The 288,358-nt window shown below is 37.1% G+C and overlaps 1 long non-coding RNA gene across 7 annotated transcripts; it reads left to right on the forward strand.

Moving 5' to 3' along the window:
- The first annotated feature begins 27,882 nt into the window (after positions 1–27,882).
- LOC309639063 lies at positions 27,883–156,621 on the forward strand. 7 transcript variants are annotated; one of them, XR_014251441.1, is made up of 5 exons: positions 30,633–32,030; positions 34,670–34,771; positions 40,027–40,182; positions 100,312–100,536; positions 154,818–156,621. It is a non-coding gene; the product is annotated as an uncharacterized lncRNA (long non-coding RNA). The 7 variants fall into 7 exon arrangements; XR_014251442.1 differs by lacking the exons at positions 100,312–100,536; positions 154,818–156,621 and adding exons at positions 43,915–44,059; positions 44,731–46,415 and having other exon boundaries at positions 30,662–32,030; XR_014251438.1 differs by lacking the exons at positions 30,633–32,030; positions 100,312–100,536; positions 154,818–156,621 and adding exons at positions 27,883–27,961; positions 43,915–46,415.
- Positions 156,622–288,358: the final 131,737 nt, after the last annotated feature.

Here is a 288,358-nt window from a genome sequence, read left to right on the forward strand (position 1 = left end):
AAACCACTACAGCCTGTCAGCATGCCCATCATGACTGCAAACCAGCTCAGCTGAGGGGAGCACTTGCGGGAAGTTCTCAGGGCCTGGGTGTTTGGTTTGCCTCTTCCTGTTTGCCTTGTATCTTTAAATAATGTGGTTGCTTCACAACCACTTGTTTTTTGAGTAGGGAACAAGACATATTTTTCTAGCAGATAAAGTGACTTCCCACCATTCACTCTTTGTTATTTCCCCTTTCTGAAAGGCGGTCTGATGAATTCAGGCCAGTGTATAATACACGCTTTCCTGTTTTCTGCTCTTTCTCCATTGGGCTTGTCAGTCAGTCATGGGCTTCATTCTACGGAGGACGTGGCCATCATGAGAAGGATATCTTAGATAATTTGTGTGCATTATCCTTCTCAGAGGGTATATGTTCTAGCTCTGTACTGGAATCAGGCGCCAGTGGCACTTAATAATACTCAAGATGCTATATATCCAAGTTATGCATTGGGAAGCCAGTTGTTGATAAAAGGAGAGTAACAGAAATCCAGTACTATATCACAGCTTCATGAGATGTCATACCATATACATTTTTAGTAACTCACTGATGAATTGTGTGGTTGGTGAGACACTAATCAAGAGCTTAAATTGACTTTGGAAGAAAATAGGGACAATAGTGTGTTTAGGATCTAGACTGTTTGGAGTAAATGTTCCTTGACCATTCATCATTCCTGATACCACATCCTACATCAAAAATTTCTCTTTATATCACTACTCTCATATTCTTTGTTAAAGGCTCAGGATTCAGCCAGCTTCATATCTCAGTTTAGCTTTACCCTTTTCCTAGCAAATTTGGACCCCTTTTTTCCTGTAGAGGCCTGCTAACATCCAGCAGTTGCAGGGGAGGCGATTGATGTTGGCCATCTGTCTCATGGCCAGTGACGTTGAGAAGAAGTAGTTGTCTGAGTAGAAACTAAGAACATAAATTTTTCTTCTGTGCTGTATTCATGATGACAAATTTCCTCAAAATTTTATCACAGAGAATTTCTACTTAGCTTTAATTTAACTCTAAATGAACTGGAAATAATGAATTCAGGCCATAGATTGTTTTCTGTTATGTGCTGTATGGTGCCAGGAAGAGCCACCCTGCATAAGAAAACTTTGCTTATATGTGGGAGCTTAGAAGATCTTCTAACTAAGTATATCAAATAACAGCCTACCTAATTTGCCAGAATAGTCATCATTTAATTTATTCGGAAAACTTTTTCTTTAAGTAAAGGATTTCTGACCAAATGTGCAAATATTTTATTATAAATTAACCTCTATTTGGGGACACAGGTGAGAATAGAACTTGATACATATTGGGTAGTGACTAGGAGAAGCATACTAACTATAAAGATGGGAGGTATTGGGTGTATAAATTTTGCTTACTACATATATTTCCCAAGGGCCTGTCCCCTTGACATATCTTAGCAAGATAAATGCAATGTGGTAGTCATCCCTGTTGGAGGATCATGAGTCAGCTACTAACCGTGAACCTTATTAAGTCAGTTCTTGACTACAGTGAACAGAGAAAACTAATCCCCAAACCTCTTCAGAGGCACCATCTACCTCTCTTTTTACCACCTCTTGTATAAAGAAGCCATATTATTAACCAAGTAGGATCATCTCCTCTTGCTTTTCTGAGAGTCTCTTCAGCTAGGAGGAAAATAGTTTGGGCCCTTGGATCAGCCAGAGTATATTCTAAGCTTTGAGAACCAGATGTTCACAATTTTGAAAAGACATCACTCTGTAATGGTATCAAATGTTGTCAGGAGAAGTGGAAAGGCCTACAGGAATGAGTAAGAGGTAAAGTAACATGTGTCAGCCAGGTATCAACTCTTAGACTGAATGCTCTATAGCCCCCAGAAATTTCCCACTTCTTGCCTTAAGAGGCAACAAAATGCACTGGGCAGAATGATCCCTACCATCTCCCATTGAGAATTTCACAAAAACCACAGTAGGTGGTATGAAGAAGTTGTAAGAGTTTATCTACAACTGGAAGGAACATAAACTTCAGCAAATAACAGTTATTGTGACTTTATTCCTCCTCCTAATATGACAACAGCACAGGATGTAAGCCTTCACCTATGGGATGGGGTAGAAATGGGATGATAGCTCAGAAGGACTTATCACCATACAATAAAAACAACAACGTTTATTTAATAACCCAAAGAAATCTTTCTAATATGCATTCCTACATGGTACTGGGCATGGGGAGAGCTAAATAAGAAATTAAAGATTCCTCCCTGACTTTAAGTTGCTTATTGCTTACCTGGGAATTTGAAATCTATATATAGGAAATAGTTTATAGAATAATAACAAGCAAAGTATTAAAACAAAAGATTGGGCTTCCCTGGTGGCACAGTGGTTGGGAATCCGCCTGCCAATGCAGGGACGAAGGGTTCGAGCCCTGGTCTGGGAAGATCCCACATGCCGTGGAGCAACTGGACCCCTGAGCCACAACTACTGAGCCTGTGCGTCTGGAGCCTGTGCTCCGCAACAAGAGAGGCCGTGGTAGTGAGAGGCCCGCGCACCGTGATGAAAAGTGGCCCCCGCTTGCTGCAACTAGAGAAAGCCCTTGCACAGAAACGAAGACCCAACACAGCCAAAATAAATAAATAAATAAATAAATAAATAAATAAATAAATAAATAAATAAATAAAAAGGGGTATATTTATTTAAAAAAAACATAAAAAACCCCAAAAGATTATTAACGCTTCAATAAAAGCAACAAAAGATGTGAGAAAGCAAACATTGTTTTATTGAATATTGTTTGGCATCTCCCACAATGGTAAAGGAAGTAGGAAGGAGTGAAAAGAATATAAGAATGAACGAAAAAAAAAGGCAAATTTTAAGTGCTCTTTATTCCTCTCTTGAACTGAAGTTTTGGGCCTTAAAAGGAAACTTTCTCTAGCTTCACGAAGCCCAGATTGCCCTTCCTTCTCTTCTTCAGTCATCAAGATTCACTTATTCTATAAGATCTTTATTAAGTCCTATCTTGTCCATGAAGCCTGAGTTTGTCATTCCAACTCAACAGAGATATTTTTTTCTGAAGTTCTTTTTCGTTTGTCATTTTTCCTATTCTGACTTGAACCCCAGTTTTGAATGGTATGTATCAAGCCTTTGAATGGAGGAACATGGAAGGATGTCTAAGATGAAAGAGAAGCTCAAAGCCATATGAGCCATTAATAAAGCCATTGGGGTTTGAGATATTTGTGAAGACAAGACCAAGAGGGAGTATAATCATTTACTCAAAGAGTTGATGGGTTGTCATGTAGAAAAAAAATTCTCCTCTGTTTTCCCTGAGCACTAGAAACTAGGACTAATAAGTCAAAAATACTGGGAAAAGATTTCAATTTGACAGAAGAAGGAAAAAAATTTACTGGCTAGAAGATCCCAAAATAGAACATAGAGTAGTGGCCTCCTCATTTGCAATACTCAGGACAAGCAAAGTTATCATCCATTAGAGACATTCTGTTCGGAGGGTTCTTAAACTGGTCTCTAGGATGGACAAGGTTAGATTATTTTAATGATTCCTTCTAAATTTAAGACTCTATTATGTTAAACCTATAGCATAAATTATATTTTATAAAAGTAATCCACATTTATGCTAAAAAATTAAACTACTGATAAGAACAAAGAAAACAAAATAATCATTTGTGTAAATCATTCAGACTTAAACCCACTTACACTTCATATAAATCTTTCCAGAATTTTACTTATAAATAAATTTCTTCAAGAATGGATTCATATTCCATATACTATTCTCCAGTCTGCTCTTCCAATTCATCAGTATATCATGGCATTTTTCTATTTCAAAAGATTAGGGGGGCTTCCCTGGTGGCGCAGTGGTTGAGAATCTGCCTACCAATGCAGGGGACACGGGTTCGAGCCCTGGTCTGGGAAGATCCCACATGCCGCGGAGCAACTAGGCCCGTGAGCCACAACTACTGAGCCTGCGCGTCTGGAGCCTGTGCTCCACAACAAGAGAGGCCGCGATGGTGAGAGGCCCGCGCACCGCGATGAAGAGTGGCCCCCGCACGCCGCAAGTCGAAAAAGCCCTCGCACAGAAACGAAGACCCAATGCAGCCAAAAATAAAATAATTAATTAATTAAAAGAAAAAAAAAAATTAAAAAAAAAAAGATTAGGTATGTCATTTTAATAGTTTTATTGTATATTAATCAATTTCTTATTGTTAAACATTAAGGTTATCTCCTATCTTTCATTAATGTAAATAATGGCACAGTGAAAGTCTTTATACATATGTCTTTTAAAATTTGTCCAATTATTTCTTTAGAATATCTTTAATAAGTAAGGCTATTAGAACAACTTTATGTGCATCCTTAATATATAAGATATAAGGAGATACTGCCTTCCAGAGAAGTGAGACAAATTCCAACACTCTATAGCTGTATATGAGAGAGCCTGCTTACCAAAAACCTTGCCAAAACTGAATACTATCCTTATTTTTGAACTTTGCCAAATTGACCGGTAAAAAATTATATCTTGTTTTAATTTGTTTTCCATTCATTGCTATTAAGATTGAACATTTTTTCATGCACTTACAAGTCATTTATAATTACTCCTCTGTGAATTGTTTATTTATACCCTTTGCTCATTCTTCTCCTGGAGCATTCTTATTGATTTATGACAACTGTATATTAATGATATTAGCTCTTTTTATTTATGTTGCTTGTATTATTTTTTATTTTGTTATTTGCCTTTTACATATATATTTCTTCCTGGAGAAATTTTACATTTTTATTTGTTTGAACATCTTAGTATTTTCTTTGATAATTTCTGGTTTCACACCATGATTGGAAAGTTCTTTTCACCTAAAGGTGTGAATATTAATTTTTAAAGGCAAGATCTGTGTGATTTACTTCTTTGCATGCCCTAAAATGACCCACACAGTTCTAGACTTATGTTCATTGATTGAGGAGAGGGTCACTGATACAAATATATGTATAGTTCAGGCAGATGAATAGACCTTTTCCATTTGCTCTTTCTAATAAGAGCCCTTTTTATTGTATATATATCTTTTATATTTACCTTCTAAGATGTTGGTTTAGATAGGCTTATGAAATAAATCTTCCTAAGAAATTTTGCATTGTTTGAAGAAAAGGGCTTTTTCCAAGCTAGTTTTATTATTAGGATGAATTGTTCATATTTGTGTGTGTGTGTTGGTGTTCCTATATAAGCATATGCACACAAATACACAGAGTTATACAACTTAAACTTATAATTTTTTTCTCAATGGTACCTCTAAGATCTTTGGATTTCTAAGAACATTGCAAGTTCATTTGTGGTAATCATCTTCATTGATTCCCCTATAATACATAGGCTTTATCAGTATATGTAGATAGTCACTTGCATTATTAATAAATATCACTGAAATTGTTAATAACAAAGTAATTTATTAAGCACCTTTTCTCTATAAGTTACTATGTAGGCCATCATGGACATAAAAAGGACAAATATATAACTTTCTGGAAGCAGAGGTGAAATATATTGAAGAGGGAAGTGGTTAGAGGGTATGAAGACACTGGAGTGGTCAGGGTAGGAGTGATGAAGACCTGAACCATACCACTGCCATGGCCATGGGAAAGGGGAGAGGAGACATCATATGCTGTGTTGCAAAAAGAGCAGTGTCAAGGCTATAGGAAGTCAATTTCAAGGTAGAGGGAGTCAGGACCATATGTAAGGGAAAAGAAAAATCATGCCATTGACAGAGAATAAGGGCCTTAAAAGGAAAGGAATAATGAAAAGTTAAATTTGATTTTTAATATATTCAATTGAATGAGAACAATGTACATTTGAATAGAGGATGGTATGTGTTTGTTTGCCTGACTGTAAGTCAGACTTTTAGCATTTAGCATCACACAAGGAAGAACAAATTCTCTACAGTCCCTGAAAATTTATACGATATTTTAAAAACTTTACAAAAGTATTATGTATGAAAGTAGAATAGAAATTTTCTAAGAGGAATGAGAGAGAAATCACTTTCTGATTAAAGGTATAGCATGTACAAAGAAAAGGATGAATGAAATAGTATGGTTAGTCAAAGAGCTACAAGTAATTCAGTATTTATGAAATGAAAAGTAGGACTAAGAAAATTTTGAGAGATGCAACTTGATTTTCTGTCTTCCCTGCAAGAAACTGGAGGTCATATGTTTAAGATTGCAGCCCTACAAGATGGAAGAAATCTGAGTTTTGAGTCATCAATTCACTGAAAGCTACAATAAAGAGCCTCTCAACACTTAAGTGAGGTATAAGCATTTATTATGCTACCCTATGAAAATTTTGGGTTTGCATGTTTCATCAGAGTTAACTACCAAACACAAGTACTCACCTCATAAAGTTATTTTAAATTTAAAAGTGATAACACATGCTAAATGTTTAGTATATTGACCAGTACCAGCACACAGTTCTCAATAATTACATAACAATTAATAACAATTATAATTATGTAAATATTATAATACATTGTCATATATATATATATATTTGAATGACAAGACTGTTAGTAATCCCTCCTTGAACAACTGAGAAATGGAAAAGTAAATAAAATCCAGTATTCACTGCTCACTTTCTTCCCACAACCTGAATTAGGAATTCTTCCTTTGCTATCACACTTCACGAGGATTGCACTTATTTATTGATTTATATAGACTCCACACCAGTTAGACTATAATGCATTGAGGGTGGACATTGCATTTTATATCTTCATATCCCTAGACTCCAGCATAAAGTCTGGTACAAAGGAACAGGCAATAAATATTTGTTAGGTTAGTAAGTGATTTATAAACATAGGGTGGTAGACTTAGACAAAAGCATAGAGATCAGCAGCCAATTCAACTCTTTTTAAAGATGAAGAAACTGAGTAGAGAGATGTTAAATAATTCACCCAAATGTCATCCAGCTGGTTAGCTGAAGAGCTTAGTACTGAATCCAGTTTTCTCAAAATGCAGTTCCCACTCTATTACTCACTTCCTCCTTTGAATTGGACAACAAAGGATATTTCAACAAAACAATCAGTGAGATTTTGCTCACTTTGAAGGTTTATTTGTGCCACTGAGTCTTCCCAGTAACAACCCTTAAATTTCACAATTTTGCAGGAAGAGGAAGGGACAGCTTACTGAACACCATAGACAGAAGTTGAGCATGGAACTTATCTTGAAGTTTGGCAGCCTTGAATATGTCCTTGCAATGGGGCATCAAGGAGACACTTATAAAACCACAATAAGATTCTCTCTTTTTTCTCTTTTTTTGAGGGTGTTGGCTTCTGCCTGGGGTTATGAGGAATAAAATAGCTTCCAGGAGAGATTTTTTTGGCTAATAAAACTTTAGAAGCCCAAACCAAAATTTGCCACAGGAAGAAGGGCTGAGATAGTTTTGTTAGTGTAGAGCTGTGGCAAGAGGCTTTGAAGAAAAGAAAGATAATTAAGAAATGACAATCCTCCACATTTACTACCAAACCTTACTGATTTCAAATCTACTGAATAAGAGTGAAATTTAAGAAGCATCTGGAACATTGGGGAGATACAAGGGAAGTAAACCTGGGAACACACATGGTGGGGACCACAAGTAATTAGGTCATGAAGTGTAATGTGTCCAAATAGACACAGCCTCAAAGGCAAACACAGACACACACTCTCAAATTATCTTAATTTCAAAGCCAGAATCTTAGAGATGAAAGTGAGAAATCTATTCTCCCTTCTCCACACACACATACACACATGTGCATGCAGGCACAAGCACACATATACATGTACACTGGCCAACAATTCCAGGGAAAGAGAGAAAAGATAAGGAAGTAAGCTGATCTTATTATGCTAAAGGTATGAAAGATCTTATAGTTGAGTGAATTATAAAAGTGAATAATGGGATTTTGAGAGGAAAGAGAAGGGTGACATTTATATAGTGTTAATGCATTGTGAATCTTACTTTTAAAGACGTTCAAGTAGAAAAACATCTTGTGTTGTCGACACCAAAATCTGCAGCTTGTCGGTTAATATTAGAGTGAAGGATCAGATGTATGAGAATTACTCTATGAGAGAAATATACTTATGCCAGGGGTTTAGGTTCCACCAAGAGAGAGTTCCAATATGTGTAGCCTCAAGTTTAAGCAATTGTCATATGTAAATACTTAATTTTACAAGAATATCAAATGTGGATTATTACCCAGTCTTATCTACTGTAATGGCTTGGTGTGTGGATCAAATAATATAGCATATGTAAACCTCCTTGGAATCTCTAAATACTGCACAGATGCATGGCATAAAGCCAAAAACAGAATATTTACATTATAAACTCAGATCTCTATATTAACTTTGTCATCTCACCTCCCTATCCTTATTTCACTCTTTCTTTTTTTTTTTACATCCAATTAATTTATCATAGAGTTAGAACTATAATTCAAAATAAAGGCGTGTGATTTTTCTCAGCTTTGTGCTGGTCAAAATCATACCTGAAGCATTGAGTCAGGTTCTTAGAGTGTCATTTTAAAACATATTGCTACCATTAGCAACGAGAATAGTGAAAAATGTAATCTTTTAGTCAGAATAAGAAAAAAACTATCTTTGATTATTTAAATAACTTATATGAAAGAGAATTTCAGGGGGAAAACCAGTGTTTTAACAACTTACTGACCAGAGATGTCTTAATACGTCTTTTGTTACCTGAACGTTATTGACTGGAGACGTTTCAATATTCACTTACATAACAAATCGCCAGCCACAGGCGTTAGTTTCTGCAAAAATCCCCCAGTCAGTAATGTGTTAAGAAGAAGAATTATTGTCTGACTGGAAAGACTTTAGAGGATGTTTCTTCCCCAAGTCCTGACTTCTTTTTAGTTTTTATCAATTTTTGAATTCTACACTTATTTGCAGTTAAGATGCCTGTCTATACAAACGACCTTAATTGAGAAGCTTGTTATTGGATTTATTAAACTCGTGGTGAATCAAAACCATATCTTGGTGAAGACAACTTTGCAAGAGTGAAGAAGGAAAATGACAAATGTAGAGGATGTGCCATGTCAATTTAAAACAATAAAATAGAAATTGGGTGGGTCAATGAAGTTTCTATCTGAAGTAGCAGTGAGTCTTAGTCATGAAGATGACCCTCACTGACTACATATGGGCAGAGTGGTTCAGTGAAATTCAAAGCAGTAGTAGCAGCAATAGTAGTAGTAGTAGTAGTAGTAGTAGTAGTAGTAGTAGTAGTAGTAGTAGTAGTAGCAGTAGTAGTAGTAATAATAATAATAGAGAGGACTAACCAATGAAAAGAATCTCATAACCTCAGCTTCAGAGCTCGTACTCTATTTTCACTTCTACTTTAAATTTAGCTTAATTATCTGAGGATGGAGACTCTATTTTGGGCTTCAAATTTCACAGAGGTATATGACCCTACCTATAGAAATAGATCAGGAATATTTTCCAGACTACCGGATTCTTTCCTTTCTCAGAAGACCAATCATTTGTCTATGTTTTACCGTGTCTATGTCCTACAAGGACTATGTAGAACATAGGGAAATTGAAATAGATTGTGGTTCCTTTAAAAATAGAGTGCTCTGATCTAGAGTTTCGCAACACCCAGGGAGTTTTAAATGTAGGACTTTCTAAAATTTGAGGCCTTCATGGAAACAATTATTTTAGAACTTCTCCTTGGCCCTGGCATGGCTGTGTGTGTATTTTATAACCACACTAATTCTTGGATTCCTTTTTGATGCTTTCTATGCATATTTGGATCTACTGCTATCTCAAAACTGCATTCATTTTTTTCTTTATTTTGTTCTTTGCTTCAGTTGTTGGCTCTGATGACTTACAACTCTGAGTCTTAGTCATTTTTAGATTTATGTCATAAACTGTTCATTGGCACCGACTGTTTTTTTTCCTCTGGTACAGAAAACTTTTAGTTGTATTCTCAAGGAGGGAAGAGACAGTGACAAAGCCATGACTAAGGATCCCAAATTCAAACACTCAACCTGTCCAGTCACCTGGCATGACCACAGGCAGGTTTAAGAGGGATAACGCTGAAGGAAAATAGGGAACGAATCCATGGCTTATTACTATGTACCTTTGGTCCCAGACTTCATGAACTGGATTGGGTTGTGTCTGAAAGCTCAGTAGCAAGGACTAAATACAACCATCCTGGTCCCCTTCCTGAGCCTTGATGATTTAATGCTCCAACAATGAGAAGAAGCAGCAAACAAAATCCAGTGGAAAGCTCACCAATATATGTAAGGGTTTCTTCCCAAAGTATCGGCAGCTGGTTTAGCCATCCACTGCCTATCTTTTTTACCTTGGTCCTCTTACTAGTCTGGTTAGATATTGCAAATGCCAGGACCCTCACTACTGGGAGGCATCTCAGGAGAGTTTTATGTCAACCCTCAACGTAATTCTGAGAAACAGATTTACAAAAAAATTTAAAATGACCAAATGGCAGATTCCATATAGGGTACAGCACCTAATAATGCAAGAGTTTTTACCTTTCATGATGTCATAAGCTCCAGGGCCTGAATGGCACCTAGATGGAAAAATGTTGTTGGCCTTAAACTATGCTAGCATTTCTCCTTCCCAAAGTCGAACCTGAAATGTGGTCTTGAATTCCTACTAGTGAGTGGATTATACTTGTGTTATTAATTAAGACCAGATTCATGTTAATTGCAGTAGTTTAAACATGTTATCTACTGAAGACCTTGTACCATATTCACATGTTCTGTTTTATTTTGCTTGCCATATACTGTGAATATATTTGAATTTAACCAGAGAGCAAGGGAAATTTCAGATGAGAAGAGAGTGTCAAGAGAGTCAATATATAAATTAATGTTTTTGTAATCTGTAAAAACAATTTCTTTTGGAAAAGGAAATAAAAACTAAACCTCAGAATGTACAAGTGGGTGATTCATATATTCCATAGAGTGAAAACATGAAATTCTGAAAGACTTTAGGCTGTGATTTTCTTGTCTCTCTCCTGTAACTTAAAATAGATGGAGGAAAACGACAGTAGAGAGAAGGAGGGGGGATTAAATGAATCAAGAGGGGAACTGTCACAGCTGTTATAAAGTCTGCAGGAAGGCAATAACAGTAAGGAAAAGCAAAAAGGCTACAGTCATAAAGATGATGGCATTTGTGAAGCAGTGGAAAGAAATGTCAAGAGAGGTGCTTTCTAAATCTGAATAATATAGGACTTAGATATTTCACATACTAGATTACTTTATTGGTTCAACCAATCCACCTTGTACTAAATTTTGCATGTGCAAATAATTGGGTGTTTCAATAGAAAACCCTGAAAGCCGTAGGTAATCCTTTTATATATTACTCTATATCCATCAAGAAGTATTATTTTTTCAGATTGGGCTAGGTATGTTTCATAGTTTATCAAAATTTGATAATTCTCTAAGACTGTAGTTTCCTAGCCTAGTAGTGCTTTTGGATTTCTTAGGGAGTTGGGTTTTTTTAAAATATTAATTCCCAGGGGCAATCCAAAATCAACTGCATTCAAAATATAGAATACTGGAAGTAAAATATCTAGGAATCTGTGACATGAAAATCTGTCACATTTGGGCCTATAATTCTGAAGCAATGTAAGGAAATTAACCTATTAATCATAATTTTCCAAAATTACAAAAAGACAAAAGTTGTATAAATAATTACTACTTTAATATTTAAGAAAAAAATGAGCACACCAAAGAATAATGACAGTTGACAGGGTCAATCCATGCATAATTTAGTCAGCTCTCCATATCCAAGATTCCTCAGGAACCTCAAATTCAACCAACCATGGATTGTGTAGTATTGTAGTATTTACTATTGGAAAATATCCACATACAAGTGGACCCACACAGTCCCAAACCTGCATTGTCAAAGGGCCAACTGTATTTTGTTTTTTATTGTTTGTTTGTCTGATATTTAGGAGTAAATTATCATTAGACTAGTTTTGGGTAGTATACGTTTCCAAGTATCCTTTGAGAAAAGACAATAGGAAATGGATTAAAAGAGGATAAAAATAGAACCTATAAGTTAAAATGAAAAGTTAAGAGAAGCACCACTAGACTAGAAATCAGAAGAACTAGGCTCAATGTCATCTTTAAACTGGAAACAAGCTCAGCGTCATCTTTTGTAAAGTAAGGCAATTGAATTTTTAAAAAAATCTAAGTTCAAATTTTAACATTTCATAATTCCTTGATTCTAGAGACTGTTGTATTTTAGAGAGAGCACATGTTGAAATAACTTAATTAGATATATGAGTATACTTTAAATATCTTTTTAATTATCTTAACTTTATCAATAATTAACAGCACCTTGCTTCAGTTATAAAAAGTGGCATTTTTTTATATTCCAACAAACTTTTAACTCAAAGCCCAGAGGAGAGGTTAATAAATTTTTTAGTTGAAAGTCCTTTAGAAGAAGCAAAACTGTCACTGTTTGCAGATGACATGATACTATACAAAGAAAATCTTAAAGACGCCACAAGAAAACTAAGAACTCGTCAATGAATTTGGTAAAGTTGCAGGATTCGAAATTAACATACAGAAGTATGTTGCATTTCTATACACTAACAATTATCTATCAGCAAAATTAAGGCAATAATCCCATTTACCATCACATCAAAAAGAATAAAATACCTAGGCATAAACCTACCTAAGGAGGTAAAAGACCTGTACTCAATAAACTATAAGAAACTGATGAAAGAAATTGAAGACAACATCAACAAATGGAAAGATATACCATGCTCATAGATTGGAATAATTGTTAAATGATCATACTACCCAAAGCAATCTATAAATTCAGTTCAATCCCTGTCAAGATACCAATGGCATTTTTCAAATAACTAAAACAAAAAATTTGAAAATTTACATGGAAACATAAAGGACCCCAAATACCCAAAACAATCTTGAGGAAAAAGAATAGAGCTTGAGGACTCATGCTCCCTGATTTCAGACTATACTACAAAGCTACAGTAATCAAACAGTATGGTACTGGCACAAAAACAGACACTAGATCAATGGAACAGAATAGAAAGCCTAGAAATAAACCCATGCACTTATGGTCAATTCATCTATGACAAAGGAGGCAAGAATATACAATGGAAAAAAGACAGTCTCTTCAATAAGTGGTGCTGGGAAAACTGGACAGCTTTATGTAAAAGAATGAAATTAGAATATTCTCTAACACCATATACAAAAACTAACTCAAAATGGATTAAAGACCTAAAGGTAAGACTGGATATCACAAACTCCTAGAGGAAAACATAGGCAGAACACTCTTTGACATAAATAGCTGCAGTATTTTTTTGATCCATCTCCTAAAACAAAGGAAACAAAAGCAAAAATAAACAAATGAGACCCAATTAAATTTAAAAGCTTTTGTATAGGAAAGTAAACCATCAACGAATGAAGAGACAACATATTGAATGTTGTATGTACTGTTGTTTTATGTTTTGCAAATATTTTGCAAAAAATATTTGCAAATGATATAACAGATAAGAGGCTAATATCAAAAATATATAAACAGATCATACAACTCAACATCAAAAAAACAAAAAACCCAATTTAAAAATGGGCAGAAGAACTGAATAAATATTTTTCCAAAGAGGAAATGCAGATAACCAACAGCCACATGAAAAGATGTTCGACATTACTAATCATCTGGGAATTACAAATTAAAACCACAATGTGATATTACCTCACATATGTCAAAATGGCTATCATCAAAAAGTACACGAATAGCAAATGTTGGCGAGGATGTAGAGAAAGGGAAATCCTTGTACACTGTTGGTGGGAATGTAAGTTGTGCGGCCACTGTGGAATACAATATGAAGTTTGCTCCAAAAACTAAAAATTGAACTACTATATGACCCAGCAATTCCACTCCTGGGTATATATCTGAAAAAAATAAAAACACTAATTGAAAAAAATACATGCACCCCAATGTTCATAGCATCATTATTTACAATTGCCAAGGTATAGAAGCAACTTAAGTGTCCATCAACTGAAGAATGGATAAAAAGGATGTGATCTATCTATCTATCTATCTATCTATCTATCTATCTATCAACACACACACATGCACACACACACACACACACAATGGACTATTACTCAGCCATAAAAAGGAATGAAATTTTGCCTTTTGCAGCAACATGGATGGACTTGGAGGGCACTATGCGAAGTGAAATAAGTTAGACAGTGAAAGACAAATACTGTATGATAACACTTATATGTGGAATCTAAACAAATACAACAAACTACTGAAAAAAAGAAGCAGACTCACAGATATAGAGAACCTCCTAGTGGTTAGCAGTGGGGAAAGGAAGGGGGAGGGGCAATGTAGGACTAGGGGATTAAGAGGTACAAACTATTAGGTATAAAATAAGCTACAAGGATATAATGCACACCATGAAGAATATAGCCAATATTTTATCATAACTATAACTGGAATATAACCTTTAAAAACTGTGAATCACCACATTGTACACCTGTAATTTATATAATATTATACACAACTATACTTCAAGAAAAAAAAATTTTAATGTAATTTTCAGGTAATAAAAAGAGAGACTATTTTTTAAAAATAAAATAAAAAGAGTAATTTTTTTTTTAAAGTCCTTTGAAGATTCTACCCTCAATTTTCTGGATATTCATGTTTTTTGCTACACTTTATTAACATTTGTATTATTTATTGCTAGATGATAGCAATAAATATAATGTCACCTATTTTATTGTGTTTGTTCATTCATTCACACATTGATTTGACAATGTTGAAAGAGTATCTAAATGTGCCATAACTGTGCTTAGAATGAAGAATATAATAGGGAGTAAAATCAAGTGTGGTCTCCATTCTTTCACAGTTTTATGGGCTAGTGGGTAAAGAAACATTCATCACATGATTTTAGAATCAAAATTAATTTCCAATTGTGATAGACATTCTGAAGGGGAAGAGGAATTTATGCTGATAATTAAGAATCAAGTGTGTCTTCTGATGAGTAAAACGGAACTAGGCAAAGACAGAGAAGAAAATTTAAACCTGAGGGACCTGTGTGTATAAAAGTCCAATTGTTGAAGGTAATGTGGAAAGTATGAGTGACAGAAAAAGTCTTGAGGACTGAAAAAAGGATGAGGACCAGGGAACAATATGTTTTAGGATCAGGTTTGAACTGTAGTTAGAGGAGTCACCATGAAGACCCTGAAGGCTGTCTGTGGTAGTCAGTGCTATTCACCAGTCAGTACTATTTCATGGAAGGATGATATCTCCCGGCCCTTTGGTGTTAAGTGAGGCCCTTTGACCTCTTCTGATTTTAGATATTCTAACAAGTGTGTAGTAGTCTGACACTGTGATTTTAATTTGCGTTTTCCTAATAAGTAATGATATTGAATATTTTTCATGTTTTTATTTCTCATCCTTATATCTTATATCTTCTTTGGTAAAGTGCCTGTTCAAATCTTTTGCCTTTTCTTTTTTTTTTTAAATTGGGTTGTTTGATTTCCTTCTCCTCCTTCTCTCTGTGTCCTCCTCCTCCCCCCCCTCCTCCTCTTCCTCCTCCTTCTCCTTCTCCTTCTCCTCCTTCTCCTTCTCCTTCTCCTTCTCCTTCTCCTTCTCCTTCTCCTTCTCCTTCTCCTTCTCCTTCTCCTTCTCCTTCTTCTTCTTCTTCTTCTTCTTCTTCTTCTTCTTCTTCTTCTTCTTCTTCTTCTTCTTCTTCTTCTTCTCCTTCTTCTTCTTCTTCTTCTTCTTCATGGCAAAAACTTCTTATATATTCTGGATACTAATCCTTTAAGACATGTGTTTTACAAATATTGTCTCCTAGTCTGTGGTTTGTCTTCATTTTCAAAATTATGTTTTTTGACAATGCAAAGCTAATAATTTTGATAAATCATTCACCAAGCTGTTATGTTAAGACCCCATTTATAATAGAGCTGAAGAGATAAAATACCCAGGTATATATTTAATAAGAAATGTGTAATATCTGTATGAGGAAATGTTTATTTTGAAGAGACACAAGTAGACTTGAACAAATAAGAAGGCATTCCATGTTGAATAAAAATACTTTTTTTGATGCTAGATATGTTGATTCTAAAGATCATAGGGAAAAATAAATGAGCGAAACTAGCCAGGAACATCTTGAAGATGTACAATGTTGATGTTCAGTCTCACTATATATTAAGATATACTGTCAACTCTCTATTTAAAACACTGTGGCACCAGAACAAGAAAGCTAGCCCCATTAGTTGAATGGAGTAGAATACCCAAAAAATTAACCCATGTATACATAGAACTAAGGTATAAGATGATGATGACATATCAAATAATTGGGGAAAAATTGATATTTTAATAAATGGTTTTAAAGGTAAAAGATAGCCATAAAAATTTTGTTACATACTTTGCACCTATAGCTGGAAAATTTCAAATAGAGTTCAGATAAAAATATAAAAAATAAGAAAACAAATTATTTTATAAGCTGCAAGTATGAAAAGCCTTTTCTCACTTGATTCACACCAAGAAAGAATAAAAAAAAAATCCAAAGAAATAATAAGGAATTACGTGGCTAAATCACTATGATCAAGTCAAAATACAAATGGCAAATCAGAAAATATTTTAAAATTATATTAAAGAAAATCTCTCTAAAATAAAAAATGTTCTAAGAAACAGAGATGACAAACCCCAAAACCTAGTAGGAAAAAAAGATAGACAAAGGATATAAACGTAAAGTTCAAAGGAAAAAAAAGTGGCCCTTAAATATATTTTAAAAATTTGATTTCAATTACATAGGAGAAATGCAGAAGACTACTTGGAAATACTACTTCTCACCAGTATAAATTAGAAAAACCAGTATTACTGGAGTCTCCACCTCATCCTCCACTCCCAAAATAAAATAAACTGCTTTGAGAAAGCTGGTATGAAACAGGCACTCTCACACATTGCTGGAAGGAATGTAAAATAATACAAATATTATTGTGGGGAGTTTCAAAATATAAAACAAAATTACACATGTACTTTTCCTTTAACTTACTTAGTAATCCCATTTTTAGGAATCTATCCTGAAGATACACATCCACAAACATGAAAGAACATATGCACAAATTTATTTTCTGTTCAGCAGTAGGGGTCTTTAAATGAACTCGGTACCGCTGCACAGTAGACTACCATGACATCTTAAAACATAATGAGAATTATCTCTGTGCTGATTTGGACTGATCTTCAGTGTACATTGTTAAAGGAACAAATCAAGGCTCACGAGAGTATTCATATGATAATTTAATTCATGTTAGCCAGTGACTCTAAACTGGGGTGATTTTGCCCTCCAGGGGATATTGGGCAATGTTTGGAGACATTTTTGGTTGTCATAATTGGGAAGGTGCTATTAGTGTCTTGTGGGTACAGGTCATGGATGTTCAGAACAAACTGACACATCAAAGAATTAACAACTAATACATTTAGCAATCCTATTTTTGTTTCCTCACTAAAAGAATCAGGGTTTTTTGGTAAATGGTTCATACTAGATCTGATAAAGGAAAATTGTAAGTTGAGTCTAGAATATCTTCTTGTGCTAAACGTCAAAGCTGTACCCAGAATCTAGAAAAAGCATGTCAGGAGACATGAGAAGCTAGCTAGCAGGGGCTTCCACTGGCCAATATGGGCAAATTTGAACATAAAGAGTTGCATAAAAAGAATGTCTTTAATTGACTGTACAACACTGAATATAGGTTTCACTTATTTAGTGACAAGTCAGAGATAGAGAAGAAAGAGAGAGATTGTAAAGGGAATAAAAGCACATTTTGTCACCATTAGTAATGATTACTAGACCAACTTTTTGCTAAAAATAAAAAATGAAAAAGCAATTGAAAGAGAAGGATTAAGTATTTATTAGCCTATTTAAGAGAAATGGTAATTCATCCTTAGTTAATGTCAGCTTAGGTCACTATAGTCAGCTTAGGTCACTATAATAAAATATCATAAACTAGTGCCTTAAACAACAGAAATTTATTTTCTCATTGTTCTGGAGGCTGAAAAACCAAATTCAGAGTGCCATCACAATTGATTTTTGTTGAAAGCTCTCCCATTGCATTGCAGACAGCTACCTTTCTTGCAGTGTGTTTACATGATCTCTGCATAAGTGGTGTCTTTTCTGATGAGGACACTCATCCCATCATGAAGATCCAACCTCTTTACCACATCAAACCCTAGTTAACTCCCAAAGGCCACATCTCTAAATACCACCACATCAGAGAGTAAGGACTTTAACATATAAATTTTGGAGACACATTCAATCCATAACAGTTGATAAAGGAAGATTTTCTTTGCAGAAGGATACCAGTTAATAGAAGTTGAAGAAACAATAGAATTAGAATATTACCTTTCAGCAAACTCCAAAGGAATAATTGATTCAAGCAAGAATCATCAATGGATGCTAAAATGATTAGGAGAAAGTTTGTGGGAAATGGGAAATTTGCAAAGTGCCAAAGCTTCACCCCAACAATTATTTATTAGTTGCAAAAAAAGCATACCTTTTAAGACGATATATGGTGACTTCCTTCGGTGAAATCATCAAACTTAGTATTGCAAATCATTGGCAATCTGATATATGCATATTGATGTGATATAACATTGTTCACAACTTCCTCTTTTAAGTAATTTCACCAAAAATATTTAATCTGACTTTAATTGAGCCTTTAGACCTAACCACAATTTTAAAGAAATGCAAATGATATAATAAGTTAGCAGTACAATGTGGAAACAATCAGATAACTCTGGAATGTGGAACTGTTTGCAAGAAAATTGACCTACTGTCTTAGTAAGGAAAAAAGATTGTATACTGGTTTAAAAAGCAGTAAAAATCACATTTGGAGGACTACTGGGAAAATTTGAATATAGAAGTATTAGATCATTGGAAAATATTGTTGATTTTTTTAAGTGTAATATTGCTATTGTAGTTATGTGAAAGAATGTTCTTAATATTAAGAAATACACACTGAAATATTGAAGAGAAGTATGACATCTGCAATTTCTTTCAAATGGTTTAACGTATATACATATGTGCACACTTAAGTAAAGCAATATCGCAAAATATTATTTTTAATCTAGTTTTAAAGTTAATCATTGTCATTATTTTAAATTTTCTATATGCTCGAAAAATCAGAAATAAAATGAGAAAAAATACACCAGAAAGATAATAAAATGGTGGGGTTGGTATGGAGTGTGAACTTCTGCTCAAGATAGAACAGTATGCTTAATCTTTCTACCACTCAACTCCAAACACATAGGGATTGTGTGTATGGGTTTGTGTGTGTGTGTGTGTATGAAATAAAAAATGATAAAATCTCTGTGCAGGTATGAAAACCCTGAATGGTGAGAAGCAGTGATACCAAGAAGGCAGAGGCAAATATAGGCCGTGTGGCCCAAGGTTTCTAAGATCATGTATAAATCATGGAAATCTGTATGTTAGAGTTATGGGCTGGGTTTATTCCTAGTTAGTGAACGGCTGTTGAAATAATTGTTACAACTGTTGTGGGTATGGTCATAAAAGTATCCCTTGCCTATGGATTAGGAGGAAAGAGATGCATCTGCAACAAACAAACAAGCAATAACAAACAGAAATCACAAAAAACATATAGAACAACAAACCAGGAAGAACAAAATACAGAATAGTACTAAAAGTTCAGAAGGAGAGTGTAAAATACAAATATAAAATCTATTCTAGGGCTGTACAGACAAAAAGGTGAAGGTAGCAGTGCTAAAGAAGAGCTATAGGCACTTTTTGAGAGACTCAATATACAGAACATACCAGAGAAAATATGAAATATCTTGCAATAATGAAAGAGGGTATTATTATCTTTGTTAACAGAATAGTTTACTAAGAAAACAGGAACATAAGAAAATAAAATGATTGTAAGCATCAGAAAATTATCATCTATATTAAAATAAAAATTAGGAAAAATATCTTATAAAATGGTACAGCTGGAGAGAGAATTAGTGAATTAAATAGAACTGAATAAAAATTGTTAAAAATTTAAGAGGTAAGGAAGAAGATAAACTGAAGTTACAATATATATTTTATAAGAGATGGAAAGAGAGGAGAGTGAGAGAGAGGTGGTGGTGGTGACAAGGGTGTAGCAGTGGGCAAGAAAGAAGAATAGAGAGATGACTGAATTTGAAAAACTATATGAATGTTTAACAAAAAATTACAAAATAAAAGATAAATTAAAAAATATGTATACTCGGTTTCTGAAAAATATTAATGAGGTATTGACTTTTTAAAAAATATCTTTGTTGGAGTATAATTGCTTTACAATGGTTTGTTAGTTTCTGCTTTATAAAAAAATGAATCAGTTATACATATATATATATATCCCTTCTCTCTTGCATTTCCCTCCCTCCCACCCTCCCTATCCCACCCCTCTAGGTGGTCACAAAGCACCAAGCTGATCTCCCTGTACTATGCGGCTGCTTCCCACTAGCTTTCTATTTTATATTTGGTAGTGTATATATGTCCATGCCACTTTCTTACTTCGTCCCAGCTTACTCTTACCCCTCCGCATGTCCTCAAGTCCATTTTCAATGTCTGTGTCTTTATTCCTGTCCTGCCCCTGTGTTTTTCAGAACATTTTTTTTTTTTAGATTCCATATATATGTGTTAGCATACAGTATTTATTTTTCTCTTTCTGACTTACTTCACTCTGTATGACAGTCTCTAGGTCCATCCACCTCACTACAAATGACTGAATTTCGTGTCTTTTTATGGCTGAGTAATATACCATTGTATATATGTGCCACATCTTCGGTATCCATTCATATATATTCAGCATATATACAGGTCTTGTTTTTGTATCTATTCAGCCTTTTACCATTTTCTTAATTATTTTGTGTTTGTTATTGTAGGTGTTTTCCTTCTCTTGTGTTTCTTGCCTAGAGAAGTTCCTTTAGAATTTGTTGTAAAGCTGGTTTGCTGGTGCTGAATTCTCTTAGCTTTTGCTTGTCTGTAAGGGTTTTAATTTCTCTGTTAAATCTGAATGAGATCCTTGCTGGGTAGAGTAATATTGGTTGTAGGGGTTTTTCCCTTTCATCACTTTAAATATGTCTTGCCACTCACTTCTGGCTTGCAGATTTTCTGCTGAAAGATCAACTGTTAACCTTATGGGGATTCCCTTGTATGTTACTTGCTGTTTTTCCCTTGCTGCTTTTTTTTTTTTAAAGATTTCTTGACTGATTGCTATGTTGGGTATTCGTTTCTGTGCTAGGGCTTTCTCTAGTTGTGGCGAGCGGGGGCCACTCTTCATCGTGGTGCGTGGGCCTCTCACTGTTGTGGCCACATTTTTTTCTTTTTTTTTAACATCTTTATTGAAGTATAATTGCCTTACAATGGTGTGTTAGCTTCTGCTTTATAACAAAGTGAATCAGTTATACATATACAATATGTTTCCATTTCTCTTCCCTCTTGCATGTCCCTCCCTCCCACCCTCCCCATCCCACCCCTCTAGGTGGTCACAAAGCACCGAGCTGATCTCCCTGTGCTACGCGGCTGCTTCCCACTAGCTATCTATTTTACATTTGGTAGTGTATATATGTCCATGACACTCTCTTACCCTGTCACATCTCACCCCACCCCCTCCCCATATACTCAAGTCCATTCTCTGTTAGGTCTGTGTCTTTATTCCCGTCTTGCCACTAGGTTCTTCATGGCCTTTTTTTTTTTTTTTTTTCCTTAGATTCCGTATATATGTGTTAGCATACTGTATTTGTTTTTCTCTTTCTGACTTACTTCACTCTGTATGACAGACTCTAATTCCATCCACCTCATTACAAATACCTCCATTTCATTTCTTTTTATGGCTGAGTAATATTCCATTGTATATATGTGCCACATCTTCTTTATCCATTCATCTGTCGATGGACATTTAGGTTGCTTCCATGTCCTGGTTATTGTAAATAGAGCTGCAATGAACATTTTGGTACATGACTCTTTTTGACCTATGGTTTTCTCAGGGTATATGCCCAGTAGTGGGATTGCTGGGTCGTATGGTAGTTCTATTTGTAGTTTTTTAAGGAACCTCCATACTGTTCTCCATAGTGGCTGTATCAATTTACATTCCCACCAACAGTGCAAGAGTGTTCCCTTTCCTCCACACCCTCTCCAGCATTTATTGTTTCTAGATTTTTTGATGATGGCCATTCTGACAGGTGTGAGATGATATCTCATTGTAGTTTTGATTTGCATTTCTCTAATGATTAATGATGTTGAGCATTCTTTCATGTGTCTGTAGGCCATCTGTATATCTTCTTTGGATAAATGTCTATTTAGGTCTTCTGCCCATTTTTGGATTGGGTTGTTCGTTTTTTATTATTGAGCTGCATGAGCTGCTTGTAAATCTTGGAGATTAAATCTTTGTCAGTTGCTTCATTTGCAAATATTTTCTCCCATTCTGATGGTTGTCTTTTGGTCTTGTTTATGGTTTCCTTTGCTGTGCAAAAGCTTTTAAGTTTCATTAGGTCCCATTTGTTTATTTGTGTTCTTATTTCCATTTCTCTGGGAGCTGGGTCAAAAAGAATCTTGCTGTGATGTATGTCATAGAGTGTTCTGCTTACGTTTTCCTCTAAGAGTTTGATAGTGTCTGCCCTTACACTTAGGTCTTCAATCCATTTTGAGTTTATTTTTGGGCATGGTGTCAGGGAGTGTTCTAATTTCATACTTTTACATGTAGCTGTCCAATTTTCCCAGCACCACTTATTGAAGAGGCTGTCTTTTCTCCACTGTATATGCTTGCCTCCTTTATCAAAGATAAGGTGACCATATGTGTGTGGGTTTATCTCTGGGCTTTCTATCCTGTTCCATTGATCTATATTTCTCTTTTTGTGCCAGTACCAAACTGTCTTGATTACTGAAGCTTTGTATTATAGTCTGAAGTCAGGGAGCCTGATTCCCCCAGCTCCATTTTTCGTTCTCAAGATTGCTTTGGCTATTCGGGGTCTTTTGTGTTTCCATACAAATTGTGAAATTTTTTGTTCTAGTTCTGTGAAAAATGCCATTGTTAGTTTGGTAAGGATTGCATTGAATCTGTAGATTGCTATGGGTAGTAGAGTGATTTTCACAATGTTGATTCTTCCAATCCAAGAACATGGTATATCTCTCCATCTATTTGTATCATCTTTAATTTCTTTCATCAGTGTCTTATAATTTTCTGCATACAGGTCTTTTGTCTCCTTAGGTAGGTTTATTCCTAGATATTTTATTCTTTTTGTTGCAATGGTAAACGGGAGTGTTTTCTTAATTTCACTTTCAGATTTTTCATCATTAGTGTATAGAAATGCAAGAGATTTCTGTGCATTAATTTTGTATTCTGCTACTTTATGAAATTCATTAATTAACTATAGGAGTTTTCTGGTAGCATCTTTAGGATTCTCTATGTATAGTATCATGTCATCTGCAAACAGTGACAGCTTTACTTCTTCTTATCCGATTTGGATTCCTTTTATTTCTTTGTCTTCTCTGATTGCTGTGGCTAACACTTCCAAAGCTATGTTGAATAATAGTGGTGAGAGTGGGCAACCTTGTCTTGTTCCTGATCTTAGTGGAAATGGTTTCAGTTTTTCACCATTGAGGACAATGTTGGCTGTGGGTTTGTCATATATGGCCTTTATTATGTTGAGGAAAGTTCCCTCTATGCCTACTTTCTGCAGGGCTTTTATCAAAAATGTGTGTTGAATTTTGTCAAAAGCTTTCTCTGCATCTATTGAGATGATCATATGGTTTTTCTCCTTCAATTTGTTAATATGGTGTATCACATTGATTGATATGCGTATGTTGAAGAATCCTTGCATTCCTGGGATAAACCCCACTTGATCATGGTGTATGATCCTTTAAATGTGCTGTTGGATTCTGTTTGCTAGTATTTTGTTGAGGATTTTTGCATCTATGTTCATCAGTGATATTGGCCTGTAGTTTTCTTTCTTTGTGACATCTTTGTCTGGTTTTGGCATCAGGGTGATGGTGGCCTCGTAGAATGAGTTGGGGAGTGTTCCTCCCTCTGCAATATTTTGGAAGAGTTTGAGAAGGATAGGTGCTAGCTCTTCTCTAAATGATTGATAGAATTCGCCTGTGAAGCCATCTGGTCCTGGGCTTTTGTTTGTTGGAAGGTTTTTAATCACAGTTTCAATTTCAGTGCTTGTGATTGGTCTGTTCATGTTTTCTATTTCTTCCTGGTTCAGTCTCGGCAGTTTGTGCATTTCTAAGAATCTGTCCATTTCTTCCAGGTTGTCCATTTTATTGGCATAGAGTTGCTTGTAATAATCTCTCATGATCGTTTGTATTTCTGCAGTGTCAGTGGTTACTTCTCCTTTTTCATTTCTAATTCTATTGATTTGAGTCTTCTCCCTTTTTCTCTTGATGAGTCTGGCTAATGGTTTATCAATTTTGTTTATCTTCTCAAAGAACCAGCTTTTAGTTTTATTGATTTTTGCTATTGTTTCCTTCATTTCTTTTTCATTTATTTCTGACCTAATATTTATGATTTCGTTCCTTCTGCTGGCTTTGGGGGTTTTTTGTTCTTCTTTCTCTAATTGCTTTAGATGCAAGGTTAGTTTGTTTATTCGAGATGTTTCCTCTTTCTTGAGGTAGGGTTGTATTGCTATAAACTTCCCTCTTAGCACTCCTTTTGCTGCGTCCCATAGGTTTTGGGTCGTCGTATCTCCATTGTCATTTGTTTCTAGGTATTTTTTGATTTCCCCTTTGATTTCTTCAGTGATCACTTCGTTATTAAGTAGTGTATTGTGTAGCTTCCATGTGTTTGTATTTTTTACAGATCTTTTCCTGTAATTGATATCTAGTCTCATAGCGTTGTGGTCGGAAAAGATACTTGATACGATTTCAATTTTCTTAAATTTACCAAGGCTTGATTTGTGACGCAAGATAGGGTCTATCCTGGAGAATGTTCCATGAGCACTTGAGAAAAATGTGTATTCTGTTGTTTTTGGGTGGAATGTCCTATAAATATCAATTAAGTCCATCTTGTTTAATGTATCATTTAAAGCTTGTGTTTCTTTATTTATTTTCATTTTGGATGATCTGTCCATTGGTGAAACTGGGGTGTTAAAGTCCCCTACTGTGATTGTGTTGCTGTCGATTTCCCCTTTTATGGCTGTTAGTATTTGCCTTATGTATTGAGGTGCTCCTATGTTGGGTGCATAAATATTTACAATTGTTATACCTTCCTCTTGGACCGATCCCTTGATCATTATATAGTGTCCTTCTTTGTCTCTTGTAATAGTCTTTATTTTAAAGTCTATTTTGTCTGATCTGAGAATTGCTACTCCAGCTTTCTTTTGATTTCCATTTGCATGGAATATCTTTTTCCATCCCCTCACTTTCAGTCTGTATGTGTCTCTAAGTCTGAAGTGGGTCTCTTGTAGACAGCGTATATATGGGTCTTATTTTTGTATCCATTCTGCACAGCCTGTGTCTTTTGGTGGGAGCATTTAATCCATTTACATTCAAGGTAATTATCGATATGTATGTTCCTATTCCCATTTTCTTAAATGTTTTGGGTTTGTTATTGTAGGTGTTTTCCTTCTCTTGGGTTTCTTGCCTAGAGAAGTTCCTTTAGCATTTGTTGTAAAGCTGGTTTGGTGGTGAACTCTCTCAGCTTTTGCTTGTCTGTAAAGGTTTTAATTTCTCCGTCAAATCTGAATGAGATCCTTGCTGGGTAGAGTAATCTTGGTTGTAGGTTTTTCTCCTTCATCACTTTAAGTATATCCTGCCACTCCCTTCTGGCTTGCAGAGTGTCTACTGAAAGATCAGATGTTTACCTTATGGGGATTCCCTTGTGTGTTATTTGTTTTTTTTCCCTTGCTGCTTTTAATATGTTTTCCTTATATTTAATTTTTGACAGTTTGATTAATATGTGTCTTGGCGTGTTTATCCTTGGGTTTATCCTGTATGGGACTCTCTGTGCTTCCAGTACTTGGTTAACTATTTCCTTTCCCATATTAGGGAAGTTTTCAACTATAATCTCTTCAAATATTTTCTCAGTCGCTTTCTTTTTCTCTTCTTCTTCTGGGACCCCTATAATTCGAATGTTGGTGGGCTTAATGTTGTCCCAGAGGTCTCTGAGACTGTCCTCAGTTCTTTTCATTCTTTTTTCTTTATCCTGCTCTGCAGTAGTTATTTCCACCATTTTATCTTCCAGGTCACTTATCCTTTCTTCTGCCTCAGTTATTCTGCTATTGATCCCATCTAGAGTATTTTTAATTTCATTTATTGCGTTTTTCATCGTTGCTTGGTTCCTCTTTAGTTCTTCTACGTCCTTGTTAAATGTTTCTTGCACTTTGTCTATTCTATTTCCCAGATTTTGGATCATCCTTACTATCATTATTCTGAATTCTTTTTCAGGTAGACTACCTATTTCCTCTTCATTTGTTAAGTCTGGTGTGTTTTGACCCTGTTCCTTCATCTGCTGTGTGTTTTTCTGTCGTCTCATTTTGCTTATCTTACTGTATTTGGGGTCTCCTTTTCACAGGCTGCAGGTTCGTAGTTCCCGTTGTTTTTGGTATCTGTCCCCAGTGGCTAAGGTTGGTTCAGTGGGTTGTGAAGGCTTCCTGGTGGAGGAAACTAGTGCCTGAGTTCTGGTGGATGAGGCTGGATCTTGTCTTTCTGGTGGGCACGTCCACGTCTGGTGGTGTATTTTGGGGTGTCTGTGGCCTTATTATGATTTTAGGCAGCCTCTCTGCTAATGGATGGGGCTGTGTTCCTGTCTTGCTAGTTGTTTGTCATAGGGTGTTCAGCACTGTAGCTTGCTGGTCATTGAGTGATGCTGGCTCTTGATGTTGAGGTGGAGATCTCTGAGAGATTTTTGCCGTTTGGTATTACGTGGAGCTGGGAGGTCTCTTGTGGACCAGTGTCCTGAAGTTGGCTCTCCCACCTCAGAGGTACGGCCCTGATGCCTGGCTGGAGCACCAAGAGCCTTTCATCCACACGGCTCAGAGTAAAGGGGAGAAAAAAGAGAAAGAAAGAAAGAAAGAGGCTATAATATAGTGAAGTAAAATAAAGCTATTATAAAGCAAAGCTATACAGACAAAATCTCACCCAGAAGCATATACATATACACTCACAAAAAAAGGAACAGGGGAGAAATTAATATATCCTGCTCCCAAAGTCCACCTCCTGAATTTGAGATGATTCGTTGTCTATTCAGATATTTAACAGATGCAGGCACATCAAGTTGTTTGTGGAGTTTTAATCCACTGCTTCTGATGCTACTGGGAGAGATTTCCCCTTCTCTTCTCTGTTCGCACAGCTCCCGAGGTTCAGCTTTCGATTTGGACCCGCCTCTGCAGGTAGGTCGCCTGAGGGTGTCTGTTCCCCACCCAGACAGGACGGGGTAAAAGGAGCAGCTGCTTCGGGGGCTCCTGCTCACTCAGGCCGGGTGGCGGGAGGGGTACGGATGTGGTGCGAGTCTGCGGTGGCAGAGGCCGGCGTGACGTTCCAGCAGCCTGAGGCGCACCGTGCGTTCTCCCGGGGAAGTTGTCCCTGGATCACGGGACCCTGGCAGTGGCGGGCTGCACAGGCTCCCGGGAGGGGCGGTGTGGAGAGTGACCTGTGCTCGCACACAGGATTTTTGGAGGCGGCAACAGCAGCCCCAGCGTCTCACGCCCGTCTCTGGGGTCCACGCTGATCGCCGCGGCTTGCACCCTTCTCTGGAGTTCATTTAGGCGGCGCTCTGAATCCCCTCTCCTTGCGCACCAGGAAACAAAGAAGCAAGAAAAAGTCTCTTGCCTCTTCGGCAGCTGCAGACTTTTTCCCGGTCTCCCTTCCAGCCAGCTGTGGTGCGCTAACCCCTTAAGGCTGTGTTCACGCCGCCAACACCAGTCCTCTCCCTGCGATCCTACCGAAGCCCGAGCCTCAGCTCCCAGCCGCGCCCGCCCCGGCGGGCGAGCAGGCGAGCCTCTCGGGCTGGTGAGTGCTGGTCGGCACTGCTCCTCCGTGTGGGAACCTCTCTGTTTTGCCCTCCGCACCCCTGTTGCTGTGCTCTCCTCCATGGCTCTGAAACTTCCCCCCTCTGCCACCCACAGTGTCTGCCCGTGAAGGTCCTTCCTAGTGCGTGGACATCTTTCCTCCTTCACAGCTCCCTCCCACTGGTGCAGGTGCCGTCCCTATTCTTTTGTCTCTGTTATTTCTTTTTTCTTTTGCCCTACCCAAGTACGGGGGGAGTTTCTTGCCTTTTGGGAGGTCGGACGTTTTCTGCCAGCGTTCAGTGGGTGTTCTGTAGGAGCAGTTCCACGTGTAGATGTATTTCTACTGTATCTGTGGGAAGGAAAGTGATCTCTGCGTCTTACTCTTCCGCCATCTTCTCCCCAACCTCCTCGTGGCCACTCTTGTTGCGGAGCACAGGCTCCAGACGTGCAGGCTCTGTAGTTGTGGCTCACGGGCCTAGTTGCTCCATGGCATGTGGGATCTTCCCAGACCAGGGCTCAAACCTGTGTCCCCTGCATTAGCAGGCAGACTCTCAACCATTGCACCACCAGGGAAGCCCCTCCCTTGCTGCTTTTAATATATTTTCTTTATATTTAATTTTTGATAGTCTGATTAATATATTTCTTGGCATTTTTCTCCTTGGATTTATCCTGTATGGGAATCTCTGTGCTTCTTTGACTTGATTGACATTTTCTTTCCCATATTAGGGAAGTTTTCAACTATAATCTCTTCAAATATTTTCTCAGTCCCTTTCTTTTTCTCTTCTTATTCTGGGACCCCTATAATTCGAATGTTTATGTGTTTAATGTTGTCCCAGAGGTTTCTAAGACTGTCCTCCATTCTTTTCATTCTTTTTTCTTTATTCTGCTTTGAAGTAGTTGTTTCCACTCTTTTATATTCCAGGTCACTTATCCGTTCTTCTGCCTCAGTTATTCTGCTATTGATCCCTTCTAGAGTATTTTTAATTTCATTTATTGTGTTGTTCATCATTGTTTGTTTGCTCTTTAGTTCTTCTGGGTCCTTGTTAAATGTTCCTTTTATTTTCCCCGTTCTATTTCCAAGATTTTGGATCATCTTTACTATCATTATTCTGAATTGTTTCTCAGGTAGACTACCTATTTCCTCTTCATTTTTGGTCTGGTGTTTTTTTACCTTCCTGTTTTATCTGCTGTGTGTTTCTCTGTCTTCTCATTTTGCTTAAGTTACAGTGTTTGGGGTCTTCTTTTCTTAGTTTCCATTGTTTTTGGTATGTGCCCCCAGTGGCTAAGATTGGTTCTGTGGGTTTTTTAGGCTTCTTGCTGGAGGGGACTAGTGCCTGTTTTCTGGTGGATGAGGCTGGATCTTATCTTTCTGGTATGCAGGACCGCATCCAGTGGTGTGTTTTCGGGTGTCTGTGACCTTATTATGATTTTAGGCAGTCTCTCTGCTAATGGGTGGTGTTGTGTTCCTGTCTTGCTAGTTGTGTGGCATAGAGTGTGGTTGTTGAGTGGAGCTGGTTCTTAGCATTGAGATGGAGATCTCTGGGAAAACTTTTGCTGTTTGATATTATGTGGACCTGAGAGGTCCTTGTTGGACCAATGTCCTGAACTCGGCTCTCCCACCTCAGAGGCACAGGCCTGACACCTGGCCGGAGCACCAAAGCTCTGTCAGCCACACTGCTCAAAAAAAAAATGTAGAAAGAAAGAAAGAAAGAAAGAAAAGAAAAAGTAATAAAGTTATTAAAATAAAAAATTTTAAAAGGTATTAAAAATTAAAAAAATTAAAAAGTAATAAAAAAATGAAAAAAGAAAGAAAGACAAAAGAGAGCAACCAAAGCAAAAACGCATCCACCGATGATAACAAGTGCTAAAAACTTATTAAAAACAAAGAAACAAACAAAAAACCAACAGACAGAACACTAGGACAAATGTTAAAAGCAAAACTATAGAGACAAATCACACAGAGAAGCATAAACATACACACACAAAAAGAGAAAAAGAATAAATATATATATATCTATATTCCCTTTGTCTTCTTTGTTCACACAGCTCCTGGTTTTCAGCTTTGGATTGGCCCTGACTCTGTGTGTATGTTGCCTGAGGGCATCTGTTCCTGCCCAGGCTCTGACTCACTCAGGTGGGGGGAGGGAGGGGTACGGAATGTAGGGCGAGCCTGCGGTGGCAGAGGCCATCGTTATGTTGCACCAGCCTGAGGCATGCCTTGTGTTCTCGTGGGGGGGGGCGGTGGGGGGGATGTTGTCCCTTTGTCACAGGACCCTGGCAGTGGCGGGCTGCACAGGCTCTGGGAGGGGAGGTTTGGTTAGTGACCTGTGCTTGCACACAGGCTTCCTGGTGGCTGCTGCAGCCTTAGCATTTCTTGTCTGTCTCTGGTATCTGTTCTGATAGCCGCTGGCTCGAGCCCGTTTAGGCAGTGCTCTGAATCCCCTCCCCTTGCACATCCCAAAACAATGATCTCTTGCTTCTTAGATAGTTCCAGACTTTTCCCCGGACTCCCTCCTGGCTAGCTGTGGCACACTAGCCCCCTTCAGGCTGTGTTCATGCAGCCAACCCAGTCCTTTCCCTGGCTTCTCAGCTCCCAGCCCCCACCTGCATTGGCAGGTCATCAGACAAGACTCTCAGGCTGGTGAGTGCTGGTCAGCTTCGATCCTGTTTGCGGGAATCTCTCTGCCTTGCCCTCTGAACCTCTGTTGCTGTGCTCTCCTTCGTGGCCCTGAAGCTCCCCCCACCCCCCACCCTCTGCCGCACCGCCACACCCTATCTCTGCCAGTGAATGGGTTTCCTAGTGTCTGGAAACTTTTCCTCCTTCACAGCTCCCTCCCTGAGGTTCAGGTCCCATCCCTATTCTTTTGTCTCTGTTTTTTCTTTTTTCTTCCGCTCTACCTAGGTACATGGGGAGTTTCTTTTCTTTTGGGAAGTCTAAGATCTTCTGCCAGCGTTCAGTAGGTGTCCTGTTGGAGTTGTTCCACATGTAGATGTATTTCTGATATATTTGTGGGGAGGAAGGTGATCTCCATGTCTTACTCCTCTGCCATCTTGAAGGTCTCCGAGATATTGAATTTTATTAAAGCCATTTTCTTGAGTCTACTTAGTGCCTCACATGGTTTTCTCTTATGTAGTAAAGTCATGGATTACATTCACTTATATTCTAAGTTAATATTTCCTTATACCCTTGAGAAAAACCTTACTTTGTCATTATACATCTCTTATACTTGATGATCTCAAATTGTTTGTATTTTATCTCACATTTTTGCCTTTTTATACCTAAATGAAATATTTTACATTTTCCACTTTTTTTAATACTTTCTTTCTCTAGCTTGAATATCTAATTGATACAAAGATTATAAAATAATGTAGCAGCTTTTTCATTTTTTCTTTAATCTGAAAAAATCTGTAAGAAATAGGAAATATTTGTTCTTTAGAGGTTTGGTATGAACACCATATAAACTTTCTGAGCCTACCTGATGTCTCTTTAGAGAAAGAAATGTAAACTACGGATTCAATTATTCAATGGATAGTGATTTTTTGAGGATTTTTACTTCTTCTTGAGTTAATTTTGTAAATTTATATTTTAATAAAAAAGATCTAAAGTCATTAAAAATTTATTTGAATAAAAATAGATAAAGATACATTTTCTTCCCTTGATTTTTATAATGAAGTCCTTTTTTCATATTAAGTATTGCTCATTTAAATTTTCATTTTCTTGGTCATTCTTCCCAGTGCTTTGCAGTTTACCAACGTTTTGAAATAAGCAACTTCAGATTTTGTTTACATTTATTTTTGTTCATTTTTCATTATATTAACTTGTGCTGTTGATTTTGTTCTTTCTTATACCTTCATGTTCTTTGGTATTATTTTAATAGTTTCTGAAATTGAATGCTTTATTAACTTGATACAATTTAGCAAAAAAACCCTACATAAAAAATTATACCTGTTGTTGAAAATTTAGAAGTTATTGAAGCCAGAAAAATAAAAGGATGTCTACTGTCACTCTATGATTTCACCTTTTGAAGAGGGCCTAACCAATATAATAAGGCAAGACAAAGAAATAAGAGGTGTGGAAATTGGAAAGGAATTATTATTTTATTTCGCTTTCTCTTTTCTTCTCTCAGTATTAGTAGATGATATGATTATTTACATACGTGCATTCAAAAAACTGAATAAGAGACATAAATATCAATAGCATTTTTCTTTGACAGCAGTAGCCAATAGAAAATATAATGAAACTTAAAAACCATTCACAAAGTAATAACATTTTAAAAAATTTATACAAGGTCATCTGACACTTCAGGAGAAAACACTAAAATTCTATTAAAATGTTTAGCTGAAAAAGAAAACGACAGACAGCTCATAGTCTTAGGTGGAATAATAATCTTATACAAGTATAAATATTCCTTCAATTATTTTATTCAATGCCAATAAAAATTCCAGTTGATAGTTTGAGCAATTTAATACCTTTATTCAAGATTTTATATGCAGAAATAAAACTCAGAAAGAGGTACGTAAAGAGGTAAGAAGTATTAAGCATAAAAATGGGGTATTACATGCCCTTCCACGTAATATTGTAGTGCATTAGCATGGAAAATAGTGATATTGTTATTGATGGAGGACCACATAAACCATCAAATGGAACAAAAAAGAGAACTCAGAGGCATGCCCTGGTATACATAGGAAGTAATTTTATTAAAATTTTATGATGTATAATACATGTATATTAGGGTTTATGTATCACAAGTGTACATATCAATGAATTATTACAAAGTGATCACCAGGGTCAGGAAATTTAAGTTTATATTTAAGATTAGTGTCCTTCTGCTTGAAGGATACATTTTATTATTTCCTTTACTTTTGGTGATGTATTTTTTAGATATTTGTTTGTTTACAAATACTGTCCTCCTTCATGTTTAATATGGAATTATAGTTTGGCAGTTATTTCTTTCTGGCACTTGAAGAATGTAACTCAATTGTCATTTTGCCTCCATTTTTGGTGGGTTTATAGTTGGCTGTTAAGTCTTATTATTGCTCCTTTTAAGTTACTCTGTATGCTTTCAAGAATCTCTTTTTGTTTTTGCATTTCAGCAGCTTGTCCATGATGGGTCAAATGTGATTTCCTTTATGTTTATTCGTCTTGGGGTTTGTAGTGCATCTTGACTTTGTGGCATGGCATCTTATTTTTTTATTGAAGTGTAGTTGATTTACAATGTTGTGTTTGTTTCTGGTGTACAGCAAAGTGATTCAGATATACATATATATATATATACATATATATATGCATATATATATTTGTCTTCTTTTCCATTATGGTTTATTACAAGATATTAAACATAGTTCCCTGTGCTATACAGTAAGACTTTGTGGTTTATCTATTTTATATATAGTAGTATATATCTGTTAATCCCAAACTCCTAATTTATGCCTCCCCCTCCCCTTTCCTCTTTGGTAACTATAAGTTTGTTTCCTACCTCTGTGAGTCTGTTTCTGTTTTGTAAATAAGTTAATTTGTCTCATATTTTAGATTCTACATATAAGTGATATCATACGGTATTTTTCTCTTTCTGACTTACTTCAGTTAGCAGGATAATCTCTAGGTCCATCTATGTTGTTGCAAATGGCATTATTTCATTTTTTTTATGGTTAGTAGTATTCCATTGTGTATATATATCACATCTTCTTTATGAATTCATCTGTTGATGAACCTTTAGGTTGCTTCCATGTCTTGGTTATTCTAAGTAGTGCTGCAATGAACATTGGGGTTCATGTATCATTTTGAATTATAGTTTTCTCCTGATATATGCCCAGGAGTGGGATTCCTTAATCTTATGGTAGCTCTATTTTTAGTTTTCTGAGGAACCTCCATACTGTTTTCCATAGTGGCTGCACCAAGTTAAATTACCACCAACAGTGTAGCAGGGTTCCCTTTTCTCCACACCCTCTCCAGCATTTATTATTTGTAGACTTTTTAATGATGGCCATTTTGAATTGTGTATGGTGATACATCCTTGTAGTTTTGATTTGTGTTTCTCTAATAGTTAGTGATGTTGAGCATATTTTCACCTTGTCACCTGCATCATTTGCAAATATTTTCTCCCATTCTGAGGGTTGTCTTTTTGCTTTCTTTAAGGTTTCCTTTACTGTGCAATAGCTTTTAAGTTTAATTAGGTCCTGTTTGTTTATTTTTGCTTTTATTTCTATTGCCTTATGAGACTGACCTAAGAAAACATTGGTACAATTTATGTCAGAGAATGTTTTGCCTATGTTCCCTTCGAATAGTTTTATGGTATCATATCTTATGATTAAGTCTTTAAGCCATTTTGAGTTTATTTTTGTTTGGTGTGAGAAGTATTCTAGCTTCATTGATTTACATGCAGCTGTGCAACTTTCCCAACCACTTGCTGAAGACACCATCTTTTCTACATTGTATATTCTTGCCTCCTTTGTCAAGAATTAATTGGCCATAGGTGTGTGAGTTTATTTCTGGGCTCTCTGTTCTATTCCATTGATCCATATGTCTGTTTTTTTTGTGCCAATACCTTGCTGCTTTTTCTTTTTTAAGATTTTTTGATGTGGACTATTTTTAAAGTTTTTATTGAATTTGTTACAATATTGCTTCTGTTTCATGTTTTGGTTTTTTGTTCTCTATATCTGTGAATCTGTTTCTGTTTTGTTGTATTCATTCATTTGTTTTATTTTTTAGATTCCACATATAAGTGATAACATAGAGCAAGGGTCACCAACTCCCGGGCCACGGACAAGTACTGGTCCGTGGCCTGTTAGGAACCAGGCCGCACAGCAGGAGGTGAGTAGTGGGTGAGCAAGTGAAGCTTCATCTGTATTTACAGCCTCTCCCCATTGCTCGCATTACTGTCTGAGCTCTGCCTCCTGTCAGTGTTATGATGAGTTGTATAATTATTTCATTATATATCACAATGTAATAATAATAGAAATAAAGTTCACAATAAATGTAATGTGCTTGAGTCATTCCCCAAACCATCCCCCCACACCCTGGTCCATGAAAAAATTGTCTTCTTTGAAATCGGTTCATGGTGCCAAAAAGGTTGGGGACCGCTGACATAGAGTATTTGTCTTTCTCTGTCTGACTATTTTCACTCAATAAATACTCCCTAGGGGCATCCATGTTGTTGCAAATGCCAGAATTTCATTTTTTATGGCTGAGTAATATTCAATTATATATATCATATTTTCTTTATTGATTCATCTGTTGATGGGCACTTAGGTTGCTTCCATATCTTTGCTATTGGAAATAATGCTGATATGAACATTGGGGTGCATGTACCTTTTTGAATTAGTGCTTTTGTTTTCTTTAGATATACACCAAAGAGCAGAATTGTTGGGTCATACAGTTGTTTTATTTTTAGTTTTTTGAGAAACTTCCATACTACTTTCTGCATCAATTTACATTCCCACCAACAGTGTACAAGGGTTCCCTCTTCTCCTCAACCTCACCAACATTTATTATTTATAAGCTTTTTGATGATAGCCATTCTGACAGGTGTGAGGTGATATCTCATTGTGGTTTTGATTTGCATTTCTCTGAAGATAAACAATGTTGAACATTTTTCCATGTTCTTGTTGGCTATCTGCATATTTGCTTTGGAAAATGTCTATTCCGGTCTTCAGCCCATTTTTTAATTGGGTTTTTGGGTTTTTTTGATATTGAGTTTTGTGAGCTCTTTATATATTTTTTGATATAAACCCCTTACCAATCAAATCATTTACAAATATCTTCTCCCATTTAGTAGTTGTCTTTTCATTTTGTCAATGGGGTCCTTTGCTGTGCAAAAGCTTTTAAATTTAATTGGGTCTCATTTGTTTATTTTTGCTTTTATTTCTTTTGCCTTAGGAGACAGATTCAAAAAAGAATTGCTATGATTTATGTCAAAGAGTGTTCTGCCTATGTTCTCTTTTGGAGTTTTATGGTTTCAGTCTTACAATTAGGTCAATAATCCATTTGAATTTATTTTTCTTCATGTTGTGTGAGAGTAGTCCAGTTTGATTTTTTTGCATGTATCAATAGTTATCCATTTTTCCTAACACCACCTTGAAGAAGGTGTCTTTTCTCCATTGTATATGCTTGCCTCCTGTGTTGTAGATACATTGTCTATGTAAGTGTGGGTTCATTTTGAGGCTCTCTATTCTGTTCCATTGATTTGTGTCTATTTTGTGCCAGTGCCCAACTGTTTTGATGTTGTAGCTTTGTAGTATAGTTTAAAATCAGGGAGCATGATACATCCAGCTCTGTTCTTGTTTCTCAAGATTGTGTTGGCTATTCAGGGTCTTTTGTGTTTCCACACAAATTTTAAAATTATTTTTTCTAGTTCTGTGAAAAATTTCATTGGTATTTTGATAGGGATTACATTGAATCTGGGGCTTGCCTTGTCTAGTATGGTCATTTTTACAATATTAATTATTCTAATCCATGAACACAATATATCTTTCCATCCGCTTGTGCCATCTTCAATTTCTTTCATCAGTGTCATCGTTTTCTGCATACAGTTCTTCTACTTCCTTAGTTTGATTTATTCCTAGGTATTCTATTATTTTTATGTTTTTGCAAGTGAGATTTTTTTCATACATTCTCTTTCTGATATTCATTGTTAGTGTAGAGAAATGCAGCAGATTTCTTTATATTAATTTTGTATCCTTCAACTTTACTGAAATCATTGATGAGTTCTAGCAGTTTTTGGTGGTGTCTTTAAGATTTTCTAGACATAGTATCATGTTATCTTAAAATAATGACAGTTTGACTTCTTTCTTTCCAATTTGGATTCCTTTTATTTCTTTTTCTTTTCTGATTGCTGTGGCTAAGACATCCAACATTATGTTGAGTAAAAGTAGCCATGATGTACATCTTTTTTTTTTTTTTTCCTGATATTAGAAGAAATTCCTTCAGCTTTTCACAGTTGAGTATGATGCTAGCTGTGGGATTGTCATATGTAGCTTTTATTATGTTGAGGTGTGTTCCCGCTATACCTACTTTATTGAAAGTTTTTATCATGAATGGATGTTGAACTCTGTCAAAAGCTTTTTCAGCATCTATTGAGATAGCATATGATTTTTATTCTTCAGTTTGTTAATGTGGTGTATCACATTGATTGATTTGCTGAGGTTAAACCATTCTTGCATCTCTCTGATAAATCCAACTTGATTGTTGTATATGATCCTTATAATGAAGGGTCCCCCAAACCCTGGACTGTGGACTGGTACCGGTCCATGGCCTGTTAGGAACCGGGCTGCACAATAAGAGGTGAGTGGTGGGCAAGAGAGCAAAGCTTCATCTGCCGCTCTCCATCATTTCTCATCACTCACATTACTACCTGAACCATCCCCCAACCCCACCCCTGTCCATGGAAAAATCGTCTTCCACGAAACCAGTCCCTGGTGCCAGAAATGTTGGGGGCCGCTGTTATAAAGTACTGCTGAATTTAATTTGCTAATATTTATTTTGCTGAGTATTTTTGCATGTATGTTCATTGATGATATTGGACTGTAACGTGTGTGTGTGTGTTTGTGATATCTTTGTTTGGCTTTGGTATCAGGGTGATGCTGGTGTTCTAGAATGAGTTTGGAAGCATTCTTTCCTCTGCATCTTTTTGGAATAGTTTGAGAAGCATAAGTAGTAACTCTTCTCTAAATGTTTGGTATAATTCACCTGTGAAGCCATTGGTCCTGGAGTGTTGTTTGTTTGGTGGGCAGGGCCAGGGTCCAGTTGTTCTGGGCTAGTGCTGACCTGCTGGTATTCTGGGCTAGTGTTGAACCAGGTCCCAGGGTCTCTGGCTGCAGGGCCCTGAAGGTCCCAGAACTGGTGTCAGCCTGCTGATGGGCAGGGACAAATCCCAGGGTGGCTGGCTGAGGGGCCTAAAGTGTCCTAGACCTGGTGTTGGCCTGCTAGTGGGTAGGGCCAGGGACCAGGTGTTGCCAGGGCTAGTGATGGGCTGCTGGTGAATGGGCTGGGTCCTGACACACACACTGAGGGTCTGTGGTTGTCCTGGGGCTGTTTTTTTCCCCCTGATGGGCAGGGCCAGGCCCCAGGTGATCCTGTGGCTACTCTTTACCCATTGGTGGGTGAGTCTGGCTCCTGGGACTAGTGCTGCCCCACTGGTGGGTGGATCTGGGTCCTGGGATCTCTGGCTATAGGGCCAAGGGTCCCTGGAACTGATGTTGGCCCAGTGGTAGGTGGAGCCAAGGGCCAGGAAGTCCTGGGGTTGGTTCTTCCCCACTGGTGGGTGAGGCTGGTCCCAGGGCTAGTGCTGGCCCACTGGTGTGCAGGTCTGGGTCCTATGCCTTCTGGTGGACAGGGCCTTGTCTTGGTGAGGTTGTGGACTTGGGGCCTTAAGGCAGCTAGCTTGATGGTTTGTAGGGCTGTGTCCCTGCCTGGCTTGTTGCTTGGCCTGAGGTGTCCCGGTTCTTGTGCTGATAGGTTGGTGGGTGAGCCTGCATCCTAGTGCTAATAAGCTAGAGGGAGGATTCCAAAATGATGTTTTTCAGCACCAGTGTCCTTGTGGCAGAACCAGTTCCCTAAAAGGTCTGCTGCCAGTGTCTCTGTCCCCAAGGTGGATATCAGTTGCCTCCTGCTTCTCTGGGAGGCTCTCCGAGATCAGCAGGTGCATCCCACCCAAGCTCCTTTCCACTTAGTGTTTCTACTCTGGGTCCCAGATTATGTGAGATTTTGTGTGAACACTTTAAGAGTGGAGTCTGTATTTCCCACACCCCTCAGGCTTTGCCAAAAGTAAGCCCCATTGGCCTTCAACCAAACATTCCAGGGGCTCATCTCCCTAGTGAAGGATCCCCAAGCTGGGACCCCAAGGTGGGGCTCACACCCCTTGCTCTTTGGGGAAAACTCTCCAGTTGTAATTGCCCTCCCTTTTGTGGGTCACCCACCCTGGGGTATGGGTCTGTACCACATCTCTGCCCATCCTACCCATTTCGTGGTGTTTCCTTCTTTTTACTTTTAATTGTAGAAGATCTTTTCTGCTAGTCTTCTGGCCTTTCTCATCAATAATTTCTCTGTTAGTAGTTGTACTTTTCGTCTGCCTGTGAGAGGAAGTGAGCCCAGGGTCTTCCTACTCCCACATTTTGGCCACTCCCCAATATCCCCTTTTCTTCTTATGTTTTCTTAGGAAGTTAATAGAGATTGTGCTTCAGCAAAATGAAGGATAAACCAAGTTATGAAGATGTTAGATACACAAAGTCAGGGATTCAACACAGAAGAGGGATAAAGTGATGTTCCAGGGAGACAACCACACCACGTACTCATAGCGTAACTGGTTAACAAGAACAAGTGAACTGTGGATTCACAGAAGGGTCTGCAGGGCAGATACACTTAACTGCTAGATTTCTTATTGCCTTTGAGAACTTGGAGGTTATCACTGGAGTTTATTAGTGATGACTTTTTCAAGATATCTAAATATTTAGGAAAAATGGTGTTACATAGAAAACAAAGCAAATGAAAAAAAACAGAGGCAGTGGCTTAATGAGTTGGTAAGTGGCTTTCCAGTTTGGTAGTTATCTGATAAGTTTGTAGCTGTCCCCTCCATTTCCTAATCCCATAGTTTCTGATCACAACAGAAATAAGAACAAACCTAGGGACTTGTTCTGCAATGAGGTTTTTAGTTTTTCCTGGATGCTCAGCCTATGGTTTATTTCTTCAGTCCTCTTCACAATTTTGTAAGCTTGTTAGTTCCCTGTAATAACTTCTTTCTGCCAAAACCATATAAACTGGCTGCTGTTGTCTACTACTGAAACTTGACTGATACAAAAAGCCAATTCCAGGATATGAATGTTTGGAAACCTATGAAGGGGGTCAGAATGGCAACACACTATGAATATGGGAACAGATGTGTTCACACTGGACCTTGTTTTCTTAAGGATGAGGAAATGACCTTAGAAGGGGAATAGCTATAGCTCTGAGAATGGATATGTGTACTTGACTTTATCTAGTCTTCTTTTCAAATTAAATGCCAAAATATTGTATTTGTTTTGCAATGTCACTATAGCAGTGCTAAAATAATATAATGATATTGACATTACCAGATTAAGCATGCATCACAATATGCCCAAGTCACAGGAAAAGTGAAAAGTCAGAAAAATTTGAAACAGAATATCTCATCACAACAGAATCACTTCATAACAATGAAAATGAACATGAAGCTGCAACCAAAATAAATTTTCAAGTGGCTCATCTGTCAGGTAAGCAAAAAAAAGTATTTACTTATGGTGAGTTGATTAAATCACATTTGAATGCAACAGTCAGCAAAACTGTACCCAGAGAAAATAAACTCATTTAAGACACTAGCCTTTTGGTGAAAAGACTTGCTCAAGGCATTGAAGGCATTTGGAATAGCATCCATAGTCAATTAAAAACCAAGATAAAACAATTGAGTGGTTTTCTTTGGTTCTTGGAGATTTGAAAGAAGTACTAATATTGTTCAGCTCTTTAGTTGAGAAGTCAATGCTGAGTTTGAAGTGACTGGAGAATTAGTCTCTATGAAAAATCTGTATGGAACATTTACAACAATAATATTTTTAAAGAATTTGAGAAAACACTAACTCAGTAAAACCTGAAATGGAATCTGCTGTGTTACAACTGATGGTGGCAAAAATAGGTATGGAGCAGGAAAAGGCATAGTTCTCATAAAAATATAAAGTTTATATTTAAACTTTAAAGCCTATGGTTATTCACTTTCTTATTCATCCACAGATATTTTGCAGGGACTATTTATATCTATCATGTGTTATTGAACTAATAGTGTCAGTGATGAATGTCATTAACTTTGTGGGAATTTAACCATCATTAGTCTGTGAATTTTTGTTAGAAATATCCTGACTTGTCTTATCATATAGCAGTCCCATGGTTTAACAGTAGTTTTATTGCAATTATTTGAATTCATAGCTGAGATTGAAATTTTTCTGAATGAGAACCATCTTCAACAATTATTATCAAACACTGCATGGCTTTGAAATTAGTTTTTGCTGAGGACTTCATAATGTGTTTAAAAAAAATTAATCCTGAAATTACAAGGCAAAACAGCACTCATATGTGAAATGTATACTGTGGTAGTCATTTCAACAATTACTGTTGCTTAAATCACAAGTAATGCTAAGTTGCTTTATATATTTCTTACACTGTTAAAAGTTAAAGCAAGAAATAATATATCTAATCTCACCTAAATTTGCATTAGATATATGTTTCAAACTCAAACTACATTTCTAGCAGATTTTTTTCAGACCTCAACCCAAGAGCCATAAAATTTCCATATTTCAAACTCCATTTAATGCCACAATTGAGGAGCTTCTTCATAACCATCAATTGAAGTGATTAGTTTACAATGTAATGCTATGTTAAAAGGCAAACGTCAAGAGAATAATAATAGAATTCTATAACTTCCTTCTAAATGATGAATATCCTCTTTTAAAGTCACACGTTTATGAATTGATATCAGTATTTGGCAGTACCTTTCTGTGTGAAAAGACATTTCCAAAGTTGAAACATGTAAAATCTCATTACAGAACAGATTAACAGATGCACACTTGCTACTGATTTTGATTATAGGGAATACTAACTTTGAACCTCTTTTAAGTGCAGTGTTGTCTCTCTCAAAAAAGAATTATAGTCTTGTAAGCAGACCTGCATTACAAAAAATACTAAATTATTATTAGATTTTGAATTCTGTCCAAAATTGTGGAATGTGTTTTCTCTTGCTGTATAGTGCCTACATAATGTCCTCATTTTTGCCTCTTGGTTTATAAAGCTGAAAATGTTTAATATCTTGTCCTTTACTGAAATTTTTGCTGAATCTTGCTCTAGTTGATTTTTTCAATACCTAATTTAAGCATATGCCTATTCTGATTCATGTGGACTGAAGTGTGTCTTGATTGAGGTAATATCCCAAAATACAAAATGAGGGTGTTTCTAGAAGCAGAAAATCTTCTGTGTAGTTAAATTAAAATGGACCCTACTACTCATCTCATTTCCAGGTGTTCTCAGTGTAGTTATTTCATTTCAAACAAGCCTTGTCTGGAAACACTGGCCAGTTTCAGGACAGAGGAAATATTAAAAGTATAATGCCCTGTGAATTAGCAAAAATTCCTGGGAACATTTCAAACTTTCAAGGCTATAAAATTAATGGTGTCAAAGCTAAGAATGCCAAGGGGTAAAGCTGGACATGATTCATATCTGATATCTGAATATGGGAATAAATAGAAAACTGTACTAATGTAGTTAGATAGATATAGATGTAGATATAGATATATAGAAATATAGATATACTGTTGTAAATTTGGAGTTGGAAAATAGCAAGGCCCAGAGAAGTGTAAAGGGATTTAGTAGTCTAGGATGTGCTGTAGGGTTTGAGTGGGGACTGGAGGGACTAGGGGTTCACCTTCCACTTTCTGTCCCCTCCTTCACCCTTGAAAGTCTTTTGTGATTTTCCTTTGGCTCTGTGACACCAGCCTGGATAGAGTCAGGAGCACACAGGCTCAGTGCCCAGTGCTCCTTGCTGCTTGAGGTAGCAATGCTCTGTGGAAGATGAAGACAGATTTTTATTTTCTGACTAGCCACAGTGCCCCCAGAATGAGCTCAAGCTCAAGTTTTTGGGTCATTTTACCTATTATATTTTTGTTGAGTGCTATGGAGCAATTCCTTCTTTTTCTGTACTCCCTCCAGATGAATCTATTTGCAGATAAAAGGAGGCAGACATAAAGTAAAGTGAACCCTAGATCCAACTCCCAAGGAGATGGACTTGTGATTTCCGTATTCCTCTTCCCACTTTACTAAATCAATTATGTTTACACAAGCACACATTAGAAATGGGCCCTCTCAGGAAAGATGAGGACACTTTCCTTCCAGGGGAATAGGGTGAGCAGGGCAGATGGTTCTATCCAAAGTTCACAGATTAATCTATCTGGGGGTGGTTGAGGACTTCAAGATAAAGTCCCAAACTCTGTGATTCTCTGTTCCTGGAATGGATTATTAAGAGAGTGTAGGATATGTCCAGAAACAGAGTCATACGATACTAGTTCATCATTCCTATTTATATGACTGATGTCTCAGGGCCAATTGTGAGTCATAGGAATGATTCATAGAGCAGATCCGAACCTCCAAAAGCCTCTGATCAGATGCCTAAAACTGAGCTCTGGTCTCAGGGAGCAGAATCCTATCTGATGGAACATATGCTCATCTAAGGTTAGATTCAACACCTGTCCTCAATAGAGTACTACTGACTGGAAAATCTTTGTAAGATCACAAACAGGAAGCCCTTCATTTTGAGTTTTTCAAAAAAGAAACAATAAAAAAAGCACTTACTCTCTTTAAAAGAATAACAGGTAAGGAACATAGTGTCCCATGAATTCAAGGTAGAAAGTCACGTGGTTCATGATTAATGATGGCCTACAGTTTGCTTAGAGAGAGGAGAGTAAGAACTAGGTCCTAGAATCTCACTCTTTTAGGATCATGGTAGATTTGAGGGAAGAAGGGAAGTATATCCTCACCTGATCCCACAACTTCTTAAGAAATCATTCTTTCACCAAAATAGGCCCATTCATGAATCCCACTGAATCATCTACCTGCCATCCTCCACTGCCTACTTAACCATGACATATACCACCTTAATGCTGATTCAATCCAAGTTACTTCCCTTTCTACTGAACACTGTCCCAGAGAGCTTGTCTCCAGAGTGTCTCTGTGGGTTGGCCTCTTCTCTTCCAACATTCTGAGCCTTGGGAAAGTCATGCCCCCCCTGCCCCTAATTCAGCTTTCTAGGGAGGCAGTTATCTGGAAAGAGAATTTTCTTTCACCTTCACACATTATGTTCTCCATAGAGTGTTATTTTTTTTTCACTGTTCACAGTCCTTCCTCTGTGGATACTGTACAACCAGGTATGTGAAGGCTAATAGTTTCTTTATGCTTTAACTTACCTCAAGTATAAGGAGCACCTGAAGATATGAGTCATAAAGAAAATGGGCATCCTGATGTAGCTGGAGAAACAAAAGGAAGAGGGATCATGTTCGAAAAAACTGAGACAGAGCTATGAACTGAATTCTGGAACAGACCTAGAATTACTTGCTGGTGAGAAGAACACTCCAGCCCTCCATACCTTCTGGAGCACTGGGAAGAAGCCAGAGCAGTTGTACAAGGAAACTATCAAGGTTTCCACTGCTCACAAACACAAATTGAGAGACACCCTGAGAGCTGGTGATCTTGAAAGTTACCGAACTTAAAATGGAGAATTGAGTAGTGTAAGGTGTTCAGACACTGAGGAATGTTCTGTAACACCAAGAATATTGGAAGGGAAAGATCTAGGGGAACCACATCTGAAAGACCATTTTGGTAGAGAGTCAAAGCTCCAGTTGGAGGGAGAACCACAGGGGTGGGCTCATGGTTGTGCTGCTGAAAGGCTCCTGACTCAGGGAGTTTGTCTTCTGAGGACTCAGAACCCCAGGCTCAGAGCATGTGCAGAGAACTTATGATGGCTTTCTGGGGGCACTACATCTATTTGGAGGACATAGGGAGCAACCTGGGGTGGCAGGAGCACTAGACACCTAAGGTTCAGGTCCCACTTAGGGGTCAGGGCACAAAGGTACACCCAAATGTAGAATAAAATGACCCTGAGGAGCTCTAATCAAGAAGGGGATGCAAGGTTAGAGTCCTCTCTCACGAGAGAGGTGATAAGTCACCCTTCCCAGGAGGGGGGGTTAAGACAGACATTACTGACTAAGACATTCCTGTTTCTGCCCCAGAAGGGACAATATCCTCAAAAAAGGAAACTCAGACAAAGGATAAGTTATTCGTTACAATGGATTTGTCTCAGAAGAAAATGGAAAAGTCGGAAAGTTTCCCTGAAACAAGCTGGATCAATATCGGTCTCCTAGCAACTGCGTCTGATGCATCCTCCTTCTTTGCCTCCCAGCAAGCTTGTGTCTTCCATCAGGCCCTACCAACCGGTGCAAGTGTTCTATGTTCCACAGGTCATCATTGACATTGTCTTCCTCTCTGTATCATGAGGTGTGCCTCCTCTACTCAGCCAAAAGGTCCTCCTTCATGTATGTAGTATTTTCTCTGTTTTCCCTCTCCCCAATATTTTTCGTTAAAAATATATTTGTTTTTACAAATAAGAGAGTGGTGTCTTCTGTCTCTTGGTCATTTGGGTCTGAGGTTTATGGTATTTCAGTGGCTTGGGTTTAAACAAAAGAAAGGGATAGCTTCAGTTTCTATTGAGTGTCTGCTTTAGCCTCTAAAAGAAGATGCTCTTTTGCAGGGATAGCTTTTCAGGAAGCTTGATTTTTACCAATGCTGCTATTTTTGTTTCTGTCTTTATAGAGGGTGCCACAGTGGCAGAGGTCTAGTTTTAATATTCTTTGTTGGACATTTCATATGGAAAAAAACATTTACTACTCCTAGGGTTTAGTGGAGGGATCAGTAAAAGAACCTTGTCAAACTATATTAGAAACTAATTTCCAGAAGATGTTCCAGAGGGATATGCTAGCCACTTCTCATTCATACACCTTTGCTTACATAGTTCTAGAGAACAGAAGTCCAAAATCAAGGTGTTAGCAGGGCTGGTCTCCTTCCAAAGGCCGTAGGGTAGGGAATCCTTTCTTACCGTATTTAGCTTCCGGTAGCTCTAGGCATTCCTTGGCTTGTAGCTGCATCACTTCAATCTCTGTCTCTGTCTTTATTCAGACTTCTCCTCTTCTCCCTCATTTAGAGGGAAGCAGAATATGTTCTCATCTATTGGGATAGATCTATCTAGTAGTCTCTGGGTAATCAAGTAGTCTTAAATCACCCTGGAGCAGAGCCACACTAGTGGGGATCCCATCACACTGATAGAAAGTTTCAGAATTGCCTACTACAGACCAGTGAGTGATCTCAAATCTCAAGCCATAGAAAATTTACTGCCTATTTGGAAAGAAGTCAGCTTGTGCTAAAAATGTGGATAAAACTGATTTATTATTAGCTCAAGTTTTTACTTCTCATTCCAAGAATATATACGTAGTCAAGATGTTTGTAGTAAAGCTGGCAAAATCACATCTGCAAAAAGTCATCTTCTTATAGGGTTTCAGGGCTGGTCTACAGGAATGAATTTAGTTTTCCCCCTTATATTCTAGAATTGCAGTTCCTACTCCTCCTTTCACCTCATGTTTTGTCTTTTTCTCTTTCTTCCTACTAGCAACATGAACAGTAAATATTTGAAAATGGATGGAACATATATATCACAAAAGCTAAATTTATTGTGTGATCCTCTCTCTCTTCTTATTGATTCTCAGAAGTACCCACAAAATTTTGAATGTGAAACACTGGGCCTTGCAGATGGTAGAGATATTTCTAGGGAAGGAGAAGTGATCACCAGTACCTCCAAAGGCAGGTGAATGCCTGGGCTGATGTGCTTCTCAGTGAGTCTGTCCTAGCTATCCTGCTCTAACTGTGTTTTATGCAATGCAATCTCTGCTAAGCAGTCATGGGTCAAAGGGCTCTTGACAACAAGTAAAATCAGAAGAAGACAGCAATTTGTCAACTTCCCTCTAAGCTGACTCTCATGAAGGTGGCTCATTAACATAAAAAAACCACAAAGGAGCCAGAAACTAGGTCCCTGACTGGACTGGGCCAGGTGGTCAAAGGGCACTAATAAACAACCCTCTGGTCCTCTTTCTCTCAAAGTTCCCTCACTGGCCTGTTACTGCCTAAGATTCTGCCATTGAGGGATCAGTCTTATCTTTATGTTCCTAGATAAGTAGTTCCCTAAGAAAAAGCAGAGAGAGGAGAAGATGGCGGAAGAGTAAGACGCGAAGATCACCTTCCTCCCCAAAAATACATCAGAAATACATCTACATGTGGAACAACTCCTACAGAACACCCACTGAACGCTGGCAGAAGACCTCAGACCTCCCAAAAGGCAAGAAACTCCCCACGTACCTGGGTAGGGCAAAAGAGAAAAGAAAAAACAGAGACAAAGAATAGGGATGGGACCTGCACCAGTGGGAGGGAGCTGTGAAGGAGGAAAGGTTTCCACACACTAGGAAGCCCCTTCCTGGGCAGAGACTGCGGGTGGTGGAGGGGGGAAGCTTTGGAGCCGCAGAGGAGAGCGCAGCAACAGGGGTGCGGAGGACAAAGCGGAGAGATTCCCAAACAGAGGATCGGTGCCGACCAGCATTCACCAGCCCAAGAGTTTTGTCTGCTCCCCTGCCGGGGCAGGCGGGGGCTGGGACCCGAGGCTCGGGATTCAGAGGCCAGATCCCAGGGAGAGGACTGGGGTTGGTGGTGTGAACACAGCCTGAAGAGGGCTAGTGTGCCACGGCTAGCTGGGAGGGAGTCCGGGAAAATGTCTGGAGCTGCCAGAGAGACAAGAGACTTTTTCTTGCCTCTTTGTTTCTTGGTGCACGAGGAGAGGAGATTAACAGCGCCGCTTAAAGGAGCTCCAGTGATGGGCGAGAGCCGCGGCTATCAGCGCGGACCCCAGAGACGCGAATGAGATGCTAAGGCTGCTGCTGCCGCCACCAAGAAGCCTGTGTGCAAGCACAGGTCACTATCCACACCGCCCCTCCCAGGAGCCTGTGCAGCCCACCACTGCCAGGGTCCCGTGATCCAGGGACAACTTCCCCGGGAGAACGCAAGGCGTGCCTCAGGCTGGTGCAACGTCACGCCGGCCTCTGCCACCGCAGACTCGCACCACATCCGTACCCCTCCCACCACCCGGCCTGAGTGAGCAGGAGCCCCCGAAGCAGCTGCTCCTTTAACCCCGTCCTGTCTGAGCGTAGAACAGACGCCCTCAGGCGACCTACAGGGAGAGGCGGGTCCAAATCCAAAGCTGAACCCCGGGAGCTGTGCGAACAAAGAAGAGAAAGGGAAATTTCTCCCAGCAGTCTCAGAAGCAGCGGATTAAAGCTCCACAATCAACTTGATGTACCCTGCATCTGTGGAACACCTGAATAGACAAAAAATCATCCCAAATTGAGGAGGTGGACTTTGGGAGCAAGATATATTATTTTTTCCCCTTTTCCTCTTTTTGTGAGTGTGTATGTGTATGCTTCTGTGTGAGATTTTGTCTGTATAGCTTTCTTTTCACCATTGTCCTAGTGTAAATCCGTCGGTATATATATATATTTTTTTTCTTAAAAAATTTTTTTCTTAATAATGATTTTTTATTTTAATAAATTTATTTTATTTTATCTTACTTTATTTTATTTTATCCTCTTTTTTTCTTTCTCTGTATTTTTTCTCCCTTTTTTTCTGAGCCATGTGGATGAAAGGCTCTTGGTTCTCCACCCAGGCATCAGGGCTGTGCCTCTGAGGTGGGAGAGACAAAGTCAGGACGCTGGTCCACAAGAGACCTCCCAGCTCCACGTAATACCAAATGGTGAAAATCTCCCAGAGATCTCCATCTCAGCACCAAGACCCAGCATCACTCAACGACCAGCAAGTTACAGTGCTGGACACCCTATGCCAAACAACTAGCAAGACAGGAACACAGCCCCATCCATTAGCAGAGAGGCTTCCTAAAATCATAATAAGGCCACAGACACCCCAAAATACACCACCAGACGTGGACGTGCCCACCAGAAAGACAAGATCCAACCTCATCCACCAGACCTCAGGCACTAGTCCCCTCCACCAGGAAGCCTACACAACCCACTGAACCAACCTTAGCCACTGGAGACAGACACCAAAAACAACAGGAACTACGAATATGCAGCCTGCAAAGGAAGACCCCAAACACAGTAAGATAAGCAAAATGAGAAGACAGAAAAACACACAGCTGATGAAAGAGCAAGGTAAAAGCACACCAGACCTAACAAATGAAGTGGAAATAGGCAGTCTACCTGAAAAAGATTTCAGAATAATGATAATAAAGCTGATCCAAAATCTTGGAAATAGAATAAACAAAATGCAAGAAACATTTAACAAAGACCTAGAAGAACTAAAGAGGAACAAAGCAACGATGAACAACACAATAAATGAAATTAAAAATACTCTAGAAGGGATCAATAGCAGAATAACTGAGGCAGAAGAATGGATAAGTGACCTGGAGAATAAAATAGTGGAAATAACTACTGCAGAGCAGAATAAAGAAAAAAGAATGAAAAGAACTGAGGACAGTCTCAGAGACCTCTGGGACAACAGTAAACAAACCAACATTCGAATTTTAGGGTCCCAGAAAAAGAAGAGAAAAAGAAAGGGACTGAGAAAATATTTGAAGAGATTATAGTTGAAAACTTCCCTAATATGGGAAAGGAAATAGTTAATCAAGTCCCTGGAAGCACAGAGAGTCCCATACAGGATAAATCGAAGGAGAAACACGCCAAGACACATATTAATCAAACTATCAATAATTAAATATAAAGAAAACATGTTAAAAGCAACAAGGGAAAAAAGGCAATTAACACACAAGGGAATCCCCATAAGGTTAACAGCTGATCTTTCAACAGAAACTCTGCAAGCCAGAAGGGAGTGGCAGGACATATTTAAAGTGATGAAGGAGAAAAACCTACAACCAAGATTAATCTACCCAGCAAGGATCTCATTCAGATTTGATGGAGAAATTAAAACCTTTACAGACAAGCAAAAGCTGAGAGAGTTCAGCACCACCAAACCAGCTTTACAACAAATGCTAAAGGAACTTCTCTAGGCAAGAAACATAAGAGACGGAAAACACCTAAAATAACAAACCCAAAACCCTTAAGAAAATGGGAATAGGAACATACATATTGATAATTACCTTAAATATAAATGGATTAAAGGCTCCCACCAAAAGACACAGACTGGTTGAATGGATACAAAAACAAGACCAATATATATGCTGTCTACAAGAGACCCAATTCAGACCTAGGGACACTTACAGACTGAAAGTGAGGGGATAGAAAAAATATTCCATGCAAATGGAAAACAAAAGAAAGCTGGAGTAGCAATTCTCATATCAGACAAAATAGATTTTAAAATAAAGACTATTACAAGAGACAAAGAAGGACACTACATAATGATCAAGGGATCGATTCAAGAAGAAGATATAACAATTGTAAATATGTATGCACCCAACATAGGAGCACTTCAATACATAAGGCAAATACTAACGGCCATAAAAGGGGAAATCAATAGTAACACAATCATAGTAGGGGACTTTAACACCCCACTTTCACCAATGGACAGATCATCCAAAATGAAAATAAATAAGGAAACTCAAGCTTTAAATGATACATTAAACAAGATGGATTTAATTGATATTTAAAAGACATTCCACCCAAAAACAACAGAATACACATTTTTCTCAAGTGCTCAGGGAACATTCTCCAGGAGAGATCATATCTTGGGTCACAAATCAAGCCTTGGTAAATTTAAGAAAATTGAAATCGTATCAAGTATCTTTTCCGACCACAACGCTATAAGACTAGATATCAAATACAGGAAAACATCTGTAAAAAACACAAACACATGGAGGCTACACAATACACTACTTATTAACGAAGTGCTCACTGAAGAAATCAAAGGGGAAATCAAAAATACCTAGAAACAAAAGACAATGGAGACACGACGACCCAAAACCTATGGGATGCAACAAAAGCAGTGCTAAGAGGGAAGTTTATAGCAATAGAATCCTACCTTAAGAAACAGGAAACATCTCGAATAAACAACCTAACCTTGCACCTAAAGCAATTAGAGAATGAAGAACAAAAAACCCCAAAGTTAGCAGAAGGAAAGAAATCATAAAGATCAGATCAGAAATAAATGAAAAAGAAAGGAAGGAAATGACAGCAAAAATCAGTAAAACTAAAAGCTGGTTCTTTGAGAAGACAAACAAAATTGATAAACCATTAGCCAGACTCATCAAGAAAAAAAAGGAGAAGACTCAAATCAATAGATTTAGTGATGAAAAAGGAGAAGTAACCACTGACACTGCAGAAATACAAATGGTCATGAGCAATTACTACAAGCAACTCTATGCCAATAAAATGGACAACCTTGAAGAAATGGACAAATTCTTAGAAATGCACAACACTGCCGGGACTGAACCAGGAAGAAATAGAAAATATGAACAGACCAATCACAAGCACTGAAATTGAAACTGTGATTAAAAATCTTCCACCAAACAAAAGCCCAGGACCAGATGGCTTCACAGGTGAATTCTATCAAACATTTAGAGAAGAGCTAACACCTATCCTTCTCAAACTCTTCCAAAATATTGCAGAGGGAGGAACACTCCCCAACTCATTCTACAAGGCCACCATCACCCTGATACCAAAACCAGACAAAGATGTCACAAAGAAAGAAAACTACAGGCCAATACCACTGATGAACATAGATGCAAAAATCCTCAACAAAATAGTAGCAAACAGATCCAACAGCACATTAAAAGGATCATACACCATGATCAAGTGGGGTTTATCCCAGGAATGCAAGGATTCTTCAATATATGCAAATCAATCAACGTGATACACCATATTAACAAATTGAAGGAGAAAAACCATATGATCATCTCAATAGATGCAGAGAAAGATTTCGACAAATTCAACACCCATTTATGATAAAAGCCCTGCAGAAACTAGGCATAGAGGGGACTTTCCTCAACATAATGAAGGCCATATATGACAAACCCACAGCCAACATCGTTCTCAATGGTGAAAAACTGAAACCATTTCCACTAAGATCAGGAACAAGACAAGGTTGCCCAATCTCACCACTATTATTTAACATAGTTTTGGAAGTTTTAGCCACAGTGATTAGAGAAGAAGAAGAAATAAAAGTAATCCAAATTGGAAAAGAAGAAGTAAAGCTGTCACTGTTTGCAGATGACATGATTGTATACATAGAGAATCCTAAAGATGCTACCAGAAAACTCCTAGAGCTAATCAATGAATTTGGTAAAGTAGCAGGATACAAAATTAATGCACAGAAATCTCTTCAATTCTTATACACAAATGATGAAAACTCTGAAAGTGAAATTAAGAAAATACTCCCATTTACCATTGCAACAAAAGAATAAAATATCTAGGAATAAACCTACCTAAGGAGACTAAAGACCTGTATGCAGAAAATTATAAGACACTAATGAAAGCAATTAAAGATGATACAAATAGATGGAGAGATATACCATGTTCTTGGATTGGAAGAATCAACATTGTGAAAATGACTATACTACCCAAAGCAATCTACAGATTCAATGCAATCCCTGTCAAACTACCACTGGCATTTTTCACAGAACTAGAACAAAAAAATTTCACAATTTGTTTGGAAGCACAAAAGACCCCGAATAGCCAAAGAAATCTTGAGAACTAAAAATGGAGCTGGAGGAATCAGGCTCCCTGTCTTCAGACTATTATACAAAGCTACAGTAATCAAGACAGTATGGTACTGGCACAAAAACAGAAACATAGATCAATGGAACAGGATAGAAAGCCCAGAGATAAACCCACACACATATGGTCACCTTATCTTTGATAAGGGAGCAAGCATATACAGTGGAGAAAAGACAGCCTCTTCAATAAGTGGTGATGGGAAAACTGGACAGGTACATGTAAAAGTATGAAATTAGAAAACTCCCTAACACCATACACAAAAATAAACTCAAAATGGATTAAAGACCTAAATGTAACGCCAGACACTATCAAACTCTTAGAGGAAAACATAGGCAGAACACTGTATGGCATAAATAACAGCAAGATCCTTTTTGACCCAGCTCCTAGAGAAATTGAAATAAAAACACAAATAAACAAATGGGACCTAATGAAACTTAAAATCTTTTGCACAGCAAAGGAAACCATAAACAAGACCAAAAGACAACCCTCAGAATGGGAGAAAATATTTGCAAATAAAGCAACTGACAAAGGATTAATCTCCAAAATTTACAAGCAGCTCATGCAGCTCAATATCAGAAAAAAAAAAACAACCCAATCCAAAAGTGGGTAGAAGACCTAAAGAGACATTTCTCCAAAGATGATATACAGATTGCCAACAAACACATGAAAGAATGCTCAACATCATTAATCATTAGAGAAATGCAAATCAAAACTACAATGAGATATTATCTCACACTGGTCAGAATGGTCATCATCAAAGAATCTAGAAACAATAAATTCTGGAGAGGATGTGGAGAAAAGGGAACCCTCTTGCACTGTTGGTGGGAATGTAAATTGATACAGCCACTATGGAGAACAGTATGGAGGTTCCTTAAAAAACTAAAAATAGAACTACCATACAACCCAGCAATCCCACTACTAGGCATATACCCTGAGAAAACCATAATTCAAAAAGTGTCATGTACCAAAAGGTTCATTGCAGCTCTATTTACAATAGCCAGGACATGGAAGCAACCTAAGTGTCCATCATCGGATGAATGGATGAAGAAGATGTGGCACATATATACAATGGAATATTACTCAGTCATAAAAAGAAATGAAATTGAGTTATTTGTAGTGAGGTGGAGGGAGTTAGAGTCTGTCATACAGAGTGAAGTAAGTCAGAAAGAGCAAAACAAATACAGTATGCTAACACATATATATGGAATCTAAGGAAAAATAAAAAATAAAAAAAGAGGTCATGAAGCACCTAGTGGCAAGACTTGAATAAAGACACAGACCTACTAGAGAATGGACTTGAGGATATGGGGAGGGGGAAAGGTAAGGTGGGACAAAGTGAGAGACTGGCATGGACATATATACACTACCAAACGTAAAATAAATAGCTAGTGGGAAGCAACCGCATAGCACAGGGAGATCAGCTTGGTGCTTTGTGACCACCTAGAGGGGTGGGATAGGGAGTGTGGGAGAGAGGGAGATGCAAGAGGGAAGAGATATGGGAACATATGTATATGTATAACTGATTCACTTTGTTATAAAGCAGAAAGTAACACACGATTGTAAAGTAATTATACTCTAATAAATTTGTTAAAAAAACAAAAAGAAAAAGCAACCGCTCTTGGGAAGTTAGTGACCTATTGTCATTCACGTTTGACTCTGGATTATATTGCCATATTTTTTCCAGATGACAACTGGACAGTGCAGAGTTAATCCCGGAGAATGAAAGTATGGAGCCATGCCTTCCCCAGTCAGGGCAAGAATAAATGGAATGATGCATGGTATCTGGGAACACAGGAAGAGTGGGGGAGGTATGCAGTAATACACAAGGTAAGAGGCAAACCAGTTATGTCTTGACAAACCAAATATACATGCTAGAGAGGTAAGGGGGAGAAAATAAAGTGAAGGAAGTACAAGGGGATATGAGAAGACACATGGAAGAGAAAGAATGGGAAAACCAGAAAGGAAAGTCGATTACTATGCGGAGAGTCCCTTCTATGTATCCATTCTCATGTGAATTATATTTCATTTTGTTTTTACAACAGTACTGTCAGGACTTCATTATCTTCCTACTACTAGATGAGGAACCTAGACTGATAGAAGATTAGGGAATTACCTAAATTGTGGACTGGGATAAGTAGGGCAGGGTGAAAGGTCAAATAGAGCCTCTTCCATACCAGGCACCAGAGGTCCTTTTTGCAGGGTGTGCTATGAGGAATATTAAAAAAAAAAAACAAAAACAAACGAACAATAAAACTGGAGCACAAAAATCCTTCCTAAAAAGCTACACTTACTTGATTTCTAGACTAATATGTAAATGGTTCTCCAGATTTAAATGTAACCATCAATATGTAGGGGCAACACTTTACTTCAGACTATTTGGTCGGACCAGCTCACTTTAGTATATAAAACTTTGTGATACTAGAGTGGGGGAATAGAAGGAAGAGTAAATTTTGATAGAGGAGGGGATATGGAATGGTCTGGAGCAGGGAGTGTTGCTGAAGACAAGCCCAGAGAGACCCCATGGGGATGGGGCAGGACTGGGAAGGGAACCACTGCAAAGGGGATTTGTTTACCTAATGTCATCTTCTACATCAGTTTTTTTTCAAGTTGTGAGTTGTAACTTAAAATATGCAAAAAGAAATATTACAAAATAATATAAAACAGTTAATTGTACATAGTAAGGATAAGTATCATTACATGAAACTTCGGTTTCAGTTAAGAATAATTATGTGAACATGTATACTGGATCATGATGTTGGACTCATTTTATGGTCAGATTTTAGGGTGTATTAGATTTTTGGGGGGAGCTCATTAAAAATTCTTTGCTGAGTCCCATTTTTGATGTCTTAGGAGTTGTGGAATGAGTTCTAGGAATTTGCATTTGTAATAAGCCCCCTAGAAGCCTAGAAGCCACATGCTGAGAAGTGCTGAACCTGGGCCATCCTTAGAGGGAGGAATCTGCTTGAGGATTCACTGCAACACAAACTCACAGAGTAGAAATAACTAGAAATATGCCCATCTATAATTTGCTTAAAGGAATTTGCTTGTTAACTTCTAACACTTTATATTTCACTAAATACTCTCACAGACATGTTTGTGGCAAAAGTTTTTTCAAAGACATGATGAGGGACAATTTGAGGGCTACCAGAATATGCTCTCTTAACCAAAAATACTTCTCTCTACATGACATATGATTGGCCCAATCTGCTGGGTCACACTTCAGACCATTAGAGTAAAGGATCAAAGTTGCAGACAAGAGGCCCAAAGTCTAGTGTAAGGTCTGGAGAAAGCAAGAGTTCAGGAGCTAAATATATACAGAAATTAAGTGAGAAGTGAAAAAGAAAAGAATGGAGAGGAAAAACCCTGCTTTCTGAAGAAACCATTCCTTTATGCATCCATCCTCACAATTCACCCATCATAAATCCATTCATTCATTTATCAACTTGAATGTTATTAATAGTTAGGAATATGGACTCTGGACTCATCCAGGCTGGGTTCCAATCCAGATTCTGTTCCTTACAAACTCTGTGGATTTAAATTATTTTTTTTTTTTTTTTTTTTTTTTTTTCACACACACACACTGTATTTTATTTTTACAAGAGATAAATAGACTGACACCAAGCATTGTACATGGATGACCACAACAAAAGCAACAATGATTGCAATTACCAAACATGAAACACACTCATACTATGTCATAATATTGACATTCAGTCCAGTAATCCTCCACTGTAACAGCTCCTTTACTTTGCAGTGAAAATTGATTTGTATATTCTTTGCCTCTGAGTCCTTGTGGGATTTTTTTTTTTTTTTAATTCAGACAGAAAGTCACAAAAATTATACTCATCCTCATCAGTTCACTCAGATTTAAATTATTTAACCTTTCTTTTTTTTAACTTTGTCAGTGTTTTAAGATTTTTAATTTTAATTTGAAATGAAATACAATTATTCATTCAACAAATTGGAAAATATTAAAACAATTGACATTATCTAGAGTGGGGAAAGAAATAAAGTTTTATATACTGCTGAGGTGACAATAAAGCATCACAACCTTTTAGGAAAGGCATTTCCTGTTAATTTTTTTTTAAAAGGAGGCATAAAGCTGTGACAGAAGTTTCACCTTGAGGAATCCATACCACAGGAACAAAGGGATTAGTAGCTAAGGATATGTTTCACTAGCTAAAGATATGTTGTATATAACAGCACTAGAAGACAATCGCAACAAAACCAATCTGAATTGGAGACAATCTGAACGTCTGTTAACAGGGAAATGATTGACTACATTATGGTATTTCCAATTCTATGGCTCATTCATTCACTCACCATATATATTTTTTGAGCCAGGCATTGTTTTACTGTATGCCAGGCATTGTTCTAGATACTGGGGGTAAGGAAGTGAATAATACAGATTTGACCCCTTTATCATGAAGCTTACTTTCTAGTGTGTGTGTGTATGTTTAGCAAGGGAGAGACAAAAATGATAAATGATAATAATAATAACAAAAACAGCAACAATAAAACAAGTCAGTTAACCTCTAGAATAATTGCCTGTTTCTAGAGGCAGGTACCAGGGGTTTTTCACTGAAAAAATTACATCCAGATTTTTATTCTGCTTTGAAATCTATGTGTCCTGATTAGGTGATCTTGGTGTGTCCTCTCATTGTATTTTGGAAATTTTTAATAGCACTTATCCGACTTTATTTTTATGTTTTTTAAGTGAAACTTCAGACTCTATCTGGATCTCCCTAGTTTTTCCACCAATGTTCTTTTTCTTATCCAGGATCCCATGCAGGATGCCACATTGCATCTATTTTTATTTTTCCTAGATTTATTGAGATATAATTGACATATAACAATTGTATAAGTTTAAGGTGTATGATGTAATGATTTGTTACATGTATATAATATGAAATGATTACCACAATTAGGTTAGTTAACACTTTTATCACCTCACATAATTACCATTTTGTTGTTATTGTTATGGTATTTAACCTTTCTTTACCTGCAAAGAAATGCAAACAGAGATCGTATTAGTACCTTCCTTGTGGGGCTGTGAGATTAGGTGAAATTGTACACTGCATATGTTACATGTTTACAGAATTGCTAGGCACAGGGAAAACACTCAGGAAGTGTTGCTGCTATTATGCCTGGAGCATTCGTTCACTATTTTGTGTGATGAGCCTTGGATTGGGGATGTATATGGTGAGTCAGCATCACCTCCAGGCATGGGATCTGAGTAGACATTCAGTGCCTCCCTATTCCTTAGGGTAAGCATCCCATCTCCTCAGCCAACTATACTACCCTTCAGAATCTAGTGACAGTGCCTTTCTGGCTTCATCTACATTAGCTAAACAGAGCAAATATGTGTCCTAAAATATGCCACCCATTTCTGGAAAAATAAACCTTATCTATTGTGGCAGTTGAACTTTTATTCCATCTTCAAGGGTTTGCTCAAAGATGACTTCTTTAATGAGCTTTTCCTAAAGTTCCCTCCACTCTTCTTAGGGATACTTCTTAATCACCCTCCCCAAGACATTTCCTTTACTCTGTTATCATAAGGCCCTCCAAATTGTTATGTTTGTTTACTTTTCAGGCTGATTCCCCATTTACACTTGTTTTGTTATTATGATAGTTCTTCCGTCAGCTCTGAAACCTGTTTACTTAAACTTATCATGTTTCTTCTTATGAAGTCAATTTAATTCAGTGATTTTGCAGTCTAAGTTGGTTACTAATATCTTAGTAATTGTCTAATTTATAGTTTCAAATTCACTTTTGCCTTTATCCATCCTTCCTTTCTCTGTCTCTGTCTCTCCCCTCTCATTCCCACTTATATCATCACAGGGATTTTTTTTTTCTGTCAGATGTCGCTCTTGACAATCGAGAGAGAAAAATGAATTATAGTGGTTGCGGTTTATTCAGGCAATATTCAACTTTATTCTAGCTTCCCAGCAAGAAGGACACAGAAATAGTGGTTGGCTCTACCTTTGTCCACACTAGCTCAATGATTCTTTTACCTTCTCTGTTTTGGCTAGTCTCTGTGCCCCTTCCCTTGGTATAAGAACCAGACTAGTATTCTTCAAAACTCCCTGAGATCCATGGGGAATTGGTGTTGGGATATACCACCCTCTCTGTCCCCTCCATCCCCATCCATCTGGAGGCAGGAGATAGATGGGCCCCAGGCTGAGCAGCTGGAGTCTGTTCTCTGTAGACAGATACTCCAAGATAAAGGTAATAGCAGTAGCAAGGAGGAGCTGAGCCTTGCCCAGATAAGAGATAAAGAGACCACATATTTCTCATTCTCGAGGTCAAGGAGACCTTTCTGACTACACATGCTCAGAAAGGCTCCTCAGAGGTCAAAAAAGGAGGGGGCATCACCCATAATAGGTGATGTCAACCTACCCATAAGCCTCTTCATTAGAATCTGTCTAGGCTAAGAGATGTGCATGCACACAGAAGAGGACCCAGAGTTAAACCAAATACTGACTCAGAGCCAGGCAAAGCAAGTTGATCGGCCAGAGGAAACCCAGAAGAAATGTCCCATATAAGTGATTCAAACTACCACAAAGGCGCTACTCTTTCTCTGAGCCCACCCCTGTGTGTCTATTCACATGTACTCTTTGTCCTCCACTTTACTTCTTTCACTACTTTCCATCTCTTTGTGGAAATTCATTTCTACAAAGCCGATGGGCCAGCGCCTTGTCACTGGCCACTGGTCCTTGTGGTCTAGTGGCTAGGATTCAGCGCTCTCACTGCCGCAGCCTGACTTCAATCTCTGGCCAGGGAACCGAGATCCTGCTTCAAGCCACTGCAGGCTGAAGCCACCCGAGATCAATCTTAGCAACTGTACCACATTTTCTTTATGCTCCACTGACACAAGGTGCCTCCATGAACTTCACACTTTCAGAAACCTCCAGAGGAGAGAAAGTGCTGGTTCCTGTGTTTACCAACACCTTCTGACTTCAAGGAATATGTCCAGCATGCTTCCACCCCCACGGGGTTAAAGAAATGGTTCCCTCATATTTTCCAAAACTTACCATCATGGCTGCAGAAACTACTAAACCGATGTAGATGTCCTTGGAATTTTGAAGTAGATATGGTTTGGCACCATTCTTCCCTTAAAAAATTCCCTTGAGATTTGGCCGCTTGAATTTGAGTATTTTTTTTTTTTTCAACTATCACGTCCCATTATAATGATCCATGTATCTTCTGCTTAGTCCTTGGGTGTGGCCAACAGGGAGCTGGGGAATAAGGAAAAGGGGTACTGATTAATATTAATATTTTATATTGTGTGAATTTCTAAGTGTCTATAAGGCAGGAAACAGCATATTTGTCTTTGAATATCTCTCTAGTTTGACGAGAATGCCTGGCAAACTTTTGGAATACAATAATTGTTTATGGAATAAAGGAATGTCCTGAACCTTTATAAGTGATTTCCTAAGAGAATATGTCCAGACTTTAAGAGGATCTCACTCAGCGTTAGGAACTTTGCCATCAGTGATTGAAGCCAGAGGTTCATATAAAAGAACACATCCCACTGTTGGTGGTTTTGGAACAATAATGCCAGATTAGAAGCCAGAAGTACTGTGGCCACTGATTAATTAGGGAATCTAGGAAAAAGATTTCCAGCATTTTTTGTTCTCAATTTCTTTTGTCAAATGAATGGTGACAAAGGATAATTCTAAGTGTCCTTTCAACTTTCGTTTATGAGTATACGGCTCCCTGTTTACTAGTTCTTTGCCTTCTGAGTTACTAATGACTCAAAATCTCAGGTACTCAACTAAATAATGAAGGAGCTGAAGCATGTGTTTACATATTCATTCTTCCATTCAATTATTCAGCAACAATATTTGGGGTGCCTAGTAGAACTTCTGCTTATGAACCCTGACCAAAGGGGAAAAAATCTGTGTGGTGAGTTTTAAGGACTGTAATTAACAATATTGTAAATCAACTGTACTCCAATAAAAATTAAGAAAAAAAGAACTGTAATTAAAGGTATGGCATTAATCTACCATTTGGGTGGGTGCTACCTTTGTCCTGATGTTTTAAACTGGGATTTCTGACAAAGGCATTGTGTTCAACTCCTCACTTGTTTCAGGGACTTAGAGACAAGTGGGATTGTTTCAGAAGCAGAGCTTTCATAAAATGAAAGACTAGGTATAGACTCTAGATTCTGTGCCACAATTCAGTCAAAATTGCTCAACTTTCTGCTGGCAGACCCTTGTGCTTGGCGTCATTCCAGAAATAACATAGTTGGCAATTTAGAGAGGGGCTCTCAGCAACATAGACATTAGCTCCAGGCCTTCTTGATACAGGTCCCCTAGATTAATGAGTCAATTTCTCCTCCAACAGGCACTGAGGGTATATGGAGCTATCTTTCTGGGACTTCTCCTTTGGGGTCATGGGATAGTATGTCCACCTCTCCAAGGCACTGAGACATTGTCCTTCATACCACCTTTTTCACAGGACTTTTGTTATCAGCTCTTTCTGAGTCGGGTCCATTGTGACCTGCCTTGATGAAGTATTTATTGAGCCTTAGTATGTACCAGGTATGGCATACTATAGTGACAATGGTAGAAGTAAACATTTAAAAAGGTATAATTTACTTCTTCTAGAAGCCCACAGCCAGAAATAGAGAAAAATGTAAACAAATAACTATATTATAATAGAATAAATGGTGTAGTAGAAGTCTGATCAGAGGGTTATAATGCAGAAGGCAGGCTTGACTGAAAAGGTGACAACTAAGTGCTAGGTTTTGTATAAGCAGCAGCTTTCCAGGAAGAAGATATTGAAGGCACATTCTGAATTAGGTGTAAAGGTGGGAGCTGAGCACCTGGGCCAGGTGACCCCAGCACAGGATGATTAATGCTAGGACCTGAACCCAGGTCTACAGTACCCAGTCCATTAATCTTACTATTAATAATAATACCACATTAATTTTCTCAAAGAATTTGCTTTAATTCTACATGCACCATTTTAATAGGATCCAGAGATAATTGCTAGTTGGGATAGGTAACAATAGCCATATTTTATTTTTATAAACTAAGACTTGGAAAAATATTTCAGATTCAAATTCCAGGAAATAAAATGTTACTGCTGAAAGGGGCTTTGAAGATCGTCTTCACTAACTCCTTGATTTTATAGATAAAAGCCCTACATAAGCCAAGTGACTTTTAAGAAACAGGAATCGTGTAAAATGCACAAGGTCACACTGTTAGCCTAGTGTGTAGGATCCAGGTTATGCGATTCTAAGGTCTGAGAGATTTCCACTAAACAATCTGCCTCTCTAGGCACAGGACTCAACTGCTTCTATTCTAAGGAAGACATTCTTCTAGGACATATGACAGCAGGTGAACAAATTAAATGCTGCAAAATGCCTTAGTATAGGCCCTGATTTGGAGCAAAGAAGAGGGCAGAGCTCAGGGGAGAAGGAGGTGCACAGGAATCCAGCTCAGGCAACACCTCAGTGGAGCAATGCCTGATGATATCCCAGTTTTCAAAATCAGCTCTCCTCATCTCCCACCCTGGACTATAGAATAGTCAGACAGTAAAGCAGTTAATTTAAATTATGTTCTCATTTCACTGAGTATGGGACACAATTCTCTTGTATTTTCTGATAAGGCTGATAATGAAACGATCAGTCTGTAGGATTCCCTAGTGGCAGTGAACCTGCATTTGCATAATGATATTATAACATCTGTTGAACCTGCTAGTGGTGATCCATCCATACTGGAGAAATATAGATCAGCAAAGATGCAGAAGCAATGAGAGAGGCAAGGCTATTCACTTATTAGAGTAAGAAAAGTCTTCTCTATCCTTTACCACAGCATAATAGAAATAAATGGAATGGAATGGATCAGGGGATTCTATTGGCTTTTGAACAATCAAAGGAGATGCATCAATTCTATCTCAGGGTTTAAATTCAGTTCAAAGTCTCCTTAACCCTTTTGTTTCCATTGGTATTCCTCCTACACTTCTCTATCTAACTCTGAAAAGGTGTGCTGTGATAATATTTTGAGAGATCAGGATTCATAATGGCCCCTGTTGGATTGAGGAGAAGGTGGAAGATAAGGAAATTAGTAATTATGCTTCTCCTTTGTGTTCCCTGATCTCTAAGATCTGTGATATTTCCAGTCCACACATGTCATTCAGTTTGGACCTTTTCATTATTCTGTTTATTGTCTTTATTCTCATTTTGGCACCTCATTAATTACCATAGTTTCCCCGTGCTTCTCTTTGCACTGTGTCTCTAAATTTTGTGTGCACGATAATAAATCTTGCTTCTCTTATAAGAATTGTACATTTGTCAGTGGCAAATATCTTGCTTTGTTTTTTCCCCTGGAAAGCACTTACCACAGCACCTACTAAAGCTACACACATGCAAGGGCTTCTAAGAGTCCATTGAATTGAATTGAAGTTATGGTCTCACCATAGAATTAACTACAAAGAGGCGAAGGGATCTTAAGAAATCACTTAGAGCATCTTATAGTCAGGCAGTAGTGCAACTACAACAGTTGAGGAAAATGGTAAGATACTTTATCCTTAAAATTATAACATGATATACACATTATCTCAACTAAAAATAAGTCTTCTAACAGTTATTTTAACCCATCTTACCATTTAAAAATATGTGCTCCATCAGTAACAAACTATATAAATGATCCTTGAAAGTATAGTCTTTTGTGCTCTGTCAAGAAACTGTGATGATCCTCTAATGGCTTAATCTTTATTAAATGGAAATTGATTTTATCACTGTGTGGATATAGATGAAGTGAGAGAAAAGAGAGTATATATAAGGAAAGATCTATTTATTGGCACATTCTCTATGTGACTATTGTATCAAATTGACAGGTTAAATTACTCTGAAGGAAAATACATATGCAATATACACATACAGTATGCATCCACCTGCACTTACATACATACTCATACAGATCTTTCAAGTCACTTTGATTGTAAGGACAACATTTCAGAATAACTGGAAGGGAAAACTTCTTATTGCCTGAGAGTGATTTCGATATGATGATTTTGTGGACAGATGATTTGGGGTACACTGATTAGCACAAGGTTGATTTGAAAGGTAAAATGCTAACCAAAAAGAAAAAAAAGAAAAAAAAATCAAAGCCCAAACAACCCTAATTTTTGGCTCAAACTAGCAGGGCTGTTTAGCTTTAGTTAGCTTGTGGCAAGGGAAGGAACTTGAGGTTTGACAAGTTCCCAGGAACTCTGCAAGCTGGATTACCCCAAATGAAAGAGTTGAACTAGAATGGAATACAAAACTTTATTTCTCTTCTGGTTTGGACCTCAGTCTTTGTTCTTGATCTCTGATCTTTGGGCTGCTTTCCATCATCTCCAGGCTCTGTAGCTCTTGCCAGTCTGGATCTTGGTCACAGACTGGAGTCAATAAAGAAAATGTCTGAACCTGAGAACATCCAAAGTCAAAATGTAATAAATCACTGCCACCGAAGAGGAAAGAAATTATATTTTCCCTTTCTTAACTATTACTGAAAACTTTATGTTGTCTGCCCATCACACTGAAGTATGAGAACATGACTTGGAGTTAGGCATTTTGGCCTGTCCTACAGTCATTTTTCCATGGTGGTGGTCAAAGTATTTCAGACTTTAGCTCACTTTGCTCACCCAGGGTCTGGGGTCTCTATCTGCTTATAGCAAGAATTTTGTGTGGCATTTGGCCAATACAATTATAAATGTGATGTTTTTGTTTGCAATAAGAAACTTGCCATGCCTTCCCTCATTTCCCCCCATATCTTCAGAACAATATATGTCAGATTATCACGCATACAACAACCATGTGAAACTGTAATGACTATTCCTTTAGTCCGATTGCCCTGTTTTAGAGCAAATGGAGAAAAAAAGATGGACTTTTAATGCTAGTGAAACCATCTGTTTTTTGATTGCCTAAAAGACTTAAGTACTAGCCCCAGAATCTTGGATAGAAAAGAAACTTGGAACTTCCTTGTTGTTATCTATTGTGTGTCAGAATTTATGTAGTGACTAAAATGTCACCATTTTTCTTGAAACAAAATTATTCTGGCATTGTTTGGTTTCTGTATTTTAACTGATGATTTTCATTTCTCATTTTGTATTCAACTACTTCTGACAATATTTCTTATCTAGCAGATAAGAACTTTGTGGGAAATTATTTGGTTTATGGGACTTTTTCTTATATGATATATTCAGTTTATTTAGAGGTAGTGGAATGTGGGAGAAGAGGATGGAAGTTTGGCTTATTTTCACTAATCATTGCCTTGGCATTTTGTAATATTACTGGTTTGCTTTCTTCAAAGGCATTGTTGGCCTCCTTTCACAAAGGCAGTTAAGTCTGATTCCAGACTTAAAGAAATCTCAGTGACCTCATGACTCATTCTACTTCCTTCTTGATTCTTTTGCTGTTATGTTGATGTATCACACACTAAATAGGACAAGAATTTTATTACTGGTGTTATAAGTTTAACCTATGTTAACTCCATAATTTATTCCCTAGTGATGCAACATTGCTCCACTTTGGATATTTTCATTCTCCATCTTCATTTTGATTTGGTATCAGGTAAAAAATTTAAAACATTTTTCAAAGTCAACTTCTGAAGCAGAAAACATACATTTTATATTTGGTACTAAAACATATCCTTGCTTTACATATTTTTGTTTGGATTTTTTGGAAATTGGGTGTCTGGGGATGAGAGGAACCTGTTAAATTTAAACTATCATGGGCTTGAAGACAGCTAATTATGGTATTTATTATGGCGTTCAATTGAGTAATTTGTTTACAGTCAACCAATTTCCAAACTAATTTGCATGTGTTGACAGTGCTATTTTTTGTGTGGTGTTTTCATTGTGTGTCTTTTTATGACAAAAACTACAACCAAGGGAGTATGATGAATAAGTTCTTATAAAAACCATTCTTCAAAAAAACTAAGATCTATTCACTTGTGACACAAAAGAACTGGATAATAAGTACAAAATAGAAAAGAAGATCTGGGTCTAATATTTAGGCATAGATAATGGCTACAATATAGCACAGAGGTCAGTAAACTTTTTCTTTAGCCATTGTGGGTCAAGAGGCAAAATCGAGGTTATTATATAGTATTTATATATAATAAAAGAGAAAACAACTTTTCAAATACTTTTATGATAAAATTTTAAAATAATTATAATAATTGAGTACATTTTTTTCTGCAAAATAAATATACTGTAGTGGGTTGGATTGCGTCCACCAAAAAATATATGTTCAAGTCCTAACCTCAGGAACCTATGTTTGGAAATAGGGTCTTTACAGATACAATTAAGGATCTCAAGATGAAATCATCTGAATTTAGTGTGGGCCCTAGATCCAATAGCTTGTTTCCTTATCAGAGAAGGGATGCCGATATTCAGACCTAGGGAAGACAGAGGTAGAGATTGGAGCTATGCTGCCACAGGCCAAGGAATGGCAGGAGCCACCAGAAGCTGAAAGAAGCAAGGAAAGATTCTCTCCTAGAAACTTTGGAGAGAGTGTGCCCCTGCATGCACCTTGATTTTGGACTTCTGGCCTTCATAAAAGAGTATACATTTCTGTTATTTTAAGTCACCCAGTTTGTAATACCTTTTTATGGCAGCCTCAGGAAACTGAACAGAATTAATTATTTAGGGTAGGATAACATTTAACAGAATTGGGGTTCAAAGTTAGCATTTCCTATCATCAAATCACTCACAAATGCTCATCTGTAAAAACCATTCTTCACTGGCAGTCCTTACAAAAATAGGCAACAAGCCAGATTTAGCCCATGGACCTTAATTTACCTGTTATAGAAAATCATTTGTATAATTCACTAATTGTTTATATTCTTTGTCCAAATATAAATCTAATCTCAGCTTTAAACCCTATTTTTCACAAATGATCTTTTTCTCTTATGAAAGTAAAACAAAATTTGTAAATTAAAGAGCGATGTTGGGAAAACAAAAATCTGCAACACTCAGGGAACAGTTTAGGAATGGATATGTTTTGGAAAGGAGGAACCTGGGTTGCCAGGTAGAAAATGAATTTCCTGGGATTGGAATGTGAGAGGGAAGGTACCGTAAAGGGCTGTAAAGGAAGGTACTGTAAAGGAACTGTTGCTTGAAGTTAGATCTGACCACACTTCAGTCAGCTGTGGCCCAGAAGTTTGGTGTGCTGACCAACTTCCAACTTTACCTTCACATAGTTTTCCTCATTCCCCCTCAACTTTGGAAGTTTCTGCTTGACTTCTCAGGGAATATTTATTACCAAGGAACACCTGAGCTGAAATAGCTGCAGAAAAGTCTTTCTTCCCAGTGAATGTGGAGACTACCAGTAATTTATAGGAGTTCACCTGGTGTCTATTCTCACTGTGCTGAGACTATCCTATCCTGAACCTTAATATTGTTCCCTTTATCCTCAATTTACTCTAATAACAGATGTTGATTGCTTTCTGAATAGCACAAGGGGCTAGTTTTCAGGTGGTTTGTAAAATTCACTAACTTTGTTTTGGATATTCTTTAATTCGTCATTGCACAGTCCTGCCTCCCCCTTTTTAGAGATCTATCGATACGTGCTTAAGCTATTTATCAATTATTTCCAATAAGGTGAGGTTGTTGGGGCAATTTCAGAACCCAAAACAGGTCATGATGGCCATATATTTGGAACAGGGAGACGGCTTCTGGGAAACAGAAATGTAAAAAAGACTAGAGGTTATTCTAGAGGAAACTATTAATTAATCTTATGTTGAATGCCAGATAACCAAAAAGTCAAGAAAAATAAAATGTTAGGGGCAGGATGTCAGAGAGAATAATTTTTCAGCTGAGAAAAAATGCAAAAGTAGATTTGGAAGACCTGCTATAATACAGCTTTGATCACGGGATAGTGGCAGCAGTTAAAATTGAATCCCTAGGGTAGGGCTCCTGGATTTGCTCTCTTCAGAACTAAAAGGGTGTGGAAAAAATGTAGGAAAGGATGTTAGAGGAGACCAGGTGATAGGCCAATAAATAAGGCTGCATTACTGGCTCACTGTGCAGTGGAGGGGGGTGGGTCAAGAGCCCTCCATCAATGTGGGCTAGAAGACAGGTTCTACTACTCTCTGGTAAGGAATTCCTATGTGCCTCAAGTTTTAAATGTATTTATCTTATTCATGGACCCTATCTATCTATCTATCTATCTTTCTTTCTATCTATCTATCTATCTATTATCTATCCATCCATCTATAAAAGTCCATTATCCAGGTAGACTTGTGTAGTCGATAAGAATGTACAAAAAAATCAAATAAAGCTGAGAATATTTCAGTAGACTCAATAATAATTGCGAGGACACAATTTGAAAGTATCACTTACATCTGGTGTTCATGCCTTCATGTTCTGTAAATCAAATACCTGAACAAAGGTATGGTGCATCCTTATCCACAGTCTGAACCCTTTATATCAGCCTTGACTCTGTATCTTCTTTCTCCTCTGAGATCAGTGGCAATTAATGCAGGAGAAAAATCTGCCCATCAGGGATACGGCTGAGGAAAATGGTTGAACATCAGGATAAAGCCATGGTCATATCTAGAGACGTTGTCAGTTGTGATTAATGGCCTCCAGTGTTTCTCTGTCATTTATGAAAGGCTTTCAAACTATTTTTGGATTAACATAAAAAAAAATTGAATTTAGATACCCTATTCATTTTTTATTTCAGAGTCAGGAATTCAGGGTAAGGGAGATTAACTTTTCTAAGCCACTAGAAGTACAGCAAATTATATAAGCAAAACTGCATTAAAATATTTTAAATTATTTTTTCAAAATATTACACTTTATGGGCCAATTAAATATTCTTAAGTGATTACAAATGACATTAATTCTAGAGAACTACTTGTTAACATCAAATAATTTAAATATGAACATGTATAGGGTCTAATATCTTTATTTTTCAGATGAGACAACTGAAGACAAGAATTTAAATGATTTCCCAGGTATGATTTTGGTCACTAGAAAAGCAGAACTAGAACTCATGGAGTCTTGGCTTCCAATCCTGTACTTTGTTCTACAACTATTGGTGGATTTAGACACAGGCAGTGAGGTTCCAGATCCCATGCCTTGAAACTCCACCTTCTACTGCCGCTTTGAATCCAGCCTGGCTCACTCCAATCTCAGTGCTTCTTTAATTTCACTATAGACTACTTTCCTTTCAATTGTGTAGTAGACTTTCAGCTTGTCTGTAAAAAAAATCAACAAATAAAACACAAATGCAAATTGCCAATAAACTGAATCTGCCATCCCAAATAGACACAACTACTTAAAAGGTTCAAGACATGGAACAAAAATCCCATATTTACAATGCCCTCTTATTTGAAATTAAATTGTTGGTTGGTCTAATGAGCCGTTATACCAGTGCACGAAGGAGTTTCAAAAGTGCACTGCACATGTCATTATAACAAATGACTGGCTCAAATGCTAAACAAGTTCACTGGCTTCAATAAATTGTAACATTTCTCAACTCTTACCTGCACTGGACACACATTACACCAGTATTTATGGAAGAAATGTGATTGGCATCGAAGAATAAGAATTATTTTTAAGTTGAATAGTTATTTTTCCTTTCACAAAGAATACAGATTAATGTTTCATTAAGTATGTATGGAGAAATCTTGCAATGATACTTTAAAAGGCCCAAGAGACGTGGGATAACTTGCCTCTACTCTATCATCAAATGAAAATGAACTGCTAGTTTGGGACCAAGAAAAATAGACCAAGAGAGTTGAATTTTTCACTTTTGAAGGTTTCCAGTTGAAATGTTTTGCAAGCTCATTTGCAGCTGGGTTGCAGCAAGCTCCATCCACATCTGTCTAATGAAACTCATGATGAAAATCTCAGTTGGAAGTTCAGGGAATCAGAGCCATTCATCAAACCTCGTCATAATTATTTAATAAGCAGCATTAAATGTTAAGTCAAGTCTTTAACTCATCAGTTCAGTTATCACAGTTCAGTGCATACAAACATCATTTACAAGGTTTCCTGCTAAATGACAGAGAATACAAATAAACCTCATAAATTAAACTAACCCTCAAAATAATCTTCCCTTGCCTGCCTGCCCTCTGCCTCACCTTTCCTGCACTTAAAAGGGACTTCTCAAATGGACTCCGTCACCAGAAATGTGGGCAGGCGGGGGAGCTCATTTAGCTGGTGTCAATTTCTGTTTATGTGTGTGTGTGTGCACTTTTGAGCCAGCAAAGATTCACATTTTTCCAAGGCTTCAGGTGGCTTGCTCCTTTCAGTCTGGCTGGCTGGTACCTGTGTGCCCATCTCAAAGAGAGGAAATAAGAATTTTTGTGAACACCTGGATCTTCCTTCTTTTTCTCATGATAATCAGCACATATAACCTAAAGGATAGAACCACCTGCAGAGGCAGCACATGAGAGGAAAGGAAAAGGAAATTGTAAAGGGGAGGTGGGGAGGAAAAATGAGAAGCAGTTTTTAAGGTAGAATTTCCCAACTGAGCTCTCAGGACACACTGATGTGCTGTGCTGTTATATGTTGTGAGCCGTGTCACAGGTAATTTGCTACTAATAATAGGGTACATATTTTGTAATTTACTCTTAAAATAGAGTGGATTCAGGATTATTCCTACTATAACATCATTCGCTCACATGGATTCTGTTATGCTTTCTTAGGAGAGGAGAAAGGTTTTGATCACGTTAGTAGAAGGATTTTCATAAAACTTTGTCTCTTTATCTAGGCTGTAGCCCTGGATATGTTGGAGACAGATATCTTATTCCAGTGTATGTGCGTGCGTGGGTGTGTGTGTGTGTGTGTGTGTGTGTGTGTGTAGATGAGAATTTGTTGCCTTGGAAGACTTATAAGGAAGAAGTTAGATGCTCAAAACTTTGCTTGGGTTCCTCACTCCTGTGGTTCCAGTAGAGTAACTGCAGCATGTTTTGACTCTCATTTAGACTGTCAGGGATGCAAGCTTCCACAGCTTTCTCTGGCAGTGGAATAAACAATGGTTGAGGAGTCATGAGATCTATGTTTTCACTGTACTTTCGGTATTTACTAGCTGTGTACCCATCTGCAAGTCTTGATTTTCTTAATTATAATCGAGATGCCAAATTTCTGTTAAATTTTTATTAAATAAGTTCTTAAATAAGAAATTGATTTAAAAAATGCTGTCCAAATCTTAGTGAGAGAATATATCTATATATTCTATATATAGATGCATCTACATATTCTAGATATATAGATCTACATATTCCAGATATAAATATAGATCTATATATTCTAGATATAGATAGATATATAGAATATATATGTGTAATATATTCATGCTTGAGGTAGAAACTAGAAACTTAAGGATTTATAAACTTAAGAATTTCTAATAAAAAGGAAGTATCAAATACTTTAAAACTACACCTAGGGCTTCCCTGGTGGTTCAGTGGTTCAGAGTCTGCCTGCCGATGCAGGGGACGCGGGTTCAAGCCCTGGTCCGGGAAGATCCCACATGCCGCGGAGCAATTGGGCCCGTGAGCCACAACTACTGAGCCTGCGTGTCTGGAGCCTGTGCACCGCAACAAGAGAGGCCGCGACAGTGAGAGGCCCGCGCATAGCGATGAAGAGTGGCCCCCGCTCGCCGCAACTGGAGAAAGCCCTCGCACAGAAACTAAGACCCAACACAGCCAAAAATTAATTAATTAATTAATCAATTAATTAATTTAAAAAATTAAAAAAAAAACTACACCTATTATGATTATCAAATCTTGGGGAGGTATTCCACACAACTGATGCCAATTGAATATTCATGACCTCTCCATGAATGATCATAGTGCATTGAAATAAAATATTAATGTCTTGCATGTAATAGTGGAACTGAAGAATATATTGTATTGAAAATGTACTCTTAGAATTGGTATTCAAAACATTTCAAAGACTTATCAAGCATGTCATACGTTCCTTTGCTTTCTGTGCACTGGTCTCACTGAGTCCCACTGGATTTCCTTTAACTGCTCCCTAGAACAGGATCTCTCTACTCGTAGGGTCTTTTAAATATGCTGTTCCTTCCACCTAATCTGTACTTCCTTTCTAATCCCTTCCAACATACACATCTGGTAAACTTGCAGTTATGTTTCAGATCTCATACCCACTGATCTCCCTGAATAAGTCAGATCTAACCCAACCCCCCCTGTTTTCTGCTGTTACCAACACTATGTTTTCTCCTCTCTTGCATTTATCACAATAGTAAACTTAGACTTGTTTTACTTCAACCATTGATTTTCTCCCCCAGTAGTCTATTATAATTGCTATAATGTCAGAGAGTAAGTCTGCTTTGCTCCTTGCTGTTTTCCCAGAGCCTTACTCAGTACTTAGTATGTTATAGGAGATCAGTGAATGTTGGTGGAAAGGATGGCTTGCTCCTGCTCCTCCAGTGGCTCAGCTGAGGTCATCCAACAGTGCAATGCTTAAGGAGATATTCATCATCCAGTTCATTAAGTTCATGTACATCTATTATGTCTCTGTTTTGTGCCAGACCATGGGATATAGTCATTTAGTTAGAGACAGATCATTATGGTGAAATTGAGATGAGTAGAATTTAAATCAGCAGAGACAAAAATCAGAGGACATTCTACGTAGAAGAGAAACATATCAGAGAGGAGAGTTTTAAAGTATAGTCCTGTGATAATGCTTCAATCACTTTAACAATTCAATTCAAGGGAAGTGATGGAAGTAAGATATATGTAAGAATGTATGTTGAGATGTACGTAAGAATCATATTGTGAACAGTATTCTATACAAATCTAAGATGGTTTGTAGTAATCTTGTAGGCAGTTGACAGCTGTTGGAATTTTGGTCTTGGAATTTTTCATAACTGTATTTGTGATCTTTCTATCCATACTCTCACACACTTGATATGTGATCTCCTATTTAATCCTCATAAGACCCTTTGGGTCTTATAGCTGAGGAATTTGAAATTTAAGGAAGTGAACTAAGTTGATCTAGGTCCCTGTGTAGTAAAGAGTAAAGTTACTCTTTGAACGTATGTAGTCTGCCTCCAGAGCCTACGCCCTTACTTTGAACAAGGAATTAGTAGAAATAATTTCTACAGGAGGACCTGAGGTCTCATCACTTTACACTGCAGAGCAGTTTATGGCCTCTATACACTATCTGGTCACAGATCATAACAGATTTCTGCTTTTGGAAGAATTGTAAATTTAGTTTAATAAATATCAATCTAAAAAGAACATGGTTAACATAAGTTTGTGAAAATAATTTTTTTTTACTTAATCCTTGATTATATTTATTAAAAAAATTTTTAACTTAATTTTTATTTTATATTGAAGTAGAGTTGATTTACAATGTTGTTGTAGTTTCACATGTAAAGAAAAGCAATTCAGTTACTCATATACATATATCCATTCTTTTTCAGATTCTTTTCCCATATAAGTTTTTAGAGAATATTGAGTAGTTCCCTGTGCTATACAGTAGGTCCTTGTTGATTATCTGTTTTATATATAGTAGTGTGTGTATGTTAATCCCAAAGTCCTAACTTATCCCCCCACAACCTTTCCCCTTTGATAACCATAAGTTGGGTTTTGAAGTCAGTGAGTCTGTTTCTGTTTTGTAAATAACTTCACTTGTATCATTTTTTTTAGATTTCACATATAAGTGAGATCACATATTTGTCTTTCTCTGTCTTACTTCACTTAGTATGATAATCTCTAGGTCCACCCATGTTGCTGCAAATGGCATTATTTCATTCTTTTTAATGGCTGGGTAATATTCCACTGTATATATTACCATATCTTCTTTATCCATTCATCTGTTGATGGACATTTAGGTTGCTTCCATGTCTTGGCTATTGTAAATAGTGCTGCAATGAATATTGGGTGCATGTGTCTTTCCAAATTATGGTTTTCTCCATATATATGCCTAACTAACTATTTTTAGTTTTTTAAGGAAACTCCATACAGTTCTTAAAAATGGTTTACAATTCTACCAACAGTGTTGGAGGATTCCCTTTTCTCCACATGTTCTCCAGCATTTATTGTTTGTAGACTTGTTGATGATGGCCATTCTGACAGGTGTGAAGTGACACCTCATTGTAGTTTTGATTTGCATTTTTCTAATAATTAGCAATATTGATCATCTTTTCATGTGCCTCTTGGCTACCTGTATGTCTTCTTTGGAGAAATGTCTATTTAGATCTTCTGTCCATTTTTTGATTGAGTTGTTTTCTTTTTTTTTGATATTGAGCTGCATGAGCTTTTTTATATTTTGGAGATAAATCACTTCTCAGTTGCTTTGTTGGCAAATATTTTCTCCCATTCTGTGGTTTGTCTTTTCATTTTGTTTCTGGTTTCCTTTGCTCTGTAAAAGCTTTTAAGTTTAATTAGGTCCCATTTGTTTATTTTTGTTTTTATTTTTATTACTCTAAGAGGTGGATCCAAAAAGATATTGCTGTGATTTTTGTCAAAGAATGCCCCACTTATGTTTTCCTATAAGAGTTTTATAGTGTCTGGCCTTACATTTAGGTCTTTAATCCATTTTGAGTTTATGTTTTTGTATGGTGTTAGGAAGTGTTCTAATTTCATTCTTTTACATGTAGCTGTCCAGTTTGCCCAACACCACTTATTGACGAGGCTGTCTTTTCTCCATTGTATATTCTTGCCTCCTTTACCAAAGATAAGGTGACCAAATGTGTGTGGATTTATCTCTGGGCTTTCTCTCCTGTTCCATTGATCTATATTTCTGTTTTTGGGCCAGTGCCATACTGTCTTGATTACTGTAGTTTTGTAGTATAGTCTGAAGTCAGGGATCCTGATTCCTCCAGCTCCATTTTTCTTTCTCAAGATTGTTTTGGCTATTTAGGGTCTTTTGTGTTTCCATACAAATTGTGCAATTTTTTGTTCTAGTTCTGTGAAAAATGCCATTGGTAGTTTGATAGGGATTGCATTAAAACTGTAGATTACTTTGGGTAGTATAGTCATTTTCATAATGTTTATTCTTCCAATCCAGGAACATGGTATAACTCTCCATCTCTTAGTATCATTTTAATTACTTTCATCAGTGACTTATAGTTTTCTGCATATAGGTCTTTTGTCTCCTTAGATGGGTTTATTCCTAGGTATTTTATTCATTCTGTTGCAATGGTAAATGGGAGTGTTTCCTTAATTTCTCTTTCAGATTTTTCATCATTAGTGTATAGGAATGCAAGAGATTTCTGTGCATTAATTTTGTATCCTACTACTTTACCAAATTCATTGATTAGCTCTAGTAGTTTTCTGGTAGCATCTTTAGGATTCTCTATGTATAGTATCATGTCATCTGCAAACAGGGACAGTTTTACTTCTTCTTTTCCAATTTGGATTCCTTTTATTTCTTTTTCTTCTCTGATTGATGTGGCTAAAACTTCTAAAACTATGTTGAGTGAAAGTGGTGAGAGTGGGCATCCTTGTCTTGTTCCGGATTTTAGAGGAAATTGCTTCAGTTTTTCACCATTGAGAACGATGTTGGCTGTGGGTTTGTTATATATGGCCTTTATTATGTTGAGGTAGGTTCCCTCTATGCCTACTTTCTGGAGAGTTTTTTTTATCATAAATAGGTGTTGAATTTTGTCAAAAACTTTTCTGCTTATAATGAGATTATCATATGGTTTTTATCCTTCAGTTTGTTAATATGGTGTATCACATTGATTGATTTGTGTATATTGATGAATCCTTGCATTCCTGGGAGAAACCACACTGGATCATGGTGTATGATCCTTTTAATGTGCTGTTGGATTCTGTTTGCTAGTATTATTGTTGGGGAATTTTGCATCAGTGATGTTGGTCTGTAGTTTTCTTTTTTTGTGACAACATTCCCTGGTTTTGGTATCAGGGTGATGGTGGCCTCGTAGAATGGGTTTGGGAGTGTTCCTCCCTCTGATATATTTTGGAAGAGTTTGAGAAGGATAGTTGTTAGCTCTTCTCTAAATGTTCGATAGAATTCGCCTCTGAAGCCATCTGGTCCTGGGCTATTGTCTGTTGGACGATTTTTAATCACAGTTTCAATTTCAGTGCTTGTGATTGGTCTGCTTATATTTTCTATTTCTTCCTGGTTCAGTCTCAGAAGGTTGTGCTTTTCTAAGAATTTGTCCATTATTTCCAAGTTGTCCATTTTATTGGCATATACTTGCTTGTAGCAATCTCACATGATTCTTTGTATTTCTGAAATGTCAGTTGTTACTTCTCCTTTTTCACTTCTAATTCTGTTGATTTGAGTCTTCTCCCTTTTTTTCCTTGATGGGTCTGCCTAGTGGTTTATCAATTTTGTTTATGTTCTCAAAGAAACTGCTTTTAGTTTTATTGATCTTTGCTATTGTTTCCTTCATTTCTTTCTCATTTGTTTCTGATCTGATCTTTATGATTACTTTCCTTCTACTAACTTTGGGTTTTTTTGTTGTTCTTCTTTCTCTAACTACTTTAGCTGTAAGGTTAGGTTGTTTATTTGAGTTTTTTCTTGTTTCTTGAGGGAGGATTGTATTGTTATAAACTTCTCTCTCTCTGAATCCCATAGGTTTTGGTTCATCGTGTTTTTATTGTCATTTGTTTCTAGGTATTTTTTGATTTCTTCTTTGATTTCTTCAGTGATCTTTTGGTTGTTCAGTAATATATTGTTTAGCTTCCACGTGTTTGTATTTTTTACAGTTTATTTTCCTGTAATTGATATGTAGTCTCCTAGTGTTGTGCTCAGAAAAGATACTTGATACAATTTCAATTTCCTTAAATTTACCAAGGCTTGATTTGTGACCCAAGATATGATCTATCCTGGAGAATGTTCCATGAACACTTGAGAAGAAAGTGTATTCTGCTGTTTTAGGATGGAATTTCCTATAAATATCAGTTAAGGTCATCTTGTCTAATGTCTCATTTAAAGCTTGTGTTTCCTTATTTATTTTCATTTTGGATGATCTGTCCATTGCTGAAAGTGGGTGTTAAAGTCCCCTACTATTATTTTGTTACTGTCTATTTTCCCTTTTAAGGCTGTTAGCATTTGCCTTATGTTTTGAGGTGCTGCTATGTTTTGGGTGCATATATATTTACAATTGTTGTATCTTCTTCTTGGATTGATCCCTTGATCATTATGTAGTGTCCTTCTTTGTCTCTTTTAATAGTCTTTATTTTAAAGTCCATTTTCTCTGATATGAGAATTGCTACTCCAGCTTTCTTTTGATTTCCATTTGCATGGAATATCTTTTTCCATCCTCTCACTTTCAGTCTGTATATTTCCCTGGGTGTGAAGTGGGTCTCTTGTAGACAGCATATATACGGATCTTGTTTTTGTATGCATTCAGCCAATCTATGTCTTTTGATTGGAGCATTTAAGCCATTTACATTTAAGATAATTATTCATATGTATGTTCCTATTACTATTTTCTTAATTGTTTTGGGTTTGTTTTTGTAGATCTTTTCCTTCTCTTGTGTTTCCTGCCTAGAGAATTTCTATTAGCATTTGTTGTAAAGCTGGTTTGGTGGTGCTGAATTCTCTTAACTTTTGCTTGTCGGTAAATGTTTTAATTTCTCTGTTGAATCTGAAAGAGATCCTTGCTGGGTAGAGTAATCTTGGTTGTAGGTTTTTCCTTTTTATCACTTTAAATATGTCCTGCCAATCCCTTCTGACTTGCAGAGTTTCTGCTGAAAGTTCAGCTGTTAACCTTATGGGGATTCCCTTCTATGTTATTTGTTGCATTTCTCTTGCTGCTTTTAATTTTGTTTCTTTGTATTTAATTTTTGATAGTTTGATTAATAGATGTCTTGGCATGTTTCTCCTTGGATATATCCTGTATGGGACTGTCTGCACTTCCTGGACTTGATTGACTATCCTCTTTCCCATATTAGGGAAGTTTTTAACTAAAATCTCTTCAAATATTTTCTCAGTCCCTTTGTTTTTGTCTTTTCTTCTGGGATCCCTGTAAGTCGAATGTTTGTGCATTTAATGTTGTCCCAGAGGTCTCTGAGACTGTCCTCAATTCTTTTCATTCTTTTTCTTTATTCTGCTCTGCAGTAGTTATTTCCACTATTTTATCTTCCTGGTCACTTATCCGTTCTTCTTCCTCAGTTATTCTGCCATTGATTCCTTCTAGAGAATTTTAAATTTCATTTCTTGTGTTGTTCATTCTTGTTTGTTTGCTCTTTAGTTGTTCTAAGTCCTTGTTAAACGTTTCTCATATTTTCTCCAATTTATTTCCAAAATTTTGGATCATCTTTACTATCATTACTCTTAATTCTTTTTCAGGTAGACTGCCTATTTCCTCTTTATTTGTTTGGTCTGGTGGGATTTTACCTTGCTCCTTCATCTGCTGCATATTTCTCTGTCTTCTCATTTTGCTTAACTTACTGTGTTTGGGGTTTCCTTTTCGCAGGCTGCAGGTTCGTAGTTCCCATTGTTTTTGTTGTGTGCCCCCAGTGGCTAAGGTTTCTTCAGTGGGTTGTGTATGCTTCCTGGTCGAGGGGACTGTTGCCTGTGTTCTGGTGGATGAGGCTGGATATTGTCTTTCTGGTGGGCAGGTCTGCATCTGGGGGTGCGCTTTGGGGTGTTGGCATGGGGTGTCCAGCACTAGAACTTGTTGGCCTTTGGGTGTAGATGGGTCTCAACTTTGAGATGGAGATCTCAGGGAGAGCTCTCCCTAAATGATATTATGTGGGGCCTGGAGGTCTCTGGTGGTCCTATGTCCTGAACTCAGCTCTCCCACCTCAGAGGCTCAGGCCTGATACTAGTCCAGAGCACCAAGAACCTGTCAGTCACACAGCTCAGAAGAAAAGGGAGGAAAAAAGAAAGAAAAATAATAATAATAAAAAAAGAAAATTATTAAAAGAAAAAAAAATTTAAATTATTACAATAAAATAGTAATTAAAAAAAAAGAAGAGAGCAACCAAAGAAATAAAGAAATCCACCAGTCATAACAAGCGCTAAGCACTATACTAAGATAAAAATAACAATCAGAAACAAATCAGTCACAGAAAGCAAACCCCAAGTCTATAGTTGCTCCCAAAGTCCACTGCCTCAGTTTTGGTTTGATTCGTTGTCTATGCAGATATTCCACAGATGTAGGGTACCTCAAGTTGATTGTGTAGATTTAATCTGCTGCTCCTGAGGTTGCATGGAGAAATTTCACTTTCTCTTCTTTGTTCACACAGTTCCTGGGGTTCAGCTTTGGCTTTGGCCCCACCTTTGTGTGTAGGTTGCCCTCAGGCTTCTGTTCCTGCCCAAAAAATGTGGGGTTAAAGGAGCAGCTGATTAGGGGGTCTCTGTCTCACTCATGCCAGTGGGAGGGAGGGGTACAGTAGTTATAATTGTAATGCAGGGCGAGCCTGCACTGGCAGAGGCCTGAGTGATGTTGCAACAGCCCGAGGCATGACATTTGTTCTCCCAGGGTGCTGTCCCTGGATCATGGGACCCTGGCAGTGGCAGGCTTTACAGGCTTCTGGCGGTGGGGGGGCTCGTGGATAGTGACTTGTGCTTGCACACAGGATTCTTCGTGGCTACAGCAGCTGCCTTAGCGTTTCATGCCCATCTCTGGTGTTCAAGCTGATATCCACAGCTCACGCCCGTCTCTGGAGCTCATTCAGGTAGTGTTCTGCCTTCTGTGGGTAGACAGGGAAGGAATCCTCTCTCCTCATACACCCTGAAACAATGGTCTCTTGCCTCTTAGGTAGGTCCAGAATTTTTCCTGGACTCCCTCCCCGCTAGCTGTGGCACACTAGCCCCCTTCAGGCTGTGTTTACGCAGCCAACCCCAGTACTCTCCCTGGGATATGACCTCCAAAGCTGGAGCCTCAGCTCCCAGCTCCCACCTGCCCTGGCAGGTGAGCAGACAAGCCTCTCAGGCTGGTGAGTGCTGGTCAGCACTGATCCTCTATGCGGGAATCTCTCCGCTTTGCCCTCTGCAAACCTGTTGCTGTGCTCTCCTCTGTGGTTCTGAAGATTCCCCCCTGCCCGCCCCCTGTTTCCACCAGTGAAGGGGCTTCCTAGTGTGTGGAAACTTTTCCTCCCTCACAGCTCCCTCCTAGAGGTGCAGGTCCCATCCCTATTCATTTGTCTCTGTTTTTTCTTTTTTCTTTTGCCCTACCCAGGTATGTGGGGATTTTCTTGCCTTTTGGGAAGTCTGAGGTCTTCTGCCAGTATTCAGTAGGTGTTCTGTAGGAGTTGTTCCACCTGTAGATGTATTTTTGATGTATTTTTCGGGGGAAAGGTGATCTCCACATCTTAGTCCTCTGCCATTTTGAAAGTTCCCCCTGGTTATTATCTCTTTAAATATTTTCTCAGGCCCTTCTCTCTCCCTTCTTCTGGGACCCCTATAATGTGAATATTGGTGCATTTAATGTCCCAGAGGTCCCTTTGACTGTTCTCATTCCTTATCATTTTTTTTCTTAATTCTGTTCTGTGTCAGTTATTTCCACCAATCTGTCTTCCAGCTCACTTATTTCTTCTTCTGCCTCATTTTTTTTTCTACTACTGATTCTTTCTAGTGTATTTTTCACTTCAGTTATTGGTTTGCTCATCTCTACCTTTGAGCTGCTGCAACCACCCTGGACCTTCTGGTAGAAGAGTTGGCCCCACATTCCAGCATAAGCAACTCTGGGCTGGAAAGGGGAAGTCCAGGAATTCTGCTATTTTGGATTTGGGGATAGCATTTTGAGACCAGTGGAGCCAGGTAGAGGAAAAGGTCTTGGGCCTTGTCTAAGCTAAGGGAACCCACACCACTGGCCTTTCCTTCCCTGGCCTCCTAAGTTTTCTCACACTATGGGAAGAGGCAACACCCTGGCCCCAAGGCTTGTGGGCTAGGGTCTCGAACCAAAGGGAACAATGACAGGTTGTCTGAGAGCCATCTCAGACCTGTTACATCCCACCTGGCTCCAGCCTCCTCACCCATGTTCTTTCACAGCATTTGCTGGAATGGTATAAAGAGCTGGTGTTTGAGGGCTTAATAAATCCTCACTGACTATTTAGCAATAATGCCTCTCATCAGGGTTGCAAAAAAAGAAAAAAATCTCCTAGATCTTTGGTAAACATTTCTTTTAACTTCTCTGTCTGTGCCTCTATTCTTTTTCTGAGATCTTGGATCATCTTTACTGACATTACTCTGAACTCTTTTGCAGGCAGATTACTTATCTTTACTACACTTAGTTGTTCTTCTAGGGTTTTATCTTGTTCTTTCATCTGGAAAATATTTCTCTACCGTCTCCTTTTGTCTAACTTTCTGTTTTTGTGGTCTTCATCCCACAGGCTGCAGTGTTGTAGTTCTTCTTGCTTCTGGTGTCTGCCCCCTAGTGGGTGAGGTTGGTCCAGAGACTTGTGCAGGCTTCTTGGTGGAAGGGATTGGTCCCTACCCACTTGTGGGTGGAGCTGGGTCTTGTCCCTATGGTAGGCAGGTCCATGTCAAGGGTGTGGTTTAGAAGGCTGTGTGCTCAGGATGACTTTAGGCAGCCTGTCTGCTGATGGTGGGGCTGTTTTGCCACACTGTTGTTTGTTTGACCTGAGGCATCCCAGCACAGGAGCCTGAAGGTTGTTGGGAGAGACCAGGTCTCAGTGCCAAAATGGTGACCTCCAGGAGAGCTCACACCCATGAATATTCCCTGGGGCCTCTGCCCCCAGTGTCCTTGACCCCACAGTGAGCTACAGCCAACCCCCACCTCCCCAGGATACCCTCAAGACTTGCAGGTAGTTCTGGCCCAGACTCTTATGGAGTTACTGCTTTGCCCTGGGTCCCAGTGCACGTGAAATCTTGTGTGAACCCTCCAAGAGTGGAGTCTCTTTCCCTCAGTCCTGTGGAGCTCCTGCACTGAAGCCCTGCTGGCCTTCAGTTCCAAATGCTCTGGGGGCATATTGCTAAAGTACCCCTCCTACCATCTTGTGTGGCTTCTTCTTTGTCTTTGGGTCTAGAATATCTTTTTTGGTAGGCTTCAGTCTTTTTTGTCAATGGTTATTCAGCAGTTAGTTGTGATTTTAATGTTTTCATGAGAGGAGGTGAGCTCAAGTCCTTCTAATCCACCATCTTGTCTCTTCCCGTGTCATGAAAATTATTGTTTGGCCATACAAGAAAAAAAAAAAAAAAAGACAGCAGACATTACTGGCTTAGGAATTATTAACACTTGTCCTAACTCTGTTGCCATAATTAATATCTATTGGACCTTGGGCAAGTCACTGTTCTTTGGCCTACTACTTACTCACCCATAAAAATGTCAAGTTCAATGAGAGTATCTCTAAGATCCTATATTACACTCCTTTTGTGTTTCACTACAAATCTTCTTGGTCTCAACTCTAACTCCAGCCTCTGCTACAGAGGCACACGGGCTTTGATCAGATTCAGGCAGGTGTAACTCCTTGGGGTCATGCTGAGTACCTCTCCCTTCCTACCTTAGGTTTTTGTTTACACTAGAACATGCTTGCAGGACCCTGCCTGGCATTTAGTATGCACAACATGGAAGTCACCTTTTATTCCTTTGAAGATGATTCTGAATGTAATTCACAGGCTCCCCCATGGCTCCTGCAGGACTGAGAGTGAGTAGGTGGCCCTGTGATGGCCAACTTACTCCATTCATGTTCATTCCCTCTCTCTCTCATTCCCCATACACTACCCTCATACAAGCCTTTGTCTTAGGTTCTGGTTTGGGGGACATTGCACAGGCTGAGAGGCTGCTTCCCCAATCAGGGTTGTTAACTCTACAATCTAGCAGAAATGACTATAAACATCTCCGTGGTGGGTCTGAAATGGCTAAATGAATTCCTGAGAGCCTTTCCAGACTTTCAGTGAAACTTGTGAAAGTTGCTAAAATAATTATTAGATACCCTTTTAGTAAGACTTAATTTTTTAGGAAAGTTAGGGAGGATGCAAAATTGTTAAAAGGATTATTATAATAACCATCAGCAATGACAATGTAACTTTCTAAATTCAGTTAGGAGTAGATTCTGAACTCATTATCCTATTTCCAAGGATTTGTAATCTTTTGTAAAAAATCTTACATCAAAGAAATTTATATATTTGTATCATTTTCTTAAAGATTATTTCCCAAAAACTGTATACTAGTGTGAGATTTCAGAAGCAAATATTCAAAACCTAGTGAAACCTTTGATGAAGTGGTGATGAAGTTAACTTGGAGAACATGTGAAAAGGAGAGGGAATGAATCGGCTTAGGAGAACATGGGAAGAAGATAGAAGAAATGTGATTCTTTTCACGGATCTGGGATTCCTTAAGACAAATCCTGTTTTTTTTGGAGGCATCATCAACTTTATTAAATTGCTGTTATCTCCAAATACCAGATAAAAACATCCTCATATGTAAGCCCTCAAATACATTTCACAGCAAAGCAGGGAAGTAGAAATAGCATTTTCATTGCATGACATTAAGTTCATGAACCTCTGTTTACTCATCCATAAAATGGTCTTGGATTACTAAGAGTTCTTCTGACTCTCCAATCAAAGAACCAGATGCTAGAAAATAGAAGTCTATGAGCTCAGATAGCACTGCTCTATCTGCTATTGGTGTTTTCAGATGACACATTTCTTTCTTGGTACTTGCATAACCTTTGATTACCAGATCAAACCAGATTCTCCTGATTATCCATTCTTGCAGTTTGTGAGGTTATTTTGAAGATTACACGAAACACATAAAATAATGACTCACTCACAGAGAACCTTGTGAATTTTAGCTTTAAACATCCATTGTATGATAAAATATAAATGGCAACTGTCTAAAGTATTCTTTTATAATGAAGATGGGCAGTAAAGTAGAATTATCTAATTGTCAAAATTATTGGCTCAATAAACAAAATTGCTGCTGTAAGTTATTTGAAAAAGCTCAGAATGTTTTTAGTTGATGATAAACTCGGCAAGACTTAAGAGTATGATACAGAGGGCAAAGTGGTCATTTCATTGCACATTTTTCCCTTCATGGCATAGTATTGATGATTAACCACAGTTCATCAAAGGCCCACAACAGGCATTACTATAGATATATTATATGTAATCCCACAACAACCTTATAAGGTCATTCTTACTGTTATCCTGTTGATAGAGAAAATGAAGTGAGACAGCGGGAGGTTAAGTAACTTGCCCAAAGTAACTACCAAGTGTGGGAGATTGGATTTCAACCTTAGCAGTCTGGGTTTAGGATAGGTATACTCAATGAATATTCTATACTAACTCTAAAGTTGGCCAAATGGAATTTATAAGCCTACACTAGTGAGAGGGACACGTTACTGCTCAATAAGCAATCAAACTTCAAGCCGCATTTCCAACCCTATCTTCTATTACTTTCTAGCCCCACTCCATGTTCCAAGAAGCAAAAGTTTAACAATTTTGCATGTACCATTCTCAATGTATATCTTTCCAGGACATTGCCTCAAGTATCCCTTGTATTTGTTCTGCTTAATCAAAGTATACCTATTCTTCAACACCTGCCACCAGGCCAGGTTTTTTCAAAAAGTTTTCTCAAAGTGTTTTAGCCAAAACAGTCCTCTCTCCCCACTGAACTAATTCTGCATTTTCTGTTTCTACTGATCATATTTTTTAAAGCATTCTACGGGTTTTAGTTTCTAATAAGGTAAATAACATTTGCTACAACCCATGCAAACAAAAAGCTCTTTGGGTCCATTTTTTTTTTTTTTTTTAACAGAGTAAAGAGTTCTTAAACCAAAAAGTGAAAAAAAAAGCACTGTCAATAAGTTTTAGCCCCATGATTGGTCCATTTCTTGCTATGACTTTATAAGAAGTTACTGTTATGGAATTTTAAGCACTTATATAAGTTCCTGGCTGGTTTTTGGTAACCTGAGGGATTTTGACCAAAGTTAGCTGGTTTTTGGTGACCCAAGGGATTTTGACCAAATTTAGCTTGTTTTCTCCTTGTTTTTTTGGTCTGTCATTCCCCTGCTCTTTTTTTCTCTATTCTTTTTTCCTTTTTCTCATTCTTCTTTTTTCATATTTCCCTGTATTATTTTACTAATTCTCCCTTTTTCTGTATTCTTTTGTTTTTCTTTTTCTCACTTTTTTCTTTATTTTTAATTGATTATCTTTTTAGAGTAGTTTTAGTTTAACAGCAAAATTTCCTTATTTTTCTTCACATTTTGTAATTTTTTTCTTTATTGCTCTTTTCCTTTTCTCACTTTTCCTTTATTCTTTCCCTCATATTTTTAGTTTGTTAATATTTATTTTTATTTTTGTCTGGTATTATGTTTTGATACCATTTTAATGATCAATTCATCAGATGGACTTTGGATCTGATTTTCTTTTGAGGTCATTTGGAGCAAGCTTCTCTCCAGCTTTTCTCAATTTTAAGCTGATCTTGGGACAACTCACCTGGAGGAAGGATATTTGTAAACTGTCATGGTGTTCTCTCAAAACTATCCAAATTAAGAGGATGTGATATCTCCTTGGCCTTCAAAAACACTGTCTCCAAAATAACTGCTGGTCTTAAGCACTAAAGGACTGCCAGGAGCCTCCTGGAAAATGAAAAGAGTCAAAGCCAGCCCTACCTGTGACCAGACACTTGGCTCACACCTGGGTGACACATAAGAGACTGGACTATTTTTCCTGGTGCACATCTCCCCTTCCCTGCTCTTCTGTGTCTTTTCTTCTATGTTTGTACTGGAGGGGAGATGGCTCTTAACTTTATTTCCAAATCCTGTGGTAAAATAGATGCTCCAGAAAGATGTCCCATGAATATTCTGCTGTTTTGCATCCTACCTGCACAGAACTGGGGCTGTTCATACTCCAGTTTGGTAAACATGTAGTAATATAGTATTTGGAGTTAATTAGAAAAAAAACTAAATAAAAAAATTGTTACAGGGGATTATCACTGTAATCTCCAACAGCAACAAATTACCAAAAGTGATCCCTGATGGATATTTACAAAGGGTATTAAAAGTGATTCAGAAGGATCCATATTGTGGAGTGGACATGCAGAAATTATACATTAGCTTCCTACACAAAATCCCCTAACATTCTTGGAAGGACAAATGGGAACTTTTGATCCTGTTGACCTGTGTGAATTATGGCCAAGAGGTCCACAATAGGATAACAAAGTTCTATGAACCAGACTACCAGGAGTCAGAAAAATGACATGGATGTGGGCCCCCATAGCACCTGAGGAGGTCACTTTGATGTGTGACCAACTTTCCTGACTGTATAATGCAAGAGTTGGGCCATTGCACTGTGATTCTTTTCTTTTTATAATAATGGCATGGAACAGTCACTCCAAGAGGTCTAACTCAGGCATGAGCTGTTCAGCCAGTCTGAGGTTCCAGGGTGTTCCCAGAGTGAGGATTTATGACAAGAGACAGGAGCCCAGAGGGATGGAAGGAATGGTATGAAAGGTGGCTTTTAAAATCAAGTTATAGGTTCCTAAGCACCAGGTAATTCCATTTTAGGCAGTAAACTTATGATTTCAGAAATCAAGCGGAGACTTTGCATGGGAGCCTAAGGATCATCCCAGAAGACCCACAGGTATTGATAGTCCTCAACCCACACCCACTATGGGCACTCCTTTATTCATCATCTTGAAATTATATATTATTTTGCATTATTCTAAATGTATTTTATAAGTTTTATCATCTCCCCTCACTTGGATAAAAAAAAAATCATTGGGTTTAGAACAAAGATTTATTCATCTTTTATGTCCAAAGCCTTGCATATCTGGATAAATATTTAGGCTGAATTAATAAGTATTGATAAGTTGATGATACTACCAAATCAAAGATTCAATAGTTATTAAGGACTTGGGCTGGTCTCTGAAGACTGAATTAATTTAAATACATATAGGATGAGGAATGGAGATGCAATATGATTAAAGGCAATGAGGATGGACATAAAATGGAGGAGCTGGGGTAGGGGGTTTGGGCATGAAGTTCAATGAACAGGTTTGCACCTGAGGGAGAAGGAGCACACCAATAAGTAAAATTTATTCAGACTTTGTAAGTCTTATTATGATATTGATATTTGGGGAGGGTACATGGAGGATGATGTGGTCTATTGTGTTTCACTCTCACAGGCATCATTTGAAGATGTGAAGAACATCATTATATCAATATTTATGTATTGAGGTACACTAAAACAACTACAAAACATGCTGAGGTTAAATAGAGTTGAAGGAAGAGTATACTACTTTGAAGTGTGTTCTGGTTTCTATTGTAGCATAGAAAAATACCCCCCAAACTTAGTAGCTTAAAACAACAACTTATTTTTCACCATTGTTTGAATTGACTGGGCTCAGCTGTGAGGCTATTATGTGGGATCTCATGTAGTTGTCATCAAATGGTGGCTGGGCCTGGAGTTGTCTGAAGATTTGACTCAGCTAAGCACCCAAGATGGTTCACTCATGGAACTGTCAGTTGATTCTGGCTGTCAGCTGAGAGCTCAACTAGACTTCCAGCTGGAGAGTTTACATCTGATCTCTCTTGGCAACCTGGCCTTCATTATAATGGCTAGGTTCCCAGAAGAAGAGTCAAAATGTGAGAGACCCAAGATATTCAGATAGAAGCCACAAGAAATCTTATGACCTACCACTGGAATTCTTAAAACATCACTTCTACTGTACTCTATTGGTCAAGGCAAGTCACTAAGGACAGTATAGACTTAAATAATAGGGGTTAGGCTTCTTTGGATGTGGAAGGAACATGCATTTATGGGGAAGGAAGGAATTGATGGTGGCCATCTTAGACTATCTATTACAGAGACTTTTAAAAGCCATTCATTACTGAATAATTTATTTGTCATTTTTTGATTTAACAAGTATTTCCTAATCACCTATTATGTTCCAGGAATTGTAATAGCAATATTGCAGTAAACAAAGTAAAGGTTTTGACTTTAATAGATGTGATGTTTAATTTTATGACAACTTGACTGACCAGAGTGTCCCAGTTAAGCATTATTTCTGGCTACGTCTGTTTCTGGATGAGATTAGCATTTGAATCTGTGGACTTAGTAACATAGATTGTCCATCTCTGTGTGAGTGGACATCATACAATCTGTTAAGAACAAAAGCAAAGGAGGAAGGAATTTACTCTTTTTATCTTCTTGCCTGATTTCTTAAGCTGGGATACTAATTTCCTCCCGCCCTTGGAGCACCTGGTTCTCAGGTTTGCAGACCAGGACTTGAATCTATCTATACCATCAGTTTCCCTGGTTCTCAGGCCTTTATAGAAACTGAATTACACCATAGGCTTTCTTGGATCTCCAACTTGCAAACAGCAGATCAGGGGACTTCTCAGCCTCCATAATTGCATACGCCAATTCATTATAATAAATCATATATGATTGTTTCTGCTTCTCTGAAGAACCTTAATTATATGTAATATATATAATTATGTGTGTGTGTGTGTGTGTGTGTCTGTGTGTGTGTGTCAAGGAATGATGAGTGCTATGAAAACAAAATATAGAGAGTAATGGGGTATTAATTTAGAGGGAATTATCAAGAACACCTCTCTTGGGAGGTAAAAGTAGAATGGAGCCTTGGCTGAAGTGAGGGATATAGCTTTCATGTAGAGACTAGACGATGGGGCTAGAATGAGTGGAGGGGAGATCAGGGGCTAGAGTGGGAATAAACAGTATGGTTAGGAGATTTGTAGTGGTCCAAGGAAGAGTTGATGGTGGCTTGGTCTAGAATATTGGTAATGAAAATCCTAATATAAGTTCAATTATACTATGAAGTTAAAGCCAACAGGATTTGTTGATAGATTGGTTTTAGGAGACAAGTCAAAGATGACTCCAAGGTTTTGGTCCTGAGTGAATGATGGACTTTTCTGAGACTGAGAATTGCTGAGAGAAACAGGTTTGTAGTAATAGAAATCAATTGATTGATTTTTTTTCTTTTTACTTTATGTACAGTGAAATGCAAAAATCTTAAGTGTACATTTACTGAGTTTTGACAATTGCATACATTTGTGTAATACAAACTCCTATCAAAACATTGACCATGACCATCTCCAGAGAAGTTGTTCTCATCCTTCTTCTAGTCCATTCCATCCCACCTCCAGAAACAATCATGTAAAAAAATTTTTCCTCCCACTATAGGCTCCTTTTGCCTGTACTAAATCTTCATATTAATGAAATTGTATAATTCTGCTTACTTAGGAAAACGTGAGTGATTTTTGAAATATGTTCAATATCTTTATTAAATATCTATGTGAAGATTCCACATAGACAGGATCAACTAGAATTGGCCAGTAAGGTACCTTATTGATGAAAGTAGTAGATAAGTTATAAGTGAGAATGTAGGTGAGGAGCCCTGCTAGAAGTGAGCTTTGAGTATAGTTTTCAAAGAGGTGGTGCTTTTAATTAGTAGATTATTTGGGAAATGACACAAGGGTGATAACTGTTTACTTTGTCAGGAATCCTTTTAAGAGAGAGCAAAAATTTGGGTAAGCTTTCAGTGACAGGTCTTATAAAAAAATGCTGAGGAGACTGAATTAAAGCTATTAGACAATGTCATTAAATACACAAAATACTGTTTGGGAAACTTATTCCTGCAAGCTTCTATTCTAGCATCGATTTGATAATTTCAGGATAGTGGTGGAGAAACAAATTCAATACATGGAACTTTGCCCTTTCAATAAGGCCTGTAAAATCATGATGAGAGGCTGAAGTTTGACAGCATCCTTGTAGTGTAAAACAACTCGCAATTTTTAATCACTTGCTTTGGGTAAAACAGTGACTAACTGACTCAGAAGAAGAGACGATTGTTATTTGTTGCAGTTTGTGGGTGGTCTGTCTGCTTGGCACACTCAAACTGACTGGAGTTCTGAAAATAAGCCAGAAAATTCCCTTTTCAGAGGGAATTGGAGAATGGGTCCTAATCCTAGAACTGACATCACAGTGGGTACAACTTTGTTCTTTTCTCTTAAAATATACCACACCAAAGAAAGTCCATTTAAGAATACAGACAGTTGCCTATAGGGAGTGATTTGATGGGGACTGGAAAACTCTGCATGCCCAACATATTTCCTCCTCCTTGACATCTGTTGTGTTTACATTGGCGTGTGAAGGCTTTGGGGATTCTGAAAGTCTCTGCTGCCTCTGTAAATACCTTTGGGAGGACAAATTATTAAGCTCTCATCAGCTGTTTTATTGTTTTGTTTTCCATTTACCTAAGGACAAAGCCCTGTGGGAACAGGACAGAGAAGGGAAGTGGTAATACTAAGAAGGGGAAAGAATCTTGAATTGGGGAGCTGTTTATAAGGGAGATATTATTGACTTCATTTCACCAAGGCCTGGATCTGTCTATAGCACTGCACTGGGGTCCCCTTCTGAGGCTGTTCACTTTTCCCACTCCCCCCCTTTAATGTGCTTCAGGCTGTATCTCTTAGCCATTATCTGAAGCACTTATGCATACACATCCATCAGGAAGTGTCCCCTTCTTTCTTTTGCCCTCTTTCTGTCCTTTGGCTCACCTTCTTTCTTCTCCATTTAGAAATGTTGACAAGGCATTGTTTGCTGCTGACTAGTTTGGTTTTTAAGTTTAGTTATTAAGCAGTCCTTTTGTTGCTATTGTTGTTTTCTGCAGCACTGGATCTTAATAGCTGCTGAACTGCAAATAATGAAAAAAGCAAACAGCTAGAAAGAGGAAATGTTGAAAGGTAATATTTCCCAAATAATGACACCTGAGCTGGCAGAGCAGGAGGCTTTTCAGTAATATGGATTACACAGGCGATAACTGTTACAATCTTTGAGGCTGGAATTCCATTAGTGGCAATGGGGAATTAGGGAGTTTATGTGTTTGTTATCTTTCATAGAGAAAACTGAGGAATTGTAATAGCACTGGTTTGCTATATCTTTGAGGCATTCATTGGCTTTAGTAGAGAGACATGTTTAAGTGAAGAATGGTACTGGAAAAAGAGGGCAAAATTTATGGTGTATTTGGCTCATGGAGAAAAGTGATGATAAGGATGTTTATAAAGATGATAATGGTGGTAATACCTCACATCTTATACATTCCCCCATTTGACTATGATTAAAGACAAATAGGTGAATATAGAGAATGAAAGTAGGTCTTAATCAATTTAAGAATTATGTTTCTATTCAGCCTTCTCCCTCAAAACTTTATTTTTATGATCATGAATAATAAACAGTTTTGGGATTTTATGAGCCATATATTTCATATCAAGGAGGAAGGCCCATAATTCAAATTTCTTATCAGGATAGAGTTGTTAAGTCTAGCAAGAAGAGGCTATGTACAAACATGCTTACTATGCTAATTGTTCTTCCTCTACTGCAGAGCATGACCAGCTTTCTCTAGCCTGGCATGGGATGGGTGATAGCTTGCCTAACTGTATCAAGCAGTCATTTTAGACTTAGAATTGTTCCAGATCTGGAATTGGTTAAGCCCAGTCATGATTTCTAGGCTAAGGACAATTGGGAGGTATCCCCCTAAATATTTAGAGTTGTTGTAAGACAAGCCCATGGTCACCCTTGGTAACCTCAACTAAAGATAGATCTGATTCCCTAATTTACCTTTGGAAAAAGAAAAGATATTTAGAAGCCCTAGGATTGGGTGTCTTTGCCTTAAGGCTGCTTCCAGTTACCCACAGGATCCAGAGTCAGAGACCTACAAATCTACACTAATCCTTACCTCTGTGAGACTGAGGACTACTACAGGATTTATTTGCACAGAAACCTATCCAGCCTGACTAATTAAACTCCATATTACCTTAGAACATCTGGCTGAAATGGAGAACCTTGGGACAGCAGAAGATGCAGATTTTGGGAGACAGATTCTGATGGGAGGTAACAGTGAAAAGCAGAAGTATGAACCAGTTTATCAAGCACTTTTTTGTGCCAGACATCATGTTTGGCTCTTAATGTACATTTTCTCATTTAATTATTATAATCATTATATGAGATAGGCATTATGACTCCCATTTTCATCTTAAGGAAACTGGAGTTCAGAGATGTTGAACAATTTGTCTACTTAGAACAGAGTTGCTAAGTAGCCTTACCAGGACTCGAACCTATGCCTGTCTGACCTGAAAGTCCATATTATTAATCACAAAATTTAGTTTTTCATCAGACAGAAGAATCACCTTTATATATTTTAGTTTTTCACCTCTGACCAACAATTTGGAAAATATTTTTAACTATGAAATTGCAAGCTGCCTTGGGTGAATTAATGCTGAACATTTATGCAATTTTAGCCAGTTATCCGCCAATTCATCTACTGTAATCTTTCCTAGAGGAAAGAGGGAGGGGTGGTTAGTGGGGGGGAAATACCTAATTTACCATTAATTTGTATTTAAAAAATCAATTTGAAATGTCTAACAAATTGAATTAAATTGAGAAATGTCATAAGAGTTTATCAGTTGAGATTGTCAAGATGGCAGTAAAGAAAGTAGCTAGGAGGCTGATTTTACATTAGCTGGCAAGCCAGCCAGGTCACTCTATTAAAATTCCAAGAAAGTCTGCATCACAGTGCTGCTCAATGTGATAATTAAATGTAATATGTAATTTCTTCCACTATCCATTACACTGATGGCCAAGCTAGCCACTCAAAATGAAAGGTACAGGAACAATAAATGCAGCATAGTATAGCATGTGTGTGGTGGGGCCATATGGTTTATTTCATTACAGTATATTAGTCCCTGCTATGTTCCTCTCCTTGGTGGCCAAGTCTCAACTCTCAGCTGTAAGTTCATGCTTAGTACATTTGTCCAACATTGTTTATCACTGACTCATAACTAGCAATTATGTCTGGCTTCCCTGTTTCCTAACAATGATTTACCATCCAGTCATCCACATCTCAAGAGCATCATGCATAGGGTTATTTTACTTGGAAGTTATAAGTTACATATGTATTTATTTTATCTGGAGCAACTGCATGAACAAACTCTTTGAAAGCCCTTTATATGAATGGTCCACTGGCTTGACTTGGAGGCAAGGGGTCTTGTGTCCATTTTCAGCTGTGTGGTTTACTGGTTGTAGCATATGGAAATAGTCACATCCTTCCCCTAGGATTTAATTTGCTATCACTAAGAAGGGGTATTTCCCTGACTAATCACAAAAGGCTCTTCAAAGTGAACAACCAATGGTTCTTTAGTTCAACAGATGAAGATATAATCAAAGGTGTCCATTCAGTTCCATGTAATAGGATTATATGTGGAAACAAACTGGCACTTTTCTGAATAATTAAACATCAAAATTAAACTTCTAAATTGGACATGTTATTAGAAGATATTGGACTAGGGACTAGTATTATTAATGATTACTTTAAGAAAATAAAGGTAAACTGGACATACCAGTCTGTATGGCTACACACATCATAGTATATGAGTATGTTAAATTGGGTGGGTAATGACAAATTGTTTCCCAAATTGTACAAATTTAAACTCTCAGCTATGTCTAATAGTCCTCTTGCTCTCCATTTTTACCAAGGATATTAAATGGGTTATTTCTCTGATAATTACTAAGGTTGAAATGGTATTTTTTTGCTTTTTATATTTGCTAGTTATTAATTTTCCTTCTTTTGTAAAATAATTATTCATGCAATAACTACACCTTTGCCTATTTTTCTACTAGAACATTTGCTTCTATTTTATTGCTTTATAGTAGTTCTGCCATTTATAAAGTTTCCCTATATGGGTAGATGTACTTCTGATCCCTTAATCCTATTTTACTTGTCCATTTGTCTATCCCGGTGACAAAACCACACTATTTTTTTCAAAACCAATAGTGCTAATTTATTTTACATCAATGTGTACATACTCACCTAAGTGTATTTTAAAATTCATTGTCATTGACTAATAGATTTATAAGATTTACTCAATTAAACATGATCTTGATTACACTGACATGAATATTTTCTTCAGTATCATTTTTTAAATTTTTATTTTATATTGGAGTATAGTTGATTAACAATGTTGTGTTAGCTTCAGGTGTATAGCAAAATGATTCAGCTATACATATATATGTATCTATTCTTTTTCAAATTATTTCCCTATTTAGGTTATTACAGAATATTGAGCAGTGTTCCCTGGGCTATACAGTAGTTCCTTGTTGGTTATCTATTTTAAATATAGCAGTGTGTACATGTCAATCCCAAACTCCCAATCTATCCCTTCCCCTAATCCTTCCCCACTGGTAACCATAAGTTTGTTCTCTTAGCCAGGGAGTCTGTTTCTGTTTTGTAAATAAGTTCATTTGTATCATTTTTTTAAGATTCCAAATATAAGTGATATCATATATTTGTTTTCCCCTGCTGATTTACTTCACTTAGTATGATAATCTCCAGGTCCATCCTGGAGATTTTTTAAGGCTGAGTACTATTCCACTGTATATATGTACCACATCTTCTTTATCCATTCATCTGTTGAAGGACATTTAGGTTGTTTCCACGTCTTCGGTATTGTAAACAGCACCGTGATGAACAGTGGGGTGCATGTATCCTTTTGAACCATGTTTTTCTCTGGATATTTGCCCAGGAGTGAGATTGCTGGATCATATGGTAGTGCTATTTTTAGTTTTTTAAGGAACCTCCATACTGTTCTCCATAGTGGCTGTACCAATTTACATTCCCACCAACAGTGTTGGAGGGTTCCCTTTCTCTACACCGTCTCCAGCATTTATTGTTTGTAGACTTTTTGATGATGGCCATTCTGACTGGTGTGAGGTGATATCTCACTGTAGTTTTGATTTGCAATTCTCTAACAATTAGCGATGTTGAACATCTTTTCTTGTGCTTCTTGGCCATCTGTATATCTTCTTTGGAGAAATGTCTCTTTAGGTTTTCTGTACATTTTTTGAATGGGCTTTTTTTTTTAATAGATCTTTATTGGAGCATAATTACTTCACAATACTGTGTTAGTTTCTGTTGTACACCAAAGTGAATTAGCCACATGCATACATATGCCCCATACCCCCTCCCTCTAAGGCCTTCCTTCCATCCTCCCTATCTCACTCTTCTAGATCATCACAAAGCATCAAGCTGATCTCCCTGTGCTATGATGCTGCTTCACACTAGCTAATTATTTTTCATTTGGTAGTGTATATGTGTCGATACTACTCTCACTTCACCCCAGCTTCCCCCTCCCACCCCGTGTACTTAAGTCCATTCTCTATGTCTACATCTTTATTCCTGTCCTGCAACTAGGTTCATCAGTACCTTTTCTTTTTTTTTTTTTCGATTCCATATGTGTGTGTTAGAATATGGTATTTGTTTTTCTCTTTTTGACTTACTTCAGTCTGTATGACAGACTCTAGGTCCATCCACATGACTAAAAATAACTCAATTTCGTTTCATTTTATGGCTGAGTAATATTCCATTGTATATATGTGCCACATCTTCTTTATCCATTCATCTATCAATAGGCACTTAAGTTGGTTCCATGGCCTGCTTATTGTAAATAGTGCTGCAATGAACATTGTGGTATATGTCTCTTTTTGAATTATGGTTTTCTCAAGGTATATGCCCAGTAGTAGGATTGCTGGGTCATATGGTAGTTCTATTTTTAGTTTTTTAAGGAACCTCCACACTATTTTCCATAGTGGTTGTATCAATTTACATTCCCACCAACAGTGCAGGAGGGTTCCGTTTTCACCACACCCTTTCCAGCATTTATTTTCTCTAGATTTTTTGATAATAGCCATTCTGACTGGTTGGCTACCACATTGTAGTTTTGATATGAATTTCTCTAATAATTAATGATGTTGAGCATCTTTTTATGTGCTTCTTGACCATCTGTATGTCTTCCTTGGTGAAATGTCTATTTAGGTCTTCTGCCCATTTTATAATTGGATTATTTGTCTTTTTAATATTGAACTCCATGAGCTGTTTGTATATTTTGGATATTATTCCTTTGTCAGTTGTTTCATTTGTAAATATTTTCTCCTATTCTGAGGGTTGTCTTTTTGTCATGTTTATGGTTTCCTTTGCTGGGCAAAAGCTTTTAAGTTTAATTAAGTCCCATTTGTTTATTTGTGTTTTTATTTTCATTACTCTAGGAGGTGGGTCATAAAAGATCTGCTGTGGTTTATGTAAAAGAGTGTTTTTTCTATGTTTTCCTCTAAGAGTTTTATAGTGTCTGGTCTTACATTTAGATCTTTAATCCATTTTGAGTTTTATTTTTGTGTATGGTGTTAAGTAGTGTTCTAATTTCATTCTTTTACATGTAGCTGTTGAGTTTTCCCAGCACCACTTATTGAAGAGGCTGTCCTTTCTCCATTATATGTTCTTGCCCCCCTTGTCATAAATTAGGTGACCATATGTGTGTGGGTTTATCTCTGGGCATTCTATCCTGTATCACTAATCTATATTTCTGTTTTTGTGCCAGCACCATACTGTCTTGATTACTGTAGCTTTGTAGTATAGTTTGAAATTGGGGAGCCTGATTCCTCCAGCTCCGTTTTTCTTTCTCAAGATTGCTTTGCCTATTCGGGTTCTTTTGTGTTTCTATACGAATTGTAAAATGTTTTGTTCTAATTCTGTGAAGAATGCCACAGGTAGTTTGATAGAGATTGTACTAAATCTGTAGATTGCTTTGGATAGTATACTCATTTTCACAATATTGATTCTTCCAATCCAAGAACATGGTATATTTCTCCATCTGTTTATGTCATCTTTGATTTCTTTCATCAGTGTTTTATAGTTTGCTGAGTACACGTCTTCCACCTCCTTAGTTAGGTTTATTCCTAGGTATTTTATTCTTTTTGTTGCAATGGTAAATGGGATTGTTTCCTTAATTTCTCTTTCTGATTTTTCATTGTTGGTGTATTGGAATACCAGAGATTTCTGTGCATTTTTTGTATCCTGCAACTTTACCAAATTCATTGATTAGTTCTAGTGGTTTTCTGGTGGCATCCTTAGGATTTTCTATGTATAGTATCATGTCATCCACAAACAGTAACAGTTTTACTGCTTCATTTCCAATTTGTATTCCTTTTATTTCTTTTTCTTCTCTGATTGCCATGGCTAGGACTTCCAAAACTATGTTGAATAATAGTGGCGAGAGTGGACATCCTTGTCTTGCTCCTGATCTTAGTGGGAATGCTTTCAGTTTTTCACCATTGAGTGTGATGCTTACTGTGGGTTTGTTATATATGTCCTTTATTATGTTGAGGTAGGTTCCCTCTATGCCCATTTTCTGGAGAGTTTTTATCATAAACAGGTGTTGAATTTTGTCAAAGCATTTTTCTGCATCTGTTGAGATGATCATATGGTTTTGTTACTTAATTTTTTTATGTGGTGTATCACATTGATTGATTTGCATATATTGAAGAATTCTTGCATACCTGGGATAAATCTCACTTGATCATGGTGTATGATCCTTTTAATGTGTTGTTGGATTCTCTTTACTAGTATTTTGTTCAGGATTTTTGCATCTATATTCGTCAGTGATATTGGTCTATAATATTCTTTTTTTGTGAAATCTTTTTCTGGTCTTAGTATCAGGGTGATGGTGGCTTCATTGAATGAATTAGGGAGTGTTTTTCCCTCTGCAATTTTTTGGAAGAGTTTGAGAAGGATTGCTGTTAGCTCTTCTCTGTATGTTTGATAGAATTCCCCTGTGAAGCCATCTGGTCCTGGACTTTTTTTGTTGGGAAATTTTAAATTACAGTTTCAATTTCATTACCTGTGATAGGTCTGTTTATATTTTCTAATTCTTCCTGGTTCAGTCTTCAAAAACTGTACCTTTCCAAGAATTTGTCCATTTCATCGTGGTTGTCCATTTTATTGGCATACAGTTTGTAGTAGTCTCTTATAATCCTTTGTATTTCTGCTGTGTCAGTTGTGATTTCTCCTGTTTCATTTCTAATTTTATTGATTTGCATCCTCTCCATTTTTTTCTTGATGAGGCTGGCTAAGTGTTTATCAATTTTGTTTATGCTCTTCTCTAAATGTTTGATAGAATTCGCCTATGAAGCCATCTGGTCCTGGGCTTTTGTTTGTTGGAAGATTTTTAATCACAGTTTCAATTTCAGTGCTTGTGATTGGTCTGTTCATATTTTCCATTCCTTCGTGGTTCAGTCTTGGCAGTTTGTGCATTTTTAAGAATCTGTCCATTTCTTCCAGGTTGTCCATTTTATTGGCATAGAGTTGTTTGTAGTAATCTCTCATGATCGTTTGTATTTCTGCAGTGTCAGTTATTACTTCTCCTTTTTCATTTTTAATTCTATTGATTTGAATCTTCTCCGTTTTTTTCTTGATTAGTCTGGCTAATGGTTTATCAATTTTGTTTATCTTCTCAAAGGACCAGCTTTTAGCTTTATTGATCTTTGCTATTGTTTCCTTCACTTCTTTTTCATTTATTTCTGATCTGATGTTTATGATTTCTTTCCTGCTGCTAATTTTGGGGGTTTTTTGTTCTTCTTTCTCTAATTGCTTTAGGTGCAAGGTTATATTGTTTATTCAAGATGTTTCCTGTTTCTTGAGGTAGGATTGTATTACTATAAACTTTCATCTTAGAACTGTTTTGCTGCATCCCATAGGTTTTGGGTTGTCGTGACTCCATTGTCATTTGTTTCTAGGTATTTTTTGATTTCCCCTTTGATTTCTTCAGTGATCACTTCGTTATTAAGTAGTGTATTGTGTAGCCTCCATGTGTTTGTATTTTTTACAGATCTTTTCCTGTAATTCATATCTAGTCTCATAGCGTTGTGGTCAGAAAAGATACTTGATACGATTTCAATTGTCTTAAATTTACAAAGGCTTGATTTGTGACCCAAGATATGATCTATCCTGGAGAATGTTCCATGAGCACTTGAGAAAAATGTGTATTCTGTTGTTTTTGGGTGGAATGTCCTATAAATATCAATTAAGTCCATCTTGTTTAATGTATCATTTAAAGCTTGTGTTTCCTTATTTATTTTCATTTTGGATGATCTGTCCATTGGTGAAAGTGGGGTGTTAAAGTCCCCTACTATGATTGTGTTGCTGTCGATTTCTCCTTATATGGCTGTTAATATTTGCCTTATGTATTGAGGTGCTCCTATGTTGGGTGCATAAATATTTTCAATTGTTATACCTTCCTCTTGGATTGATCCCTTGATCATTATATAGTGTCCTTCTTTGTCTCTTGTAATAGTCTTTATTTTAAAGTCTATTTTGTCTGATATGAGAATTGCTACTCCAGCTTTCTTTTGATTTCCATTTGCATGGAATATCTTTTTCCATCCCCTCACTTTCAGTCTGTATGTGACTCTAGGTCCGAAGTGGGTCTCTTGTAGAGAGCATATATATGGGTCTTGTTTTTGTATCCATTCAGCCAGCCTGTGTCTTTTGGTGGGAGCATTTAATCCATTTACATTCAAGGTAATTATCGATATGTATGTTCCTAATCCTATTTTCTTAAATGTTTTGGGTTTGTTATTGTAGGTGTTTTCCTTCTCTTATGTTTCTTGCCTAGAGAAGTTCCTTTAGCATTTGTTGTAAAGCTGGTTTGGTGGTGCTGAACTCTCTCAGCTTTTGCTTGTCTGTAAAGGTTTTAATTTCTCCATCACCTCTGAATGAGATCCTTGCTGGGTAGAGTAATCTTGGTTGCAGGTTTTCTCCTTCATCACTTTAAGTATATCCTGCCACTCCCTTCTGGCTTGCAGAGTTTCTGCTGAAAGATCAGATGTTAACCTTATGGGGATTCCCTTGTGTGTTATTTGTTGTTTTTCCCTTGCTGCTTTTAATATGTTTTCCTTATATTTAATTTTTGACAGTTTGATTAATATGTGTCTTGGCGTGTTTCTCCTTGGGTTTATCCTGTATGGGACTCTCTGTTCTTCCAGGACTTGATTTACTATTTCCTTTCCCATATTAGGGAAGTTTTCAACTATAATCTCTTCAAATATTTTCTCAGTCCCTTTCTTTTTCTCTTCTTCTTCTGGCACCCCTATAATTCGAATGTTGGTGCGTTTAATGTTGTCCCAGAGGTCTCTGAGACTGTCCTCAGTTCTTTTCATTCTTTTTTCTTTATCCTTCTCTGCAGTAGTTATTTCCACCATTTTATCTTCCAGGTCACTTATCCTTTCTTCTGCCTCAGTTATTCTGCTATTGATCCCATCTAGAGTATTTTTAATTTCATTTATTGGGTTTTTCATCGTTGCTTGGTTCCTCTTTAGTTCTTCTATGTCCTTGTTAAATGTTTCTTGCATTTTGTCTATTCTATTTCCAAGATTTTGGATCATCCTTACTATGATTATTCTGAGTTCTTTTTCAGGTAGACTGCCTATTTCGTCTTCATTTGTTAGGTCTGGTGTGTTTTGACCCTGCTCCTTCATCTGCTTTGTGTTTTTTTGTCTTCTCATTTTGCTTATCTTACTGTGTTTGGGGTCTCTTTTTCACAGGCTGCTGGTTCGTAGTTCCCGTTGTTTTTGGTATCTGTCCCCAGTGGCTAAGGTTGGTTCAGTGGGTTTTGTAGGCTTCCCGGTGGAGGGAACTAGTGCCTCAGTTCTGGTGGATAAGGCTGGATCTTGTCTTTCTGGTGGGCACGTCCACATCTAGTGGTGTATTTTGGGGTGTCTGTGGCCTTATTATGATTTTAGGCAGCCTCTCTGCTAATGGATGGGGCTGTGTTCCTGTCTTGCTAGTTGTTTGGCATAGGGTGTCCAGCACTGTAGCTTGCTGGTCATTGAGTGAACCTGGGTCTTGATGTTGAGGTGGAGATCTCTGAGAGATTTTTGCCGTTTGGTGTTACGTGGAGCTGGGAGGTCTCTTGTGGACCAGTGTCCTGAAGTTGGCTCTCCCACCTAAGAGGCATGGCCCTGATGCCTGGCTTGAGCACCAAGAGCCTTTCATCCACACGGCTCAGAGTAAAATGGAGAAAAAATAGAAAGAAAGAAAGAAAGAGGCTATAATATAGTGAAGTAAAATAAAGCTATTATAAAGCAAAGCTATACAGACAAAATCTCACCCAGAAGCATATACATATACACACACAAAAAAAGGAACAGGGGAGAAATTAATATATCCTGCTCCCAAAGTCCACCTCCTGAATTTGGGATGATTCATTGTCTATTCAGGTATTCAACAGATGCAGGCACATCAAGTTGTTTGTGGAGTTTTAATCCGCTGCTTCTGAGGCTGCTGGGAAAGATTTCCCTTTCTCTTCTTTGTTCGCACAGCTCCCGAGGTTCAGCTTTGGATTTGGACCGGCTTCTGCGTGTAGGTCGCCTGAGGGCGTCTGTTCCCCGCCCAGATAGGACGGGGTTAAAGGAGCAGCTGCTTCGGGGGCTCTGGCTCACTCAGGCCGCGGGAAGGGAGGGGTACAGAGGAGGCAGGGCGAGCTTGCGGCGGCAGAGGCCGGCGTGACGTTGCACCAGCGTGAGGCGCGCAGTGCGTTCTTCCGGGTAAGTTGTCCTAGGATAATGGGACCCTGGCAGTGGCGGGCTGCACAGGCTCCTGGGAGGGGTGGTGTGGAGAGTGACCTGTGCTCGCACACAGGGTTTTTGGGGGTGGCAGCAGCAGCCTTAGCATCTCACGCCCGTCTCTGGATTTCATTTAGGCGGCGCTCTGAATCCCCTCTCCTTGCGCGCCGTGAAACAAAGAGGCAAGAAAAAGTCTCTTGCCTCTTCGGCAGCTGCAGACTTTTTCCCGGACTCCCTCCCGGCTAGCTGTGGTGCGCTAACCCCTTCAGGCTGTGTTCACGCCGCCAACCCCAGTCCTCTCCCTGCGATTCGACCGAAGCCCGAGCCTCAGCTCCCAGACCTGCCCACCCCGGCGGGTGATCAGACGCGCCTCTTGGGCTGGTGAATGTTGCTCGGAGCCGAGCCTCTGTGTGGGAATCTCTCCGCTTTGCCCTCCACACCCCTGTGGCTGTGCTCTCCTCCATGGCTCCGACGCTTCCCCTCTCTGCCACCCGCAGTCTCTGCCCACGAAGGGGTTTCCTGGTGCGGGGAAATCTTTCCTCCTTCACGGCTCCCTCCCACTGGTGCAGGTCCCGTCCCTATTCTTTTGTCTCTGTTATTTCTTTTTTTTTTGCCCTACCCAAGTACAGGGGGAGTTTCTTGCCTTTTGGGAGGTCTGACGTTTTCTGCCAGCGTTCAGTGGGTGTTCTGTAGGAGCAGTTCCACGTGTAGATGTATTTCTACTGTATCTGTGGGAAGGAAGGTGATCTCCACGTTTTACTCTTCCGCCATCTTCTCTCTTCCTTCTTTGTCTCTTAGAATAGTCTTTGTTTTAAAGTCTGTTTTGTCTGATATGAGAATTGCTACTCCAGCTTTCTTTTGATTTCCATTTGCACGGAATATCTTTTTCCATCCCCTCACTTTCAGTCTGTATGTGTCTCTAGGTCTGTAGTGGGTCTCTTGTAGACAACATATATGCAGGTCTTGTTTTTCTATCCATTCAACCAGTCTGTGTCTTTTGATGGGAGCATTTAATCCATTTACATTTAAGGTAATTATTGATATGTATGTTCCTATTCCCATTTTCTTAAATGTTTTGGGTTTGTTATTGTAGGTGTTTTCCTTCTCTTATGTTTCTTGCCTAGAGAAGTTCCTTTAGCATTTGTTGTAAAGCTGGTTTGGTGGTGCTGAACTCTCTCAGCTTTTGCTTCTCTGTAAAGGTTTTAATTTCTCCATCACATCTGAATGAGATCCTTGCTGGGTAGAGTAATCTTGGTTGTAGGGTTTTCTCCTTCATCACTTTAAATATGTCCTGCCACTCCCTTCTGGCTTGCAGAGTTTCTGCTGAAAGATCAGCTGTTACCCTTATGGGGATTCCCTTGTGTGTCATTTGCCTTTTTTCCCTTTTTGCTTTTAACATGTTTTCTTTATATTTAATTTTGGATAGTTTGATTAATATGTGTCTTGGCGTGTTTCTCCTTTGATTTATCCTATATGGGACTCTCTGTGCTTCCAGGACTTGATTAACTATTTCCTTTCCCATATTAGGGAAGTTTTCAACAATAATCTCTTTAAATATTCGCAGTCCCTTTCTTTTTCTCTTCTTCTTCTGGGACCCCTATTATTCAAATGTCGGTGCGTTTAATGTTGTCCCAGAGGTCTCTGAGACTGTCATCAGTTCTTTTCATTCTTTTTTCTTTATTCTGCTCTGCAGTAGTTATTTCCACCATGTTATCTTCCAGGTAACTTATCCTTTCTTCTGCCTCAGTTATTCTGCTATTGATCCCATCTAGAGTATTTTTAAGTTCATTTATTGTGTTTTTCATCATTGCTTGGTTCCTCTTTAGTTCTTCTAGGTCCTTGTTAAAAGTTTTTGGCATTTTGTCTATTCTATTTCCATGATTTTGGATCATTTTTACTATCATTATTCTGAATTCTTTCTCAGGTAGACTGCCTATTTCCTCTTCATTTGTTAGGTCTGGTGGGTTTTTACCTTGCTCCTTCATCTGCTGTGTTTTTTTCTGTCTTCTCATTTTGCTTATTTTACTGTGTTTGGGGTCTCCTTTTCACAGACTGCAGGTTCGTAGTTCCTCTTGTTTTTGGTATCTGTCCCCAGTGGCTAAGCTTGGTTCAGTGGGTTGTGTAGGCTTCCTGGTGGAGGGGACCAATGCCTGTGTTCTGGTGGATGAGGTTGGATCTTGTCCTTCTGGTGGGCAAGTCCACGTCTGGTGGTGTGTTTTGGGGTGTCTGTGGCCTTATTATGATTTTAGGCAACCTCTCTGCTATTGGATGGGGCTGTGTTCCTGTCTTGCTAGTTGTTTGGCATAGGGTGTCCAGCACTGTAGCTTGCTGGTCGTTGAGTGATGCTGGGTCTTGGTGTTGAGATGGAGATCTCTGGGAGATTTTCACCATTTTGTATTATGTGAAACTGGGAGGTCTCTTGTGGCCCAGCGTCCTGACTTTGTCTCTCCCACCTCAGAGGCACAGCCCTGATGCCTGGCTGGAGCACCAAGAGCCTTTCATCCACACAGCTCAAAATAAAAGGGGGAAAAAATAGAAAGAAAAAAGGAAAGAGGATAAAATAAAATAAAGTTATTAAAATAAAAATTAATTATTAGAAAAAACGAAAACTATTTTAAAGTAAAAACACAAAAAAGAAAACAGATGGTCAGAACCCTAGGACAAATGGTGAAAGCAAAGCTCTACAGACAAAATCTCACACTATAGCATACACTTACACACTCACAAAAAGAGGAAAAGGGGAAAAAATAATATATCTTGCTCCCAAAGTCCACCTCCTCAATTTGGGATGATTCGTTGTCTATTCAGGTATTCCACAGATGCAGGTACATCAAGTTGTTTGTGGAGCTTTAATCCGCTGCTTCTGAGGCTGCTTTGAGAAATTTCCCTTCCTCTTCTTTGTTCGCACGGCTTCCGGGTTTCAGCTTTGTCTTTGGACCTGCCTCTGCCTGTAGGTCGCCTGAGGGTGTCTTTTCTTTGCTCAGACAGGACGGGGTTAAAAGAGCAGCTGCTTCGGGGGCTCCTGCTCACTCAGTCTGGGTGGAGGGAGGGGTACGGATGTGGGGCGAGCCTGTGGCAGGAGAGTCCAGCTTGACGTTGCAGCAGCCTGAGGAGCGCCGTGCATTTTCCCAGGGTTGTCGCTGGATCACGGGACCCTGGCAGTGGCGGGCTGCTCAGGCTCCTGGGAAGGGCGGTGTGGATAGTGACCTGTGCTTGCACACAGGCTTCTTGGTGGTGGCAGCAGCAGTCTTAGCATTTCATGCCCGTCTCTGGGGTCCGCGCTGATAGCCGCGGCTTGCGTCCATCTCTGGAGCTCTTTTAGGAGGGGCTCTGAATCCCCTCTCCTCGAACACCAGGAAACAAAGAGGCAAGAAAAAGTCTCTTGTCTGTTCGGCAGCTCCAGACCTTTTCCCGGACTCCCTCCCTGCTAGCCGTGGTGCTCTAACCCCTTCAGGCTGTGTTCACGCCCCCAACCCTAGACCTCTCCCTGCAATCCGACCGAAGCCCGAGCCTCAGCTCCCAGCCCCAGCCCGCCCCGGCGTGTGAGCAGACAAACCTCTCGGGCTGGTGAGTGCTGGTCAACACTGATCCTCTGTGCAGGAATTTCTCCACTTTGCCCTCTGCACCCCTGTTGCTGCACTCTCCTCCATGTCTCCGAATCTTCCCCCCTCCGCCACCCGCAGTCTCTACCCTCAAAGGGCCTTCCTAGTGTGTGGAAACCTTTCCTCCTTCACAGCTCCCTGTCACTGGTGCACGTCCCATCCCTATTCTTTTGTCTCTGTTGTTTCTTTTTTCTTTTGCCCTCCCCAGTTACGTGGGGAGTTTCTTGCCTTTTGGGAGGTCTGATGTCTTCTGCCAACGTTCAGTGGGTGTTCTATAGGAGCAGTTCCACGTGTAGATATATTTCTGATGTATCTGTGGGGAGGAAGGTGATCTCCGCATCTTACTCTTCCACCATCTTCTCCTCTCTCCCCTTATTGTGTCATTTAAAGCTTGTTTCCTTATGTATTTTCTGCTTGGATGATCTGTCGATTGGTGTAAGTGGTGTGTTAAGTCCCCTACTATTATTGTGTTACTGTTGATTTCTCCTTTCATGGTTGTTAGTATTTGCCTTATGTATTGAGGTGCTCCTATGTTGGGTGCATAAATATTTAAAATTGTTATATCTTCTTCTTGGATTGATCCTTTGATCATTATGTAGTGTCCCTCCTTTTCTCTTGTAACAATCTTATTTTAAATCTATTTTATCGGAAACGAGTGTTGCTACTCCAGCGTTCTTTTGATTTCCATTTGCATGGAATATCTTTATCCATCCCTTCACCTTCAGTCTGAATGTATCCCTAGGTCTGATGTGGGTCTCTTGTAGACAGCATATATATGGGTCTTGCTTGTGTATCCATTAAGCCAGTCTGTGTCTTTTGGTTAGGGCAATTAATCCATTTACACTCAAGGTTATTATCGATATGTATGGTCCTATTACCATTTTCTTAATTGTTTTGGGTTTGTTTTTGTAGGTCTTTTTCTCCTCTTGTGTTTCTTGCTTAGAGAAGTTTCTTTAGCATTTGTTGTAGAGCTGGTTTGGTGGTGCTGAATTCTCTTAACTTTTGCTTGTTTGAAAAGCTTTTGATTTCTCCATTGAATCTGAGTGAGATACTTGCTGGGTAGAGTAATCTTGGTTGTATATTTTTCTCCTTCATCACTTCAAGTATATCCTGCTACTCCCTTCTGGCCTGCAAAATTTCTGCTGAAAAATCAGCTGATAACCTTTTGGGGACTCTTTAGTAAGTTAGTTTTTGTTTTTCTCTTGCTGCTTTTAATTTTTTTCTTTGAAATTAACTTTTGTTAGCTTGTTTAATATGTGTCTTGTGTTTTTCCTAGGGTTTTTCCTGTATGGGATTCTGTGATTCCTGGACTTGGGTCACTATTTCCTTTCTCATGTTAGGGAAGTTTTCAACTATAATCTCTTCAAATATTTTCTCAGACCCATTCTTTTTATCTTCTTCTTCTGGGACCCCTATAATTCGAATGTTGGTGCATTTAGTGTTGTCCCAGATGTCTCTGATATTGTCTTCAATTATTTTCATTCTTTTTTCTTTATTCTTCTCCTCGGCAGTTATTTCCACCCTTTTGTCTTCTAGTTCACTTATTCATTCTTCTGCCTCAGTTATTCTGTTATTGTTTCCTTCTACTGTATTTTCATTTCAGTTTTTGTGTTGTTCATCTCTGTTTGCTTGTTTTTAGTTCTTCTAGATCTTTGTTAAACATTTCTTGTATTTTCTCAATCTGTGCCTCCATTCTATTTCCAAGATTCTGGATCATCTTTACTATCATTACTCTGAATTCTTTTTCAGGTAGATTGCTTATTTCTTCTTCATGTATTTGGTCCTGTGGGTGTTTACCTTGTTCCTTCATCTGTGACATATTTTATTGACATCTCATTTTTTTTTTTTTTTTAATGAGTGGGATTGTATTCCTGTCTTACTGGCTGTTTGGCCTGAGGCTTCCAACACTGGCGTTTGTAGGCTGTTGGGTAGAGCTGGGTCTTGGTGATGAGAAGAGGACCTCTGTGAGACTTCAGTCTCATGAATATGCCCTGGGGTCTGAGGTTCTCTGTTAGTCCAGTGGTTCCAACACGGAGCTCCCACTGCAGGAGCTTTGGCCCAACCCCCGGCTTGTGGACCAAAGTCCCAGAAGGTGTTTGGGGTGGCAAAAAATAAAAAAGAGGGAATAATAACAAAGTAAAAAATAAAATTAGACTAGGAAACTAACAGGTGTGTTAGAAAGAATATAAAAATAAAAATGTAGATGAATCAACAACCACAATACACAACTGTACCACAATATTATAAAAGAAGAGGTGAGAAATGAGAAAAAGAAAAAAATAATAAAAAGGGGGAAAATGTCTTGGCTGTTGAGGGTGAGGCCTAAGCAAAGGCAAAGATTGGGCCATGGGTAGTGCCTTTGCTTAAGACCCACAGGGCTGGAAAAGGCCCTGGGGACTGTGAGGGGTGGGGCTTAGGCTCAAGGAACAGATGAGGCCCAGGTGTTCCCCCAACCAACAGTCTCAGAGGGCAGGGGACCTCACCTGGGAGCCAAACAGGCTTCCTGGACTCGAGTGGGTGGGGAAAATGACCTCCTCTCCTCTCTTGCTCCTCTGGTCCTGGAGGGCCCCTCCCACCTGCCTCTCCTGTTCTCCCCTCAGCCTCCTTCCTATGCCCCCAGGACCAATGCCCCCAGATGCATTGGTCCTGGGAGCATAGGAAGGAGGGCCTCTGGGGGGGTGTCTTGGAGGGCAGGGGATCAGCCTGGGATCTCAGCAGGCTCCCTGGGCCTGAGTGGGCAGAGCAATTGCCCTCCACTCCTCTCCCTCACCTCCTAGAGGACCCCTCCCACCTGTTTCTACTGAACTCCCCTCAGTCTCTTCCTATGCCACCTTGGACCAATGCAGCTGGGGTGAGAGGGGACTTGGAGGGCAGGGTACCAGCCTGGAAGCTCAGCAAGCTCCCTGGGCCCGAGTGGGTGGGGCAATCGCCCTCTGCTCTTCTCCCGCTCCTCCCAGAGGGCCCCTTCCACCAGCCTCTTCTGATCTCCCCAGTCTCAGGGGCCCCGATCCTTCCTGGCCTCCACTTCTCCTCCCTCCTCTGTCCCCCCCACATTCTACCAGTTCACTTGGAGGTCCCTCCTCTCTCCTTAGGCATCCGGGTCCCCCACCAGTGGCCAGCAGGCACCCTAGCTGTGGGGAGACGTTAAATTGGTATCTTCCCACACCACCATCGTGACTCTGTCCCTGTTTGTTTTTTTTTCCATTGGGCCACATGAGCTGTTTATAGATTTTGCAGCTTAATCCCTTGTTAGTCACATTGTTTTCAAATATTTTCTCCCATTCTATGGTTTGTCTTTTTGTTTGTTTATGGTTTCCTTTGCTGTGCAAAGTCTTTTGAGTTTAAGTAGGTTCCATTTGTTTATTTTTGTTTTTATTTCCATTTCTCTAGGAGACGGACAGGAAAAGATCTTGCTGCAAATAATGTCAAATAGTGTTCTGCCTAAGTGTTTCTCTAGGAGTTTTATACTATCTGGTCTTACCTTTAGGTATTTGATCTGTCTTGAATTTATTTTTGTGTATGGTCTTAGAGAATGTTCTAATTTCATTCTTTTATATGTAGCTGTCCAGTTATCCCAGCACCACTTATTGAAGAGAATGTCTTTTCTCCACTGTATAGTCTTGACTCCTTTGTCATAGATTAAGTGGCCATCGGTACGTGGGTTTATTTCTGGCCTTTCTATCCAGTTCCATTGATCTATATTTCTGTGTTTGTGCCAGTACCATACTGTTTTGATGAATATAGCTTTATAGTATAGTCTGAAGTCAGAGAGCCTGATTCCCCAGCTCCATTTTTCTTTCTCAGGATTTCTTTGGCTATTCAGGTTCTTTTGTGTCTCCATACAAATTTTTAACTTTTTGTTCTAGTTCTGTGAAAAATGCCATTGGTAAATTGATAGGGATTGCGTTGAATCTGTAGATTGCCTTGGGTAGTATAGTCATTTTGACAATATTGATTCTTCCAATCCAGGAGCATGGTATATCTTGTCATCTGTTTGTGTAATCTTTGATTTCTTTTATCAGTGTCTTATAGTTTTTGGAGTACAGGTGTTTTGCCTCCTTAGGTAGGTTTATTCCTAGGTATTTTATTCTTTTTGATGCAATGGTAAATGGGATTGTTTCTTTAATTTCTCTTTCTGATCTTTTGTTGTTAGTTTATAGAAATGCAACAGATTCCTGTGTATTTATTTTGTATTCTGCAATTTTACTGATTTAATTGATGAGCTCTAGTAGTTTTCTGGTAGCATCACTAAGATTTTCTACATATAGAATCATGTCATCTGCAAACAGTGACAGCTTTACTTCTTTTCCAAGTTGGATTCCCTTTATTTCATTTTCTTCTTTGATTGTCATGGCTAGGACTTCCAAAACTTTGTTGAATAAAAGTGGTGAGCCTGGACATCCTTGTCTTGTTCCTGATCTTAGAGGAAATGCTTTCAGGTTTTCAGCATTGAGTTTGATGATAGCTGTAGGTTTGTCATATATGGCCTTTATTATGTTGAGGTAGGCTCCCTCTATGCCCAATTTCTGGAGAGTTTTTATCATAAATGGGTGTTGAATTTTGTCAAAGGCTTTTTCTGCATCTATTGAGCTGAACATATGGTTTTTATTCTTCAATTTGTTGATGTGGTGTATCACACTGAATAATTTGCGGATACTGAAAAATCCTTGTATCCCTGGGATAAATCCTACTTGATCAAGTTGTATAATCCTTTTAATGTATTGTTGGATTTGGTTTGCTAGTATTTGGTTGAGGAATTTTGCATCTATATTCCTCAGTGATATGGGCCTCTAATTTTCTTTTCTGTTGGTATTGTTGTGTGGTTGTGGTAGTAAGGTGATGGTGGCCTCACAGAATGAGCTTGGAAGTACTTCACCCTCTGCAATTTTTTGGAAGAGTTTCAGAAAAATCAGTGTTAATTCTTCTCTAAATGTTTAATAGAACTCATTTCTAATTTTATTGATTTGAGCCCTCTCCCTCTTTTTCTTGATGAGTCTGGCTATCAATTTTGTTTATGTTTTCAAAAAACCAGCTTTTAGTTTCATTGATCTTTGTATTGTTTTCTTCATCTCTATTTCATTTATTTCTCCTCTGATCTTTATAATTTCTTTCCTTTTACTAACTTTGGGTTTTGTTTGTTCTTCTTTCTCTAGTTGCTTTATGTGTAAAGTTAGGTTGTTTATTTGAGATTTTCCTTGTTTCCTGAGGTAAGATTGCATTGCTATAAACTTCCTTCTTAGAACTGATTTTGCTGTGCCCCATAGGTTTTGGATCATTGTGCTTTCATTTTCATTTGTCTCTAGGTATTTTTTGATTTACTCTTTGATTTCTTCAGTAATTTATTCATTGTTTAGTAGCATATTGCTTACCCTCCACGTGTTTGTGTTTTTACAGGTTTTGTTTTCTTGTAGTTGTTTTCTAATCTCATAGCGTTGTGGTTGGAAAAGTTGCTTGATATGATTTCAATTTTCTTAAATTTACCAAAGCTTGATTTGTGACCCAGGATGTGATCTATCCTGGAGGATGTTCTGTGTGCACTTGAGAAGAAAGTGTATTCTGCTGCTTTCAGATGGAATGTCCTGAAGATATCAATTAAGTCTATCTGGTCTAACTTTTAAGGCTTGTGTTTCCTTATTAATTTTCTATTTAGATTATATGTCCATTGGTGTAAGTGGGATATTGAGGTCCCCAGGTATTATTGTGCTACTGTTGATTTCCCCTTTTATGGCCATTAGCATTTGCCTAACATATTGAGGTGCTCCTATGTTGGGTGCATAAATATTTACAATTGTTATGTCTTCTTGGATTGATCCCTTAATCATTTTGTAGTGTCCTTTCTTGTCTCTTGTAATAGTCTTTATTTTAAAGTCTGTTTTTTTTCTGAAATGAGTATTGTTACTCCAGCTTTCTTTTGATTTCCATTTGCATGGAATATCTTTTTCCATCCACACACTTTTAGTCTCTATGTGTCCCTAGATCTTAAGTGTGTCTCTTGTATATAGCATAGATATGGGTTTTGTTTTTGTAACCATTCAGTCAGTCTATGTGTTTTGGTTGGCATATTTAATCTGTTTACATTTAAGGTAATTATCACTGCCATTTTTTAAATTGTTTTGGACTTGTCTTTGTAGGAGTTTCTTCTTTCCTTCCTCCTTGTTCTCTTCTCTTGTGATTTGATGACTACATTTACAGTTGTGTTTGGATTGATTTTCTTTTTTGTTTGTGTATCTATTGCAGATTTTTGGTTTGTGGTTACCATGAGATTTTGATATAGCAGTCTATATATAAACAATATTGTTTTAAGTTGCTGGTCTTTTAATTTCAAATGCATTTCCAATACCCCTCCCCTTCTCACAATGTGTGCACTCCCCTTCTTACAACTGCTGGTTTTGATATCTTATATATATATCAATGATTTCCTACCTTTACTGTATGTTTGCCTTTACCAGTGAGCTTTTCTATTTGTAATTTTCTCGTTTCTCATAGTGGTCTTTTCTTTTCTGCTTAAAAATTTTTTTTTTACCATTTGTTGCAAAGCTGCTCTGGTGGTGCTGAATTCTCTTAGCTTTTCCAATCTGTAAAGCTTTTGATTTCCCTGTCAAATCTGAATGAGAGCCTTGCTGGGTAGAGTATTCTTGGTTGTAGATTCTTTCCTTTCATCACTTTAAGTACATTGTGCCATTCCCTTCTGATCTGCAGAGTTTCTACTGAGAAATTAGCTGGTAACCCTATGGAAGTTCCCTTGTACATTATTTGTTGCTTTTCCCTTGTTTTTAATATTTTTTCTTTGTCTTTATTATTTTTTTTTCAATTTGATTACTATGAGTCTTGGTGTGTTCCTCCTTAAGTTTATCCTGTATGGGACTCTCTGCACTTCCTGGACCTGGGTGACTGTTTCCTTTTCATGTTAGGAAAGTTTCAGTTACTGCCTCTTCCAATATTTTCTCAGGTCCTTAGTCTGTCTCTTCTCTCTCTGGGACCTTTATAATGTGAATGTTTTTGCATGCAATGTTGTATCAGAGATCTCTTAGACTGTCCTCATTTCTTTTAATTATTTTTGCTTTATTCTGTTCTGTGGCAGTGATTTCCACCATTCTGTCTTCCAGCTCACTTATCCGTTCTTCTGCCTCAGTTATTCTACTATTGATTTCTTCTAGTGTATTTATCATTTCAGTTATTGTGTTGTTCATCTTTGTTTGTTTGTTCTTTAGCTTTTCTAGGTTTTGTTGAACATTTCTTGTATCTTCTGCATCTCTGCCTCCATTCTTTTTTGGAGATCTTTGATCATCTTTGATATCATTACTCTGAATTCTTTTTTGGGAACATTTTTATCTCCCCTTCTCTTAGTTCTTATTCTGGGCTTTTATCTTGTTCTTTCATCTGAGACATATTCCTCTGCTGTCTCATATTGTTTAACTTTCTGTTACTGTGGTTTCCATAATGCAGGCTGCAGGATTATAGTTCTTCTTGCTTCTGTTGTCTGCCCCCAGTGGATGAGGCTAAGAGCTTTGTGCAGACTTCCTGGGGGGAAGAACTTGTACTTACGGACTAATAGGAGGATCTGGGTCTTGTCCCTCTGGTGGGCAGGGTGGTGTCAGGGAAGTGTTTACCAGGCAGTTTTGTGCTCAGGAAGACTTTAAGTAGCCTGTCTGCTGATGATTAGGGCTGCATCTCCACCCTGTTGCTTGTTTGGCCTGAGGTATCTCAGCACTGGAGCCTATAGGCTGTTGGGTGGGGCCAGGTCTTGGTGAGAAATGGTGGCTTCCAAGAAGGCTCATACCAGTGAGTACTTGCCAGAACTACTGCCACCAGTGTCCTTGTCCCCACAGAGAGCCAGAGTTGCCCCCCACCTCTGCAGGAGACCCTCCAATACTAGCAGATAAGTCTGGCCCCATCTCTTATGAGGTCACTGCTTTTTTTTCTGTGTCCTGGTGCACACAGTACCCTGTGTGTGCCCTACAAGAGTGGAGTTTCTGTTTTCCCCAGTCCTGTGTAATTCCTGAAATCAAACCACACTGGCATTCAAAGCCAGATTCTCTGAGGGCTCCTTCTCCCATAGCCAGACACTCAGGCTGGGGAGCCTGACGAGGGTCTCAGAATTTCACCCTTGTGAGAGAACTTCTGTGGTATAATTATTTACCAGTTTGTGGGTAACTCACCTGGCATGTATGGGATTTGATTTTATCACAGTTGTGCCCTTCCTACCATCTTGTTCTGGCTTCTTCTTTGTCTTTGGATGTAGGGTATATTTTTTAGTAGGTTCCAGCATTTTTTTTGTCAATGGTTGTTCAGCAGTTAATTGTTAATTAATTAATTCCATAAGAAGAGGTTAGCTCATATCTTTCTACTGTGCCATCTTGTGTCTCCTGTCCACACTATCTTAATTATTATAACATTATAGCTAATTTGATGTTCTGCAATTTTACCATGACATATATTTATATCCATTTATCTTGCCAGGGGTTCATTATATTTTCTGAGTCTAATAATATTAAGTGCCTTTAAATAGTTATGGAAATTTCTCAGGTAATATTTCTCCAAACATTACCTCCCCATTACTCTCTTTATCTAGAAATACAATTGGATGCATGCTGGACCTCTTCATTCTGTTCATCTTCTCTCAATGTCTGTTTTATATATTCCTTTTCTTTAACTGGCAATTCCTTCAGATCTATTTTAGTTCACTAAATACTTCTTCATCTGTGCCTAATCTGATGCTTTAAACTTCCACTGACTTTTAGATTTCAGTTGTCATGTTTATAATTTCTAGAAAATCTGTTTGGTCCTTTGCCAATATGTCTTGTCAATTTAAAAAGTCTCTGATTCAAGAAAACTTTTTCCCTCTTATTTCTTTAACTTTTAAACATACTTATTTTATATTATTACTATGATAATTTTAATACTTGTAGTCTTTGCAGATCTGATTAATATGTTCTTATTTCTGCTGACCCTAATGTATAGTGGAATGGTTCCTCATGGATTTAGTGAATTTTGATTGTGAAATTCATTCCAAAACTCGTGTGAGAGAAATGTTTTCCTAACTTTCTTTTTTCCTGTTCCATATAAAAGAGAAGCTGAGAGAAGCAAGTTTTCTTTTGTGGGCGAGCACTTTGTTTTTCTATTTCACCAATAAATGTGTCACCCTTCAAAGTATCCTCATTTTATTCACAGATCTATGATTTAAAATTCCTTGGGCTGTGGGCTTTTCCTCTTATTTCTGGTTTTACATTTTTTACTAAAACCAGCAAATTCTGGCTCCAAGTTCTTATCCCAGTGAAATCACCCAATTGTCTGTCTGAAATATACAGAATTCTGTACTCTACAGTTTCAGAATACATGTAGAATATGTTTAAATACATGATGATATATATTGGCCATAAAGCAAATCTCAACAAATACCAGTAGGTTAAAAATCACAAAGAATATGTACTTTGATGACAGAGATTTTAATCTAGAAATAAACAAACAAAAAAAATCTAAAACTTTAATTATAAAACCCTCCAAATTTGGAAACCAAGCAATACACTATAAAATAACTTATATGTTAAATTTTAAAAAGATGAAAATTGGAAAATTTATTTAAATGAATGAATATATCCTGTGGGTTATCACTAAAGCTGTGACTAGAGAGAAGTTTATAGTCTGAAATGCATATACTAGGAAAGAAAAATGGGTGAAAATCAGTGAGCTAAGGATTCATATGAAGACTAATTACATTTAAACGAAAGAAATAATAAAATTGATAAATAAATTAATATAAAAAATATATTGGCAATAAGAAACTCAAAATTTGGTTTATTTAAAAGGTTAAAGTGATGAATTTCTTGGGAGACTAATATTAAAAAAGAGAGAAAACACAAATATTATTAACAAAAATGGTAACATTATTATAGATTATAATATTTTTAAATGATAATAGGAAATTATCATAAACTTTATAGCAATAAATATGAACATTTAGATGAAATAAAAATATCCATGAGTGGGAGGGAAGCAAAAGAATAAATATTACACAAGAGGAAAACCAAAATCTAAACATATATTTTAAAGAAAATTCATCGATAAAGAAATAATCATTTTATTATTCCAAGGATATAAGAAATGAATAATATCAATATTACTTAAAATGTTTCAGTAAAATAAAATAAAAAAATATTCTCTCTCTCTCTCTTTTAATAAAACTGGAATAAGCTTCAAGGGTATATCAAAAGAAAATTAAAAGAACAATCTCTTCATGGACATAGATTTTAAAATCCTAAATAAAACATTAGAAATAAAATCCAATTATATATTAAAAAATATATCACAAACAGGTTGTGTTTAATTCTAGGAATTCAAAAATTGGTTAATATAAGAAAAATCAATCAATGTATTACACCTTCCTAGATTAAAGGGGGAAAACACATGATCACCTCAATAGGTACAACAAAGATATTTGAAAAAAAATTAACAAACATTCAGATTAAAAATATAATATCATATTAGGAAGGAACACTGTTAATATGATAAAAGATATCTACAAAATTCCCACAGAAAGCATCACATTAATGGTGGAATATATATAAAAATATTTTTCTGAAATTGAAGAGGCAACAAAGAAGTCTATTATTTTCACTTCTATTCAATGTTGCACTGAGGTTCTAGTCAATGTATTAAGATAGGATAAAAATAAAAATAAGGTATGAACATAAAGAAATAAATTGTCATTATTCACAGATGCCATAACTGTGTCTACAGAAAGTCTCAAAGAAGCTACAGATAAAAGTATTATAGCTGAGTTTGTAAATTTGTATTATATAAGATTAATGTACAAAAAATTGTATTCCTATGTACTAGCAATAAGTACACAGAAAAAAAATGACAAAATTAATATTTTTTTCTTTATACTGGCACCAAAAAATCAACAAATTAAGAATAAATCTAATAAAATAGTTCAAAAATTACATACAGAAGTCTAGAAAACATTTATGAGAGAAAATTAAAGACAATGTAAATAAATGAAATTTTCATGGATCCAAAAACTAAATATTATAAAGATATCAATATAAGTTTCCTGTAAGTTCAATGCAATGTCAGTCAACATTTTAACATTTTTTAAAACTTTTTGAACTTGACATCTTGATTCTAAAATCCATAGAGACAGAACTCTGGTATCTGGTCCAACAGGTAAGGAATTTGGAAGTTGTCACTCACTCTGTCCTAACAACAAACAAAAAACTGAACAAACTGAAAAATTATTAACTCTTCTGAGATCCATCAGAGGAGTGAGGTCACAGGGAAAATGCTCCCAGAATTGGAGAGAAAAGCTGAATGCAGAGATTCACAATTTGTGAGAGCAGAAACCCAGGAGCAGAATCATTCCTGTGAACCAGAGCCAGGGTAGGAAAATCTGAGCTGTAATTGATGAGTTGTTTCAGGCTTAATGTGGACAAGTCTGATAGATAAAAACTTCAGGGGACCCAGTTATGGGGAAGTCCTACACTTCTGTGAATTTTACCTCAATGAGCTCTATCAGGTCCCCACAGTGAAAATAAGAAAAATCTCCTCCTGCTTCCAGAAGGGAGAGGTAAAAAGTAACCATCTAGATATATACCAGAGCATTTGGTTCTTCTTAATAAGACTTGACTTTAGAAGAGCTATTTTGCCAGGTCTACCTGATTGGGCTTTTTTAAGAGCTTAATCATACTGGGGTAAGGGAAATACCCAACTTTATCCTGTCCCACCTAAGAGAGAGGGGAAAAACAAAAACAAAAACCCAGAACTGAAAAGCACTCATGAAGTTCACAGTCCTGAGGAATAGACAAGCTCACTAAAAGATTGAGCTCTAATTGCAAATACAAAGAACCATAGATTGTGGGACACAAAGTTGGTATTTGAAAGTAAATAACTCCCCTATATACTAGCAATAAACTAGTGGAATTTGAGATTAAAAACACAATACTATTCTGTATCAAAATAACAAAGATATTTTTTAACAGAATCTGAACAGATAACCCTAAAATTTATATGGTTCCACAAAAGACTGCAAATAACCAAAGCAATCTTGAGAAAAGAGAACAAAGCCAAGGGAATCATGATCCCTGACTTCAGACTACACTACAAAGCTACAGTAATCAAAACAGTATGGTACTGGTATAAAAACATACACATAGATCAATGGAAGAGAATAGAGAGCCCAGATATAAACCCATGCATATATGGTCAATTAATTTATGACAAAAGAAGCAAAAATATACAATGGGGAAAGGAAAATCTCTTCAATAAGCGGTGTTGAGAAAGCTGGACCACTACATATAAAAGAATAAAATAAGAACATTTTCTTACACCAAGTACAAAAATAAACTCGAAATGGATTAAAGACCTAAATGTAAGACCAGAAACCATAAAACTCCTAAAAGGAACACTCTTTAACATAAATCTTATCAATATTATTTTTGATTTGTCTCTTCAAGCAAGGGAAACAAAACCAAAGATAAACAAATGGGGTCTAATCAAATTTAAAAGATTTTGCACAGTGAAGGAAGCCATCAAAAAAGCAAAAATGCTTTTTATTTATTTATTTAATTTTTGCTGAATGGGAGAAGATATTTGAAAATAACGTTTGATAAGGGGTTGATATCCAAAATACATACAGAGCTAATGTAACTCAATGTCAATAAAATAACCCAATTAAAAATGGAAAGAAGGAAAAATCATCTCTAGCTTCAATCTGCTGCTGGATAGGAAATAATCAGGGAGAGGTGGAAGATGGAGAGGAGGGCGTCCAGGGATTTCCTGATATCACCTCCACTCCAACTCTCTTTATACTTTCCATGCAAAAATAATAATAGAAATAAGGAGGTGGTGGGGTTTCCAAAAACAAAAATCGTAACCTTCAACCATCTGGGGAGGGCAAAAATCCCATCCACCACAACTCTTATTTCTAACGTAAAGTTGTACCACACACAAAGAGGATGTCACTTAAGAGTGCTCTTAAAAGAACACATGGTGTGTGGCCGACGGGGACTTGGTGCTCTGGCCGGGTGTCAGGTCTGTGCTTCTGAGGTGGGAAAGCCGAGATGAGGACATTGGTCCACCAGAAACCTCCCAATTCCATGTAATATCAAATGGCAAAAGCTCTCCCAGAGCTTTCCATCTCAAAGCTAAGACCCAGCTCCACTCAACAACCAGCAAGCTACAGTGCTGGACACACTATGCCAAACAACAAGCAAGACAGGAACACAAGCCAACCCATTAGCAGGGAGGCTGCCTAAAGTCCTAAGGTCACAGACACACCAACACACACCATGAGATGCGGACCTAGACACCAGAAAGACAAGATCCAGCCTCATCCACCAGAACACAGGCACAAGTCCCCTCCAACAGGAAGCCTACACAATCCAATGAACCAACCTTAGTCACTGGAGGCAGAGACCAAAATCAATGGGAACTATGAACCTGCCGCCTGTGGAAAGGAGACCACAAATACAGTAAGTTAAGCAAAATAAGAAGACAGAGAAACACACAGCAGATGAAGGAGCAAGGTAAAAACCATTAGACCAAAAGGATGAAGAGGAAATAGGCAGTCTACCTGAAAACGAATTCAGAGTAATGATAATAAAGATGATCCAAAATCTTGTAAATAGAATAGAGACAATACAAGAAACATTTAACAAAGACCTAGAAGACCTGAAGAGCAAACAAAAAATGATGAACAACACAACAAAAGAAATTAAAAAATACTCTAGAAGGGATCAATAGCAGAATAACTGAGGCAGAAGAATGGATAAGAAACCTGGAGGATAAAAGAGTGGAAATAACTACTGCAGAGCAGAATAAAGAAAAAAGAAAGAAAATAATTGAGGTCAGTCTCAGAGACCTCTGGGACAACATTAAACGCACCAACATTCAATTATAGGGGTCCCAGAAGAAGAAGAGAAAAAGAAAGGGAGTGGGAAAATATTTGAAGGGATTATAGATGAAAACTTCCTTAATATGGGAAAGGAAATAGTGAATCAAGTCCAGGAAACACAAAGTCCCATACAGGATAAATCCAAGGAGAAACATGCCAAGACATATATTAATAAAACTATCAAAAATTAAATACAAAGAAAAATATTAAAAGCAGCAAGGGAAAAACAACAAATAACAGAAAAGGGAATCCCCACAAGGTTAACAGCTGATCTTTCAACAGAAACTCTGCAAGCCAGAAGAGAGTGGCAGGACATATTTAAAGTGATGAAAAGGAAAAACCTACAACCGAGATTCGTCTACCCAACAAGGATCTGATTCAAATTTGATGGAGAAATTAAAAAAACTTTACAGACGAGCAAAAGCTAAGAGAATTCAGCACCACCAAACCAGCTTTATGACAAAAGCTAAAGGAACTTCTCTAGGCAGGAAACACAAGAGAAGGAAAAGACCTTCAATGACCAACACAAAACAATTAAGAAAATGGTAATAGGAGCATACATATCGATAATTACCTTAAATGTAAATGGATTAAATGCTCAAATAAAAGACATAGACTGGCTGAATGGATACAAAAACAAGAACCGTATATATGCTGTCTACAAGAGACCCACTTCACACCCAGTGAAACGTACAGACTGAAAGTGAGAGGATGGAAAATGATATTCCATGCAAATGGAAATCAAAAGAAAGCTAGCATAGCAATTCTCATATCAGACAAAATAGACTTTAAAAAAAAGACTATAACAAGAGACAAAGAAGAACACTACATAATGATCAAGGGATCAATACAAGAAGAAGATATAACAATTGTAAATATTTATGCACCCAACATAGGAGCACCACAACACATAAGGCAAATGCTAACAGCCATGCAAGGGGAAATCGACAGTAACAAAATAATAGTAGGGGACTTTAACCACCACTTTCAGCAATGGACAGATCATCCAAAATGAAAATAAATAAGGAAACTCAAGCTTTAAATGACACATTAAACAAGATGGATTTAATTGACATTTATAGGACATTCCACCCAAAAACAACAGAATACACTTTCTTCTCAAGTGCTCATGGAACATTCTCCAGGAGAGATCATATCTTGGGTCACAAAACAAACATTGGTAAATTCAAGAAATTTGAAATTGTATCAAGTATCTGTTCCAACCACAACGCTATGAGACTAGATATCAATTACCGGAAAAACTCTGTAAAAAAAAAAAAAAAAAAAAAAAAAAGGAGTCTAAACGATACGCTACTAAATAACCAAAAGATAACTGAAGAAATCAAAGAGGAAACCAAAAAATACCTAGAAAGAAATGACAATGAAAACATGATGAAGCAAAATCTATGGGATACACCAAAAGCAGTTCTATAAGGGAAATTTATAGCAATACAATCCTACCTCAAGAAACAAGAAACATCTCAAATAAACAACATAATTTTACACCTAAAGCAATTAGAGAAAGAAGAACAAAAAATCCCCACAAAGTTAGAAGAAGGAAAGAAATCAAAAAGATCAGATTAGAAATAAATGAAAAAAAAGGAAGGAAACAATAGCAAATATCAATAAAACTAAAAGCTGGTTATTGGAGAAGATATATAAAATTGATAAAACCTTAGCAAGACTCATCAAGAAAAAAAGGGAGAAAACTCGAATCAACAGAATTAGAAATGAAAAAGGAGAAGTAACAACTGACACTGCAGAAATACAAAGGATAATGAGAGATTACTACAAGCAACTATATGCCAGTAAAATGGACAAGCTGGAAGAAATGGACAAATTCTTAGAAAAGCATAACCTTCCAAGACTGAACCAGGAAGAAACAGAAAATATAAACAGCCCAATCACAATCACTGAAATTGAAACTGTGATTAAAAATCTTCCAACAAACAAAAGCCCAGGACCAGATGGCTTCACAGGAGAATTCTAACAAACATTTAGAGAAGAGCTAACACCTGTCCTTCTCAAACTCTTCCAAAATACAGCAGAAGGAGGAACACTCCCAAACTCATTCTACGAGGCCACCATCACCCTGATACCAAAACCAGACAAAGATGTCGCAAAAAAAGAAAACTACAGGCCAATATCACTGATGAACATAGGTGCAAAAATCCTCAACAAATACTAGGAAACAGGATCCAACAGCAAATTAAAAGGATCATTACACCATGATAAAGTGGAGTTTATTCCAGGAATGCAAGGATTCTTCAACATATGAAAATCAATCCATGTGTAAAACCATATTGACAGATGGAAGGATAAAAACCATATGATCATGTCAATAGATGCAGAAAAAGCTTTCAACAAAATTCAAACCATTTATCATAAAAAGCCTCCAGGAAGGAGGCAGAGAGGGAACTTACCTCCACAGTATAAAAGCCATATATGGCAAATCCACAGCCAACATTGTTCTCAGTGGTGAAAAACTGAAACCATTTCCTTTGAGATCAGGAACAAGACAAGGTTGTGCACTCTCACCACTATTATTCAACAGAGTTTTGGAAGTTTTAGCCACAGAAATCAGAGAAGAAAAATAAATAAAAGGAATCCAAATCAGAAAAGAAGAAGTAAAGATGTCACTGTTTGCAGATGACATGACAATATACATAGATAATCCTAAAGATGCTGCCAGAAAACTACTAGAGCTAATCAATGAATTTCCTAAAGTAGAATGATACAAAATCAATGTACAGAAATCCCTTTCATTCCTATACACTAATGATGAAAAATCTGAAAGAGAAATTAAGGAAACACTCCCATTTACCATTGCAAGAAAAAGAATAAAATACCTAGGAATAAACCTACCTAAGGGGACAAAAGACCTGTATGCAGAAAACTATAAGACACTGTTGAAAGAAATTAAAGATGATACAAACAGATGGAGAGATGTACCATGTTCTTGGACTGGAAGAATCAACATTGTGAAAATGACTATACTACCCAAAGCAATCTATAAATTCAATATAATCCCTATCAAACTACCAATGGCATTTTTTACAGTGCTAGGAAAATAATTTTCACAATTTATATGGAAACACAAAAGACCCCGAGTAGCCAAAGCAATCTTGAGAAAGTAAAACAGAGCTGGAGGAATCAGGCTCTTGGACATCAGACTATACTACAAAGCTACAGTAATCAAGACAGTATGATGCTGGCACAAAACAGAAGTATAGATCAATGGAACAGGATAGAAAACCCAGAGATAAACCCACACACATATGGTCACCTTATTTTTGATAAAGGAAACAAGAATATACAGTGGAGAAAAGACAGCCTCTTCAATAAGTGGTGCTGGGAAAACTGGGCAGCTACATGTAAAAGAATGAAATTAGAACACTCCCTAACACCATACACAAAAATAAACTAAAAATTGATTAAAGACTTTAATGTAAGGCCAGACTCTATAAAACTCTTGTAGGAAAACATAGGCAGAACACTCTATGACAGAAATCACAGCAGGATCCTTTTTGACCCACCTCCTAGAGAAAAGGAAGTAAGAACGAAAATAAACAAATGGGATCTAATGAATCTTAAAAGCTTTTGCAAAGCAAAGGAAACCATAAACAAGACGAAAAGACAACTCTCGGAATGGGAGAAAATGTTTGTAAATGAAGCAACTGACAAAGGATTAATCTCCAAGATTCACAGGCAGCTCATGCAGGTCAATATCTAAAAAACAAACAACCCCTTCCAAAAATGGGTAGAAGACCTAAACAGACATTTCTCCAAAGAAGATAGACAGATTGCCAACAAACACATGAAAGAATGCTCAACATCACTAATCATTAGAGAAATGTAAATCAAAATTACAATGAGGTATCATCTTACACCAGTCAGAACGGCCATCATCAAAAAATCTACAAAAAATAAATACTGGAGAGGGTGTGGTGCAAAGGGAACAGTCTTGCACTGTTGGTGGGAATGTAAATTGATAGAGTCACTATGGTGAATTGTATGGAGTTTCCTTAAAAAACTAAAAATAGAAATACCGTATGACCCAGCAATCCCACTACTGGGCATATACTCTGAGAAAACCATAATTCAAAAAGAGTCATGTACCACAATGTTCATTGCAGCTTTATTTACAATAACCAGGACATGGAAGCAACCTAAGTGTCCACCAACAGATGAATGGATAAAGAATATGTGGCACATGTATACAATGGAATATTATTCAGTCATAAAAAGAAACAAAATTGAGTGTTTTGTAGTGAGCTGGATGGACCTAGAGTCTGTCATACAGAGTGAAGTATGTCAGAAAGAGAAAAACAAATACCATATGCTAACACATATATATGGAATCTAAAAAGAAAAAGAAAAAAAATGATTCTGAAGAACCTAGGGACAGGACAGGAATAGAGACACAGACGTAGAGAATGGACTTGAGGACACGGAGAGGGGGGAGGGTAAGCTTGGCTGAAGTGAGAAACTGACATGGACATATGTACACTACCATATGTAAAATAGATAGCTAGTGGGAAGCAGCTGCATAGCACAGGGAGATCAGCCTGGTGCTTTGTGAACACCTAGAGGGGTGGGACATGGTGGGTGGGCGGGAGACCCAAGGGGGAGGAGATATGGGGATATATATATATATATATATATATATATATAGCTGATTCACTTTGTTATAAACAGAAACTAACACACCATTGTGAAGCAATTATACTCCAATAAAGATGTTTAAAAAAAATGGGAAGAAGACCTGAATAGATATTTTTCTAAAGAAGACATATAGATGGCCAACATGCACATGAAAAGATGCTCAACCTCACTAGTCATCAGTGAAATGAAAATCAAAATCTCAATGAGATATCACTTCATATCAGTCAGAATGGCCATTGTCAAAAAGCCAATAAATGTTGGCAAGGAGGTGGAAATAATGAACCCTAGTACAATTTGGTGGAAGTGTAAATTAGTGTAGCCTGTATGGAAGAGAGTATGGAAGTTCCTCAAAAATATTAAAATAGAACTACCATATGCCTCAGACCTCCATTGCTGTGAATATATATCAAGTAAATGAAAACACTAATTCAAAAATATATATGCACTCCAATGTTTATAGGAGAATTATTTCCAATAGTCAGGATATGGAAACAACCTAAGTGTCCATCAACAGATGAGTGGATTAAGAAGATGTGGTATATATACACAATGCAATATTACTTAGCCATAAAAAAGAATGAAATTTTACTATTTGCAACAACATGGATGGACCTGGAGGGTATTATGCTAAGTGAAATAAACCAGAGAGAGAAAGACAAATAATGTATGTTTTCACTTGTATGTGGAACCTAAAAAATAAAACAAATGAATAAATATAACAAAACAGAAACAGCCTTACAGATGTAGAGATTAAACTAGTGGTTACCAGTGGGGAGTATGGTGGCAGAGGGTCAAGATATGGAAGGAGATTAAGAAATACAAACTACTAGGTATAAAATAAATGAGATGCAAGGAATGTGCAGCACAAGGTATATAACCAATATTTTATAATAACTTTAAATTGAGTATAATCTATAAAAATATTGAATCACCATGTTGTTTAAACTAATATAATATTGTAAATCAACAATATTATATTAACTATATTATAGTTAATATACTATACTTCAATCTACACTGTATTCAATCAACTGTACTTCAATAGAAAAACCCAATACAATGTGTACCTCCCAAATTTAAGTTATTAGATATAAATTTAACAAAATATGTACAAGATCTACTTAAGGAAAACTACAAAACTTTGATGAAAGAAATCAAAGAAGAACTAAATAAATTGGGAAATATTTCATGTTTGTGGATAAGAAGACTCAGTATTGTCAAGATGTTAGTTGTTTTTAACATGATCTGTAGATTCAATGCAATTTCAATCAAAATCCTATTGAGTTATTTTGTGAATATTGACAAACTGATTCTAGAGTTTACATCAAGAGGCAGAAGATCCACAGTAGCCAAACAATGTTGAAGGAAAGAATGAAGTTGGAGGATTCACACTACTCAGCTTCAAGACTTATTATAAACCTACAATAATCAAGACAGTGTGGTATTGGTAAAACAAAACAGAACAAAAAACCCCAAATAGATCAATTAAACAGAATAGAGAACCCAGAAATAGACCCCCATAAATATAGTCAGCTGATCATTGAAAAAGGAGCAAAGGAAATACAATGGAGCAAAGATAGTCTTTTCAGCAATTAATTCTGGAACAACTGAATATCCACATGCAAAACAGTGAATCTAAACACATAGAAACAGACATTACATCCTTCACAAAAATTAACTCAAAATAGATTATAGACCTAAAAATAAAATGCAAAGTATAAATCTCCTAGAACATAAGAGAAAACTTAGAATAAACTTGGATGTGGCAATGACTTTAGATATACCACGAAGGCATGATTCCTGAAAGTCTTTACTGATAAACTGAACATCTTTAAAATTATAAAATTCTTCTCTGTGAAAGGCACTGTCAAGAGAATTAGAAGACAAACCACAGACTGGGAGAAAATACATGCAAATGACATATCTGATAAAGGACAATTATCTAAAATATATAAAGACCTCTTAAATCTCAACAATGATAACGTGAATGACCTGATTAAAAAATGGATGGGTAAGAGACCTGAACAGACACCTCACCAAAGAACATGGCAAAAAGGTATATAAAAATATGTTCAACATAATATGTCATTAGGGAGTTGCAAGTTAAAATGAGATACCACTACATACCTATTAGAATCCCAAAATCCAATACACTGACAACACTCAGTTTCGGCAAAAGTGTGGCTCAGTGGGAACTGTCATTCCTTGCTGTTGTGAATGCAAAATGGTGCATTCCCTTTGGAAGACAGTTTTACAGTTTCTTAAAAAACTAATCACACTCTTACCATCCAATCTAGCAATTATGCTCCTTGGTATTTACCCAAAGGAGTTGAAGACATATGTTCACACAGAAACCTGCACAAGAATGTTTATTGAAGCTTTATTTATAATTGCCAAAACTAGGAAGCAACCAAGATGTCCTTCAGTAGATAAATTGATAAATTAACTGTGATATATCCAGACAATAAAATTTTATTCAGTGCTAAAAAGAAGTAAGCTATCAAGCCATGAAGAGACATGGATGAACTTTAATTGCGTATTACTAAGTGAAAGAAGCTAATCTGAAAAGGCTACATACTGTAAAATTCCAAAAATATAACATTCTGGAAAAGGCAAAACTGTAGAGACAGTAAAAGGATCAGTGGTTACCACTGATAAGTAGGGTAGGTGAAACACAGAGGATTTTTAGGGCAGTGAAACTACTCTGTATAATATTACAATGGTGAGTGCATGTCATCATACACTTCTCACAATACTAATAGTGAATCCTAATATAAACTATAAACTTCAGAGGATAAGGATGTGCCAATGTAGGTTCATTGATTTTAACAAATGTACCACTCTGGTGCAGTATTTTGATAGGGAGTCTGTGCATGTGTGGGGGCAGGGGTGTATGGGAAGTCTTTATCTTTCTCTTAATTTTGCTCTGAACCTAAAACTTCTCTAAAATTAAAGTCTATTTAAAAACTCATATGGCCAAACAAAGGGGCCAATGTTGAAGAAAGAAAAAGAAAAATACTCTACCACATATTAAAACTTATAATAAACCTTCAATATTTAATACTGGAATTGAGATAATGATGGATAATTAATACAGTGGACAGAATAGAGAGCCCAGAAACAGCCCATGCATAAATTGACTTACAACATAAAACTCCTAGAACAAAGACAGAACTGCAAAAGAGTTGGAAAGTCATTCTTCCCCATAAATTGTGTTGGTTCAACTAGATAGCCATAACAAAAATTTTTAAAAAGAGGCTTGAAACCTAGTATAGGCTGACAAAAACATAAATCTCAGGGTTGTAAATCTAAATGTGAAATATAAAACAAAAATTATTTTAAAATATATGAGAATATCCTCATGAACTTGGGATGGATAAAGATTTCTCAAATAGGTTATAATAAACTATAATTGTAAATTTAAAATTTTCCAAAGTAAACTAGGTTAAAACTGAGAATTTCTGATCATGGAAAGACAACTTTAAGAAAGTAAAAAAGAAAATTACAAGAGCATGAAAAGTTATTAGGCAACACAAAAATATATAAAGAACTTCTTTCTATTATTAAGGAAAGTACTGACAATACAGAAAAAAAATGGGCAAAAGAGTCAGGCACTTTACAAGAGAGAGTAACTGAATAATCAATAAATATATGATACAGTGCTTCAACTCATTAGTCAACAGAGAAATGCATATTAAAACTGCAATGAGATACCATTATACACCTATCAAAATAGCTGGTAGGACTGTAAACTGGTATATCCACTTTGAAAAGCTATTGACATTTTCTACAAAATTTGTATATACATATATATTATGACCCTTTAATTCCCTCTTAGGTATATATCCAACAGAAAAGTGTGCACGTGTGTAGCAATAGACAAATACAAGAATATTCACGGTAGTACAATGCTTAATATCCCCAAACTGGAAACATACCTAATGTTTATCAAGAGTATAATGGATACATTAATCTTGTATATTTACAATTGATTCCTCAACAGTAATGAAAATGAACAGATATTGCTACATGCAAAAAAAGTGAATCCCACATTTATATAAAATTCTAAAAATAGGCAAATCTGATACATGCTGTTAGAAGACAGGAGAGTAGTTAACTCTAGTGAGATGAGAATTCTGATTGGGAGAGGCCAGGAACGGAGACCAAGATATTGATAATATTCAATTTTTTGATTTGGTGGTATTTTCACTTTGTGATAATTCATTGAGCCATTCACATATGACTTGTGCATTTTTCTCTTTACAACTTATACTTTAACTAAAAAGTTAAAGAAATGAAGCAAACCAATTTTAAAAAGGTTATTTGTTATTGGCTCAGTCAGTATTGACCAACTAATCAATTAGCAAATGCCCTATTATACCATCATCATCATCATTAAACTATTGGTAACCTGGGCAGTATCAATGCTTCATTTGAAAAATAACTACAAATCAGATTTTCTGTCCTCCTGAGGTACAGTGAGGGGCAAAATCATAACATAATTTTTAAATTTCCACTTAATTCTATTACTTTCAAATTCCTACTATTGCATAAAAGTCTACATGATATAACCCAGTGCTACATCTCTGACAAGTTTTCTTATCGTTCTTCCACTTGTTCACTCCTCTCCAGCCACACTGGCCTTCCAGCTTTTCCTCAAATGCTTCTTGTTTTTCCTTCCATCTGTAATGTACTTCACTCACATACCCAAAAGCCTGGCTCTTTCACTTCATTCAGATTTCTGCTCCAATATTACGTTAAAGCAGACTTTTTGGTTATCCTATACAAAGTAGCACTTTGTTTCTGTTCCCATAGCCTACTTAATTTTTTTCATTGTAACACTTATTACTGCATTAACTTTTATTACATATTTATTTACTATTTTTAAAAATCCCTTTCAAGTATATATTCAAGGGGCAGGAATTTTGTTCTTTTTTTTTTCTTTTTTGGCCAATTGGCTTGCAGGATCTTAGTTCCTTGACCAGGGATCGAACCCACACACTTGACAGTGAAAGTGTGGACTCTTAAACACTGGACCACAAGGGAATTCCCTGGAACTTTTTTCTTTTAATTGTTATATCTTTAGCACCCAGAACAGTTTCCAGTACATGTTTGGTGTTCAGTTATTTAAAAGGGTGAATGAATGAATTTTTCCCTTTCAGTAAGGGCCAATGGAACACCACATACACAAATTATTTTGTTCATTTGTGATAATTTATTTGAACTAACAACACCAGACTTTGGTAAACTTGGTGTTAATCTACCTTTGGTTTATTTGAGCTATCTTAAACCCCAAAGCCAGACTTGACCATCTTCCTCCTTTATCCTGCTGTGCATATGCTACTGAATTGCACAGCCCCTGGTGGGGAAACATTAAACAAACAGAAGCAGGGTTGCTATGCTGTTAAAGCCAGAAGTACATCATTCATTATGTGAATAAAATACACAGAGAATAAAGTAGTCACAGAGTAATGGGAGTTTTATTCTCTCTCTATTCCATTTCACTCCCTCTCTATTTTGCTTATGCTATGAAATGATGCTCCCACCACTGGCTGATAAATGTTGATTAATCTGATGGAGAGTTGGATTTTTTAGCGTGCAAAAGCAATGTAAATAAATCGAGCAGGTGAACTGGAGTTCAAGTGTCACTTCTGAGATTAAAGGGCCTGTATGGCCCTCCAAGTTCACTTATTACAATCAGGATGTATGCTTTTCTTGTAAACAGACTAAGCCTCTTCAAGTAGTTCAACAGAATTCCTTTTGTGTTGCCTACAACTGCCTCTCCCTTCAGCAAGTTTCGTCTCTTGGGAACTGCCTATGTTGTCAATATTTGTTTCTCTTCCAGGGACTGGTAGTTGTGGGAGGGAGGCTAGAGAAAGTAGATAGGCCAGTTTTTCTTTTTGGAAACCATCCAGTCAGCCAGTCAATGTTACACTTATAATATACAAGACTATGAGCTAATGCTTGCAGAGTAATAACAATAAAGGGGACAATGAAAACAGCAATAGTAATTAATACCTATATAACAATTTACTGTTTATAAAGCACTTTATTCTTCATTATACTGGTTGATGCTGGAGGTAATCTGAAGAGAAGGCATTATTGTTATATATAGGTCAGCCAGGTGTCAGCTGGGTCACCCTTCCTTTGAAATGCATTTATGCATTTATATAATGGATTGATCTTCCCATTTCACATGCTGAAGAAGGTTCTGCCTTCCGCAAAATTTATTATGAGTCTGTGGGAAGCTTATGATCTTCTTATCATTTCTGGCTCTAGTTACTGGCTCTGCTGAAAAATCTACCCCTCCAACCCACCTCCCAAGTCCCATAGCTCTGCTCCAACAATTGTTCTCTTTTCTTCTACTCCATACTGGATTAGGTGTGGAACTCAAACCTGTTTCTGCAATTGTCCTCCAGGTAATATACTACACCATAGAACACAACTCTGGCATATATTCATGCCATACCTTAGAAGTTTCAGCACCTACTTCCACTGAAGACTCCCATAGTAGGTTCTAAAAACTGTAATGTTTTTTAGTTTTTGTTGCCTGTTCTTTTGATGTCTCATCCAGGAAATCATTGCCAAAACCAAAGTCAAGGATTTTTCGCCTATATTTTCTTCCAAGAGTTTTACTGTTTCAGGTATTACATTTAAATATTTGATACATTTCAACTTACTTTTTGTGAGAGGTACAAGATATGGGTCCATTCAAAGTTTCATTCTTTTGTGAGTGGATATACAATTTTCCCAACATGATTTATTGAAGAGACTATCCTTTCCCCATTGTGTGTTTTTGACACCTAGTCAAAAATTAGTTGACTTTTATGCATGGGCTTATATCTTAGCTCTCTATTCTAAAATAAAGAGGGATTACATTAAGCCAGAGACCTTTTGCACAGCAAAATAAACAATCAATAAATTGGAAAGGCAGCCTACAGATAGGAGAAAGTATTGGAAAACTGATAAATGGTTATAACCAACATATAAAAAGAAGTCATACAACTCAATAGCAAAAAAGCAAATAATCACACTAAAAATAGGCAAAGGATCTGAAGAGACATTTTTCCAAAGAAGACCTAAAAATAACCAACAGACACATGAGAATGTCCTTAACATCACTAATCATTGGGGAATTATGAATTAAAACCATACTGAGAGGAAGACCTTCAAGATTGTGGAGGAGTAAGAAGTGGAGATCATCTTCCTCCCCACAAATACATCAGAAATACATCTACATGTGGAACAACTCCTACAGAAAACCTACTGAATGCTGGCAGAAGACATCAGACTTCCCAAAAGGCAAGAAACTCCTGATATACCTAGGTGGGGAAAAAGAAAAAAAACAGAGACAAAAGAATAGGGACAGGACCTGCAGTTCTGGGAGGGAGCAATGAAGGAGGAAAAGTTTTCACATACTAGAAACCTCCTTCATTGGCAGAGACGGGGTGGGGGGGAGTGGCGGGGGGGAAACTTCAGAGCTATGAGAAGAGCGCAGCAACAGGGGTGCAGAGGGCAAAGCACAGAGATTCCCGCACAGATGATCGCTGCCAACCAGCACCCACCAGCCTGAGAAGATTGTCTGCTCACCTGCTGGGGTGGATGGGGGCTGGGAGCTGAGGCTCAGGCTTCAGAGGTCAGATCCCAGGGAGAGGACTGGGGTTGGCTGCGTGAACACAGCCTGAAGGGGGCTAGTGCACCACAGCTAGCCGGGAGGGAGTCCGGGAAAAAGTCTGGAACTGCTTAAGAGGCAAGAGACCATTATTTCAGAGTGCGAGAGGAGAGGGGATTCAGAGCACCACCTAAATGAGCTCCAGAGACAGGAGCAAGCCGCGGCTATCAGTGCAGACAACAGAGACTGGCATGAAATGCTAAGGCTGATACTACAGCCACCAAGAAGCCTGTGTGAAAACACAGGTCACTATCCACACTTCCCCTCCTGGGAGCCTGTGGAGCCCACCACAGCCAGGGTCCTGTGATCCAGGGAAAACTTCCCTGGGAGAACACATGGCACACCTCAGGCTGTTGAAACATCATGTTGGCCTCTGCCACAGCAGGCTAGCCCCATATTCTGTACCCCACCCTCCCCCTGGACTGAGTGAGCCAGAGTCCCCTAATCACCTGCTAGTTTAACCCAGTCCAGTATGAGTGAAGAACAGACGCCCTCAGGTGACCTACACTTAGAGGCAGAGCCAAATCCAAAGCTGAACAGCAGGAGCTGTGTGAACAAAGAAGAGAAAGGGAAATTTCTCCAAGTAGCCTTACACATTGTGGAGGCCTTAAACCTCCACAATCAACTTAATGTATCCTGTATCTCCGGAATACACAAATACACAACAAATCATCCCAAAATTGAGGCGATGGACTTCAGGAACAACTGTAGTTGGGGTTTCCTTTCTGCAACTAATTTGTTTCTGGTTTTATGCTTATCTTAGTTTAATATTTAGAGTTTATTATCATTGGTAGATTTCTTTATTAACTTGGTTGCTCTCTCCATTTTATTATATATAAGTATATATATTTTTTTCCTTTTTCTCTTTTTGTGAGTGTGTTTCTGTATGTTTCTTTGTGTGAGTTTGTCTGTATAACTTTGCTTTTACCATTTGTCCTAGGGTTCTGTCTGTTTTCTTTTTTTTTTAGTATTGTTCTAAGCACTTGTTATCATTGGTGGATTTGTTTTTGGTTTACTTGCTCTCTTTTTTTTCTTTCTTTTTTTTTTACTTTTTACTTTTTTATTTTTAATAATTATTTTTATCTTATATTTTAATAACATTAGGTTACAGTTTTCTCTTCCTTTCCTTCTTTTTACTCCCTTTTCTTCTCAGCCATGTGGCTGACAGGATCTTGGTGGTCTGGTCAGATGTCAGGCCAGTGTCTCAGAGGTGGGACAGCTGACTTAAGAACATTGGTCAGCTCCTGCAGCGCTGGTCTGGCGGGTGGCATGGACTGCAGCCTCTTCCCGTTTCTTCCCGCCTCCCAGAGCTTTTAAAGGCCTGAAGTGGGCTCTGTCCTCTCAGGCTGGGAGTTTCCTACTCTGGGAGCTCTTCTCACAGAATTAGCCTATGCAAACTCCCCTCAGCCGCTGGTGGAAAAGGAGACTGAGGTGCACTAAAAGGAAGTGATTTTCGAAGAACACACTGGTGATGAGAGCCGTGTGGATGAAAGGCTCTTGGTGCTCCAGCCAGGCATCAGGGCTGTGCCTCTGATGTGGGAGAGACAACTTCAGGACCCTGGTCCACAAGAGACCTCCCAGCTCCATGTAATACCAAATGGCAAAAATCTCTCAGAGATCTCCATCTCAACATCAAGACCCAGCTTCACTCAACGACCAGCAAGCTACAGTGCTGGACACCCTATGCCAAACAACTAGCAAGACAGGAACACAGCCCCATCCATTAGCAGAGAGGCTGCCTAAAATCATAATAAGGCCACAGACACGCCAAAACACACGACCAAACGTGGACGTGCCCACCAGAAAGACAAGATCCAGCCTCATCCACCAGAACACAGGCACTAGTTCCCTCCACCAGGAAGCCTAAACAACCCACTGAACCAACCTTAGCCAGTGCGGACAGATACCAAAAACAACGGGAACTACGAACCAGCAGCCTGTGAAAAGGAGACCCCAAACACAGTAAGTTAAGCAAAATGAGAAGACAGAAAAACACACAGCAGATGAAGGAGCAGGGTCAAAACACACCAGACCTAACAAATGACGAGGAAATAGGTAGTCTACCTGAAAAAGAATTCAGAATAATGATAGTAAGGATGATCCAAAATCTTGGAAATAGAATAGACAAAATGCAAGAAACCTTTAACAAGGACGTAGAAGAACTAAAGAGGAACCAAGCAACGATGAAAAACACAAAAAATAAAATTAAAAATACTCTAGATGGGATCAATAGCAGAAAAACTGAGGCAGAAGAAAGGATAAGTGACCTGGAAGATAAAATGGTGGAAATAACTACTGCAGAGCAGGATAAAGAAAAAAGAATGAAAAGAACTGAGGACAGTCTCAGAGACCTCTGGGACAACATTAAATGCACCAACATTTGAATTATAGGGGTGCCAGAAGAAGAAGAGAAAAAGAAAGGGACTGAGAAAATATTTGAAGAGATTATAGTTGAAAACTTCCCTATTATGGGAAAGGAAATAGTTAATGAAGTCCTAGGAAGCACAGAGAGTCCCATACAGGATAAATCCAAGGAGAAACACACCAAGACACATATTAATCAAACTATTAAAAATTAAAAACAAAGAAAACATATTAAAAGCAGCAAGGTAAAAACTACAAATAACACACAAGGGAATCCCCATTAGGTTAACAGCTGATCTTTCAGCAGAAACTCTGCAAGCCAGAAGGGAGTGGAAGGATATACGTAAAGTGATGAAGGAGAAAAACCTACAACCAAGATTACTCTACCCAGCAAGGATCTCATTCAGATTTGATGGAGCAATTAAAACCTTTACAGACAAGCAAAAGCTGAGACAGTTCAGCACCACCAAACCAGCTTTACAACAAATGCTAAAGGAACTTCTCTAGGCAAGAAAAATAAGAGAAGGAAAACACCTACAATAACAAACCCAAAACATTTAAGAAAATGGGAATAGGAACATATATATCAATAATTACCTTAAATGTAAATGGATTAAATGCTCCCATCAAAAGACACAGACTGGCTTAATGGCTACAAAAACAAGACCCATATATATGCTGTCTACAAGAGACCCACTACAGACCTAGAGACACATACAGACTGAAAGTGAGGGGATGGAAAAAGAAATTCCATGCAAATGGAAATCGAAAGAAAGCTGGAGTAGCAATTCTCATATCAGACAAAATAGACTTTAAAATAAAGACTATTACAAGAGACAAAGAAGGACACTATATAATGATCAAGGGAGCGATCCAAGAGGAAGGTATAACAATTGTAAATATTTATGCACCCAACATAGGAGCACCTCAATACATAAGGCAAATACTAACAGCCATAAAAGGGGAAATCGACAGTAACACAATCATCGTAGGGGACTTTAACACCCCACTTTCACCAATGGACAGATCATCCAAAATGAAAATAAATAAAGAAACACAAGCTTTAAATGATACATTAAACAAGATGGACTTAATTGATATTTATAAGACATTCCACCCAAAAACAACAGAATACACATTTTTCTCAAGTGCTCATGGAACGTTCTCCAGGATAGATCATATCTTGGGTCAGAAATCAAGCCTTGGTAAATTTAAGAAAATTGAAATCATATCAAGTATCTTTTCTGACCACAACGCTATGAGACTAGATATCAATTACAGGAAATGATCTGTAAAAAATACAAACACATGGGGGCTACACAATACACTACTTAACAACGAAGTGATCACTGAAGACATCAAAGGGGAAATCAAAAAATACCTAGAAACAAATGACAATGGAGACACGACGACCCAAAACCTATGGGACGCAACAAAAGCAGTGCTAAGAGGGAAGTTTATAGCAATACAAGCCTACCTGAAGAAACAGGAAACATCTCAAATAAAAAAGCTCACCTTGCACCTAAAGCAATTAGAGAAAGAAGAACAAAAAAACCCCAAAGTTAGCAGAAGGAAAGAAATCATGAAGATCAGATCAGAAGTAAATGAAAGAGAAATGAAGGAAACAATAGCAAAAATCAATGAAACTAAAAGCTGATTCTTTGAGAAGATAAACAAAATTGATAAGCCATTAGCCAGACTCATCAAGAGAAAAAGGGAGAATACTCAAGTCAATAGAATTAGTAATGAAAAAGGAGAAGTAACCACTGACACTGCAGAAATACAAACGATCATGAGAGATTGCTACAAGCAACTGTATGCCAATAAAGTGGACCACCTGGAAGAAATGGACAGATTCTTAGAAATTCACAACCTGCCGAGACTGAACCAGGAAGAAATAGAAAATATGAGCAGACCAAACACAAGCACTGAAATTGAAACTGTGATTAAAAACCTTCCAACAAACAAAAGCCCAGGACCAGATGGCTTCACAGAATTCTATCAAACATTTAGAAAAGAGCTAACACCTATCCTTCTCAAACTCTTCCAAAATATTGCAGAGGGAAGAACACTCCCAAACTCAATCTACGAGGCCACCATCACCCTGATACCAAAACCAGACAAAGATGTCACAAAGAAAGAAAACTACAGGCCAATATCACTGATGAACATAGATGCAAAAATCCTCAACAAAATACTAGCAAACAGAATCCAACAGCACATTAAAAGGATCATACACCATGATCAAGTGGGGTTTATTCCAGGAATGCAAGGATTCTTCAATATATGCAAATCAATCAACGTGATACACCATATTATCAAATTGAAGGAGAAAAACCATACGATCATCTCAACAGATGCAGAGAAAGCTTTTGACAAAATTCAACACCCATTTATGATAAAAGCCCAGCAGAAAGTAGGCATAGAGGGAACTTTCCTCAACATAATAAAGGCCATATATGACACACCAACAGCCAACATTGTCCTCAATGGTGAAAAACTGAAACCATTTCCACTAAGATCAGGAGCAAGACAAGGATGTCCACTCTCACCACTATTATTCAACATAGTTTTGGAAGTGTTAGCCACAGCAATCAGAGAAGAAAAGGAAATAAAAGGAATCAAAATCAGAAAAGAAGAAGTAAAGCTGTCACTGTTTGCATATGACATGATACTATACATACAGTATCCTAAAGATGCTACCAGAAAATTACAAGAGCTAATCAATGAATTTGGTAAAGTAGCAGGATACAAAATTAATGCACAGAAACCTCTTGCATTTCCATACACTAATGACGAAAAATCTGAAAGTGAAATTAAGGAAACACTCCCCTACAGGACAGAGGACCTGGGGAAGATGGCGGAAGAGTAAGACGCGGAGATCACCTTCCTTCCCACAGATACAGTAGAAATACATCTACACGTGGAACTGCTCCTACAGAACACCCACTGAATGCTGGCAGAAAACGTCCAACTTCCAAAAAAGCAAGAAACTCCCCCCGTACTTGGGTAGGGCAAAAGAAAAAAGAAATAACAGAGACAAAAGAATAGGGACGGCACCTGCACCAGTGGGAGGGAGCTGTGAAGGAGGAAAGATTTCCACACACTAGGAAGCCCCTTTGCGGGCAGAGACTGCGGGTGGCAGAGGGGGGAAGCTTCGGAGCCACGGAGGAGAGCGCAGCCACAGGGGTGGGGAGGGCAAAGTGGAGAGATTCGCGCACGGAGGATCAGTGCCGACCAGCACTCACCAGCCCGAGAGGCTTGTCTACTCCCCCGCTGGGGCGGGCGGGACTGGGAGCTGAGGCTCGGCTTCGGTCGGATCACAGGGAGAGGACTGGGATTGGCGGCGTGAACACAGCATGAAGGGGTTAGTGCACCACAGCTAGCCAGGAGGGAGTCCGGGGAAAAAGTCTGCAGCTGCCGAAGAGGCAAGAGACTTTTTCTTCCCTCTTTGTTTCCTGGTGCGTGAGGAGAGGGGATTCAGAGCGCCGCCTAAACGAACTTCAGAGATGGGCACGAGCCGCGGCGATCATCGCGGACCCCAGAGACAGGCATGAGACGCTGGGGTTGCTGCTGCCGCCTCCAAAAAGCCTGTGTGTGAGAACAGGTCACTCTCCACACTGCCCATCCCGGGAGCCTGTGCAGTCCGCCACTGCCAGGGTCCCGTGATACGGGGACAACTTCCCCGGGAGAACGCACTGCGCGCCTCAGGCTGGTGCAACGTCACGCCGGCCTCGGCCACCGCAGGCTCGCCCCGCCTCCTCTGTACCTTTCCCTCCCCCCGCCTGAGTGAGCCAGAGCCCCCGAAGCAGCTGCTCCTTTAACCCCGTCCTGTCTGGGCGGGGAATAGACGCCCTCAGGCGACCTACATGCAGAGCCGGGTCCAAATCCAAAGCTGAACTCCAGGAGCTGTGTGAACAGGGAAGAGAAGGGGAAATCTCTCCCAGCAGCCTGAGAATCAGTGGATTAAAACTCCACAAACAACTTGATGTGCCTGCATCTGTTGAATACCTGAATAGACAACGAATCATCCCAAATTCAGGAGGTGGACTTTGGGAGCAGGATATATTAATTTTTCCCATTTTCCTTTTTTTTGTGAGTTTATATGTATATGCTTCTGGGTAAGATTTTGTCTGTATAACTTTGCTTTACAATAGCTTTATTTTACTTCACTATATTATAGCCTCTTTCTTTCTTTCTTTCTATTTTTTCTCCCTTTTATTCTGAGCCGTGTGGACAAAAGGCTCTTGGTGCTCCAGCCAGGCATCAGGGCCGTGCCTCTGAGGTAGGAGAGCCAACTTCAGGACACTGGTCCACAAGAGACCTCCCAGCTCCACGTAATACCAAATGGCAAAAATCTCTCAGAGATCTCCATCTCAACATCAAGACCCAGCTTCACTCAACGACCAGCAAGCTACAGTGCTGGACACCCTATGCCAAACAACTAGCAAGACAGGAACACAGCCCCATCCATTAGCAGAGAGGCTGCCTAAAATCATAATAAGGCCACAGACACCCCAAAATACACCACCAGACGTGGACGTGCCCACCAGAAAGACAAGATCCAGCCTCATCCACCAGAGCTCAGGCACTGGTTCCCTCAATCAGGAAGCCTACACAACCCACTGAGCAAACCTTAGCCACTGGGGACACATACCAAAAACAACGGGAACTACAAACCTGCAGCCTGTGAAAAGGAGACCCCAAACACAGTAAGATAAGCAAAATGAGATGACAGAAAAACACACAACAGATGAAGGAGCAGGGTCAAAACACACCAGACTTAACAAATGAAGAGGAAATAGGTAGTCTACCCGAAAAAGAATTCAGAATAATGATAGTAAGGATGATCCAGAATCTTGGAAAAAGAATAGACAAAATGCAAGAAACATTTAACAAGGACGTAGAAGAACTAAAGAGGAACCAAGCAATGATGAAAAGCACAATAAATGAAATTAAAAATACTCTAGATAGGATCAATAGCAGAATAACTGAGGCAGAAGAAAGGATAAGTGACCTGGAAGATAAAATGGTGGAAATAACTACTACAGAGAAGGATAAAGAAAAAAGAATGAAAAGAACTGAGGACAGTCTCAGAGAACTCTGGGATACCATTAAATGAACCAACATTCGAATTATAGGGGTCCCAGAAGAAGAACAGAAAAAGAAAGGGACTGAGAAAATATTTGAAGAGATTATAGTTGAAAACTTCCCTAATATGGGAAAGGAAATAGTTAATCAAGTCCTGGAAGCACAGAGAGTCCCATACAGGATAAACCCAAGGAGAAACACGCCAAGACACATATTAATCAAACTGTCAAAAATTAAATATAAGGAAAACATATTAAAGGCAGCAAGGGAAAAACAACAAATAACACACAAGGGAATCCCCATAAGGTTAACATCTGATCGTTCAGCAGAAACTCTGCAAGCCAGAAGGGAGTGGCAGGATATACTTAAAGTGATGAAGGAGAAAAACCTACAGCCAAGATTACTCTACCCAGCAAGGATCTCATTCAGATTTGATGGAGAAATTAAAACCTTTACAGACAAGCAAAAGCTGAGACAGTTCAGCACCACCAAACCAGCTTTACAACAAATGCTAAAGGAACTTCTCTAGGCAAGAAACACAAGAGAAGGAAAACATCTACAATAACAAACCCAAAATATTTAAGAAAATGGGAATAGGAACATACATATCGATAATTACCTTGAATGTAAATGGATTAAATGCTCCCAACAAAAGACACAGACTGGCTGAATGGATACAAAAACGGGACCCATATATATGCTGTCTACAAGAGACCCACTTCAGACCTAGAGACACATACAGACTGAAAGTGAGGGGATGGAAAAAGATATTCCATGCAAATGGAAATCAAAAGAAAGCTGGAGTAGCAATTCTCATATCAGACAAAATACACTTTAAAATAAAGACTATAACAAGAGACAAAGAAGGACACTAGATAATGATCAAGGGAGCGATCCAAGAGGAAGGTATAACAATTATAAATATTTATGCACCCAACATAGGAGCACCTCAATACATAAGGCAAATACTAACAGCCATAAAAGGGGAAATCGACAGCAGCACAATCACAGTAGGGGACTTTAACACCCCACTTTCACCAATGGACAGATCATCCAAAATGAAAATAAATAAAGAAACACAAGCTTTAAATGATACATTAAACAAGATGGACTTAATTGATATTTATAGGACATTCCACCCAAAAACAACAGAATACACATTTTTCTCAAGTGCTCATGGAACATTCTCCAGGATAGATCATATCTTGGGTCACAAATCAAGCCTTGGTAAATTTAAGAAAATTGAAATCGTATCAAGTATCTTTTCCGACCACAACGCTATGAGACTAGATATCAGTTACAGGGAAAGATCCGTAAAAAATACAAACACATGGAGGCTACACAATACACTACTTAATAACGAAGTGATTACTGAAGAAATCAAAGGGGAAATAAAAAAATACCGAGAAACAAATGATAATGGAGATACGACGACCCAAATCCTATGGGACGCAGCAAAAGCAGTGCTAAGAGGGAAGTTTATAGCAATACAAGCCTACCTCAAGAAACAGGAAACATCTCGAATAAACAACCTAACCTTGCACCTAAAGCAATTAGAGAAAGAAGAACAAAAAAACTCCAAAGCCAGCAGAAGGAAAGAAATTATAAAGATCAGGTCAGAAATAAATGAAAAAGAAATGAAGGAAACAATAGCAAAAATCAATGAAACTAAAAGCTGGTTCTTTGAGAAGATAAACAAAATTGATAAACCATTAGCCAGACTCATCAAGAGAAAAAGGGAGAAGACTCAAATCAATAGAATTAGAAATGAAAAAGGAGAAGTAACCACTGACACTGCAGAAATACAAAAGATCATGAGAGATTACTACAAGCAACTCTATGCCAATAAAATGGACAACCTGGAAGAAATGGACAGATTCTTAAAAATGCACAAACTGCCAAGACTGAACCACCAAGGAATAGAAAATATGAACAGACCAATCACAAGCACTGAAATTGAAACTGTGATTAAAAACCTTCCAACAAACAAAAACCCAGGACCAGATGGCTTCAGAGGTGAATTCTATCAAACATTTAGAGAAGAGGTAACACCTATCCTTCTCAAACTCTTCCAAAATATTGCAGAGGGAGGAACACTCCCAAACTCAATCTACGAGGCCACCATCACCCTGATACCAAAACCAGACAAAGATGTCACAAAGAAAGAAAACTACAGGCCAATATCACTGATGAACATAGATGCAAAAATCCTCAACAAAATACTAGCAAACAGAATCCAACAGCACATTAAAAGGATCATACACCATGATCAAGTGGGGTTTATCCCAGGAATGCAAGGATTCTTCAATATAGGCAAATCAATTAACGTGATACAGCATATTAAAAAATTGAAGGAGAAGAACCATATGATCATCTCAATAGATGCAGAGAAAGCTTTTGACAAAATTCAACACACATTTATGATAAAAGCCCAGCAGAAAGTAGGCATAGAGTGAACTTTCCTCAACATAATAAAGGCCATATATGACAAACCCACAGCCAACATTGTCCTCAATGGTGAAAAACTGAAACCATTTCCACTAAGATCAGGAACAAGACAAGGTTGCCCACTCTCACCACTATTATTCAACATAGTTTTGGAAGTGTTAGCCACAGGAATCAGAGAAGACAAAGAAATAAAAGGAATCCAAATCAGAAAAGAAGAAGTAAAGCTGTCACTGTTTGCAGATGACATGATACTATACATAGAGAATCCTAAAGATGCTCGGGGAAAACTCCTAGAGCTAATCAGTGAATTTGGTAAAGTAGCAGGACACAAAATTAATGCACAGAAATCTCTTGCATTTCTATACACTAATGATGAAAAATCTGAAAGTGAAATTAAGAAAACACTCCCATTTACCATTGCAACAAAAAGAATAAAATATCTGGGAATAAACCTACCTAAGGAGACAAAAGACCTGTATGCAGAAAATTATAAGACACTGATTAAAGAAATTAAAATGATACAAATAGATGGAGAGATATACCATGTTCCTGGATTGGAAGAATCAACATTGTGAAAATGACTCTACTACCCAAAGCAATCTACAGATTCAATGCAATCCCTATCAAACTACCACTGGCATTTTTCACAGAACTAGAACAAAAAATTTCACAATTTGTATGGAAACACAAAAGACCCCGAATAGCCAAAGCAATCTTGAGAACGAAAAATGGAGCTGGGGGAATCAGGCTCCCTTACTTCAGACTATATTACAAAGCTTCAGTAATCAAGACAGTTTGGTACTGGCGCAAAAACAGAAATATAGATCAATGGAACAGGATAGAAAGCCCAGAGATAAACCCACACACGTATGGTCACCTTATCTTTGATAAAGGAAGCAACCATATACAATGGAGAAAAGACAGCCTCTTCAATAAGTGGTGCTGGGAAAATTGGACAGGTACATGTAAAAGTATGAAATTAGAACACTCCCTGACACCATGCACAAAAATAAACTCAAAATGGATTAAAGACCTAAGTGTAAGGGCAGACACTATCAAACTCTTAGAGGAAAACATAGGCAGAACACTCTATGACATACATCACAGCAAGATTCTTTTTGACCCAGCTCCCAGAGAAATGGAAATAAGAACACAAATAAACAAATGGGACCTAATGAAACTTAAAAGCTTTTGCAGAGCAAAGGAAACCATAAACAAGACCAAAAGACAACTCTCAGAATGGGAGAAAATATTTGCAAATGAAGCAACTGACAAAGGATTAATCTCCAAGATTTACAAGCAGCTCATGCAGCTCAATAACAAGAAAACGAACAACCCAATACAAAAATGGGCTGAAGACCTAAATAGACATTTCTCCTAAGAAGATATACACATGGCCAACAGAGACATGAAAGAATGCTCAACATCAATAATCATTAGAGAAATGCAAATCAAAACTACATTGAGATATCATCTCACACCGGTCAGAATGGCCATCATCAAAAAATCTAGAAACAATCAATGCTGGAGAGGGTGTGGAGGAAAGGGAACACTCTTGCACTGTTGGTGGGAATGTAAATTGATACAGCCACTATGGAGAACAGTATGGAGGTTCCTTAAAAAACTACAAATAGAACTACCATACGACCCAGCAATCCCACTACTGGGCATATACCCTGAGAAAACCATAGTTCAAAAAGAGTCATGTACCAAAATGTTCATTGCAGCTCTATTTACAATAGCCAGGACATGGAAGCAACCTAAATGTCCATCGACAGATGAATGGATAAAGAAGATGTGGCACATATATACAATGGAATATTACTCAGCCATAAAAAGAAATGAAATGGAGGTATTTGTAATGAGGTGGATGGAGTTAGAGTCTGTCATACAGAGTGAAGTAAGTCAGAAAGAGAAAAACAAATACAGTATGCTAACACATATATACGGAATGTAAGGGAAAAAAAATAGGCCATGAAGAAACTAGTGGCAAGACGGGAATAAAGACACAGACCTACTAGAGAATGGACTTGAGGATATGGGGAGGGGGTGGGGTGAGATGTGACAGGGTAAGAGAGTGTCATGGACATATATACACTACCAAATGTAAAATAGATAGCTAGTGGGAAGCAGCCACATAGCACAAGGAGATCAGCACGGTGCTTTGTGACCACCTAGAGGGGTGGGATGCGGAGGGTGGGAGGGAGGGAGATGCAAGAGGCAAGAGATATGGGAACATATTGTATGTGTATAACTGATTCACTTTGTTATAAAGCAGAAGCTAACACACCATTGTAAGGCAATTATACTTCAATAAAGATGTTAAAAAAAAAACACTCCCATTTACCATTGCAACAAAAAGAATAAAATATCTAGAAACAAACCTACCTAAGGAGACAAAAGACCTGTATGCAGAAAATTATAAGACACTGATGAAGGAAATTAAAGATGATACAAATAGATGGAGAGATATACCATGTTCTTGGATTGGAAGAATCAACATTGTGAAAATGACTCTACTACCCAAAACAATCTACAGATTCAATGCAATCCCTATCAAACTACCACTGGCATTTTTCACAGAACTAGAATAAAAAATTTCACAATTTGTATGGAAACACAAAAGACCCCGAATAGCCAAAGCAATATTGAGAATGAAAAATCGAGCTGGAGGAATCAGGCTCCCTGACTTCAGACTATATTACAAAGCTATAGTAAACAAGACAGTTTGGTACTGGCACAAAAACAGAAATATAGATCAATGGAACAGGATAGAAAGCCCAGAGGTAAACCCACGCACATATGGTCACCTTATCTTTGATAAAGGAGGCAAGCATATACAGTGGAGAAAAGACAGCCTTTTCAATAAGTGGTGCTGGGAAAATTGGACAGGTACATGTAAAAGTATGAAATTAGAACACTTCCTGACACCATACACAAAAATAAACTCAAAATGGATTAAAGACCTAAGTGTAAGGCCAGACACTATCAAACTCTTAGAGCAAAACATAGTCAGAACACTGTATGGCATAAATCACAGCAAGATCCTTTTTGACCCAGCTCCTAGAGAAATGGAAATAAAAACACAAATAAACAAATGGGACCTAATGAAACTTAAAAGCTTTTGCAGAGCAAAGGAAACCATAAACAAGACCAAAAGACAACTCTCAGAATGGGAGAAAATATTTGCAAATGAAGCAACTGACAAAGGATTAATCTCCAAGATTTACAAGCAGCTCATGCAGCTCAATAACAATAAAACAAACAACCCAATCCAAAAATGGGCGGAAGACCTAAATAGACATTTCTCCAAAGAAGATATACACATGGCCAACAGACACATGAAAGAATGCTCAACATCAATAATCATTAGAGAAATGCAAATCAAAACTACAATGAGATATGATCTCACACCAGTCAGAATGGCCATCATCAAAAAATCTACAAACAATAAATGCTGGAGAGGGTGTGGAAAAAAGGGAACACTCTTGCACTGTTGGTGGGAATGTAAATTGATACAGCCACTACGGAGAACTGTATGGAGGTTCCTTAAAAAACTAAAAATAGAACTGCCATACGACCCAGCAATCCCACTACTGGTCATATACCCTGAGAAAACAATAGTTCAAAAAGAGTCATGTACCAAAATGTTCATTGCAGCTCTATTTACAATATCCAGGACATGGAAGCAACCTAAGTGCCCATCATCGGATGAATGGATAAAGAAGATGTGGCACATATATACAATGGAATATTACTCAGCCATAAAAAGAAATGAAATGGAGGTATTTGTAGTGAGGTGGATGGAGTTAGAGTCTGTCATACAGAGTGAAGTAAGTCAGAAAGAGAAAAACAAATACAGTATGCTAACACATATATATTGAATCTAAGGGAAAATAAAGGTCATGATGAACCTAGGGCAAGACGGGAATAAAGACACAGACCTACTAGAGAATGGACTTGAGGATATGGTGAGGGGGAGGGGTAAGATGTGACAGGGTGAGAGAGTGGCATAGACATATATACACTACCAAAGGTAAAATAGATAGCTAGTAGGAAGCAACCATAAAGCACAGGGAGATCAGCTCGGTGCTTTGTGACCACTCAGATGGGTGGGATAGGGAGGGTGGGAGGGAGGGAGATGCAAGAGGGAAGAGATATGGGAACATATGTATATGTATAACTGATTCACTTTGTTATAAAACAGAAACTAACACACCATTGTAAAGCAATTATACTCCAATAAAGATGTTTAAAAAGAAGAAAAAAAGAACATTGGTCGATCATAGACCTCCTGGCTCCACGTAATATCAAACGGCAAAAGCTTCCCCAGAGATATCCATCTCAATGCTAAGACCCAGCTCCACTCAATGACCAGCAAGATACAGTGCTGGACACCTTATGCCAAAAAAGTAGCAAGACAGGAACACAACCACACCCATTAGAAGAGAGGCTGCCTAAAATTATAAAAAGGTCACAGACAAACAAAAACACGCCATCAGAGGTGGTCCTGCCCACCATAAAGACAAAATCCAGCCTCATCCACGAGAACACAGGCACTAGTCCCCTCCATCAAGAAGCCTACACAAGCCACTGAACCAACCTTAGCCACTGGGAACAGACACCAAAAACAATAGGAACTATGAACTAGCAGCCTGCAGAAAGGAGACCCCAAACACAGTTGGTTAAGCAAAATGAGAAGACACAAAAAAACACAGCAGATGAAGGAGCAAGGCAAAAACCCACCAGACCAAACAAATGAAGAGGAAAAGGGCAGTCTACCTGAAAAAGAATTAAGAATAATTATAGTAAAGATTTTACAAAATCTTGGAAAAAGCTTGGAGAAAATACAAGAAACATTTAACAAGGATGTAGAAGAACTAAAGAGCAAACAAACAATGTTGAACAGCACAATAATTGAAATTAAAAATTCTCTGGAAGGAATCAATACCAGAATAACTGAGGCAGAAAAACTGATAACTGGCCTGGAATATAAAATAGTGGAAAAAACTACTGCACAGTAGAATAAAGAAAAGAAAATGTAAAGAATTGAGGACAGTATTAGAGACCTCTGGGACAACATTAAAAGCACCAACATTCGAATTATAGGGGTCCCAGAAGAAGAAGAGAAAAAGAAAGGGACTGGGAAAATATATGAAGAGATCATAGTTATAAACTTTTTAATATGGGAATACAAATAGTCAATCAAGTACCGGAAGCACAGAGAGTCCCATACATGATAAATCCAAGGAGAAACATGCCAAGACATATATTAATCAAACTATCAAAAATTAAATACAAAGAAAAAATATTAAAAGCAGCAAGGGAAAAGCAACAAATAATATACAAGGTAATCCCCATAAGGCTAACAGCTGAACTTTCAGCAGAAACTCTGCAAGCCAGAAGGAAGTGACAGGACATATTTAAAGTAATGAAAGGGAAAAACCTACAACAAACATTACTCAACCCAGCAAGATTCTCATTCAGATTCGATGGAGAAATTAAAATCTTTACAGACAAACAAAAGCTAAGAGAATTCAGCACCACCAAACCAGCTTTACAACAAATGCTAAAGGAACTTCTCTGGCAGGAAACACAAGAGAAGGAAAAGACCTACAATAATAAACCCAAATCAATTAAGAAAATGGTAATAGGAACATACATATGGATAATTACCTTAACTGTAAATGGATTAAATGCTCCAACCAAAAGACATATATTGGCAGAATGGATACAAAAACATGACCTGTATATATGCTGCCTACATGAGACCCACTTCAGACCTAGGGACACATACAGACTTAAAGTAAGGGGACGGAAAAAGATATTCCATGCAAATGGAAATCAAAGGAAAGCTGGCATAGCAATTCTCATATCAGACAAAATAGACTTTAAAACAAAGACTTTAACAAGAGACAAAGAAGGACACTACATAATGATCAAGGGATCAATCCAAGCAGAAGATAAAACAATTGTAAATATTTATGCACCCAACATAGGAGCACCTCAATACATAAGGCAAATACTAACAGCCATAAAAGGGGAAATTGACAGTAACACAATCATAGTAGGGGACTTTAACACCCCACTTTCACCAATGGACAGATCATCCAAAATGAAAATAAACAAGGAATCACAAGCTTTAAATGATACATTAAACAAGATTGACTTAATTGATATTTATAGGACATTCTATCCAAAAACAACAGAATACACATTCTTCTCGAGTGCTCATGGAACATTCTCCAGGATAGATCATATCTTGGGTCATAAATCAAGCCTTGGCAAATTTAAGAAAATTGAAATTGTATCAAGTATCTTTTCTGACCACAACACTATAAGACTAGATCTCAATTACAGGAAAAAATCTGTAAAAAATACAAACAGATGGAGGCTAAAACAGCACACTGCTTAATAACCAACAGATTACTGAAGAAATCAAAGAGGAAATCAAAAAAATACTTAGAAAAAAATGACAATGAAAACACGACGGCCCAAAACCTATTGGATGCAGCAAAAGCAGTTCTAAGAGGGAAGTTTATAGCAATATAATCCTACCTTAAGAAGCAAGAATCATCTCAAAGAAACAACCTAACCTTACACCTAAAGCAATTAGAGAAAGAAGAACAAAAAAACCCCAAAGTTAGAAGAAGGAAAGAAATCATAAAGATCAGATCAGAAATAAATGAAGGGCTTCCCTGGTGGCACAGTGGTTGAGAATCTGCCTGCCAATGCAGGGGACATGGGTTCGAGCCCTGGTCTGGTAGGATCCCACATGCCGTGGAGCAGCTGGGTCTGTGAGCCACAAATGCTGAGCCTGCACGTCTGGAGCCTGTGCTCCGCAATAAGAGAGGCCACGATAGTGAGAGGCCCGTGCACCGCGATGAGGAGTGGCCCCCGCTTGCCACAACTAGAGAAAGCCCTTGCACAGAAACGAAGATCCAACACAGCCAAAAATAAATAAATAAATAAATAAATAAATAAAAAAGGAAAGAAAGAAATGAAAAAGAAATGAAGGAAACGATAGCAAAGATCAATAAAACTAAAGGCTAGTTCTTTGAGAAGATAAACAAAATTGATAAACCATTAGCCAGACATATCAGGAAAAAAAGGGAGAAGACTCAAATGAATAGAATTAGAAATGAAAAAGGAGAAGTAACAAGTGACACTGCAGAAATACAAAGGATAATGAGAGATTACTACAAGCAACTGTATGCCAATAAAATGGACAACCTGGAAGAAATGGACAAATTCTTAGAAATGGACAACCTTCCAAGACTGAAGCAAGAAGAAATACAAAATATGAACAGACCAATCACAAGCACTGAAACTGAAACTGTGACTGAAAATATTCCAACAAATAAAAACCCAGGACCAGATAGTTTCACAGGCGAATTCTATCAAACATTTAGAGCAGAGCTAACACCTATCCTTCTCAAACTCTTCCAAAATATAGCAGAGGGAGGAACATTCCCAAACTCATTCTACAAGGCCACCATCACTCTGATACCAAAACCAGACAAAGATGTCACAAAGAAAGAAAACTACAGGCCAATATCACTGATGAAATTAGATGCAAAAATCCTCAACAAAATACTACCAAACTGAATACAACAGCACATTGAAAGGATCATACACTATGATCAAGTGGGGTTTATCCCAGGAATGCAAGGATTCTTCAATCCATCAAATCAATCAACGTGATACACCATAATAACAAATTGAAGGAGAAAAAGCATATGATCATCTCAATAGATGCAGAGAAAGCTTTTGACAAAATTCAACACACATTTATGATAAAAAACCCTCAAGAAAGTAGGCATAGAGGGAACTTTCCTCAACATAATAAAGGCCATATATGACAAACCCACAGCCAACATCGTCCTCAATGGTGAAAAATTGAAACCATTTCCACTAAGATCAGGAACAAGACAATGTTGCCCACTCTCACCACTATTATTCAACATAGTTTTGGAAGGTTTAGCCACAGCAATCAGAGAAGAAAAAGAAATAAAAGGAATCCAAATCAGAAAAGAAGAAGTAAAGCTGTCACTGTTTGTGGATTACTATACATAGAGAATCCTAAAGATGTTACCAGAAAACTACTAGAGCTAATCAATGAATTTGGTAAAGTAGCAGGATACAAAATTAATGCACAGAAATCTCTTGCATTCCTATACATTAATGATGAAAAATCTGAAAGTGAAATTAAGAAAACTCTCCCATTTACCACTACAACAAAAAAATATAATATCAAGAAATAAACCTACCTAAGGAGACAAAAGACCTGAATGCAGAAAATTATAAGAAACTGATGAAAGAAATTAAAGATGATACAAATAGATGGAGAGATATACCATGTTTTTGGATTGGAAGAATCAACATTGTGAAAATGACTCCACTACCGAAAGCAATCTACAGATTCAATGCAATCCTTATCAAACTACCACTGGCATTTTTCACAGAACTAGAACAAAAACTTTCACAATTTGTATGGAAACACAAAAGACCCCGAATAGCCAAAGCAATCTTGAGAAAGAAAAACGGAGCAGGAGGAATCAGGCTTCCTGACTTCAGACTATACTACAAAGCTACAGTAATTAAGACAGTATGGTACTGGCACAAAACAGAAGTATAGATCAATGGAACAGGATAGAAAACCCAGAGATAAACCCACACACATATGGTCACCTTATTTTTGATAAAGGAAACAAGAATATACAGTGGAGAAAAGACAGCCTCTTCAATAAGTGGTGCTGGGAAAACTGGGCAGCTACATGTACAAGAATGAAATTAGAACACTCCCTAACACCATACACAAAAATAAACTTAAAATGGATTAAAGATGTAAATGTAAAGCCAGACACTATAACACTCTTAGAGGAAAACATAGGCGGAAAACTCTATGACATAAATCACAGCAAGATCCTTTTTGACCCACCTCCTAGAGAAATGGAAATAGCAACAAAAATAAACAAATGGGATCTAATGAAACTTAAAAGCTTTTGCACAGCAAAGGAAACCATAAACAAGATGAAAAGACAACCCTCAGAATGGGATAAAATATTTGCCAATGATGCAACTGACAAATTATTAATCTCCAACATTTACAAGCAGCTCATAAAGCTCAACATTAGACAAACAAACAAACAAATTGGGCAGAAGACCTAAATACACATTTCTCCAAAGAAGATATACAGATTGACAACAAATACATGAAAGGATGATCAACATCACTAATCATTAGAGAAATGCAAATCAAAACTACAATGAGGTATCACCTCACACCAGTCAGAATGGCCATAATCAGAAAATCTACAAACAATAAATGCTGGAGAGGGTGTGTAGAAAAGGGAACCTTTTTGCATTGTTAGTGAGAATGTAAATTGATACAGCCACTATGGAGAACAGTTTGGAGGTTCCTTAAAAAACTAAAACTACAACTTCCATATGACCCAGCAATCCCACCACTAGGCATATACCCTGAGAAAACCATAACTCAAAAAGAGTCATGTACCACAATATTCATTGCAGCACTATTTACATTAGTCAGGACATGGAAGCACCCTATGTGTCCATCAACAGATGAATGGATAAAGATGATGTGGCACATATATACAATGGAATATTACTCAGTCATAGAAAGAAACAAAATTGAGTTATTTGTAGTGAGCTGGATGGACCTAGAGTCTGTCATACAGAGTGAAGTACGTCAGAAAGAGAAAAACAAATACCATATGCTAACACATATATATGGAGTCTAAAAAAAAAAAAAAGGTTCCAAAGAACCTAGGGACAGGACAGGAATAAAGACGCAGACGCAGAGAATGGACTTGAGGACATGGGGAGGGGGAAGGGTAAGCTGGGACAAAGTGAGAGAGTGGCATGGATATGTATAAACTACCAAATGTAAAATAGATAGCTAGTGGGAAGCAGCCGCATAGCACATGGAGATCAGCTCGGTGCTTTGTGACCACCTAGATGGGTGGGATAGGGAGTGTGGTAGGGAGACCCAAGAAGATGGTGATTTGGCGATATATGTATATGTATAGCTGACTCACTTCGTTATAAATTAGAAACTAGCACACCATTGTAAAGCAATTATACTCCAATAAAAATGTTTAAAAAAATCATACTGAGATATCATCTCACACCTATTATGATGGCTATTATCAAAAAGACAAGAGGTAGCAAATGTTGGCAAGGATGTGGAAAAAAGGGAACCTTTATACATTATTGGTGAGAATATAAAATGATACAGCCATTATGGAAAAGAGTATGGTGCTTCCTCAAAAATGATTCATATATCATCATAGCATATGATCCAGCAATCCTACTTCTGGTTACGTATCTGAATGAATTGAATACAGTATCTAGAAGAGATGTCTGCATACTCATGTTCATTGTAGCATTATTCACAATAGCCAAGATATGAAAACAATCTAAATTTAAATGTCATTCAGTGGATGAATGTATAAAGAAAATGTGAGATAGATGATAGATATATAGATAGATATAGATAGATAGATAGATAAATATATAATGGAATATTAGCCATAAAAAAAAACAAATCTTCTCATTTGTGACAACATGGATTATTCTGGAGGGCATTATACTATTTGAAATAAGCTAGAAAAGGAAAGACAAAAACTATATGGTATCACTTATATGTGCAATCTAAAAAAATGCTGATTTCATAAATCAGAGAATAGAATGGTGGTTGCCAGGGCCTGGAGGTAGGGGGAAATGGAATGATGTAGGTCGAAGGGCACAGATTTTCAATTTTAAGAAGAATAATTTCTGAAGATCTAATGTACATTAGAGACTTAAAAATACTGTATCGTATACTTGAAAGTTGTTGAGAGTAGATCTTAAGCATTCTCAGCACACACACACACACACACACACACACACACAGATGCCTATGTTAACTATGTGAGGTGATAAATGTGTTAATCATCTTGATTTTGATAATTATTCTACAATGATTGTGTACATCAAATCATCACGTTGTAGACTTTAAATATATACAATTATATTTGACAATTATTCCTCAATAAATTTAAGAAAAGAGTTACATTAACCCTGAGGCAAGAGAGGTTGTCACCATATTAAGAAAGAATACAAACCTGACTGCAACAGGTTCTGCTCACAAAGATACTGTTTTATATTACTGCTTTACATTACTATATTTTAGTCCCAACTGTTGTTTGGCCTTTGACTTCCAGAATTTGCCCCCTGTGAACTTGTTTTAAAAATTATGGCCATTATTCAATCACCATATATTGATAACTATACTAGGATGTAGCAGAAGATTTTTGTTTTTGTTTTTAAATTGGGGTATAGTTGCTTTACAATGTTGTGTTAGTTTCTGCTGTACAACGGAGTGAATCAGCTATATGTATACATATATCCCCTCCCTCTTGGACCTCCCTCTCACCCCCACCATCCCACCCACTTAGGTACCACAGAGCACTGAGCTGAGCTCCCTGCGTTATACAGCATGTTCCCACTAGCTATCTGTTTTACACATGGTAGTGTACATATGTCAATCCCAATGGATGTAGGAGAGGTTTTAAAATATTTTTTCCTGTTCCTTGAGCTAAATAACACTTCCAGGAAGCATGTCACACTCCTTTCCTATATATAAACTTAGAATGGCAGCTGAAATATGTTGGTTGAGAGGGTGGTTCTGGTGTCTGACCCCTCAGGGAAATTTTTTACTCCAGTGGCCAGTGTGACCCAAGCTCTGATGTAAAGTTTTTAAGGTTGTGTTTTGCACAAAGGCTCTCAAGCCAAGGATGAGACTAGGGACAGAAATAATCACTGAGACATCAACCTTGATGTAAGACTGAGTTAGCAAAGAGGAAAGTGTGAATTTTAGTAATTAAGTGAGGGGGCACTTTTTCAAATTTGAACAAGGCACTATACCTACTAGTAGTGCTCCTGAGGGTGGCCTTGGACAAGTGACTTAACCTCTCTGTGCCTCAGTTTCCTCGTTTGTAAAATGGAGTTGTGAGGAATAAATGAATTAGTATACATATATAATGCTTAAAACTACTTATTACTAAAACACCCATTGTTGGTTGGTTGATTCCTCAGCTCTCTCTCTCAGTTCCCCAGCAACCTTAGAGCTAGCAGTAGCCTGTTGACAATTTCCCCCAGTGTGCCGTAAGGGAAAGTCACTGGGTTCTTGGGCACTCTCTTTAAAATGGACAGGCTTGACTGACATGCTCCTCTCTTTGTCCCTTACCTTCTTCCTGCCTGGGATGGGCATCTGATGCCTGGAGGTACAGCATGTATTTTGTGGCCTAGTAGATGAAAGCCCTATGCTAAGGTTTGCAGATGGGAAAATAGAAGGAGCCCATTGCCTTTAATGAAATCACTGAGACACAGAACCATTCCTGGGAGGCCTGCTCCTAGAAATCTTAATCCGTGAAGCAGATTACTTAGTTAATATAGGTTACATATTACAAACAGTTACACCTTATATATTTCAGCCACATTAGTGAAATTTGCAGCTGAATATATTGATGACAGGTACAGCTAAACTGATAATTATTATTGCTATTATTATTTTCTGTGAGGAAAAAGAAAACAATATCCCGTGTAAGTAACCTCTAGAAATTGAGGGAAGAAATCTGCTTTTCTGATTACATTTACTTTACAGATGAAGAGACTCAATAGGTTAAATTGCCCAGATTTCACAATTTTTTACCAATAAAGACAGAATCCACACACATATACCTGCCAGCAAATTTGTTGCTTTTCTACAATTGCATGCTGTTGCTAAGTTTCCATCCAACGGCTGTATTTTAAAAATATGTTATTCTCTTAAATTTAAAACTAGTTTGTTTTATTTCACCCAGTGTGTTGAGAAGCAGTTGAACCTTGAAGGTATCATGTCATATATTAAGCACATATTCTAGTTATATAGCATCTCCGTATTTAATCCAGGATCATTCTAATGATTTATGCAATAATTTAAAACTATTGAAGAGTGCAGGGCCAAACTCTGAGTCTTGAGACATACGAGCAGATGATAACCTCGTTAAACTGTAACTCACATTCAAAGATTTTCCCTTAAGCAGATATCAACTGATTATTCATCATTTGTTTACTACTGTTATTAGAATAATAATAACAAAGGTTCTCTTTAAACACTTTCAAAGGGTCATGCACTTGTTAAAAGTGCTTTAAATGTATTTTTAAATTTGATCTTCACAGAAACCTATGAAATGGACCTTATCATTATTTTTATTTGAGAAAATAGAGGGATGGAGACAGTAGATATAGATCCCTAGGTAAGTAGTGAACTAGGTTATAATGCCTGCATGCTCTGAATAGTTCTCAATATCTATATAGGGAAACGTATTACACTGGAAGAGACCACATGATACTACATCCCTTTCTGATTGACTTCTTTCATCAGGGAGGCCTCCTGAGATGATATTAATATGCAATCCCTTGGACCTGGGCCAGGGGGTTCTTTTCTACATGTAGGGCATACGGTACCGAAGTTCTTATATCAGATATGAGGAGGGCTTAGGGAAGCCATGTCCAAATCATATCTTGAAGAAAAATGATCTTCACCATCACGGTAGCATCAGAAGAATATGCATGGAGCTTCTGTGGATCTGATTCACGTGCTACTACCACTACATCTGCACACTCCCTGGTCTCTGCCTTCCTGTTTCTATGGATGTCCTTTCATGCTTCTAACAGGGCATCAGTTCAGCATCTCTCCCCATTTTCTTTCTCTCTTTTTTAGCAGATTTAATGAATAATAATGCATACCATACAGTCCATCTACTTAAATTGAATAATTCAATGTTTTTTATTATGCTTACAGATGTATGCAACCATCGTCAAAATTTTAGAATGTCACCTCAAAAAGAAAGGGAGCCATATCTTATAGCTATATCTCCCCATCTCACAGCCTCCTAGCCCACAGCAATCACTAATCTACTTTCTGTGTGCATTTGCCTATTCTGGACATTTTATATAAAAGGAATCATATAATATAGCGTGTCATTTTGGTATCAGGGTATTACTGGCCTTAAAATGATTTGGGAAATATTCCTTCTTCTACTTTTTGGAAGAATTTGTAAAGCATTGATATTAACCAGTGAAGCCTCCTGGGTCTGAGCATTTCTTAGTGGGTAGTTTGGTTTTTTTTTTAATACTAATTCAATATCTGTATATGTTATATGTTGTGATGGTTAATTTTACATGTCAACTTGACTGGGCCATGGGATGCCCAGATATTTGGTCAAAAATTATTCTGGGTGTTTCTATGAGGGTGTTATTGAATGAGATTAACATTTAAATCAGTAAACTAAGTAAAGCAGATTACCCTTCTTAATGTGAGTGACCTGATTCAATCATTTGAAGGCCTGAACAGAACAAAAAGTCTGACTCTCCTCTAAGAGAACACTTTCTGCCTGACAGCCTTCAAACTGGAACACTGGGGATTTTTTTTTGTTTTTTCCTAGCCTTCGACCTAAACTGAAAAATGGATTTTTCACAGGGCACTAGCCTGCCAGACTTTGGATGGGAACTATACCAACTGCACATTCAGACTGGACCTAAACCATCAGCTCTCCTGGGTTTCCAGCCTGCCTACTCACTCTTCAGATCTTGGGACTTGTTAGCATTCAAAATCATGTGAGAGAGTTTTTTATTATAATTCTCTCATCTATCTATCTACCTATCTATCTATCTATCTATCTATCTATCTATCTATCTATCTATCATCTATCTATCTGTCTATCTATCTATCCATCTATCATCTATCTGTATCTATCATCTATCTATGTATCTATCTATAATTTCTCAATTGCACATAGAATATATCTGATATATATAGACATACATATCTTGTAAGGTGGGTCAGCTATGAATACATGCTGTCAGTTTTTGTTTATCTGGAAATGTCTTTATTTCACCTTCATATTTGAAGGAGAGTTTTGTTGGTTATAGGATTAATGTTTTTGTTGTAGTTGTTGTTGTTGTATAACACGTTGAATATGTTATCCCACTGCCTTCTACTTTGCCTTGCACTTTGGTTTTGATGAGAAATCAGCTGCCAGTTTTACTAGAGCTGCCTTGTGAGTGATGAGTCATTTTGCTCTCTGCTTTCAGGATTTTCTCCTTGCTTTTGGCTTTCAGCATTTTTATGGTGATGTCTCTGTTTATGTATCCCTTATATTTAGTCTACTTAGAGTTTATTGAGTTTACCATAAGAGGTAATTGTTTTTCTTACAATTTGAGAAAATTTTGACTGTTATTTAATTGAATATTTCTTTGTATTCCTTTCACTCACTCCTCTCTTTTTGGAACTCTCAGTATAGGAATGTGGTCATATTTATTTGCATTCCACATTTCTCTGACACTCTGTTCATTTTTCCTATTATTTTCCATTTCTTTGGATTGACTAGTCTATTGTTCAATCAGCAAGTCTGCTAATTCTTTCTTATATCAGTTCAAATGTGCTGTTGAGACACTCTAAAGAAATTTTCATTTCAGTTTTTATACTTTTCAACTCCAGAGTATCCATTTGCTTCTTTATTATAGAGTCTATATCTTTATACTCTCTATGTGATATGACATTGTCTTCATACCTTCCGTTACTTTTTTTAAACACCTTTATTGGAGTATAATTGCTTTACAAAGGTGTGTTACTTTCTACTTTATAATAAAGTGAATCAGCTATACATACACATATATGCCCATATATCCTACCTCTTGCTTCTCTCTCTCACCCTCCACATCCCACCCATCTAGGTGGTGGCAAAGCACCGAGCTGATCTCCCTGTGCTATGCGGCTGCTTCAAATTAGCTATCTATTTTACATTTGGTAGTGTATATATATCCATGCCACTCCCTCACTTCGTCCCACCTTACCCTTCCCCCTCCCCGTGTCCTCAAGTCCATTCCCTACATCTGTGTCTTTATTCTTGTCCTGTCCCTAGGTTCTTCAGAAACTTTTTTTTTCTTTTAAGATTCCATATATATGTGTTAGCATATGGTATTTGTTTTTCTCTTTCATACGTACTCCACTCTGTATGACAGACTCTAGGTCCATCCACTTCACTAAAAATAACTCAATTTCATTTCTTTTCATGGCTGAGTAATATTCCATTGTATATATGTGCCACATCGTCTTTATCCAGTCATCTGTTGATGGACGTTTAGGTGGCTTCCATGTCCTGGTTATTGTAAATAGAGCAGCAATGAACACTGTGGTACATAACTCTTTTTGAATTATGGTTTTCTAAGGGTATATGCCCACTAGTGTGATTGCTGGGTCGTGTGGTAGTTCTATTTTTAGTTTTTTAAGGAACCTCCAAACTGTTCTCCATAGTGGCTGTATCAGTTTATATTCCCACCCACAATGCAAGAGGGTTCCCTTTTCTACACACCCTCCCCAGCATTTACTGTTTGTAGGTTTTTTGATGATGGCCATTCTGACTGGTGTGAGGAGATACCTCATTGCAGTTTTGATTTGTATTTCTCTAATGATTAGTGAAGTTGAGCATTTTTTCATGTGTTTGTTGGTGATCTGTATATCTTCTTTGGAGAAATGTCTATTTAGGTCTTCTGTCCAATTTGTTTGTTTGATTGATATTGAGGTGCATAAGCTGCTTGTAAATTTTGGAGATTAATCATTTGTCAGTTATCTTGTTTGCAAATATTTTATCCCATTCTGAGGGTTGTCTTTTCATCTTGTTTATGGTTTCCTTTGCTGTGCAAAAGTTTTTAAGTTTCAGTAGGACCCATTTGTTTATTTTTGTTTTTATTTCCATTTCTCTAGGAGGTGGGTCAAAAAAGGATCTTGCTGTGATTTATGTCATAGAATTTTCTGCCTATGTTTTCCTCTAAGAGTGTTATAGTGTCTGGCTTTACATTTACGTCTTTAATCCATTTTGAGTTTATTTTTGTGTATGGTATTAGGGAGTGTTCTAATTTCATTCTTTTACATGTAGCTGCCCAGTTTTCCCAGCACCACTTATTGAAGAGGCTGTCTTTTCTCCATTCTATATTCTTGCCACCTTTACCAAAAATAAAGTGACCATATGTGCATGGGTTTATCTCTGGACTTTCTATCCTGTTCCATTGATCTATATTTCTGTTTTTGTGCCAGTACCATACTGTCTTAATTATTGTAGCTTTGTAGTATAGTCTGAAGTCTGGGATCCTGATTGCACCAGCTCTGTTTTTCTTTTTCAAGATTGCTTTGGCTCTTCAGGGTCTTTTGTGTTTCCATACAAATTGTGAAATTTTTTGTTCTAGTTCTGTGAAAAAAGCCATTGGTAGTTTGATAAGGATTGCACTGAATCTGTAGATTGCTTTGGGTAGTATCGTCATCTTCACAATGTTGATTCTTCCAATCCAAGAACATGGTATATCTCTCCATCTGTTTGTATCACCTTTAATTTCTTTCAACAATGTCAGAGTTTTCTGCATACAAGCTTTTGTCTCCTTCGATAGGTTTATTCCTAGGTATTTTATTATTTTTATTTACCAATGGGAGTGTTTCCTTAATTTCTCTTTCAGGTTTTTCATCTATAGTGTATAGGAATACAGGAGATTTCTGTGCATTAATTTTGTATCCTGCTACTTTACCAAATTGGGTGATTAGCTCTAGTAGTTTTCTGGTTGCCTTTTTAAGATTCTCTATATAGTATAATGTCATCTGCAGACAGTGACAGCTTTACTTCTTCTTTTCTGATTTGGATTCCTTTTATTTCTTTTTCTTCTCTGATTGCTGTGGCTAAAACTTCCAATACTATGTTGAATAATAGTGGTGAGAGTGGACAACCTTGTCTTGTTCCTGATCTTAGAAAAAATGGTTTCAGTTTTTCACCATTGAGAATGATGTTGGCTGTGGGTTTGTCATATATGGCCTTTATTATGTTTAGGTAAGTTCACTCTATGCCTACTTTCTGGAGGGTTTTTATCACAAAAGGGTGTTGAATTTTTTTGAAAGCTTTTTCTGCATCTATTGAGATGATCATATGGTTTTTCACCTTCAATTTGTTAATATGGTTTTTCACATTGATTGATTTGCATAGATTGAAGATTCCTTGCATTCCTGAGAGAAACCCCACTTGATCATGGTGTATGATCCTTTTAATGTGCTCTTGGATTCTGTTTACTAGTATTTTGTTGAGTATTTTTGCATGTATGTTCATCAGTGATATTGGGCTGTAGTTTTCTTTCTTTGTGACATCTTTGTCTGGTTTTGGTAGCAGGGTGATGGTGGCCTCATAGAATGAGTTTGGGAGTGTTCATCCTTCTGCTATATTTTGGAAGGTTTGAGAAGGATGGGTGTTAGCTCTTCTCTAAATGTTTGATAGAATTTGCCTGCGAATCCATCTGGTCCTGAGAATTTGTTTGTTGGAAGATTTTTAATCAGAGTCGCAATTTCAGTGCTTGTGATTGGTCTATTTATATTTTCTAATTCTTCCTGGTTCAGTCTTGGAAGGTTGTGCTTTTCTAAGAATTTGTCCATTTGTTCCAGCTTGTCCATTTTATTGGCATATAGTTGCTTGTAGTAATCTCTCATGATCCTTTGTATTTCTGCAGTGTCAGTTGTTACTTCTTCTTTTTCATTTCTAATTCTATTGATTTGAGTCTTCTCCCTTTTTTTCTTGATGAGTCTGGCTAATGGTTTATCAATTTTATTTATCTTCTCCAAGAACCAGCTTTTAGTTTTATTGATATTTGCTATTGTTTCCTTTATTTCTTTTTCATTTATTTCTGATCTGATCTTTATGATTTCTTTCCTTCTTCTAACTTTGGGGTTTTTTTGTTCTTCTTTCTCTAATTGCTTTAGGTGTAAGGTTAGGTTGTTTATTTGAGATGTTTCTTGTTTCTTGAGGTAGGCTTGTATGGCTATAAACTTCCCTCTTCGAACTGCTTTTGCTGCATCCCATAGGTTTTGGATCATCATGTTTTCATTGTCATTTGTTTCTAGGTAATTTTTGATTTCTTCATTGATCACCTGGTTATTTAATAGCATATTGTTTAGACTCCCTGTGTTTTTATTGTTTACAGATTTTTTTCCTGTAATTGATATCTAGTCTCATAGGGTTGTGGTTGGAAAAGATATTTGATACAATTTCAATTTTCTTAAATTTACCAAGCCTTGATTTGTGATCCAAGATATGATCTATCCTGGAGAATGTTCCATGAACCCTTGAGAAGAAAGTGTATTCTGTTGTTTTTGGACTTAATGTCCTATAAATATCAATTATGTGCAGCTTGTTTAATGTATCATTTAAATCTTGTGTTTTCTTGTTTATTTTCATTTTGAATGTTCTATCCATTGGTGAGAGTGGGGTGTTAAAGGAGTCCCCTACTATGATTGTGTTACTGTCAATTTCCTCTTTTATGGCTGTTAGCCTTTCCCTTATGTTTTGAGGGGCTCCTATGTTGGGTACATAAATATTTACAATTGTTATATGTTCTTCTTGGATCAATCCCTTGATCATTATGTAGTGTTCTTCTTTGTCTCTTGTAATAGTCTTTATTTTAAAGTCTATTTGTCTGACATGAGAATTGCTACTCCAGCTTTCTTTTGATTTCCTTTTGTATGGAGTATCTTTTTCCATCCCCTCAGTTTCAGTCTGTATGTGTCCTTAGGTCTGAAATAGATCACTTGTACACAGCATATACACAGGTCATGTTTTTGTATCCATTCACCCAGTCTATGTCTTTTGATTGGAGCATTTAAGCCACTTACATTTAAGGTAATTTTGATATGTATGTCCCTCCTAACGTTTTCTTTATTGTTTTGGGTTTGTTATTGTAGGCCTTTTCCTTCTCTTGTGTTTCTTGCCTGGAGAAGTCCCTTTAGCATCTGTTGTAAAGCTAGTTTGGTGGTGTTGAATTCTCTTAGCTTTTGCTTCTCTAAATTTTTAATTTCTCCATCAAATCTGAAAGAGATCCTTGCTGGGTAGAGTAATCTTGGTTGTAGGTTTTTCCCTTTCATCACTTTAAATATGTCCTGCTACTCCCTTCTGGCTTGCAGAGTTTCTGCTGAAAGTTCAGCTGGTAACCTTGTGGGGATTCCCTTGTGTGTTATTTATTGTTTTTCCCTTGTTGCTTTTAATATTGTTTCTTTGTATTAATATTTGATATTTTGATTAATATGTGTCTTGGCATGTTTCTCATTGGAATTATCCTGTGTTGGACTCTGTGCTTCCTGGACTTGATTATTTCCTTTCCCATATTAGGGAAGTTTTCAACTATAATCTCTTCAAATATATTCTCCGTTCCTTTCTTTTTCTCTACTTCTCTGGGAGCCGTATAATTCGAATATTGATGTGTTTAATGTTTTCCCAGAGGTCTCTGAGACTGACCTCAATTCTTTTCATTCTTTTTTTCTTTATTCTGCTGTGTGGTAGTTATTTCCACTATTTTATCTTCCAGGTCACTTATCCGTTCTTTTGCCTCAGTTATTCTGCTATTGATTCCTTCTAGAGAACTTTTAACTTCATTTATCCTGTTTTTCATTATTGTTTGTTTGCTCTTTAGTTCTTCTAGGTCCTTGTTAAAAGTTTCTTGTATTTTCTCCATTCTGTTTCCAAGGTTTTGGATATCTTTACTATCATTACTCTGAATTCTTTTTCAGATAGACTGCCTATTTCCTCTTCATTTGTTTGGTCTGATGGTTTTTTACCTTGCTTCTTCATCTGTTGTGTGTTTCTGTCTTCTCATTTTGCTTAACTTACTGTGTTTGGGGTCTCCTTTCAACAGGTTTCAGGTTTGTAGTTCCTGTTGTTTTTGTTGTCTGCCCCCAGTGTTTAATGTTGGTCAGTGAGTTCTCTAGGCTTCCTGATGGAGGGGCCTTGTGCCTGTGCTCTGATGATGAGGTTGTATCTTGTCTTTCTGGTGGCAGGACCGCATCCAGTGGTGTGTTTTGTGGTGCCTGTTACCTTATTATGATTTTAAGCAGCCTCTCTGCTAATGAGTGTGGTAGTCTTCCTATCTCGCTATTTGTTTGGCATAGGGTGTCCAGTACTGTATCTTGCTGGTCGTTGAGTGGAGCTGGGTGTTAGCGTTGAGAGGGAGATCTCTGGGAGAGCTTTTGCCATTTGATACTATGTGGAGCTGGGAGGTCTCCAGTGGACCAGTGTCCTGAACTCAGCTCTCGCACCTCAGAGGCACAGTCCTGACAGCCAGTCAGAACACCAAGACCCTCTCAACTGCATGGCTTAGAAGAAAACAGAAAAAAATAAAATAAAATAAAGTTTTTAGAAAAAAAATTTTAATTCTTAAAAATAAAAAGAATTAAAAAGTAATAAAAAAGGAATAAAAAAGAAACAAAGAAAGGAGAGAGCAACCAAACCAAAAACTAATCCACCAATTATAACAAGCATTAAGAACTGTAATAAAAAAAACCAGTAATGGACAGACAGAACCCTAGGACAAATGGTGAAAGCAAAGTATACAGGCAAACTCACACAAAGAAGCATACAAATACACACTCACAAAAAGAGAAAAAGTATAAATATATGTATATCTATATATGAAAAAGAAAAAGGAAGGGAGCAACCAAATCAGTTAACAAATCTACCAATGATAATAAACTCTAAATACTAAACTAAGATAAACATAAAACCAGAAACAAATTAGATGCAGAAAGCAAACCCCAAGTCTACATGTGCTCCCAAAGTCCACCACCTCAATTTTAGCATGATTTTTTGTCTATTCAGTTATTCCAGAGATGCAGGGTACATCTAGTTGATTGTGGAGATTTAATCCACTGCTCCTGAAGCTGCTAGGAGAAATTTTCCTTCCTTTTCTTTTTTCACACAACTTCGGGGGTTCAGCTTTGGATTTGAAACTGCCTCTGCATGTAGGTCACCTGAGGGCATCTGTACTTTGCTCAGACAGGACAGGGTTAAAGTAGCAGGTGATTAGGGGGCTCTGGCTCACTCAGGTCGGGGGAAGGGAGGGGTACAGAATGTGGGGTGAACCTGTGGCAGCAGAGGCTGGCGTGACATTGCAATAGCCTGAGGTGTGCCATGTGTTCTCCCAGGGAAGTTTTCCCTGGATCATGGGACCCTGGCAGTGGTGGTCTGCACAGGCTCCTGGGAGGGGTGGTGTGGATAGTGACCTGTGCTTGCACACAAACTTCTTGGTGGCGGCAGCAGCAGTCTTAGCATTTCATGCCCATCTCTTGTGTCTGCGCTGATAGCCATGGCTTGTGCCCTTCTCTAGAGCTCATTTAGGTGGTGCTATGAATCCCCTCTCCTCATGCACCCCGAAATAATGGTCTCTTTCCTTTTAGGCAGTTCCAGACTTTTTCCTGTACTCCCTGCTGGCTAGCTATGGCACACTTGCCCCCTTCAGGCTGTGTTCACACAGCCAACCCCAGTCCCCTCCCTGGGATTTCACCTCCGAAGTTCAAGCCTCAACTCCCAGCCCCCACTGCCCTGGCAGGTGAGCAGACAAGCCTCTCAGGCTGGTGAGTGTTGGTTGGCAGTGATCTTCTCTGCAGGAATCTCTCCACTTTGCCCTCTGCACACCTGTTGCTGCACTCTCCTCGTGGCTCCCAAGCTTCTCCCCACCACCCCCTGTCTCCACCAGTGAAAGGGCTTCCTAGTGTGTGGAAACTTTTCCTCCTTCACAGCTCCTTCCCAGAGATGCAGGTCCTGTCCCTATTCTTTGGTCTCTGTTTTTTCTCTTTTCTTTTGCCCTACTCAGGTATGTAGGGAGTTTCTTGCCTTTTGGGAATTCTGAAGTTCTGCCAGTGTTCAGTAAGTGTTCTGTAGGAGTTTTTCCATATGTAGATGTATTTCTGATATATTTGTGAGGAGGATGGTGATTTCCGCTTCTTACTCCTTGGTCACCTTAAGGTCTCCCTTTTACTTCTTTAACCATGGTTTCCTTTAGTTCTTTAAACATATTTATAGCATCTACTTTGATGTTTCTTCCTGTTTAATCAAACATCTGGTCACTCTCATAGGCAGTTTCCATTGCCTAATTTTTTCCAGTGTATGGGTCATAGTTTTCTGTTTGTTTGGTTATTATATAATTTTTTGTTAAGAACTAGACATTTTAGATAACATATTGTAGAAACTGGGTACTAGAATTCCCCTCCAAGACTTGTTATTTGCTTGTTTATTTGTTTAATGACTGGATGGGAAATATTTTAGTTCTTTATCTTAGTTATTTGTCTCTCCCACTAGAATACATGCTATCTGAGGGCTAGACTTTTTATCTTACTTTTCTTTATTGCTGCCAACTCAGTACATAAAAGAATGTTTGGCATATTATAGGCACCACATTGAGATTGGCTGAATGACTATTGAATACTAGAGAAGCTATAATATGTGAATCCTATAGAATGGACCCAGTTCTCATAGCTGAAATTTAGAATGTTCTTAGAGTCCACTTTATGAGTGAATTTGGCCCTTTTATGCCCTGCCAGACATCTACTGAGAGTTCTCTTCTTCTTTTCTTTTTTTTCCTTTCTTCTCTTTGCATCTCCCCCCACCTTCCCTTTTTAAATTTACTTATTTTTATTTTCTCATTTTACATGCTACTTTCCTTAACATTGGTTTCTAGAATTTTATCTAGAAAAACTTCCTCCTACTTCCTATTGAATCACATATTCAAAAATTTAGGAACAGTTCTTTTTATAATTTCTTCCTGAATCTTCTAAAAGAAATTCCATCCTTTGCCAAGACCTCTAGAAAAGAAAATTATCCTAATGGAAGGTATGATTTTCAAGAGACATCAGAAATGTGTAGCTTAGGTAGATTAATGAAACCTGACAGGGTCTTTGTCACATTTCAAATTTATTTTCTAGAAAAAAATTATTTCAGGAGGATTAACCAAGATGGCGGAGTAGAAGGACGTGCTCTCACTCCCTCTTGCGAGAGCACCAGAATCAAAACTGGCTGCTGGACAATCATTGACAGGAAGAACCTGGACTTCACCAAGGAGGATACCCCACGTCCAAGGACAGAGGAGAAGCCACAGTGAGACGGTAGGAGGGGCACAATCAGAGTAAAATCTAATCCCATAACTGCTGGGTGGGTGACTCACAGACTGGTGAACACTTATACCACAGAAGTCCACCCACTGGAGTGAAGGTTCTGAGCCCCACGTCAGGCTTCCCAAACTGGGGGTCCGGCTACGGAAGGAGGGATTCCTAGAGAATCAGACTTTGAAGCCTAGTGGGAATTGATTGCAGGACTTTGACAGGACTGGGGGAAACAGAGACCCCACTCTTGGAGGGCACACACAAAGTAATGTGTGCATCGGGACCCAGGGGAAGGAGCAGTGACCCTGGGGGAGACTGAACCAGACCTACCTGCTGGTGTTGGGGGGTCTCCTGCAGAGTCGAGTGGTGGCTCTGTTTCACCGTGGGAATAAGGACACTGGCAGCCGAGGTTCTGGGAAGTTCTCCTTGCCGTGAGCCCTCCCAGAGTCTGCCATTAACCCCACCAAAGAGCACGGGTAGGCTCCAGTGTTGGGTTGCCTGAGGCAAAACAACCAACAGGGAGGGAACCCAGCCCCACCCATCAACAGTCAAGTGGAATAAGGTTTTACTGAGCTCTGACCACCACAGCAACAGTCAGCTCTCCCACCACCAGAGCCTACCATCAAACCTCTTAGATAGCCTCAACCACCAGAGGGCAGAGAGCAGAAGCAAGAAAAACTACAATCCTGCAGCCTGTGGAACAAAAACCACAGTTACAGAAAGATAGACAAGATGAAAAGGCAGAGGGCTATGTACCAGATGAAGGAACAAGAAAAAACCCCAGAAAAACAACTAAATGAAGTGGAGATAGGCAACCTTCCAGAGAAAGAATTCAGAATAATGATAGTGAAGATGATCCAGGACCTCGGAATAAGAATGGAGGCAAAGATTGAGAAGATGCAAGAAATGATTAACAAAGACCTAGAAGAATTAAAGAACAAACAAACAGAGATGACCAATACAATAACTGAAATGAAAACTACACTAGAAGGAATCAATAGCAGAATAACTGAGGCAGAAGAACGGATAAGTGACCTGGAAGACAGAATGGTGGAATTCACTGCTGCAGAACAGACTAAAGAAAAAAGAATGAAAAGAAATGAAAACAGCCTAAGAGACCTCTGGGACAACATTAAACACAACAACATTCGCATTATACGGGTCCCAGAAGAAGAAGAGAGAGAGAAAGGACCAGAGAAAATATTTGAAGAGATTATAGTCGAAAACTTCCCTAACATGGGAAAGGAAATAGCCACCCAAGTCCAGGAAGCGCAGAGAGTCCCATACAGAATAAACCCAAGGAGAAACACGCCGAGACACATAGTAATCAAAGTGGCAAAAATTAAAGACAAAGAAAAATTATTGAAAGCAGCAAGGGAAAAACGACAAATAACATACAAGGGAACTCCCATAAGGTTAACAGCTGATTTCTCAGCAGAAACTCTGCAAGCCAGAAGGGAGTGGCATGATATACTTAAAGTGATGAAAGGGAAGAACCTACAACCAAGATTACTCTACCCGGAAAGGATCTCATTTAGATTTGATGGAGAAATCAAAAGCTTTACAGACAAGCAAAAGCTAAGAGAATTCAGCACCACCAAACCAGCTCTACAACAAATGCTAAAGGAACTTCTCTAAGTGGGAAACACAAGAGAAGAAAAGGACCTACAAAAACAAACCCAAAACAATTAAGAAAATGGTCATAGGAACATACATATCGATAATTACCTTAAACGTGAATGGATTAAACGCCCCAACCAAAAGACATAGACTGGCTGAATGGATACAAAAACAGGACTCATATATATGCTGTCTACAAGAGACCCACTTTAGACCTAGGGACACATACAGACTGAAAGTTAGGGGATGGAAAAAGATATTCCATGCAAATGGAAATCAAAAGAAAGCTGGAGTAGCTATACTCATATCAGATGAAATAGACTTTAAAATAAAGAATGTTACAAGAGACAAGGAAGGACACTACATAATGATCCAGGGATCAACCCAAGAAGAAGATATAACAATTATAAATATATATGCACCCAACATAGGAGCACCTCAATACATAAGGCAACTGCTAACAGCTATAAAAGAGGAAATTGACAGTAACACAATAATAGTGGGGGACTTTAACACTTCACTTACACCAATGGACAGATCATGCAAAATGAAAATAAATAAGGAAACAGAAGCTTTAAATGACACAATAGACCAGATAGATTTAATTGATATATATAGGACATTCCATCCAAAAACAGCAGATTACACGTTCTTCTCAAGTGCGCATGGAACATTCTCCAGGATAGATCACATCTTGGGTCACAAATCAAGCCTCAGTAAATTTAAGAAAATTGAAATCATACCAAGCATCTTTTCTGACCACAACGCTATGAGATTAGAAATGAATTACAGGGAAAAAAACGTAAAAAAGACAAACACATGGAGGCTAAACAATACGTTACTAAATAACCAAGAGATTACTGAAGAAATCAAAGAGGAAATAAAAAAATACCTAGAGACAAATGACAATGAAAACACGACGACCCAAAACCTATGGGATGCAGCAAAAGTGGTTCTAAGAGGGAAGTTTTTAGCTATACAAGCCTACCTAAAGAAACAAGAAAAATCTCAAGTAAACAATCTAACCTTACACCTAAAGAAACTAGAGAAAGAAGAACAAACAAAACCCAAAGTTAGCAGAAGGAAAGAAATCATAAAGATCAGAGCAGAAATAAATGAGATAGAAACAAAGAAAACAATAGCAAAGATCAATAAAACTAAAAGTTGGTTCTTTGAGAAGATAAACAAAATTGATAAGCCATTAGCCAGACTCATCAAGAAAAAGAGGGAGAGGACTCAAATCAATAAAATCAGAAATGAAAAAGGAGAAGTTACAACAGACACTGCAGAAATACAAAACATCCTAAGAGACTACTATAAGCAACTTTATGCCAATAAAATGGACAACCTGGAAGAAATGGACAAATTCTTAGAAAGGTATAACCTTCCAAGACTGAATCAGGAAGAAACACAAAATATGAACAGACCAATCACAAGTAATGAAATTGAAACTGTGATTAAAAATCTTCCAACAAACAAAAGTCCAGGACCAGATGGCTTCACATGTGAATTCTATCAAACATTTAGAGAAGAGCTAACACCCATCCTTCTCAAACTCTTCCAAAAAATTGCAGAGTAAGGAACACTCCCAAACTCATTCTATGAGGACACCATCACCCTGATACCAAAACCAGACAAAGACACTACAAAAAAAGAAAATTACAGACCAATATCACTGATGAATATAGATGCAAAAATCCTCAACAAAATACTAGTAAACAGAATCCAACAACAGATTAAAAGGATCATACACCACGATCAAGTGGGATTTATCCCAGGGATGCAAGGATTCTTCAATATACGCAAATCAATCAATGTGATACACCATATTAACAAACTGAAGAATAAAAACCATATGATCATCTCAATAGATGCAGAAAAAGCTTTTGACAAAATTCAACACCCATTTATGATAAAAACTCTCCAGAAAGTGGGCATAGAGGGAACCTACCTCAACATAATAAAGGCCATATATGACAAACCCACAGCAAACATCATTCTCAATGGTGAAAAACTGAAAGCATTTCCTCTAAGATCAGGAACGGGACAAGGATGTCCACTCTCACCACTATTATTCAACATAGTTCTGGAAGTCCTAGCCACGGCAAGCAGAGAAGAAAAAGAAATAAAAGGAATACAAATTGGAAAAGAGGAAGTAAAACTGTCACTGTTTGCGGATGACATGATAGTATACATAGAGAATCCTAAAACTGCCACCAGAAAACTGCTAGAGCTAATTAATGAATATGGTAAAGTTGCAGGATACAAAACTAATGCACAGAAATCTCTTGCATTCCTATACACTAATGATGAAAAATCTGAAAGAGAAATTATGGAAACACTCCCATTTACCATTGCAACAAAAAAAATAAAATACCTAGGAATAAACCTACCTAGGGAGACAAAAGACCTGTATGCAGAAAACTATAAGACACTGATGAAAGAAATTAAAGATGATACCAACAGATGGAGAGATATACCATGTTCTAGGATTGGAAGAATCAACATTGTGAAAATGAGTATACTACCCAAAGCAATCTACAGATTCAATGCAATCCCTATCAAATTACCAATGGCATTTTTTACGGAACTAGAACAAATCATCTTAAAATTTGTATGGAGACACAAAAGACCCCGAATAGCCAAAGCAGTCTTGAGGCAAAAAAATGGAGCTGGAGGAATCAGACTCCCTGACTTCAGACTATACTACAAAGCTACAGTAATCAAGACAATATGGTACTGGCACAAAAACAGAAACATAGATCAATGGAACAGGATAGAAAGCCCAGAGATTAACCCACGCACCTATGGTCAACTAATCTATGACAAAGGAGGCAAAGATATACAATGGAGAAAAGACAGTCTCTTCAATAAGTGGTGCTGGGAAAACTGGACAGCTACATGTAAAAGAATGAAATTAGAATACTCCCTAACACCATACACAAAAATAAACTCAAAATGGATTAGAGACCTAAATATAAGACTGGACACTATAAAACTCTTAGAGGAAAACATAGGAAGAACACTCTTTGACATAAATCACAGCAAGATCTTTTTTGATCCACCTCCTAGAGTAATGGAAATAAAAACAAAAATAAACAAGTGGGACCTAATGAAACTTAAAAGCTTTTGCACAGCAAAGGAAACCATAAACAAGACGAAAAGACAACCCTCAGAATGGGAGAAAATATTTGCAAATGAATCAACGGACAAAGGATTAATCTCCAAAATATATAAACAGCTCATTCAGATCAATATCAAAGAAACAAACACCCCAATCCAAAAATGGGCAGAAGACCTAAATAGACATTTCTCCAAAGAAGACATACAGACGGCCACGAAGCACATGAAAAGCTGTTCAACATCACTAATTATTAAAGAAATGCAAATCAAAACTACAATGAGGTATCACCTCACTCCTGTTAGGATGGGCATCATCAGAAAATCTACAAACAACAAATGCTGGAGAGGGTGTGGAGAAAAGGGAACCCTCTTGCACTGTTGGTGGGAATGTAACTTGATACAGCCACTATGGAGAACAATATGGAGGTTCCTTTAAAAACTAAAAATAGAATTACCATATGACCCAGCAATCCCACTACTGGGCATATACCCAGAGAAAACCGTAAGTCAAAAAGACACATGCACCCGAATGTTCATTGCAGCACTATTTACAATAGCCAGGTCATGGAAGCAACCTAAATGCCCATCAACAGACGAATGGATAAAGAAGATGTGGTACATATATACAATGGAATATTACTCAGCCATAAAAAGGAACGAAATTGAGTCATTTGTTGAGACGTGGATGAATCTAGAGACTGTCATACAGAGTGAAGTAAGTCAGAAAGAGAAAAACAAATATCGTATATTAATGCATGTATGTGGAACCTAGAAAAATGGTACAGATGAGCCAGTTTGCAGGGCAGAAGTTGAGACACAGATGTAGAGAATGGACATATGGACACCAAGGGGGGAAAACTGCGGTGAGGTGGGGATGGTGGTGTGCTGAATTGGGCGATTGGGATTGACATGTATACACTGATATGTATATAATTGATGCCTAACAAGAACCTGCAGTATAAAAAAACAAACAAAACAACTAATACTAAACTTTCATTGGGTTATTTGTATGGAAATATGTTAATATAAATGTTTCAGATATTACATGAAATTCCTAAAAATCTTATATTTGTATTTGTATGGAAATATGTATGGAAATATGTTAATATAAATGTTTCAGACATTACATGAAATTTCTAAAAATCTTATATGTTCTGGTATAATGTTATAAGTAATAATCCTAGTTATTACTTTAAAATGTATATCTCAGAAATAACTAATTTTCTTGTCAACTGCATTATTATGAACTTTCATCAAATCTTTTACCGTGGTCATTTTTAAGTCTTTTGTCATTTACAGACAGTTCTGGGTGTACTCTGATGATTTTGCAAATATGTTCCTATAAAAGGGTTTCATCTTCAAGAAATTCATGGAAAAGCCTCTGACAAGTACAGGTTTCTGGTAACTGACTCTACTGCTGAACTGAATGAATAAGCATTTTCAGAACTCTGATGAAAAACTGATGAACTCATAAAAGTGCTAACAAAAGATCAAGATGAAAAAAAACAATTAATTACATGGGACTGAGTGAACTGATGAGGATGAGTATAATTTTTGTGACTTTCTGTCTGAATTAAAAAAAAAAAAAACCCACAAGGACTCAGAGGCAAAGAATATACAAACCAATTTTCACTGCCAAGTAAAGGAGCTGTTACAGTGGAGGATTCCTGGACTGAATGTCAATATTATGACATAGTATGAGTGTGTTTCATGTTTGGTAATTGCAATCATTGTTGCTTTTGTTGTGGTCATCCATGTACAATGCTTGGTGTCAGTCTATTTATCTCTTGTAAAAATAAAATACAGTGTGTGTGTATGAAAAAAAAAATTATTTCAATTATCTGTGTCAGCAGTAAGTTACCAGCCATCATGATGCTGGTTTTAATTGGGTTTATTTTAATCGTATTACTTTCCTCCTAAGAGCTAACACAATAAAACAGGAAGAGATAATAAGATTTTGATTGATGGACAGAAAGAAGAGTAAATTTTAAATAAGTAACCACAGTTGGCGAGGATGGTTGAGTGGAATCCCTGCAGTTAGGGCTTTGAGCTGGACTAATGGTTGCACAGGTGAATGGTCTCTTGGGGCACACAGGACATCAACTGTGAGAAGAAAGTTGAAATAGAAAGGGAGAAGGACCAAAAAGAAGCTCTGCTAATTGTACAGTTCCAACAAGAGTCATCACTCGTCTGTGCATTCTCTTAGAGAGAGTTTTTCCCACAAAACCCAGAGGGGTCATTGCAAAGTTAGGGCTAAATCACTTAATTATAATCTTTTACTTGTCATGCAGTTTACACACTCATACAGTAATTGTGTGACGGTGCCTATGGCATATTCACAAATGGTGAAATAGTAGGCAGTAAAATAATAAACTATAAACTCTCTCTTTGTCACATCATTGCATTGTTTATCACATCTGTTGTTTTTTTTCCCGAACAGTATGAAGATCAATTATTCATGACAGAATGATAGCAGTTTCATAAGAATATCACTTGGAGATGAAATCACGCTGTGCACTGAGTTGCCATAAACTGTGCATCACTAGAGTAATAAGTCACTGTTAAGCACCCACCTGCTCTGGGCATTTCTTTTCATCTTATTTGTCCAGACTTATAAAAATTACTGAAGAAGAATTCTGCAATAGTCACTAAAGCACATTATAGTACTAGTTACTGTGTCATCCTTAATAAATGATCCCACTGCTACGTTCCACCAAATTAATATAAAGTAATGGATACTGGAGAAAGAGAGTGGGAAACTGAAACTGGAAACACTTGGAAATATTTTTATTTTTTAAAGGTGTAAATGTCATTTAATTATCCCCTTCTCAATTGATTGGTCAGGTATGAGATGGAGGTGGGGGAAAGGTCAGAACTTCATCTCTGAAGAAGCAGTGACTAGCTCAAGTTCACAGTTGATAGATGTCTAATGTGCCAGAGGAAATAAAGCTGATTTAGGGGAAGACAATGAGGTCTGATAGAGTTCAGGATAATTTTTCAGGGATTAGGAGAATCATCCTCACTGCTAAATTAAATTGAGGTCAAAAACAACCCTAGTGATGAGGGGTAATATACCTTATTCTGAGGGAATAAGCTTGAGACATTTTAAAATTTCTGATTTGTCTTTGTTTCCCTTATTCATTTGGTATCAAAGCTGACATTTCCAAAACTGACCATAGTAATTATTTAAGCATTTTTTCCTGACGTTTTTTAAAGTTAATCTTGGGTTTGTATTTGCAGCCATTTTTTAAGTGAATCTTTTGAAATCAAAATCAAGTTTGAGGGTTAATGTTTCTTCTTTATGCTATGGCTTTATTTCTGGGATTTCTGGTACTTGAATGATTCAGTGCATCAAGGAAGGGCTGGCCCTAGGTAAAATGTAAAGTTGACAAAGTTGTTTTTGTATTCTTTCTACCTTGCTCATACTATGTTTCTTGGGAACCCAGACCCCTTCTTTCTACAATCAAAACTTATCCCCAGACACTTTTGTTTCTACTAAGGTCTAATAATACAATTACAGAATTTCAAAATTATAGGGTATCATAAGGCCCATCATTTCACTATGGTCATAACTCACAATAACATAGTTATTTTTCTTCCCAGCATTTGTAGTTAAATATCTAAGTAATAAAACTCTGATAATGGAATTTTCAGTTCATGAGAACTGGGGGAGGGTTATTCTTTACATAGGGCTTCCTGAAGCATTTTCAATAATACCACAGAGGAGATAACCTGCTGACAAGTAGGACTGATGAGGGATTTGAGTTTCAAAAACTCTCAGCTTCAAATTATTTAAAAAATTTACTATCAGATCCTCAGTTTCTGGATTTTGTTTTTCACTAATTGAGAGTCATTCCTCCAGGGATTCTTTCTCTGAACTTTAGGAGAAATTTCCATACCATTTCCCATCCTGCAACATGTTATAAGCTCAGTGATGTACCTTTAAGGGTGCTTATTTACAGGATAAAACAAAAATCTCATTTAAAATTGAGTCAAGAAATACCTAGGAATAAACTTAACCAAAGAGGTGAAAGACCTATACACTGAAAACTATAAAATATTGATAAAGTAAATTGAAGATGATTCAAAGATATGGAAAAAAAATCTCATGCTCTTGGATTGGAAGAATTAATATTGTTAAAATGGCCATAATATCCAAAGCAAATTACATAGTTAATGTGATCCCTACCAAAATACCCATGACATTTTTCACAGAAGTAGAACAAATAATCTTAAAATTTATGTGGGACAACAAAAGACCCAGAATTGCCAAAACAATACTTAGGAAAAAGAACAAAGCTAGAGGCATAACCCTTCCAGACTTCAGACAATATTACAAAGCTACAGTAATCAAAACACAATGGTATTGGCACAAAAACAGACATATAGATCAATGGAATAGAATAGAGAGCCAGAAATAAACCCATACACCTAAGGTCAATTAATCTTTGACAAAGAAAGCAAGAATATACAATGGAGAAAAGACAGTCTCTTCAAGCAAGTGGTTTTGGGAAAGCTCGACAGCTACATGTAAATCAATGCAATTAGAACACTCCCTCACACCATACACAAAAATAAACTCAAAATGGCTTCAAGACTTAAATGTAAAACATGATGTCATAAAACTACTAAAAGAGAACATAGTCAAAACATTCTTGGACATAAATCTTAGCAATATTTTCTTAGATCAATCTCCCAAGACAAAAGAAATAAAAACAAATGGAACCTAATCAAAGTTAAAAGCTTTGCACAGCAGAAGAAACCATCAACAAAATGAAAAGACAACTACTGAATGAAAGAAAATATTTGCAAATGATGTGACCAACAAAGACTTAATTTCCAATATACAAACAGCTCATATAACTCAATATCAATAAAACAAAAAAAACAATCAAAAATTGGGCAGAAGACCTAAACAGATATTTCTCCAAAGATGACATACAGATGGCCAGCAGGCACATGAAAAGATGCTCAGCATCACTAGTTATCATTGAAATGAAAATCAAAACCATAATGAGGTCACCTCACATCAGTCAGAATGGCTATCATCAAAAAGTCTACAAATAACAAATGCTGGAGAGGGTACGGAGAAAAGGGAACCCTTGTACACTGTTGGTAAGAATGTAAATTGGTGCAGCCACAATGGAAAATAGTACGGAGACTCCTTAAAAAACTAAAAATAGAGCTAACCTATGATCCAGAAATCCCACTTCTGAGTATCAGTCTGGAAAAGATGAAAACTTTAATTTGAAAAGACATAGTCACCCTAATGTTCATAGCAGCACTATTTAAAATAGCCAATACATGAAAGCAATTTAAATGTCCGTCAACATACGATTGGTTTAAGATGTGGTATATATATCCATATATATTTCATACAATGAAATATTACTCAGCCATTTGCAGCAACATGGATGGACCTAGAGAATGCCATACTAAGTGAAGTAAGTCAGACAGAGAAAGACAAATATTATATGATATCACTTATATGTAGAATCTAAAAAATAATACAAACAAATCTATATACAAGACAGAAACAGACTCACAGATATAGTGAACAAACTTATGGTTACCAAAAGGGAAAGGGAGGGGAGGAGGGATAAATTAAGAATATGGAATTAACAGATACAATATAATATACATAAAATAGATAAGCAACAAATATTTACTGTATAGCACATGGAACTATAGTCAATATCTTGTGATAACATATAATGGAAAATAATTTGAAAAAATATAAAACTGAATCACTTTGCTGTAGACCTGAAACTAACACAATATTGTAAATTGACTCTACTGCAATTTAAAAAAAAAAAAAAAAAAGAGTACTTGTTTTCAGGAATGCAAACAGATTTTATCTGACATACCAATTTCAGTCCATTGGCATTAACTGCCTTGAGTGATGTGTTGGAATAAAGTGTCATGACACAGAGAGCAGAAAAAGGGGTGCATAGAGCCAAAATGAGCAAATTATGGTTCTTTTATATCTTGGTCATGGGAGGTTTTGGACTGAAAGAGTGAAAATGCAAACAACTTTAAATTCAGTTTCTTATTAATATCAGATGCTTGAAGGCTTGATGGTTTCTTGATTCACTACAGAATTCTGTCACCACTTCATAAAATGTGGAGGTTTGAACACTATAGTGGAAAATAAAGAAGTTTTAGAGAACATGGATTAAGTTTTATATTTGATTGACATCATCTTCTGCATCTAGTCCAAGGCAAATGACATCATAATAACAGCATTCCTTGAATAAAGAGCATGAAGTGGTATGTTCTAAACTGATGATTTGGTATTGTCCCTTCAGAGTTGTAAGGAAACTGAAATAATTTAAAATACTATTTTATTTCCTCCCTTTAAGGTTAGATAATACTGTCTTTAAAAGTGAATAGTCACAAATAATTGGCAAATGATAAAAATGTTATCACTGTGGGTGTATTAAACATATGGGTGTATTAACATTAGATAAATGAAGAAAATAACTTTCTATCTCATATTGAAAACTACTGGGGTGTTCAGAGTCTGGGGACAAAATACAAAGTTAGATTGAATAGTGATCATAAATGTTTAAAAATTAAATGGGAACAGGCCTTAATTTCATGTTCATATCTTTAAATCTGAAGCTATGTGTATTTCCTTGTGCAAAAATCATTTCCTACCATGTTTAGGTATTTGAATAAACTGGTTTTGGTATATAATTGAATTGAAGAGTGTGATAAACTCTTTTGTAGATTGACATTTCAAACCATGTGTCCAAGATATCAATGCTCATTCAGAGGTCATGTTTGACTTTCAAAACTAAATATATGAAATGATAATTATAACATCAGTCAGAATGCATTAAAGAAAACTCAGTGAAATCTACAAAAAAGCTGTCAATTAAAATATACAATTAATTTAATCTTTTAGATTTTTAACACAATTATCAAGCCATCTAATTAAGTACATTAAAATACTCCATTAAAGGAGGAATGAAGGAGAGTGGAGTTTCAGGAAGAATAAGCTCCAGAAACTTTAAAGAGAAGTATTATGAAACAAAGGATTAGGCCACTAAGGAAGATATGACATTTGTGTTGGTAGAGAAAGCTTTAAGAAAACAAACTATTTAAAAACATCAGTCTGGAGACACACAGAGATTTCTTGATATTTCTTCCAGATGAAGAATTCCATAATCTCAGAATTAAAAAAAAAAAAAAGATTATTCTGAAAAACACATTTTCAAATAACATTATGATCATACCAAATTTATAATATGTAATGTTTCATAATTGAGTCTCATAATCCTACTGGGTTTCATAAACAGAGATTAATCTGCATATTTTTACAAATAAATAAACTTTAAAAGTTAGATGATCTTAACCTTGTGAGTGGCAGAACCAAAGTAGACCCTTCATGGCAAATATGCCCCTCATGCCCCTTGTGGCAACTATGCCCGAGTAATTTCCAGTGTTCTATATTGGCACAGCCACATTTTGATATGTACAATCCTAGCCTGATGAAAGCGATAATGACGATTCCATATGGGTTCCATTCTGATTTCCTGGAACTTCACTAACAGTTAATTTCTCTACAAAATGGATCAGAATCTACTTCCAACATATCTGCATTTCTTATTAGGATATTGATGTTGAAAGCGAAACAATATTTTAAAATTCTCTGTTAAGTTTGTGTGAAAACAATAAAATCAAAGCATTGGTATGATTCCTTTTCTGTCATCATATTGGGCCAGAAAACCCTTCATTCCTGCTGACTGGGCAGTGAGAACTAATAGTGTGGAAAAGCTGTAAACTGCAGAGGGAGGTTTCTTCCACACACCTCATTAGGTCTTTAACACATTTGACTGTCTTTCCTGAACACAGCACATATTATAATTAGAAGTGGTTGGGTACTTCCTCTTTTTCTTTGAAAGGTGTAATTGGGTAACCAAGAAGCTGCCACTTTCTTTACAGCGGTATCCTGGCCATCTGCTTTTGAAGCTTCAATTTACTGGCTATTTCTTTAAGAAGTTTTGACTCATGGAATAGTCTATCTTGAAAGGGCCCACTAGTCTTTTGTTTAATATCTCTTATTTTACAGATGAGCAAATTGAGGCCAGGAAGATTAAATGTCTTATACATAGAAACACAATTGTTAGATTTTATCTCGAGGTGCCTGGTTTCAGGTTTAGTTATCTTTACACAATACCAATCTTTAATATATCTATTATTCTTTCATTTTCTTCTAACCTGACACCTTCATGAGTCTATCAGTTAAATTGGTCCATTTAAGATTTAGATATACTATATACCATTTAGTTATGAAATTCAACACAAATAGGGGAACCAGACCGTCATGGAAAAGCTCCAGATTGTGGCATCAGGAAATTATTTGCTCTTCATCCTGCACCATAGTTTTACGACATTGTTCTGTGACTATCATAGGTGGGAGGAAATAGGGCAAAAGAATTGAAGAATACAAGCAAATTTTAGTTCACACTGTCGTCACTTTGAATGCTCCTCTTTTGTAAGACTATGTTGGAGCAATGGAAAGAAATCTGGACTCAGACCAAGGAGTCTAAGGTGCTCATCTTTCTACACATCTAATGGGATCTATACATCTATGAACAAGACATTTAGCCTCACTGGATCTTTTTTTTTTTTTTTTTAATTTATTTATCCTTGGCTGTGTTGGGTCTTCGTTTCTGTGCAAGGGCTTTCTCTAGTTGTGGCAAGTGGGGGCCACTCTTCATCGCGGTGCGTGGGCCTCTCACTATCGCGGCCTCTTTTGTTGCAGAGCACAGGCTCCAGACGCGCAGGCTCAGTAGTTGTGGCTCACGGGCCCAGTTGCTCCGCGGCATGTGGGATCTTCCCAGACCAGGGCTCGAACCCGTGTTCCCTGCATTGGCAGGCAGATTCTCGACCATTGTGCCACCAGGGAAGCCCCAGCCTCACTGGATCTTGATTGTAATATAGAATATCATCAAATTTCAGGATGTGTTCATAACTTAGGGTCTAAGCAACAGACAAATAGGCAAATACTGTGAGCTTCATATGAATCTCCTGATTCACTTTTAATCTAAAAAATCATAATTCATAGAGTACCCAATAAGAAGACTTAAGCTTTAGCAAAGCTGAGTTGTAGGATTGTCTTTGAGGGTCTACACCTCTACTTTCTGAATCACACCTTCCGGCACCATTCTCCTTCCATCATCTTCCCGTACATTCATTAACCTCCCAATACCATTTCACTCCTTCACCTAAGCCTCCTCTATTATAAGTCTTCTCCCTCCTTCCTTATTTCTTCATGACAGTTAATAGGGAGCTATTAGAAGCTCCTTATTGCAAAACTCCTGATCTAATGAAGTGTTGACTCTCATTGGGATGAGCAAGGTTGAAATCAGAAGTATGAGTAACGGTCCAAAAAAGCATTCATTTAGTTCTCTCTCCAGATCAAGTTTGTAGCTAAGGTAGAGTCTTGGTAGTAGATAGAGGAGGACATTTTCCTGTTCACATCTGAGAAGGTTTGTCAGCCAGTGGGAAAGGCTTCAAACTTGTTCTTCTCACCTCTCTCCTTTCTGAGACATGCATCTCCAGTATATCCAGAATTTAAGAAACACAGGGCTTCTACACTTGTAGGAACCCCACTTACAAAATTAAGTTATTTTGAGGTCAAGTTTTTGCTTTGAGAGGTTTCAAGAGTAACTGGGAAATATTACTATTACTTTAACACATTAAAAAAATAACCTCAAAGCCCTTTATAGCTCTCTTCCTACAGTCTATTACAGCTTATATTCTCTTGCCATATCAAACTTCTTAACATAGAACTTTATTTTATCATTTCATTGATATCTTCAATGATTTTTCTGTTGTCAATTACATGAAATCAGGAGATCAAGGCTCTTTATAACCTTTCTGGCCAGACTCATCTCCCACTACTCTTCTCTGTTTAATCTAAGCACAGCCAAACCAGGACATTAGTTTTGTTGAATAAGTGTCCTGTTTCCTCTTTGCCTTTGTTTATGTTCTTCCCTATATTTGTAATCACCTCTCTTATTATTTTCATATATTAAGAAATTATTTTATCTCTATGAGCCCCAGATTTTACTCATCTGTAAACAGGGGTAATAATACTACCAACTCACAGGGTTGTTGATATACACAACGCTGATAAGAGGAATACTTGGCATCTGCTGACTGTTTATTATAGTGTTGTCATTGTCATCATCATCTTCATTATCAAAATATTAGCCACATTTAAATAACATTAACACTGCCATGAATCTTTTCAACATGTATTTCACCAGCTCTCCTTACCCTGCACAATAGATATATTCTATACTTATTTTGAGCCACAATGAAATTTGATCCTATTTCTTTTATTCCCTACCTTGAATTGTATATGTGTTGGCTTCTTCAGGTCAAGGTTGTTGTCTTTTTCACATCTGTTACTCTGTCAGAATCCACACAAGTTGACTAATCAATATGCCTTTGGGAAGTCTCAAAGCCATGATCTGTGGTTCATGTACCTGTTGGCAAGGTATCCACCCAAGTTTTCCTAACTGTTTCTGATTGTGAAATGTTGCTCTTCTAAGCAGTCTGAAGAACCATCTCTAGCTCAGTGAAATCACCCCTTCTTAGGTTATCTGTTTTCTGGGATACATTTCTTGCTTACTACACTCTTTCATACTTACTCACACTTGCTAATCATGCTTGCTCATAGAGTTTATCTCATTTTAGAATCAAGTCTTATATCTTTCTCAAGCCACTTCAGCCCCCTCTCAACTCCCACTGTGCCCCTAGTTCTCAAATGTACCACTCTCTTTTGTCTCAATACTTAACATATCATAGATATGACTACCTATTGAGTTGAAGCAATAATAATTATAATAGCCAGTATTTATTGAAGACATGTATCTGTCTGGCACAATGTGATATATCTTATTTAATCCTCACAACTGTGTTCCAAGTATAAAGAACCCCCTTCACAGAAGTGGATTCTGTGACTCAAAGAGAAATAAAATACATTGCCAAGTTAATAAAGCTGGTGACAGAGTTGAATTCTCACTATATATCTGCTTCCAAAATCTGTGCTTTTGATGGCTCTGCTCTCCTGCCTCTAAATAAATCGCACTTAGGAGAATTTAAAAATTATATTTCAAATATGTGAGTTCCAAGTGTTTTTGACATAGTGCACAATTGTAGCAAAAACATGTTTTTACTGATGTTAAAAGAAACCCATGCTCGTGTTTGTGATGAATTCTAAAACCGTTAGCATTTTGGTAGTCTATATTTGGGGTCTGAATGACTTGTCAGTGCCTCTTTAATAAGATCACTGTGTTTTCTTCAGACTGAATCTCATTGTCTCTAATCACAGGTTTTACTTGTATGCGTAGCTTCCAGTCTTCAATTTTCCTAAATGTCATACAGATATAAATGTAAGACTCAATTGCTCAGCTCGAGGTTTGGTGTCTTGATGGACAGTTAGGTGGGGGAGGCAGAGAATGTCTTAGGATTGGGTTTCACCCTAATTTTGTGGGTATTTTGACAAATAAGAACTTAAGTATATTTTTTCTCTTGTTTGTTTCAAGTATAAGTGTCTTCAGGGAAACTGAAATCAAAAGAAAAACACTTAACCCCATGGTTTCAAGCAGAGACAAATTATCTCAAGGTAGAACCTGACCAGGTCACATATAATGACTGAGTTAAAGCCTTTTTTTCTAGATTAATATCAGTGCTGACTAGAGGAACTGTGTGCTTTCAATACAAAAAAGATCAAATTAGAAAAGTACATTGGCATTTTCTAAAAACTCACCGTTCCTTATGCCCAGATGATGTAGGTGTAATTGCACCTAGGCAGTGCAATTAAAGAATCACTGTGGAGACTCTGTCCAGGCAAAATATATTCCTCCCTGTTCCATAACAGTGTTGAAAGTCCAATTTTAGAGACCAAAGAGTCTTGTTAAAGAACCTTGTTCAGGTTCTTTACTACTGTAGAACAAATTTTGTGGAGGACTTGAGGATTGAAACTTTTTGGATTCATTATTATTTTAGTGGAAACTAGCTTCTCAGGGCTTCTCTTGACAAACAGTTGGATGTTGGAGATGGGAAAGAGAGGTGGAGCTTTCTCAGTTGTTTGTATTTGTGTTTAAATATTGGGGGTAAGAAGAAGTCAAACGTGGTTTGGACACTCTTCCTGGGCTTTATTAAAAGGATAAGAACTTCTGGGCACATGGTAATGTTGAAGACATAGGAGTGTTAACTGATAAACGCATACATCTTTTAGTCTCCACTTCCAGAGAGTTAGCACTTTGTATTGTTATAGTCACCTCTGCCAGGTTAGGTTGGCTAACCTGTTATCCAGGGCCATTGTGCTGGTATAGGTATTGCTAGTTTATGCCACATTGAGGAAGACAATGCAGCCATAAAGTCTTGGAAAGTCTCAGAGTTTTTGGTACCTGATGCAGTATCTCCTCTTCCTCTCAGTTGCTCTGACCAGCTGAGGAGTTAACTAATTTGCTGGAAGACATAGAGACATTCAACAGGACAGTAGAGTCTTTATTATAAATGTCATTACTTACTTCTCTCTTCCATAATTATTGCCTGAATTAAAAATGAATTATATTTGTAGGGTGTAATTTCAGAATTGCTCTCACATTAATTTTTTCAGTTGATAAAGACTTTCACACAGTATATACTTCCTAAGTTTGAAGCTCAATTTCCTTATTTTAAAAATAATTTGTTGACTAGATGACCTCTGCAGTTCTTTTTATAGAAGCATTAATAATTTACGTTCTAAATGTGTGCATACCCAAGTCTGATTACTCTGGTCCCAGGCAACCTTGAAGAACCAATATTTACGGGTACTCAAGGGAGCCGAGATTTCATGAGAAACTTTATGTAATGTACTCTTTCAACTTGATTTTTGCATTTAAAAAATGCACCAATAAAAAGGATTGTTATAGTATGCATACAAGTTTCTAATTTTTGGAATAAATAGAAGGAATGTTGTGATGTGTGCTCTAGAGGAACCTATATCAATTTTTAGACACTTAGGGAATGCCTCAGCCTCAGAGAGCCAACTTGTCCAAGGTTTATGTTCCTTCTGAGAGTGTCCAACATCCAAAGACTGTTCAATATAAGAGTATAAAAGGCTTGGTCATATTAGTCAAACAGGGGACAAGTCTGAAGTGTCATTATAGTTCCACAACTTTCTATGGACTTGGCCAAGACTATCAGTGATCTTGTATTGCAGATTTATTTTTCCTTCTGCCCAATCTCACTTCCTTCTTCTCCTTCCCAAAAGTGATTGTACCAAGATAAGCATACTACATACAAACCTCTGTCTCAATATCAGCTTTCCAGAATATCCAACCTAAAATATCTATGTTTCAGCGCATTTCATCATTGTCCTCTCCTGAGGAGTGAGTCTGGGACACACAAGAACCAAGCAGCTCTGTCCATCCAATGGAAAGAATTATAGTCAGGCCAGGCACCCCATTCTATGTCTGGCTGATTCCTGCCTACACATCATTGACTCTCCCTCACTGCCCCAATCTCAGTTTCCTAGTTTTTGATAATAAGAAAAAATGCCATGATAAAAAGTAAATATACTGCACCTGGCAGAGCTCAAAAGATCAAGTTTGGCCTTTGGTTTTATTATTTGTGACAAGGCATTAGAATGTAATTAACTTTTTAAGTTTACGCCAATGATTGTCATTCAGAATTAACAAATGAACCAGGAAAAAACTCTAAATGCCTGCTGACTCTCATTTGGGTACGTCCAGGGATATAGGAAACATATCATCTATTTCAATGATGAGAACTATTGACCCATTTCCCATTTAATCAACTCATTCCCCTCTTTACAGAATTTCTGCCTGATTATTTTAAAAGGTCTTTGTTGTTTGGCTTCATTGTACTTGAATTTGGTATAAGAGAGTCTCATTCTGTAGCTCTTTGGTACCTGCCAAGACTTTGAATAACTTTTTCCTATGCATGAATAACTTTTTCCTATGCATGAATAACATAGAGTGAAATGAGCTTGCTTGATCAAAGGCCTGTCACATTTTATTTTTTTAATACTTTTTATTTCTTGCCTACTAAGAGTAAGGTGTCATCCTTGATACTGGTGAGTAGATGATGGCCATGATCAAATCAGTCCCTTCCTTTGCTGAGCTTAGAGTCTAATGGAAGAGGCAGACAAATAAATAGGTTATTATAACCTCCTTAGATTAGATTAGAACCTAGTAGGTCAGAGTGTTCTTAGGATTGGAGAAAAGATATGAAACAGTGCTTTGTAGGTCAGAGATTCCATTTATCCAACCTTCCTTCATGGGTGCTTACTGAAATGGTCATTTTGTATTTCTCCAAGTGTAAGGAAAAAGGCAGCTGGCAACAGGCTGCTGAAATCATGCAAACTGGGAAACCAACTCCCATGACATTTGGTGACCTAGAGCAGGCCCAGATCTAATTCAGTTTACATTGCAAAGGAAAGTGAAACTTCCAGTGCCACAAGGAGACAAGGGCTCCTCATAGAAGGTTCTTAAGGTATTTAATGGAATTCAGATCTTTTTATTCCAAATGAAAACTTTTCTTGAACTTTCACATTCTATCTTACCTCAGTTTTGAGCAGTGTCTGTTTTTATTGGGCATCTTCAAATATTCAGTCCTGTGCCTTGTGTGTTGAGGGATTCAAAAGAAAGAAAAGGTATGGGCTGCATCCAATAAAACCTTATAGTTTTGGGGATAAGCCAAGATGGCAAAGTAGGAGGATGCTGAGTTCATTTCCTTTCGCAAGCACACCACAACTACAACTATTTACAGAACAACTATCTATATAAAAGACCAGAACCTACCATAAAAGACCTTCTTTGACTAAAGATATAAAGAAGGAACCACAATGAAATGAGTAGGAGGGGCAGAATTGCAATACAGTCAAGTCCATAATTCCGGGTGGGCAATCCACAAAAGGGAGAATAATTACAATTGCAGAGATTCTGTCCAAAGAATGAGTGGTCTGAGTCTCACATCAGATTCCCCAGCCTGGGGGTCCTGCACTGGGAAGAGGAGCCCCCAGAACATTTGACTTCAAAGGCCAGTGAAGCTTACTTTTAGGAGTCCCAGAGGGCTGGAGAAATTAGAGACTATGCTTAAAGGAAGCACACAAAATCTCAAAGGCTCTGGGACCTAGGGCAGAGCAGTAATTTGAAAGGAGCCTGGGTCAGACATATCTGCTGATCTGGAGAGTCTCCTGGAGAGGCTGGAGGAAATTGCAGCTTACCTTGGTGACATAGACACTGGCAGCAGGCATTTTGGGAAGCTTGTTCTACCACATGGACACTGCTGCTAGTAAGCACCATTTTGAAATCCTCCCTCTAGTTTATAAGCCTCAGAACCTGTCCCTACCCCTGCTGGACAGCCTGTAGACATAAGTACTGGGATGCCTCTGGGTGAGAATGCAGCTCCTCCTACGAGCAGACAAGCTGCCTTAAGATACCCTGAGCCCACAGCCACCCCTGAACATGACCCTGCCCACCAGAGGGCCTAGGAACTGGCCCCACATACTAGTGCACAAGCACTAGACCCAGGACCTCTAGGGCTCTGCAGGAAAAGACCTTGGGACTCAGCTCTATATCAAGTAGGCAGGCGCCAGCCCCGGAATCTTTCACCCTGCCCACCAGTGAGCCAAATGTAGCCACAGGACCATTTCCACTCATCAGTAGGCAGACACCAGCTACAAGACAAACACAGTCCCACAGCCTATGGACCCAGCTCACCCACCAGTAAGCTAGATCTTGCCATTGGACCTGCTGGGCCCTGGCCTTACCCACAGGTGAGCCTACTCTAGCCTGAGGACCAACATCACCCACCAGTGGGTGGACACCTGTTATAGGAAAAACACAGCCCCACAGCCTGAAGACCAAGCCCATACACCAGCAGGCCAGCACCAGCCCTGGGAACAGCTGGGCCCTAACCCTGCCAACTAGCAGGCCAACACAAGCATCAGGACACCCTGGATGCTGCAGGCAGCTGTGTCAGGAACTGGCTCCACCCACAAGCAGTTTAACCAGCTCTGAGACCTCTGGACCCTGCAGCCAGACCCTAGGACCTGGCTCTGCCCACCAATGCACCAACACTAGCCCCAGGAGTAGGCTTCACCCACTAGTGGGTGGGCACCAGAGCTGTTAGCTCCTGGACCCCAACCCCACACACAAGTGAGTCAGCACTGGCCCTGGGGATCCCTGTGTTTCTGCATCCAGCTGCCTTATGACCTGGCCCTGCCAACCACTGCCCAGCCGCCTCTGCACAATGCAGTCAGATAGGGAGCCAGCTAAGCCTATCAGACAGCCCATAGAGATGAGCCAGCCACAATAAAAGGACTCACAAAGCCCACATAGGGACCACGCTTAGAGCATATAGATCTGGTGATGAGAGAGGAATGTGTATAGGATGTAGGGTCATTTTGTAAGGGAGCTACAAAAGACCACATCTCCAAGGCCAGGAAACATAACCAACCTACCAGATACATAGAAATAAAAACAGCAAGTTAGGAAAAATGAGGCAACAGAGGAACTTGTTCTAAATGAAGAAACAAGATACAACCCAGAAGAAGAACTAAGTGAAGTGGAGATAGGCAATCTACCTGAGAAAGAGTTCAGGCTAATGATTGTAAAGGTATTCAAAGAACTCAGGAAAAGAATGGATGCACATAGCAAGAAATTAGAATTTTTTTGAAAAAGAGTTAAAAGATATAAAAATAACCAGAGATAATTAATACAATAACTGAAATGAAATATACACTAGAAGAAATCAACTGTAGACTATATGATGCAGAGGAATGGATCAGCAAGCTGGAATACAGTGTACTGGAAATCACTGATGCTGAACAGAGATAAGAATGAAAAGAAATTAGGACAGTTCAAGAGACCTCTGGGACAACATCAAATGCACTAATATTTGCGTTATAAGGGTACTAGAAGGAAAAGAGAGAGAGAAAGAGACAGAGAAAATATTTAAGACATAATCAATTAAAACTTCCCTAACTTGGGAAAGGAAGCAGACATCCAAGTCCAGGAAGCACAGAGAGTCCCATACAAGATCAACCCAAAGAGGACCACACCAAGATACACTGTAATTTTTTTAAAGTGGCAAAAAGTAAAGATAGAGAATATTGAAAGTGGCAAGTGAAAAGCAACAAGTTAAGTATAAGGGAACTCCCATAGGGCTATCAACTGACTTTTCAGCAGAAATTCTGCAGACCAGAAGGGAGTGCCATGATATATTTAGAGAGATGAAAGGGAAAAACATACAACCTAGAATAGCCAGCAAAGCTCTTATTCAGATTTGAAGAAATCAAAAGTTTTACAGACAAGCAAAAGCTAAAAAGGTTCAGCACCACCAAACCAGCTTTACAAAAAATGTTATAGGGGCGTCTCTAAGCAAAAAAGAAAAAACCACAACTAAACATAAAAGTTATGAAAGGAAAAATCTAATTGATAAAAGCAAATATACAGTAAATGTAATAAATCATCCACACACAAAGCTGGTAGGAAGGTTAAAGGACGAAAGTAGTAAAATTATGTATACCCACAGTAAACAGTTGAGGGATACATAAAATAATTCAATGTAAAATATGTTGTTAAAACCAGTAATGGTGAGGGGAGGAGAGTACAAATGCAGGACTGTTAAATGCATATGAAAGTAAGAGTCCAGGGGCTTCCCTGTTGGTGCAGTGGTTAAGAATCCACCTGCCAATGCAGGGGACATGGGTTCCAGCCCTGGTCCGGGAAGATCCCACATGCTGTGGAGAAACTAAGCCCATGTGCCACAACTACTGAGCCTGCACTCTAGAGCCCATGAGCCACAGCTACCAAAGTCCATGCCCTAGAGCCCATGTTCCCACAACAAGAGAAGCCACCACAATGAGAAGCGTGTGCACCACAATGAAGAGCAGCCCCCACCGGTTGCAACTAGAGAAAGCTCATGCACAGCAACGAAGACCCACAGCAGCCAAAAATAAAGAAAAGAAAAGAAAATAAGAATCCAGCAACTTAAAACAATCATGCATATATATAGATTGTTATATATAAACCTCATGGTAACCACAAACCAAAAATCTGTAATAGATACACACACACAAAAAAGAAAAGAATCTGAACAAAACACTAAAGATAGTCATCAAATCATATGATAAGAGAACAAAAGAAGAAGAAAGGAACAAAAAAGAACTACAAAAACAAGCCAAAAACAATTAACAAAATGGCAATAAGAATATACAAATAAATAATTACTTTAAATGTAAATGGACTAAATGTTCCAATCAATAAGCATAAGGTGGCTGAGGAAATGAGAAAAGTACAAAGAGGAGAAGAGAGGAGAGGAGACGCAAGTAGAGAGATTTATTTTAATGAATTGGCAGTGGGATTGCAGAGGCTTGGTAAATCCAAATTCAGCTTGGTTGACTGGGAGGGTGGAGACCCAGGGAAGAGCAGCAGTTTGAGTCCAAAAGCTGTCTGTTGGCAGAAGTTCAGCTTACTCAGAGGAGTTCTAGGGTCTCCCATGATGTTTAAATGAGTGAGTGAAAGAAAAGAGGAAGTTTGGAAGTTTTGAGCATTAGCTGCCTTGGACTCTTTGCTTTGCACCCTGCAATAAATGTTGCACCACAACCTGGTGTCAAAAGATTGGTTTTACTGCATGTGACCAGTGGACTCAAGTTTGCTTCAGTAATATTAGTGCATTTAACTCAACTCTTCTGCCTCCAATTTTTTTCAAGCCAATCGTCAAAAAAATTATGAAAGGAAAAATCTTCAAATTAGAAGATGAAGACAAGATGGCAGAGTATAAGGACTTGAGCTTACCTCTTCTTATGAAAACACCAAAATCACAACTAACTGTTGAACAACCATTGACAAAAATCCCACACACACACAACCACCACCCCTCCCCGCTGGAACCTACCAAAAAAGATACCCTGCACTGAAAGACAAAGAAGAAGCTACAATGAGATGGTAGGAGGGGTACAATTGTGATAAAATTAAATACCACTCCCACTGGGTGTGTAGCCCACAAACAAGAAAATAATTATACCAGAGCAGTCCTCCCACAGTAGTGAAAGTTCTGAGCCCCACATCAGACTGCTCAGCCTGGGGGTGTAGCAATGGGAGGAGGAGCCCCCAGAGAATCTGTATTTGAAGGCCAGTGAGGTTTGATCACAGGAATTCCACAGAACTGGAGGAAACAGAAACTCCACTTTTGGAGGGTGCACACAAGGTCTCATGTGCACCAGGACACAGTGAAAGCAGTGACCTCATAAGAGATGGGGCCACACCTACCTGATAGCATTGGAGAGTCTCCTACAGAGGCAGAGGTTGGCTGTGGCTCACTACAGGGACAAAGACATTGGTGGTTGTAGTTCTGGGGAATATTCATTGGCGTGAGCCCACCTAGAGGCCGTGATTTTCTCCCCAAGACTTGGCCTCACTCAACAGCCTGTAGGCTCCACTGGTGGGACATCTCAGACCAAATAACCAATGGGGCAGGAACACAGCACCACTCATCAGCAGACAGGCTGCTTAAAGTCTTCCTAAGCAGGGCCATTCCCGTAAGAGGGAAAAGAACTAGCTTCACCCACCAGTGGGCAGGAATCAGGCCCTCCCACCAGTAAGCTTGCACAAGCCTCTTAGACAGCCTCATCCACCAGGGGGCAAACAGCAGAAGCAAGAGCTACAACCATGCAGGCTGCAGAACAGAAACCACAATCACAAAAAGTTAGACAAATGAGATAGCAGAGAAATATATCCCAGATGAAGGAATAAGATAAAACCTCAAAAGAACAACTAAGTCAATAGGAGATAGGCAATCTACCCAAAAAAGAATTCAGGGTAATGATAGTAAAGATGATCCAAGATCTCAGAAAAAGAGTAGAGGCACAGATCGAGAAGATACAAGAAATGTTTAATAGAGACTTAAGAGAATGAAAGAAAAAACAGAGATGAACAATTCAATAACTGAAAGGAAAAATACACTAGAAAGAATCATTAACAGAATAACTGAGGCAGAAGAAGAGATAAGTGAGCTGGAGGACAGAACAATGGAAGTCACTGCCACAGAACAAAATAAAGAAAAAAGAATGAAAAGAAATGAGGACAGCCTAAGAGACTTCTGGGACAACATTAAATGCACCAACATTCAAATAATATGGGTCTCAGAAAAGGTAGAGAGAGAAAAAGGACCTGAGAAAATATGTGGGAGAGAGAGGAGAAGATGGCGGAAGAGTAAGACACGGAGATCACCTTCCTCCCCACAGATATATCAGAAATACATCTACACGTGGAACTGCTCCTATAGAACACCCACTGAATGCTGGCAGAAGACGTCAGACCTCCCAAAAGGCAAGAAACTCCCCACGTACCTGGGTAAGGCAAAAGAAAAAAGAAAAAACAGAGATAAAAGAATAGGGATGGGACCTGCACCAGTGGGAGGGAGCTGTGAAGGAAGAAAGGTTTCCACACACTAGGAAGCCTCTTCGTGGGCGGAGACTGCGAGTGGCAGAGGGGGGAAGCTTTGGAGCCACGGAGGAGAGCGCAGCAACAGGGGGGAGGAGGGCAAAACGGAGAGATTCCCACACAGAGGATCAGTGCTGACCAGCACTCACCAGCCGGAGACGCTTGTCTGCTCACCCGCCGGGGCGGGCAGGGGATGGGAGCTGAGGCTCAGGCTTCGGTCGGATTGCAGGGAGAGGACTGGGTTGGCGGCGTGAACACAGCCTGAAGGGTGTAATGTGCCACGGCTAGCCAGGAGGGAGTCCAAGAAAAAGTCTAGAGCTGCTGAACAGGCAAGAGACTTTCTCTTGCCTATTTGTTTCCTGGTGTGTGAAGAGAGGGGATTCAGAGCGCCACACAAAGGATCTCCAGAGACGGGTGCAAGCCGCGGCTATCAGCACGGACCCAAGACACGGGCATGAAATGCTAAGGCTGATGCTGCCACCACCAAGAAGCCTGTGTGTAAGCACAGGTCACTATCCACACCGCCCCACCAAGGAGCCTGTGCAGCCCGCTACTGCCAGGGTCCCGTGATCCAGGGACAACTTCCCCGGGAGAACACACGGTGCTCCTCAGGCTGCTGCAACATCACGCCCGCCTCTGCTGCTGCAGGCTTACCCCGCATCCGTACCCATCCATCCACCCGGCCTAAGTGAGCAGGAGCCCCGGAAGCAGCTGCTCCTTTAACCCCGTCCTGTCTGAGCAAAGAACAGACGCCCTCAGACGACCTACAGGCAGAGGCAGGTCCAAATCCAAAGCTGAAAACCGGGAGCCGTGAAAACAAAGAAGACAAAGGGAAATTTCTCCCAGCAGTCTCAGAAGCAGTGGATTAAAGCTCCACAAACAACTTGATGTAGCTGCATCTGTGGAATAACTGAATAGACAAAAAATCATCCCAAATTGAGGAGGTGGACTTTGGGAGCAAGATATATTATTTTTTCCCCTTTTCCTCTTTTTGTCAATGTGTATGTGTATGCTTCTGTGATAGATTTTGTGTATATAGCTTTGGTTTCACCATTTGTCCTAGGGTTCTGTCTGTCCGTTTTTTGTTTTACTTAAAACATTTTTTTCTTTTTTTCTTAATAATTATTTTTTATTTTAATAACTTTATTTTATTTTATCTTACTTTATTTTATCCTCTTTCTTTATTTTCTTTCTATATTTTCTCCCTTTTATTGTGAGCTGCGTGGATGAAAGGCTCTTGGTGCTCCAGCCAGGCATCAGGGCTGTGCCTCTGAGGTGGGAGAGACAACTTCAGGACACTGGTCCACAAGAGACCTCCCAGCTCCACATAAGACCAAATGACGAAAATCTCCCAGAGATCTCCATCCCAACACCAAGACCCAGCTTCACTCAATGACCAGCAAGCTATAGTGCTGGACACCCCATGCCAAATAACTAGCAAGACAGGGACACAGCCCCATCAATTAGCAGAGAAGCTGCCTAAAATCATAATAAGGCCACAGCCACCCCAAAACACAACACCAGATGTGGACCTGCCCACCAGAAAGACAAGATCCAGCTTCATCCACCAGATCACAGGCACTAGTCCCCTCCACCAGGAAGCCTACACAAGCCACTGAACCAACCTTAGCCACTGGGGACAGATACCAAAAACAACAGGAATTACGAACCTGCAGCCTGCAAAAAGGAGACCCCAAACACAGTAAGATAAGCAAAATGAGAAGACAGAAAAACACACAGCAGATGAAGGAGCAGGGTCAAAACACACCAGACTTAACAAATGAGGAAGAAATAGGTAGTCTACCTGAAAAAGAATTCAGAATAATGATAGTAAGGATGATCCAAAATCTTGGAAATAGAATAGACAAAATGCAAGAAACATTTCACAAGGACGTAGAAGAACTAAAGAGGAACCAAGCAATGATGAAAAACACAATAAATGAAATTAAAAATACTCTAGAAGAGATCAATAGCAGAATAACTGAGGCAGAACAACGGATAAGTGACGTGGAAGATAAAGTAGTGGAAATAACTACTGCAGAGCAGAATAAAGAAAAAAGAATGAAAAGAACTGAGGACAGTCTCAGAGACCTCTGGGACAACATTAAATGCACCAACATTCGAATTATAGGGGTCCCAGAAGAAGAAGAGAAAAAGAAAGGGACTGAGAAAATATTTGAAGAGATTATAGTTGAAAACTTCCCTAATATGGGAAAGGAAATGGTTAATCAAGTCCTGGAAGCACAGGGAGTCCCATACAGGATACATCCAAGGAGAAACACGCCAAGAAACATATTAATCAAATTATAAAAAATTAAATAGAAAGAGAACATATTAAAGGCAACAAGGGGAAAACAACAAATAACACACAAGGGAATCCCCATAAGGTTAACAGCTAATCTTTCAGCAGAAACTCTGCAAGCCAGAAGGGAGTGGCAGAACATATTTAAAGTGATGAAGGAGAAAAACCTACAACCAAGATTACTCTACTCAGCAAGGATCTCATTCAGATTTGATGGAGAAATTAAAACCTTTACAGACAAGCAAAAGCTGAGAGAGTTCAGCACCACCAAACCAGCTTTACAACAAATGCTAAAGGAACTTCTCTAGGCAAGAAACACAAGAGAAGGAAAACACCTACAATAACAAACCCAAAACATTTAAGAAAATGGGAATAGGAACATACATATTGATAATTACATTAAATGTAAATGGATTAAATGCTCCCACCAAAAGACACAGACTGGCTGAATGGATACAAAAACAAGACCCATATATATGCTGTCTACAAGAGACCCAATTCAGACCTAGGGACACATACAGACTGAAAGTGAGGGGATGGAAGAAGATATTCCATGCAAATGGAAATCAAAAGAAAGCTGGAGTAGCAATTCTCATATCAGACAAAATAGACTTTAAAATAAAGACTATTACAAGAGACAAAAAAGGACACTATATAATGATCAAGGGATCGATTCAAGAGGAAGGTATAATAATTGTAAATATCTATGCACCCAACATAGGAGCACCTCAATACATAAGGCAAATACTAACAACCATAAAAGGGGAAATTGACAGTGACACAATCATACTAGGGGACTTTCACACCCCACTTTCACCAATGGACAGATCATCCAAAATGAAAATAAATAAGGGAACACAAGCTTTAAATGATACATTAAACAAGATGGACTTAATTGATATTTATAGGACATTCCACCTAAAAAGGACAGAATACACATTTTTCTCAAGTGCTCATGGAACATTCTCCAGGAGAGATCATATCTTGCATCACAAATCAAGCCTTGGTAAATTTAAGAAAATTGAAATTGTATCAAGTATCTTTTCTGACCACAGCACTATGAGACTAGATATCAGTTACAGGAAAAGATCTGTAAAAAATACAAACACATGGAAGCTACACAATACACTACTTAATAACGAAGTGGTCACTGAAGAAATCAAAGGGGAAATCAAAAACTACCTAGAGACAAATGACAATGGAGACACGACAACCCAAAACCTATGGGATGCAGCAAAAGCAGTTCTAAGAGGGAAGTTTATAGGAATACAAGCCTATCTCAAGAAACAGGAAACATCTCGAATAAACAACCTAATCTTGCACCTAAAGCAATTAGCGAAAGAAGAACAAAAAACCCCAAAGTTACCAGAAGGACAGAAATCATAAGGATCAGATCAGAAATAAATGAAAAAGAAATGAAGGAAACAATAGCAAAGATGAATACAATTAAAAGCTGGTTGTTTGTGAAGATAAATAAAATTGATAAACCATTAGCCAAACTCATCAAGAAAAAAAGGGAGAAGACTCAAATTACTAGAATTAGAAGTGAAAAAGGAGAAGTAACAACTGACACTGCAGAAATAAAAAAAAGAAAGAAAATATGTGAAGAGATAATAGCTGAAAATTTCCCTAACATAGGGAAGAAAACAGTTACACAAGTCCAGGAATGGGAGAGAGTCCCAAGCAGGATAAACTCAAAGAGGAACAATAGTAATCAAATTGAAAAAATGAAAGACAAAGAGAAAATATTAAAAGCAACAAGGGAAAAGCCACTAATAAACTACAAGGGAATTCCCATAACATTTTCAGCTGATTTCTCAGCTGAAACTCTGCAGGCCAGAAAGGAGTGGCATGATATATTTAAAGAGATGAAAGGGAAGATCCTACAACCAGGAATACTCTCCCCAGCAAGGCAATCAGCCACATTCAATGGAGAAAATAAAAGCTTTACCGATAAGAAAAAGCTAAAAGAATTCAGCACCACCAGAGCAGATTTGCAACAAATGCTAAAGGAAAATCTCTAGGAGGAAAAGTAAAGGACACAACTAGAAACAATAAAATTATGAATGGAAAAACTAACCAGTAAAGGCAAACATACTGTAAAGGTAGGAAACCATCCATGCACAAATGTGATATGAAAACCAGCAATTGTGAGAAGAAGAGAGCACACATAATAAACAAAACTCAAATTTACTAGAAGGAACAAAATTATAAAGGTCAAAGCAGAAATAAATGAAGTAAAAACTGAAAGAAACATAGAAACTATAATTGAAATTAAGAGCTGGTTCTTCAAAAACATAAGCAAAATTGGTAAAGCATTAGCCTGACTCATCAAGAAAAAAAGAAAGGGGAGTCAAATCAATAAAATCAGAAATAGAAAAGAAGTTATAACCAACACCACAGAAATACAAAGGATTATAAGAGATTACTATGAAAAACTATATGCCAATAAAATGAACAACCTAGAAGAAGTGAACAAACTCCTAGAAATGTACAATCTCCCAAGACTGAATAAGGAAGAAATAGAAAATGTGAACAAACTAATTACCAATAATGAAATTAAATCACTAATACAAAAACTATCAATGAACAAAAGTTCAGGACCAGATGGCTTCACATGCGAAATCTACCAAACATTTATGGAAGAAATAATACCTATCCTTCTCAAACTATTCCAAAACTTGAAGAGAAAGGAATGCTTCCAAACTCATGTGTGAGGCCAGAATCACCCTGATACCAAAACCAAAGATATCACATATACAAAGTACTACAGGCCAATATCACTGATGAACATAGATGCAAAAATCCTCAACAAAATATCTGCACATCAAATCCAACAATACATTAAAAGGATCATAGACCATGATCAAGTGGGGTTTATCCCAGGGATGCAAGGAGTTTTCAATATCCACAAATCAAACAATATGGTATATCACATTAATGAATTAATGAATTATAAGACCCATATGATCATTTCAATAGATGCAGAAAAAGCTTTGGCAAAATTCAACATCCATTTATGATAAAAACTCTCCAGAAAAAAAAAAAAACTCTCCAGAAAGTGGGTATAGAAGGAGCTTACCTCAACATAATATAGGCTATATTTGATAAGCCCACGGCTAACATCACACTCACTAGTAAAAAGCTGTAATAAGTCAGACACAGAAAGACAAATACTGTTTGATATCACTTACGTGTGGCATCTAAAAAATATCACCCACTAGTAGGGACTTCCCTGGTGGAGCAGTGGCCAATGCAGGGCACATGGGTTCAACCCCTGGTCTGGGAAGATCCCACATGCCATGGAGCAACTAAACCCGTGCACCACAACTTCTGAAGCCCACACGCCTAGAGCCCATACTCCGCAACAAAAGGAGCCACCACAATGGGAAGCCCATGCACCACAACAAATCTGCCGCAACAAGAAAAAAGCCCATGTACAGCAATGAAGACCCAACGAGCCAAAAAAAATAAAATAAAAATAACCTGCTAGTAAATACAACAAAAAAGAAACAGACTCAGAGAGGTAGAGAACAAACTAGTGATTATCAATGGGGAGAGGTAAGGGGGTGGGACAAGACTGGGATAGGTGATTAAGAGGTACAAACTACTATGTATAAAATAAAGAAGCTACAATTATATATCATATGGCACAGGGATTATAGCCAATATTTTATTATAATTATAAATGAAATATAACTTTTAAAAATTGTGAATCAATATGTTGTACACCTAAAACTTATATAATATTTTAATAATATTTTAAATGAAGTATACCTCAATTTAAAAAAAAACTTAAAGTTTTGTTCAGGGAGGAATATTATAGAATGTAAACAAAATCTGTCACCAAAATAATATAGTTTAAGATAAATTTATACTATGGATAATATAAAAGTAATATTATTTACTTTCACATGTTAGCAGTAGCTTGGTATTATGAGAACAGCCAGCACTGTGCCATCTACTGTCCTTCTACCTGGGATTCTCTCCCTCTCTCTCCCATTCTTTGCCTAACTTCTATTCATTTTCAGCAGGTGTCACCTGCTCCATGGATACTTCCCTGATTTCGTAACTCCTTTTCCTTTCCTCACCTCTGCATAAATTCTCTTGCTCTGTCCTTCATAGCTGTATAATCACACATGTAAATTTTTTTAAACATCTTTATTGGAGTATAATTGCTTTACAATGTTGTGTTAGTTTCTGTATAACAAAGTGAACCAGCTATATTTGTATATATGTCCCATATCCCCTCCCTCTTGTGTCTCCCTCCCACCCCACCCCTCTAGGTGGTCACAAAGCACTGAGCTGATCTCTCTGTGCTATGCAGCTGCTTCCCAATAGCTATCTATTTTAGATTTGGTAGTGTATATATGTCAATGCTACTCTCTCACTCATCCCAGTTTACCCTTCCCCCTCTCCATATCCTCAAGTCCATTCTCTACATCTGTATCGTTACTCCTGTCCTGACCCTAGGTTCACCAGAACCTTTTATTTTTTAATAGATTGCATATATGTGTGTTAGCATACAGTATTTGTTTTTCTCTTTCTGACTTACTTCACTCTGTATGACAGACTCTAGGCACATCTACCTCACTACAAATAACTCAATTTCATTTCTTTTTATGGCTGAGTAATATTCCATTGTATATATGTGCCACATCTTCTTCATCCATTCATCTGTTGATGGAGACTTAGGTTGCTTCCATGTCCTGGCTATTGTAAATAGTGCTGCAATGGACATTGTGATACATGACTCTTTTTGAATTATGGTTTTCTCAGGGTATATGCCCAGTAGTGAGATTGCTGGGACATATGGTAGTTTGATTTATAGTTTTTTAAGGAAACTCTATACTATTTTCCATAGTGGTTGTATCAATTTACATTACCACCAACAGTGCAAGAGTGTTCCCTTTCCTCCACACCCTCTCCAGCATTTATTGTTTCTAGATTTTTTGATGATGGCCATTCTGACTGGTGTGAGGTGATACCTCATTGTAGTTTTGATTTGCATTTCTCTAATAATTAGTGATGTTAAGCAAGCTTTCATGTGTTTGTTGGCAAACTTTATATCTTCTTTAGAGAAATGTCTATTTAGGTTTACTGCCCATTTTTTGATTGGGTTGGTTTTTTTTTTTTTTTTTTGATATTGACCTGCATGAGCTGCTTATATATTTTGGAGATTAATCCTTTGTCAGTTGCTTCATTTGAAAACATTTTCTCCCATTCTGAGGGTTGTCTTTTTGTCTTGTTTATGGTTTCCTTTGCTATGCAAAAGCTTTTAAGTTTCATTAAGTCCCATTTGTTTATTTTTGTTCTTACTTCCATTTCTCTAGGAGGTGGGTCAAAAAGGATCTTGCTGTGATTTATGTTCTGCCTATGTTTTCCTCTATGAATTTTATAGTGTCTGGCCTTACATTTAGGTCTTTAATCCATTTTGAGTTTATTTTTGTGTATGGTGTTAGGGAGTGTTCTAACTTCATTCTTTTACATGTAGCTGTCCAGTTTTCCCAGCACCACTATAGAAGAGGCTGTCCTTTCTCCATTGCATATTCTTGCCTCCTTTATCAAAAATAAGGTGACCATATGTGTGTGGGTTTATCTCTGGGCTTTCTATCCTGTTCCATTGATCTACATTTCTGTTTTTGTGCCAGTACATGCTGTCTTGATTACTGTAGCTTTGTAGTATAGTCTGAAGTCAGGGAGCCTGATTCCTCCAGCTCTGTTTTTCTTTCTCAAGATTACTTTGGTTATTCGGGGTCTTTGGTGTTTCCATACGAATTGTGAAATTTTTTGTTCTAGTTCTGTGAAAAATTCCAGTGGTAGTTTGATGGAGATTGCATTGAATCTGTAGTTTGCTTTGGGTAGTATAGTAATTTTCACAATGTTGATTCTTCCAATCCAAGAACATGGTATAACTCTCTATCTGTTTGTATCATCTTTAATTTCTTTCATCAGTGTGTTATAGTTTTCTGCATATAGGTCTTTTATCTCCTTAGGTAGGTTTATTCCTAGGTATTTTATTCTTTTTGTTGCAATGCTAAATAGAAGTGTGTCCTTAATTTCTCTTTGAGATTTTTCATCTATGGTGTATAGGAATACAAGAGATTTCTGTGCATTAATTTTTTATCCTGCTACTTTACCAAATTCATTGATTAGCTCTATTAGTTTTCTGGTAGCATCTTTAGGATTCTTTATGTATAGTATCATGTCATCTGCAAACAGTGACAGCTCTATTTCTTCTTCTCTGATTTGGACTCCTTTTATTTCTGTTTTCTTCTCTGATTGCTATGGCTAAAACTTCCAAAACTATGTTGAATGAAAGTGGTGATAGTGGACATCCTTGTCTTGTTCCTAATTTTAGAGGAAATGTATCAGTTTTTCTCCATTGAGAACGATGTTGGCTGTGGGTTTGTCATATATAGCCTTTATTATGTTGAGGTAGGTTCCCTCTATGCCTACTTTCTCTAGAGTTTTTATCATAAATGGTGTTGTATTTTGTCTAAAGCTTTTTCTGCATCTATTGAGATGATAGTATGATTTTTATCCTTCAATTTGTCAATATGGTTTATCACATTGATCAATTTGTGTATATTGAAGAATCCTTGCATTCCTGGGATAAACCCCACTTTATCATGGTGTATGATCCTTTTAATGTGCTGTTGGATTCTGTTTGCTAGTATTTGGTTGAGGATTTTTGCATCTATGTTCATCAGTGATATTGGTCTGTAGTTTTCTTTTTTTGTGACATCTTTGGCTGGTTTTTGTATCAAGGTGATGGTGGTCTCATAGAATGAGTTTGGGAGTGTTCCTCACTCTGCTATGTTTTGGAAGAGTTTGAGAAACATAGGTTTTATCTCTTCCCTAAATATTTGATAATATTCGCCTGTGAAACCATCTGGTCCTGGGATTTTTTTTTGTTGGAAGATTTTTTTTTAATTTTAATTTATTATTTATTTATGTATTCATGGCTGTGTTGGGTCTTCGTTTCTGTGCGAGGGCTTTCTCTGGTTGCGGCAAGCGGGGGTCACTCTTCAATGCGATGTGCAGACCTCTCACTATCGCAGCCTCTCTTGTTGCGGAGCACAGGCTGCAGACACGCAGGCTCAGCAATTGTGACTCACGGGCCCAGCCGCTCTGCGGTATGCGGGATATTCCCAGACCAGGGCTCGAACCTGCGTCCCCTGCATTGGCAGGCAGATTCTCAACCACTGTGCCACCAGGGAAGCCACTGTTGGAAGATTTTTAATCACAGTTTCAATTTCATTGCTTGTGATTGGTCTGTTTACAATTTCTATTTCTTCCTCATTCAGTCTTGGAAGGTACTTACCTGCATATATTCTGGTCTTTCTTATTAACCTATGAATTCTAGAATTGTTCTTTTTTTGCATGTGATTCAGATATATTGAATTCTTTTGTTTCCAGAATCTTGAAAGGATAGCAATCTACTGACTTGTCTTTAAGTAGGTGTATAATAATCCCTGTCAAATCTATGGGGACTGCCAAATTTAGTGCCTGTGCAGACGGATGAGAAGAGGCAATAAAAAGGGCATTAGAAGCACATTCTCAGAATGAACTATCCCCTGGAAAATTAAACAAGCTATGGAGATGTGAGTGGTTCTTTTTAAAGAAATATTTTTGTTGTTATATTGATAGTTAATTTAAAACATGAATGTTTAAATACTGACCTAAGTTGAAAGCCATAAACACTTCTTACTTTCTTGATGGGGTGAGGGATTAAAGTGATGACCTCTAAGATCCTTCCATGCTACAATGAGCCTTCTACCAAATTTTCTTGCCCTTATTACTTCTAGGTAAGTTGATAATCATATATCTATACCTAGTTGTATTTCAGACTGATTCCAAATATTATAAAACTTTAAAATGCCCAAGTATCAATGATTTTAAGGAACTTTGGGTAGCAATTGGCAAATAAGTTCTATAAGTGTTAAGGGACTCTGAACATTAGACATTATCCTAAGGGTAAATTTGAATCTAGAGTTGAATATTACAAACTGTTCTTCTATCCTCACATGAAGCTCCTTTAAAAATAGTTCACAGTGAACTACTTAGGAACTCTTGCCTGCAATTTCCCCACTTGGAATTTCATCATGCGTTTTAGCCATTAAACATTTTGCCAAGCTCTGCAGTAAAATAACCCGTTAAACTTTGTTTAACCTTCCTTTTTCCGAACTAATTTGATCTTAGAATTATTTTTTGTATGGATTATCAATTATAATTCCATGGAATTAGAATTCTAGGGAATACAGTTTGCAAAATGCTGGCCTGGGTCTTTGCTTTGGTGCTCTATAGTACAAAGCTACACCCATGTCCAGAGGTCAATACTTATTCTCACTTCAGCCAAGTTCTTCTTGAAGACTTTTGTACAGAGCAACATGTGGGCTGGTCGAGGGTTCATCTTCAACTTTGTATTTTGGCTTTGAAGGAAATTTCCTGAGCTCCTTTCTATGGCATAACAATGGCAGAATAACAATCTGTAGGTCAGATTCTATGAGTGACGAAAAGAAGCAGAAGAGACAACCCTTACCTGAAAGAAATAATTAGTTATATAAATAATGAGAAGAAAATAAAACTGAGTGACAACATCAACTGATACAGGTGACAAGTGCTCTTGGAATTTAGAAGTGAGATCAACCAGTGAGGATGAGAGGGATAAGTGAATGTTTCTAGGAGATGAAGTTTGAGCTGGATATTGGGACATTTATTTAGAGGGACGAGCTAGACAAAGACCAAAAAAGTTAACACAGGTTCCAAGATTGTCATATACAATGACTCTAACAAGGTTTAGGTTTACTTTCATATGAATTACTATTTAGCAAGCAAATGAGTAGTATGAAGGAAATACATGAATAAGATTATAAATCAGAGTATATCATCTCCCATACTTCCTGTTTTTCTCAGAGACATTTGCTTAAACTGAAGTTTAGCAGTCTCACAGAAGTGAGAATTTTCCCAGGTTGGTGGAACTTAGAGCTCCAGGCTCTATGCTTTTCTTTTTTTTCTTTTTTTAGAGTCTGGTGAGGCCACATCACTGGGCAAGAGTCTAACTCATACCATGTAGGGATTCTCTAACAAACCACAACTAAGAGATTTCATGTTCCATTTCTTACTACATCATTGGACTAACAGCAGGTTTGGCCACAACCTCTCACAAAGTTGGTAGAGAGTACTAGAAACAATGAAAATAGTTGATAAAATTGAGAAACAATGAAGATAGTATTTATAAGGTCAAGTCCTCCTTATTGCTTAAATTGAGGACCATGTTCATTTACACATGTTTGTTTGGTCCTTTATTTAAAACTCAGCTCAATATTATCTCTCTATGGAATTGAAAGGAGAAGCGGAAGGAGATAGTGTGAGCTGTCTGAAAGCCTTAGACATAACAATCACATGCCTGTTTCAATTTCTCAGGTTCTCATGCCAGGAGAAGGCTGTTGGAGAAAATAAACTGTTCCCATTAAGTCTTTATAATTTAAGAAGGGATTTGGTATATAATCAAAGCCTTCATCAGTGGCTTTTAAATGGTAGATGATGTTATTCTTTTGCATGTTTTATAAAGTTATCTTGTTTGCATTAAATATGAATTGTGTATATTCTGTTATTTCACACCACCAATTTGATGATGGCAGTAATATTACCTTGTCTCCCTGAGTTTTCATGCTCTGTCCCTCCTGAACAGTGCACTGCTCCCTCTGGGTTCCAGGGAAAATTGTGTAGCTCTACAATCGACATGATGTGGTTCCCCATGTCTCATTTTTAAGGACGCTTTATTGGGTTTAATTAGACAGCTGTCATCTGTTGTGGCTTGCAGTGTATATTTAAAGAGAGAAACATGAGTCGTCCTCTGTGAAATGAAAAACAATGTCATAAAAACTATTTCTCCAATGCTCTGCTGGCTCTTTACCCACAGCCTAGAAACATGTTTAAGTTCCTTCCAGTGCTCTGTGGAGAGTTTCTTGGTAAATATGCATAGATTGTGTTAGGATCAATAACACTGGTTTCATAGGAGAATGTCTGAAATGGAGTGAAAGATATGGAAAGGAAATATTTAGGCACAAAAAGAGCAGAATGGTTTCTCCAGAGTATGAAAGATGCTTGACCCAAGAAAGACAATGCAAAGTAGATTTTCCATTTTCCATGAAATTCTGACATTGTACACTCACCCAGTGCATTTATGGTCCTTAAATAAAGTAGGTGATTGTGCCTGCCGGTAGGGAAACAAACGGTAGGAAAGGGAAGGATGGAGTGAAAGAGGTTCCCAGTAGATCGAAAATTCCCATACAGTAAGGCACCCTTACTCACACTTCAGTAGCTCATTATCCTTTTATGTCTTTTTATTCCATGGCTGTCCTTGATATTAACTGTTTCCAGATTTCCCTGTATAGCAACATTGAGTGGTGGATAGTCCAGTGGGAGACTTGACTGTTCTCTTGCCCATCTTAATACTGGTATCTGATGAAGACGCTCCCACTGACACTTTTGTTTGGTTTGGTTATTTATCTTATTTTTTCGTTATAAGGCTGTCACTTCCATTTGTGAAACAAACTTCAGCAAGACAAATACTTATTGGCTCATTTGGTTTCTATTCTTCCAGCAGTATCAGAAAAAAAAAAAAAATCTTCCAGTAATCTCTAATCTTCCCTGAAGAATTAGATTTCATGATGCCTGAATTCCTCTATTGTCCCCATGAAGCTGAACAAATCTATAGTCAATATTTTAGAAATTAGATGCAAATTAGCTTTTCTTCCCTAAGTTTTTCATCATTTTACTCAACCTTGGCTTCCGTAATCCCCAATTTTCCTGATATACTGTTCATCCACAGAGCCAGGAAATGCCAATTAGGAGGATTGTGACTATATTCCAGACTTTGATGCTACCCAAGTTCCAGACATTCTAGTGGTGAAATGTAGCAGAAAGGTATAAGAGCCCAAGATGTAACTGACTTAAGTTGAATAGTCAAAATTAAACAAGCAGGAAATGGAGAATCATTAAAATGTATATGGGTAGTAATTTTAGTTGCTTATGACCCATCAGTCATTGTGACAAATCCTCTACATCAACATTTTATATAATCCTCAAAATCATCCTAAGAGAATGTGTTAATATGAAGACATGTGACTATAGATTCAGTACATATGAGCACATATTTTATCATTTCTACTAGTTATTTGCTCTTCATGTCATCAGAAATATGAATTAAGTGATCATTTTGTCAAAATGTTTTGATCCCACACTGGAGTAAGGACTCACTTGTTTCTTCTAAAAATAGTCATGATATGTGTATCATTGGATTGTTGTGAGGATAAAAGGAGATGGCGTGTGAAAACAGGACACAGCAGTGGTAGTCTATAGGTCACATTCAGTAGTTGTTAATTTTTCTCCTATTCAATCACTGATTAATATAGAGTATGATATTAGTGTATAATTCATACGTTGAAGATTAAAGGTTGGTGAAAATTTCTGATGTTCACTTGGCAAATGTTCATTGAGTATCTCTAATTTTAACTTTTATGTGTAATACTGAAATAAATTATATCTACAAGGAGTTTATGATCTGGTAGATTAAATAAGATATGGAGAAGCCTATGGTATTTACTGACATAAACGCTAAGATACAAAAAAGACAGTGGATCTGAGGGGCTATAATTTTTCAAAAGCAGGTTTCGTTTTTCTAAAAAAGCATTCCCTAACTCCTTTTCTCTGAGTTTCCTGTGTATTGTGAGTATGCGTGCACATGGATGTGCACACAAACTAGAGTTTGTAGGTGGAAGTGGAAAATAAAATGTAGTGCACTGAGGTAATTTGGTAAATCACATGGATGACTTAATTGCTTGAGGAGGACAGGAACCTTCTGGTCCTTTTATGAATACAGGTTAATAGCCTCTGAGGAGTGGTTTGTTTTCTCACATCTCTGGATGGTCTACTAGTGTCTGCTGTTGACAGATGCAGTATCTGAATTCAGCACTCTGCTACATCTCCTCTCAGCTCTTAGTGGTAGTGCAGATACTTTTGAATAACTGACACAATGTTCATTTTGTTTGCCAGATGACCTTGCACACTTATTCTCAGACTAGACTAATGGCAAGCATAGTGTCTCTCAATTCCACATCGGCACCATATGGGAGGAGGGGTGAAGCTTCAGAACACGAACTTACCTTCTAAGCCTGGCCATGCTGCTCCATCCGCTTAGATTATGCCAGGACTTCTCCATGTTGGTGTATGGATGCCTGTGGCGGAGGTTTCCTCCTAGAGTACCAGATGGGGAGCTAAGCAAAAACTCTTTTCTCTTGGAATTTCTACCATCTATCTAAAGTTCTCCTTCCTTCTCTGGGGCTTTGAATCATTTTGGTAGGGAGATTAGGACTCGCATCTGATCAACTCCTTTATTTTTTATCTCTACCAATTTGCAGACTGCAAGTGTGGGTTTTCTTTTCTCTGTCCGTGACCCTTCCTATTCTAGTGCTAGAAGCCTTATGAAGTAGCTTCTATGATGGAAGAACTATTGTCTCCATAATTCAAAAGAACTTGATGATCTGTTGCTTCCGGGCATAGTCTTTAACTAGGATCCACAGGATGAATTGAAGGAAATGATTCTTAGTGATAAAAATATTACAAAAATACAGTGTGAGTTACATAAAGAGTAGTAATACAAATGATAATGTAATAAGTTGCATATAAGTGCCATAAAGAAGTATGAGATTTCAGAGGAGGTGAAGATAATTTCTGACATGAGAAATCTCATATTTTTTTTTCTTATAAAAGAGGTTTGATCTTGTTTTGAAAAATGTAAAGTATTATATGATGGAGGAGCGAATTATGGAGGAGTAGATGATTTCAATTATCTACTGAGTTGTAGTACAAAGGCACTGTATAACTGAATACCTTTAAAAACCATTTCCCTGTGCACAAGATATAACACTTATTTTTTCCAAACACACACACACAAACACACACATCACATCACAAGTGTAGATAAGATGCAATAGAAAACCAAAGATAAAAAAACATATTTCCTTGTATCAGAAATTCAGTAGAAGTATGAAGAGGTAATCAGGCTAGAACTGTGAACCTGGTGAGATCTGGTTCATAGAGACAGACAGAGAAAACCAAGAGTTTTTCATTTGTGGGAAATGAAACTAAAGTATTCCACACAAGCCTGAGCACTGGAACTAGGTTCAGTACTAGAAGCCAGCAGTTGATATGGGGTTATGTGTGCTTAACACTGGGGTTAAAAAACTGTTAACAATTTAATGCTGAGAACATTTTGAGAAACTGGTTCTTAAGGAACAAGAAGGACATAACTATGGTTATGGGGCCTAGATTGACACCATCTCCAGTATGAAGAGAGAACAGGACATAGATCATATTTATTATAGCTATTTTTAAACATTTAATTTAATATTTATTTTATATTGGAGTATAGTTGATTTACAATGTTGTGTTAGTTTCAGGTGTACAGCAAAGTGGTTCAGCTATACATATACATATATCCATTCTTTTTCAAATTCTTTTCCCATGTAGGTTATTAAAGAGTACTGAGTAGAGCTCCTTGTGCTATACAGTAGGTCTTTTTGGATTATCTATTTTATATATAGCAATGTGTATATGTTAATTCCAAACTCTTAATTTATACCTCCACCTACCTTTCCACTTTGGTAACCATAAGTTTGTTTTCAATATCTGTGAGTATGTTTCTGTTTTGTAAATAAGTTCATTTGTATCATATATTTGTCTTTCTTTGTCTGACTTATTTCATGTAGTATGATAATCTCTAGGTCCATCCATGTTCCTGCAAATGGCATAATTTCATTTATTTTTATGGCTGAGTAATATTCCATCGTATATATGTACCACATCTTCTTTATCCATTCATCTGTCAATGGAAGTTTAGGTTGTTTCCATGTCTTGACTATAGTGCTAAATAGTGCTGCAATGAAAACTGGGGTACGTGTATTTGTTCTAATTATATTTTTCTCCTGATATACTCCAGGAGTGGGATTGCTGGATCATATGGTAGCTCTATTTTTAGTTTTTTTTTTTTTTTTTAATTTTTTTAATAGCTACATTATTTATTTATGTATTTATTTTATTTTTTTTTAGCTGTGTTGGGTCTTCGTTTCGTGCGAGGGCTTTCTCTAATTGTGGCAAGTGGGGGCCATTCTTCATCGCGGTGCACGGGCCTCTCACCATCGCGGCCCCTCCCATTGCGGGGTACAGGCTCCAGACGCGCAGGCTCAGCAGCTGTGGCTCACGGGCCCAGTTGCTCCGTGGCATGTGGGATCTTCCCAGACCAGGACTCGAAACCGTGTCCCCTGCATTAGCAGGCAGATTCTCAACCACTGCGCCACCAGGGAAGCCCTATTTTTAGTTTTTTAAGGAACTTTTGTAGTGTTCTCCATTGTGGTTGTACCAATTTACATTTCCACCAACAGTGCAGGAGGATTCCCTTTCCTCCACACCCTTTCCAGCATTTACTGTTTGTAGACATTTTGATGATGGTCATTCTGGCTGGTGTGAGGTGATACCTCATTGTAGTTTTGATTTGCATTTCTCTAATAATTAGTGATGTTGAGCATCCTTTCATGTGCTTTTTGACCATCTGTATGTATTCTTTAGAGACATGTCTATTTAGGCCTTCTGCCCATTTTTTGATTGTGTTTGTTTGTTTATTTGATATAGAGCTGCATGAGCTGTTTATATTATTTGGAGGTTAATCCCTGTCAGTCACTTCATTTGCAAATATTTCCTCCCATTCTGTGGGTAGTCTTTTCATTTTGTTCATGGTTTTCTTTGCTGTGCAAAAGTTTTTAAGTTTAATTATGTCCCATTTGTTTATTTTTGTTTTTATTTTCATCACTCTAGGAGGCAGATCCAAAAAATACTGTTGCGATTTATGTGAAAGAGTGTTCTGCCTATGTTTTCCTCTAAGAGTTTTATAGTGTCAAGTGTTACATTTAGGTTTTCAATCCATTTTGAGTTTATTTTTTTGTATGGTGTTAGAGAATGTTCTAATTTCATTTTTTTACATATAGCTGTCTGGTTTTCCCAACACCACTTATTGAAGAGACTATTTTTTCTCCATTATAAAGTCTTGTCTCCTTTGTCATAGATTAATTGACCATAGTTGTGTAGGTTTATTTATGGGCTTTTTATCCTGTTCCGTTGATCTATATTTCTGTTTTTGTGCCAGTATCTTGCTGTTTTGATGACTGTAGCTTTGTAGTATAGTCTGAAGTTAGAAGCCTGATTCCTCCAGCTCCATTTTCCTTTCTCAAGATTATTTTGGCTATTCAGGGTCTTTGTGTTTCCTTACAAATTTTAAGACTTTTTTGGTTCTAGATCTGTGAAAAAGGCCATTGGTAATTGGATAGGGATTGCATTGAATATGTAGATTGCCTTGGGTAGTATACTCATTTTGACAATATTGATTCTTCCAGTCCAAGAATATGGTATATCTTTCTATCTGTTTGTGTCATCTTCGATTTCTTTCAGCAGTGTCTTATAGTTTTCAGAATACAGGTCTTTTTCCTCCTTAGGTAGGAGGTATTCCTAGGTATTTTATTCTTTTTGATGTGATGGTAAATGGGATTGTTTTCTTAATTTCTCTTTCTGATCTTTCATTGTTACTGTATGGAAATGCAAGAGATTTCTGTGCATTAATTTTGTGTTCTGCAACTTTACTGAATTCATTGATGAGTTCTCCTTAGGTTTATCCTGTATGGGACTCTCTGAGCTTCCTGGACTTGAGTGAATGTTTCCTTTCCTATGTTAGGGAATTTTTTGGCTATTATCTCTTCAAATATTTTTCTCAAGACCTTTCTCTCTCTCTTCTTTTTCTGGAACTCCTATAATGCCATTGTCCTTGTGTTTAATGTTGTCCCAGAGGTCCCTTAGACTGTCCTCATTTCTTTTCATTCTTTTTTTCTTTATTCTGTCTGCAGTGCTGATTTCCACCAATCTGTCTTCCAGCTCACTTATTTATTCTCCTGCCTCATTTATTCTGCTATTGATTCTTTCTAGTGTATTTTTCATTTCAGTTCCTGTATTGTTCAAATCTTTTCATTTGTTCTTTAAATCTTCTAGCTCTTTGGTAAACATTTCTTGTATCTTCTCAGTCTGTGCCTCCATTCTTTTTCTGAGATCTTGGATCATCTTTACTATCATTACTCTGAATTCTTTTTCAGGTAGATTTCCAGTCTACACTTCACTTAGTTGTTCTTCTGGGGTTTTATCTTATTCTTTTGTCTGCTGCCTCATTTAGTCTAACTTTCTGTGTTTCTGTTCTCCATTCCACAGGCTGCAGGATTGTAGTTTCTCTTGATTCTGATATTTGCATTCTAATGGGTGAGGTTGGTCCAGGGATTTGTGCAGGCTTCCTGGTGGGAAGAACTGATGCACACCCCCTAGTGGATGGAGCTGGGTCTTATCCCTCTGGTGGGCAGGGCTGTGTCAATTGGTGTGTTTAGAGGCGTCTCTGGGCTCAGGACAACTTTAGGCAGCCTGTCTGCTAAAGGTTGGTCTATGTTCCTACCCTATTGGTTGTTTGGCCTGAGTCATCCCAGCACTGGAGCCCGCAGGCTGTTGGGTGGGACCAGGTCTTGGTGCCAATATGGTTACCTCCATAAGAGCTCACACTGGTGTATACTATCTGGAGCCTCTGCCACCAGTGTTCTTGTCCCCATAGTGAGGCACAGCTGACCCCCAACTCCCCAGAAGATGCTCAACGACCCACAGGTCAGGCTGGCCCAGGCCCTTATGGAGTCACTGCTTTGCCCTGCATCCCAGTGTACATGAAACTTTGTGTGTGCCCTCCAAGAGTGGAGTCCTTGTTTTCCCCAGTCCTGTGGAGCTCCTGTACTCAATCCCTGCTGGCCTTCAAAGCCAAGTGCTCTGAAGACTCCTCCTCTTGATGGCAGACCCCCAAGCTGAGGAGCCTGATATAGGGCTCAGAACTCTCACTCCTGTTGGAGAACCTCTGTGATATAATTATTTTCCAATTTATGGGCCACCCACCCAGTGGATATGGGATTTGATTATTTCACAAAAGTGCCCCTCTTACCATCTTGCTGTGGCTTCTTCTTTGTCTTTGGATGTAGAATATCTTTTTTGGTAGGTTCCAATCTTTTTTGTAGATTCTTGTTCAGCAGTTAGTTGTGATTTTGATGTTTACATGAGAGGATGTGAGCGCAAGTCCTACTCCACCATTTTGTCTTCCAATTTTCTATTATAGCTGTTTTAACATCTACCTGTTAATTCTATCATCTCTGTCATTTCTGTCTTTTTCTATTGACTAATTTTTCTCCTAGTTATGGAAATATTGTCTGTGATTTCATATTCCTATTAATTTTTACTTGAATTCCAGCTGTGATTGTTAGGTTGTTGAATGTTAAATCATGCAAATTTCTAAAGCTTTTTCTTTATGTGGTTCTCTCTTCTCAGGGTCTCACCTCCATAATTTCTATATGTTTCAGCAGTTACTATAATCCTTTTTTTTTTTTTTTTTTTGCTTTTATTTTGGCCATTCTAGTCCATGTGTAGTGATAGCTCCTTATTGTTTTTATTTGCACTTCCTTCATTATTTAAGGATACTTTGACACACCTAGTTGCCATTCATATATCTTTGTGAAGTGTCTGTTCAAGTCTTTTGCCAATTTTTAAAGTGGGTTTATTGTGTTCTTGAGTTTTGAAAGGTTTTCTTTTTTTCCAAAATAGTTTTGTTATTCTAGATCCTTTGTATTCCCATAAAAATTTTAGAATCATACTGACATTGCTAAAAAAAAAAAGTCACTGGTATTTTTATTTACATAAAATCTATAGGACCATTAGGGAGAAACTTATTTTAACAATTTTATGCACTTTGATCAATCAACATGGGCCAATGATTTGAACCAATATTTCATAAAGAAGATAAATGAATGTTAAATAATTCTATGGAATGATGTGGAACAGCATTAGTCACGAGAGAAATGTAAATTCAAACAATTACATTACATTACACACCCATTAGTATGGCTAAAATGAAAAAGAATGAAAATACAAAGTGTAGGTGATATCATGGAACAACATTGTGGAACATACTTTGCTAATATAAAGTTGAACATCCACTTTGAAAAAGGTATAAGCAGTTCCTTATGGGTTTAAACATATACTTACTAAATAACTGAGAAATTCCACTATTGAGTTTTTAGCATGTACTAAGATTTTTATACTATTTCTTATACATCCAAACTGGACACAGTCCTAATGCCTATCAATAGGAGAAAGAATTTTAAAGTACGCTATAGTCATACTATAGAATACAGATGACCTTAAACAAGGCAGTAATTAGAGATGCTGACTCCTGTGTAACCAAAAATCCACGTATAACACTATAGTTGGCCCTCTGTATCTGTGGTTCGATTCTGCATTTCTGCATTCAACCTATCACATATCGTGTAATACTATATTACTTATTTATAGAAAAAAATCTGCTATATAATTGGACACACAGAGTTCAAACCCAGGTTGTTCAAGGGTCAATTGTACTATACTATTTAATAAAAATGAATAAAAACTATTAATACATACAAGTATATGGATAAATCTCAAAAACGTTATGCTAAATAGGAGAAACTAGGCCAAAAAGTGAAAATACTGAATGATTCCATTCATAAGTTCCTGAAAAGACAAAATGAATCATTAAATAATCAAATAATTTGTGGCCTGAGATGAGAGTTGGTAAATTGACAGCAGGAATGCACAAAAACTTTCTGAGGTGGTGGAAATGGTCTCTTAATTTTAGTAAATTTACATGGGCACATATCAATACATTTGTCAACCCTTACTGTACTGTATTTAAAATGAAGATACATTGTGGAATGTAAAGTATAACTCAATAAGTAGCTTAAAAAACTCAGTAGTTGCATTTAACAGCTCATTAGATATAGCTAACGACTTATCTGGAAAAAAGTCAGGAGAAGTTATTTTTAGTGTAGTATAGAGAGGCCAAAAATGGGAAACCTAAATGTCCATCTATAGATGAATGGAGAAAAAAGATGTGGTGTATATATGTACAATGGCATATTATTCAGCCATAAAAATATGAAATCTTACCATTTTGTGACAACGTGGACAGATCTAGAGGATATTATAAGTGAAATAAGTCAGACAAAGACAAATATCTTATGATCTCACTTATATGTGGAATTTAAAAAACAAAACAAACAAACCAACGAAAATGAAAACATTCACGGAGAACAAACTGGTTGTTGCCAGAGGAGGGGGTTGTGGAAGGTGATGAATTAGGTAAAAGGGATTGAAAGGTACAAACCTCCAGCTATAAAATAAATGTCACGAGAATGTAAGAAAAAGTTCCAAAAAGGAAAGAAAGAGAGAATGGGATAGAGGCCATTTATGAAAGGATAATAATTGAGAATTTTTTTTAGGACTGATAAAATATGCCAATACTCATATTAGAGAAGCCTAGTAAATCTCAAGCGAATAAGAAAGAGGGGGGGAAAAGAATCATTATAATCAACCTCAAGAACCTCAAAGATAAGGAGAAGAGACCTAGAGAAAGAGAGAAAAAAGATAAACCTTAAAGATATAGCACTGAGGTTGATAGCTTACCTCTCAAGATTATCAGTGGAAACTAGAAGACATTTGAATCATATTTTTGATTTGCTGAAAGTGCCTGAGAATGTAAAATTCTATTCTCAGCAATTATGTATTTCTAGAATGAGGGTAAATGAATATATTTTCAGAGGAAAACAGAGTTTCCTAGATGTCAGGTCTGAGAAGCAAGAAACTGTAAAGAACACATAAAAGGACAAATATGAAGGTTCACATAAACAAAAATTAACTGTATAAGACAATATTAATTTTGTTTTTGTTGGACTAAAACTAAGATAGGATTGAAATAGAGATAAATAATAGTGTAAGGCAGAGGTGATAAAAGGATTTAAAATGATCTAAGGTTCTTATATATTCTGAAAGGATAGTAAAGACATTGATTAAGTTTTTCTTAAGTGTGTGTATTGTAACCTTCAAACTAATTAAAGGAAAATAGAATTATGAGGAAAGTAATCCAAAAAATGTAATAAATGAGAGAAAAATAAACACAAAATAGGGTAAATAGAAATCACACGAATAGAAAGCACAAAATAGACAAAAAATTAACTCCTAATACATTATGAGTTATATTAATTATAAATATTAAATATTCCAGTTAAAAATAAAAATCCAACTCTTTGATGTTTTTGAGCTGTCTTTAAAACATATGAATTCAGAAAATTCAAATTTTAAAAAATGGGAAAAAATGTATCATACAAATTATAAAACAGAAGCAGCTGAAGCTATATTAATATAAAATGAAATAGTCTATATGTATATATTTTAAAATACAATTCATAAACATTTTAATGGTATATATATATTTTTACTTTTCTGTATGTATATCAACTTTTAAAAATTAAATAAAAAAAGGGGGACTACTAAAGCAGTAGGATTGCAATTTGTAATTTCTAAAACTGCAGAGAAAAAAATGACGTTAAAATAAAAGCTTAGCTCAAAATAAAGCAAGAAAGGAAAGATATAATAAATAAAAAATACAAAGCAAGATAGAAATGCATTCACTGTAGCAATGAAATGAATGCAAATGAATTAACTTCCAAAATATTATAGATTACTTGTTTGTCTAAAAATAATAAAAATAAAAAGAGCTCTATACAGCTTATTAATATACACTAAGCAAAGAAACAATACAATGAAACAAAATAAAGGAATTAAAACCCACATACCAGGCAAATATTAACCAAAATAGTAAACATTGAAACCCCAAATGGACATTTTAAAATAATCTCACAAGTAAGCACAAATGGAAAATTCTCAAAAAATATAGTAGCAATTCGAATTTTGCAATATATAAGAAACTGAATAACCAGTCACCCACAAACATGTAGATACCTCCATTCTTCTCATAAAAAGGGGATTGTTTTCCTGTGGGAATGACCACATTCTATGAACCCCATTGTAGCAAAATACCTTCAACAAATGGTCTGATCTCATCTTCATGGAGTACTATGCGTTCTCTGGGGTTTACCCATGCACGCCATCCTTGGGTTTGGGGAGAGATAGTGGCTGGTTTTACTTCAGTTCCTATTGAGTTATTAGTGTTTTGGACTCTGGTCTAGGATTTTTACCATTATTTCTAACATAGCCTTCATGAAAATATATGATATGCTTTCTAAACCACTGCCGAAAAATAAAGCTTGTAGTTATTTTTTGTCCAGTCACGTTTGTTAACAGTCCTGCATAGTGACAACAGCTCAAGCTGTGAGTCATACGTATGTGTACCTCCGATTTGGATTTGATTATTCACTGCCTGACACTAGGCCAGTGACAAAACCTTTCTTCAACTCTATCTGTATACAAAATGGGAAGACAATAATATCATCTGTAATATACATAACCACCCTTTTGGAAAGCAATTTATTTACTTTAAATTTACTGTAAATGTTTTTCATACCTTTTGGTCATATTCTCAGATCTGACCATACCTTATAAGAAAACAAAAGAGGAGTGTTAAATAAATTTTGGTATTGTGTTCCTCCATATATCCTCTGTCCAAATATTGGGTTGGCCAAAACGTTCATTCAGGTTTTTCTGTAAAAGAGTATGGAAAACAATGAATGGACTGTTTGGCCAACCCAATACTTCAGTGTATGTCTCTAGCAGATAAAAATTTTAAAATCCTTACTTATTTACTTTTTATTGAAATATGATTGACTTACAATATTATATTCGTTTCTGAGTACAATATACTGATTTGATATGTTTGTAAATTATATTCCATATAAAGTTATTATAAAATATTGGCTATATTCTCCATGTTGTACATCATATCCCTGTATCTTATTTATTTATTTATTTATTTATTTATTTAATTTATTTTTTTTGAATTTAATTTTATGAAATTTTTTATACAGAAAGTTCTTATTAGTCACCCATTTTATACACATCAGTGTATCATGTCAATCCCAATCTCCCAATTCACCGCACCACCCGCTCCACCCCCCACTGCTTTCCCCCCTTAGTGCCCATACGTTTGTTCTCTACAGCTGTGTCTGAATTTCTGTCCTGCAAACAGGTTTATCTGTACCATTTTTCTAGGTTCCACATATATGTGTTAATATAAGATATTTGTTTTTCTCTTTCTGACTTGCTTCACTCAGTATGACAGTCTCTAGATCCATCCATGTCTCTACAAATGACCCAATTTAGTTCCGTTTTATGGCTGAGTAATATTCCACTGTATATATGTACCACATCTTCTTTATCCATTCGTCTGTTGATGGGCACTTAGGTTGCTTACCTGACCTGGCTATTGTAAATAGTGCTGCAATGAACATTGGGGTGCATGTGTCTTTTTAAATTATGGTTTTCTCTGGGTATATGCCCAGTAGTGGGATTGCTGGGTCATATAGTAATTCTGTTTTTAGGTTTTTAAAGAACCTCCATACTGTTCTCCATAGTGGCTGTATCAATTTACATTCCCACCAACAGTGCAAGAGGGTTCCCTTTTCTCCACACCCTCTCCAGCATTTGTTGCTTGTAGATTTTCTGATGAGGCCCATTCTAAATGGTTTGAGGTGATAACTCATTGTAATTTTGATTTGCATTTCTCTAATAATTAGTTATGTTGAGCAGGTTTTCCTGTGCTTCTTGGCCATCTGTATGTCTTCTTTGGAGAAATGTCTATTTAGTTTTCTGCCCATTTCTGGATTGGGTTGTTTGTTTCTTTAATATTGAGCTCCATGAGCTGTTCATATATTTTGGAGATTAATCATTTGTCCGTTGATTTGTTTGCAAATATTTTCTCCCATTTTGAGGGTTGTCTTTTTGACTTGTTTATGGTTTCCTTTGCTGTGCAAAAGCTTTTAAGTTTCATTAGGTCCCATTTGTTTATTTTCGTTTTTATTTCCGTTATTCTAGGAGGTAGATCAAAAAAGATCTTGCTGTGATTTACGTAAAAGAGTGTTCTTCCTATGTTTTCCTCTAAGAGTTTTATAGTATCTGGCCTTACATTTAGGTTTCTAATCCATTTTGAGTTTAGTTTGTGTATGGTGTTAGGGAGTGTGCTAATTTCATTCTTTTACATGTAGCTGTCCAGTTTTCCCACCATCACTTATTGAAGAGACAGTCTTTTCTCCATTGTATATCCTTGCCTCCTTTGTCATAGATTAGTTGACCATAGGTGCGTGGGTTTATCTCTGGGCTTTCTATCTTGTTCCATTGATCTATGTTTCTGTTTTTTGTGCCAGTACCGTACTGTCTTGATTACTGTAGCTTTGTAATATAGTCTGAAGTCAGGGAGTCTGATTCCTCCAACTCTGTTCTTTTCTCTCAAGGCTGTTTTGGCTATTCAGGGTCTTTTGTGTCTCCATACAAATTTTAAGATATTTTGTTCAAGTTCCGTAAAAAATGGCATTGGTAATTTGATAGGGATTGCATTGAATCTGTAGATTGCTTTGAGTAGTATAGTCATTTTCACAATATTGATTCTTCCAATCCAAGAACATGGTATATCTCTCCATCTGTTGGTATCATTTTTAATTTCTTTCATCAGTGTCTTATAGTTTTCTGCATACAGGTCTTAGTCTCCCTAGGCAGGTTTATTTCTAGCTATTTTATTCTTTTTGTTGCAGTGGTAAATGGGAGTGTTTCCTTAATTTCTCTTTCAGATTTTTCATCATTAGTGTATAGGAATGCTAGAGATTTCTATGCATTAATTTTGTATCCTGCAACTTTACAAGATTTGTTGATTAGCTCTAGTAGTTTTCTGGTGGCATCTTTAGGATTCTCTATGTATAGTATCATGCCATCTGCAAACAGTGACAATTTTAGTTCTTTTCCAATTTGGATTCCTTTTTCTTCTCTGATTGCTGTGGCTAGGACTTCCAAAACTCTGTTGAATAGTAGTGGTGAGAGTGGACATCCTTGTCTTGTTCCTGATCTTAGAGGAAATGCTTTCAGTTTTTCACCATTGAGAATGATGTTTGCTGTGGGTTTGTTGTATATGGCCTTTATTATGTTGAGGTAGGTTCTCTCTATGCCCACTTTCTGGAGAGTTTTTATCATAAATGGGTGTTGAATTTTGTCAAAAGCTTTCTCTGCATCTATTGAGATGATCATATGGTTTTTATCCTTCAGTTTGTTAATATGGTGTATCACATTGATTGATTTGTGTATATTGAAGAATCCTTGCATCCCTGGGACAAATCACACTTGATCATGGTGTACGATCCTTTTAATGTGTTGTTGGATTCTCTTTGCTAGTATTTTGTTGAAGATTTTTCATCTCTATTCATCAGTGATATTGGTCTGTAATTTTCTTTTTCTGTAGTATCTTTGTCTGGTTTTGGTATCAGGATGATGGTGGCCTCATAGAATGGGTTTGGGAGTGTTCTTTCTTCTGCAATTTTTTGGAAGAGTTTGAGAAGGATGGGTGTTAGCTCTTGTCTAAATGTTTGATAGAATTCACCTGTGAAGCCGTCTGGTCCTGGGCTGTTGTTTGTTGGAAGATTTTTAATCACAGTTTCAATTTCATTACTTGTGATTGGTCTGTTCATATTTTCTATTTCTTCCTGGTTCAGTCTTGGGAGGTTATACCTTTCTAAGAATTTGTCCATTTCTTCCAGGTTGTCCATTTTTTTGGCATAGAGTTCCTTGTAGTTGTCTCTTAGGATGCTTTGTATTTCTGTGGTGTCTGTTGTAACTTCTCCTTTTTCATTTCTAATTTTATTAAGTCCTCTCCCTCTTTTTCTTGATGAATCTGGCTAATGATTTATCAATTTTGCTTATCTTTGCAAAGAACCAGCTTTTAGTTTTATTGATCTTTGCTCTTGTTTTCTTGGTGTCTATTTCATTCATTTCTGCTCTCATCTTTATGATTTCTTTCCTTCTGCTAACTTTGGGTTTTCTTTGTTCTTGTTTCTCTAGTTTCTTTAGGTGTAAGGTTAGATTGTTTATTTGAGATTTTTCTTGTTTCATTGAGGTAGGCTTGTATAGCTATATACTTCCCTCTAGAACTGCTTTTGCTGTATCCCATAGGTTTTGGATCATTGTGTTTTCATTGTCATTTGTCTCTAGTTATTTTTTGATTTCCTCTTTGATTTCTTCAGTGATCTCTTGGTTATTTAGTAACGTATTGTTTAGCCTCCATATGTTTGTGTTTTTTACCTTTTTTTCCCTGTAATTGATTTCTAATCTCATAGCATTGTGGTCAGAAAAGATGCTTGATATGATTTCAATTTTCTTAAATTTACTGAGGCTTGATTTGTGACCCAAGATGTGATCTATCCTGGAGAATGTTCTGTGCACACTTGAGAAGAAATTTCAATCTACTGGGTTTGGATGGAATGTCCTATAAATATCAATTAAATCTATGTAGTCTATTGTGTCATTTGAAGCTTGTGTTTCCTTACTAATTTTCTGTTTGGATGATCTGTCCATTGGTGTAAGTGAGGTGTTAAAGTCCCCCACTATGATTGTGTCACTGTCGATTTCCTCTTTTATAGCTGTTAGCAGTTGCCATATGTTTTCAGGTACTCCTATGTTGGATGCATATATGTTTATAATTGTTATATCTTCTTCTTGGATTGATCCCTTGATCATTATGTAGTGTCCTTCCTTGTCTCTTGTAACATTCTTTATTTTAAAGTCTATTTTATCTGATATGAGTATTGCTACTCCAGCTTTCTTTTGATTTCCATTTGCATGGAATATCTTTTTCCATCCCCTCACTTTCAGTCTGTATGTGTCCCTAGGTCTGAGGTGGGTCTCCTGTAGACAGCATATATATGGGTCTTGTTTTTGTATCCATTCAGCAAGCCTGTGCCTTTTGGTTGGAGCATTTAATCCATTCACGTTTAAGGTAATTGTTGATATGTATGTTCCTATTTCCATTTTCTTAATCGTTTTGGGTTTGTTTTGTAGGTCTTTTTCTTCTCTTGTGTTTCCCACTTAGCAAAGTTCCTTTAGCTTTTGTTGTAGAGCTCATTTGGTGATGCTGAATTCTCTTACCTTTTGCTTTTCTGTAAAGCTTTTGATTTCTCCATCAAATTTGAATGAGATCCTTGCCAGGTAGAGTAATCTTGGTTGTAGGTTCTTCCCTTTCATCACTTTATATATATCATGCCACTCCCTTCTGGCTTGTAGAGTTTCTGTTGAGAAATCAGCTCTTAACCTTATGGGAGTTCCCTTGTATGTTATTTGTCATTTTTCCCTTGCTGCTTTCAATAATTTTTCTTTGTCTTTAATTTTTGCCAGTTTGATTACTATGTGTCTCAGTGTGTTTCTCCTTGGTTTTATCCTGTATGGGTCTCTATGTGCTTTCTGGACTTGGGTGGCTATTTTCTTTCCTATGTTACGGAAATTTTCGACAATAATCTCTTCAAATATTTTCTCGGGTCCTTTCTCTCTCTCTTCTCCTTCTGGGACTCCTATAATGTGAATGTTGTGGCGTTTAATGTTGTCCCAGAGGTCTCTTAGGCTGTCTTCATTTCTTTTCATTCTTTTCCCTTTAGTCTGTTCTGCAGCAATGAATTCCACCATTATGTCTTCCAGGTCACTTATCTGTTCTTCTTCCTCAGTTATTCTGCTATTGATTCCCTCTAGTGTAGTTTTCATTTCAGTTATTGTATTGTTCATCTCTGTTTGTTTGTTCTTTAATTCTTCTAGGTCTTTGTTAAACATTTCTTGCATCTTGTCGATCTTTGCCTCCATTCTTTCTCTGAGGTCCTGGATCATCTTCACTATCATTATTCGGAATTATTTTTCTGGAAGGTTGCCAATCTCCATTTCATTTAGTTGTTTTTCTGGGGTTTTATCTTGTTCCTTCATCTGGTACATAGCCCTCTGCCTTTTTGTCTTGTCTATCTTTCTTTGAATGTGGTTTTTGTTCCACAGGCTGCAGGACTGTAGTTCTTCTTGCTTCTGCTGTCTGCCCTCTGGTGGATGAGGCTATCTCAGAGGCTTGTGCAAGCTTTCTGATGGGTGGGACTGGTGGTGGGTAGAGCTGGCTGTTGCTCTGGTAGGCAGAGCTCAGTAAAACTTTAATCTGCTTGCCTGCTGATGGGTGTGGCTGGGTTCCCTCCCTGTTGGTTGTTTGGCCTGAGGCAACCCAACACTGGAGTCTAACTGGGCTCTTTGTTGGTGCTAATGGTGGACTCTGGGAGGGCTCACACCAAGGAGTACTTCCCAGAACTTCTGCTGCCAGTGTCCTTGTCCTCACAGTGAGACAGAACCACCCTCTGCCTCTTCAGGAGACCCCCAACACTAGCAGGTAAGTCTAGTTCAGTCTCTATGGGGTCGCTGCTCCTTCCCCTGGGTCCCAATGTGCACACTACTTTGTGTGTGCCCTCCAAGAGTGGAGACTCTGTTTCCCACAGTCCTGTCGAAGTCCTGCCATCAAATCCTGCTAGACTTAAAAGTCTGATTCTCTAGGAATTCCTCCTCCCATTGCCAGACACCCAGATTCAGAAGCCTGACGTGGGGCTCAGAACCTTCACTCCAGTGGGTGGACTTCTGTGGTATAAGTGTTCTCCAGTTTGTGGGTCACCCACCCAGCAGTTATGGGATTTGATTTTATCGTTATTGTGCCCCTCCTACTGTCTCATTGTGGCTTCTCCTTTGTCTTTGGATGTGGGGTAACTTTTCTGGTGACTTCCAGTGTCTTCCTGTTGATGATTGTTCAACAGTTAGTCGTGATTCCAGTGTTCTCGCAAGAGGGAGTGAGAGCACATCCTTAAACTCCACCATCTTGAACTAATCTCTCCCTGTATCTTATTTATTTTATACCCAGTAATTTGTGCTTCTTAATCCCCTTCACCTATGTTGCCCCTCCCCCACCCCTCTCTCCACTAGTAACCACTAGTTTGTATATGTGAGTCAATTTCTGTTTTGTTATATTTGTTTTGATTACTGTAGCTTTGTAGTATAGTCTGAAGTCAGGGAGCATGATACATCTAGCTTTGTTCCATTTTTCTCAAGATTGCTTTGGATATTCAGGGTCTTTTGTAGTACCATACAAATTTTAGGATTATTTGTTTTAGTTTTGTGGAAAATTTCGTGGGTCTTTTGATAAGGATTGCATTAAATCTATAGATTGCTCTGGTACTATAAACATTTAAAAAATATTAATTTTTCAACCACTGAACATGGGGTATCTTTTCATTTATTTGTATGATCTTCAATTTCATTCATCAATGTCTTGTAGTTTTCAGAGTTTAAGTCTTTCACCACCTTGATTAAGTTTATTCTTAAGTATTTTATTCTTTTTGATGTTATTATAAATGGAATTGTTTTCTTGATTTCTCTTTCAGATAGCTCACTATTAGTTTATAGAAAAGCAAAATATTTTTGTATATTAATCTTGTATCCTGCAACTGTACTGAACTGGTTTACTAGTTCCAATAGTTTTTTGGTGTAGTGTTTAGGGTTTTCTATATATAGTATCATGTCATCTGTGAATAGTGACAGTTTTCCTTTATCTGTTTTAATTTGGATGTCATTTATTTCTTTTTCTTGTCTGATTGCTTTGGCCAGGATTTATAATACTGCATAAAATAGAAATGGCAAGAGTGTGTATCCTTGTCTTTTTCCTGATGTTAAAAGAAAAGCTTTCAGCTTTTCACCATTGAGTATGATATTAGATGTGGGCTTGTCATTAAATGGCCTTTATTATGTTGAGATATGTTCCCTCTATACTAACTTTGTTGAGATATTTTTACCATGAATGGATATTAAATTTTGTGAAATATTTTTTCTACATCTGAGATGATCATGTGATTTTGTTAATGTGATTATTTTTCATTTTGTTAATGTGATGTATTGCATTGATTGATTTGCAAATATTGGATCATCATTACATCCCTGGAATAAATCCTACTTCAACATGATGTATGATCCTTTTTATGTATTGTTGAATTCAGTTTGATACTATTTTGTTGAGATTTTTGCATCTATCATCAGAGATATCGGCCTGTAATTTTTTTTTTTTTTTGGAGTGTTTTTCTCTGGTTTTGGTATCAGGGTAATGCTGGCCTTGTAGAATAAGTTTGGGAGTGTTCCCTCCTTTTTATTTTTTGGAATAGTTTGAAAGAGCTAAGCATTAACTCTTCTTTAAATGTTCAGTAGAATTCCCCTGTGTACTGTTCAGTCCTGAAGTTTTTTTGGGGGGTGGGGAGTTTTTTGATTACTGATTCAATTTCAGTGCTAGTAATTTGTCTGTTCAGATTATCTATTTCTTCCTTTCAGTCTTGGAAGAAAGAAAGAATGTATGTTCTGGGAATTCATCTATTTCTTCTAGGTTGTCCAATTTGTTGGTGTATAACAGGTTGTTGCATTCTTTTATGATTGTTTGTATTGCTGTGATATTGGTTGCTATTTCTCTTTTATCTCTACTTTTGTTTATTTGGGTCTTCTTTTTTTTGTAATGAGCCTGGCTAAAGTCTTATCAAGTTTGTGTATCTTTTAAAAAGCCAGCTCTTACTTTCATTGATCTTTTCTTTTTCTTTTTTCCCCCTTTGTTGTCTATTTTATTTACACTCTAATTTTTTATTATTCCCTTCCTTCTGCTGACTTTGTACTTTGTTTGTTCTTCCTCTTCTAATACCTTTAGATGGAAAGTTAGGTTCCTTGAGGTTTTTCTTGTTTCTTGAGGTAGGTCTATATCATTATAAACTCCCCCCTTAGAGCTGCTTCTGCTGCATTCCTTAGGTTTTGGAAAGTAGAGTTTTTATTTTCATTTGTCTCAAGGTATTTTCTGATTTCCTCTATGATCTCTTCATTGACTCATTGGTATTTTAGTAGCAAGTTGTTTAGTCTCCATGTATTTGTGTTTTTCTCATTTTTCTTCCTGTAATTGACTTCTAAATTCATATTATTGTGTTCAGAAAAGATGCTTGATAAGATTTCAGTCTTCTTAACTTTATTGAGATTTGTTTTGTGGCATAATATGTGATCTGTCCTTGAGAATGGTCCATGAACACTTGAAAAGAATTCTGTTTTTGGATGGAATGATCAGCAGATATCTATTAACTACATCTAGTTTAATGTGTCTTTTAAGGTCAGTGTTTCCTTAGTGATTTTCTCTCTTGATTTATTCATTGCCCTAAGTGGGGTATTAAAGCCCCCTACTACTATTGTATTATTGTCAATTTCTCCCTGTATGTCTGTTAATATTTGCTTTATATATTTAGTTGCTCCTATATTAGGTGCATATATGTTTATGAATATTATATCTTCTTCTTAGATTGCCCCCCTTATTATTATATAATGTCCTTCCTTTTCTTTTATTATAGACTTTTTAAAAAGTCTACTATGTCTAATGTGAATATTACTACTCCAGCTTCCTTTTAATTTCTATTTGCATGGAATATATTTTTCCATCCTCTCTCTTTTAGTATGTGTGTATCTTTAACTCTGAAGTGAGTCTCTTGAAGGCAGCATAGAGACCAGTGTTGTTTTTTAATTCAACCAGCCACTCTATGTCTTTTGATTGGAGCATTTGGCCCATTGACATTTAAAGTTACTATTGATAGATATGCACTTAACTGCCTTTTTGCTACTTGCTTCCTGGTTGTTCTTGTTGTTCATCTCCATTCTTTCCTTTTCTTTAAAGTCTTCCCTTGTAGTTTGATAAATTCTTTTTAGTGTTATGTTTGAGGTTATTTTAATTTTGTTTATCTATTGTAAGTTTTTGATTTGTAGTTACCATGAAGTTCATATATGTCAAACTATATATCTGCTTGTTTTAAACTGATAGTCATTTGTGTCCAAAGGCATTCTAAAAGATCTACATTTTTTTGCTCCTCTCATTGCCATGTTTTGTGTTTTGATGTCATATTTTATATCTTCATGTCTTTCTCTTAACTGCTTATTGCAGTTATAGTTGGTTCTACAATTTTAGTTTTTTAACCTTCATGCCAGCTTATTTAAGTGGTTGATCCACTACCTTTACTATATTTTTGCCTTTACCAATGAGATTTTTCCCTTCCTATATTTTCTTATTTCTTTTTATAGCCTTTTCTTTTCAATTTTAGAAGACCAATTAACATTTTGTGTAAGGTCAGTTTAGTGATGATGAACTCTTTTAATTTTTGCTTGTCTGGGAAGCTCTATCACTCCTTCAATTCTGTATGATAACCTTGCCAGATAGAGTATTCTAGGTTGCAGGGTTTTCCCTCTTCACTTTAAATATATTATGCCTTTCCCTTCTGACATGCAATTTTTTTGCTCAAAAATCAGTTGATAGCATTATGAGGGTATGTCACTCTTTGTTTTTTTTTCTTGATGCCTTTAAAATTGTCTCTTTAACTTTTGCCATTTTAATTATGATATGTCTTGATGTTGTTCTCTTTGAGTTCATCTTGTTTGATACTCTTTGTGATTTCTGCATCTGGATATTGGTCTCATTTTTCAGGTTAGAGAAATTTTCAGCCATAATTTTATCAAATATGTTTTCTACCCCTTTCTTTCTCTCTTCTCCTGAGACCCTTATAACATAAATGTTAGTGTGATTGATGTTGTCTCAGAAGTCCCTTAAACTATCCTCATTTTTAAAAATTTATTTTTCTTTTTGTAGTTCTGATTGGGTGATTTTCACTATTCTATCTTCCAGGTCACTCATGTCTTCTTCTGTATCACCTAATCTGTTGTGAATTCATTCTAGTGTATTTTTCATTTCAGTTACTGTGTTCTTCAGCTCTGATTCATTCTTTTAACTTTTTAATTCTTCGTTGATGTTTTCACTGTGTTCCTCTATTCTTTCCCTGATTTCAGTTGGCATATTAATTACTGTTGCTTTGAACTCTTATCAGGTAAATTATCCATTTCATTAGATTTTTTTCATTCTTGTTCTTTCATTTGAAACATATTCTTCTGTGTTTTCATTTTGTTTGACTCTCTTTGTCTCTATGAAATTAGGCAAAATTTACCTATCCTGGTCTTTAAGGTGTGATCTTGTGTGGGAGCATCCCTATGCAGTCTGCATGTGCCTAGTGGCTTTGGTGGGAAAGCTAGGTCTGATGTGAGCATGGGCTGTATCTTCTCCCAAGGTTTGCTTGCAGCAGCCACCTTGGTGGGAGTTAGGGCTGGAATCAGAGGGGCTACAGCTAGAGCCAGGTTCAAGTGGGAGCTTCTCCTAGGCTCAATGGAAGTCACTGACCTATTGAGAGGTGAGACTGGTATCAAGATGATTGGAGCAGGAGCCCTGAAGAAGGCAGGCTTCCCCCTTGCACAGTAGCAGTCTCCACCTTGGTTGGGGGCATGGCCAAACCCAAGAAGTTAGAGTTCCATTTCTGAAATGCCTTCAGTACTCCACCCTGTCTAGAGGCAGGGCTGGGGCCCACACTGACTCCACTCTTTCCCTGGTGTGCACCCTTGCATTGTCAATGGCAGTCTCCACCTTGGCAAGGAGCAATGCCAGAGCAGGAGTCCATTGTAGGCTGGGGTGTATGCTGAGTTGGTCTTGGCAGGCCAGGCTGAGCACCAGGTAGTTTTCAATATGCTGCCTCTGTGCTGGAACTAGGAACAATTAAGTCTGTGCCTGTGTTCTTTTTTTTTTTTTTTTTTAAACATCTTTATTGAAGTAAAATTGCCTTACAATGGTGTGTTAGCTTCTGCTTTATAACAAAGTGAATCAGTTATACACATACAATATGTTCCCATATCTATTCCCTCTTGCATCTCCCTCCCTCCCACCCTCCCCATCCCACCCCTCTAGGTGGTCACAAAGCACCGAGCTGATCTCCCTGTGCTATGTGGCTGCTTCCCACTAGCTATCTATTTTACATTTGGTAGTGTATATATGTCCATGACACTCTCTTACCCTGTCACATCTCACCCCACCCCCTCCCCATATCCTCAAGTCCATTCTCTAATAGGTCTGTGTCTTTATTCCCGTCTTGCCACTAGGTTCTTCATGGCCTTTTTTTTTTTTTTCCTTAGATTCTGTATATATGTGTTAGCATACTGTATTTGTTTTTCTCTTTCTGACTTACTTCACTCTGTATGACAGACTCTAACTCCATCCACCTCATTACAAATACCTCCATTTCATTTCTTTTTATGGCTGAGTAATATTCCATTGTATATATGTGCCACATCTTCTTTATCCATTCATCTGTCGATGGACATTTAGGTTGCTTCCATGTCCTGGCTATTGTAAATAAAGCTGCAATGAACATTTTGGTACATGACTCTTTTTGAACTATGGTTTTCTCAGGGTATATGCCCAGTAGTGGGATTGCTGGGTCGTATGGTAGTTCTATTTGTAGTTTTTTAAGGAACCTCCATACTGTTCTCCATAGTTGTGCCTGTGTTCTTCAAGAGCAGAGCCTCAATTTCTTACAGTTCTTTAGTAAGCCCCACTGGTTTTAAAACCTGCTAAGGAGGCTTTGTCTTCCCTGTGCTGTACCCCAGGGCTGGGGTGGCTAATATGGAGCTTGAACTGCTTGCTCTTTAAGGAGAATCCTTGAAACTGTTATACTTCCACCCCTTCTGGGTCGTTCACTAGAGGTATGTGTCCTCTTCTCCTAGCAGACTCCATGTGGTTCTTTCTTCATAGCCTTAATTGTAGAGGAGCTTGTTCTGCTTGTTTTCAGGTCATTCTCAGTGAGAGTTGCTCTATATGTAGTTTTAGTTTTGATGTGTTCATAGGAGGAAGTGAGCTCAGCATCTTCTTTCTCTGCCATATTGATCCTCAGATAAGGTTTAAAACAAACTCAACTTAAATATCTTATCTTAATAAATAAAATTAAGACATTTAAAAATAATACCTTAAAATCACCCAATAAAAATCTGTGTTAAAATTGTCCTTGTTCTCATGAAAATGTCTTTGAATCTTAGTCCAAATAAATTTTATGCATTGTAATTGTTTGATATCCCTCTGAAGTCCATTTTAGTCTGTAATGAGTTAAAACAGACTCTCTTTATTCTTTTCTTTCTAAAGCTATATATTCATTTGAAAATCTGGGTCATTTGTCCTATAAGATTTTCCATTTAACATTTGACTAACTTTATCCTTGTGGTATCAATTCACATGTTTCTCTAGTGTCTGTCTTTCCTGAAAACTGTCAGTTAAATCTAAAGGCTTAGTCAGGTTAAAAGTTATTTATTTTTCTAGCAAGAATAAGATGTAAGTGGTACTGTGTGCTTCTTATTTCACTGTATCAAGAGATCCAAAATGTATGATGGCCTTACCTTTGGTAACATTAAGATTGATCAAGGTGTTCAAATTATATAAGCACAATCCACTTTTTATGAAGTTCCCAATAAAACTTTCACCCAAGGAGTTTAGTAGACTTTCATGATTGTTACATGGATCCATTGTTTCATTAGGGATGAACAAATGATTTATAAATCCTTCGTGTATAAGCTATATTTCTCCTTCAAACAAAAACTTGTCCTTATCACCTCTTTGGTTGTAGTGAAATAAAATCTATACAAGGTACATGCATTTTTTCCTTTTAAAAAATTTTTCAGAATAATGAGTTGGTGTCTGAGAGAACTACAACATTGACCAATAAGCTTTTTTCCTAATCATGAATTCATAAATTTTTCATTTTTTGATGTGTTCCAATTCATTGGAGTTCTTGGTGTTATTGTTATTATTATTTTGATGGATCTATTGTCCTACATTTGGCCAGTGAGAGTCCCTGTAAGTCAATTTCTGTGTCTTTTGACCAATAGACCCATACTTTGCATGACTCATTGCTTTCACAGAAAATAATATATTAGGCTCATCTTGCAGTTTTCCTGCCCTAGAAGGAAATTACTTCCTCCATCTTTTGTGAGAGAGAAACAGAGTATTTGATACCAGAGTTATCTGAAGACTATGGTGAGGGAAGTGTCCAGAAAAGAGAGAATGGAGACACAACACTTCTGTGGATTTTCATGAAAACTGGTTCTAAGGATTTCTTTCTTTCTTTTTTTTTTAAAGAAGTATTTCTCCCTCTACTCTTAGATCAGCTTAATGGAAGAAAAGCATTTTGTAAGCTCAAGGGTTTTCATCATTGACTTCCTGATTGATTATGGCACATTAGTTTCAGTACTTTCTAGCTTGGTTTCATTTAATAAGGAAGATAATGTACTGGGCTGAAAAGCACCTTAAGCCAGGAGTCACGACACTTGGATTGCCAGCACAAGCTCACTGTGTGACCACAGACAAAACCTAGATATGCTATGCTCTCATTTTATTTCACCTATAAAATAAGGACACAAGTAACTGCCAATTTATCTTTCAGAGAATCTGTGAAAATATTACTAGAAGTGAATTTGGAATGCCTTAAAATATAAAGCAAATATACTACTGTAAAGAGTATATCTGTAAGGTGTACTGACTCAAGTTTTGCTCTCTGCACTTCTTCTTCTACTGGACTTGATCTTCTGTACCTTCTGTGGGCTTTGACCAATTTTTTGATTTGTTATTTTACTGCTGCTGTCTTAAGTCCTTATGACCTAACTACCAGAAAATTTCTGGATCTGGATAGTCTCTTGATTTGTTCCTAAACTTAGAATTAGTTCTCAAACTTGAATTACCTTCTACTTGTTGTTCAATATGGCAGGAAGAATTAAGTGGTAGACTGTAATATTTGTAAAATCCATCTGGGATCTAAAAACATTAGTGTATTATGCACACACAACACACAACATGCACATACATACACATAATATACTAAAAGGAAAAAGCAAAACAAAACAAAACATGGTTAAAGGGTGGTAGTAGTGTTGGTGTGGTTTAGTGGAAATGCTTTGGCCAGGAAATCAGAAGGCCTGGACTCAAGCCCAGTTGGTAGACATGTAATTTTGTGGAAGTCACTGCAACTCTGTGACTCTCAAGTTCATCATCTGTAACAATTTAATTTTGAGGTCTCTTACAGCCCTGAAATATTTAAGTCTTTTAAGAAAAGAGGAAGAAAACATTTCCCCAAATTTCTAACAATGTCAGTAAGACTCAACATATGTCATATTGGGCCCATAGGAGATTTAGTTATAGTTCCTTGTGGTTTTGATTCTAAATATTTTTCTTGAGCTGAATTCTTCAAACATGTTTCATGACACCCACATCAAGATGTTAAAACTTTTAGAGGAGAAAGTAACTATATAGTTTGTCCATGCAAATTGTGGGCAATTGCTCTATAGTAAACACACTACTCAAGAAGATGGAGTCTGAACTTCTTCAAACTAGATTTCCTCCCCCAGAAGGTTAAAGCACAAGAAGTACATTTTTTATGTGAAGACATAAAAAAAAAAAAGAATGTCTTGAAAGCTAAGAGAAAAAGTGTGAGCCGTTTTTTAAAAAGCTGTGGTTAATAACACACTTAGCCCAACCACATTTCTCTTAAAAATAAGTTACAAAATATTTTTCCACTTGTAAGGTGTATTTTGCTATTCACTTCAACACTAAAACTTCAAATATACAGGACTTTATATTTTAAGAAGTAAATTTTATAGTCAATAACTTAGTTTTTTGCTGTTGTTGAGCTTACTCTGCTTTTACTGAGGTTAGAAATTGATTCTTTTTCTTTTCCAATTTGCCATTTTTCAAAATCGGAATGTTTATTTGACAGATGGACAACCATCATCCACTTAAGTGAATGTTTTCTAAGTCTTGAATGAGGCCTGAGATTTCTTCTGTCTATAGACCTTCGATTCAAAGCCTCTTTGAATAATCTGGAATCACTGGGAGTCAGTTGATTTTCTCTTCCTACAGCTAATATAGGCATTCTTCTTCTTTCTCTTGGCCTGCTCTCCATTAAGTTACATCATATCAACTTTTCTCCAACCTGTATCAAACAGCCTCCAATGATTAGGAAACGCAGGGTTCAAAAAAACATATCAGGGACGATTCACTCTTACCATGCTGATGGTAGGCATCAGACTAACATGCTTTGTAGTCTGCCTTGGTATGCCAGATCTTTCCCTCATGTTGCTGATGAGTTTCCTTACCCTTAAGCTTCATTGTAACAAGTACTGTTTTCGGCAATATTCTATTAGATCTTCATTTCATTTGGACAGATTACCCATACTTATTTCAATAAACTAATTCCTATAAGTTTATTTCTATTAGTTTATTTCTATAAACTAATTTATTTCTGTTAATAAAGACATCTATTTAGCTTTGTATTATTTTGTTTTCATTTGGGGCAGTAGTCATTGTTATATGACTTTTTAGTGCACCAAGTGACTTTAAGGCTTTAATTAATTACACTGATATTAAGAAAAACTTCTTTACATAATATCTATTTACTCTTAGGGATATTTAGAGAGTCAACATTGTAATTGCTTTTTTTTTTTTTTTTTTTTTTTGGTAGTCATGGTTATGTTTTTCTTAAGTTAGAAGCTGTGATAATATTTAGGGCTAAGGACATACTTAGGGCTTGCTATAGGCAGTTCTTTTCCAAATAAATTATTGAAAGGAGACTTAGAAAAAAGTTTGATTATTATTAAATAGCTAATAACATGATAATAAATGAGGAAGACATGTGGTTATCTTTGTGTTTCCTTACCTACATTTTCTATTTCATACAGTGTTTCAGATTTGGTATAGATGCAAACATCTAGGTTCATGAGTGAAGTTTCCATTTTTCTCACAAATATGTGATGAAGGTTCAAGATAGGCTTCATTTTGTGTCTGTGACTAGGAAGGGAAACAATATTAGACAAAGAAATAAAGCATTTCTGAACAGACCCATAGGTGCTCAGATGGGACACATTATAAGACATTTGTACCATTTATACATTCGAAATCATTTCCTATATCTAGGCTCCTGAAAAAGAAAGAAGTTGGTCTGCTTCCTCTGCAAGGCTCTGTCCAGCCAGAGGACAAATTGTTACAGGCAATTGGCTTCAACAGCAAGAAAATTGTGCTTTTTTTTTTTTTTCTTTAAGCAAATTTTTTTGAAAGGATAGTTGCTTTTGTGCATTAAAGAATATGTATATTTCCAAATAATTGTGTCACAAAGTGGATACATGTGAAAGAGACAATGGACTCTCCTTGTTCTTTAGTATGTTTCTGCTTTCAAATGCTCTGAGATTTTATCCTGAACATAGAAAAAAACTTTGAAAATCATTTTAAAACTCTTGTATGTTATGCTTACAAGTAGTAATAACTTATATTTATATCATTCAAAGGTTTCCAAATCTTTTTTCTATTTACACTTATTATATTTAAATATATTTGTATGAAGTGGGCAGGCAAGAATTAGTACCATTTTTCTTAAGAGAAACAAGCCTCAGAGAGATTAAATAGGTAGTGAGGCAATATTGGGATCTGGTTCCCTGAGACCCTGTGCCTTGGTTGTCTCATCTTCACCAAAGATCTTTTGGGACCAGGGTAGCTAGTGCTTCTTATGGCACCAACTTGAGTCAGTCACTTTAGTTTTTTGCTTCATTTATCTCCTATATCAAATGGGGATTTTCTCAGAATTAATAGGGATTTCAAATTAATTTTCTATATTCTGTTGCAGAAGATAGCTTTACACAAATGTGAGCTGTCATCACAACAATAGTAAGACATCAGGAGTTGAGAGATGTGGAATAACAGAGAAAAGGGATTTCAAAGGAACCAGAAACACAAAATGTGTAAGAGAGACAAAAGGGGTAAAAATTACTGCAAAGTGGGTAAAATCCTTTGGCAAATTCTATTTCTCTAGAGAATATGATATTGCCTGGCTGAAACAGAAGAATTAATTGTGTGCTTACCCTGGCCAAATGCTGCTGTTCTGGGTGGTAGTGTTGTTGATCAGCTAGAATTTTCAACCTGAGATTTGTGGTGATAGTCCTCATAGGTGGCTTGAAATGCTTAACAGTGTGTTCTTCACGTGAGTTTAGTGAACTGTGCATGCTTTAAAAATTGCCTGCAGGGGACAGTCCAAATACAAATAACTTAAACTGAGGGGTAAACAGTGAAATGCATTTATGTTCTCCAGTAGACTTAAGAATTGAAAGATCAATAACACTTGTTTCAGGAGCCATTTGCAAAAAAAGCACTGGCTGAAACAAACTGATAGATTCATCTGGGGGGATTTATACCAAACAGAATATTTCTGGATAATTTGTTCAGTTTCTGTTGTTGATTTTGGCAGCAGGGGAATTTACATTTACATTAATAATGTTATCTGTTGTTTTATTGTTGACATTTTAATATTTTAGAATACATAATACAAGTGTGATATTATCATTTTGAAGAGGTAATGCCAATATATATCACTGGGACATGTTAGAAATGTGTTGAGAGTAAGAGATGATCCCTATTTATGACTTCTACCTAGGGCTACATTGTGGTAAGTCATGGTTGAACCTGATACGCTGAAACTGTGATTCTGATTTTTGACATAAAAGTATGCTATATAAACTAGTTTAACAAGAAATTATGAATTCATAACCTGGATATCAGGTTTGCATGATCTGTGCTGAGGTGCTTATTCTCTGCCTTTTGCCCTCATCTTAAAACTACATAAATGGAAATGAGCCCACTATTTGCGTTGACTTGGTGCATTCTTTCCTTACTACAGGTTAAAAAGGTCTTAAATGGTTGGGCTTCCCTCTTTGAGGGGAAAGAGAGCAAAGGGGAGCCATCCACTTGTGCAGTAATGTATCCTGGAACGCCAGAATACCACTTGCATTACTTGTTGGTTGAAATATAGTGAAACCAACCACAAGTAACCTCAGTTAAGTCCAAGACATTATTATCAAATTTAGACTATCCAAAATTCTATTACTTGCTTCTTCAAAAGCTTTGCAATGTGAGATATTTTTGGAATAGAGATAACCCTTTAATTTGGTTAAATCTTACATATTATAGAGAATAAGTTGAAGAAAATTATCTTGTAGAAATTGTCTCTAAAATTAAATGGAAGTTCTGGTATGTGTATATAGGTAAATTCATCCACAGATGAAGCTACCTATATACACATACACAATGTAATACTTCTCAGCCATAAAAAATGAATGAAGTTAAAGAATACATTAACATTAATAGGTAAATACCACATCTTTATTCATTCATCTGTGGATGGACACTTAGGATCCTTCCATATCTTGACCATCATAAATAATGCTGCTATGAACATCGAGGTGCATGCATCTTTTTGAATTAGTACATTTGTTTTTTTCAGATATATACCCAAGAGTGGAATTGCTGGATCATAAAACAATCTTATTTTTAGTTTTTTGAGGAATCTCCATACTATTGTATTCTGTAGTGGATGCACCAATTTATATTCCCACCAACAGTGTACTACTGTTCTCTTTTCTCCACATCCTTGACAACATTTGGTATTTGTTATTTGTAGAATTTTTGATGATAGCCGTTCTGACAGGTGTGAGGTGATATCTCATTGATGTTTTGATTTGCATTTCTATGATGATGAGTGACACTGAGTATCTTTCCATGTGCCTGTTAATCATTTGTATATCTTCTTTAGAAAAATGTCTATTCAGGTTTTCTGCTCATTTTTTAACCAGATTTTTGTTTTCTGGTTATTGAATTGTATGAGCTGTTTATATATTTTGGATATTAACCCCTTATCAGTCATATCATTTGCAAGTATTTCTCTCATTCAGGAGGATATCTTTTCATTTTGTTGATAGCTTCCTTTGTTATGCAAAAGCTTTAAGTTTAATTAGGTCCTATTTGTTTGTTTCTACTTTTGTTTACTTTGCCTAACTGAAAATATATGGCTACAATTTATGTCTAAGATTGTTCTGCCTATATTTTCTTCTAGGAGTTTTATATGGCTTCAGGTCTTACATTTAGGTTTTAATCCACTTTGAGTTTATTTTTGTATATGGTGTGAGAAAAATGTTCTAACTTCATTCTTTTACATGTACCTGCCCAGTTTTCCCAGAACCACTTATTTAAGAGATTGTCTTTTTTCCATTGTATATTTTTACCTCCTTTGTCATAAATTAATTTATTGTTAAGTGTGTGGGTTTATTTCTGGCCTCTCTATTCTGTTCCACTTATCTGTGTGTCTATTTTTGTGCCATTACCATGCTGTTTTCATTACTGTAGTTTTTTAGTATAGTCCGAAGTCAGGGAGGTTGATACCTCCAGCCTTGTGCCTTTTTTCAAGATTGCTTTGGTTATAGGATTATTTATTCTAGTTATGTGAATAATGTCATGGGTATTTTGATAGTGATTGCATTAAATCTATAGATTGCTTTGGGCAGTATGAACATTTTAAAAATATTAATTCTTCTAATCCATGAACACTGGGTATCATTGCATTCATTTGTATCATCTTTAATTTCCTTCATAAATTCATGAAATACCTTACACTTCTCAGAGCATAAGTTTTTTTTTACCTCGTTCTTTAATTTATTCCTAGGTATTTTAATTTTTTGATGTAATTTAAAAAGGGATTGTTTTCTTGATTTCTTTTTCTGATAGTTCACTTTTAGTGTATAGAAAAGCAATACATTTCTTTATAGTAATATTGTATTCTGCAACTTTACTGAATTCACTTATTCTAAATTTTTTTTTTTTTTTGATAGAGACTTCAGGGTTTTCTCTATATAGTACCATGTCACCTGCATACAATGACAGTTTTACTTCCCTTTCTATTTGGATGCCTTTTATTTATACTTCTGTCCAGTTGCCAAGACTATGTCTTCTAATATTATGTTAAATAGAAGTGGTGAGAGTGGGCATCCTCGTCTTGTTCCTGATTTTAGAAGAAAAGCTATCTTTTCACCATTGAGTATGTTGTTACCTGTGGGTTTGCTATAAATGACCTTTATTATGTTGAGATATGTTCCCTCTATACCAACTTTGTTAAGAGGTTTTATAATCAATGGATGTTGAATTTTGTCAAATTCTTTTTCTGTATCTGAGATGATCATGTAATTTTTATCATTTGTTTTGTTATTATGGTGTACCACATTGACTGATTTGTGAATATTGAATCATCCTTGCATCCCTAGAATAAGCCCCACTCTATCATGATTATGATTCTTTCTATGTATTGTTGAATTCAGTTTCTTAATATTTTGTTTATTTTTGCATTTACATTCATCAGAGATATTGGCCTGTATTATTTTTTTTTTTTTTTGCAGTGTCTTTGTCTCTTTTAGATATCAGGGTAATGGTGCCCTAGTTGAATGACTTGGGGAGTGTTCCATCCACTTCAATTTTTAGGAACAGTTTGAGAAGGATAGGTATTAACTCTTCTTCATATGTTTTGTAGAATTCCCCTGTGAAACCATCTAGTCCTGGACTTTTGTTTGCTGGTAGTTTTTTAAAATTATAAATTCAATTTCACTGCCAGCAATCAATTTGTTCAGATTGTCTTTTTCAACCTGATTCAGTCATGGAAGATGTACGTGTCTAGAAATTTATCCGTTTCTTCTAGTTTGTTCAATTTGTTGGCATAGAACTGTTCATAGTATTCTCTTATGGTATTTTGTATTGATATCTCTGTGATATCAGTTGTACCTTCTCCTCTTTCATTTCTTATTTTTTTATTTGAGTCTCCTCTATTTTTTTCTTGATGAGTCTGGATAAAGCCTTATAAATTTTGTTTATCTTTTCAAAAAAAATCAGCTCTTGGTTTTATTGATCTTTTGAATTGTTTCTTTGATCTTCATTTTATTTATTTTCTCTCTGATCTTAATTAATCCCTTCCTTCTACTGACTCTGGGCTTTGTTCTTCATTTTCTAATTACTTTAGATGGTAGGTTAGGTTGTATATTTAAGAGTTTTAAATTTTCTTGAGGTAGGCCTATATTGCTATAAAATTCCCTCTTAGAACTGCTTTTGCTGCTTCTCATAGATTTTGGAAATTTATGTTTTTATTTTCATTTGTCTTGAGGTACTTTCTGATTTACTATTTGATTTCTTTATTGACCCATTTGGTTTTTTAGTAGCATATTCTTTAGCATGTGTTTGTGTTTTTACCATTTTTCTTCCTGTAATTGATTTCTATTTTCATACTGTTGTATTCAGAAAAAATGCTTCACATAACTTCTATCCTCTTAAATTTGTTAAGACTTGTTTTGTGGTCTAGCATGTGTTTTATCCTGGAGAATGTTCCATGTGTACTTGGAATGAAAGTGTATTTGGAACGCAGTGCTCTGTAGATCTGCAAAATCCAACTTGTTTAATGTGTCATTTAAGGACAATTTCCTTACTGATTTTCTTTCTGGTGATCTGTACATTGAAGTGAGTGGTATGTTAAAGCCCCCTGCTCTTACTGTATTATTGTCAATTTCTCCCTTTATGTCAGTTAATATTTGCATTATATATTTAGTTGCTCCTATATTAGGTACATATATGTTAAAGAGTGTTTTATCCTCTTCTTTTATCGATCCATTTATCATTATAATATGACTTTCTTTGTCTTTCATTATAGCCTTGTTTTAAAGTCTATTTTGTCTGCTACACCAGCTTTCTTGTCATTTCCATTTACAGGAAATATATTTTCCATCCCCTCACTTTCACTCTGTGTGTGTCCCTGGCTCTGAACTGATTCCCTTATATTCAGCATATAGATGGGTCTTGTTTTTTATCTGATCAGCCACCCTCTGTCTTGATTTGAGCACTTAGCCCATTTACATTTAAATCGATTATTGATAGGTATATATTTACTTTCATTTTGTTACTTGTTCTCTGGTTGTTTTTGCAGTTCTTCTTTGTTCTTTTTTCTTCTTTTAGTTTCTTCCCTTGTGTCTGATGATTCTAAAGGATGTACATTTTTGACTCCACACCATGTTTTGTGTTTTTGATGTCATATTTTACCACTTCATGTTTATCCCTTCACTGTTTATTGTAGTTATAATTGATTTTATAATTTTTTTGTATTTTAATCTTTATACTAGAGTATTTAACTGGTTGATTCACATGCTTTATTATATATCTGTCTTTACTAGTGTATTTTTCCTTTCCTATGGATTTTTAATTCCTGTTATAGCCTTTTCTTTTTCACTTAAAGAAGTCCCTTTAACATTTATTTTTGGGTAAGTTTAGTATTGATGAATTATTTTAGTGTTTGCTCACCTGAGAAGATTTGTTTTTAATCTCTCATTCAATTCTAAATGATAATCTTGCTGGGTAGAGTATCCTGGAGTGCTGGGTTTTCCCTTTCAGCAATTTGAATATACCATGACACTCCCTCCTGTCCTGCAAAGTTTTTGCAGAAAAATTAGCTGATAGCCTTATGGGAGGTTCCCTATATATGACTTTTTGTTTTTCTCTTGCTGTCTTTAATATTATCTCTTTATTTTTACATTTTGTCATTTTAATTATGATATTTCTTGGTGTGGGTCTGTTTGGGTTCATTTTGTTTGGGACTCTCTGTGCTTCCTGTACCTGGATTCTGTTTCCTTCTTTAAGTTTGGGAAGTTTTCAGCCATAATTTTATCAAATATATTTTTGACCCTTTTCTCTCTTAATGCAAGTGTTGGTACACTTGATTTTTTTCAGAGGTCTCTCAAACTGTTCTCATTTTTTGTATGTTTTTCTTTTCACTGTTTTGATAGGGTGATTTCCATTATTCTATTTCCCAGGTCACTTATGTGTTCCTCTGTATCACCTAGTCTACTCTTAATTCCTTTTAGTGTTTCATTTCAATTATTGTATTGTTTGGTCTGACTTTTTTTTTTTTCATATTTTCCAGATCCTTGTTAAAATCTCTCTGTGTTCACCTATTCTTTTCCCCAATTTATTTAGTATTCTTATTACTAGTACTTTGAACTCTATCTTGTAAATTATTTGTTTCATTCCTTGTTTTATTTTCAGGGATTTTCTCTTTTTTTTTTATTTGAAATAAATTCTTGTCTTCTCATTTTGCTTAACTTTCTCTCTCTCTATGAAATTAGGTGAAACAGTTACCTATTCCAGTCTTGAAGGGGTGTACTTTTGTGGGAGCAACCCTATACAGTATGTGTGTACCCAGTGACTTTGGTGGAAGAGCTGGATCTAATGTGAGCACAAATCATGTCTTTCCCAGAGTGTGCTAACAGCTATCACCTTTGTAGGTGGTGGGGCTAGAGATCAAGGAAATGAGCCAGAGCCAGGTGTTAACCAGGGCTTCCCCTATGCTCAGTGGCCAATAGCACCCTATTGGGGACAGTGGTGGTTCCCAAGATGCTGGAACAGAAGCCCTGATTGTCAGGTTTGAGCTGTCTCCATTTCCTCTAAGAATGTGCACTCTCCCCTTCCTGCATCAACACCTTCAGCCCAAAGGGGAGCAGTGTTAGAACAAGAGGGGCTGGGGTGTGTGCTTGGTATGGGTTAAGGCATGGGCTTTGGCAGTCCTACCACCAGTTAGAGTACTGATCCACTGCCTCCATAAGCAACATCAATGTTTGCCCAAGCCCCTTTTAGATGCTGTGCTAGGTATGGCTCCATACCTCACTGTACAACACCCTTGGCTGTGACAGCTCTTGTCCTAGTGTGGAGCTGCACCATGAAAAAAGAGGGGCCTGAGCAGGCACTCAGCATTGGTCAGGGCATGGGCTGTGTGGTCCCAGCACAAACCAGAGTCCCAGACAGCTCCTTATCCACTGCCCTCACCCCTTTCAGATGCTGTGCCAGGTTTGAGCTGGCTCCATCCCTCACAACAGTGCACTCTCCTTGGCCATGACCACCCTTGCCCTAGTGTGGAGTTGTACCAGGGAGCAAGTGAGGCCAGAGCAGGTGCACATCTCAGGCTGGAGCACATGCTGGTGCAATTGCAGGAAACAGACCAGAGTCCCAGGAAGTTTCAATCTTCTTCCTCTGCCTTGTTTTGGGAGTAAGCAAGCATGTGCATGCTCTTCACCAGTGGAGGCTAGGTTTCTTACAGCCTTGTTGTCGATCCCACTGGTTTTCAAACCAGCTAATGGGACTTGTCCTCCTGGTGTCAGACCTCAGGGCTGGGCCATCCAATATGTGGTTTGAACCATTCACTCTCCCAGGAGGATCTCCAAGTCCATGTAATTCCCCTTTTCTTTTGTGTCCCCTCCCAGGGGGACAGGTCCTGTCTTGATTGCTTCTCTTCCCTTCCTACTTGATTCCTTGTGAATCTTTCTTATAGCTTTGGTTGTATAAGAGTCTTTCTTCCAAGCTCTAGTTTGTTTTCAGTGAAAATTGCTCTAATGTAGATGTATTTTTTATGTGTTTGTGGGGTAGAGGTGAGCTCCATATCCTCCTACTCTGCCATCTTGATCTCATATCTCCTTCCCTTTAAATTTTGAATGACAGTCACCTCCAGTTTCCTATACACTTTATTTGATTGCTTGAGGACAGAACCACATATTCTCTACAATTCCATCCAAAAGTCAATACTGGTATATAAGCCAGGGAGTAGGACTTCATATACAAGGGTTTTGCAATGCTGCAAGCATTTTTTCCTGTACGTTTAACCCTTTTGCTAAGGTCTGAATGTTTGTGTCTCCTTAAAATTCACTTGTTAGAATCCCAACACCCAAAGTGATGGTTTTAAAAGGAGGGACTTTTTGGAGGTGATTAGGTCATGAGGATGGAGCCCTCATGAATGAGATTAGTACCCTATAATAAAGATTCCACAGAGCTTTCTAGACCCTTCCTCCACTTGAGGATACAACAAAAAGTCCACAACTGTAGGAGACGGGCCCTTACCTGCCCATGCTAGCATGCTGATCTCAGACTTCCAGCCTCCAGAACTGTGAGAATTAAATTTCTGTTGTTTATAAGCCCCCCAGTCTATGGTATTTTGTTATAGCAGCCTGAACAGACTAACACACGTTTATTGAAAGTACCACTTTAAATGAAGTGTTGATGAGCTGTGATTTTTATATCATCCAGACACAGAAAGCTTTGTTTAGTTAGTATCTGAATACAAGTTTCATTTAAACTGCTCATTCCTACCCTTCTAAGGACAATGCCAACTAAAGAAAGTTGTTTATGAGTTTTTCTTGATAGTTCCACAATAGTAAGCCTTAAGACCACTGTCATTTGTTGGAATCCACCCTATCTCTGATTTATTGAAGTAGAGATAGCTAACTACTAATAGTCATCCTTACTCACTAACTCCCTTAATTATTTCTAGGTACTACATTGTGGCACATTATCAAGGAGTTTTACTGCCTTCAGGCTGCTATTACTGTGTATTATAGTCCACTGTAATCATTCTAATGGTTTAAGATGTTGCAACTAATTTAACCAAGGCCCACACACCAGAAATGCTGGAATTGTCTTAGAGTTTTATTCTACAACCAGCCATTACATGAAGCAGGATATATTACTTCTCATTTCTTTACAAGTGTCAGTGCAAATCCAACTATCAAACCAAAGTTGAACATAAAAGCTTTTAGATTACAGCAATTACTACAGATTTTACATGAGATAAAAATGTAATTGCTTCATTTCTTTCATTCTTTCTTTTTCCCTCCCTCACTGCATATTTTAGACCTTCCAGTTTTCCTGCCAGGTCAGACCCAGCACACAAAGACATTGGTCATAAGACAGTGGAGCTGGAGTGTTCCTTTTCACAAGAAATGAAATGCTTGAAATTTCTCTTCCAAATGGATCACAAAATTTCCATTATCATTTCCGTTTTAAAATCTTTTGTCTATGTAAACTCATGCATTGTCTATAGAGGAATATTTCTAGCCATTTGCATAGTTACAGAGAATGAACCTAAGCAGCTATCCTTCACAAGCAAAGAGGTACACATATTTTTTCACTCTCCTTTCTTTCCCTTCTTCCATACTCATTCACTCTTCTTAATTCTTTGAATCTCTTCTATTTTTTCTCACTCATTTCTTCTTTCCTATTTTACCTCTCTACATTTGTCCCTCACTAATTCCTTCTCTTTCTTCTCTCTAGAGTTGGGTATTTGTATATCTGTCCATCGTTCTCTTTCATATAGATTCTCTCTCCTGTAAGTTTTAAGATGTTCCTATTTTAAAATTAACCCTCTGCTTAACAGGACATGTTTATAAGTTACTTGGCTGGGAAGGACTATTGCTCAAGTTACAAAAGACATCCTTTTGGGAACGTCAGTCTTTTACTCTTCCACATACTCACAGAAGCAGTTCTATGTGGAGTCTTCCCTCATCCCTAGGATGTGGCAGACCCAGGTTTTAAATTATTTTGCCCTTTACTGAGTCTATGACTTTGAACTAGATTTTAAACCCTTTGTTGTTAGTTCCTGATGTATAAAGTGGGGGACGTATTTGTTCTTAACCCTTAGGATTATTGTTAAATAATAGATAAAAAATATTTTATACAGGGTTTGGCCACATGATGAACACAATATACGTTAGTTAATATTATGTTTCCCTATTTGTATGTAATAATGTACAGCAGAAATTAATTTCCATTTTCCATTAATGTCCATTTTCTGCTGAGTTTCCCTGAGTACATTTCCTAAGTTATTTTGCAAATGTGTGGCTATATAACTGTATTTATATAATGAAATAAAAATGGACATGTTTTATGTAGTTTCTGGGATGATCCCTTAAATAGAGGAGGAACACTGTTCTTTTCCCCCTTCTCCATCTTGCTTACATAAACGCTTGTATGATAGCAGATGCTCCAGCAGTCATTTTTGACCACTAGGACAAGGGTCTTCTCCTAGGGAAGGTGAGATGGAACAAAATGGATTCCCATAGTTGTCCTGAATTGCCTATATTTGGATTATAAAAAATGTGAAAGTACGTTTTTTATTATGTTTGTTACTTTTAAAAAATTATTTCATTCTTTTATTCCATGCAGTTGAATTCTAACTGATAAATTTAGCTTTCTCTAATCCTTGCTGCCCTACCTGCTTATCTGAGCTTCTGGCATTATTTATTTTGTTGTTCAATTTCTACATGTCCCTATTTCCTAGGGTACTTATTTTGGCTTTTGCCAATATGGAATGTTTTTGTGTTGGGATATTACTCTTCCTTTCTGCTGGTCGTTTTATTTCTTACCAAGTTAGCCTGACTTCTAGTCTGTCATCATTTATGCTTATCTGCCTGGTTTTTATCCATGTTCTATTCTGCCTGTAAGGTATGTCACCAAATAACACACATAACCTTGACCCTTGGATCCTGTTGCTCTATTGGGGACATTCCATTGACATTTCTCCTATTCAACTTTGAGCTCTTAGTGTGTATTTTTTTTTTTTTTTTAGCTTAGTGTTGCCCCTTTCACATTTATCTTTTCCTTTTTAAAAAATGTATCACTTCTTTCTCTTTCTCTCTTTCTATTAATATTTTTTCCTGTGTGTCCTATGTTCAACATTAGCAATCTACTACTTGTTAAATATCAAAATAAAATGCTGAACATTTTCATTTACATATATCATGTCGTGTATCTTACATCTGACAGTTTCACCTTCCTCAGTACTTTTGGTGAATGCCCTTTAGAATTAGAAAGATAAAATTTCCACCTAATTATAGTAGTTTACATATGCAAATGTTTTCAGATTTAATAATCACATTTCCCTAGAAATGATGAATAAAGCCACATGCATTTTAAGTGAATCCTGTGTTATTAAATTACTGTCCTGTGTCATTTATTGTAAGAAAATCATTTGACTTTGAAACTGTAGCTTAGTCTATTGCTTAAGCAGACATTTTTTTTGTTTAAGATGTGGGCATGGCTCTCCAGGTAGAAATCATTTCAGGGAAATGTAGAGAAAATAATCACTAATAACATATTCTTTTAATCCTTAGAAATTGTTACTTTTGTCTAAATTTCACACCTTAACACTATGAACTCATTTACATTGAAAATAATCTTTAATAGGGTTTAGGAATGAGGAAAGTGTAATACCTTCTATAATTTGTGCACACTCAGCTCTAGAGGAAGAAACAAAATAATTGAGAAAAGACTTCAATTTCTCACTTGGCTTGATGTAACTTAGCTGCCCATGTTCTCTATAGGGAAATGAATCTAGCTGTATTACACAGAGCAGTGGCAATTAGGGAGGACTTGATTTTAGTGCTGGAATGCGACATTGAAAATAATCTAATAAATTTGAGAACAATGGAAGTTGAGTTCTCCAGGAAAAAATTCAAAAGTGAACTATTCAGTGTGAATTGAGACTCATTAACAATATGCCATGTTTACAGTGTGTATTGAAGTGAAAAGAGTATGTTCCACAGATTTTCTCAATATAATACACACAAAAACCTAAGGAAAGGTGTAGTATGTATATCCTTATTTACAGTACACTCCTGAAAAGCCATTTGATGCTGGGAAGTAACAACTGAGACCAGAGAATTGAATCCACATTTTCAGACCTAACCACAGCCCCTACACTAAGCAGTCAACTGAAGAAATCAATGTGCCTGGGGAGAGGGCTATCATTTGAAGGGGGAGAGTCAATTTATTCTATATTCACTCGAAAGTCAATTCATTTTGTATTCACAAGGATCAGTGGATAGAAATTACAGGGGGGCTGATTTTGCTGCAACTTGAGGAGGAACTTTGCAACAATTAGAGCTGTCTAACTAAGGAACAATTTGCTTTGTCAAACAAATGAACAGCCTGTCACTAAAAACATTTAAGCCAAAAGCTGAAGACTACTTCTCAGGAATGTTGGAGAAAATATTATTGCATGGGTGACATGAATGACATATAAGACTTTATCTAACTTAAAGATTCTGTGGATGGGGCTGGATGACATTGGGGGAGATGATCCATCTCCTTGGATATCAAGGTCATATCTAGGCAACTCTGATGTGCTATGGAACCATGCAATTGTAGATCAAGCCTGATATTTCTTGCATAAGTTCTGCTTGAACAGAGTTTCAGTTCAATTGACACATCCAGAGTGGTTGAACATGATGGACTAGAGCTCTGCTTTCTAAAATATTTAAGATTTCTTATTATTGATGTTCTTAAAATATTGGCACTTCTGGAATAATCAGATGTGAATAGTTCATATACTGAAATAGTACCTCAAATTATGCTTTTACATTTCTTTTAAAGGCTTAAAAGTTCTTATTAAGCACACTCGAAATAACTGATATAGAGGTGTGGCGGTGGGGAATTGGGCAATTGCTTTAATCTAGGGTGAAATCAAATTTAAGAATTTGAGCATGGAATTCTACATTGCTAAAATGAATCTCCATCTGCCTACACATTCATTCCTCACTTCCTTTTCTTTGTATCACTGTGAAGCACAAAAATTCCCTTATTCATCTCGTACATTTCTAAGAGCATACTTTTTTCCTCTTAGGGAGAATTTCATGACCTAAAAAACTGTATTCCATGTGTAAGAGTCAAACTTTAAAGCTTTTCACTGGAGACCCCATAGTGGTGTTTAAATAACTTGTAGGGTCATCTAAACTGCCATTAAATTTTATCCTGAACCTCAAAAGAAGGCAAGGTCATAAAATACCCAGAGACTCAAGTCAACAAAAACAATTTTAGATCATTTCCAGAAACTCATTTTCCACCTCTTTCCCCCTATTTGATGAAAAGGAGAGTAACAATTATGTCTGATTTTGTGCTGAGTATAAAGATGTTATATAATAGTTGAATAACAATAGTTTTCACACATTGTTCCTAATCCCCACAGACATCTTTCAAAGTAGGTGTGACAATCCTCATTTTACTAATTTAAGTAACTCCTAACCTCCATTAATTGCAAAAGATCATGTCCAAACTTCTAATAATAAAGATTTTTCTATTATTTCAGGTGACATGGACTCCACTTGATACAGCATTTTAAAGAGACGTCAGGGGGGAGGAGAGAAGATGGCGGAAGAGTAAGACGCAGAGATGACCTTCCTTCCCACAGATACAGTAGAAATACATCTACACGTGGAACTGCTCCTACAGAACACCCACTGAACGCTGGCAGAAAATGTCCGACCTCCAAAAAGGCAAGAAACTCCCCCCGTACTTGGGTAGGGCAAAAGAAAAAAGAAATAACAGAGACAAAACAATAGGGACAGCACCTGCACCAGTGGGAGGGAGCTGTGAAGGAGGAAAGATTTCCATGCACTAGGAAGCCCCTTCGCTGGCAGAGACTGCGGGTGGGAGAGGGGGGAAGCTTCGGAGTCACGGAGGAGAGCGCAGCCACAGGGGTGCGGAGGGCAAAGCGGAGAGATTCCCGCACGGAGGATCAGTGCCGACCAGCACTCACCAGCCCGAGAGGCTTGTCTGCTCCCCCGCCGGGGGGGGCGGGGCTGGGAGCTGAGGCTCGGGCTTTGGTCGGATCGCAGGGAGAGGACTGGGGCTGGCGGCGTGAACACAGCATGAAGGGGTTAGCGCACCACAGCTGGCTGGGAGGGAGACCGGGAAAAGGTCTGCAGCTGCCGAAGAGGCAAGAGACTTTTTCTTGCCTCTTTGTTTCGCTGTGCACAAGGAGAGGGGATTCAGAGCGCCGCTTAAAGGAGCTCCAGAGACGGGCGCGAGCCGCGGCGATCAGTGCGGACCCCAGAGACGGGCATGAGACGCTGGGGCTGCTGCTGCCGCCTCCAAAAAGCCTGTGTGTGAGCACAGGTCACTCTCCACACCGCCCCTTCCGGGAGCCTGTGCAGCCCGCCACTGCCAGGGCCCTGTGGTCCGGGGACAACTTCCCCGGGAGAACGCACTGCGCGCCTCAGGCTGGTGCAACGTCACGCCGGCCTCGGCCGCCGCAGGCTCACCCCGCCTCCTCTGTACCCCTCCCACCCCTGCCTGAGTGAGCCAGAGCCCCCAAAGCAGCTGCTCCTTTAACCCCGTCCTGTCTGGGCAGGGAATAGACGCCCTCAGGCGACCTACACGCAGAGGCGGGCCCAAATCCAAAGCTGAACCCCAGGAGCTGTGCGAACAGGGAAGAGAAGAGGAAATCTCTCACAGCAGCCTCAGAAGCAGCGGATTAAAACTCCACAAACAACTTGATGTGCCTGCATCTGTTGAATACCTGAATAGACAATGAATCATCCCAAATTCAGGAGGTGGACTTTGGGAGCAGGATATATTAATTTTTCCCCTTTTCCTTTTTTTTGTGAGTGTATATGTATATGCTTCTGGGTGAGATTTTGTCTGTATAGCTTTGCTTTACAATAGCTTTATTTTACTTCACTATATTATAGCCTCTTTCTTTCTTTCTATTTTTTCTCCCTTTTACTCTGAGCCGTGTTGACGAAAGGATCTTGGTGCTCCAGCCAGGCATCAGGGCCGTGCCTCTGAGGTGGGAGAGCCAACTTCAGGACACTGGTCCACAAGAGACCTCCCAGCTCCACATAATACCAAACGGCAAAAATCTCTCAGAGATCTCCATCTCAACATCAAGACCCAGCTTCACTCAACGACCAGCAAGCTACAGTGCTGGACACCCTATGCCAAACAACTAGCAAGACAGGAGCACAGCCCCATCCATTAGCAGAGAGGCTGCCTAAAATAATACTAAGGCCACAGACACCCCAAAATACACCACCAGACGTGGACGTGCCCACCAGAAAGACAAGATCCAACCTCATCCACCAGAGCTCAGGCACTAGTTCCCTCCACCAGGAAACCTATACAACACACTGAACCAACCTTAGCCACTGGGGACAGATAACAAAAACAACAGGAACTACAAACCTGCAGCCTGTGAAAAGGAGACCCCAAATACAGTAAGATAAGCAAAATGAGATGACAGAAAAACACACAGCAGATGAAGGAGCAGGGTCAAAACACACCATACTTAAAAAATGAAGAGGAAATAGGTAGTCTAACTGAAAAAGAATTCAGAATAAGGATAGTAAGGATGATCCAAAATCTTGGAAATAGAATAGACAAAATGCAAGAAACATTTAACAAGGACGTAGAAGAACTAAAGAGGAACCAAGCCATGATGAAAAACACAATAAATGAAATTAAAAATACTCTAGATGGGATCAATAGCAGAATAACTAAGGCAGAAGAAAGGATAAGTGACCTGGAAGATAAAACGCTGGAAATAACTACTACAGAGCAGGATAAAGAAAAAAGAATGAAAAGAACTGAGGACAGTCTCAGAGACCTCTGGGACAACATTAAGCGCACCAACATTCGAATTATAGGGGTCCCAGAAGAAGAAGGGAAAAAGAAAGGGACTGAGAAAATATTTGAAGAGATTATAGTTGAAAACTTCCCTAATATGGGAAAGGAAATAGTTAATCAAGTCCTGGAAGCACAGAGAGTCCCATACAGGATAAAGCCAAGGAGAAACACGCCAAGACACATATTAATCAAACTGTCAAAAATTAAATATAAGGAAAACATATTAAAGGCAGCAAGGGAAAAAAAAAACAAATAACACACAAGGGAATCCCCATAAGGTTAACATCTGATCTTTCAGCAGAAACTCTGCAAGCCAGAAGGGAGTGGCAGGATATACTTAAAGTGATGAAGGAGAAAAACCTACAACCAATATTACATTACCCAGCAAGGATCTCATTCAGATTCGATGGAGAAATTAAAATCTTTTCAGACAAGCAAAAGCTGAGAGGGTTCAGCACCACCAAACCAGCTTTACAACAAATGCTAAAGGAACTTCTCTAGGCAAGAAACACAAGAGAAGGAAACACCTACAATAACAAACCCAAAACATTTAAGAAAATGGGAATAGGAACATACATATCGATAATTACCTTGAATGTAAATGGATTAAATGCTCCCACCAAAAGACACAGGCTGGCTGAATGGATACAAAAACAAGACCCATATATATGCTGTCTACAAGAGACCCACTTCGGACCTAGAGTCACATACAGACTGAAAGTGAGGGGATGGAAAAAGATATTCCATGCAAATGGAAATGAAAAGAAAGCTGGAGTAGCAATTCTCATATCAGACAAAATAGACTTTAAAATAAAGACTATTACAAGAGACAAAGAAGGACACTATATAATGATCAAGGGATCGATCCAAGAGGAAGGTATAACAATTGTAAATATTTATGGACCCAACATAGGAGCACCTCAATACATAAGGCAAATACTAACAGCCATAAAAGGGGAAATCGACAGCAACACAATCATAGTAGGGGACTTTAACACCCCACTTCCACCAATGGACAGATCATCCAAAATGAAAATAAATAAGGAAACACAAGCTTTAAATGATACATTAAACAAGATGGACTTAATTGATATTTATAGGACATTCCACCCAAAAACAAGAGAATACACATTTTTCTCAAGTGCTCATGGAACATTCTACAGGATAGATCATATCTTGCGTCACAAATCAAGCCTTGGTAAATTTAAGAAAATTGAAATCATATCAAGTATCTTTTCCGACCACAACGCTATGAGACTAGATATCAATTACAGGAAAAGATCTGTAAAAAATACAAACACATGGAGGCTACACAATACATTACTTAATAACGAAGTGATTACTGAAGAAATCAAAGGGGAAATCAAAAAATACCTAGAAACAAATGACAATGGAGATACGACGACCCAAAACCTATGGGACGCAGCAAAGGCAGTGCTAAGAGGGAAGTTTATAGCAATACAAGCCTACCTCAAGAAACAGGAAACTTCTCGAATAAACAACCTAACCTTGCACCTAAAGCACTTAGAGAAAGAAGAACAAAAAAACCCCAAAGCCAGCAGAAGGAAAGAAATTATAAAGATCAGGTCAGAAATAAATGAAAAAGAAATGAAGGAAACAATAGCAAAAATCAATGAAACTAAAAGCTGGTTCTTTGAGAAGATAAACAAAATTGATAAACCATTAGCCAGACTCATCAAGAGAAAAAGGGAGAAGACTCAGATGAATAGAATTAGAAATGAAAAAGGAGAAGTAACCACTGACACTGCAGAAATACAAAAGATCATGAGAGATTACTACAAGCAACTCTATGCCAATAAAATGGACAACCTGTAAGAAATGGACAGATTCTTAGAAATGCACAAACTGCCGAGACTGAACCAGGAAGAAATAGAAAATATGAACAGACCAATCACAAGCACTGAAATTGAAACTGTGATTAAAAACCTTCCAACAAACAAAAGCCCAGGACCAGATGGCTTCACAGGTGAATTCTATCAAACATTTAGAGAAGAGCTAACACCTATCCTTCTCAAACTCTTCCAAAATATTGCAGAGGGAGGAACACTCCCAAACTCATTCTACGAGGCCACCATCACCCTGATACTAAAACCAGACAAAGATGTCACAAAGAAAGAAAACTACAGGCCAATATCACTGATGAACATAGATGCAAAAATCCTCAACAGAATACTAGCAAACAGAATCCAACAGCACATTAAAAGGATCATACACCATGATCAAGTGGGGTTTATCCCAGGAATGCAAGGATTCTTCAATATATGCAAATCAATCAATGTGATACATCATATTAACAAATTGAAGGAGAAAAACCATATGATCGTCTCAATAGATGCAGAGAAAACTTTTGACAAAATTCAACACCCATTTATGTTAAAAGCCCAGCAGAAAGTAGACATAGAGGGAACTTTCGTCAACATAATAAAGGCCATATATGACAAACCCACAGCCAACATTGTCCTCAATGGTGAAAAACTGAAACCATTTCCACTAAGATCAGGAACAAGACAAGGTTGCCCACTCTCACCACTATTACTCAACATAGTTTTGGAAGTGTTAGCCACAGCAATCAGAGAAGACAAAGAAATAAAAGGATTCCAAATCGGAAAAGAAGAAGTAAAGCTGTCACTATCTGCAGATGACATGATACTATACATAGAGAATCCTAAAGATGCTACCAGAAAACTCCTAGAGCTAATCAATGAATTTGGTAAAGTAGCAGGATACAAAATTAATGCACAGAAATCTCTTGCATTTCTATACACTAATGACGAAAAATCTGAAAGTGAAATTAAGAAAACACTCCCATTTACCATTGCAACAAAAAGAATAAAATATCTAGGAATAAACCTACCTAAGGAGACAAAAGACCTGTATGCAGAAAATTATAAGACACTGATGAAAGAAATTAAAGATGATACAAATAGATGGAGAGATATACCATGTTCCTGGATTGGAAGAATCAACATTGTGAAAATGACTCTACTACCCAAAGCAATCTACAGATTCAATGCAATCCCTATCAAACTACCACTGGCATTTTTCACAGAACTAGGACAAAAAAATTCACAATTTGTATGGAAACACAAAAGACCCCGAATAGCCAAAGCAATCTTGAGAACGAAAAATGGAGCTGGGGGAATCAGGCTCCCTGACTTCAGACTATATTACAAAGCTTCAGTAATCAAGACAGTTTGGTACTGGCACAAAAACAGAAATATAGATCAATGGAACAGGATAGAAAGCCCAGAGATAAACCCACACACATATGGTCACCTTATCTTTGATAAAGGAGGCAAGCATATACAGTGGAGAAAAGACAGCCTCTTCAATAAGTGGTGCTGGGAAAATTGGACAGGTACATGTAAAAGTATGAAATTAGAACACTTCCTGACCCCATACACAAAAATAAACTCAAAATGGATTAAAGACCTAAGTGTAAGGGCAGACACTATCAAACTCTTAGAGGAAAACATAGGCAGAACACTCTATGACATACATCACAGCAAGATTCTTTTTGACCCAGCTCCCAGACAAATGGAAATAAGAACACAAATAAACAAATGGGACCTAATGAAACTTAAAAGCTTTTGCACAGCAAAGGAAACCATAAACAAGACCAAAAGACAACCATCAGAATGGGAGAAAATATTTGCAAATGAAGCAACTGACAAAGGATTAATCTCCAAGATTTACAAGCAGCTTATGCAGCTCAATAACAAAAAAACGAACAACCCAATCCAAAAATGGGCAGAAGACCTAAATAGACATTTCTCCAAAGAAGATATACACATGGCCAACAGACACATGAAAGAATGCTCAACATCAATAATCATTAGAGAAATGCAAATCAAAACTACAATGAGATATGATCTCACACCGGTCAGAATGGCCATCATCAAAAAATCTACAAACAATAAATGCTGGAGAGGGTGTGGAGGAAAGGGAACACTCTTGCACTGTTGGTGGGAATGTAAATTGATACAGCCACTATGGAGAACAGTATGGAGGGTCCTTAAAAAACTACAAATAGAACTACCATACGACCCAGCAATCCCACTACTGGGCATATACCCTGAGAAAACCATAATTCAAAAACAGTCATGTACCAAAATGTTCATTGCAGCTCTATTTACAATAGCCAGGACATGGAAACAATCTAAATGTCCATCGACAGATGAATGGATAAAGAAGATGTGGCACATATATACAATGGAATATTACTCAGCCATAAAAAGAAATGAAATGGAGGTATTTGTAATGAGGTGGATGGAGTTAGAGTCTGTCATACAGAGTGAAGTAAGTCAGAAAGAGAAAAACAAATACAGTATGCTAACACATATATACGGAATCTAAGGGAAAAAAAAAAAAAAAAAAGGCCATGAAGAACCTAGTGGCAAGACGGGAATAAAGACACAGACCTACTAGAGAATGGACTTGAGGATATGGGGAGGGGGAGGGGTGAGATGTGACAGGGTAAGAGAGTGTCATGGACATATATACACTACCAAATATAAAATAGATAACTAGTGGGAAGCAGCCGCATAGCACAGGGAGATCAGCTTGGTGCTTTGTGACCACCTAGAGGGGTGGGATGGGGAGGGTGGGAGGGTGGGAGATGCAAGAGGGAAGAGAAATGGGAACATATTGTATATGTATAACTGATTCACTTTGTTATAAAGCAGAAGCTAACACACCATTGTAAGGCAATTATACTTCAATAAAGATGTTAAAAAAAAATAAAAATAAAAAAAAAATGTGACAATGGCATTGCAAAAAATAAATAAATAAATAAATAAAAATAAAAAAATAAAAAATAAAGAGACGTCAACTATGGGAAAGGATGCAACTGAGCATTAGTTCAGGAGCTACGGACTTACCTGCTGCCAATATCTCCTGTGCCCTCTTTATCTCATCTTCTCATTCTGTTCCTTCAACAGTGCCAAATTGGTGTTTCTATAACCTCTTCCTAGACATTACACTTTTAACATTTTAACTCCAAATACCCAACTTTTTGTCATGTTTCTGCATATTTTAAATTAAATAGGACTTTGGTATACTTTGCTATAATTTTCATAGAAAATATTAATTTAAATTGAATATTTAAGAGCTCTGGGTGTTGTATGTGTCTACTGTTTTCATTTGACTAGAAAATTATTTATTTTACTTTTAATATTTCCAAAAAAATAAATATTTTCAAAGTAGTTTCTGCTGAGTATTAAATTTTAGGTTGATTTTATTTTTCTTTAATTTTAATTTTTTTTCTCTTTTAATATTTTGCAGTTTTCCCTATAGAGAAGTTTCTTGGCTTTCTTAATTTATTCCATATAGATTGTTTTACTTTCCAATTGTATGCTGTTAGTATATAAAACTATGATATTTATATATTGACTTTATATCCTATTATGCAGCAAGATATACTTATTACTTGCAGCATAACTTTTGTACATTATTTAGTACTTTCTATGTTGATAATCATACAAGCAGAGACAGTTATACATTTCAATCTTTAAGACTTTTATTATTATTATTGCTTTCTTTCTCTGAGACTTTCAGAGTTTACTGAATTTTGTGAAATGATTTTTCTGCATTTATTGAGATCATCATATAAATTTTCTTTATTCTGTAATAATGATGAAATACATTGATTTAAAAAATTTAAACCAAACTTACATTCCTGGGATATACCCCACTTGAGGTTTATTACTGGATCCTATTTGCTGGTATTTTACTAAAATTTTGTGTGTATTCTCATGGAATATAATGGTGTGTAGTTTTCTCTTTTAGTATTGTGTTTGTGTGTGTGGTATTTTTTGTCAAGGCATTGTTCACTTTATAAAAGGGGAAGTATTTTCTTAAAGCATTCTTATAAGAATGGTATCATTTATTTCCTTAAATGTTTGCTTGGTTTTGCCAATGAAATAACTGGGGTCTAAATTTTTCTATGTGTTATTATTTGCGAGTGAGTAAAATTTCTTTAATAAATGTAGGCTTATTCAAATTTCTTTATGTTTTCTGTCAGTTTAAGTTAGTTGAAGGGACTTGTTAATTTCATGTAAGTTGACTACTTATTATTATAAAATGACTCATAATAATCTTCTAGGATTTGCCTCTAGGATCTTTTGAGTATGTTATCTTATATTCCAATATTGCTGTCTTGTTAGGTATTTATCCATCACATAAATCCTTCAAGTTACCAAATTTTGGCTTTTTAAATTATCTTATTTCCTTTCACTAATTTCACAAATTTCCACTTTTGTCTTTGTTTCTTCCTGTTGCTTAGTTCGGTTTAAATTTGCTTGTCTTTTATTATTGTTTTAAGATGTAAACATAGAAAATCAATAATAGACCTGTCTTTTTTTTCTAATATCAGCATTGCTACAAATGTACCTATAAGTACTGTAAAGCTGGATTCTACAAATTTTGATATTTTGTGAGTTCGTATAATTCAGTTTAAAATATTTTCAAATTTGCATTTTAATTTCTTCTTTGACTCATATAATTTGGAAGTCAATTATTTAAAAATTCCAACATATAAAGCTTTTATTCATTTATTTTTATATTTATAAGTTAAATTTATTATTTTTAAGGAAGTAACGCTGTATATTACAATCTTTGAAATTTGTTGATAGTTGTTCTATAGTCCAGCAGATTGTCACTCTCAGTTAATTTTACACATGCTACTAAAAAGAATATGTATTCTGCACTTGTAAGATGTGCTGTTCTATAAATGTCAGTTTTGTCAAGGAGTTGCTAGTATTATTCAGACAATTTTAATATGATTTGTCTAGAAATTATATAAATAACTGAGCCATACTAAAGTCTTCATCCATAATTATGGATTTGTCTATTTTCTTTTTTCTTTGGTTTTGCTTCATGTATTTTGAGCCTCAGTAATTAGGCACATACCTATTTATAATAGTTACGTGAGTTTGATGAATTGACCTAATGTTAAGAAATATCACTTTTTATCTTTGCTCATACACTTGCTCATACTTTGCTGTTAGAAATATATGGAAATATATTCCACTTTCTTATACCTCTAATTGCACAGTATATAATTTCTATCGATTTACTTTCTTGTTTGGTCTTTGCTCATATCATTTTGTCTTTTCATGTACATTATTTTTAAGACTTTTATTCAAATATAAAATGGATATAGCAAAGAGTAAATATAATTCCCCAAACTGAACAAGTCCATAAAAACCGGCCCTTAGATCAACTAGCTGGTAAGCAAAACGTTACCAGCAGCCCACAAGAACTCCTTGAGCATGTTTCAAGTCAGTATCCCTCTCAGGATAACCAATATCCTTAGTTTGATACCATAGTTTTTCCTATATACTGCATTTCATATAAAATGAATCATATTGTACATATTATCTATGGTGTGTGTGTCTTTGTTAAACAATATGCTTGCGAGATTTATCTATATATCACTTTACAGTTGTAGATATATGCTAAAATATACTTATCCATTCTGATATTGAAGGGCATTTGGTAGTTTCCAGTTTTTGTTTGTTGTTGTTATTGTAAATAGTGTTGCTATGAAAATTTTGTAGAACAAATGTTCATAGTTCTGTTGGACATATATACCCAGAAATTGAATTGTAGTGTTATAAAAAAATGTGTATATTTAGTAAACGCTGTGAAAGAGTTTTCTAAACTGGTTGTACCAATTTACTCTTTCACCAGCTGTGTATGCAATTTCTGACTGCTCCCTACTTAAAAACTACTGGGAATTGCCTTTTTTTTCAGTTTAATCATTCTGTACATATATAAGGAGCATTTCACTGTGGTTTTGATCTGCATTTCACTGAAGAATAATGGAGTTGAGCAATTTTTTATTGATTGTTGGCCATTTGAATGTCTTCTTTTGTGAAGCATTTATATAAGATCTCCCCCCCCATTATTTTATTTGGTTGTCTTTTTCTTATTGATAAGTGGACTAAATATACTAAATCCAAATTCTTTGTAGTATATACATCTGAATATTATCTCACACACCGTGGCACACTATGTTACAATCATAATGTATTTTAATGATCAAAAGTTTTTAGTTTTGATGTAACACAGTTAATCTTTATTTTCCACTATGGTTAGCAGATTTTGTGTTTTTTAAGGAAAACTTATTCTACTAATGTCAAAATGATGTTCTCTATGTCTTCTAAAAATTTCTTGATTTATCTCTTACAATTAGATTTAAAATTTAACTGCAAAGGAGTTTTTGGGTATAGGTAGAGATCAAGATATATTTTTTCCTGTATGGATAGTCAATTAACTAACACCATTTATCAAAAGATCAATACTACCCAGTTTAGTATATTTTTATAATAGGTCTTGATATATATTGATATTTAATTCATACAGCTTTGTTCTTCTTTAAGATTGCTTTATCTATTCTTGACCTTTGCAATTCCATATGAATTTTTAAAACATCTTGTTAATTTCCCTCTAAAAATGTTTTTCTGTTCCTTTTTTTGTATTGAGATTGCACTAAAGCTATAGATCAATTGGCCCAGACTGACAGCTGAGTCATCCAATAAATGTATATGGTATTTATCCATTTATTAAGTCTTCTTTGATTTGATCATTAATATTGTATAGTCTTCAGAAGACAAATATTACATTTTTCTGTAATTATAAATTGTATCTTTTTGGATTAAATTTAGCTTTCTTTTGTTTGTTGCGGATATACAGAAATACAATTCCTCTTTGTATCTAGCAGCCTTGCTAAATTCAATAATTAATTCTAATAATTTAAAAATAGTTCCTTGAATATTTTACATATACAATCACCTTGTCCAAATTGTCAACTTTAAAAAAATTCTCTTTCCAATCATTGTGACTTTCATTTGTTTTTCTTCTTCTATCTCCATGTTTGGAGACTTCATACAAGGGATGATTTGTATTCATGTCTCAGTCACAATCTTAGGAAGAAAGTAATCAATATTTTATCATTAAATATGGTATCTACTGTAGCTCTTTATACTGTTTATCAAATTCCCTATTTTTAGTTTACTGAAGTTTTTTTTTTTAATCACGAATAGGTATGTTTTAACTAAATGTCTTTAAAATTAGTCCATAGAGATGATCATAATTATTCTCCATTCTACATTACTGTCTGAATTACTTTAATTTTAAATTCTAAAACACCCTTGTATTTCTTGAATAAAACTTAATTGATGATTATGTATTATCTATTTAATATAGCTCTAAATTTGTTATGTTTATATTATCTTTAGGTATCTTTACAGTGTTTGAACTTATGACTATGGAAGAATGTTCTGTAATTTTTCTTTCTTTTAGTGTTTATATCTGGTTTTATATCATAAAAAGGGTTAAGGTGTATTCCCCCATGCTCTGGAAAAAATTATGTAATATGTGTGAATTTTTTTCCCTAAAATGTTCAGAGATTTTCATCATTAGCGTTATCTGTGCCTGGAATCTTCTTGGGAAGTTTTAAAGAGTGATTTTAATTTCTTTAATGAATAATGGGTTATTATAATTTTGTTTCTTCTCCTGTCATTTTGCAGTGGTCATTTCATTGAGAAAGTTGTTGATTTTATCCAAACTATCAAACTTAATGACATAAGGCTGTTCATAGTAACCTCTCATCTGTAATATGTGTAAAATCAGTTTAGTTATTTTTCTTATTCCTGATATCATTTGCAATTTCTCTTTTTTTCTTGATCACTTGATCTTTTTAAAATTTTGTTAATCATTTCAAAGAACTAATTATTTGACTCTTTATTTAAATTGAAGTTTGTTGATTCACCACATTGTATTAGTTTCAGGTGTACAACATAATGGTTGAACATTTTTATGGATTATGCTGAATTTAAAATTATTAAAAAACAATGGCTATATTTACCTGTGCTGTACAATATATCCTTGTGGCTTACTTATTTTATATTATATATATTTATATATATCTCACATCTTCTTTATCCATTCATCTGTTGATGGACACTTAGGTTGCTTCCATATCTTAGATATTGTAAATAATGCTGCTATGAACATTGGGCTGCATGCATGTATCTTTTCAAATTATTGTTTTTGTGTTTTTTTTGGTAAATACTCAAGAGTGGAATTGTTTTCTGAGAACTTCTATACTGTTTTCCATAATGGCTGCACCAGTTTACAACCCCACCAACATTGTACTGGGGTTCCCTTTCTCCACATTCTTACCAACATTTTTTATTTATATATTTTTAGATGATAGCCATTCTGGCAGGTGTGAGGTGACATCTCATTGTGGTTTTGATTTGCATTTCTCTGGTGATTAATGATGTTAAACATTTTTCAATGTGCCTGGTTGGCCATCTGTATATTATCTTTGGGACAATGTCTATTCAGGTCTTCTGCACATGTTTTTAATTGGGTTGTTTTTTAGATATTGAATTGTATGAGCTGTTTATATATTTTAGATATTAACCCCTTATCAGTCATATCATCTGCAGATATTTTCCCATTTAGGATGATGTCTTCATTTTGTTGTTGGTTTCCTTTGCTGTGCAAAAGCTTTTAAGTTTAATTAGGTCCCATTTGTTTATTTCTGCTTTTGTTTCTTTTGCCTTAGGAGGCAGATCCAAAAATATATTTACAATTTATGTCAAAGATATTTCTGCCTATGTTTTCTTCTAAGAGTTTTATGTTTTCAAGTCTTACATTTAGGTCTTTAATCCATTTTTAGTTTATTGTTGTATTTAGTTATTTAGTATGAGAAAATGTTCTAATTTCATTCTGTTACATTTAGCTGTTCAGTTTTCCCAGAATCAGTTATTGAAGAGACTTTCTTTTCTCCACTGTATATTCTTGCCTCCTTTGTTGTAGATTAATTGACCATAAATGCATGGGTTTATTTCTGGCCTCTCGATTCTGTTCCACTGATCTATGTGTCTGTTTTTGTGCCATGACCATGCTGTTCTCATTACTGTATTTTTGTACATAGTCTGAAGTCAGAGAGCACAATACCTCCAGGTTTGATCTTCTTTCTCAATATTGTTTTGGCAACTCTGCATCTTTTGTGGTTCCATACAAATTTTAAGATTCTAGTTCTAGTTCTGTGAAAAATGTCATGGGTGTTTTAACAATTGGTAGATTGTTTTGGGTAGTATGAACATTTAGACAATATTCTTACAGTCCATGGACATGGGATACGTTTCCATTTATTTGTATAATCTTCAATTTCCTTCATCAATGTTTTATAGTTTTCAGAGTATAGGTCTTTCACCCCCTTGGTTAAGTTTATTCCTAGGTATTTTATTCTTTTAAAGCAGTTTTAAACAGGATTTTTTTAAACATTTTTTTCTGATAGTTTACTTTTAGTGTATAGAGAAGTAACAAATATTTTATGTTAATCCTGTGTCCTGCAGCTTTACTGAATTCATTTATTAGTTCTAATAATTTTTTGGTGGAGACTTTAGGGTATTCTCTGTATAGTATTATGTCATCTACAAACAGTGACAGTTTTACTTCCTCCTTTCCTATTTGGATGCCTTTTATTTATTTATTTTTGTCTGACTGCCATGACTAGGTCCTTCAATATTATGTGTAATACATGTGGTGAGAGTGGGCATCCTTGTCTTGTTCCTAACTTTAGAGGAAAAACTTTAAGCTTTTCACTACTGAGTATGATATTAGCTGTGGGTTTGTCATAAATGACCTTTATTATGTTGAGATATGTTCCATTTATATCAACTTTATTGAAAGTTTTTATCATTGATAGATGTTGAAATTTGTCAAATTCGTTTTCTGCATCTGTGATGATCATGTGATTTTTAGCCATCGTTTGGTTAATGTGGGGTATCACATTGATTTGTGAATACTGAACCATCCTTTCATTCCTTGAATATATATCCTTTAATAATAATGTTTGATCCTTTTTTGTATTGTTGAATTCAGTTGGCTAATATTTTGTTAAGAATGTTTACATCTATATTCATCAGAGATATTAGCACATCAATTTCTTTTTTTGTATTGTCTTTGTCTCATTTTGCTATCAGAGCAATGGAGGTCTCATAGAATGAATTAGGGAGTGTTCCATACTCTACAGTTTTGGGGTTAGTTTGAGAATGAGAAGGAGTTACTAATTCTTTTTTATATGTTTGACTGAATTCCTCTGTGAAATTGCCTAAGCCTGGGCTTCTGTTTGCTGGGCTTTTTTTTTAAATTTTTTTTACAAGTTACTTATAGTGCTCAATCCAGTCAGATTATCTATTTCTTCCTGATTCATTCTTGGAAGGTTGTATGTTCTAGAAATTTCTCCATTTCTCCTAGAATGTCCAATGTGTTGGCATAGAACTGTTTGTAGTAGTCTCATAATTTTTTGTATCTCTGTCATATCAGTTGTTATTTCTCCTCTTTCATTTCTTATTCTTTTGAGTCCTCTCTCTTCTTGTTGAGCCTGGCTAAAGGTTTATTGATTTTATATTTTCAAAAATCCAGCTATTGGTTTTATTGATCTTTTCTATTTTTTTTTCTCTCTCTATTTTATTTATTTCTTCTCTGGTCTTTATTATTTCCCTTCTGCTGACCTTGGATTTTGTTTGTTTGTTTTCCTAATTTTTTAGATGGCAGGTTAGGTTGAGATTCTTCTTATTTCTTGAGGTAGGCCTGTATCGCTCTAAATTTCCCTCTTAGAACTGCTTTTGGTTCTTCCCATAGATTTTGTAAAATTGTATTTCCAATTTCATTTGTCTCAAGGTATTTTCAGATTTTCACTTTGATTTCATCATTGACACATTTTGTTTTCTTTTTAGTAGCATGTGGTTTAGTTTCCACCTGTTTGTGTTTTTACCATTTTTCTTCCTGTATTTGATTTCTAGTTTCATGCCATTGTGGTGGGAAAGAGTGCTTGATAACATTTATATCCTCTTAAATTTGTTGAGACTTGTTTTGTGGCCTAGCATGTGATTTATCCTGGAGAACGTTCCATGTGCACTTGAAAAAAAAGTGTATTCTATTGTTTTTGGATGGATTCTCCTATAGATATGCATAAAGTCCAACTGGTCTATTGTGTCATTATGACCACTGTTTCCTTATTTATTTTTTTGTGTGGATAATCTGTTCATTAATATAAGTGAGGCGTTAACATCCCCTAATATTATTGTATTATTGTCAATTTCTCCCTTTTTTTCTGTTAATATTTACTTTATATATTTAGGTGCTCCTGTTAGGTGCATATATGTTAACAAGTGTAATACCTCATTTCTATTAATCCCTTTATTGTTATAAAATGACTATATTTGTATTCTGTTGTAGACTGTTTTAAAGTCTATTTTGTCTGATATAAGTGTTGTTACCCCTGCTTTCTTATTGTTTCCATTTGCAAGAAATATCTTTTCCCATACCCTCACTTTCAGTCTGGGTGTGTCTTTAATTCTGAAGTGAGTCTCTTGTAAACAACATATATATGGGTAATGTTTTTATCTAATCAGCCACCTATGTCTTTTGATTGGAGCATTTAGTCCACTGATATTTAAAGTAATTATTTATAGGTATGTACTTATTGCCATTTGTTAATTGTCCTCTGGTTGTTTTTGTGGTTCTTCTCTATTCTTTCCTTCTTTAGGTTTCTTTCCTTGTGTTTTGATGATTGTTTATAGTGGTGTGCTTGTGTTTCTTCTCTGTAGTTTTTGTGTATCTATTGCAGGATTTTGATTTGTAGTTACCATGGAGTTCTTATATGTTGACCTGTAAATATATCTACTTATTTTAAACAGGTAGAATTATAAGTTCATATTCTAAAAGATCTGAACTTTTTACTTCTTTTCCCCACATTTTCTGTCTTTGAAGTCATATTTTACATCTTCATGCTTATCCATTTTACTGATTATTGTAGTTCTAATTTATTTTACAATTTTTTGTGTTTTGATTTTTGTACTAGCTTATCTAAGTCATTGCTCCTCAACCTTTAGTATATATTCACCTTACTAGTGGGATTTTATCTTTCTGGTAGATAATTTTCTTTTAATTTTTTGATTGATTGATTGATTGATTGATTAATTTTAATATCTTTATTGCAGTATAATTTCCTTACAATGTTGTGTTAGTTTTTGCTGTATAACAAAGTGAATCAGCTACATGCATACATATATCCCCATATCCCCTCCCTCTTGCGTCTCCCTCCCACCTTCCCTATCCCACCACTCTAGGTGGTCACAAAGCACTGAGCTGATCTCCTGATGCTCTGAAGCTGCTTCCGACTAGCTATCTACTTTACATAGGGAAAAGTATATATGTCAATGCTACTCTCTCATTTCATCCCAGCTTACCTTCCCCGCTCCCTGTGTCCTCAAGTCCATTCTCTACATCTGTGTCTTTATTCCTGTCCTACACCTAGATTCATCAGAACAATTTTTTTCTTTTTTTAGATTCCATATATATGTGTTAGCATACAGTATTTATTTTTCTCATCCTAACTTACTTCACTCTGTATGACAGACTCTAAGTCCATCCATCTTACTACAGATAACTCAATTTCGTTTCCTTTTATGGTTGAGTAATATTCCATTGTATATATGTGCCACATCTTCTTTATCCATTCATTTGTTGATGGACACTTAGGTTGCTTCCATGTCCTGGTTATTGTAAATAATGCTGCAATGAACACTGTGGTACATGACTCTTTTTGAAATATGGGTTTCTCAGGGTATATACCCAGTAGTGAGATTGCTGGGTCATATGATAGTTCTAGTTTTAGTTTTTCAAGGAACCTCTATACTGTTTCCCATAGTGGTTATATCAATGCGCATTCCCACCAACAGTGCAAGAGAGTTCCCTTTTATCCACACCCTTTCCAGCATTTACTGTTTTTAGATATTTTGATGATGGCCATTCTGCCTGGTGTGAGGTGATACCTCATTGTACTTTTGATTTGCATTTCTCTAATAGTTAGTGATGTTGAACATTTTGTCAAGTGCTTTTTGGACAACTGTGTCTTTTTTTGAGAAATGTTAATTTAGATTTTCTGCCCATTTTTTGATTGGGTTGTTTGTTTTTTTGATATTGAGCTGCATGAGCTGCTTGTATAGTTTGGAGATTAATCCTTTGTCAGTTGTTTGGTTTGCAAATATTTTCTCCCATTCTGAGGGTTGCCTTTTTGTCTCATTTATGGTTTCCTTTGCTGTGCAAAAGCTTTTAAGTTTCATTAGGTCCCATTTGTTTATTTTTGTTTTTATTTCCATTTCTCTAAGAGGTGGGTCAAAAAGGATCTTGCTGTGATTTAAATCATAGAGTGTTCTGCCTATGTTTTCCTCTAAGAGTTTTATAGTGTCTGGCCTTAAATTTAGGTCTTTAATCCATTTTGAGTTTATTTTTGTGTATCATGTTAGGAAGTGTTCTAATTTCATTTTTTTTTACATGTAGCTGTCCAATTTTCCCATCAGCACTTATGGAAGAGGCTGTTTTTTCTCTGTTGCATATTCTTGCCTCCTTTATGAAAGATAAAGTGTCCATATGTGCGTGCGTTTATCTCTGGGCTTTCTCTCCTGTTCCATTCATCTATATTTCTGTTTTTGTGCCAGTACCATACTGTCTTGATTACTGTATCTTTGTGGTATAGTCTGAAGTCTGGGAGCCTGATTCTTTCAGCTCCGTTTTTCTTTCTTAAGATTGCTTTGGCTCTTCAGGGTCTTTTGTGTTTCCATACATATTGTGAAATTTTTTGTTCTAGTTCTGTGAAAAAATGCCATTGGTAGTTTGATAGGGATTGCACTGAATCTGTAGATTGCTTTGGGTAGTAGAGTCATTTTCACAATGTTGATTCTTCCAATCCAAGAACATGGTATATCTCTCCATCAGTTTGTATCATCTTTAATTCCTTTCATCACTGTCTTATAGTTTTCTGCATACAGGACTTCTGTCTCCTTAGGTAGATATATCCCTAGGTATTTTATTCTTTTTGTTGCAATGGTAAACAGTAGTGTTTCCTTAATTTCTCTTTCAGATTTTTCATGGTTAGTGGATAGGAATCAAGAGATTTCTGTGCATACATTTTCTATCCTGTTACTTTACCAAATTCATTGATTAACTCTAGTAGTTTTCTGGAAGCATCTTTAGGATTCTCTATGTACAGTGTCATGTCATCAGCAAACAGTGACAGCTTTACTTCTTCTTTTCAGATTTCAATTCTTTTTATTTCTTTTTCTTCTCTAATTGTTGTGACCAAAACTTCCAAAACTATGTTGAATAATAGTGGTGAGAGTGGGCATCCTTTCTTGTTCCTGATTTTAGAGGAAAGGTTTTCAGTTTTTCACCAGAGAACAATGTTGGCTGTGGCTTTGTCATATATGGCCTTAATTATGTTGAGGTAATTTACCTGTATGTCTACTTTCTGGAGAGTTTTCATCATAAATAGGTGTTGAATTTTGTTGAAAGCTTTTACTGCATCTATTGAGATTATCATACGGTTTTTACCTTTCAATTTGTTAATATGGTGTATCACATTGATTAATTTGTGTATACTGAAGGATCCTTGCTTTCCTGGGAAAAACCCCACTTGATCATGGTGTATTATCCTTTTATTTTGCGGTTGGATTCTGTTTGCTAGTGTTTAGTTGAGGATTTTTGCATCTATGTTTATCAGTGACATTGGTCTGTAGTTGTCTGGTTTTGGTATCAGGGTGATGTTGGTCTCATAGAATGAGTTTGGGAGTTTTCCTTCCTCGTCTATATTTTGGAAGATTTGGAGAAGGATAGGTGCTAGCTGTTCTCTAAATGTTTGATAGAATTCATCTGTCAAGCCATCTGATGCTGGGGTTTTATTTGTTGAAATATTTTTAAATACAGTTTCAATTTCAGTGCTTGTGATTGGTCTGTTCATATTTTCAATTTCTTCCTGGTTCAGTCCCAGAAAGTTGTGCTTTCCTAAGAATTTGTCCATTTCTTCCACCTCTCCATTTTATTGGCATATAGTTGTTTGTAATAATCTCTCATGATCCTTTGTATTTCTGCAGTGTCAGTTGTTACTTCTCCTTTTTCATTTATAGTTCTGTTGATTTGAGTCTTCTCCCTTTTTCTCTTGATGAGTCTGGCTAATGATTTATCAATTTTGTTTATCTTCTCAAAGAACCCACTTTTAGTTTTATTCATCATTGTTATCACTTCCTTCGTTTCTTTTAGATTTATTTCTGACCTGATCTTTATGATTTCTTTCCTCTGCTAACTTTGGCGTCTTTTGTTCTTCTTTTTCTAATTGCTTTAGGTGTAAGGTTAGGTTGTTTATTTGAGATTTTTCTTGTTTCTTGAGGTAGGGTTGTATTGCTATAAACTTCTTTCTTAGAACTTCTTTTGCTGCATCTCATAGGTTTTGGGTAATTATGTTTTCATTGTCATTTGTTCCTAGATATTTTTTGATTTCCTCTTTGATGTCTTCATTGATCTCTTGGTTATTTAGTAGCATATTGTTTGGCCTGCATGTGTTTGTATATTTTACAGTTTTTTTCCTGTAATTATTATCTAGTCTCATAGTGTTGTGGTCAGAAAAGATCTTTGTTATGATTTCAATTATCTTAAATTTACCAAGGCTTGATTTTTGACCCAAAATATGATCTATCCTGGAGAATGTTTCATGAACACTTGAGAAGAAAGTGTATTCTGTAGGTTTTTGGATGGAATGTCCTATAAATATCAATTAAGTCCATTTTGTTTAATATGTCATTTAAGCTTGTGTTTCTTTATTTAATTTCATTTTGGATGATCTGTCCATTGGTGAAAGTGAGGTGTTAAAGGCCCCTACTATGATTCTGTTACTGTCATTTTCCCCTTTTATGGCTGTTAGCATTTTCCTTATGTATTGATGTGCTCCTATGTTGGGTGCATAAATATTTACAATCATTATATCTTCTTCTTGGATTGATCCCTTGATCATCATGTAGTGTCCTTCTTTTTCTCTTGTAATAGTCTTTATTTTAAAGTCTATTTTGTCTGATATGAGAATTGCTACTCCAGCTTTCTTTTGATTTCCATTTGCATGGTGTATCTTTTTCCATCCCCTCACATTCAGTCTGTATGTGTCCCTAGGTCTCAAGTGGGTCTCTTGTAGACAGCATATATATGGGTATTGTTTTTGTATCCATTCCGGCAGTTTATGTCATTTGGTTGGAGCATTTAATCCATTTACATTTAAGGTAATTATCGATATGTATGTTCCTATTCCCATGTTTAAATTGTTTTGTTTTTGTTTTTGTAGGTCTTTTCCTTCCCTTGTGTTTCCTTCCTAGAGAAGTTCCTTTAGCATTTGTTGTAAAGATGGTTTGGTGGTGTTGAATTCTCTTAATTTTTCTTGTCTGTAAAGGTTTTAAATTCTCTGTCGAATCTGAATGAGATCCTTGCTACTCAGAGTAACCTTATTTGTAGTTTTTTCCCTTTCATCACTTTAAATATCTCTTGCCACTCCCTTCTAACTTGCAGGTTTTCTGCTGAAAGATCAGCAGTTAACCTTATGGGGATTCCTTTGCATGTTATTTTTTGCTTTTCCCTTGTTGCTTTTAATATTTTTTCTTTGTACTTAAATTTTGATAGTTTGATTAATATGTTTCTTAGCATGTTTCTCCTTGGATTTATCCTGTATGGGACTCTCTGCACTTCCTGGACTTGATTGACTCTTTCCTTTCCCATGTTAGGGAAGTTTTCAATTATAATCTCTTCTAATATTTTCTCAGACCCTTTCTTTTTCTCTTCTTCTTCTGGGGTCCCTATAATTTGAATGTTGGTGCATTTAATGTTGTCCCAGAAGTCTCTGAGATTGTCCTCAATACTCTTCATTATTTTTTCTTTATTCCACTCTGCAGTAATTATTTCCACTTTTTTGTCTTCCAGGTCACTTATCCATTCTTCTGTCTCAGTGTTTGTGCTATTGATTCCTTCTAGAGAATTTTAAATTTCATTTATTGTGTTGTTCATTGTTGTTTGTTTGCTCTTTAGTTCTTCTAAGTCCTTGTTAAACATTTCTTGTATTTTCTCCATTTTATTTCCAAGATTTTGGATCATCTTTATTATCATCACTCTGAATTATTTTTCAGGTAAACTGCCTATTTCCTTTTCATTTATTTAGTCTGGTGTGTTTTTACCTTGCTTTTCCATCTGGTGCATATTTCTCTCTCTTCCCCTTTTGCTTAGCTTACTGTGTTTGTGGTCTCGTTTTCTCAGGCTGCAGGTTCATAGTTCCCGTTGTTTTTGGTGTCTGACAGCAGTTGGTAAGTTTGGCTCACTGGCTTGTGTAGGCTTCCTGGTGGAGGGGACTGGTGGATGTGGCTGGATCTTGTCTTTCTGGTAGGCAGGGCTGTGTCCAGTGGTGTGTTTTGGCGTGTCTGTGAACTTAGTATGCTTTTAGGCAGCCTCTCCGCTAATGGGTGGTGTTGTGTTCCTGGCTTGCTAGTTGTTTGGCATGGGCCATCCAGCACTGGAGCTTGCTGGACATTGGGTGTAGCTGGGTCTTAGTATTGAAACGGAGATCTCTGGGAGACCTCTTGCCGATTGATATTACATGGGGCCAGGAGGTCTCTGGTGGTCCAATGTCCTGAACTAGGCTCTCCCACCTTAGAAACTCAGGCCTGACACCAGGCCAGAGCACCAAGACCCTGTCAGCCACACAGCTCATAAGAAAAGGGAGGAAAAAAAGAAAGAAAATAAAAGAGAAAATAAAATAATTAAAATTTAAAAATTTAAAAAATTATTAAAATTAAAAGGAATTTAAAAAAAAGAAGAGGGCTTCCCTGGTGGTGCAGTGGTTGAGAATCTGCCTGCCAACGAAGGGGACACAAGTTCGAGCCCTGGTCTGGGAAGATCCCACATGCCATGGAGCAACTAGGCCCATGAGCTACAATTGCTAAGCCTGCACGTCTGGAGCCTGTGTTCTGCAGCAAGAGAGGCCACAATAGTGAGAGGCCTGCCCACCGTGATGAAGAGTGGCCCCTGCTTGCCGCAACTAGAGAAAGCCCTCGTACAGAAACGAAGACCCAACACAGCCATAAATAAATAAATAAATAAACAAACAAACAAATAAATAAATAAATACATACATAAAATTAAAAAAAAGAAGAAGAGAACAACCAAACCAATAAACCTATCCACCAGTGATACCAAGTGCTAACAACTATACTAATATAAACATAAAAATCAGAAGCGAGTCAGTCACAGAGAGCAAACCCCATGTCTAAAGTTGTTCTTAAAGTCCACCACCTCAATTTTGGGTTGTTTCATTGTCTATTGCAACATTCCTCAAATGCAGGGTACTTCAAGTTGATTGTGGAGATTTAATCCACTACTCCTGAGGCTGCAGGGAGATATTTCCCTTTCTCTTCTTTGTTTGCACAGCTCCTGGGGTTCATCTTTGGTTTTGGCCCCACCTCTGCATGTAGGTTGCCCTCAGGCTTCTGTTCTTACCCAGACAGGATGGGGTTAAAGCATCAGCTGATTGGGGGGCTCTGCCTCTTTCAGGCTGGTGGGAGGGAAGGGTACAGTAGTTATAATTGGAATGCGGGGCGAGCCTGCGGTGGCAGAGGCTGGCATGACATTGCAAAAGCCTGAGGTGTGCTCTGTGTTCTCCCAGGGAAGTTGTCCCTGGATCATGGGACCCTGGCAGTGGTGGGCTGTGAAGGCTCCTGGGGAGTGGTTGTGGATAGTGAATTGTGCTTGCACACAGGATTCTTGATGGCTACAGCAGCAGCATTAGCATTTCATGTCCATCTGTGTGGTCCAAGCTGATAGCCGCAGCTCAAACCTATCTCTGGAGCACGTTTAAGCATTGCTCTGTCTTCTGTGGGCAGACAGGGAAGGAATCCCCTCTCCTCATGCACCCTGAAACAATGGTCTCTTGCCTCTTACTAGGTCCAGACTTTTTCCCAGGCTCCTTCCCGGCTAGCTGTGGCACACTAGCCCCTTCAGGCTGTGTTCATGCAGCCAACCCCTGTCCTCTCCCTGGGATCTGACCTCTGAAGCCTGAGCCTCATCACCCAGCCCCCACCCACCCTGGTGGGTGAGCAGATAAGCGTCTCAGGCTGGTGAGTGTTGGTAGGCACTGATTCTCTGTGCGGGAATCTCTCCGCTTTGCCCTCTGTACCCCTGTTGCTGTGCTCTCCTCTGTGGCTCTGAAACTTCCCCCCGCCCTGCCCAGCCCCCATCTCCTCCATTGAATGGGCTTCCTAGTGCTTGGAAACTTTTCCTCCTCCACAGCTCCCTCTCAGAGGTGCAGGTCCCATCCTTATTCTTTTGTCTCTGTTTTTTTCTTTTGCCTTACCCCGGTACGTGGAGTGTTTCTTGCCTTCTGGGAAGTCTGAGGTCTTCTGCCAGAGTTCAGTAGGTTTTCTGTAGGAGTTGTTCCACATGTAGATGTGTTTTTGATGTATTTGTTGGGAGGAAGGTTACCTCTATGTCTTACTGCTCTGCCATCTTGAAGGTCCCCCCTTCCTGTAGATTCTTACTACTTGTTATACCCTTTTCTTTTCCACTTAGAAAAGACTCATTAACATTTATTTTAGGGTACATTTAGTATTGATGAATTCTTTTACTGTTTCTTGTCTGAGTTCTTTATCTCTCATTCAATTCTAAATGATAAACTTGCTGGGTAGAGTGTCCTAGGTTGGAGGTTTTTCCCTTTCAGCACTCTGAATATATCATGGCACTCTCTTTTGAACTGCAACATTTCTGCAGCAAAATGTATCAAGTTATATGGGTTCCCTTGTATACGACTCTGTTTTTTTCTCACTGCCTTTAGAATTCTCTTTAAATTTTGCCGTTTTAATTATAACATGTCTTGGTGTGGGTCTGTTTAGGTTCATCTTCTTTGAGACTCTTTGTACTTCCTGTATCTGGATATCTGTTTCCTTCTACAGATTTGTGAAGTTTTCACCCATAACTTTATCAAATATATTTTGACACTTTTCTCTCTCTCTTTTCCTTCTGGGACCCCTAAAATGCAAATGTCTGTATGTCTGATGCTGTCTCAGAAGTCACTTAAACTGTTCTCATTTCTTAAAATTGTTTTTCTTTTTGCTGTTCTGATTTGGTAATGTTTATTATTCTATCTACCAGATCACTTATGTATTTTTCTGTATCACCTAGTCTGCTGTTAATTCCTTTTAATGTGTTTGTCATTGTAGTATTATATTCTTCAGTACTGACTGGTTCTTTTTTATATTTTCTAGTTCCTTTTAAAAATTGTCCCTGTGTTCATCTATTATTCCCCCTAATTCAATTAGCATACTTACTGCTAAAGCTTTGAACTCTTAATGTGTTAAATTGTTTCTTTATGTTTCATTAGTTGTCTATTCAGGGTTTTTCTCTTACTCTTTCAAATGAAACAAATTCCTCTGTCTTTTCATTTTGCTTAACTTTCTCTGTCTCTATTAAATTAGGTGAAACAGTCACCTATTGTAGTCTTGAAGGTGTTTCATTGTGTGGGAGCATCCCTATAACATCTGTGTGGGTCCAGTGGCTTTGGTGGGAGAGATCAGTCTGACATGAACACAAGTCAGTCACATCTTTTCTCAATGTGTGCTGGCAGTTATCACCTTTGTAGGACACAAGGCTGGAAATGGAGGGGCTAGGGCCAGTCAGGTGTGAGTCAGTGCTTATTCTCTGCTCAGTGACTGTCACTGCCCTATCAGGGATGGTGGCAGTTCCCATTTTGCTGGATCAGAAGCCCTGATTGTAAGGTCCAAGCTGGCTCTATTCCCTTTAAGTGTGTGCTCTCCCTTCTCCTAGCACTCTTGCCCCAGAATGGAACATTATTGGAACAAAAGAGGTTAACATGGGCACTTGGTGTGAGTATGGGTAAAGGCTGTGTTGGTCCAGCCACAGATAGAGATCATGACTGCTTCTGATGCATTGTCTGTGTAGGCATCAGCAATGGCTGCCCTGCTCAGACACTACTTTGAGTCTGATCTGCTTTACATCTCGCAGCTGGCTTTTGTCCTCAGCTGTGGCAGCCCGCATTCCAGTGAGGAGCTATGTTGTGAAGCAAGTGGGGCCAGAGCAGTTGCTCAGCTCAGGCTTAGGTGTGTATGGTGGTGGTTGTGGGAGATCAGCTAGCTACTTGTGCTGCTTTGATCCTCCTTCTCTGCCTTGTTTCAAGAGTAATCAAGTGTATACACACTACTCACAAGTAGAGTACAGGCTTCCCATGACCCTCCTGTTAGTCCTACTGTCCCTTCAAACAGCCAAAGACACTCACCTTCCTGGTGTCAAGCCCCAGGGCTGGGGTGCCCAATATGTGGCCTGAATAATTCACTTCCCAGGGAAGATCTCTGCCCATGTAATCTCACTTCTCTTCTGAGCTCTGTCCCAGGGACACAGGTCCTAACCTGATTGCTTCTCTTCCCTTCCTACCTGCCTCTGTGTAGATCTTTCTTATAGCCTTCGTTGTACACGAGTCTTTCTGCCAGTCTCCAGTTAGTTTTCATTGAGAATTATTTCATATGAGATGTATTTTTGATGTGTTTATTGAGGGAGTGTTATTGTGAGTTCCGTGTCCTATTCTGCCATCTTGATCTCCTCCCTTCAACCTTGACTCTTGATTCTCATATTATACATCTGATTTCTATTTCATTGGAATATCTATTTAATTCCTTCTTTATTTTCTCTAATTTCCTTTAGTTTGATTTGCTGTTACTTTACATTTTCAGCCTTCTTTATCTTCTTTTATTTTCTAATATGCATTTAGGGCAGGGTTTCTCATCCTCAGCACTATTATTATTTTGGACCAGATAATTCTCTGTTGGGGGGAGCTTTCCAACATTGTAGGATGTTTAACAGCACCCCTGTCTTCTACTTACTATGTGCTAGTAGGTCCTTCCAGTTGTGTAACTAAAAATATGTCTAGACACTGTGAAATATCCCTGAATGGGTAAAATCACTCTTGGATGACAATTACTAATTTAAGGCAACACATTTCTCTCTGAGCACAAGTTTGACATATCATATCTTCATGAATTATGCACTTTATTTTCAGATAGTGGGAAATTTCATGGCAGTCAGAAAACATACTTTAAATGATTTAAGTGTTTTGTAATCTTCTGGGGCTTTCTTTATGGTACAGCAAGTAGTTGACTTTGATAGATATTCCATGCATGTGGGAAAAGAATGTGGGCTCTATTATTGTTATGTACAGTGATTTTTACATGTCAATAAGATCCAATTCATTGTGCTTTTCAAGTGTTTTGTATTTCATGACTTTTGTTATTTTCAACCAGTTAGGAGATGTATTAAAGTCTTCCTTATGATTATGAATTTGTCTATTCTCTCAATTTTGGGTATATGTACTTTGAATCTATTTTAATGTGCTCCTACAGATTTAGAATTGTCATATCTTTCTAGAGCATTGATCTCTTTGGCATTAAGACATGTGCTCTTTATTTCTAATAATATTTTTTGCATTAAAGCTCAATTTGTCTGATGTTATTTGTTAGTATTTAAATGTTATTGTTCCTCAACATTTCCCCAACTTTTATGTCATTATATTTCAAGTTTAATTTTTATAGTTTTAAAAAATTTAATACTTAATTGGGATATTCAGTTGATTTATACAAGTGTAATTATGGATAGAATTGGTCATATATATCATTTAGCATGTGTTTTAAATTTAACTCATTTAAAAATTTTTTTTCCTTCTTTCTAGGCTTTTTTGGTATGACTATTTTTGGATTATTCAGGGGTTTTTTCCTCTTTACCTATCAATTTTACATTTTACGCTTCTTTTGTCTAATTAGCTAGAAGTTAAAACATGTGTCTTTAATTTCTAATGAACAACACATTAGTTACTTTTACTGCTTCCTCAACAATGCTAAAATTCATGAAGATTTTAATCCAATATACTATGTCCTTTAACTTTATATTGTCATGAATTTTAGTTCCACATATATTTTATGTTCTATAAAGCATTCAAATTTTGTTTATGCAGTTAATATTTATTTATATTCACCTATGTATTTAACTTTGTGTTTTCCATTCTCTATATCCATATTTCTACCTGAGATCCTTTTATTACTGTCTGAAGAACTCCCTTTAAGTATTACCTTTATTTCTGGTCTAGTACTTTTTAATTTATTTGGAACTGTATTTTTAATTTGTTTGAAATTGTCTTTATTTTATTTTTGTTTTTCAAGAGTGTCTTTCCTAAATGTAGAATTCTAGGTTAGCAGCCTTTTGAAGATGCTAATCCATTGTCATTTACTTTCAATAATTTTTTGGATAAGTTGACTCACACCCTTATTGTAGTTCCATGAAAGTTAGTATCTTTTTTCCTCTGGATGCTTTTGTGATTCTTTTGTTTTTCATCAATTTTACAATTTTCTTTATATTTATTATGCTTGGGGAAATTCATTGAGATTCTTGAATTTATGAGGTTTATTTTATCAGCATTGAAAAATTCTATCATTTTCTGCTTTGAATATTCCTTTTGCATTATTCTCCCTCATTTCTCCTTCTAGTACTTCAATTTTATGTTTTACCCTTTGAGTACGTTCAGTACCTCTATGGTTTTATTTTCTTTTCTCCTATTTTTTTCCTGTCTCTTCTTCAGTTTAGGTGTTTTAACTGACCTAACTTTTAAATGCTTACTCTGTCCATGATGCTATGAGACACCCATTTTAATTTTTATTTCATGTATTGTATTCTTCACTTTTAAAATATCATTTTATTTTTATAGATACCAATTACTATTGAAAGTTTATTCTTTTTAATTCATTTTGTTCATTTATTCTTCTGCATTTTGAACCTATTAATCATAAGTATTTTAAAGTCCCTCTCTGCTAATAAGCATTGAGTTTTGGTGTTGGTTTGTTAATCTAGGCTATCTAGACTAATACAAAGTTGATCATTTCCCCACAAAGTTTGTAAATTTTGTTGGGAGTATTTTTTTAAATTTTATAGCAGAGATTGTACGACTCAAGTTTATACTAGATTATGGAAATACACAGAGATTTTTGGGTATCTTATTGCTGGAAACTTCAGAGGTTTCACTGTTTTTGTTTTTCTGGTACCTATATTAATATTAATATGTCAGTTTTAGAATAACTTCATGAAAAGTATAGAGATTTAGGATTGAGTGTTTGTTGATTTGTCAAAGAAAAAAATTTTTTTTCTTATCTGGAGCCCTAGACAGAGGCATGCTCACTTTTTTTTTTTTTTTTTTTAAATCTTGGATGAACATTTTTCTAGTGTAAGTATTTTTCTTTCTTTTCATCGAAGGGGCACTGTTTCCAGGATCTCCAGTTATGCAAATTCCTTAGTGGCAACTCTTTACCTTCTTTAATCCAAAACTACATTTCTATTTCTCTTTGAATATTAATTTTCAAGTTCCCATCTCCTAAGCCCTGCTTTAGCTTCAGTTTCTCTTTTCCTAGCATTTAACAATTTCAATTCCTTTAAGCTCAATCATGTATTTGCATTATTGTTTGTTTACTTTCTACGTCTTTGTAGTGAAAGCAGGGTCCATGTTAAATTAGTCTGTCATTTGACAGGACTCAGCTTCATTTTATGCAATGCCAATAACATCCCTGGAACACAAATATCACTAAGCTCAATTTTCAGTTGAGAAAACCATTGGTTACAGATGTTCTTTGGCTCTATCAAAACTTCACAGCTAGTAGTGTATAGAGTAATTTGAATCCATTTTGGACTAGCTCTAAAGCTTCTGTTTTCTTAACAGAAAAGAATGTTAAATTCCTGATTAGTTCTTTTTTCTCTGAGTATGTGCTTCAGACTCTCAAGGGTTCTGGGATCCTGTTGGGGCACGTCCTATTAAGGGTTGATTATGGGATGTAAGTAGCTTTATGTAGAGTCCAGCCTCACTCTGGATAATAACCATCTTCTGTAGAACTGAGCTATTCTTAAAATAACTATTGCTTTAACAAATTAGTGATGGTGAGTTATTCTTACAATTTTGCCTAGGCTTCAGCTTCCCAGGACTTTGCTGTTCTTAATAATGATTATGAATTTACTGTTATTTGTGAAATACAGTCATGATTCTTTACTTTCACTTTTCAGCTCCTACTCTGTGCAGCCACAGTATTTTATGTACTCTTAGGTGACAGTACTTATTAGAATTTTCACTGTTTTATAGACTTTTGTTTATCTGTCTAATGACTCCTAACTACCAATGAAGACTAAGAAGTTCTTGAAGGGAAAGAACCTTCTAAATTTTCATTCCCCAAACACCTAGAAGGACAATTTTGCCACGTACATATTTAGAGAACTTAGCTTTGGCAATATGCTAAAGTATCATTTATCAAACAGAATATGAATTATGTACTATAAGGAGAATTATAAAAGAGTGTAAATCCATTATTTTGGCCAAAGAAATGCAACTTAAAGTCAAGACTATAGAAGAAAGAAAAAAAAAAAAAATCAATGTGGCTACAGGAGATCTCCAACCTAAGTAATTCCAGTAAATTCTCTGTTATATCAATACCTTCTGGCAGGAAAGTCCATGGTGTCTTCATTCGTCCCTTAGGTTCAGCATTTTGGGACACTCAAGGAAGCATCAAACATAGATCAAAGTTTTTGGAACAAGGGAACCAACTGAACAACTAGCAGATATATTTGAATAAATGCTCTTGTTCTGGTCAAAGTGATGGTTCAGTGTATCCCTCTTAGTCCACATTCCAGAAATAGGAAAGTTCACAGAAGGGAGGTGGTTAGAAATACTTTATGAAGTTTCCTTTTAACATGTAATACATTTTATATTTTAGAATAGTTTTAGATTTATAGAAAAGTTGCAAGAATATTACAGAGAGTTTCCATATACACCACAACCAGTTTAATAGTTAATGTTTAAAAAAAAAATGTTTGGAGATGAAGTGATTCTGCATAGGTATATGGGAAGAAGATATTTGTGACATTAATAGTACTGAGAGAAGTGCCTGGCATAAATTAGATACTCAGTAAATATTTCTGATGTGAACAAATAAACTGGAGATTGAACTCAAATATTACAAGGCCTTTGATGCTGAGGTGAAGAATTTGTTTTTAACAAATTCTGTAGGTAATGGGAAAATATCTTTTCAAGGATAACTTTATACCCAGAAAAAATGTAGAATTTAAAAGCTCTTAAAGAATTGTGTAATTCATATTTACCTTAGAAAAACAACGAAAACAAAAACAAACTCAAAACAAATTCAAAATTGAGTTCATGTCCTGAGACTCAAAAGACCAAAAGTTCTACTTTTCTGTTTCATGAATCAGTGTCATGGTGCCCGTAATCACAGATGTTGAACCTAGTTAATCTCAAATAGGGATGGAATGTGATTTGAATTTATTTTCTAATGGTTAGCATAGTTTGGATAAGAAATATATAATATTTCTTCCAGTTTGTTTTCGGCTCATTAATGCGGAGGCCGCTTGAAATTTGTGTTGGTCTTCCTAAAGCAGAAAAAGTAGCATTCTACATAGTAGTTTTAGGGTCATTCAAAAGTCTTCCCAGCCATCAAATTTCTTCCCAGTGTATGAAGTATGAGGTTGTCATAGAGGTAAGAAACTTTTTCTCTCATTATTTGTCCATATTTTAGGTACTGAACTGGTTGGAGTGTTGAGAACAATTTATGGTGTCTTGTTGATAAGGAAACTGATTAAGTTCTTCATCAAGTCAGACTAAACACATGGAAACAGGTAACAGGAAGTATTCATCTAAGTGCTGGATTATATTAGGCTCCCCTCTCCTGGGAAAAGAATGAGAATTGCTAGCTGTCAGAACTATTTTCATTCATGGTTCCCAAGAAAGATTTATACAGAGAAGAAAAGGCCAGGCATATCCTATCCCATTTGTTACTATAAAGCTTTCCCTCCAAGCAATGTAGGCTCCTGATAAATGGTGCTTGGCCATGTAAAACTTGCAAGAATCCTTCTAATGAGATGAAGGCACTTCCTTTCCCATGGGAGTTGGCCTGGTTTCTGATGGCAGTGGCTCTCTGACACTTCCAAGAAGTTAAACAGCATTAATGTCAAAGTTGGTCAGGTAGCCTCTGTGGCTGTACACCTCTGTAATCAAACAACTCTATGGAAGAAGAGAAAAAAGCAAAACCCTAAAAGAGCCAAAAAGGGAAATCTTTCACCAAATATCTCATCCCTACCACCGTAGCCAACATGTAATCCACCAGTACTCTTCCTCTACTCACACAGACTTCAAGTCAGTTCTTCCCACTTTCCCTCTTCCTGTTAATGGCACTTAAATCAGTGCTTATATTATAAAGGTCCTTTTGCCTTTCATGTTCAATCAGGCACAATTTCTCCAACATTTTTCAGTCTAACCGTTGCTTTCTATTTTCATACTAATCACTCCAGTCTGGCATTCAATCTAATAGCTTCCTAACCCTACCTTTTCAAAGTTATCCCTAGAGCCTAGAATAGTGCCTTACATAGTATGTTCCCAATTAATAGTTATTACATTATTGTATAAGTAAGTGGATATCCCTCTCCCCATTCTAATCAGGTTCTTTACCCTTGTTGGTATAATATACTAAAAACATAGCTTTGATTCTCCAAAGTCAGGGGCATCTTATTTCTTGTTCTATTTTCACTCCTTTAGTCACATTTTTGAAACTAAATCTCACTACATTTTCCCAAGGATTCTATCTAATTCCACTACACTGACAAGCCCTAAATACTTCTGCTTTTGCTTTCCCTTCTTTGTGAATTTCCTTTCTATGATCTTCCTTTACACCAAGCTCTTCCTGTGAAAATTATTTTCATACACTTATAACATGTATCTGTATTCAACATAATTCAAAACTGTTATGTTTTATTCTCATTTGTATTCTTATTAACATATAACATGGTGCCTTACACATTTATCAGTCACACAGTAAATATCTATTAATTTAATAAACACTGATCTCAAAGACCTCACTAGAAATCTTTGCACACACGTAGAACATGTAAGGACTAATCAAGGCATATGTTCAGTGATTTACAGGGGTTGATAGAAAGGAGCAATATCAATATGGACTGTAGTCACAAAACAAGTTTCTGGGAAGAAGTGGTTCTTGATGTGATCCTTGAAGGTCACAGAAGCACTCTCCTCTTGCTAAATAATAAGCTAATTAATATGGCAATACCACTATTCTACTTCATAAATGAATATGTTTGTACACCATAGGAAGATTCAAAACAGAAGATTCATAAGTATTTTGGAGAATATAGGAGGAAAATAGAGAAGGAGAGAAGTCAGTACTATAGCAAGGTCCAGGTAGGGAGAAAGATTCCAAGTACCCACCCAGAGGTAATTCTGGACATGAATTTGAGACTATGCCACCTCTAACAAATCATACCTTCAGATGGACTTTGCTTGTCTCACCTGTGCAACACATCCATTTAACTATATTGTCTCTAGGTCTTCCAGCTGTAAATTTTGAGATTTCCTGATGCCAACACAGGTAAATAGAGAGTTTAAGAGAAAGCTATCCTAGGTTTTTTCTACAAGAGCTAATTAGAAAAAAATCTTTTCAGTAATAGAAAGACATTTGCCCCTTTTGAAGTACTCTGAACATTCCCACACTCTTGAGACTCTTGATTTATACAGTATGGAAGTGAGTGAAGGTTTAAACCATTATTTGCTGTTAACACAAACTGCCTAAGAAATAAAATGATCCCTACCTATGATTTCTGTGTATAAACTCTTTGTTGCTTATTGGGCTCGCAATAGGTTCTCCAAACTTCTATTAAAATATCAATAGTAATTTTCAGAGGTTAAATTGAGCAGTGATTTTATTTCAGGCTTATCATATAAACCACTTTTCTTCGAAGATTCTCTTATTGTTGCCAAAAGTGAAAGCCATTCAAATGAGCAGTGATTGAAACAGTGAGAAAGAAGAGGGAAAAATCAATATCACATTTTCCAGGGCACTATCTCTGCTTTTGAAAAGGCACCATTAATAACATGCTTATGGGAGAAGCAGCCAGTTGCTCAAAGTGCAGTCAGGGGTGAGCTGAATGGACGGATTTCTGGGAAGTCTTCTCTCTTTCTCTCTCAGTTGCTTAGAAGTCAAAGCTCACTGGTGGAATCTGTAGTAAGCTGACTCAAGGCACCCTCAGAACCTGAAGTTAAATGGACTGCTTTGCAGCCTCAGAAGCACTTCTCTCTCTTTTACCTTGTCTGAGTTCTAAGACAAGAATGACATGGGGGCAAAGAGGGAAGAATAGCCATCATTTCCTAGTGATTCATGGGCTTTTTGTGTTTCCAAACCTGGTCTATTAAATCAAGACCAAACTCATCATCAGAGAACCCAACACCTTAGTGATGGCATGATGTTTCTGCCTACAATTAACTTCCATTTCTTGCCAATGTTCCATCTCTGCTCCAGGATATTTCCTAGGCACAAGAAAGAGAAAGTTTTAGGGAAGAAAAAATCTGTGGTTACACTTGAAATATAAGAGGTTTGGGATTAAAACTGCCAACTGTTATCTCCCTTCTAGTGAAGGAATTTGAGAAAAGGTACTTTTTAATAATCTGGCTTATTAAAAAGCAAGAAGGATTCCAATAAATGAAGGAAGATGCCAAATAAGAATGCCGAAAAGAGGAAGATTTTGAGAGAGGGATAACAGCCAAGATCAAGAAGGACAGAAACTCACCATAGGAAAGAGAATGAGTAGTACAAATTCATAGTCACAGGAAGTATAATGTAAATATGGGACTGAGGAGAATGCAATGTCTTATGCTCTAAAGAATGATAGAGAGGATCTAAAGATGCCAAAGAATGCCAGAGCCATTGTTACTGACCCAGAAGGAAGAGATGTGCAATGTGCATGGCCATTTCCTCCTGAGATTTAGGGATGCTTTTGACATGGATAACTGAAATGTGAGTGCACTATCAAGCCCACCTATGGCTATATATTTAAGTTGTTTTGATTGCAAGAAACTGGCATATCTCTTAGTTTGGCAACAATAGACAGTAATTTTTACCATGGGAATGTAATTTTGTCAGCTCTTAACCTGGGTCTGAGAAGTAAAGTGCCCCTGAGTTCAAATCCCAGATCAATAATTGTTTAGTTAATTAGGTGACCTAATATCAATTTCTTGACCTCTTTAGGTTTCAGTTTTTTCAAATGCAAAATGGGCATAAAATTAACACCCAGCTTGTTGAGCTGTTAAGGGGAATAGATGATATAATGTAAGCACACATGTCCAGCCACCAATTAACATGTTTAAAAATGGTGCTCCTGATATCTTCTATTCCTGTCCCAGGGAAACCAGCTTCTCCTGTAGTCTTGCCCATATCAGTTAATGGCTTCCAGTTGCTCAGGGGAGAGCACCCAACAACAACAACAACAGCAACAACCACCCACCAAAACAAAACAAAAATAACATTGAAGCTCTACCTTCAAAATATATCTAGAATTCAACCACTGCTATAGGTCTGTCCAAGCCATTATCATCCCTCCCTAGTATTTCTGTAAGTTTCCTTATTTCCATGCTTCTGTTCTTGCCTACACATTCTCTGACCTCAACACAACAGCCAAAATGATTCTGTAAAAATGTGTCAAATCTTGTCACACTGTTCAACAACCTCAGGTGGCTTGCCATTTTTAATTCAGTAAAGGACAAGGTCTTGTTACCTCTCCAACTTTGTTTGCAAGTATTCTCTCCTCTGTCTTTTCTTCTCCAGCCACACTGGCCTTCTTTGCTGTTCATTGAATAAACTGGGTACATGCTTGCTTCAAGGCCTTTAATACATAAGTCATCCTGCCTAGAACTGTCTTTTCCATAAATCTGCAAGGCTAACTCCCTCACTGACTCTAGGTGTTTACTCAGTAGTTAAGTACTCGATGAATTTTTCTCTATCTACCTACTTAAAGTGTAAAGCATGCCCCACCCATCATTAAATGATATAAATCCTACTCTTGCTTAACTTTTCCTCCTTATTATTTATTACTAATTTACTGTGTATTCTAACTTATTGTCTCTTTTCCTTACTAAAATGATGGCAGAAAATTTTTTATGGTTTCCACTATTATATTCTCAGTAACAAGAAGAGTCCTGGCAAATATTAAGTGCTCAATAAATATTTATTGACTACATTTTTTTCATTAGCATGATTTATGACATATAGTAAGCATTCTTTAAATTTTATCTATTATTATAATGAATAAAATATGCTCCTTGGACTGTTACAAGATATTCCACAATAAAGAGATTTCCAAACAATTTGAAAATGCTGGGTTAAACAAAGTAATACTTAAAAAAAAAATACAAGGGTGGAGTCAAGATGGGGTACTAGGAGGACACGGAATTCGCATCTCTTCACAGCTAAGACCCCTACCAGGCACCAGTGGGGGACCATGGACACCTAAGAGGATGGGACAAACCCCCAGCAAATGGTTGTTTCAGTTATACTTTTATTTTTCCTAACATATTTTTTTATCTTACTAATTTTATTTTGTTTTTTATTGTTTGACATTGTACTGCTCCTTTTTTTTCTTTCTCCTTTCTTTTTTTTTTTTTTTTTTTTTACCATGCCATGAAGCTTGTGAGATCTTGGTTCCGAGGCTGGAAGTTGGGCTTAAGCTCCTGTAGTGGGAGCTCTGAGTCCAAACCACTGGACTAACAGATAACCTTAGACCTCAGGGAATATTAATCGGAGTGAGGCTTCCCAGAGGTCCTCATCTCAGCACCAAGACCTGGCTCTATCCAACTGCTTACAAAATCCAGTGCTGGACGTCTCAGGCCAAACAACCAGTAAAATAGGAATACAGTGAAAAAAAAAAAAAAGAAATGACAAAAAAATGTTATAGATGAAGGAGCAAGGTAAAAACCTACAAGACCAAATAAATGAAGATAAAATAGGCAACCTACCTGAAAAAGAATTCAGAGTAATGATAGTAAAGATGATATAAAATCTTGGAAACAGAGTGGAGAAAATACACGAAACACTTAACAAGGATCTAGAAGAACTATAGAGCAAAAAAACAGTGATGAAAAACAAATTACTGATAGTAAAAATACTCTAGAAGGAAACAATAGCAGAATAACTCATGCAGAAGAACAGGTAAGTAAGCTGGAAGACGAAATGGTGGAAATAACTACTGCAGAGCAGAATAAAGAAAATGTAATGAAAAGAATTGAGGACAGTCTCAGAAACCTTTGGGACAACATTTAATGCACCAATATTCAAATTATAGGTGTTCCAGAAGAAGAAGAGAAAAAGAAGGGTCTGAGAAAATATTTGAAGAGATTATAGTCGAAAACTTCCCTAACATGGGAAAGGAAATAATCAACTCCAGGAAGCATAGAGAGTACCATACAGGATAAACCCAAAGAGAAACAAACTGAGACACATATTAATCAAACTAAATACAAAGATTAAATACAAAGAAAAAATATTAAAAGCAGCAAGGGAAAAGCAACAAATAACATAGAAGGGTATCCCCATAAGGTTAACAGCTGATCGTTCAGCAGAAACTCTGCAAGCCAGAAGGGAGTGGCAGGACATATTTAAAGTGAGGAAAGGGAAACACCTACAACCAAGATTACTCTACCCAGCAAGGATCACATTCAGATTCAATGGTGAAATTAAAACCTTTACAGAGAAGCAAATCTAAGAGAATTCAGCACCAACAAACCAACTGTACAACAAATGCTAAAAGAACTTCTCTAGGCAGTAAGCACAAGAGAAGGAAAAGGCCTACAAAAACAAACCCAAAACAATTAAGAAATGGTAATAGGAACATACATATTGATAATAACCTTAAATGTAAAAGGATTACATGCTCCAAACAAAAGACATAGACTGACTGAATGGATATAAAAATAAGACCCATATATATGCTGTCTACAAGAGACCCACTTCAGACCTAGGGACACATAAAGACTGAAAGTGAGGGGATAGAAAAAGATATTCCATGCACATGGAAGTCAAAAGAAAGCTGGAGTAGCAATTCTCATATCAGATAAAATACACTTTAAAGACTATAACAAGAGACAAAGAAGGACACTACATAATGATCAAGGGATCAATCCAAGAAGAAGATATAACAATTGTAAATATTTATGCATCTAACAGAGGAGCACCTCAATACATAAGGCAAATAATAACAGCCATAAAAGGAGAAATTGACAGTAACACAATAATAGTAGGGGCCTTTAACACCTCACTTTCACCAATGGACAGATCATTCAGAATGAAAATAAATAAGGAAACACAAGCTTTAAATGACACATTAAACGAGATGGACTTAATTGATATTTATAGGATATTCCATCCAGAAACAACAGAATACACTTCTTCTCAAGTGTTCATGGAACATTCTCCAGGATAGATCATATCTTGAGCCACAAATCAAGCACTGGTAAATTTAAAAAAATTGAAATCATATCAAGTATCTTTTCCAACCACAATGCTATGAGACTACATATCAATTACAGGAAAAAATCTGCAAAAATACAAACACATGGAGGCTAAACAATACGCTACTAAATAACCATAAGATCAGTGAAGAAATCAAAGAGGAAATCAAAAAATACCTAGAAACAAATGACAATGAAAACAGGATGAAGCAAAATCTATGGGATGCAGCAAAAGCAGTTCTAAAAGGGAAGTTTATAGCAATACAATCCTACCTCAAGAAACAAGAAAAGTCTCAAATAAACAACCTAACCTTACACCTAAAGCAATAAGAGAAAGAAGAACAAAAAATTCCCAAAGTTAGCAGAAGGAAAGAAATCATAAAGATCAGATCAGAAATAAATGAAAAATAAATGAAGGAAATGATAGCAATGATGAATAAAACAAAAAGCAGGTTCTTTGAGAAGATAAACAAAATTGATAAACCATTAGTCAGATTCATCAAGAAAAAAAGGGAGAAGAGTCAAATCAACAGAATTAGAATTGAAAAAGGAGAAGTAACAACTGACACTGCAGAAATACAAAGGATAATGAGAAATTATTACATGCCAATAAAATGGACAACCTGCAAGAAATGGACAAATTCTTTGAAAACACAACCTTCTGAGACTGAACCAGGAAGAAAGAGAAAATATAAACAGACCAATCAAAAGCACTGAAATTGAAACTGTGATAGAAAATCTTCCAAAGAACAAAAGCCCAGGACCAGATGGCTTGACAGGTGAATCCTATCAAACATTTAGAGAAAAGCTAACACCTATCCTTCTCAAACTCTTCCAAAATATAGCAGAGAGAGGAACACTCCCAAACTCATTCTATAAGGCCACCATCACCCTGATACCAAAAACAGACAAAGATGTCCCAAAAAAGAAAACTACAGACCAATAACTCTGATGAACATAGATGCAAAAATCCTCAACCAAATACTAGCAAACAGAATCCAACAGCACATTAAAAGGATCATACACCATGATCAAGTGGGCTTTATCCCAAGAATGGAAGGATCCTTCAATATACACAAATCAATCAATGTGATACACCATATTAACAAACTGAAGGATAAAAACTATATGATCATCTCAATAGATGCAGAAAAACTTTTGACGAAATTCAACACCCATTTATAATAAAAACGCTCCAGAAAGTAAGCAGAGGGAACCTACCTCAACACAATAAATGCCATATATGACAAACCCACAGCCAACATTGTTCTCAATGGTGAAAAACTGAAACCATTTCCTCTAAGATCATGGACAAGAGAAGGTTGCCCACTCTCACCATTATTACTCAACATAGTTTTGGAAGTTTTAGCCACAGCAATCAGAGAAGAAAAAGAAATAAATGTAATCCAAATTGAAAAAGAAGCAGTAAAACTGTCACTGTTTGCAGATGACATGATATTATACATAGAGAATCCTAAAGATGCTATCAGAAAACTACTAAAGCTAATCAATGAAGTTAGTAGAGTAGCATGATACAAAATTAATGCACAGAAATCTCTTGCATTCCTATACACTATAGATGAAAAATCTGAAAGAGAAATTAATGAAACACTCCCATTTATCATTTCAACAAAAAGAATAAAATACCTAGGAATAAACCTATCTATGGAGAAAAAAGACCTGTATGCAGAAAACTATAAGACACTGATGAAAGAAATTAAAGATGATACAAACAGATGGAGAGATATACCATGTTTTGGATTGGAAGAATCAACATTGTGAAAATGACTATACTACCCAAAGCATTGATAAATTCAATGCAATCCCTATCAAACTACCAATGGCATTTTCATAAAAGTAGAACAAAATTTGCACAATTTGTTTGGAAACACCAAAGACCATGAATAGACAAAGCAATCTTGGGAAAGAGAAACGGAGCTGGAAAAATCAGGCTCCCAGACTTCAGACTATACTACACAGCTTCAGTAATCAAGACAGTATGGAACTGGCACAAAAACAGAAATATACTTCAATGGAACAGGATAGAAAGCCCAGAGATATACCCACACATATATGTTCACCTATCTTTGATAAAGGAGGCAGGAGTATACAATGGAGGAAAGACAGCCTCTTCAATAATTGGTGCTGGGAAAACTGGACAGCTACATGTAAAAGAATAAAATTAACACCACACACAAAAATAAACTTAAAATGGTTTAAAGACCTAAATGTAAGGCCAGACACTATAAAACTCTTAGAGGGAAACATAGGCAGAGCACTTTATGACATAAATCACAGCAAGATCCTTTGATCCACCTCCTAGAGTAATGAGAATAAAAACAAAAATAAACAAATGGGACCTAATGAAATGTAAAAGGTTTTGCACTGCAAAGGAAACCATAAACAAGACGAAAAGACAACCCTCAGAATGGGAGAAAATATTTGAAAAGAAGCAACTGACAAATGATTAATCTCAAAAATATACAAGCAGCTCAATATCAAAAAGACTAACGACCCAATCCAAAAATGGTCAGAAGACCTAAATAGACATTTCTCCAAAGAAGATATACAGATTGCCAACAAACACATGAAAGGATGCTCAACATCACTAATTATTAGAGAAATGCAAATCCAAACTACAGTGAGGTATCTCCTCACACTGGTCAGAATGGCCAACATCAATAAATCTACAAACAATAAATGTTGGAGATGGTGTGGAGAAAAGGGAACGCTCTTGCAGTGTTGGTGGGAATGTAAATTGATACAGTCACTATGGAGAACAGTATGGAGGTTACTTAAAAAACTATAAATAGTAATACCATATGACCCAGGAATCCCACTACTGGGCATATACCCTGAGAAAACCATAATTCAAAAAGAGTCATGTACCACAATGTTTATTGTAGCACTATTTACAATAGACAGGACATGGAAGAAACCCAAGTATCCATTGACAGATGAATGGCTAAAGAAGATGTGGCACATATATACAATGGACTATTACTCAGCCATAAGAAACGAAATTGAGTTATTTGTAGTGAGATGGATGGACCTAGAGTCCGTCATATATAGTGAAGTAAGTCAGAAAGAGAAAAACAAATACCATATGGTAACACATATATATGGAATCTAAAAAAATAGAAAAAGGTTCTGATGAACGTAGGGGCAGGACAGGAAGAAAGACACAGACGTAGAGAATGGACTTGACATGGGGAGGGGGAAGGGTAAGCTGGGACAATGTGAGAGAGTAACATTTACATATATACATTACCAAATGTAAAATAGATAGCTAATGGGAAGCAGCTGCATAACACAGGGAGATCAGCTCAGTGCTTTGCGACCACCTAGAGGGGTGGGATAAGGAGGGTGGGAGGGAGACGCAAGAGGGAGGGGATATGGGAATATACGCATGCATATAGCTGAATCACTTTGTTGTACAGCAGAAACTAACACAACATTGCAAAGCAATTATACTCCAATAAAGATGTTAAAAAAATACAGTTGAAATACAATATTTTGTTAGTTTCAGGTGGTTTGTTATTTTTGTATTGACTGAAGGATATCTGCATTTTTATTTTGGGCATACAAGTCTACAAAAAGGGACTATACTATTCAGCCTTTCTCAGGCTTCTGTAACCAGAGAAAACTTGACTGAAGCATCTCATGAGGTTTGTGATACACTGATTGTACTGTGAAATGCTATTTTAGCAACTTTGGAGTTGTATGTAAGAAATGAGGCTGCAGGTGGATATTTTGTCTTTCATTTGGAGATCACTGTTTAAAAAGTGAAGGAACATGGGGTAAACAAGCAATTGGTATATAGAAGGATTTCTGGAGCTTCATTTTTGAAATCAGGAAAAAAGGACATGTGGCAAGAGGTGGAGGGCAATTTACAAGATTAAAAGAATGTTTGACAGAAAACCAACTTTAAAAAATGAATTCAAAACTTGAAGGGAAGAAAGAAAGTGCAGAGATTTAACTGTGAAATGGGAACAATATAGGGGAGGAGGAATGACCAAGTAAAAACAAACAGTGGTATGAATACACTGAAAAAAGGAGAAGAGATCATTTTAACTCATCTTAATCCACAAATGTGGACACAGTGTGAGTAAAAAAGTAACTGAAAATAATAACTCATACCTCTAAACTTCTTAGCAAAAGGAAGAAAATTCAGCCTCCTGAACTTAATTTAGGTGGTATCAATACTTATGGTCAGGCCTAAAATATTGAAAAGAGTCAAGCTTAACAGAAATAAGGGGGTTAATTAAGAATATAAATGTGTAAATAAAAATTCAACAACTTGAACTTTTTCTTAGAGGAGAGGATTTGGATAGTATGAAAGAAGAGGACATAAAAAACTACATTGTTGGAAATATATTCTAGGCCACTAAGACTGTAAGTCATCAGCTATGAAAGATATTTTCATGGTAAAGGAGAGATATGTCCTAAGCCAAGACTACGGTAGTGAGTGGCAGTAGGGGACTCACTTATCCAGATGACTGCTGGTAGATTCTCTGCTAAAAGAAAATTTGATAAATTCTGAACTTGCCTTTCTGACACTTTCGGTTCTCAGAAGGCTAAAAAGGCAATGTGGAGAACTGGTGTTATGAAATTAATTTTGACTAATAAGGAAGAACTACCTGGTGAAGCAGAAGTGACAGGCACTCAGGAGAAAGTGGCCATGGATTCTCAGAGTTCATAGTAACCTAGGAAGGGAAGGTTCGGTGTAGAGGACCTAAATCATAGTTATTAGTCAAAGATATTTCAAAGTATTTCATGATGCATAGTCTGTGAAAGAGAAAATAAATGACTACTAATATAAGAATGTGAAAGGGGAAAAATAGATGACAATAATTATACTAATTACTAAGTTGAAATTAAGTATATTAACAATTCTTATAAATATATATGCACACATTATTATATATATGCAATATATTATATATTTTATTAGCATATATAGTATATAATGGTTTAGGTTACATGTAAAATTGTTCATTAAATGATCCTAAGGTATGTATTATTTGTTTGCTATTTATAAATAATGTAATTGATTCTCACATAAATTAAGGGATTGAATCAAGGTCATTGAGTGGCAAAGTTGAGTCTCATAACTATATCTCTTTCTCTTGAAAAAAGCTCTTCCCTTTCTATAAGCAATATTTCCTCTCACATACAATTTTATGATCATCTAAAAGGAATATATACAAAAACAGAAAACGATAACATAAAATGGTAGTATACTGTCATAAAGACAAAACTGGAATGAATTTGGGCTTATAAAAATGCCAAAGGTAATTTCAAAAAATTCAAATTTCTAAATAGAATAAGATAAAGAACACATAAAAGAGAATAATCTATGCTTAAGAACAGATGGTGTCGTGTTAATAAATACCAGAATTAGCAACGTCATTCAACTTTACCTGCTTTTGTACTCTCAACCCTGAAGAGGCTCTTGTAATTGGATAAGGTAGAATAAATAAATGATCACTGACTTAAAAATCAAGGAAAGAGTAAGAAGTGATTTAGTAGCTTTAGATAAATTTAAGTTTCCAGAGCAAATTAGTTAAATCTCAGAGTAATTTTTAGAGTTGGAATTATAAAAACATGATTGAAAACTCTAAAGTAATAATTGAGGTTAGAATTGGCATCGGGAAACTGGAGTTGGGACCAAAACAGCCATATACCAAAACTGTGGGTGGGGCAAGTTGCTGGATTCTGTGAAAAACAAACTGAGGACAAGAAGTTAGGGAAATAAGTGAAAATCCTGGCATTACCTTGGACTGAATTTCTGAACAGATTCAAATAGCTAGGAAAGGAGTGGTGATTATTATGAGTCTTCCTAGGTTCTCTAAAAACATGATTATCCTAAATTTGTTTCAATTACTAGTTAAAAATAGTTTGATAGAAATTTTAGATTGATAGATCAGGAAATGTTATTATGGTATTACTTCAAATTCCTGAGCATTTGATATGGTGGGGAAAATATATTACACACACACACACACAGATATACAGGGAGAGAGAAATATGATAAATAATAAATAAATGGATTAAATGTTAAAAAAGATTTCTTTTGAACGTGTGTAAACGATGTTCCCAGGCTATCACTTTCAGTGTGTTCAATGAATCACATTCATAGTTAATACAGATACTTGGAGTTTTTCCCAATCATACTCTAAAATTTTATTCACCAGCTTTTTGAGGTCCTGAGGGGTATCTCATATAAACATGGAAACAACTTTTTAAAATGTATACTTTACATTTATCAAAGTATAAAGTATATAGAGGAAAGTTACCAAGTGTTAAAACTCAATGAATTTTCCAAAATTTAGCACATTTCTGTAACCAGAAATCAGATAAGAAATATATTACTAGACCACAGAAGCATTCCTCATGCTCCCTCACAGTCCCTGCCCTTCTGCAGAGAAGGAATATCCTGACATTTAACAGCATAAATTAGTGTTGTTTGTTTTTGAAATTAATATACACGCAATAATACAGATATACTCTTCTGTGTCTATCTTCTTTTGATCAATATTATGTTTGGGACATTCAGACACGTTGCTCCTATGTATGCAGCATACAGTTGTCCCTTAGTATCCGTGGGGGACTGCTTCCAGTACCCATCGCAGATACCAAAACCTGTGGATGTTCAAGACACCTTATATAAAATGGCATATACCTGGCTCTCCATATCCGCAGATACAGAACCCGTGGATTCAGAGTGCTGACTGCATTTGTTCTTACTATCATAAAGAATCCCTTCATATGATTACACCACAATTTATATATCCATTGTACTATTGATGGATATTTGAGTTATTTCTAGTTTTGGACTATTACAAATTTCCCTGCTATGAACATATTTGTACAAATAATAAATGCTCACACAAGATGAAATATATAACCTCAATAATCTGATACCTAAATACTAAAGAAATTTAATTCATAGTTTGAAACATTCAAAAAAGATTTTGGCCCAGCCAAAAATTTGGCTTTATCAGCAAACTCAACTAAATATTTAAAGAAGAAATAATGCTAATTCTGTAAAAACTCTTCCAGAAATTAGTAAAGGAGGAATCACATGCTAACTCATTTTATGAGGACAATATTACCTTGTTACCACAAAACTATAAAAATATAAGAAATTTAAACTAGAATCCAGTATTTCTTGATAACATAGACTCAAAGGTCTTCAACTTGATGATATCAATAAAATGAATCCTCCAATATATAAAAGTGAAAACATATCATGAC

Source organism: Balaenoptera physalus (genome assembly GCF_965194825.1).
Source record: "Balaenoptera physalus genome assembly, chromosome: 12".
NCBI classification, from domain to species: Eukaryota; Metazoa; Chordata; class Mammalia; order Artiodactyla; family Balaenopteridae; genus Balaenoptera; species Balaenoptera physalus.